The 202,946-nt window shown below is 41.0% G+C and overlaps 14 protein-coding genes and 3 long non-coding RNA genes across 39 annotated transcripts; 12 read left to right on the top strand and 5 right to left on the bottom strand.

Moving 5' to 3' along the window:
* Positions 1-6,626: 6,626 nt before the first annotated feature.
* On the top strand, positions 6,627-23,500 carry LOC124183066. The gene is made up of 3 exons (XM_046571064.1): positions 6,627-6,694; positions 19,508-20,433; positions 20,515-23,500. Exons 2-3 carry the CDS (start codon positions 19,579-19,581, stop codon positions 23,092-23,094), a joined length of 3,435 nt encoding a protein of 1,144 aa, XP_046427020.1. The 5' UTR covers positions 6,627-6,694; positions 19,508-19,578; the 3' UTR covers positions 23,095-23,500.
* A 26,334-nt stretch (positions 23,501-49,834) lies between these two features.
* On the top strand, positions 49,835-56,929 carry LOC124183070 (solute carrier family 41 member 1-like). Of its 3 annotated transcripts, none has more exons than XM_046571073.1 (9): positions 49,835-50,041; positions 51,937-52,056; positions 52,851-53,126; positions 53,210-53,493; positions 54,264-54,588; positions 55,010-55,304; positions 55,403-55,608; positions 55,706-55,854; positions 55,977-56,929. In XM_046571073.1, the coding sequence occupies exons 3-9, from the start codon at positions 52,853-52,855 to the stop codon at positions 56,154-56,156; spliced, it is 1,713 nt and encodes a 570-aa protein (XP_046427029.1). In that variant the 5' UTR covers positions 49,835-50,041; positions 51,937-52,056; positions 52,851-52,852; the 3' UTR covers positions 56,157-56,929. The 3 variants fall into 3 exon arrangements, with proteins under 3 accessions (XP_046427029.1, XP_046427030.1, XP_046427028.1); XM_046571074.1 differs by lacking the exon at positions 49,835-50,041 and adding an exon at positions 50,386-50,638; XM_046571072.1 differs by lacking the exon at positions 49,835-50,041 and adding an exon at positions 50,835-51,264.
* Positions 56,930-57,233: 304 nt separating this feature from the next.
* LOC124183072 (solute carrier family 41 member 1-like) lies at positions 57,234-69,261 on the bottom strand. 4 transcript variants are annotated; one of them, XM_046571080.1, is made up of 6 exons: positions 68,633-69,261; positions 62,860-63,193; positions 62,535-62,714; positions 61,414-61,853; positions 60,984-61,204; positions 57,234-60,903 (listed from the first exon to the last, which is right to left on the bottom strand). In XM_046571080.1, exons 2-6 carry the CDS (start codon positions 63,142-63,144, stop codon positions 60,563-60,565), a joined length of 1,467 nt encoding a protein of 488 aa, XP_046427036.1. In that variant the 5' UTR covers positions 63,145-63,193; positions 68,633-69,261; the 3' UTR covers positions 57,234-60,562. The 4 variants fall into 4 exon arrangements, with proteins under 4 accessions (XP_046427036.1, XP_046427038.1, XP_046427037.1 ...); XM_046571082.1 differs by lacking the exon at positions 68,633-69,261 and adding an exon at positions 65,175-65,448; XM_046571081.1 differs by lacking the exon at positions 68,633-69,261 and adding an exon at positions 65,222-65,448.
* On the top strand, positions 69,224-71,240 carry LOC124183080. Its single transcript, XR_006870921.1, has 2 exons — positions 69,224-69,507; positions 69,606-71,240. It is a non-coding gene; the product is annotated as an uncharacterized LOC124183080 (long non-coding RNA).
* On the bottom strand, positions 70,827-74,386 carry LOC124183074 (solute carrier family 41 member 1-like). Of its 2 annotated transcripts, XM_046571084.1 has the most exons (7): positions 74,000-74,386; positions 73,456-73,927; positions 72,859-73,006; positions 72,553-72,755; positions 72,331-72,479; positions 72,055-72,243; positions 70,827-71,049 (listed from the first exon to the last, which is right to left on the bottom strand). In XM_046571084.1, the coding sequence occupies exons 1-6, from the start codon at positions 74,384-74,386 to the stop codon at positions 72,058-72,060; spliced, it is 1,545 nt and encodes a 514-aa protein (XP_046427040.1). In that variant the 3' UTR covers positions 70,827-71,049; positions 72,055-72,057. The 2 variants fall into 2 exon arrangements, with proteins under 2 accessions (XP_046427040.1, XP_046427039.1); XM_046571083.1 differs by lacking the exon at positions 70,827-71,049 and having other exon boundaries at positions 71,349-72,243.
* On the top strand, positions 74,361-77,930 carry LOC124183079. The gene is made up of 4 exons (XR_006870920.1): positions 74,361-74,495; positions 75,080-75,253; positions 76,641-76,763; positions 77,279-77,930. It is a non-coding gene; the product is annotated as an uncharacterized LOC124183079 (long non-coding RNA).
* An 866-nt stretch (positions 77,931-78,796) lies between these two features.
* LOC124183075 lies at positions 78,797-80,623 on the top strand. 2 transcript variants are annotated; one of them, XM_046571087.1, is made up of 2 exons: positions 78,797-78,914; positions 79,088-80,623. In XM_046571087.1, the coding sequence occupies exon 2, from the start codon at positions 79,112-79,114 to the stop codon at positions 80,579-80,581; it is 1,470 nt and encodes a 489-aa protein (XP_046427043.1). In that variant the 5' UTR covers positions 78,797-78,914; positions 79,088-79,111; the 3' UTR covers positions 80,582-80,623. The 2 variants fall into 2 exon arrangements, with proteins under 2 accessions (XP_046427043.1, XP_046427042.1); XM_046571086.1 differs by having other exon boundaries at positions 78,799-78,945.
* Positions 80,609-85,738, bottom strand: LOC124183071 (alkaline phosphatase 4-like). Of its 4 annotated transcripts, XM_046571076.1 has the most exons (9): positions 85,370-85,721; positions 85,232-85,298; positions 85,072-85,163; positions 83,751-83,971; positions 83,366-83,558; positions 82,594-82,760; positions 81,906-82,226; positions 81,236-81,662; positions 80,609-81,057 (listed from the first exon to the last, which is right to left on the bottom strand). In XM_046571076.1, exons 3-9 carry the CDS (start codon positions 85,154-85,156, stop codon positions 80,834-80,836), a joined length of 1,638 nt encoding a protein of 545 aa, XP_046427032.1. In that variant the 5' UTR covers positions 85,157-85,163; positions 85,232-85,298; positions 85,370-85,721; the 3' UTR covers positions 80,609-80,833. The 4 variants fall into 4 exon arrangements, with proteins under 4 accessions (XP_046427032.1, XP_046427034.1, XP_046427031.1 ...); XM_046571078.1 differs by lacking the exon at positions 85,232-85,298 and having other exon boundaries at positions 80,609-81,019; positions 85,370-85,738; XM_046571075.1 differs by lacking the exon at positions 85,232-85,298 and having other exon boundaries at positions 85,370-85,720.
* A 3,424-nt stretch (positions 85,739-89,162) lies between these two features.
* On the top strand, positions 89,163-96,003 carry LOC124183067 (FYVE, RhoGEF and PH domain-containing protein 1-like). 3 transcript variants are annotated; one of them, XM_046571067.1, is made up of 8 exons: positions 89,163-89,974; positions 91,534-91,610; positions 91,746-92,004; positions 93,186-93,907; positions 94,119-94,324; positions 94,471-94,836; positions 94,976-95,421; positions 95,516-96,003. In XM_046571067.1, exons 2-8 carry the CDS (start codon positions 91,535-91,537, stop codon positions 95,595-95,597), a joined length of 2,157 nt encoding a protein of 718 aa, XP_046427023.1. In that variant the 5' UTR covers positions 89,163-89,974; position 91,534; the 3' UTR covers positions 95,598-96,003. The 3 variants fall into 3 exon arrangements, with proteins under 3 accessions (XP_046427023.1, XP_046427021.1, XP_046427024.1); XM_046571065.1 differs by having other exon boundaries at positions 91,534-92,004; XM_046571068.1 differs by lacking the exons at positions 89,163-89,974; positions 91,534-91,610 and having other exon boundaries at positions 91,862-92,911.
* A 928-nt stretch (positions 96,004-96,931) lies between these two features.
* LOC124183078 (putative tRNA (cytidine(32)/guanosine(34)-2'-O)-methyltransferase) lies at positions 96,932-98,582 on the top strand. The gene is made up of 6 exons (XM_046571095.1): positions 96,932-97,125; positions 97,208-97,356; positions 97,437-97,506; positions 97,571-97,746; positions 97,804-98,198; positions 98,290-98,582. The coding sequence occupies exons 2-6, from the start codon at positions 97,236-97,238 to the stop codon at positions 98,554-98,556; spliced, it is 1,029 nt and encodes a 342-aa protein (XP_046427051.1). The 5' UTR covers positions 96,932-97,125; positions 97,208-97,235; the 3' UTR covers positions 98,557-98,582.
* Positions 98,583-98,722: 140 nt separating this feature from the next.
* On the top strand, positions 98,723-101,630 carry LOC124183069. 2 transcript variants are annotated; one of them, XM_046571070.1, is made up of 4 exons: positions 98,723-98,834; positions 98,926-98,984; positions 99,236-100,775; positions 100,925-101,629. In XM_046571070.1, exons 3-4 carry the CDS (start codon positions 99,425-99,427, stop codon positions 101,338-101,340), a joined length of 1,767 nt encoding a protein of 588 aa, XP_046427026.1. In that variant the 5' UTR covers positions 98,723-98,834; positions 98,926-98,984; positions 99,236-99,424; the 3' UTR covers positions 101,341-101,629. The 2 variants fall into 2 exon arrangements, with proteins under 2 accessions (XP_046427026.1, XP_046427025.1); XM_046571069.1 differs by lacking the exon at positions 98,926-98,984 and having other exon boundaries at positions 100,925-101,630.
* Positions 101,631-102,540: 910 nt separating this feature from the next.
* On the top strand, positions 102,541-105,302 carry LOC124183077 (actin-like protein 6B). Of its 2 annotated transcripts, none has more exons than XM_046571093.1 (6): positions 102,541-102,693; positions 102,909-103,103; positions 103,251-103,688; positions 104,101-104,441; positions 104,522-104,628; positions 104,708-104,843. In XM_046571093.1, the coding sequence occupies exons 1-6, from the start codon at positions 102,669-102,671 to the stop codon at positions 104,712-104,714; spliced, it is 1,113 nt and encodes a 370-aa protein (XP_046427049.1). In that variant the 5' UTR covers positions 102,541-102,668; the 3' UTR covers positions 104,715-104,843. The 2 variants fall into 2 exon arrangements, with proteins under 2 accessions (XP_046427049.1, XP_046427048.1); XM_046571092.1 differs by having other exon boundaries at positions 102,542-102,693; positions 104,522-104,617; positions 104,708-105,302.
* Positions 105,033-111,416, bottom strand: LOC124183076 (battenin). 4 transcript variants are annotated; one of them, XM_046571088.1, is made up of 8 exons: positions 109,348-110,611; positions 107,762-107,922; positions 107,189-107,328; positions 106,946-107,104; positions 106,208-106,553; positions 105,886-106,035; positions 105,648-105,788; positions 105,033-105,566 (listed from the first exon to the last, which is right to left on the bottom strand). In XM_046571088.1, exons 1-8 carry the CDS (start codon positions 109,448-109,450, stop codon positions 105,429-105,431), a joined length of 1,338 nt encoding a protein of 445 aa, XP_046427044.1. In that variant the 5' UTR covers positions 109,451-110,611; the 3' UTR covers positions 105,033-105,428. The 4 variants fall into 4 exon arrangements, with proteins under 4 accessions (XP_046427044.1, XP_046427046.1, XP_046427045.1 ...); XM_046571090.1 differs by lacking the exon at positions 109,348-110,611 and adding an exon at positions 111,127-111,416 and having other exon boundaries at positions 105,034-105,566; XM_046571091.1 differs by lacking the exon at positions 109,348-110,611 and adding an exon at positions 108,330-108,484 and having other exon boundaries at positions 105,036-105,566.
* Positions 111,417-113,432: 2,016 nt separating this feature from the next.
* LOC124183065 (RNA exonuclease 1 homolog) lies at positions 113,433-119,039 on the top strand. Its single transcript, XM_046571063.1, has 9 exons — positions 113,433-113,767; positions 114,615-116,263; positions 116,349-116,715; positions 116,787-116,935; positions 117,105-117,569; positions 117,703-118,000; positions 118,149-118,314; positions 118,428-118,687; positions 118,811-119,039. Exons 1-9 carry the CDS (start codon positions 113,668-113,670, stop codon positions 118,894-118,896), a joined length of 3,540 nt encoding a protein of 1,179 aa, XP_046427019.1. The 5' UTR covers positions 113,433-113,667; the 3' UTR covers positions 118,897-119,039.
* Positions 119,040-131,997: 12,958 nt separating this feature from the next.
* On the top strand, positions 131,998-134,796 carry LOC124182035 (gustatory receptor 68a-like). Its single transcript, XM_046568813.1, has 5 exons — positions 131,998-132,073; positions 133,993-134,174; positions 134,242-134,310; positions 134,473-134,562; positions 134,683-134,796. The coding sequence occupies exons 1-5, from the start codon at positions 131,998-132,000 to the stop codon at positions 134,794-134,796; spliced, it is 531 nt and encodes a 176-aa protein (XP_046424769.1).
* A 2,156-nt stretch (positions 134,797-136,952) lies between these two features.
* On the top strand, positions 136,953-200,620 carry LOC124182557 (Down syndrome cell adhesion molecule-like protein Dscam2). Of its 5 annotated transcripts, none has more exons than XM_046569990.1 (26): positions 136,953-137,193; positions 147,809-147,928; positions 163,486-163,806; positions 164,215-164,376; positions 170,023-170,172; positions 180,555-180,880; positions 181,621-181,870; positions 186,537-186,681; positions 189,520-189,782; positions 189,867-190,028; positions 191,827-192,168; positions 193,263-193,568; positions 193,683-193,982; positions 194,053-194,184; positions 194,274-194,413; positions 194,574-194,737; positions 195,017-195,231; positions 195,321-195,914; positions 195,976-196,248; positions 196,339-196,793; positions 196,870-197,143; positions 197,220-197,378; positions 197,673-197,827; positions 198,343-198,562; positions 198,792-198,882; positions 198,971-200,620. In XM_046569990.1, exons 2-26 carry the CDS (start codon positions 147,856-147,858, stop codon positions 199,206-199,208), a joined length of 5,910 nt encoding a protein of 1,969 aa, XP_046425946.1. In that variant the 5' UTR covers positions 136,953-137,193; positions 147,809-147,855; the 3' UTR covers positions 199,209-200,620. The 5 variants fall into 5 exon arrangements, with proteins under 5 accessions (XP_046425946.1, XP_046425945.1, XP_046425947.1 ...); XM_046569989.1 differs by having other exon boundaries at positions 194,993-195,231; XM_046569991.1 differs by lacking the exon at positions 191,827-192,168 and adding an exon at positions 190,500-190,781 and having other exon boundaries at positions 194,993-195,231.
* On the bottom strand, positions 176,146-178,547 carry LOC124182558. 2 transcript variants are annotated; one of them, XR_006870807.1, is made up of 5 exons: positions 178,339-178,547; positions 177,985-178,117; positions 177,660-177,904; positions 176,939-177,369; positions 176,146-176,581 (listed from the first exon to the last, which is right to left on the bottom strand). It is a non-coding gene; the product is annotated as an uncharacterized LOC124182558 (long non-coding RNA). The 2 variants fall into 2 exon arrangements; XR_006870808.1 differs by having other exon boundaries at positions 177,660-177,901.
* Positions 200,621-202,946: the final 2,326 nt, after the last annotated feature.

The following is a 202,946-nucleotide window of genomic DNA, read 5'->3' as shown; positions in this document are numbered from 1 at the left end:
CAGCTCGTTACTGGGCGTCGGACGAAAACCATCTATCGATGTTCGTTCCAGGTACCGGAAAAGATGCGAATGAATATGTCTACTTCGGTTAATGTCACCACTAACAGAGTGTTCACTGAAGTGTTCTTCAGAGTCGGAGTCTTTCTCAAAGTGTGAAACAATAAGAAAAATATTTTTCCGATTGAAGAGCATTGATCGTTGAAATTATGTACACGTCGCTTAGTCGGATCGATCATGTGTAGTTCTGGTATTGTTTCAAGTTCTTTTTCTTGGAAGGTTGTTGCACTCTTCAGCTAACGCTGCGATAAGCTATGTTGAAAATTGTGTCTTTTCAATGATCAGTCCTGACATCGTCGAAGTACGACGCGTGATCGGAAAATCCCAAATAAAGCATAAAGATCTGCAGGTATTATGGCCAAGCAGCCGAAGATGGGAAAATTTGGAGTAATGTTACATAAAATTTCGTTTTATTGTAAAAGTTGCTGCACCGTCGTTTCACGTCCACCGTATCAGATTATTCGCGGCAGATTTCCATTGTAATGTCACGTGGTCATGAGTTCCATGCAAACGGAACACTGTTAATTCTGACTAACGCAGACGTTTTTTTACAGGAAGGCAACAGCTGACCTCTTATCTCGGTCTTATCAAGCCACTTATGTTCTTATATCCATAAACTACACATATGCACCCTCTTAATAGATTAATTATGCCATTCACAGGTAGCCTTCGTGATATTCACGTAGCCGCGATTCAACAGGAACACATTCTAGTATGTTGTACCGCTGCGCTGTATAGAGGTGAAAGACATTCTATCTGATTGTGAAACAATTTAATAGAACATCCAGTCATATTTGCGCTATTCTTCTAAAAAAAAGACGTTAAAAATAGAATATTTCCAGGACACAAGAAGAATACAAAGACAGTTTCCAGGATTTTTGAAGGACAAGCAAAATTCCAAGATATTTCCAGATCCATTGGACACCATGTAAAGTCATGTGCCGCTGTAAGAGCACTGAGCAAGAGAATGAGTCAAAGTAGGTATATATACTTGAATGCAGTCCGCCTCCGAGGAAGAGGTATAGATGTATGTATCCTATGTTCTATGTAACATATGTACCTGTGACCTGTGGATGCATAGAAGCGCTGCCTTGGCTAATAAACCGAACCTAGCCCAAACTAGCGTCGGCTTCAACAGGCGCGCCATACATCTTTGCATGCCTTCACGGATCAACAGGTACATTTGCTACGTAGCATAGATCGTGCATGCCAGATACACAGATATACTAAACTGGCGTGAGGATTCCTCTTCGTTCCGGTCTGAGTTTTTCGTGAAAAGAAATTATCTCCGCCGTTCGCTTGCGATCCGAAAACGAAAACGGCCGTATCGATATGCTTCGAGAATTGTCTGTTTGAATTGATACGCAGCGGTGTCCGAGAAGCTTTTAGGATGAACAAACGGCAGATGGGCGAAACTGACAGATGGACATTGAAACGGATATCATGGACTGTCCATCGATGGAACTCGGTGTTCAACATCACCGATACGACCGTGTATGACACATAGGTGGAAATTTCGAAAACGATAAAAATTCCGTTCTTCTTGTTTCTCGTCATCTCTTTCGGTTTGATCGGTACGATATTCGATATCCACTAATACCTACCGCACGGGTCAAGCAGATGCGACCGGCAAATCTCGACCCTGCAGCCAAAGGTAAAAACTGGTAGCTGTATTATCCAAGTTTAAAAAAAAAAATTTTTTTCATCCAGCTCCCGCGTATGAAATACGGTGCTGCAAACAAGCGGTGAGGTACGCAAACGCCAAAGCCAAATCTCACGATCAATGCGATATTGTTACGACCTTCACTGCGGCCTATACGGGGTCTACGCGAGGGTCTACAGGGACCACGGACTCGCAGAGCGGTCAGTCGGGTACGGAAGGACAGCTGGACAATGCCTCCCTTTCTCCCACCTCTCGCGCCCCTTTGTCAGCTTTTTCTGTACAATTTTTTTTCTCTCTTTCCTTCTTTTTCTTTCTCTCTTCGGTATCTTTTTTCAATCTTCCGCTCTCTCTCTCTCTCTCTTCTCTCACAAAAACGAAATGCTAAAATTAGTTGAACAGGGCGGAAAATGGAAAGGTTTTATGGAAAAAACCAAAACCGAATATAACTTTCATTGAACGTATACAATTATATGTATCGTCGAGATGTACTCACCGTACATATTCAATTTATCGTTAATCAGCTGTAAGGCTGTCACGGCACCATCTAAAGGGCAAATCATTCAGTGAATATACAAGTTACTCGAACCCATCATCCTGCTCTTATTGACGGAAAAGACTTCTTCACTATTAAAGGTGCAGCCAATTCGACGAGGGTTTCTTGCCCCTTGATGAATAGTAAAGATGGATTTCAAGTTTCGAAAGGCAGGTGGGGTCATGTAGGTATCTGGAGGAGGAGAGAAGTACCTACTTCTTTTGCTCTTTGGCAGTGTGCGCCATTGACTGCAGGCACGTGTCGCTCGTAACTGGATATTCTATGGGCTTTTACGTCTTATACAAACGCAGTACATGTGTATACCTTATCTTGCGTTACATTAGAATACCTATACAATCTCTGTGAGAAGTAACTGGATTTTTTAAACCGTTCCCGAGGATCTTCCAGACCTGGAAGTTAATTTTTCTAATCACGTAAGATTCTTTTACTGCGTCTTTTATTGTGGTGTTAGGAAAAAATTGTATCTCAGGCTTTGTTGCTATACACATTGGACTGATACTGGATATTTATTCTAAATTAAGAGATTATGCGACGTGCCTTAAGCTGCAATATAGCCGTAGTAAAGCGATTGAAATCAGAGATAACATGTCGAGTCGTCTTCTTTATTTGTAATTAAGTTACACTACCGCAAACAAAGTTAATTACTTTATTGAGTCCGTCAAGTGGGGACTAAGTTTTCATCGTGTAAAAATGCCCGTCAGTCTACGAAGAATTTTTATACCGTATATGAGTTTATCATTACGACTGTTTTCATCGCTATAAAAATACAGCAGCGATTAACATACGTATCGTGATTTTTATGAATGAACGCATCGTGATATTGATTGTAGAAATCATTTTATCAACAGCAACGGTGCTTAGCTTGAAAATTTGTACGAACTTGCATGTGATAATATTATTTATGAAACCTGCACGCTTCAAGCCAATTACTACAGCCAGCGCTATACGGCTAATCGCGTGCTCAGTGGCGTCGTTTCACTGTTATTTGTATAGACTGTGAATCGACACACGAAAGATTTCCCATTCTCATTTGGTTGCTACTGAAATAATTGAATGATGTTTGAAAAAAAAAAAACAATGTTCATTGATTGGAAAGAATTTCAAGGAGTTGAGATTGGATGCAGCTCTCATGAATATTCGTTTATTCGCACTGAACTTCACAGAATACAATGGCCGGTAGTTGTTATGGAACGCGATTCATTACTCATGAAAGCCTGGTGACTGCGAATTCGTTCGCGGAAAGATGTTCACGCGCAGGTTTGGCAAAGCGTATTTTTTTTCACGCCGTGACGGAACACGTCGTTGTGATTCCGTATGTGGTGAAGTCGAGTGACGTTGCTGTTGTCATTGATACTATGAATGATGGAATGTTGTTTTCACACCACATGTGGGTGTCCAATGTTATCGTCACCCTATACCCAGCATCCTAAGAGTCGTAGAAACATCACCGTTAAATGGAAAAAAAGTGCTTTAATACGGATAAAACTGGAATGAAAATTTTTTGTTACCTTGCGAAAATTCGGTTATTTAACAAGGAAGGTATCCCGGGTCGATTTCTCCGATTTGATTTCTTTCGTAATATGTTAAAGTGGACAAAAAACTAAGGGACAAGAATTTTTTTTTATCTGCCATCAAACATTTTAACGGGGTGAAACCAACCTCCAAAATAAGCCATGTCAAGGGCCGGTTTGGTAGTTTCACACACAGGAACATAATATTTTTTAACCGAGTCAACTGTAGAATTTTTCTCATAACAAGAAATTAAATATGTAATTTTCTCAATTAAATACAAAAAAAAAAAAAATACTGCCCGATCGCCTCTTGATATGCCTTACTTTGGAGGGTGGTTTCACCCCATTAAAGTGTTTGATGGCAAATAAAAAAAAATACGGGTCGCTTTGTTTTTAGTCTATTGTAACATATTACAAATGAAATTAAATCAGCGAGATCCACCTGGGATAGCTTCCTGGTAAGAAATGTCATACTGTGGTATAGAAGAAGACTAGTGTTGCGTAATGATCACTGAGTGATGAACGGCGTCGCTTTTATCACTTGCAAGTGCTACCAGCTAAAGGATCTCTGGGAGGTGACACACGCTGCTGCGCTCGCTATAGTGGTGGTCTACTCGTTAAAGGAATCTTCGCGATTCAACCTACAGTTCAGAACTTCGTGTAGAAATTGAAAAAACGGCGTTTTGCCAAAATGTAAGATTCGTTTTCTATTCAGGGCGTCATCATGTACTCTCTTCTGTTTTCTTATTTTTTTTTCGTCTCTTCGGGCGTTATCGATGGAAGGGAGTACTGTCACTACCGGTCAAATGGTGAGCCCCACGTCGGCGTAACGCATACCTGCATGTCTGAAACTGCACGCAGTCTGTCACGAATGAAAATATATAAATACACCTTTTTCATACCGATCAAAATTATTACCTTAAACCCATGTTCTTCAGGTTAATACCATTAATACTGGCAGACCGTCTGCCTCATTATTGTGGTTAATATTTCAGACTGCGTTGCGTGCGGGCCTCCGGGTTATTGCCAACAGTCCAGCCTGGTCATAGCTCACATGCCGGCTCCCTGTACGTTCTCTAAATCACCTAATTTCATATTCAATCATATAAATCATGCAATCGGCTACGGCGTTATACGACGATTTTTGATCCGGACCTTCCAGTCGAGTATTAGTCACCCACCCCACGCTCTATCTGGGGACTGGGGGATTCATACGTGCCTAGGTTCTCGAGTTCGCAGAAACACAACTGTGCTCGAGCAGGTTACCTCTTACAATTAATATTTCACAATCCACCACGTGCCATTTCCTAACCTGTTACGGAGTTGCAGACATACTGAATACAGTTTGCACAAGCGTGGATTGTAAAGTCGCGACGCAATCGAATTGCTTCTTTTTTTCTCCGATTACAACGTACGGGGTAGATTTTCAATTGTAGATACCGTATGAAGAGAAGATTCCCACGGACAATCAGAAGAGATATTATGATATTATAACGTCGAATACGACGTATAGGAATGATGTTTACTACCCGGCCGGAATCTATACTTTGGTAAATAGTGTATGTATAAGAAATTTCATACTTATAGAGATGGGTATAAATTTCTAGGCGCACCACATAGCCGGCGAAGGAAGTGTAGGTGAATACATACGTATAGAGCTTCTACCAGCAGAGACTTGTCCGGGAGGCTAAACTAATTTGTTGGTCGTGAGGGGCAGGCAGCCGGAGGGTTAGAGCTTGGCGCTGCGTCGCGAGGGGGGAAAAACGCGTTGGGAGAGGTGCTCGAGTTTCGGGGGTAGACGGTGGCCAAATTCCAAGTGACCACCTCCCCCTCCGCCTCAGCCGCCTTCGACCCCTACCTCGTTCTTTCTTTCCCTCCGTATTTCTGACAGGCTTGAATGCGGAGAGTAGCGGCCCGGGAAGAAGGGGCGGAAAGGGAAGGGAAGGGTAGGGAAGGGAAAGAATTGTGAACTGGGGTAAAAATCTACTCGTGAGTCGCGCGAGCGTCCGAATTGGAAGGAGGACGGCGATAGTTTAGAACGAACCTCGAAGTATGAGGAGGCGCGACGCTCTGTCCACCCTCCACCCGTCGCTCGGTGGCTCTCTCTCTCTCTTGCACCGCTTCCTACCCCCACCCTCCTCGCGCTCTCACTCTCTCTCTTTCTTTCGCTTTACGTCTGCGTATGCGCGGACCAGAGTGGGGGGCGGTTTGATGACGGGAGAAAGTAAACAGTGATGGGTGACTCTTCCGAAACTCCCCGCGTCTTTCGAAATATACCAGGGATGTGTACTTCGAGATTAGATTCCTGTGCCGTTGTAGACTGCGCCCCTTTAGGTCAGTCGCCGAACCGTCTGCCCCCTAAATCTAACCCCCCCATCGTTGACCGTTGTTCACTTTGCTCGTTTCCCTGTATAATTATTCAAGCTTCCGTTTATTTATGTTTTCTATCTTCTTGATTTCGCGATTCATCCCGGACATGTGCGAAGCTGTGCAGATTATCACTACGTGAGGGGTTGACTTAAAAAAAAGCGTGATCTGATTAGTTTGCGAATGAACAGTTGGTTGGAAAAGATCAGCAAGCAGATCGATGCTTTAAGACCAAATTTTGAGGGTACCTTTGTTTCAACAAATACCAGTAAGAAACACGATATAAAAAGCTGCCCAAGACAAATTTTGACGTAAATTTGTGGAACGGTGGCGCCCCTCGTTGAGGCCATTCCTGGACTCGGATGCCTGTGGGGGTAGTTCGTACGCCAGGCTCAGTCGCGTACGATCGGTGGGGGTTGCGGGGGCGTCGAGGGACAGGGAGGGGGAGGTGAGGTAGAATTAGTGGACGGCCTGGCGGACAATGTGGGGATACTTTCTCATATCAAGTATGGCCGCTATCGTGGCATGATGGCCAAAACAATTGTAAGTAGCCGACGCACAACTGTCACAAATTGTTATACAATTACGTATTGCAACAGAAAACGAAATGATATTGCGTTTTGTTTTTGTTTGTTAAACAGAAAAAAAAATAATAATAATAATTTGTTCTTATTTTTTTTTCTTCCCCGATTTCGAATCTCCCTTATCGTCTTGTCAATTCTGTCCTTCCCTTTTTTTCGTTAATAATTTCCAAGTATGAATTCTAACACTTTGAACACACTTTGATTCTTCACCACGGAACTGATTTTACACGTGCACCCCTTTAATCTCTCACTCTGGGTTATGTTACTCACTCCTCACACACACACACACACACACACACACATTGACATACTGAAACACAGCGTGATCAACTACCCTCTTGATGTCAGTTTTTTTTTTTTTTAAATATAACTATCTACTTGCTTGCCGAAGTGTTTTTTGTGTTTGTTGGTGCATGTGGTGTTTGTTCTTGTTCAATGATCATCATCGTGTGACTATCAATTGCAGTTATACGTATTTTCGACAGGTGATTTGTGTCCGTTACAATACGAATATACGTTGCGGCGACATGTTATGAGTTGAGAAATGAAAGAATAACGATAATAACCAAAAATAATAATAGTAAAATGATTAAACTGGGAAGACAATCCGTTAAACTGTAGTTCCATATAATTATACGTATTCAATATAAACAAAGTCAACCGCGCGAGAATAAGTAAGCAATTATAAAAATCAAGAAAAAGAAATAATGGAAGACAAATAAAAGTGCTGCTATTCATTGTTGTTGTTGAGGGTGGACGAAATTTTTACCGGACTGATAAAAAGTGACGGTGAGTCCGTGAAACTGATTGCGATACGAGTTGTTAAACGGGGTTGAACTCGATTGTGAGAGAAAATGAGAAATTATAAACAAATAATGTTCTGTGCTCCAAAATACGCGTTCCTGGCTATAGATGCAAGATACGCAAAGTGGAGAAACGTTTTATTAATCATAGGCACTGATTCTGCTTTAATTCTGTAGACGCTTGTTAGTAAATCATCGGTGTATTGTTTCGGTGACGCAAGTTTACATACTTATATTGCCCATTAGTTTGATCGTTCCACTTCCTGAATGTAATAGAAAGCCCTTCGGGCCGGAAGTGGTAGATGAATGTGGATTTTGTAAATTTCAAACTAAGTGGCGAGTAAAGAGTGGTTCCAAAAATTTGAACAAAAAAAATATGATTTACTGTGAACCGTCGAGTAGAGAACTAAAAAATCAGGGCATAGCTTTGTTGGAAATAATTTCTGTAATTCTGATCAGAGGAAAAAGTAATTGACACACCAGTCTGTATAAAACGGGTGTGTCCATCCATCGATGCGGTTTTTTTTTTTTGTTCTTCGATTTGCACGTTGGCGTCCAGCTATCAGCAACTGTCGAACGCAAAGGATTTCCAAATTAATCTACTCGTTTTACTTCATTGTTTTCGTACATTCCTCGTTTTGAGGCGGTAAAATTTGTCAAGACAGGTTGAATCAGCGGAAACGTTGTGCAGCTGGGTGGTTTCGATTTTTGAAAGAATTCAGACATTGCGATAGAACAAAGATCATCATTACGCGTAAACCGCACTTGATCTGCCCGAACCGTTGATAACGGTTGGATTGAATCGGTTTGGTCGTTAAAAATCGCGGTAACTGAAGTGCTGGCTTTTAATCGTTAGAAAATAGCGCCGCTAATTTTATTGATATTATTGTTAGTATTGATAGAAAAGCAGATCCAAGTCTGCAGCTACGCTGCTTCTTCTCCGATGAGTTTCCCAAGCCAGACTGTGTGTTCCCTGGTGATCGTCGAGGGCGTCCGTCCCGCCACTGGACGTCTTTTGCATGTGAACGCGACACGTGGGTTCATCTGACGCCGCGCCGTGCGCAGATCACGCCAAAACACCCCTTATTTGCCGGCCCGATCCTCAACCTCGTTCGCGCACCTGATGTAAACACTTCGTTGTCTGCACACCTATAACTGCACGACTCCACTATACCCGTCCGGCTGTTTCAACTTCCGGACGCTTAAGAATGCCTCTCTGCAGGTCCATCTTGTCCGCTTACAGTAAGCCCCGATTTTCTCGTACAGCGCTTACCATCAACGCATAAGTGCGAAATCGATTTTTAAACATGTTGCGAGATGGAGGGAAACAAAGAAAATAGGAACAAGTCGTAAGCGTTGTTTAGCTCGTTCCGAACGAAAACGTCGTCGTTACATGCGAAAGCGGTATGAGGATAGATTGCTCTGATTATTACGTCGGTAATAATTAATTCGATCCAAGTTCGAGGATGTAACTGTATACAATACACGGTTGATTTTTGGTGTATTAATAAGGCCAGTTTTTTCCATTCTCTCTCTTTCTCGCTCTCTCTCTCTCTCTATCTCTATCGCTTTCTCCCTCTTCCTCTCCAGTAACGAACGAAATTAATTTGGTAACGATTTTCCGAGAAAGAAGGAAAATAAAATTGGGGCGAGAGAATTGAGGGGGAGGGGGAGAGGGGATGACCAACTGGGAATGCTTTTATAGAAGGGCGTGGCGTGCGGTGCGTCTGGCTTTTATTTTTACTTTTCATTTTCACCCATTTTTTTCGCACTATCACTTTTTTCATTCTCCCTTCTGTCTTCCACTGTAGAATCTTCGGGAATTGCACCCCGTCTTTCTTACCCTTTGCCGAAACAAACTTTAATCACTTTTTGCTGTCGTCAATTCACTATCTGAAATCATATTCATGAATCAATGCAGGCGTTCTGTACGTTAGGATTCGTTTCACGGCTTTAAATTATCAATAAAAAAAAAAAAAAAAGGACGAGATAGGATCTGCAATTATATGTAAAACGTGAATATGCACATGACTACAGAAATCATGTATCATAATATGTACCCGGGAGGGGCGAAAGAAAAGATTCGATTAAACGTGATATCGCAATGGACAAAAAAACCCGAAGATCAAGATTTGAAATTTGCAGAGAAATTTGTCAAAGTAGTGTGAAATTAATCGACGAGTGACGTCACTTCCGGCTTTCCGCACCCACGGCCCCCTGTTTACGGATACGCCTCAACATTATATCGAGAAGAAATATACATCTGTATAAATATATGTATATATATATGTGTGTGTGTGTGTACATATATTGTATATATGTATACGTATATAATATACAATGTGTATCGATGTAGGTATAATATATCCTGGTCGCGAATGAGGGCACGGAGAGGCCCAGGACGGTCGCCGTGGTCGTCACCACCACATGCAATATCAGTCGGTCAATCTGATTGTCCGTTCGTTCCCGATCCGAATTTTACCCGCGGAGGGAAATGGAGGGGTATGGGGGTGAGGGTTTCATTCCGCGTTGCTATAGTTTCAAATATGGTGTGGGTGGTATGTAAGGTTTGGAGTGGCTCGCGAGGGTCGCGGTATATAGGATCTAGGCTTCCGGCGAAGGGCGCGGAAGGGGCCGGAGGTTCGGTTGCGGCGGCGGGAGGAAAGGAGGGAGGACTTGGAGGAGGGGTGGGAGTGGGTGAAAACCAAGGGGACTTTTTGGAGCGGAGCGGAGGGACTCGGCGGAGGTTTACAGGGCTGGCATGACGATATTTGTCTTGTTTACGGGAAGACGAATGCGCGTGTGCCAGGCGCCGAAGTGCGTCCAGCACCGATCAATAGGCCTCGCAGCCTAAACTCCACATGGCCCTATACTACACACCAGCACAATCGGACAGTTTCAGGCTTTACAATTTTTATTGCATTACCCACCACCCGTCTTCTCCCGGCTCCTTCCTTCACCCTTTTCACGTGTCATCCTCCTCTTCTTGGCTCGGGTTCTATGTATAACCGGCTCATCCGACGTCGGAAATCTATTTCCGTTTATTCCCTTGTCTGATTCTTTTGCGTGTTTTCTTACTACTGAAAAACCTGTGGTATTATCCAAAGAGGATTTACTGTAAGGAATTAAATTGTCGAACGGTTATAACCGCTTTTTCATTCCCGGCAACAAGATAGACAGGAGAGGTTTAAGGAGTAATTTGTAGTTGGGTTAGGATAAGATAGGTTAGGTTAGGTTAGGCAAAGGTTACCTTGGATTAGTTTGTGGTAGGTCGCAACGTGGCTCTATTGGTACACTTGCTTCTTGAAACATTTCTCGTCTCTTATTTAAATTACATACCTATGATATCGAGTTTGTCTTTTAACATGACGAATCGCGCATTGAAATTGATTTAAACAGACAGTGAACAGGGAGGCATTAAACCGAGGCTGAATCGATACATCGGACACGACTGTTGTCCAGGCGGTGATGTTCAGGTTTAATGAAAGAGAGCCATACGCCAGTCTATACATATACCTGTAACTTTGGCCGGTCAGAAATTTAATTCTATGAAATTAGAATTAAATATTGATTGAGCGGTATTATGGAGTTTCTGAAACCTCATCCACCCTATAAAATGCCGATGCTCTATCGCCAGAATTGTCTTTTAATGTTTATCGACTGTCTGAAGATGGTCTACGAAATTCAAGTTGCCAGCCAGGTTGTACAAATGAAGTAGGATGCGTAGACGGAACTCAATTTTGGTGTTTATTACGGTCTTTGTACAACGGGTTAATACATATGTTATTACTCACACATCGTGTTTACGAAAGTTTCGCGCGACTAACCTCTTCTGATAAGATATTCATCTCCAACGATTCCATTAACTTGACATCGTTCACTGTGTAAGAATACCTCTCCTCGATTTACAAATCAGTACGTAAGGTCTGCCTTATTTTCTTCAAGTGTGTCAGAAGTTAGTCGCTGAATTTTAATCCGATGTCTTGCATTCGCACATCTGCAATGTGTTGGAAACATTGGCCAATCATCGCGTTGAAATTCTCTTTTGAAAATATAATTATGCGATTCCGGCATTGACTACACCGGCTAGTGATGTAACGAATATAAATTTTCAAGTATACGTGAATGCGAATGCGAATAAACATTTTTAAATCTGGCGCCATTTCTCTTTGGCTATAAGACAACAGTTGATTGACCGACAGGTACACCGTGCAAGTCGCACGCACGCATTAGCGCCGTTTGCACCTTATTCCGGAAATTGCCGAGCTGATCCGAACCAAGCCGACTGTTTGTTTGATTATTTAACGACAAATTGACAGCAAAACAAATTAATTTTGAGGTTAGAGTGTGATTCAAACGTGAAGAAAAACTTTTATGATAAAATTTCATTATCAAACTAATGTTTTTCGTCTTATATAATATTATTTTCGCAAGTTTTATAAGCAAGAAATGAAGTACTTGTGACAATCACATTCGCAAAATATTCGCACGATTTTTGCGAATGCGGACGCGAATATTCGTTACATCACTATCACGTGCATGTGGTCCCTTCTTTTTGCGACCGTTTTTCCAAGGCTTCGTGGGCGTATCGTGCCTTGGAAAAATGTGAGGCATGAAATTTAGCTACGATGCGAAGAGTGGCCGTCTACAGCGTTTAAACAAGTCAAAGTTTCGTGTCGTCAAGTTTCGGCACGTGAGCTCGACTTCCTCCACTGTTTAATAATTTCGCATGCAAGCGAGACAGTCTGCGATACTTGAACAAGTAGGTACCCGTGGACGGCCATCGCGAATAAACGTAAAGCCCGCGGTTCCGGCGACGTAAGGACCGTCGGATTATAATCACTTCCCGTGGCTCGCTATCAGATCTGCAATATAATTCGGGATTTTCGTATCCGAGAGCCACACTGTCGATATCTTACACCCACTAGATGTCAGTGACATTATCTTCACACCTGTGCGACAATAATTTAACTTGTATACATTTTTAAGCGTCTAATCGGTCCAAAATAAATTGTGCGTAACCGCGTTGTATTCAGTTTTGAGTGGGCATGTTAAACTCCACGTGATTAGACAGTGACGTTATCGGTGATGATGGTTTACTGTATCTAAGATACTTGATTAGAAATATCACTTACGCTTCCCAATTAGGTTGTTGATTAATAACTTTTACTTTTCCTGGAGTGTAGAAACATACTGTACGACAATTATTGACATGCGTAAGGTTCTTGCAGATTTTATTTGTCACGTGCTCGTGAAACACTGTCTCGGTAGCCGCTTACCGTTTTACGTAAACATGCTCGCAACCACCCCGTGGTTTTCGTTATATTTCGATAACAACGAGGAAGTCTGACAATGAAACTCGTTACCGAAAATCAGCAAATGACGCCAATTTCACGTCTTACCTACATACGTAAGACGTATATAAGATTCACTTTGAAGGAAATAAAGGGACGACCAAAATCCAGCCTTGTTAAATATCTCTCTGTAAATCTCCGCCTCATTTTTCACTTTGTCTACCGAAGCGTATCAAGATCAGGATATGCAGACATTTGGAAGTAGGATACATAATTCACGAATACCTGATAAAAATTCAACAAATCTTACATACTTGTTGATAATTTTTTTTTATCACTCACCTTTGAACAGATGGCGATATAAACACACTTTATGTATCACCTGGCTGGTATTAAATTATTTATTACTATAATCCTGTGAAATGTCGACTATGCCGGTAGACCAAATATAGGTACGCGTACTATTCCAGTCAAAGTCGAACTTACAATCTTATTACACAAATCTCCAAGCATGATAGCCGTAAATTAAGTGGGTTTCAAAATGCAAGAGTCTGTTTTTTTTTTTGTTGTTTATTTCATTCAAGCAGAGAGTTAACGCCACTTGTAATGAGGCTACAAAAAACGATCTAAAAAGAAGGTATCCCAAGTCGATATGTCCGATTTGATTTATTTTGTAATATTTTATAGTAGACTAAAAATTAAGTGACACGTATTTTTTGTTTATCTGCCATTAATCACTTCGAGGGAGTGAAACCACCCTTCAAATGAAGGCATGTCAAGGGGCGATTTGGCAGTTTTTTATTTCTAAATTGAGAAAATCAAATTTTTTATTTCTCGTTTTGAGAAAACTTTTCCATTTGGATTGGTTAAAAAATATTGTTCTTGTGGGTGAATCCCCTTAAAGTGTTTAATGTCGGATAAAAAAAAAGACGTGGCGTTTAATTTTTATTCTACTATAACGCGTTACGAGGGAAATAAAATCCGAGATCTCGACCTGATCGATCGACAAAAAGCTGCATTGGTCGTCTGACAAATGAATTAATATTATTTTTCAATTGACATAATCTTTTCCGCAATCATAACGAAATCACTTCTCTTCGTTTGAAGAGACGATGATTCCTCGTATGTACGTTGTACTGACTATTGAATAGAATATTCCGTGTCTGCTTCGTTCGCGTGAACAAACGTGTATGGATAAAGAAAAATCTATAAAAAGCTTGCAAGGCACTCAACGTCGGTAACTTGTCATCTAGCTGTCAAATTGAGGTACGGCGTACTGTGTCTCTTGTCCCCCGTCCGTCCATCGCTCGGCGGGTGTAAAGAAGCGCGCGAGCAACGGTAGCGGGGTGGGGGAGGGGGGATGAGGGGGGTGGGCCTAGAGCGGGCGGGTGGATGTCGGTACATACGTATAATACACACGGGGTCGAGGGATGGAATATGGGGGGGTGGTACAAATAATAAGGTCGGGGAAAGGGGGTTGGGGGTGGGGTTGGGGGGATACGGACACGCATTATATCGTAAATCTACGGAATTACGAACTTTCAGGCGGAGCTCGTTCGACGTTTTCATTTCATTTGCCGGGTCTTTCTCCTCTTTTGTTTCCCTCGCATTTCGTGAGGGGGGAATGCGGCGAGTTCCCGTTTTTCCTTATACGTGTGTAAGGGCGCTACAGAGTAGACGCCTCACCCTCAGGACTCCCCCTTGGCCCTTCGACGCCACCACCTTCGGTAACCTCCTCCTCCTCCTCCTACATGGCTGGTGGAGTCGTCGTATATAATATCGAGGCAGCGGTATTTTGTTATGAAGGTCTACAACGACGAGAGCCCCGGGCTATCGCTGGATGGGCGAAAGAAACGGAAAAATGGGAAATAGCGGAGCGAAAGACGGGATATCGTGGTGAGAGTCGGGGGACGGGACGATGTTTGTTGAAATAATGGCCGACTCGGGCTCTGATAATTAGGACGAATCGATAACGGTTCAAGCCGAGTCATAACTCTTGCTGTAGATTTCGATGTTTGTATGTCCTCGTGTGGGACTGATTGTGACCGAGTGATTTCGCTTCTCAAGATCTCGTGGCATGACTTTCTTACATTCGCTTCGTCGACATTACTGTTCTCTGCATGAATACTGAAGAAAACTCGATTTTATATGCTACGGTGAAATTCACCCTTTACGCAGTTTTTTAGGTGCGGTTAACCCATCCGCTTTTTTGCATACTGTATAGTGTACAATCTTGATTTCCGTTGTTTACGATTTTCTGGAAATACGCTGTATATTAGATGGTCGTCAAGTATATGAAATCGAGGTAAAATTTTCTGCAAAATCGATTGCCTACATTTGTCTTGTAGAATTATTCTCAGAATCCGTGAAAGACGCAAATTTTGAAGAAAAAAATACTCAATTTCTCAAACATGTTCAAAACATGTCAAAATCATTCAAAAAAGTTTTTCCTTACTCAAATAAAGCCATTTCGGATAAATATTTTTGTTTTAAAGTGAACGGGTTAATTTATTCTCAAAAGCATGAGGAGCTTTAGGATATCGTCCTGATTGTTTTTTTGTCGTTCTACATAAGCGTTAGTGGACATTTTGAAATGAGTAAAGGCCGATGTGTCCACCGCAGAGCAGTGTGAAATTCTTGAGCTTGTTGCAGTGTTGTTTTTGCATTACCAAATGGGCTGGTAACATATTGTGTTCACCTAACAATAGAGGACCATCGAAAGGTGTGAAAGAGAGACGTAGGTACGAGGTAGGGAAAACGGCGTTCAAAGAGAGACGAAAACGGGGAGAATTGTACTTTCGAGGACGACTGCAACTTGTTTGTCAAATTTACCCTTTTATCGCGTAGCGACTCCCTCCCTTTGGTTCCACCCCGAAGAACCCTCTATTCGGCATTCTATCCGCTATTATTAAACGCATTGCATTCTCCGCATTTTGGGAAAACGTTGAGCATACGGGCTTGTTTACGAATATTTTTCGGAAAAATCTGTCGCCCGTTACGCAACCCAACATGCAACAGATACAGGCGCACCTGGCAGGGTGGAGATCAGTGCATATGCCCCTATAAAGCGAGTCGTGTCAGAATTAAATTTAATTTATGTGTACAAGCGACCGGGTGGATTGTGTTTTACGGAGACAAGGCCGCCACACACAAAAAAAAAAAATGTAAATTCTGATATAAATGATGATGGATGACTTATGCAAGTAGGTACAGAAGATCATTACAAAAGTAAAACTTGGCTCAGTTTGTTTAAAACGGAAAAAAAAGATGTAGGGACTTTCTCGGTCATAAAATAAAAACATATGAAAATGACGTTTCAGTCCTTGGGGGATGGGGGTTCTCAGGCTGAACATTCTTTGAAAAGAAAACAACAACCTTAACGCAAACTAATAGAAAAGTAATTAATCTTAGACCCGAGAAGTAGACAAAAAGAAAATATAAGATAAAGAAAGCAGAGAACAGAGAAAAGGAAAGACATGTGTACTTACATTAATGATGAAGAAAGTCAAAATGAGCGCCGGGTCATCATCTATAGAACAGTGAGAACGAATTGTGTTAGAATCCAATTAACAATAAATGAAGGCGAGATCAATAGACTGACCAAAATTTTTGGAAAGAGGGGTCTAAAAATAATTTGTCTAGTTCCTTACGAACGATTTTATGTTGAAATAGATAAAAGTTGAAAAAATAGAGCGGGGAACCGTTAACGACCAGATCACGGTAAAGATGTCGGCAAGAAGAAGAAGAAAGAATAAAACATGCCCGCAGTTGAGCATTCGAGGTTAATAGGAGAATAGAAAGAATCATTTCGCAACATCGCGCTCATACGCCATATACCTAGGGATGGAAATGAGTCCGGGAATCTATCGCAGAACTGCAGCATGCAGGGAAAACGCATAATGATGGCCGAGTGGTGGGGCCGTGGGGGCTAGGCGGAAAATTGGGGATCGGGGCCCTTATTTCGGTATTGGGAGGGGGAAGTTGATGAATTCTACAATACCGGAAACCTTGGCAAGGCGTTACTGGATTCATAACCAGCCAGCCAACCAGCCATCGAACTTGGCACACACATGGTTCGAGCATGGCTCGCACGTGACAGACTACCTGGCACGGTGACCTTTCACACGCGACTTCCACTGCACAGTTGGAAGCATATATTTGACACCGTGTTTCGAGGATGAGAGGATCATCGGGGAAGAAGCGTAAAAGTAACAACAACGGTCAAACGTGCGGGTGACGAAATAATGCCGGGATTCGCGAACAGCACGATGTTTCTTACAAGAAGATCGTAAGGTTTTGTCAAACGTTTGTGTTTCGTGTCATGGTTTTTGTGCGAAGTGGTGCCAGTTATTGTGATTCTCCGCTTGTTCAGCGGTGCGGTACGCTTTATGAAGCGTCAGTATTTTATTCTTGTCATGAGAGAACTCATTTATCCACGTGTCAACTATACCGCTCAAATGACATTGACGAATTCCACCAATGATTTGTACTCATGACGCATTCGGTTACTAGCACTTTGTACAAATTACGGTAACAGAGACATATATAGGAGGAAGGTTTTCTGTTATACCGTAAGTTTTATTCGTCCATTTTTCGCTACCCTATTTCACATGATTATTGAGATATCGAGTTTAGCAAAAAAGAAATTGCTTCAAAACTGAGTTCGTTTATTTTTAATTTTTTTCGCTATCTCATCCTCGATTGAAGAATCCGTTCGAATGTCATTCTTGCGAGCTTATCGTTCATCAAAAGCTGATTTAGTTTCCGAAATATATTTTTTCTGAGATGAATCAATGCTAACTGTTTTTACCCTAAATATTACGACCGCAGTAACGGTCAGTCTTTCTTGCCAACTTTCTTGGTTTCCTGTTTGACGCTAACGAGGTTGACAGTCGGACATTTTTCACGCACTAACGAGGGACCTTGGTTTTGACAATCGGAGTGCAGGTTTGCTTACACCTAAGTTGGTATCGTCGCTTCGAACATTTTTACGTGTATCTATGAAGCAAACAGGCGACGATAATTGTCAATCAATTCAGCTCACGAACAATTTTTTCAAACCAATTGATGTGGCGCATGAAAATTTCTATGATAGTACAATCTTATCACGGCACGATTACTCCTTTGAGGTATTAGCAGTGGGTATCACTATATTTGGGCCTTAACAGACACCAATTCGCAAAGTGCTTACCGCATTAAAATTACAGCATCGAAGTTTGATAACTTGTCACTGCTTCTTCTAAGTCATAAAAAAATCCTCGGAATAGCTTTTACACGCATTTGTTATTCACTTGCAGTATGACATCTGTAAATGCACACAATGCGCGTGTGCTTAGAACGAGTTCGTCCAGACTTTTGAGAAAACTTTTAACTCAACCGGATGATACTTATGCCCGATTACCGTTGTATGAATATTATTCAGAGGGATATGAGGTGGCGCATACATCGGGCATTTGTTACGGAAATTCCTTGTTTAATCCCGAGAAACGAATAAAATTCGTGCGTCAATGCAGCAACGTGCGGGTGTAGTGTTTATCTGTATGGTAAGGCGCATATGTATATACATATATATGAGTCATGTGCCGTTTCACCCCCCCAAGCTTCATTTTCACCGTCCTGTCCATCGCCTTTGCTTTTCTGCTTCGCCCTTTTGGGATGAAATACTTGTTAGGGTCCCTTTGTGGGCGGGTATGTGCCGAAAACCTTCGCAGACCGGCTCAAATCATCATAAGATTCTGAATGAAGGTTTGCCGCGAGCGACCAAGTTCTCTTTCCGATCTCGTTCCGGCCTCGGGCCTTTCAAGATCTTGATAGAAATTTCTATCAACAACAACGTGAGAAATATTTCCCCCGCGGTAAAGTGGTTATTGCAGACACAGGCATCAATTGACCGACGGACTGACCGACTTATCGTCCGCAGTTCGCGGATGCGATGCTGTGCAATAATTTAGCACCGGATACGCTTCGACAATGCTTCGTTAGACGCCGGTTTCCCCGAATCGCGTGACAAGTAAAAGTGCAGGGACTAAGGTATAATTCAGAGGACTATCGGCTGACTCATTCCCGACCGAATCACCCATCACCCTTGACAGAAGATCGCGATATTTGTGATGTCAGCTGCCAATTAGGAAGCGATCATGTGTGCAACCACATTAGAAACATGCAAAACCCCCAAAGTATCTGGTGAGCTATCTCACGGCTCGTGCCGAGGGGTTAATCAGTCGTGGAACCTGGTGTAGACTTTTCCGGAAATCTTGTGAAATCACTTGAAATCTTTGAAATCTTTGAAATCTTCTTGCATCTCTGGAATTAAAAAAAAAAAATTCTTTGAAATCCCATGAAGTGTCTTGTGATATTTTGAAATCTTTTGGAATCCCTGAATCTTGTGAAATCTTTCGAAATTTTTTGAAGCGCCTTGGAATCTTTAGAAAGCTTTTAAAATCTTTTGAAATCCATTGAAATCACATGAAGTCTCTTGTAATCTTTTGAAATCCTCTAAAATCATCCGAAATCTTTTGAAGTCTTTGTAATTTTGAAATCAGGTGTAGATCAAATCTATGAGTGATTAACCCCGCGGTTCCTGCAGACTTGCAGACAACACTGCTTTCAGACAATAGGAGTTTCAGGTGAATTAAACTGATCGTTGATGTTATGACATTTGTTTCTGATTTGCAGACTGAGGGTATTTGAAGGCCATCAGGGCCTCGCGTGAGAAGCAGGTGCGAGGGCGGCGCAGCTACACGGGAATGGCGTCGACGATGGCTCGAGGCCCTATACTTCCGGAATCCGGTGACGCGGACAGCGATGGATCAAGCGGCGAAGACAGGGATACGTTGAAGCGTCCTCACGGCGACGCCGACTCCGCTGGCGCGAAGAAGCGGCGCAAGCAGTCAACGCCGGTTCGATTTCCAGCTACGTTGATCAGCGATGATCGGGAAGAGGAGTCGGAGGAAGAGGGTGCTGCGGAAGACAGCGAAGGTAAGCCAACGGTCGACCGGATCCATCAGACGTCAAAAGACGAAAACTTGAATAACGAATTCCGCTGCCAATATTGTAGTCAATTGTTTGATAGTAAACAAATGCTTAATCATCACTTGAACAGTAAACATAACCTCTCCACTTTTTCGTGGCAGAATACGCAGCGTTCGCCGGTTCACTCGCATATTGAAATAAAGCAGGAATCTAATACACATCAGGAGCAGCCTGAAAGTCCTGTCAATCTGTCAGGAATCGGTATCAAAAATTTCGCGGCAACGTGGTTGTCGGGTCACGTTCAATCGCAGCCACACCAGATTCAGTTGCAATCCCAAACCGACGATTGGCCACCTCCGGGTTCGACTGGTTCCCTGTCCTCGATATCCAATCACCTCCAAGCGTTACCTTTCCCCGGTGCATTGGCTCAGTATCTTCCATTGCCAAACTTTTCCTTAACCGACGCGAGCCAGGTTCCTAACAGACCGCCAATAGGACCTGCGCCCGTCAGGATATTCAATCCGGACGCTTACTGCGACCTCTGCAACAAAGAATTTTGTAACAAGTATTTCTTGAAAACACACAAAGCCAACAAGCACGGGATCTACGTAGACACTCCGGGGCAAACGGTTAGCGAGACGGGCTTCACCGGAACCTCGTACGCGGGTTCCTTTCTGTCCACAGGGATGAAACTCGATCAGCAATCGCAGCCACAGCTCAAACTGGAATCACCAACCGTTTCGATGCCTCCGGCGCAGGCTGTTCTGCAAGCACCACCGAGCTTAAACGCGGTTTGTGAAATCTGTCAGAAGAAATTCAAGAACGAGGAGTCTGTGAGGAAACACAAGCAGAAGGTGCATAACAGCGACGGAACCGAAGGGAGTGACGTGCAAATGCTTCCTCCGCAAACTGTCGAAGATGAGAAGGACACTTCGCATCACAGTTTGAGCCCAGGTGCAATGGAAGGACTATTCAAGCAGGAATTTGGAGTTGAACAGGAGGACACGACCTTTATGCCAGCGCCGAGGCATCTCTCTCCGCAGTCGATTCAGCAAGCCAAGGATTCCGGTTTCAACGCCGATCGCCTCAAGAGATTGGGCGTTATAAATCCCGAGGCTTTTTGCGAGGTGTGCTGCAAGGAATACTGCAACAAGTACTTTCTACGTACACACAAAATGAAGAGACACGGCATCGTCGTTCAAGACAATGACAAATCGCCGAGTAATCCTGGAGCGGCTGCGACGTGGCATCACGTGCAGACCAGCCCGTTGAATCTGATCGTAGGAGAAACCAGCGGCAATAGTTCAGAATCCGGCGATCGTTCCGGCGAAGATTACGAGTGCAAGCCTTGCGGCATTCGTTTTCAGACAATAGGATTGCATCAGGCGCATCGTCAGAAGATGCACGATTCCGAGGAGCAGGGTTCGCCGAAGAACGAGAATGACGCCGACACGACGGACCAAAAGGCCGATTCCATAAGCGAAGATCTTCGAAAGCTTCAAACCATGATACTGCAATTGAATGGCTTGGAGTTTGGCCGAGGCGCACCGTGTCCGATTTGTGGAAAGGATTACGACAGCAGACAAGCTCTGAGGAACCATATGGCGATGGAACATGACGCTATAGTCGACGAGACTGTTTCGTCGCCTTTGCAAGGCACCGAGAAGTCACCGACACCGAACAGCAGTACTGCCCTGAACAGTGCATTGTGCGATAAAGAATTCCCTAGTCAAGAAGCGCTGCGAAAACACATTTCCGAAGATCACCAACCCTCGACGTCAGCCTCGGTGCCATTGCCGAGCGCGTTGCCGACCACCTCGGCAACGATGACGTCGACAACGCCAACAGCTCCAACTCCGGAACGCAGGGCTCCAGTTTTGATAATGCCCACGTCGAGCTACTGCGAGATATGCAACAAGGAACTATGCAACAAATACTTCATGAAGACACACATGCACCGGATGCACGGTATCGAGATAGAAAACGGAGCCCAGATCGGTGGCGTCATTTGCAACATATGCAACAAGGAACTTTGCAGCAAGTATTTCCTACGTGTTCACAAGCACAACACACACGGCATCATCGAGGAAGGCATGCCGTCGACTAGCAACTCCGCTAAACAGGCAGACACCGACACGAACAACAGCGAAGACCCCGCCCTGAAGCCGGAACAAGTCGGCGACTTGAGCCATCGTTACTTCACCCACTTCACGGAGGTCTGTCCAATTTGCAGCAGGAGATTCAGAAGCACCAAGTGGCTGAAGGCACATCTGCTCAGCGATCACGGGAAGGCGGGAATCGAAAAGTGGCGAGAATTGGAGCAACAGTATCAGTCAGGACCTCGAGGCGGAAGGACACCTGGACCGTCGAGAGTCTCGCATCCAAATCCAAGCCTGAAAATACCCAACGGTATAGACTTGGCGCCGCACATGAAGACGGGGGACTACAGCGGGTTGGGAAATCAGGTTTTATCGACTCTCTTCGGGTCGACCGAAGACCAGCCGCTGAAGAGTTATCGTTGCTCGTACTGCACTTTCACGACGCCGGTCCTCGCCTTTCTCTTCGTCCACGAAAGATCGCACACGAGTCCTCAGAGCGGGACCAGCATAGAAGGCGAGCAAACGCTGCAGTGTCCCGTATGTCTGCAAGGTTTCTCTCAGCCCGAATTGCTGCAGCATCACTTACTCACTCAGCACCAATTTTCCGGGCTAATTCCATCCTTTCAACCGCAGTTATTCAGCAATTCAAGGCCCGAATCGTCCTCTGAAAAAGACAGCGAGTCCAAAGACCGCACCGATCTGGATTCGAAGGACGACTTGAAGCAGGTGAGTCCTCACACCTCGGCCGGTCTTTCTTCGAACGGTCTTCCGAAGGGTCAAAGACCGGAGGACGCTACCGCGGTACAAGTTACGCCCCAGGGGGCTTACAAATGTGCCCAGTGTGGCTACGCGACAGCGAATTTGAACAGGATCAAAAAACACATAAGAAAAGACCACCGAACGGTAACCGCCGACCAATCGGAAAGCGTGATTGGTGAGTTGACGCGCACCTTGAGAGACGTCGCGAGCAAGCAAAAGATCCCGGCCAGCTACGCCATGCCCCAAGACATGAATTCCAGCCCCGAGAAGACCGTGATGCAACCGTTTCTCATAGAGGAGTCAGAGGCTGTCCATGGTACCTCGGATACCGCAAGCTCGGAGAAGAAATTCGGTCCCGCACTTGTCTACCTGCCAGTTAGGACGCGCATAAGCGCGCCCTTGACGCTGTCCTTTAACCTTAGCCCTGCCTGAAATCAAACCACAGTTCCTAATCATGATATTTTCATAACAAGTTTGCAACTCGATCTGCGTCTGATTGCGAGTAAAAAAAAAAGGAATAAAATACTAAAGGAAAAGATGAGTCTGCTCGAGGTTTCTTTGAATGCTGCATAGGTACATACATGTGTAATGTCATTGTGTATTGCGAGCGAACCGCAACCCACTGCGAAACGTATACATATATATTATTCGCGACAAACATATTTTTTTAATGAAAGACAAAAAAAACAAAGACAAAGACTTTTATATGCACCTGTGATTTTAAGTTCCTTTATAATTCGTATATACTTATTAATTCTTCGAAGCAAAAAAAACTTATTGCGTGACAGATATGATATACTATACTTAATATACCATGCCTAGGGCAGTGTAGGATGTAGAGAAACGGAGAACAGTTTGTTACATCGACTAGCGATTGTGGGGGAGGCTTTGCGATGGCAGTTGATCGTTATGGTTTGAATTTATATTAAAAACGTACGGAGCGCTTAGAAACCACGTTGTTATAGGTATATTATAATCGTGATGTTATATTGTAAATATTAATTATTAATAATTAATATGTAAATGGGTGATTAACAAAGTTCCTATTCTAAGCGCGACGGACTACCACGGCGTGTTTCAACTGTTTTGCAAATTTTGCAAATTCCCAGTTCAGGGAGAAGGGAGGGAATTAAATGAAAGACAGAAACTAAACTAATAAAAATAATAATAATAATGCTCGTGAATAAAGCCCCGGAAAAGGGTTCGCACGCTTTTATGTTCCTTGCGATGTTGTACCTCGTGTCGTATTTGGCTTAATTTTTTATCGCTCAACGTAAACAAGACGTGCGAGTCTACAGAATCGCGACCAATAAAATCTCAGGCTAAGTCGGAGAGAATTTCACAATTATCACGATTGCTGTCATTATTATTATTGTTCTTATTATTATCATCATTATTTACTTGTGGAATTTTTAGTCAATACTTTTGATAATATGTAGAGAGGTGAAACTGAGTCAGGAGGAAAAGATTCGCGAATACGCGGTTATTTATCTATATCGATACAAATATAGGTACTCCAAAACGCCAGAGGAATATGTACGTGTACGCATATTTGTATTATATGTAGATATAATATCAGTGTGAAATCAGTGCAGAGTATATTGCATGGAATAGCAAGGGGCATTTAGAGTTGACGAGTTTCTGCTATAAATGGCATGTGCAAGATTGAAAAGTGAAAATTGAAGAGCAGAACTTTGCTACTCGTTGAATCAACTTTCATAGTCTACAAGCAAGTCGCATATTTATCATCGACATAAAGCGGGCGATTATTTTTGTGAAACGAATTCTCAAAACTGAGTAGTGCTTATGATAACATTTGAGGAGCGAAGATAATTGATTTCAACGGCGTACCTTCGCGAAGAGCGTCACCAATAGGCGGGAATGTGCTTAGGCTTTGTCCTGCTTTTTTTCGATTACGGAAAATTTATGAATATCCTGTTCCCGAAATTCAGTAAGATGGACTGTCTTACGCGTTGACTGTTGATGGGTGGCGTCTCAATAACTTACAAGAAAGTGGCCTCAGCGAGTTCTCAAATTACATCTTCGTATTTCACTTGCCAGTAGAATGCATCTCTCTGAATGAATTTTATTAACTCGACATAATCCAGCGTCGCCCAAGAGAATATATAATAATATAATTGGTACTTGTGTGTATTCTGTAAATACTCAATACGGTACGTAGTATAATACAGAGTACGTCGGAAATTCCAGGATGATATTGATACCACGATTCCTAATACTGCTATTAATATTATTATTATTATTATTATAACTAATAGTACTACTATTCCTATCATTATTAACGTCTATCGAATCACGAGCTACTCGATTAATAATTAAATAACAAAATAACAAATAAATAAAACGCAACTCAGGGTGAACACAGTATAACTCGCAACCAAAAGTACAATCATATACACAGCCAACAAGATGATTACCAAGATAAAAAATTAAAGAAAAACGAAAGAAAAAATTTACAAAAAATAAATGAAACTAAAAATATAAAATGAAACTGAATATACATATAGGTAGCTTAAATATAGTACATAAATATATAATCCTCTTTTTTTCTATACGATAGTCTATTATGATATACCTACCTACCGTTATATGTATACCGTAATTTGAAAATCAACCGGGATATTATATATACGCTCGAAAAATTATTCGTATAAATATTTGTTTTCAGTAAAATCGATAAAGTGACGGCTGACCTCTAGTGGCTTTACGACGGCTACTTTTTGACTCATTTTCTTGTTTCCCTCGTATAAAAGTACAAGCAGCGACCTCCGCAAAATAATAATGATAAACAAACCGAAATCTAGTCGGATTATTATACCTATATATAGATCGTAATCTAGTCTTTATAACGTGAGGAAAAAACAATATATATATATATATATATATATATAGTACGTATATATTACATATGTATATAATATATATGTATACATATACATATACAATAGATACGATATAAATAAATTTAAGAAGATCATTGTGACCTCGGAGGGCATCAGAAACTTATAGTTCCTTAAAAAAGCTGTTCATACTCGTGCCTTGCAGCTTTTGAAACTGAAATCAAAATTTTAGTAAGGGAAAAGAGATTATAACTATATAATTAAATGGAAGTCGAAACAAAAGAAGAAAAACTTAATAACGCGATAATAATAATAATTAATTTAAAAATGCAAAAATATCTATTGAAAACAACATTAACCTGAAATATTAGACACGGAATGAAGATGAGAGATAATTTATTAAATACAGAATTATAAACAAAATAGTATGATTAAAAAAACAGTAAGCACGACGGCAAAAAGTAATACCAAAGCTAGATGAAAAAAGTCAAAACACAAGACAGATCGTTGTTCGCACAGTGCTGGACTTTGATTAAAAAAATTCGTCGCACCATCTGGCCATTGACAAAAATATGCGCGACTATGTTCAGAGGAAATGAGTGATATTTTGCGGCAGTGTGCGAACGAGAAGAAAAAAGATTTCCCCTCCCGCCTTGTCGCGAATCTGAATTGAGGGAAACAGTCGAGAAGCGGGGTGTAGAGTGAAAAGAAATCACGATTCGTCCCAGCCGTAGAAAATAGTACATTGTGTATCAAGAGTGGAAAGTGAGCAATCGCGCGAATTTTAGGAGACTAAGGGAAAAATCGCACGATCAACGTCAACCACCTTCCGCCTATGGTGCACACGGTACTTTTTGTCCGTAACCTGCATCGAAAGTTTACCTTTTAGCGCACGATCGTCCTTTAACCTTTTCAGTTACAGTGGGATGCGCAGCGTCTCACCTCATAAATTTTCACGTCCTAGACTTATCAGTTTATTCAGAACTTCAAGTGATCTTTGTTACTTTATATAATTCCAAAAACCCTCGAGTAACATGTTTCCGTCAGAATCTTCGTATTTTGACAGTTTTTCGATTTTTCATTCACCATATTGGATCCGCCATCTTGGATTTAGAAATTGTCAAATTCTGACTTCAGATTCGGGATCAGTAACCCAAAAATTCACGAGTAACAAAATTCACGCCAAAATATTGAGTTGAAAAATGTACGACTGAAAGGGTTAAAATTCGGGGAAGCGGGCGCAAAAACACACTTGACGCCGGCTTGCGATATTTTGCGCCCACCTATACGTTTCTGGGCGGGAAAATGGCAATTTTCGCCCACTTTACATGCACGAAGAAGTATATTTTCGATGCAGGCTGGACAAAAACAAAGTTGCCACTCTCGATTAATAAATCAATGACCGCTTATCTAGCCGATTGAATAATTCATGGTTTCAATTTCACCGAGAGATCCGTGGAAAAGGGAATAAACCCACAACTCGAGCGCAATTATACCCTGCAGGCGAAACTCCAATAACTACCCGCTTATTTCATCGCTGCATGTCGTTTGATGACGTGCGCGTTTGCACTGCAGAGCACGCGACCGTCGTCGCGTCGTATGGCCGGTTACGCGTGCACGCAACTTGTAGTTAGTTGAGTCGTGGACGAACGACATACGGGACGCGGCGTGAGGCGACCACTGAAATATAATAATACTGGAACGATCAGAGAGAGAGAGAGAAAGAAAGCACGGGAAATGAAGTGTTGTCTCTCTCTCCGGAAATCCACAACTATGTACCTAGCATAGACTTATAGAGATAGACTGCGGGCCCAACGTTGCCAACCCATCAGACAAATATTTCCTTGTATAATGCAAAAAAAATTCTTTGAATTTCTTATTTACATGGCACCACAATAATTCTTCAGATGTCTTTACGGCGCGCCAATAATTCTTCATATTTCTCATTTTCAAAGAGTGATGTTCGACGGTATTGAAACTCAATAAATACAGGAATACATCAAATACTTCATTATATCGCTTTATAACATGGACAATTTTCCTAGAAATATATAATGATAATCACCGATAAAGGTAACACAGAGATAACATGGTTTTACTTCTAATATTTAGGACCACCAACTTGTCAAATAAGTGTGTTTGAAAATTGCACAAGCTATCTAATCGGTGCATATTCTCTCCGGAACCTCACAAATTGGTTGATTCTAGTCTGTTGTTTCGATTTCACAGACCATATTTAGAGATCTCGTTAGAGATCTTCAGATTTTCTTCAGATTCCGGGCTAAGCGACAATATTTCTTAACAAGAAAACAACTTTTCTTCTTTCTTTGAACTGACTCTAATTTCTTTAGATCTAAAGAGATTTCTTTAGTGTTTGCAACGCGTCACTGCGCGGTCTATGTACCGAGCTGAAGCCGTAATTAGAAAGAGAGAGCAACAGCTGTAGCCGGACCTCTTTTTTGCACGATAAAAAGAGTGGGGAGCAGCGGCCAGCAATAAGGCAAGCCGGATGGTATACATACTTGTATAAGTCTATGTGCTTCCGCCGCCAAGTTACCGATTAGAGTGAGAGGTCCAGCTCCAGCTATTCATCTCTCTTTCCAATTACGGCTTCAGCTCGGTGCACAGACCGCGTAGTCTATCTCTATGAGTCTATGATACCTAGCAATACCTATAAGTGATCGTTTCAGTATTATTATATTTCAGTGAACGCGACAGGCGATTGTTCTTCACGCTTATGACGCTCATGGCCTTACCAACATTAGCTCGCGTTCAAGTGCAAATGCAATTGATATGCAAACCGACGAGCACGGAATGGGAACCGTAGAGCCATAGGCTGCGAACTTGAGCGCATGTTTATCTGGCGAACAAGTGTTTCCTCATCGGGTATTAACCCATGGACAATACAAGTTTAAACGCAGACGTAACAATCGCGCAACTTAAACGCGACAATATTTTCTCCTTTGGGTCGGAAGCTTCGTGTAACGCGTTTTCGAGGGAAGAAACGTGAGATTGCCGTTTCATGTTCAATGGTTTTTAGATTTCAGCCTGCAATGATTCCACGTGTCTCCAAGTTCTATGCCACCAAAAAGTACAAAAGTACAATCAGCATCGAAAGGCTTAGGTTTTTCTTTAAATTCATCATTTGACAGTGAGCGTTTACCTTTGCCCTGACTGCAAAGTCTTCATGATTGATTAGAATTCGTGCTGTGAGGCAGAACTGGTTTCCGTAGCGGTTGAAGTGATTCTGACTTTAAAAAGTAAAACGGCCACCTGGTTCTCATCTCGATACTTCCTGACGACCGAGTAGCACTATCAATGTAATTTTATGGGTTGTCTTTAGTCAGAATCCAGGATGGTGCGATTTTTTTTTTTTTAATGTATGGTTTGTTTTTAGAGTAACGTCGATTCGGTAATAACAGAAACTGGGAATTCGCTTGGCATTCGTGCAACGGCAATGAAAAAAGGTGCGAATAAAAGTCCTGTACTCATTGCCAGACAATGAATATATCCGATTTTATTGGGAAGACATACTAATATCAGCATCGCTATAATTACTGCTGTGATAAATTTATTTAATCAATTTCTTGAATAATTTTCAAAAATAGGTCAGGCTAGACATAAAAGTAACATCTTTTAGACATCCAGCGAGTGATGGAAGCTTCAAGAATTTTTATACGTTACAACAAATGCGAGCTAGACACAGTGAAAAACTTTGCAAAAATGTTTCTAAAGTTTAAAACTTATTTCTTCCTCAAAGGATGTAAACTTTAGCGAAAACGATCGTCACCAATCACATATAGATCATTGACAAGTTAAGCAATCCAGTTTTGCGAACGCGCATATATGATAGGATTTGTAAGGGGGAGAAAAAAGGAAGAAGAAAGGAAAAGGTCCGACACCCATCTGCTGCCGTAGGATAGAGAGGAGGGGCCCTAAGGTCAGTCCTGTGACCTTATAATGGGTCCGGCTGGAAAGTCCTTTGTAAAAACCATCTCAGAGGGAATTTTTGGGGAAAAACGTTGAAAAAGATTGCCGGGCTGCGGTATGGGGAGTGTGCGGCGCACGCGCTCATACGCGTGTGTCCGAATCGCCCATTATTCCTTCCCTACCCCATGCGCATACCCTGCACGGTGTACAATGCTCGAAAATGCGGCGACCTTCGTCCTGCATGCAAATATCCTGAACGTTTTTAATTGCCACGATTGAGCATTGTCAGCTCAATGGGCCGAGCATCGATCGGCCATAAATATTAATTGTTATACCCATTGAATATTGATAATAAAAGATGGCCGGGGGTGAAGGGGGCTGCATCTGAAACGGTGGTAGCACATTTTTCGTGCATAACCGAATTCGATTTCGCCGTTTCAAATGTCCAACCATTGCGAGAAGCTAGGGGAAGAGGGGGAGGGGAAAGTTACGCGTTTCCTTCGGCTTTTGCGCGAAGCATGAATCCGAAGGTGAAAGATTGAAATATAAATAGCAACAAATAATAATAATTAAAATAATGATAATAATAAGTACTAATAATAATACCAAGGATTAAAAATAATGAATTTCATTATAAGTGAAAGAAAATTTGCGGCGGTCGTCTAAACCGGTTATTATGTATAGAGAAATTGAAGAATGTTTGATAAAAGAAAAGAAAAACAGGAAAAAAAATATTAATTAATCAATTAATTAAAAAGAATAATAAAGTAAATCTTCAAAATCGTCTGTAAACTTGCCTTGAGTGACTAAAATGAGCGCAAAATCAAAATTATACCAGTGTGAATGAGAATGAACAAAATATTATATTGATCATTGACTTAGTATGTATACACTGTATACATATATTATTAATTATATTAATACGTCTGTAGATTAATATCGATACATGGAAAGCGAAATTATATTATTATAAATAGACACGATTCTATGTAATATATATATACACATATACATATGAATATATATTGTATAGATATTAACCAGTAACTGTACGTGTAAAATATATGTATGCGTAAATCGTATTGATTTAAGTGCAGTCGTGCGTGAATGAAACTTGGGAAAATAAGTACGGAGTACGCAAACAGAGTACACAAAAACAAAGCGAAAGAAACCAAGCGTTTATTTATTAGTACGTATTTCTAGTCATGTTTTGAAACGGTTTACAATTCCTAATTAAGCTAGTCAAAGAAGAAATATTATTATCGTAGTTGAGGAAATTACTCAAAAAAGTTCAGCATTAACAAAATATATATAAAGATATGTACATGCATATACATATATATATATATATATATGTATATATATATATATATTGCGTGTACATGTAGCAAACTATATTTGAGGCCCTTTTACGGTTCGATTTCATCAAAAATATTAGACCACTAAGTTCATTCGGTTGTGTTAAGCGTTCCCGAATTTTAACAAAGGTACACATACATATTTACGTGTATATGCAGTTTCGACCTCTGATGTATACATAGGTACATGCATGCAATGCATAAATAACACACGCGTGTGCGTCAATGGGTTCAAGTATATTATATCGAGATATTCTTTTTTCCGAGTACATTTCTCGTATTTTTATATGAGTAACACGATATGCTGAGATTGTCTTTATATTATTATTATTACATTACATTATATACTAATTTTATTATTTTGTGTTCTGAAATTGGTCCCAATAAAATTAATATCTTTAATTTTGCACCTTCGTTTACAGTTTATTTACTTTATCTCAGTTTACCGAACGACTTGTTTGATTTTTCTCTTTCTTTATTCTATCATCTTTTATTTCTATCTTTCGCTGTGTTCTTACAATCAGTTTTATTTGACTTTTTGGTATGTGTGTATAGGATATTAATACGTTTTACACCCATCGGGTCACGCTCACTTGCTCGATCAAGTTGCAATCGGGCGTTGAAAAATTTTCAAAAATTACTAACCATGTATGACGATGTATGTTGGCGGGGGAGTGAAACACGCTGTCGGCCCGAAGAGGCGAGAGGGGGGCATCGGGGACTCGTCAATTTTTCAAATTGGTCGAACCCCCGCCAATCGCTGGTTCCTCCCCAGCCCCCGATCGAATATATTACCAACAATATTTTATACATACGTGCCTACACTTTCAATACGTGCGTTAAATATAATATGCACAACAAACTGAGACGATCGGCAGTAGTCTCCACGTTGCCGGGTAATACCGTATACAAATAGAATGTATGTATATTGCAGATATAAGGTTATATATACAGTTTTGGGGATATCAGATATGTATATGCGACGAGTGTTTCTGTTTAGCGGGAGGGCGAGGAGGTTAGGAAAGCCCAGAGTAGAGACTGTAGTAGCGGGGGATTCCCCCGTCAAGCAAGCCGCGGCCAATGAGTAAATGACACAGCCCGACCCACCCCTGAAACTCTCTGAAACATAAACAGAGAGAGACACCGTGCACAGGCCACCCTCGCCTCCCAAGTCGGGCATGTATAAAAATCAATAATATCTTGCGGCTTCCGAGAGAGAGGGACAGAAAAAAAAGAGAGAGAAAGAGAGAGAAAGTGAGAGCCAAGGGGGGTGGAGAACCAGTCGGAGTGAGAGGGCCGAGAAAGTGAAAGGCGCGAACGCTGAGATAACCGTAGTTAACGGAGAAGACGGAGGGGCGTATGTCCATTTACTCGGATATGACGTACAGATAAAAAAAATGTATATAAATAAAGAGGGTGGAGGCACGTTAGAGAAAAATCATTGGCGGCCGCAATATTATTATATTGCAATTTATACAAATATTGACAAGGTTCTTAATTAAAAAATAAACCTGCAACACCCTTCCTGCATATAATATAATATTTAGGTTAGTTCACGCAGCTCGAGGACCCTTCGCGAAGGTCCAATATCTCGGGTTTTATGTTACCAAAAAGATTCGAGGGGTGGGGCATCCGCGGTGTCGAGCGAAATATTACGTCGGTTTTCGAGGGATCGCGATGTGTAGGTATATGTATATATATATATATATACATATATATACACACATATTCTTATACATACATGTATGTATACGCGCGTATAAGATGGCCAGACTGTACACGTATCTGTGTACCTATGTCATGCGCACAAGCGTGCAGCGCGGTTTTAGGGTGGACGGTGGGCGCCAGGGGGGGGGGACGAGTTTGCGGTACACGGTGAACCAACATCTCGTCATCGGTAGTAAAAACTCCCTTACATACGCGACGGCGTTAAACGCACGTCTGACCATCGTCGGATATGCGACAAATAATTATGAATCCTAACCTCAAAATCCGTATTCTCGATTAAAGATGTTCCTCTACGGAAATTCGAGACTGGGCGCCAAAAAGGGTACCGCTATTTCGTTAGTATCTCATACGTCAAAATGGACTTGCGGGAAAAAGGTGGATGAAATGACTTGGGCGAACCCAAAATACAATTTGTTGACTTCGATATCTCGTTAAATTATTCGGTGTATATTGATTATAACGTATTTACATTCCATTGAATCAGCACGAAGGTTGTTCTTCCCTTGTTTAACCGCCACATGTGTTCCCTTCTACACTCCACTTTTCTCACTTCTTTACACTAGTGCCGGTGACATGAAATGCACAATTTTCGCACCATCGTTGATGCTGTACCTTTCATGGCGTTCACTTTTTATTCACCGACAGCTTGTCCCCCTTCCCTCTTCCTCGCTGTTTACAGCTTGTGAGAAGTAACGGTATGAATAAATCTCAAACAACGATAGCGTCGTCTTGTCTTCTGTCGATTTAAATTATAACGCACAAACGGAACAAGGAATCAAACGAGGTGGATTCTCAACGTTTCAATGTCACCGGTGTCGTCTGCAAGCATCTAGTTAACCTACGTAACAGACGACACCGGTGACCTGGAATCGGTTAGAACCCACTTCCTTAGGTGTACCTATACTACGTATCTGAAACATATTGTAGAATAAGTAAGCTACGCTTAAAAAAGACCTTCGTCCGCGTTGTATTTCTTCATGTGTGTCAGGTGATTGCAAATGGTATTCGTTAGAGAGAACACGGGAACAGGAAAGGATATCGGGTGGGGGGGCTCAACGAGTTTCGACTGACGATTACGCCTCTGCGAAAGTCGGAAAATTTTGGACCTCCGCCGAAAAACCTGTCTTTCCTCTCCTTGAGTATACCCGGGCTTTTTCTTTCTCGTTATTAATCAGGGAACATATATAAAAGGCTACCCGTTGGTTTGCTGCGAACGCTAAGAGAGATATCGAACCGAAAACCACCCCTGCCCTCCTTTCTTTCTCTCCCTCTTTCGCTTTCACACGCACTTTCTTCCCTTCTCCCACCTCGATCGCTCCTTTTTTTTTCTCTTTACCAACGCCTACGCGACACCATAACTCCGCCTCATAGAAGTGGATTGCAATTATCAAAGTCCATCCCTCCTTCGCACCAAATGAAAAAAAAAAAAATGCCCCCACACTCGCGCAGAAAAACCTCCGAGCCGGCCGGGCGAGCGAGCCCCTCTTCCTTCTCCTTCTCGTCCGCCTCTATACCATCTTACACAAACTTGGAAATTTCATCCTCTCGTAATAATTTTACCGTCCTTCATCCGCGACCCCTGCAATGACCAGGGAGGATTGGACGGTGATGACGTACCGTCGTTCCGTAGTTGGTCCACTTTCATCCCCTCCCATCCGCCAAACTCGGGCGAAGTATGTTTAATTTTGGTGTACGAGAATATTCCTTTGCTTTGTATTGTGCTCTGTAATAAATCAGAAAGGGACACCATGTGGTATAGTATGGATTCGCCATACAATGTCTCACCTCAAATATTCACAAGTACAATACTTTGAAATACGTGAATTTACATTCTTGTCACAGTTACAACTTTCCACTTATTCTCAGAGAATTGTAGTTCTGTAATATCTGTTGTATTCGTTCCACGTTCAGCCACAATTTGTCCAATTAAATACCTTTTATATAACGCGGGCATGTTTTACGCATTTTTCCATGTGTGTTTTCCGTACACAAAGTACCTGTTTCTACGACGGTCGAGTAGATTTGCGAATGCGCATGCGTAGAGTACAGAAAAGAACACTTTCAAATCCAGGGAGTTAAAAGTGGTCTTTTCTGTACTTCGCGCATGCGCTGTCGCAAACAAATCTGGCATTACGCGACCCTAACCTCAATTTCGTGTCTGGTGAAAAAACGCGTAACACACTCTAGTTATATAAAGAATCGTGCGCAACAAGGACGCACCGGTCTTTTCACCTCGCGTATTTGCAATATGCGTCTTCGGCTCACCTACGACTCATATTGAAAACTTACGCTTGGCCCGAAAAGACCGAGTTTGCCTCCTTGTTACACAACAGACTATTCATCACATTCAGGATGCTCGTATGGATATGTGATTAATGCAGTGTAACAGTTTTTCCAAATCCGTTACGCAGTGCGATACATTCGGTTAGATAGAATATTTCACATATGAACACTATAGCTCTATACATCATATATATTCCTATTCTCGGCCTAACTTTATTGCCGTACAGATTTCAACACGGGGTTTTGACAAAAGGGTTCTCTCGCCCTCTGCCGACGCTGTGCAGTTCAGTACTTTCCCTGAATTTGGAAATCCGAGCTATCCCGACAAAGGGGGAAGATCGATGTGTGGAATAGGCATCAAACTTATAGGTATATAGCCGCAGGCAGCCGCGCTGCACTCATAGGTATGTGTGAAAGGTTTCGGCTGTCGGTGTGACAATAATAACAACGGTAACAACAGCAGCGGTAAGAACTTAGCAACCCTTTATTTATTTAGCATTTCGCTGTAGCTACAGACGCGATACGCGACGCGACTTTGGGGGGGGGGGGGGGTGGGGTGCGTCACCCCAATTTATCCTCGTTTCGCCGATATTTCACCCCGGATTTTGAATGTCGCTTTATTCAAACCCCCGATTTACACAATATTTTGGAAAGTCTTTTATAAATTTCCATCACCCTTCGGACTAGGCTTAGCGCGTGCCGTTCATTGTCACGCGGAGGAATCGGCCGACAGATGCATAGAAGCACGTGCGTAGCGATTGCGTCGGAAGGGGGGAGGAGGGGGGTGCGAAAAAAAAGAAAAGAATTTTTTGCCACTTTCAGAGTTTTTTTCTGCAAAATGTATCGAAATCGTAAAATTAGGGTTAAGGGTGGTTGAGAAAGGGAAAGAAGCCTGGAAAGGCCGGTAAATTAACATGAGTATTGTCTGCACCGCATGCTGACTGACGCTTGCGATCAACTGGAAGGGTAAAAGCGAATAGGCCCGTTTGTTGCACCCTTTCACGGTCACGAAGGGACAAACGTTGAGGTTTTATGGCGAAACTTTTTTTCTCGGACTTGTTCTTTCACGCATCGAAACGGTTCTTTTTTTTTTTTTTTTCCTAAAAAACATTTTTTACGTCATACGTAGGCGATTACTTGCTGCTGACAACATATGGTCTGCATTGTTTGACGTATTTCAAACAGTGTTAGTCGGATACTTTTTAAACGTTGTTTCATTTATGCATTTATTTCTTCATTCTGTAAGGTTTCACAGTCCTTAAGCAACTAGATTGAGCAGTGTCCTAAAAAATGCGTGTATGAATGGTCGTTATAATTTAGGTATTTCACGCGCAAGAATAAACTACGCGAATGTTCCTATGTAACCGCATACGTACCTATACCTACATTGTGTGTGATTGACAAGAAAAATGAAATAATCAACGCATGAATGACTAGAAACAAAACAAGAAGAAAAAAAAAAAGGAAAAAATATGTAAACATATATAAGTGAATAATGAACCAAACATTAAGTTCCTATGACATATACATATACACACATATATATATATGTATATATATATATATATATATGAAATCATATATATATATATATATATATGAAATGCATATACTCTGTGTTCCTACACATTTTTGGCTTCATTTTACGCGAATATTACACAACGCATATATTATATATAGCGTCCAGTCTGAAAGGTTTTTTGAGACATGTAACGAAGTTCAATGGGCAAACATGATTAGAGAATATTTAAATGAGAAATGGATGCTTCGAACCTTAAACTGGGCTGGACCAAATACTTGACTCTGTTGAGTTGATATTGTTAAAATCAAAATGAGAAACAAAAAAAGAGGAGTAAGAAAGAGAAACGAGAAAATTAATAAAACCTAGTTGTTTAAGGTCGCTACGTAATTAAAATGTATCTATATGTAAATTTTAAGCACAAAATCAAAACTAGTCTGTAAGTTGAGGATAAAAAACAATTTGATGAACTTACATAGTAAAGACGATTAACTGATTAAGGTGGCTTAGATGATATTGGATTTGACACGTTTTACGATTCAGGGTCCTTTCGTTACTTTTTAGAAATACAAATTATATATAATATATTATTATTATTATTATTATTATTATTATTACTATTATTTATATACCGTGTATGTATGATCGTGTAATGTAATTAGAATCATATATAAAAGTCGGAGAAAATAAGTACAATTACCGTATATTTTAAAATTAAAATACGAAATGCAGTGTTGGGAAAGTTACTTCTTAAAAGTATCTAGATACAGACACCTACAGAATCAAGAAATGGTTGTAGATCTACTTTACCTACTCATGCATCATATACAAAGGCACACGGAGAAAATTGTCCCTCCGACGTTATGATTAGGTGAAAATACAAAAATTCGCTACAATTATGAACAATAGGTGATCGGATTTTTTTTTCAAGATCAACGAATGGAGTGTGATTACACATAGGTATATACATGGGTATACATTGCGTAGGTTGGCAGCAGCTGCGATGATTCGGATTGAGAATGAAATTCACGAAAAAATAAATATACCAAGTGGAAAAATTTACAATTCAGCACTCAAAAATCGAATGTTCCTAATCGATGCTTTCCATTAACTATTTAATTGATATAGAAGCTATACGAAAATCGTAGTCATTAAAATGTATTTTAAAACGTATTAATTAGTTCGAAATTTAACTCGGAAGTGATTATTCGTACATGTTTAAAAAGAAGAGGGGGGATTGGATTGATCTATTCTTGCAAAGAAGTCCACTGAACTAATGAGAAAATAATTGATCACAAGTCATCTCTCAAGCTGCAAATATTGGTATTATGGTAGTATTGTACGAGGAGGAAAAGCCTGCAGAGAATTTGAAAAGAGACTAAATGAAAAAAAGGATTTATTATTTGTATTTTTTCATTCCTCCTTGGCACAGATACAAGTTTTGAAATTATCCTTATCTCACGTATTATCGGCGGTCGGTAATTTTTCTAACGAACGGAGGAATGAAGTTCATGCATTGCGTATAGTATATGATGTATTACGTGTTGAAGAGACGCGCGCGGGCGGACGAGCGCCAAAAACGAATTAATAATCTAAAATCAAATTTTGAGAATCAAAATTAGACTGTAAGCACCTATTATGATAAGTAAATTATTATTATTATATATATACACATATATATATATATGTAAACATATATATACAAATTATGTGTATATATATATATATATGCATACATATATATACACATACATTATAGATACATACATATATACTTATATGATTAATATTCATTAGTCAAATATGGATAAGACATAATTGTACTGTAATGATCATTATAATATACATATATAATTAAATACTCCCATCAATTTGTTGTATTTTTTCTAAATCATGTTTCGCATTATTTTCATATTATTAGCGTTATTACTATTATCATTATTATGATTACTATTATTATGTTATCGTAAAAAATTATACTTATCTATACGTATGGTATGCCAGAGCTACTAATGGACGAATCGATAGCTGAATTTTTGTCCTTTTTCTGTGTACTAGTGATGTAAACTAGGTTTGTATGGTGAAACATCTGTATATTGAAATAAAATGATAGAATTGATGAAAATTGTCAATTTGTCGATGATACGCCCTGCGATATGCATAATTATCACAAATTCAAGTTATATTACAAACTTCAGTAGGTCCATATATACGTACGTACAAGTCCAACAGCCGCGGTTCATTTTTCTTCTTTTCTTTTCCCCCGCATTTCACGGTGACTTTCGAATTTTTCTTTACAGGCTAAAAAACGCGACTGTATAACAAGGAGGGTAACGCACCGGAGCGTGAGCACGGAAAGTGAAACCAATCTATGTAATAGGAAATAAAAAGAGAATTGAATGTGGTGCTCAGTCACCGTGAATCAGTATTATAAATCAAAAATCGTTTACACGAAATCATTCGTAGCTTAATCGTACGTATGATAATAACACAGGTCTGCAACGAAATCCTCTTATAGAAAAAACAAACAAAGAAAAAAACACAACATATTATAGATATAAAGGTTTTAATGTGCCGAATCTATATCTACTTTCTATTTTTTGCTCTCACGTATATATTACATGATATGATTTTTTTTGTTTTTTATTCTTCAAAATTCAGAATTTGCTTGAATGAGGTGTAACAATCATCAATTAGATCACGCGATCGGTAAAATCAAACGTTAAATTTAACCACAGGTGAGAAAATTTCATTCCAATTCCTACGTCGCCTGGACGAAAAGCGAATAATACAATCTAATCACGAAGACTGTATGAGACATGAAATTGGATATGCAAGTTCGTCAAGAGTCCGACTAGCCGCCAGTCAGCGAGTCTTCTTTTCTTCGTTTCTCCAACAACTCCTCTTAAATTTCACACTACGAGGTTTCATGCAGGCCTAGGATCTCGTACAAGCTTCGACTTTTGCTATGCAAAAGCACTCTTATCACCTCGGGCAAAAACCGCAGTCTAGTATTTCACCGTTTGCCTTTGGAAGCAAATTTTTATCACTCAGCAAGGCCACCTCGTCATGCACGTGTGTCTAGTCTTGAACTAGATTTAGAAAGGAGGGGACCATCGCCTGGATGCTCGGCTTGCATCGCTGCAGGATTAAGTGCCGCCTCGTGTCGTTGCACAGGTATACAGAAGATAAGTACAGTCAATTCCAAACGAGCATTGGTAAAGGATCAAATGTCCGCATGACGTCAGAGCCTGTTCGTCGGCGCCATTTTATCACCTCATAACCTAAGTTTTTCATTTTAACGAAGGCAAATCGTAATTTTTGGGGTTTCAAGTTACTCCTGTGACATAAATCGATTGAACATAATCAATAATACACATGTTCTAACACCCAAACGCGAAAAAACACGGTCAACGGTCAGCTGTCAGCCTGGTTGCATTAGCTTCATTTGTTCCCACCAGATGACCCAATGCAGCGTCCCTGAAATTCATTTATTCACAGAGAAAACGCCACAATCGAGTCTATTTTGAAAATTGTTTGTGCCGATTCTGGGCCCAGTTTACAGAAACAATGGTCGACCAGCAGATAACAATAGCATCATGATGATGATCATCATCATCATCATCTCATCAACAACCATCGAATCGGGTGTTGGTGAGATCTTACCGCGATGCTCGAGGACAAGCGATATCAGGCCGATATCAGCGGATAAATAAATCGGATGATAAATGAGGCGGGAATTCATGCCATCGCAATAAGAGCAGACAATGTAGTAAACGTACACTTGTTGTCTTTTCGCGGATACTTCGTCGAGTGTTTGCTCACTAATCAAGCCTTTAGCCAACTCGAGAGGCGATGCTATGCTTGAATAAATTGCACCACCACGGTGGGTTTTCGGATTATTCTTGAACGCAGCACTGAAACGAGACCCGCTTTTACCATTCAACGGTTTGGTTACATATTGCGTAGAATCCATTAAACAGTTATCTTTTTTCACCATCGTACCGAAAGAGCGGGCGAATCTTGTCAAATTTTCATACATTCATCAGTTGTAAGTAATCGAACGCCGTTAAGCCGAGCGTAGCTTCGCCCTTTCAAGACTCGGCTACCAATCCGAGGATTCGCATGAATTACAGTCACTTCTCTTCCGTATCCAATCGAGTCAGTTAGACACGTGCCGAAAAACATGTCGAAGAGCCGCCTTCCGGCACTGCAAGCCAACGCCACGTCGAGGGAAAATCCGTGTTGACGCAGACGATGCAGTTTACATCCATCGTGCGGTTTAATCTCTGAGTAAATTCGAGAGTTACTATCACTTAAGCCCTGACCTGAAATTGACGGTTCTACACGCCAGCGGAAGGATTTCCAACACCGTCAGCTCAGCCTGTGAAGCTTGTATTTACCATCGACGTATAGACGTGCATCGTCCTCGCAGATAAAGAAGACACAGAATTAGTCGTAAGCTTTTCGATTTGAATGATTCTCTGCTATATCAAAGTCGCGAGATCGCGAGTTAATCGGCATATCGCATTGAAAATTTGAAGCGATGGCCAAACGGAGGAAAGGGGAACTGTTTTTATGTATTCGCTCGATCAAATGCAAGACCTTGAATTCTGACGAGACGTTACCTGGCCAATGCTCCACTTGACAAGGTTAAACGGCAATGAATATAGGTGATAGGTCTGTGATCATCGGCACGTAGAATTTTGGGCTACCGTATAAATCCGCAGCAGTGGTGCGTCGAGCACGAACGCTGGGCCCCGATTGCTCAATCGAGTCACGGTACTGCCGTGTGTCATTAAAGTATGGCTGACGGCGTTTTATACCATGAGAATAATGGTTATGTCAGAAGGCAGAGACATACTTACCGTGAGCATGCGTTCGGCATGTAGTTTCCTGTATTGGAAAATGTCCTCGTGATGTCAGAGCCTGGTTGTCGGCGCAATTTTATCACCACACAGCCTGTTTTTAATTATAACGAAGGCAGATCGTAATTCTTAGGGTTTCGAATTACTCATGTTACATAAATTGATTAAACATAATCGATAATATACCTGTTCTACCAGCCACAGGCGAAAAAACACAACCAACGGTCAGTTGTCAGCCTAATTGCGTTAGTTTGAGTGTTTTTCACCAGATGACGCATTGCAAAGTGACAATCCCAATAATTGGAAATTAATTGGCTAATGAGGGCTCGGTATGGAACGTGTTTTGAATAACAAAAGTAATAAAAACAATTTTGTTTATCGGCAAACAGTCACCGTTTCTTCTTGAAAAAGATGATCGACGTTAAGGAATACTGGCTGAGTAATCACTTCCGTTGTTCGATAAACACGTCCGTCAATTTGAAATTGGGGATTGGATCAGAGATAACCATGACAATATTGTCTCGTGGAAATAATTATTGCTCATCTTATTCGAAGTAAGAAGTGTAGTTATCGTTATAGTTTTTCGTGACATTTTAAAGCTCGTTCGTTATCTTGACTGCGAAGTGATAGATCTCTCGAATGAATACAAATGGTTGTTGCAGGCGGGCTAAGTGGGTGTATAGGAGTATCTAACAGTCGTTAAGCTTTGTGACACCGGCCGGTTATACGGTCTTGATCGATTGTAATGAAATGATTCCGTGAGTCGAGATTGCGTAACGGGGGTCGGATAAATTTTTTATCTAAAGTAGAAAAGTGATTGAAATCATTATCGTTACGCGAAATTTATAGTTAGAATACAGAGTAATTATCAACTCGGGTTAAATAATGACACACGAAAACTACTTTTTTGTTAGATGATCGATGATTGGCGGCAAAAATAACACTTGAGCCGGAGGTGTAATGGGAAATTTGTGCGCGTGCGTGAAGCTGCAGTATATATTTCAAAGTAATGTAACATGTTGTGAAACTTTATGCATGCGTGTGCTTTGTCTTTGAATGCGTGAACAAATTGGATATTGTAAGAAATTTAGATCGTTACGTGAATTCCACAGAATACTTATATTTTCTAGCGTGAAGTAATTTGCAATCGAGCGTTGCTCAACAATTGACTGCTGCACCTTACACCGAGTGCAGGAAATCAATGTCAACACATTCGTCAAGGTGTTGTTGTGCAAATGTCGAGAAGAACTTGGAGGTGCGAATGACTTCGGCGTGAATGCAGAAGGGGGATTTACCGATAAGAATGCAGCCCGCGGTAAATCACCTCTTTCACTGCACGTTGATATACCGAGAGGTTCTCTCGAAAGGACCAGCTCGACAATAAAGGTCCATATTCGTCAAACACGGCGTAGATGGTGCCAATTTTGTAGGATTTTGTGCGAGCGCAAAATTAAATTCTCTGTTCGTATCAGAAATGTTGCATTTTTTGACGACAGTAAATATAGCAGTTGGACAGTTTGTCGAGTAAATAATGAATTGCAACGGCCTGGTGCGAGCCTCGCAGGATAAAAAAGAGATCTACAAGAACGGTAAGTCGGTCTTGATTATTATTCTGATTGTAAGTGTAGTTAGATTGAGGTTATGTATCAAGTTCACGAATTTTATTGCATTTGTAATACAGATTGACGCATTACGATAAAAGTTTCGATTTTTTCTGACAAAATAATATTCCGTATGCAACAAACGACAATGGCAATTTGATTATCGCGACATTAATGCTCATTCCATAGGTACTTCTACCGATTACCAAAAATCATGACGCGTACTTATTGTTCTCTCCCACTGCTTTCGACGAAAGTTGCCATTTTTCTATACAATAACGTACGCAATACTTTGTCATTTTTGATACATTTGTTTTTCCAAATAATATTTATTGGACACGAGCACGGACACGAGGCACACGATAGGCTGCAATAAAATACGGTTATGTTGGCTGGCTATACATATGGTATCGATCGTGAATATATCTAAGGCAATATTTGTGCAATAATTAAGGTAGTTGGGTAGCGACAGTAACGCCATCCGACGGCTACTCGTGAGCGCTCAAATAATCCTCAAATAAGCAGAAAATAAATTTGGCAATGTCGCGTGATTTTCTTGTGTTGTAGTCTGCTTGAACCTTCGGTGTTTACTTCGCTGTAACTTTTATTTTTGTGAATCAAAATGTCGGATCAGTTACAATTTAAGAGGTAATTCCCAAAGAAAATAAATTAAAATAAAGTGTCTTAGCAATACCACATCTAAACAGCAGATAAACAAATAATTTGAATACCGCACGTAATGTGCATACTTGCGACGTTGCCAAATGTATAACCTAACTGAAATGACAATCGAATTTTTTTTTCTTAGATTATATTCTTAATTATTAAATGACAGACAAAATTCTAAAAAATTTTATGTGTTATTCCTAAGAGTGCTATAGGGTCCCATTTTCTTTGGCTTTTAATAAAGAATCACGTCGGCCAAAAAAATGTATAACTTCCAAAAAATTGAATTATGGTCGGTCACCTGGAATCGAAAACGTAAGCTGTTCTCTTGCGGCGGGAATTTTGAATCCGCGACGGGTGTTTTTTCACTCCCCTTGCCGTTCTCTGGAATGGCGGAACGCAACGCAGATGAATCTAGTGGATTTCCGAGTCCATTCCGAGTCTTGCAAAACCCCGCCGTTCCATTGGACCAACATTGCACGGAAGGACGAAACGGAGTAGATTCATATTTGTGCTATTCGGCTTCATTTGTCAGTTTAGATAAAGCATTTGTATCATTATATACGATTCATCTAATTAGTTCTTATGTAAGATTAAATTTTGTAATTATAATTAGTTATTTCATAAAATAAAAGTCGACCCTTCAACGCTCCGTTCTGACATTTGAGTATATGTGAGCTAGACAGATGCAAATAGACGGAACGGTACACGGAATTTGTTGAATACACCTACGTATACAACAAGTACAATCGTAAAAATCGTAACAATTGACAGATCCACCGTTCCGTAAAAATACGAAAGAATGAAATTAGCGGAACGTGGATTGTAGTGACTTTTCCATCCATTCCGTTCCGTCATTCCGGATTTCGGCGGTCTGGCTCTACATGGGAAGGCACGGTAATAAGCGAGAGCTTATGGTCGACTGTCACCTGTCAACTGGTCAATTCTAGGGAATTTGTTTTCGTCGGCGGAAGTTTGCTTCAGGTCGCGATAGTGGATGTCGGCCGATTAAAATTGAGCAAGTTGAATAGCGCTCGCTACGAGCTGGTCCTTTCAGGCGAAATTCTCGGTACATATGCGCATGCAGTCTGCGAAGCTTAAGTGATCGTCTCAGGAATGACAATTTGTGGATAACCGCGGTATTCCCAGAACTTTGTTTTACGGATCGTTGCATTCTTGGCACACGTCTAGACATTATTAGAGGTGAATCTGTTTCTTTCTATTCAATTACCACGCAGATAATTTCTTAATCAATCAAAGCACGTAATGGGGATTTTCTTTGCCGTTATCGGGATAGCATTAAATTTCCTCAAAACGATGATCGATTCAACCGAGATAAAATGACAAGCATCCACAATCACGGCGAGTGAATCATAATTTTACGTCGAAGTACCCGAATGAAAGCCGGAAGCGTTATATTTACCTTAATCCGCGTATTTGCGCAGATCACCGATACAGGCCGGCTTGACTCCTCGACTGCGATGCAATGCAACGGCTTAAGTATGCCAGTATTAATGGTCTATGAAACGTAACAGCAAGCGCCGTAAAGACTTTTCTCGTTTCATTTTTCAGGAAATTCCTGTAGCCGACGTGTTGAGGAAAATCGATTTGCAGCGTATACGCTCTCTATTAATGATAACACCTTATGATCAGTTTACTCGACCGAAAAAAGCTGTTCTTGTGAACATATGCCACGACGAAAACAAAAGTTCGAGTATAATTTTTTTTGTAAAATTACTTCAATCGCCAGACGATCTTTGATTGTGTTTTTACAATTGCAGATTGGATGATTCTTACCTGAGTCTTTATAGATCGAAATCTGATGCGATCAATTACCAACGGTGAAATAAATACGTGCGTAGGATATTACTCTGATAATTACAAGCACAAATTTGACAATCGAACATAGGATTTATTGGGAAAATCCCAGCGGAGTAGAATCGGGTTGGGACATGAGCAGTACGCACAGGTTATTCTCCATCACAGATTCGAATCACTTGGACAATCCATCACTTGCATTAAATCCGAACGACAATTAGCCGGGCGGAATCTCATTACGATGACAATGAAGACAATGCCGATGACGATAGCAAAAATCACAACACCGATAAAAACGATTATAAGAATATGAATACTTTGCAGAGTACAGAGATTTCAATCATACTACAAGACTAAGTTCTATTCCGGCAACGGTCAACAATAAGACGTCGATTACTACACGTGCCAAGATTTTGCACGACATGTAAGACCGCTTAGAAAATCATAATATTTTGCTCCAAAGTTCACCCGGCCCTTAACTGCAGGCAGTCTGAAATCCGTTTTGCTGTAAGTGCTTTCGAATACCTCAAGGTACCGAGTATACTGTGAAATATGAAGTTTTCTGTCAACTTTCCGCAGCAATAGTGATACGTTACTTCGTTTCTCTCGGTCTAACGTGTCCCATTATTTTCCTTTGGGTGTAAACAAACCGTCGCGTCGTTGTGACTGAACCTTTTGTCGGCATTCAATTCACAAGATGCGGTGAATTGGCTGTGGCGATAAATTCGTAGTTATTCGGTGTATTGAAATACATTGAAAATCGGAATAATTTGTGATCAGTGCAACGTCGTCGACTGTGGGATACGAAGCTTTGTGATAAAAAAAAAGGATTCCAAAAAATAGTGATCAGATTTGGATGCAGCAGACGGATGTATACGGTTAGAAAAAAAATATCCCAACAAGTCGACTAATATTTTTGGGTTGATTCAACCATTTTTTAATGTATTACTCACTGAAAGAAGAAGTACAAATTACAATTTAAATGTTAAAATTACAAAAATTTGTTTCATATTTACTAACAGAGATGTAACAAATAACATAAATATAAAGTGGATCTTTTAGGATATTATGTTTATTTAAATTTTTTTAACAGCGTTCGACCGGTGAACATGAGTCAGAAAATGAATCGCACGAACAATGCTGTTTGTTGGGTAAAAAAACGAAAGGTCGTGTAATATTTTTTTAAATTACTCGGAAGCGCATGAAATTGAATGTTTGATAAGATGAATAACAGAAGGTTGTAATTGCTGACGGTACATGACGATATTCGGCTGAAAATAAAGTATGCAAACTAATTACAAAATACAGTAGGCGACATTATACAAGTCTTTGACATTTTTATGGGAAAAAATTATGAAAAAATGGTGGAAAATTTATAATTGCTTGACTTTACGTTTATTTATTGTTTTTTCCGAAAGCGATAAAAGTCACAAAAATAACTGTGTATAGTGGATACGAGCCATACGAAATTAATGCATGGGAATTAAGGTTTCGTTTTCATTCAACTTAAAATAGAAACGTTGTATCCGTTCGCATAAAATCTTTAACCTCCAAATAGTTGATTCCAAAATTTGCACTAATTTCGTCGCTATTATTGAGAGAGAGAGAGAGAGAGAGAGAAAAAAAAAATCTACGACCTTCCGTTACTAAAACCGTATTTTTAGGCGTTTACGGTTTTAAATAGTTCCGAAACGTTTGGAGGATTTCAAAAACTTTGTCAAGCTGTAAAATTTGCAGGTGCAAGTATTTTTTTCGCTGCAGTTGTTTTCTTCGTTTTTTTTTTTTTCTATCGTCTGTTTCGATTCGCGCAACCGGTGATTAGATAATCGTCTAGAGGTATGCACACATGCTCGACAAAGAAACGCGGTGTACAATATCAAGCAATAATTGGCAATATATTGACAAAAGATTATGAGTGAGAAGAAAAAGGGTGGAGCAAAAAGCATCTGAGAAAATGTAGCGATATAATTTATCGCGAGTGTAGATGAAAATATAAAACTGCGAGCGATTGCCACACTGCTGAAGTACAGGATCGATCGAATCGACGTTCACCAGCGTCGAGTGGTTGCACTGAATTGTGAACTTTTCAATACCCAGGTAATCTAGGCTAGGAATTAATTTTTATCGACGCCTGGACAGAAAAATGTTGTCTCAAGTTTAAAAATCGCCATTGTCAAAGTGTGGAAACGCCGATGCACATAGTAATGTTTGACGAAGAAAATCAAGCAGAACGAGTCTGCGAAAAATAAGAATGAAAATAACGATTTATCGCACCGTGGAATCGAGCTGCAATTGTAAAATTACCGAAGCAAAACTGACCGAGCTGCGGCAAATACACGTTTTCGTATCTCAATTACACATCCATGCGTAATAATACGTACAAAATTGCACTGCAGGTGTAACGCGAGACATTGAGAGAAAACCTGTGGCCATATTTATGTTACACACCGCAGTGTCAAGGTGGAAATAACGGTCAGCACTTTGTTTATAATAATTATGTCATATGTTATCGACGCTGAAATTGGAAGAAGAAAATTGGTTACAAAATTCTGTTTTTACTACTATAACCATAGCCGAAAAACGAGATTGATAAGTGCGCTCCTACAGCTTGTAATGGCTTACAATAACGCGAGGTTTTTTATTGTTCTTTTACACTGGTAGAACAGGCGTGCAATTGAATCTCTGACAACGTACATTATGCTCGGGCCGTTGGTAATTTTACTCATTGCTGCATAATGTCACACACGGCGGTGCTCAATTCCACGATTAAATCAACCGTCGAGGTGTATGACAATGAATTAAGTAAGCCCAAGGCTGCTGCCAGCCGAAGGAATCGTTTCCTCAAAACTCCATTACGCATTCCGGACGAAGCGTTCGGAGCTTCTTCTCTCTTCGAGAGGAGAAAAAAATCTAATTTTATTTTTTTTCATCTACAACGCGGCTGATTGTACAAGTTTGCAAACAAAAAACTGCATAGGTTTTTTGATACTCTTTCTTATGAATTTTGACTAACCGAAACCGGGTAAAATACTCGAAATATTCCATCACGACAGGTCTATTTCTCTAACTCGTGTTTGTAGTTTCATTTAAAGTGAAACTCCCGTTTAATTCGAAATCTGGTATGTATTCTATTCTTGATTATGAAAATCCTGTGCAAAAGTGATTTCTTATTTTCATTTAATATGTATTAGAGTGAGAGTCAAGAATAAATACAAAAAGGGAAAGAGAAAATGGAAAGCGGAAGCGTGTTCGGAGGAGCATCAAAGAGAAGAAGAAGGTTTCATAGGCAAAAAGAATGAGCACGGAATGTTGAGCACATTTCACGAAGATGTTGTTTGTTTAATTTTATAAGAAATATTGCTTAATTCATTGTAACGAAATGGTGTTGTTTTCATTATTGTTATGCTTTTTATTATGCGAACACCTTGTATTTTGCAAAAATACTGTACGCGATGGAGGGAAATGAAAGTCATTTTTGGATTCAGCCTACTCGAAAACGGTATTTAGCGATAACATCCCATGCAGCTGGAATAAAATATCTTTTTGCAGACCTGTGTTATCAGAAGTATAGGTTAAAAACCTCGATTAGCAGAGAGACGCGGTTCATTTCGAATACTGATTGTCCGGACTTTCGGAATAATTTTTCTTGTTCTTGTTAAACCTGATGATCCATGTATTGTCAACAGACAGACTAAGTGCAAAAAATATTCCAGAAATTTCGTGATAATATCATAACGATGCAATGGTTACAAAAAATACTTTTTATTCATGCGATGTTGATGTTTATATTTGCGGGGTTTCTTAATAACTGTTGATTTAAAGAGAAAAAAAATATACAAGCATATATACGTCACATTTGCTTCCGCTTGATCGAGGTTCCACTGTAATAATTAGCTATCGTACTTCAGTTAATGCGATTAGAGGAGTAGAGCAATTGATAGAAGGCCGACGAATAATTATGTCGCTAGTTGTTTCGATTTGTCTTGATCAAAAAATAAGGTGGTCATACTTTGTGCGTCAGGTGATCGGCCAATTTGGGCGAGGAGGGGGAAATTCAATAACTGTTGAATAATTGTAATTTATTTATATATGTATAATAATTGTAATGTTGAAAAATGACGCGCTATTTCTCAGAAATTCATATCAATCAGTTGGCTACGCTGATTCAATCGTTCGATAATTACTGATATTTTCATTTACAATCGTTTTAAAAACGAAAATCTTCCATTTTCCAATTACGTGCACATGTACAGTGTATACAATGATTGTGTTAATGATAATTCGGATTTTCTGTTCCTTTTATTACTGTAGAATCAAACAAATTAAACACAAATATCGGTCAATCGATTTCGACGAAAGTTGCGACAAAATTATTGACGAAGCGGCAAACATTAGGACAGCCAAGAATTTGCCTCGAAGAAAAAAAGTGTTATCACGCGTTATAATAGCTCAATTTTGTAGCCTATTATGAAGCACCGGACAAGATACGGTGTTCGTTTTCCAACAAACACGTACGATCCGGAACAACATGTGAAACTTTGAAACTGAGCTGACGTTCTTGCCAGACGATGAAATGGCGTTATTTCATCCGATTAAGGGATCACCGTGCCAGTTTAACGGGTCGAAAAATAATCGAGTTTCGCGATTTTTTTTCGATAGTTAATTTTTTAATTTTTTTACTTTTTGTTTTAACGGTTCAACATGTCTTTGAAAAAAAGGAGTCCTCACGGTGTATACGGTTGTGGCCGTAAGTATAATCTGAAACAAAATTTGTAAAGAGATTATTAATCAGTACGAAAGCCGCTATCTTACTGTGCAGTTTTTTTCTTTTTTTTTTTTTAATCTCAATTGACAAAATGGCGGTGGTTTGAAAAAAAACTATCCGATTTATTTTTTTTATTTCTTCTACAGTTTTTCGTTAAAAAAGTGTGACAATTTAAAAAAAAAAAGTTTCCATAGCAAAATAAAGAATGGCGTGAAGAACGTTGTGTCCAAATTTGAGTCGGATAGTTTGAAAACTCTTCCTCTGAGAGTGTACACCGCTTTGAAAAGCCACGTTTCGAGAAAACCGTTAAAAAAAAAATATATAAAAAATAGAAGAAAAAATTAACGTATACAAATGTATTTCCTGTTCTTCACGAGTGCTTTGATTTGACGTAAAAAAAAAGTGAGACTGCGTAGCGTATTTTGCCGATTGAAAAAAAAAAATCGCGAAAATCAGCTATCCTTCGACCCTTTACACTAACACGATCCCTCGATCGACGATGCGAAAGGATCGGTAGTTTTGCCAATAATTACGTTTGTCTCTACAACCGGTTTGGAAATTCTTCATGCGGTATTCGATGTTTGTTAGCACTGGGATTTTTCATCCCATCTAGGAATTGAAAAAAAAAAAAAATATTTAAAACAAAGGCGACGGTATTGAAGAAAGGTGGGGTGAGATTCGGGAAACTCTTGGCGGGTATTACGTCCACGTGCACGGAGCGGATTGTACTTAAGGATTGATACAGAGACGGTGAAACATCTTTAATTGTGAGGTGTTGCAGTGAGACCGTCGACAGGCGGAACTTTGCAACGAGTTATCAGTGAAACGTTGTCGCTCGCGGTGGTCGGTCGGCGTTGGAGAAACGGTGCTGCTTAAAAATATCTCAGACCAGTTGAAAGTGTTGAACAGTCGTTTATTAAAGCAGTTTTTGTCGAACCGGTTTTCTCGATTTCCTCATTCGCCAACGTTTTCGGCATCAGTATTTTTTTTTTCCTTACGGTTTTCAACAGTTGACAAAAAAATCCATAATTGAAAATCTACGATTTTCTTTGTTAAATTGTCGCCCGATATTGTTCGAATTAATTTTTCATCATTGAGTGACTCGGAAGTCCGGTCGGTAGCCTGGGAAGAGTGAGGGGGAAAAAGATCTCGTCTTCGAATCAATAGAACACGCTGGCTCTAACTTTTTCCAACGGATTCTCACCGTAAGTAATTCAGAGCACGCAGATACTTGGGAAACGTTAGGAAAATTTTTGTTTATCCTCCGTACTTATCCTCTGATTATACGTGTATGCAGATTGTATGATGCTATAGTCGTGGCATATCTTTAATTTCGAAATCACGTGTACGGAAAGTCGAGTGTTGTATGAAAGTTGACATAACAAACGGTCCGAATTCTTTTCAAGGCGTTTGGTAAATGACAGCAGAGACTAAATATCAACTAGCGTGAAATATTCACTGTGAAAAAACTGCTTCTAAACATTTAACATTCGAAACTAGCGGGAACCTGATCGGGAAAAAAAAGTATCGTAAAATCGCGAGGCGAAGATCGAAAAGAACAATTTTATTAGCTGCCGTAAAATTCCTACCCGAGACGAAGAGAGAAAGGGAGACTCCTGGTAGGCCCGATTATGTTCTCAAGGAAAAAGTAATCTGTTAGACTTCCACGCGCGACGTTATTTATAATGAGCAGCGTGTTGGCCGCGGTAAATCGTGCTGCAATTTCTCCAGTTCGCAAGTTCGAAGAACATTCGTGAATGTTGCTTCAACGTTGGAATAAAAAGTATTTTCGGAAATCTCTCCCAGTCAATTCTTTACGGTGATCCTATCGCGGTAGTTTACAGTCGAAAATAACGAGTTCGTTCATTTCTAAACAGATTGTGGTGGCAGAACTCTTACGGCTTGGCGGCGTCCGGAATATCAAAAAAACCTCTGCAGTGGCTTTGGTCAACTGGTATAAGATACTCAACACACGACTCGCTGCAATACACATTCCGGTGAGTTCCCCGTCATTTTTTCAGTGATCATTATTCCACTGATCACCTTATTTTTTTTCTATGTCAACGGTGAACATTTTACAAAATATTCGCCTTTTCCGTGACAAATAGTCTGTTTCCTTGAAATTGTATTACAACTGTGTAAACACTATATATAAGTATATACATATATACATATTCATATATACTTGTCAGAAAATAAGCACATTGAGAGAATTTTGCAAAAAACGGATCATAGACGTCATTAAGGCGACAGCGATCAACGTTCTGAGAAAAATGGTCAAATGATAGGATAACAGTTGAATTATAATCCGAAAGAGACACCCCATCCTATTCCATTCGGTGCAATATACGTCAATCAATTCTTAGGCAACGAGCAAAACGGTTAAAAGTTGAGAAAAATATAGGCTACGTCATACGCTGGGTACACAATGTTTATTTGTAACGATTGATCGCGATGAAAGCATCGGCATGAATGAAATTGGAATTCAATCTGGAACTATGAAACTTCGACCATTCACTGAGACCCGCGGCGTATGACGTTATTTTCGTTTCGATGTTATATACTTTTTAAACGTAATTGCCCTCCGTTAATAAACGGAACGTTTCACTGACGAGAATAACAAGCGTGGCTTCACAAACACGTGCGTATGAATCTGTTCAATTCGAAGGTGATGGAATCGACTGTCAAATGTTATTCCACAGGAATGGACAATTCATTTCCACGACTACGAGCGCTGACATTCATTTCCGTTAACGTGTTCGTGATTCGGGAACGATTCCTTTTTTTTTAGATATGGTTGCTTTCCCGGATCCGGAGGACAGACCAAAACTGTTGAGCATTACAGATTTGGCCAGTCAAAACCAGAAATCGAACAAGAGCCCGGCTGACGCTCATCCCGACCCAGCACCCAAACAGGAAAATCACGCGAAGATAAACAACGATCACTCGTTTACCGTCGGTGACAATAAAGCTGATCTCACCCTCGACGTCGGTAAATTCTCCAAAAATGACTACATCGAAATCTCGAATCTTAACGCTGACGAAGTCACTGCCAAAAAAATAGCAGGTTAGTCTGGCCGGATTTTTGTCACGAAACTCTGAAGCGCGGCACACGTGGGTATTAATAGTTGAAAATCTTCACTCTTCCAGCATCACTGAAGCTCCCCTTTGGAGCTTATTCCGAAAAGAATGGTCTGCCACCTCCGAGTCCAGGAGGCGGATCGCTGTCCAGCAGCAGTTCCATCGTCACGATCACCTCGATCACAAACTCCGACCCAGATCCTGACTTTCCCGTTGGATCGCCAGGCTCTGGAGATAAGCGGAAAATTGTCAAGGCCGAAAAGTGGTACACGACAACGGTACAGATTTCCGTACCGTTTTTCATCGCTGGAATTGGCACCATCGGGGCTGGATTGGTTCTGTCGAATGTGCAGGTGGGAATTTTCTGAGTGTGATTTCTAATAATTCCTGTATTGTATTTGTCTCGCACGCCATGTTTTCCAAATCCTTCCGCATGTCACTTGACAATTGGAATGGAGTTTCTGGGTTCTGGCAGCTTAGCGAGTCTGGCGGAGCAGCGGGAGACCGATAGAGGTGAATAAAAGTTGTTTCATGACACAATAAAAGCGGAGGATAGAAATCCGCCATTTTGTATTGGATTAATGGACTACTTCGTGGCAAAGTCAAGTGGGCCCTGACTGTTTTAACGCCCCATTTCTTACGAGATGTCCCCACATCACATTTCCCGATATACAGGAACAAAAGTAATAACTATCGTGAATCAGTATTATAGTCGTATATAGATTCTGCTCCGACATTCACCTCGCTAAGCCTTCGTCCGTACCCCATATGTATATATACGTATAAAAGTAATATTATATCTGGAATCACTTTGATTTTATTGCCGTCGAGTTTAGTGGTCACCGCTGCCGATCATTAAATCGTTTTGTAGCATCGAGTGAGCCTAGCGTTTGAATGAATCGTAAAATCCTTTCACCAATATCGCCCTCTCACAGATCTTATCTTGTATCAAATTTTGCAAATACCACCAACTGTATCGGACAGATTTGTCTCAACTTGCGTTAAAAATTTTCAAATTCTGACGATGATGCGGTTGGTACACACGTCGCGTCATCCAATTCACTCAACACACAATCGGGCAGATGTGGGTATCTTAAGCCAATGATTGAATGTTATTTTCAAGAATTGGCCGGTGTTCGTGGCCGTCAGTGAGCTCTTCATCCTTGTACCAGCTCTACTGGGTCTCAAAGGAAATCTCGACATGTGTTTAGCCTCACGACTGAGCACACAGGCAAATATCGGCAACATGACAAGCTTCCGAGAGATCATGAAGATGATAATTGGCAACGTGGTTCTCGTTCAAATTCAGGCTTCAGTAGCGGCTATTCTTGTATCTATTTTCGCCCTCTCCGTGGGGGCGGTGATGCAGGGACAGTTCGTTTGGAACCACGCTCTTCTGTTGACCACTTCTAGCATTTGTACTGCGACCAGCTCATGCTTTGTCTTAGGTGAGTCCAACGTCTAGATTAAAATTAATTCATTGGATACCTGTTTGTCTGCCATTTGTTTTGACAACGTTGACGCACTGCCGGCAAATAAAAGCACCGTTTACTTATTTTCCGTTGCTTGTTCTTGACGGAGTTTCATTCGTACACCTTGTAGGATCAGTTGCTTGTTGACTAGTGAAACAAGCACTAGACAATGTTTGCGGCGATTTACAATTGGAACAACATTTTCTTAACTGACATCTCGCAGTTACGAACGTCAATACATGTACGAATATGCATACTTGACACTTTACTTGAACCGGTCAAATTCAACGTATCAAATCCGAGATGAGAATCACTCCGAGAGTAATATTACGATAATTGCGTTATTGATAATCCGGCCTTTCTCGGAACCACGTAACTATACTATGTGTGTTTCCAGATTTCGTAATGATCGCTGTAATTATGGTATCGCATCGGTGTAAAATGAACCCCGACAATCTTGCTACACCGCTCGCTGCATCCATTGGTGACGTAGTCTCCATCACCGTTTTAGCGACTGTTGCATCCGCACTCTTTAAAATACTGGATAATCAGATATGGATTCTCTACCTCATCCTGGGTGGTTATATTTGCCTTTTGCCTCTATGGATATGCATAGTTCTGAAAAACAAATATACCAGAAACGTTCTGAAAACGGGTTGGACGCCGGTTTTGTCAGCGTTGTTCATTAGCGGGTGAGTGTGCCGAATTTGAAGGGGCTATAGTTGCTCATATCTCACTTACCGACCACCTCAGTGCCAGGATCATTGAAATCGACATTTTGTGATTGCAGGCTTGGCGGATTAGTCCTTGACCAAGCGGTCGACGTCTTCGACGGCTTCGTCATATTTCAACCAATAATAAACGGAATTGGTGGCAATCTAGTCTCGGTGCAGGCATCCAGAATCTCAACACTATTGCACCAAACCTCAATCATGGGAATTTTGCCACCCCACGCAAAGATCTTCGTTTCTCCGTGGGCAGCGCTTTTCAAAGGAGGTTGGTAGCATACGAAAAATAAAAAAGGGGTATTTACAGATCAGTTCACTCAGCCCTTTAGAAAATACCCGAAACTCATCAAATCTGACTTTTTTAGTACCTTACGCCAAAACAGCACGAATTCTGATGGGTATGGCAATACCTGGTCAACTGGTCTTCATCTTCACTGCAGACTACATTCAATGGGGCTACTCGACGCTGCAGATCTATTTCATACTATCCTACTTGACTGCCGCGTTATTGCAGGTATGATCGGTGAAAAAATCCCAGCGTTTCTCTTTGGTAGTTAGATACGCATAATCATTTTTCATACAGCTGGTATTCGGCATTGAGAAGATGGTTGAACGAGTTTCTCTGTTTCATTTCAGATAATGCTCTTGCTCTATATCGCTCACATAATCATCCACGCGATGTGGCGGTACAAAATTGACCCGGACAATTCTGCAATCCCGTACTTGACATCGCTCGGTGATCTTACCGGATCGTTGTTGCTGGCTGGTGCTTTCAAGATGCTGCAGTCTATCGGGTACGAATACGGTGACTATTGAAGTGTATACATCTAATATTACCGGAGAGAAACCATTAAGGCGAACGATGTGAGATCGTCACAGGCCTGGAGCTTTGACTCATGGATGACAAAATTTTATCATCGATGGTGACGGTCGACCATTAGACTGCAAGAACAAAAACGTAAATTTGGTATAGACATCATCGGAAGTGATAAGTTTCAGAAGTATATTGATTGCAAACCATGAAAAAAACCAGCGACAGATCATGGCCTCATATTCGCGCGCAAGAATCGGCGAAATATATATCTCAAATCAAGCACAAGATTCAAATGAATTGAATTTCGTTTTATCCTAAAGCAGATTATTGGCGGTCTTTAGATATTACCCGGTCACAATATGATTTCAATGATTCATTGCCAGTGAATAGAATTGGTTTGAGAATGAATGAATATGTGAACTTTTAATGCCTGTCATATTCACCGCAGTCATTTGGGCGTGAACTAACGTGTAACTTCAGTCAAATTCATTATGTATATACCTACACACGAACTTATTGACCTACATCCAAACAAATCAATTGCCATAAAGCAATCATACGTAAATGTATCACACGAAGTACTTCGTACAGAATGGTATTTGTACCTCCGACTCTATTTACGTAATAAGAAGATGCGGTAAAATGCAAGAAAGAAAACCGTGAAGTGCAAAAAAAAAAAAGAAGCTCAGTGACTTAGGTTATATGGATCTACTGTAATTGAATGTATGAACAAATATTAATCCTCGCTATGGCTCGGGGATGTTTTAAAGCACACGAGAAAGAGTTCAGTATATTTTTCAGATATTTGATAGGTGAATAATGATAACAGTCATCTAATGTCGTGAATGTAATTTTAGTTTCACGAAATGAAGGTGACTGTGAATTTTTAAACGGAATCCGTACGACAAATGAGAATTTTATTAGAATCGTTAGCAGTTGTTTACCGATTTGATGTGACGGACGATTGAAAGCTGATACAATTTGGGTGAAATCTTAGAACTCTGTGCAAAAGAAATTCGAATAATTCAAACGTGTTACTGAATTAATTGTGAAATGAATATGATTTTTAAAACTTCGCGTAACCGAAATTAAGTAAAGTTAATCACGTGTTCCACGATAAATCTGGCGCCCACAAAACATACAAGATATATCATACGTAATAGTAAATTATTTATTTAAATATGAATTGAAAATTATTTACAATCGTTCACAGAATAATTACATAGACATGTATATACACCCTAAAGTAATTTGTAATATAAACTGCAACTTTGAAGTGTATTATTTTGTAAATTCATTTTGTTATCTCATCGATCCAACATTTATGTTTTAATGAAAATATATTCAGATCAATATTATGAGATGTTTCCGTCTTTTATGCGTTCTTAGTTTGTTCAACCTTTTATCCGAAAAAATATGCACGTAGCTAACAAGAAATAATATTTGTTTGTTCATGGTATTTTATCCGATAGCTTATCATGATAGTAAAGCACATGAACCTTCTTGTGTTGAAAAATGTATGCTATTTATAGTTATCTGCTAGCAGAAAAATAGCAGTTCCATTACGTATATAGTTATAACTAATGCCACCTAATACGAAGAATTCTGAATTATCGGGAAAGCTGCACTACGTCGAACCTAATGTTAATTCTCGAAAGGAAGCATTTAATACTTCACACTTTAATTATGCAACCGTGAAATGGGATTCCGAATATGATGAAGATATGTATCTTTCGTTATACGGTATAACTTATACCAACCTACCCAAGCAAACAACCCAAATGACAACCCAACAAAAAAGTGGCGGGACCGCAACGTGAGAAAGGTGATTCCACAGCCCTCTTCTTCTTCTTCCTCTTCTTCGCCTGTGATCGCTCGTTGACTGGAGAATCTAGCAACGGTTTGGTTAACGGTTTCCAGCAGAAATATCTGTACCATAACGCTGCGGAAGCACGTATACGATTGCTGAGAGGTCGAGAATAGTGCATTGTGTAACAAGGAGGCAAACGCGATATTTGCGGGCCGAGCGTAAGTTTGCAATACGATTTGTAGGTGAGCCGGAGACAAATATAGCAAATACGCGAGGCGAAAAGAGCGTTGCCTTCTTGCTGCACACGATTCTCTATATAGCAAGAGTGTGTTACGCGTTTATTCACGAAGCGTGAAATTGAAGTTAGGGTTGCGTAATGTCAGATTTTTTTGAGACGGTGCGAGCACGTAGTCCAGAAAAGATCACTTTTAACTACTTAAAAGTGGTCTTTTTTGTACTACGCGTATGCGCATTTGCAGACAAACTCGATCGTCGTAGATACGGGTACTTTATTGTACGGAAAACACGCATGGAAAAACGCGTAAAACATGCTCAGGTTATATAAAGGTATACTCGAATTTAGTTTTCAATTATAATTGCGAGTTTCGTATGTGCGTGAACAAGCTGGACGCGACTTACTTGCACTGTTGCACGCATTCATTTGATACCTGCGTGAAACACCCGCTTACGCTACGTCTAATTGTATCTCTATGAAAACTGGCGCTTTTCACGAAGCTCATAATCAGTGAACCTGGCAAATGAGCAGTGCTTCACATTTTTAGGCTCGGTGGCGTCACCTTCTTTCTCACATCTTATCTGTGATCAAAGAAATCAGAGGTAAGATGCGGATTCCTGCCGGAAATGGTCGTTTATATACACGTCGTGTAACTCTGATAGTGGGGTGCCATAGATGACTTTTCTAACGGAATCAGATTCCGTTGTTCAGTTTAATGTCGTTAGGATTGCTGCAATCGAGTGATGATCTGTTCAACAGTGTGTGCGACAACGATGGCAATAGTAACGCATGCGCAGTATACCTAATCACGGTCACTTGCAGTTTTGAAACACATCGACATAGGCGTTTTGGCTTTATTTACGGCCAAAAAAAAAGAGAAAAATCACAATGTGGCTCTCACAATGTCCACTAGGGTAGCGTTGGTGACGTTAATCCCAGGTTGATGGCGTTCGTCCGTTATTATTGCTATCGTATTCTCCTTCTTAAATTTTCAAAAACCTGACCAAGTTTTTTCACAGTAGTGCTCCACGCTAAATTTCCCTTGCATATACGATGGAGATTTACGTTCATAGGTAGGGTTACCCGGTTCCTGCGGAAACAATTAAATAATAGTAATAAAAGTAAGAAAATATGTCAAAAAATTACAACAATCGCTAGATTGTTGAGCTTGGATCAATTTCTTTGCTGGTGATTGTTCTTTCTCTGGACACGACGACCGAGGGATACAGAATCCTCAACAATTTTAATTTTGACTCAAGAGCTTGTGATTTTTTCATTATTCCTTCCTAATCGTGCGCACCACGTATTGTGTGTACGTTCAATACGTACTTACACAGGTGTACTTATAAAAGAATGAAAAACTATATTTTGACATAAAGTAACAACGCTTGAGTGATCAATTCGCCGCATTATCCGGATTAATAAACATAATAGAGCGTGAAATGGATTGAAAAAGAGTTGATATTTCATCCACAGCTTTTTATTAATTTAGTCTGTGTGATCCTTTGGTAATTTTCCACCGATTTTTGGTTATTCATTCATTTATTCATTTCCCCAAGTAAATAAAACTTCGCTGTATTTTCTGCATGCTATGCTGCAATCCGCTATATTCACTTTAGCCAAGTAATAGTTGTAACCACAATAATTATTATTAAATAACTTTTTCCTGCTATACTCGTACCTGCGAATACAGTCATTTTCGTTATGTTCAGTTATCTGCATTATTTATATATTTTGGTTTTAATGGCATTCGAGACTTTTTCCGCTAAGATAATTTTGGCCTTCAAGAATTACGGTCGTTGGTTGCTAACCTTTCAACAATACATACTTTACTATATACACGTAAAACTACTGAAAAATATATTCTTCTCTTATATCCATTTGACAATTACTTATACTGCTATGTATTGTAGGTTTTTAAATTTGCTTTCGAAGTTTTTCCACGAGTATATTGTATAATTCGATATAACATCATACGCAAACTGACGTACAAGTATCGTTTACGAATAGAAATTTCAGCTCATTCTTCGAATAAATAAAAAATCCTTGGGGGAACTGGAGGGTGCCTGTAACACCGAATAATAATATCATTGAATGGAAATTATTTTACCTCCAGCAATAAGTGATCAAGACCACGAGTGAAAACAAAGACTTTCCGTATAGATGACAATTGCAGTTGGTTTGTCAACAGTTCGCCGTTACCCGGTAAAAGAACCTTTAATTTGATCGTCTGGGGTTTGAGGTATTGAAGGATTTATTCAACGTCACGCTGAACCAACATCGACAAGTCACCATTTCTCGGATTGGCAATATGCGTGGAGATAAGTTAACCTGGGAGACTATTTGCCAGCATACTCTTACGGTTAAGGTGAAAGGGGTAGGTCAGAGTCCTGATCCCCGACGAGGTAGAGGAATTGAAATGCTATTGCCAATAAGCTGATTCCGAGAAGATCACCCATCGCGGTGAGGTACGGAATAGCAGAATTGTCGGGGTCGATTTTTCGTTTCCACATCCAGTGGATCATTATGTACGCAATGTAAAGGAGAGCCGCTACTTGAAGTAGAGCCGCGCAAAGGTACACGAATACGAAGAGCGGTGTCAGGGATGCGTTGCCATCCTTCATGTAATTTATAAGATATATGAAGATCACGTGACCCGGTATCACCATCGCCATCAGGACTCGAGTAGTCCTGGCATGCATACCTGAAAGCGAAAAGGTTGCCCGGTATTATTAAATGCGCGAATCGAGGAAGATGGAGATGGCACTAATCTAACGTTCCAACCTTTTCCAAAAAAGTTTGCTATCGGCGTGATGAAGATTACCGGATGAGCGAGACCCGGCGGTATCAGCAAAGTTCCGAGGTCAGCCTGCTTGTGAAGGGCTGTGGATATTCGGCTGGCTTGTACCGCGACCAGGTTACCACCAACTCCGTTTATTACTGGTTGGAAAACTGTCAGGTTTTCGAAACGGGACACCATGAACTCCAGAATTAGTCCTCCACAACTGAATTCACAGTAATTAATCGTTAATTGTTGGAGCAGCATGCGCTTTGCTATTGTGGGAGTTTTCAAACCTTATAAGTGACTTCAAGGTCAATTGTACGCGATAGAAAATGTATCGGAATGCACTGGATTACTATAGTGAGTTGTAGCATTGATAAAGGAAACTATTGACAGATAAATCCGGACTCGTGAAAGCGGATATTTCTTTACCTGCTTATGAGCATAGCAATCATGACTGGCGTCCAGCCGGTGTAGAGAACATCGTTGGTGTGTTCATTTTTTTTTGCAATCCAGACCCAAAGTGGTGTGACCAGAACGTAGCAGGCTATAATTAGAGGCGCGAGCCAGTCTTGTTTGTCAATGGATTCGTAGAGTATTGTTGAAATCCAGGATAGGAGGGCCAAAGAGGTGATGTCCCCTAAGCTGGCTGCGATTGGCGTTGCCACGTTGTCGGGATTGATGTGACAATGTCGTGAAAAAACAATCACTCCAGCGGTAATCAAACCAAGGACAAACGACGCAAGCGACGCTGTAACAAGACTGCTGGCGCAGAGGAGATACGCGTGGTCCAGTGATACGGTTCCGTTCCGTAATGCCCCCATCACTATGGCGACTACTGAACCCAAGAAACCAACGACTATTGCTTGGCACTGTAGGGGAGAAAAAGATTACGATGAAAGATTACATAGCGTGACGCTGGAGTTCATAATACGTCATTGCTGGCTGTGGGTCTGTGTTTTTCTTTCCCGAAGATACCTTATAAAATTTAATGGGATGAGCAATATTCTACGATGCTGTTTTATACCTGGTCCTTTGTATCTCATTCTTTTCGAATCAAGTAAAAACATTCAACCGAAAACAAAGTTAGCTCTTTGATCAGAGATCATATTATCGAGTAGTCAAACAAGCCAGAGACAGTTTTGAAACGAAGGCCAAAGAGCTATACGTCAGAACAGAAGAGCAAACATTAAAGCAAGATAATGTGCTTTGAGGATCTCGCAAGTTCGCATTATATTCCGAAATTTGATGTCGACTTTAGCAACACACGCCCGTTAAGAGTTCATATTTATTTCAAGTTGCGCGAAGAAAACGTGCACCTAGTGAGCAGCTGGCGATAATTTTCACAGCCGTAGCTTAAGCAAGAGAAAAATGTGTTTATGTACTTGCCTACCTCATTAAATGCGTCACATCTACAAGTGTTTTTATTATTTTACCATGTCTAAAATTAAGCGCTAGAGCATTGTAGATATGCATTATCGTTTGACAGTGTGGTAGGTCGGAAATGCATCGTTTGTTTGTCTTTGTCTGAAATATTTTTTTTCCATCATCACCTGAATCAAGACAAGGTTTCCCACTATCATGGATGATTGCTGTTTCGGTGTATCCATGTGTCCGAGGTTTGCCTGAGTAGAGAGTCTCGATGCCAAGGTCATTTCAAGGTTACCCTTAAGTCCCAAGAGTGCCGGTACCAAGATCATCAGTTCGTTTACTCTTTCAAACACCACCCAATGCTGCAAGAATTGAATCATCGTCTGTTAGCTGTCGCTCGATTGTGCTTCGGTCAACATCGCAGCGCGCACTTTGGAGCGCGTGTTGCTTATCAGTATTAAATTTCACATCAGGATACCAAGAATTTAGCTTTAGAAATTTTCATACTTGAACCAAATCCAAGACCAAGCCCGCACCGACCATTCCCAGCCCGGCAACCAGAAACGGTATAAAAACTTGGATGGTGATTGCCAAGTATGATTCCATAGGCTCATCATCAGCACCATTGCCATAAAGTTTACTCTCCACCACGATGTCGGGAAGACGATTTCCGTCCCCATCTTCAAGCATGCTGACCTCTGCCCCTTCCTCGGCAGATGACAGGGCCGACGAGGCACCGGCTCCAGGGTTTGATTCGGAAGCGGTGCGCGAGCGGCCACCCGTCGGTGTCATCCTGTACGAATGTCTTTTGTTGTATAGTAACGACTCTTTACATTGCCCACTGGAAAATTAAAAGATACCTCGTATTAATGTCAATTCAGAGCTGCTCGGCCTGTGCTGCGGTCCAGTATTCGCCAATTCGGCACTGAGAGAAATTTTTAGTTCCGGTTACCGCTCAGTCCTTAACTATTTTCATTTTTTACCCCAATCGAAAAATATAGTTCCAGGTACAAAATGAAAATTAGTGTTCTAGCTGTTACCAGAAAGTCTAGTATCTGTTAATATTCTTTCTTATTACGATCACTGTTACTATATTTTATTGTAACTGTTGCGAAAATTTAATCCTTGTGCGACAATAAATTGATGTTAAAGCCTTATTTAACTAAAAAAGTACAGTAAACCGAACAAAGTGATTTTGCGTTGCAATTATTGGAAAATAGGATCGACAATAGCGCAAAATGGTTACGTGTACCTCGTTTTTCGTAATTCCAACATCATTCAAACAGTTTTGTTAACGATACCTGTTTTGCTGAATTTTTCTAGTTACTGTAACAAATGAAATTTTTCTCAGTGGGATCAGTTTGGTGACAGCAGCGAGCACCGTGAGAGGTAGTGAAATTGTATCATCTTCATTCATATTCTAGCGTAAATACTTGTGCCGTGGGTACTTTATAACTGAATAGATTCACTTCGGCCATAGTGTGCGGATCGGTGAGCTCGATTTGTATAGCTTGCACCGTTCACCGAGGCTCATCTAACAATAAGTTTTCAAGTTCAATCTTAACAAAACGTTACTTTTCAATCTTGTAATAAGCTATCCGTATATTGAACGATACGTGAATTTAGGAACTGATATTGCATTTAGAATCGGGCGGATCACTCTTGAATATTTGAGAATTCTTAGGCAAATTTTACGAAAAAATTACTGAAAAATTCCACATGCCCATAAATACACTTATACCTTCACTACGTGTGATTATATTATAACAGTTTTGTAGCTTTTGTCACTTTCACTTCACTAAAAAATATCCCCATGGCATTCGTTAAATGGGTGGACTGACGAGACAATGGAAATGTCGTTATGAACGTCATACTTGTCGAACTTGATGTATATCGTTGGGGAATAGTTGGGATGTTTTTCTGGCGGCTGCTGTACCGGAAGTGAATGTACCTGACCCTCTATCATCTTACGACTGGGCCCAACTCCGGCACATACTACCAATATATAGCAATTGTTCTTCGACAATGATAAGACTTTCCATACCAGTAGTCATACTCTCCTACCTCGCTGCACGCTTCTCCGAGTTATTTAAGATACAAATAAAGGAATTGCGTAATTAACAATGCGGCGCCTGGCAAGAAGAAGAGTTGTAAATCTAACGAGAGCTCTGTGCTTGCCTATCTCTCGCGGGTCTTTCTCACTTGTCAACATTCGTCTTTCTTTAGTCTATCAATTCAATTACAGTGCAGATTCTATCCCTTGCTTAGTAAGGATGTACAAAATTGGCAGTGATCTCAAAAACTTTTTGCAACCTTAGCTCTCGTGACTTTCGATGAGTACCACCGGCTGTCTAGAATCAGACAGCGTACTCTGAGGTACCACGATGTTTATAGCTTTTCAAAATCATAAGTCAAAGTGTACCTAAGGAACTGTAAAGTCTACCATTGCATTTTTGCATTTCAAAGTAACTCAGTGAACAGTCGAATCAACAGGTTTTCTGATAGCACATCCGTTAATCCCTCGAAATTGTTACATTTGGACACATACTTACCGAAGAAAATAATAAACCCGATAAAGAGTTAACCATAAGTGTTGAAAATATAAAATATGCAATAGCAATAATTGACCGTGAGTCAAGAGATGAATAGATTAGTATGAGTGCTGGCGATCAAATTTATAAGCAGCTTCAATCATACAATTGACATTTGCGTTTCTTATTACAAAATGAGGTTATCAGAGCAGACTATGAATCTGGTTGTTCAACTAGCCATGTGCTTTCATTCTGGAGGGGTTAACGTCAAGCCCCTGGATGTTTCATTACCATTATATAGACGGCTGTTGCACAGTGGCACTGCACCCTCTCCATACCTTATTTTTCTGATCTGATCCCCGATCTACGAGAATTTATTCCTATTCTTCTCCTCGTCCAGAGACTCAGTTGTAAGTCTTTGGTTAAGGCACGGATTGGCTCGGTTCCCGAATAAGGTCGTGATAGTGGACGCCCTTAGTTTCCAGCATGGATGGAATTTTCTGGAGGCCAGGAACAGGCCAGCGCGTCATGAGGTTACATCGCGACTGAAGACGATGCTTCGTTCGAGTCGTCTGTAGCATGTCTAGGCCAGACTGAGAAAACACCCATGGAGCAGCCGCGACATTATTGATCCGCCAGAATACGAGTTATATGTGAAGATAGTGGAGGACGACCATCCGATTTTCATTATATTCCATATCATTCTGGAAAATCGGTTGCATGCTATGTCGCAATCAATATTTTCAAGATAAAAAAACATGGACGATCTTCCCTTTGTCATTACAATTTTTTTCCTGCATTGCATTGTTTACAACTCTTAACTGATAACCGGAAAAAGCTCAAATTTCAAATTCAACTGTTCATTCGCTCGCTATGTCTTCGGCGTAATCTAGAATCATAGTTGGAGCGTTGCTGATTTTCTACAATCTTTTGGTATTTGACCTCACCAATTTAGCGGTACGTAAACCAATGGATTCGAGGTGTTGTACTTATTTGCGTCCTGATTTTTTGACTGCGCGTATTTCTTTTGCGAGAAGATTTAATTGTTAGCTTCTGCATTAAATGCTGTCTACTGGGGCAGCATTGAGCAAAAAACAGATTACTCAATCAACAACTCCAAAATCTAAGTTGTGCAAAGTTTACACTATAGGCAAATTTGAATAACTTTGGGACTCTTTTCAAGAAAAGCACTTACACGAATAGTTTTTTGCGCCATATGAACGAAGTTTCCCGTATCCAGGCAATCTTACCACAATTGACGGAAGTACAAACGTTCAAGGCAATTGTTGAATCGCTGGATTTGTTTCTGGTACCGTAATAAAAAAATCGAAACGACACGTTATACGAACACTCCTAATTGTCGCGTAAATTCCACTCGGCAATTTATCTACGCGACTCTCAACTGCTAGAACAAAACGGTTTACTCAATTTAGTCTGATGCTCAAAGACCGGGTAGCTTATGGAAGATGAGTATCTCTACGGTATGCAAATTCAGGACTAACCAATTTATGTGGAATGCATCTGTTCTCCGATTTCTCTACGTATACGCGAACGAGATAACAAAAGCTCAACGATACCAAGTATGGTTCAGCCTAGGTCGCCTACTCCATTGAATCAGTGAAGTTTTTTTTGCAATTCGAGGTTAGTGTTTGAACAATATTCTCTTTTTCGGTCGGATGAGCAGTCAATTATGTCACGACTTCTCAGTGATCGACACTATTTTTCTGTCTTTAAATAAATGTAATTCGTGTTAAGTTGAAGTAAGTTCGGTCAAAATTCTGTCAGGAAGTCGTAGTTTGTTAAGTAGAGAATTGCTTTGACCAATGTACGTACGTACGTACCGTCAAGCTGAAACTCCAAAGACGCCGAGTTCGTATTGCTTAGGCCAGAAGTTGTTAAGCGGTTAATTTGTAACCGGAAGTGTTACTTTTGAACCTCTTATACCCATCGCTCTTAAGAATGAAATCGTTCTAAATGATGGTTTTGGTAAGTGAGTCTAAGGTCGTACGTGGGTGATCGATCCTCCGTCCAACAAACTTGAATATAGTTTTCGATTCGTAAATCGCGAGACCAGTATTGATAAACCAATGCATAGAAATTTCTGACCTTGTTAAGAAAATCAAGTTTACGGAGATGGGCTTACGAGCGAACATGTAACAGCGACGAATTCTACTTACAGGTATTCAAATCATTCGTAATCTCACGGTCGTGCCAACTGTTACGAACCGTATTTACGCGGTTTCACATTGCCTTATGTTGTTCTTTTAAATACACAAACAACTGCTTACAAGCCAGTGGAAAACATGGATTTCCTAAACGCAAGCAAGAGTCTTCAAAAGTTGGATATCACTTGTCATCATCATATTTAGTTGAATTGATTCTCATCTCTGGTCTTCCTGTCTTCATTCATAACTGACAACACACGTGTGCAGGTCAAGTCAATGTCTTAACTAGGTCTACCAGTCGTTGAGAAGGACGCAGAGGAACTGCTTCCAGCTGGCAGACCGACAGTTAAATGCCAGTGGAGATGATTTAAACCCAGAGTACAATCCGTAATAGACTTATCTGATTGACATTGCAACCAGATTCATGGTCAACAGTTAGCCATTAACCTCCCAGAGTGCACCTTACGACGACTTTGCATTGATGTGCCAAGAACTAATACCGCTGCAGATGATTACTCAAAGCTGTCTCTGAATCGCTTACGATGGGTAACTTTCCGGTTTAATTGTATTACGTATGCAAATAAGCAAGTGTAAAACTGAGTCTAATCACCAATGGTGCCTGTATCTCATGTAAAACTCATATATTATCTACTAAATACTTCTGACCAACCAATCAAATTGGACTGCAATACAACACACTACACGGAATACAAAATATTAACTGCCAAAAGAACTGTTACTGGTACTACGATCATTTGCAGACGTACGAATTGGTGACTCTACTGTTTTTCTACCTTTCTGTAATGTGCGACACACAAATTTTCTGCAAGTCATTAATAGTAGCAACGTAATTGTCAAACATTGGAACCACTGTTACAATATTAATGCTAGTGTCCCACCTTCTGAGGTTGTAATTTCAATTGTTAACCCAATCGAAGGTGAAGAATAAAAAAATAAGGTTGAAAATCATTGGGATGGACACTAATTTCTAGTCAACAAGCTGCACCAATATTTAAGATTCGCGGCAAAAACGTTAAGGCAGCGATGACATAGCTGCTTGCGTTCCTTTTTTTACGCAATTCTCGGATGCGATGCTGCTGATACCGATCAGCCACCTTATTGTTTCCAAGGAATTAAATTTGAAAAGGCTCATATCAGTTACAGCACTGTTGGTGGGATATTTTTGCAAAATGGTAACGCTAATATAACATAAAGTATATCTCTAAAGGCAAGTTCATCTTCTTAGGCTTACAATTAGTGAAAGGTATGTGTACTGTGACGTAAAACTGGCATAACTTAGAAACAATTATGAAAATATACGTTAATTTGATTTTGTTACTTTTATAAAACTTCGCCCAAGAAGCCGAAGTTTTTTACGAATATACATTCGATCTACACCTGTTCAAAAATACTTCACGAAACAAGAGTTCGTTTTACCCTCGAGCTACCTCAGCCACCCATCTCAAGTGGTGGTCCAAGAGAAAATGAGCAATACCGTTAAAGAATGCCATCGTCAAACGGATCACATGTAACATGTACGTTGTCACATTTTGTACTACGTTACAAACGAAATCTCCTACTTACGACGATCACTGGAGGTCAGCTGTGACATTTCTTCCTCACCTCAATGAACGTGGAGTTTTTCCTCTGATTTCGCATTTGATCAATATTTGTAAATCAAGTAATTCGGCAATGGAACTTGAAAATCGGCAACATTTTATAAATATTCACCACTCATTTTAAACAAATAAACGGATTTCTGTTCTTTTTCTCGTGTTTTGTTTACCCGCTTTTTATCTTCTTCGTATTTAAACTTTATATTTTCCAATTAAAGAGGATATTTTAATTTATTTATTAAAGTTTTGTCGCACTAATTCTAATCGACTGAATAAAGTTGTCACGTACTGCTTTTATACATATCAGCAGTTCACCCCATTCAGGTCGGAAAAAATGTCTCCTTTCTCTCTACAACTGTGTCAGTAAGAGTAACTTGGTTGCAAGAAGATAAAAGAAAAACAATGAAAAAAATGGAAAACTCCCTGGGATCGCGAGAAGGGAGAAAACGGAGTGAGACGAAGAGGCTGTAAAACGTTGCCCGCGACGACTGAGTTAATCCTTACTGACGGATCCAACTATTTCATTCCCAGTTGGTGTTACGCTCGTCGTTTGATCGTTGCTATATAGGTATAATGCGTAACAGTGATGTATGCTCCACACCGTTCGATGTTGGACATAGCACTGGTGAATAAAACTTAGCAAGTTGTTGATTTGAGGAGGAGGAGGAGGAAGAGGAGGAGAAGAAGGAGGAGGGTGAGAAGTTGGCACGGGGTTCTTGTTGCGTATGTATATACTTTGGATCGAGTACGGAGCAGCCGAAGTTTGCGAATGAGAATTAAGGTACTACAAGAGCTTGAGGTGTGGGTGGATGGTGGACATAACGCGTCGCGACGAACGACTTGGTAAGCAAATAATTATGAACGACTAACCGACTCTTATCCAACGATGAAAAGGCGGAAAGGGCTTCTTGAACACACGCTTGTTGTCCTCATTCTTCCAGACTCAATCATCGCTACCGTCTTCATCAGTGAGCTCGATATTGTCTATTATAAAATTCATTGTTTACCTTTGAGTATAACGTACGCTGGACAAGTTTACAGTGATTATGGGATCAATTAGCGGAGTGGTTACCCAAAATATTAAGAGATCTACCGACCGACTACACAAGATCAAACACTTCATGACACTTTGTTTGTGAAACGGAACGAGACGTTACAGCGATAAAACTTATTTTACTACTCCAGTACCTGGCTGAAAGAGTTCACGGCCACCTTCAAAACGTGACAGAGGGTCGGAAAAAAGAAATACCGGCAAGAATGATACTCATTTGTAGAATCACTGATTCATTAGAGACAACGGTGACAATTAATTTGGCAACGTGCTGCAATAACTGATCTAAAATGATCGTTGCAGGTCATGTGATTCGAGTGCCGTATGAATTTGACATAGTGCATAACGTAATACCTACAACTGTACAAATACGCATACACGAGTGTAGCGGCGTGTGTTTAAGACGATTTCTCTATTAAACAGTTGACTGGTGATTGTGTGTAATAATGGCTGTGGGGAAGATAGTGATCTGTCACGCATTCATCATGACATATCGTTGTCGCACATGCGTCACTTGCGCTCGCAAATCTCCTATATGTACATACCTATAGAGGGCGATTCATAACACAATGAGTCGTTACGTTACATACGAAAAGAGATATGAATTACAATTACAGGGATTTGGCCTTTAGTTTCTACGCGTCATATACATAAACTGAAAATTGGCAGTTCGCTCCATGTCGCGTTCTGCGTCTACTATTGACGGATTTATACAGCACAATTTGTTCATACGTGAGCATTGTGGTATACGCTTTGGTCGCTTTGGTGAATACGGGAAGACCATATTTTGTCTGTTCACAGCATATAAAATAACATAAGCAGTGACTGCTTCTAACGAAAATAGTGGGATCTGGATAGTAAGACCGTTCCCAGCTTTATCGGTAGCGGTTCACGAGATACACGTTCGAAAATCAAACATACGAAATCCAGACGTTTTCAGCTCAGTCGGAAAGATAGAAATTTAGTCGCAGTCAGTCATTTGGTTATATTTTTTTATAAGGTGTAGTACACGTTGCGCGGAATTCTCAAACTAATTTGATAAAATTCGAATTTCAGGTTAAAAATTGTTATCAATCTGTCAAAAATTGCCGAATGTACCTACAGAAAATTTTATTCAGAACTGCATGTACAGGTATATTTTATCGACAAATTTTGGTTTCTTGGATAGGTTAAACATTACTGATATAAAAAATTGTCCGTACGCGAACTCACTATACATTCCTGTACGCTGTTCACGTGACGTAAGTCACCGAGATGAGCATTTGAGAAACCGTTGAAAATCTATTTGAAATATGTCGGTGCATTGGCGGAACTTTGATTTACTTATGATCCGTCTATGGACAAATTAATAAGCGTTTTCAAAAAATAATTAATTCGACGGTGATAAAATGAAGCAGCAAATAAAAGGCACAAGTAGTCCAGGACTAGGTAAACGTGTCATAAAAAAAAAAAAATTATCTTAAGCTCGCGTTATTGTAATTTTTTTGTACATAAGTAAATAGTGATTGCCACGATAGGACTTAGATTAAGTAAAGAAAATTGAGAAACAAACAAAATCTTAGAATATAGTATATGTATATATACATATATATACATATATGTATATATACATATAATAGAATATAATATATGTATATATACATATACATATTGTATATGGCGACACAATTTAATAGGAAAGAAATATACCTAAATATTTTGATAAAGTTCTATGGCAATTGCAAACTCTTAATATTTAACCAAATTACCTAACTATAATCTTAGGTCAACCGATCACTAATTGTACAAATTGGTTCAATTACTTCTGATATCGTGCGATAAAAAATATTACACTAAATATGTCTTATTATACTTATGTATCTTACACTTAGCTGTAATAATTAAAAATTAATTCATCTGGCTAATATATTATACTGGCATAATCTTTTCAGATATTTGTAAGGCAAAGCATTAAAAACAAATTCTTATAATTGTTGAAGTGCTTTGATAACAACATTAAAAATATTAGGAGTAATAATAATGATAATATTCATATCACTTTTGGTCTAATCTATCTGAAGAATACGGAAAATATCAAGTTTTAAGTTCATTAAATTTGGAGCATATTTGTCGAGAGTTGAAAAAACATTTAACACTAATACAAAGTATGCAAATGATATTATCGATGCCAATCTTTTATCACTTCCAATACTTGCATTCATTAGCTGTTCTATGGCAGTGGATAAATCTGTTGATTATTTATCAAATGTCTGCAGATGAGAAAGTGTCTAATCATTTTCAAAAGCCTTCTAGGAATTATTCATATATCACTCTATTCTTCGTATAAAAAATAAACGCACCTTTCAATCTCCAACATCGGCATCTCCGTCGCCGATGGCATAGAGAATGTGAAAAGCTATACCCAGCAGCGCAGTTCCTATAAGATCACCGGCAGCTGTTAAGTATGGTATTGCAGAGCTGTCCGGATCCATACCAAGTGTCCACATCCAGACAACCATTAATTGTGCTATGTACAGCAGTAGTATTACCTGTTAACGATATTGCATGTGCGTTGCGATTAACTTGGCTTTTATACAAGTTTATCGTTATTCTTAAAAGTATGAATTTAAAGCTACCTGCAGCAGGGCGGCAAATAAATATATGATTATAAATATTGGGGTCAGCGTCGTATGTCCAGCTTGGAGATAACTTATAGTATAGCTGAATATCAAGTGACCAGGCACCACCATCATTATTAGAACTCTAGCAGTTCTGGCATGTCCACCTGAAAATAAGAAGTTCAGTACTCTTACGCTCTCTCGCACTAGCTTGTCAATTCATTCTTGCATTTCTCGTACCTGGATCAAGAAACGCGTGGACCGGACTTATGCAAATTGTTGGAATTTCATGGTGCTCAGTTATTTGCTTTCTGTGTAACGATGTTGAAATTCTACTCGCTTGGACAGCCACCAGATTCCCCCCTACCCCATTAATGACTAGCTGAAAAACTGCTATGCCCTTATAGGTCGATATCGTAAAGTCCAATATGAGACCTCCGATGCTGAAAGACGAAAATTGATTTTGTTTTCTAATGACGTGGAAAACCGAGCAAACATTTCTCAAGTTCTATGTATAAGAAAATATGTACATAATCTCTGTAGTACCTGCTGATTAACATCGCTGATATCACAGGTGTCCACCCATGATTCAATACTTCTCTTGTAAATGGATTACTCGCTGCAATATATCCCCAAAAAGGTGTTGCAACTATACAAATGACTGTGACAAGCGGTGCTATCCATGGAGCATATTCTGAAAATTGTGGATTAATATAATTCGCAAAATCTATGCAATAATGGAAAATTTTTAATATTTCAATTTAACACAAGTTGTAGAATATAGCTTATCCGAATGTTTCGAAATTTACGTTATAGTGGTTGCTACGAAAATTCTATCAAAAATTTGTATGCCATCTAGGAATGACAAAGTTGTGAACCGTTGTGTTACATCAAACATCCACGACAGTTTACTACTTGATATTCGTATTATTTCAAACGACTAGTGTATGGGTATAAAATAAATAAAGAGGTATTATTTACTTTTAGAGTACAAGCAGCTGTAGTCAAGGCCATTGAAGAGAAATAACGACTTGCTTGTGTGTCGGATATACGAATATAGAAAATTAGAAGCATGAGCTAACCAATCGCGTTTTCAGTTATTTAAACAGAAAAAAATGGTATCGAAATGAATAAACGAGTTACCAATTGCGTTGTACAACATCGATGCTATCCAAGACAAGAGTGCTAGCGTCGTCAGGTCTCCTAACGACGCAGCAATGGGTGTGGCTACATTATCTGGATTGATGTTCATCTTTCTGGACAATAATATAACTGCGACCATAACAAGACCCAGAATAAAACTAGCAATAGATGCTGTCAGTAGTGAACTGGCACACAGTAGAAGGCCATGATTTATGTCAAAGTGGGCCTCTGGTATCCATCCCAGTATGACGGCAGCGAGCGATGCTAGCAAACCAACAACCATTGCTTGGCATTGTATCAATGCAAGGTTACCAGCAATCAGCGTCCATTGCTGTTTCCTGGTATCCATATGGCCGAGATTAGCTTGGGTTGACAAACGAGAGGCTAGTGTCATCTCGAGGTTGCCTTTTAGACCTAGTAGAGCAGGCACTAGTATGTATACTTCGGAAACTACTTTGAAGACAGCCCAATGCTGAAAATATACACCGATGAGTTTGCAGTAGGCGATTCGAACCCAGCTGGGTAAGAGATGTTCTCAACGTACCTGAACGACGTCAAGCAACAGGCTAGCGGCAACCATGCCAAAACCAGCAAGTAAAAATGGGATAAACATTTGAACAGATATCGACCAGACATTCTCATCCTCCGGCTGATGCGCATTATTTATTTTGCGGTGGTTGTTGTTGTTTCTCAATCCTTTGATCATTGACGATGGTATTTGAGATATCAAATGCCTTGTGTCATCGTCACTATTTTCAAATTCTGAGTCTGGTTGGAGTTCCATTGCAATGTCAGTCATGTTGACATTTACAGACTCCTCGCCACCTGAACCAACCATCTTGAAGGTATATAATTTGTCTGGTTGTTTTCGATACCGTAATAGCTTCTTTTCCTTCACAGCAGTTGTTACAACGTTATCGGCTCCGTCCATTTTTCTTTGCCACGATTTTGTAGGTCACTACAAAACACTGAGAACAGTAAATACGTCATTTAGTTAACGATTATCATATCGATCAGGAGTAAAACATCAAAGACTTGACGTAACAATACGTGTCGAATTCGCGGTCAGTGAAGAGAAAATGTAATACCAGGCAAGCGAACCATCTGAATCTGAGCTGGATGCAAAAGCTAGGGCTCAGTAGACTAAATATAGAGCTTAAACTATTTTCATAAGCTTCAAATCCTTGGCAACTGCTTCATGAAAAGATGATAATTAATTTTTTGATTGTATAATAATCTTCACGAAAGCATGGAAATTTTCTACAAATGAGAATAAATAAAAGAAGTGTATTATCGATCGACAAACTCGTATTAATCAATTTTTTACAATTCAGCTGTGTCATCGCGGATCAATGGTTATCTACAGATTTCACATATATAAGGACAATTTTGCAAAGCTGTGGACAAAATTTCTCTGAACATTTTTACATACATTACAAAAATTATTATGACAAAATTTTCTGTTCTGAACGACGTGAAATAACTTTTACACCAAAGTAATAAGATCACCAACCAAAAATGTAATCTGTACATTTTAAAAATAAATATTTGAATTTTGTTAACTAAAAATGCATGCTTAAGGTATATTAGCTTCGTAAATATCATGGTTGAATTTTTGTTACAGCAAGATGCATACTCATCCATGCCAAATATTGCCACTTTGAGGGACTCACCGTTCTTTTATCAGAGGTCTTCATGATCATTTTCTGGATAAAAACAAAGATACAAATACTGGGTTAAAACGTGATATAGGCCTAGCTTTAGTGGATGATTTAAGGGGATACGAATACTCAAATTGGTAACATTTTCATTTAACCATATATAGTTACTTGAGAACATTTATCAAAAGTCATTTATATTTTAGCAGTTCACCAATAGTTGTCAGTAAAAATTCGTGATTCCCTCAGACACTGTTGCTTGTATTGATATATAAATCTAGTAAAAGCAAACGTAAGGAACCAGGTCAATTAATAATTGGATAACTGCTTGGATGAACAAGAAATTTTTTCATGCATGAAGTATCAATATAAAAAAGATATATCGGGTATTAATGAACCTCATCAACGAAGGCCCTGGTTTTTCAAATATACATTTCACAGTTTTCATACCCCCTTGAGCGCAACATGTAATCCAAACCTTATGATATACATTATAATAACTACATATCAGTTCAACTACAGTTCTACATAAACGAAGAGAGTGTCACTTTAATGGATTCATATCGATTACTGCCTGCACCGTATGCATTATTTTGATATTTTTCATAAAGTAAGGTCAAAGCAACAGAGATTGTGGTAAGTAAGCATAAAGAGTGTTATCGTTCATTGAGGTTATCCATAAATCAGAGGACTAGCAGGTTTCAGCCAATATTCAAGTTGTGTATTCAACAAAAAAAGATTTGACTTGCAACAATGCTTTATAATCAGTTAATGCTCTAGATTGAATTATCTGTGCTAACTTATCTGATAGGTATCAATGAGCCCGGATAGCACGAAAGTTAAAGTCGTCAAAAAGACGTGTAAATGATGGCTTATACGCCATTTCCCAACGCCTAAAAGATATCTTTGTGCCTGAAATACGTTCTTGGGAGGTTAGAGACATGAAAAAGTGCCGCATGAGACATCTTTTTGACGCCGTTAAGTTTCGTGCTGTCTGGGACCTCTTATCTCAACTGAAAAAATTGTTCATTCACAGTTACAAAAATACCTCTAATTTGAAAATTTAAAACCGTCGAAACTTTACCGCGTTCAGAGCTCGTTCCATTGTTGACATATTTGAAAAAAAAACAGTTTACATAGGCATAATGAGTAGCAGAAGGACCTTCGACCCTACATACATAACCTGAAAATATATTCCACGAACCTAAATTTCACACCGGTTTTTCTTCTCCATGATCCACGTTTCAAACCTTACACGCAAACTATCTTGCATTTGTCACCGTTCTTACCATGCAACGTCAATTTTCGGCCTGTATTGTGAATTTTCGTTGTAGCTACCTGGATCGCCTGCACCGGGGCTTGTTTCTATCCTTGTTTACGCGTCTACCTACCTGAAACGTCTTGCGCGCTCACCATTTAAACGCGTGGCAACGGCCAACGTGTGTTCGAATCGTTCGTTCAACCGCACTGTCCGTTATTATCAGAACTCACTGCAACGTCTGCAACGTTGTGTTCTTTTCTTTCCAGGATTCACTCTCCAGTTTGCAGGGATATTATTTTACTACCGCGGGGTTAGTCGAGCGTGTGTATTCGGCATATGTACAAATAGAGTCGTGGCACTGCTCAGCGAAGCAAACTTGTGACGCGTATGTAAGTATACTAGTACGTATCGGTGATTTTGCGCCGGTGCACGGTGGTAAGCTTACAATTAGTCAATTTTTATCCGTATACGAGTAGCGCGACGTGTTATCAACTCGAGATGACGCAGTATCAGAACAAACTGAAATGTTGAACACAAAGTCATATTAACATATGCTCGGAACTCAATTGCGTTATATTATAGGTATGTTCATAAATGTGTAAAATTATCATTTTGTTTTACCAGTCAGAATAAGTTGATTAGTTGGCACTAGAATGTTTCCATCACATTTGCCTATGAAATCGCATATTCTGATCGTTGCAGTATAGCAGCTGCAAGCACCTCAAGCATAATTTGAAAATTTTTCCATTAGAATGAAATTGTAAACTGTATTTTGTTCGTAATAATAAGAAACTATAGTATACTCAGAAATAATTGGGGAAATTTCAAATATAACGAATGCTCTTCAGGTTAAATTACATCAGAATTTTTAAATTCAGGACTCTGCTAATCCTTACTGTTACAGCTGTATTACCGACTGCCAGTATTGAAAATACATTGAAAGTGAGACAGAGCTCATTCTGGAGCCGAAATAGAAGCACGTAAGCATGCACATGAGACTGTTGACAGTATACTGGCAGTCAATAATTGAGTACATGTTATGTCACGGTCATTACATAGAACCAGCTGTTCGAAAATTCAAAAATTTGCGAATCACAAAAGGTCCAAACTTCAAACAATAACTGTACAGCAATTATTATTACCTTGAAAATTGATACTCTCGTAAAATCAAACACCAAGAATTCATATTTTAGTCACTAACAAAGCTGAGAACAGGATGGGTTTTCAATTTTGTAGAAATAACTTAAAGTTGTTAAAGTTGAACTATATAAATAAGCAAATAAGAATAAGCGTCAATCGTTGAGTTTCATTTATGTTGAGCATAATTTCAAATCGTTTTGACGTAACTCAATTGTTATTTCAAGACAATTGGATACAAACTAGTAGGGCGAAAATTTATACATGTTTACTCAACAGTAATTGAGTAAAATTGAATAATCGAGGCTGAAGCATCTACGGGGAAATACGATTACTACGTATTATATAATTCACATTAAATAAATTTGGAATTCGGAAAAAAAGTTAATACATATGTAGTGATTTTGATTAATTATTAATAAAGCCTTTTTTCTTCTTTTGCCGTTTCATTTATTATTTTACAGGTGGCAGAAAACACTGATCTCTCTTGCAACTGAAACGCTCCATTAGACTGCTGCATGCCGAAAGAGAAGGTATCATATGAGGTTACCACGAGTAGCACCGACAAAGATCTCGATACCAATAAATTTGATTTATAACTGTTGGTATACCAGGAGTAGTGGAGGACAAAGATCCGAGATACCACTCTGCAGCCGTTGTAACTCTCTCTCTCTCTCTCGCTCTCGGCACGGTCAGCGTAGTAGATATAAGTACATTCCAGTATAAGCAGAGTTCAGCGAGCTGAAGATACGCTGAGACGTGATTCCCCGTTCTCAGTGCTACCAATCTAATGAGACCTCGGCTCGGCAGCCGACCTGCACAACGGTACCGCGTTCAAACGAATGGCAAATGCCCGCAGAAATTTGAAAGGGCGCTTCCTATGAACGTAGACACCGGGTGTCAATAATTTGAAAGTACCTAATTAACCCAAATATAAGAAAATATTAGTATAAATTTTCATAAATTAAAAACTTATGGACTTTTCAATCATCCGTGGTTCTTATTTATTCATCACTCTGACCTGGCCAGGCTCATCAGGGTTTTACCCATGACTTAATATTGGAAATTGGGACAAAAAAAAGTCGAAAACTTTGTTCACAGCTGTAACTGTTCGACATTAATAACTTACACGTGTCTATAGGCATCAATAGACACCGTGGACAATGCGTGGCTTAGATTCCCGGATCAGATCGTTTGCTAGAAATAATACCAGACTGGGCATTGTGCCCGTTGAAGATCTGCGCATGTCACCATCACTTCATTTATTTGGCATTCCCCCCCGTCTAATTCGGTTACGTGTGTTTCCATTTAACCAAAAGACAATTACAAGGTACAGATCACATTGCTCAGACCCGCGCGCGATTTCGGTCGGCTATCTAAAGCCCACTAGAAAGCAGACCGTTGTAAGTGTTGCACGAATCGTTAAGGCAGATGGTGAGATTGTATTGTCATAAATGAAAATTTCGATAAATTAACATGCTGAAATAATTGCCAGTATTCTAAAGTTATATTAAATTTTCAATAATTCAACATCTCGCCAAAACCTATTTATGATAAGTTGAATTATTGCTTTCAGAGTGGCATTTAAGCAGAATGAAAAATGGGTCGCAGTAAAAGAAAGCCGAAGAAATTGAAAGTATCTACAGATAAGAATAACGGAAGCGATTTGAAGAAAAATATTGACATTTTATCCAGGCTATCCTTTCCTGTTTCAACTAACACTGGGCAATTTGAATCGGAGGATGATACAGACGATGAAGAAACGATCGAATTTGACTTCCGACCACGAAAAACGTACCTCTCAAACACATGCTTGGTTTGTTCCCACATCTCCAATCCAAAGTTAGTGTGTAAAAACTGTTTCATGGTTTCATACTGCACGGAGGATCATCGAAGTCAAGACGCAGCTTTACATCAGGACTTTTGCAGAGCTTTGGCCGAAAATTGCCAGGAAAAATGCGACGGGATCGATGACAGGAAAAACACGCCGAGTCCAGAGGAGTACAGAATATTAAGGGTCAACCTCATCAAAGTGACCGAAATTTTTTTAAACCGTTACCTCGAGCTCTGGGAAAAGGAAGTAATCCTCTACCCCCGGGTCTGTTTCAAGTGTCATAGTTTTGGTAAAAATAAGGGTGCATCGTTGCAGTGTTGCCCGGATTGCAAAGTTGTGTTCTGGTGTCAAGAACATCGTGACGATCACTCTGAATGGTGTTTGCAGTACCGATTATTTCACAAGTTAATTTTGGCTCAAGCTACGCACGGAAATGTGGATCCCGGGATTCCGAATGTGTACTTTGTGGCTCCAAAACTTTCCCAGTTTAATTTTGACACCGTTGCGTCTATGATTAGTGGTAATGATTCCGATCGATTTGTAAACATGGACTTCTATAATTACACCACTTTGTCCCACATGGCAAGTGTTCCTCTGACAGCATTGTATGCGTTACAGGAATCCTACAGTAGTTGGAAATCTACCGATAACATAGTCCTGCATTTGATCGGTGCAGAGTTTCAGTACGAAGGCATAAATTTGCGTGTTTGGGAGAAGCTTTTCCTTCACTTTTTACCAAACTTGAAAACGCTCAGAGTCATTATAACTGGCCCTGAATTGATCCTGCCCCAGTTAGTACCGCGTGATATTTTAAGCCACGTCAAACTTTGCCGCTTATGTAAACTGAGGGACAGAAAAATCGACGTCTCCTTCGTTCCCGAGACGTTATATCACGACTTTTGCTATTCTCCGAATTATAAAAAACCAGACCTGACTTGTTTGTTTAACGCTGGGTTGTACCGGGCGACTGGTTTCCGGGGTCAAGACACGTGGCCACAGACTATTTTTGAATTGTGCAAAAGCAAGGTCCCAATTTTAGTAACTGCTTATACGGAACGTGAAATACCGATGGATATCGAAAGAATAAAAGGCGTCTGTTCGGACTTGGAAATCGTTTTGGCACCGCAAAAGAATCCGTATGCCAGTTTGAAGCCAGATAGAAACTTCGTTAGCGACGAATCAGTGCCTTTGATATACAAAAATTATTATTTAAGCATTGTAAGAGTTGCTGGATAACTAATTTGTAAAGAATAAATGCTCATGTTTATCGTTCAACAATTCTCATCTCGAATTATTTATTATGTATTCAGATATTCGTTTGGTATATCGATATGTTAAGAAGATCCAAGGTTTCCGATGTATTGGATAATCAAGAATTTCGACCACGTCATCCTACAGGTAACAACATTTACAATAACAATCATACATAGTAGTACTCGCTACAATAAAATAAATAAATACACGTTCGACGGTGTGCGCCTCGTTATGTCATAGGGCGACTCTATTACCGAGCGCAATGCCCACGCACACAAAGGCAAAAGTGGCTAAATGCAGAGATGAGGAAGCTAGCGTGGTCCCTTTGCTGTAAGCCCGCCCGTGATGATAGGAGTTATCGCAATGGGAAGGCCAGTTTTGGAGGCAGCCTGCGTAGGCAACGGCGTGAGCAATGTAATTCTGTTCAAAAGTCCCACGGAAAAGATGGGAGTAAGGCCCTGTAACGTGGCAAAAATGTTTCAAATGTTTAGTGGAATACTGGGGTGGACCTTAAGAAGGTCATTTTTTTGATTTTGACTGTTCAACCCCGATTTGGACGGTAGGATAGACGAAATTTAAAAATGAATTTTTCCAGGACCGCCCTAATGGAAAACAAGCCGAGTATCAAATACATACCGACGGCATAAACGGGCACGTCTTCTCCGCCGTGAGTCTCATCCTCTATGTAAAATCCAGCAAAGTTCCTGTACCAAGGATCGCCTCTGTTCGGATCATCGGCGACCGATCTCCATGTGTTATTGGGCCCTTGTAAGCTAGTGTCGTTTATGCGGTGGTAGATGAATCCTGGGCCGTTTGTGTAGGCGAGAGTTTCATAGGCCACATCTCCCGGCTTGTTAGCTAGACCCAAGATGTCGTTACCTCTTTCTGGGTAGCCGTTCATCGTGAAGGCATGAGAGTGATCCGCCGTTACTATGATCAGAGTTTCCTCCACGTTCACTTGGTCCAAGGCAACTTGAACCGCTTCTTCTAAGGCCCCGACTTCGTGGAGCGCGTGTTTTGCATAATTGCTATGATGCGCCATGTCTATACGGCCACTTTCAACCTGTTGGCCATGCGTCAACTTCAGCTGCTAGTTACTCGTGGCCAAGTTGGAAATACCAACTTGGGAAACCTCGGTGAGAGGGTCGATTATTGTGATATTGCGAATAGAAGACAATGATCAGTGTGGAATTTTTGGCCAGGGCGTTTTTAGAAAAGAAAAGCTGGGACACAAGGTATTCCTGAAGGGTTGTAAAGGTAACTTTAAAATACGCGTTAAGAATGATCTATGAAACAAGAAACTAACCATTAGGAAGAACCCATTTTTGTTTCTTCGTAGCATTCTGATGGCCTGCAAGGTCATATTTGCCAAAGATGGAGATCCTTTTTCACTCACATCACGAACCGCGTGATAGGGCAAATGGTTGGGGGCAAATATTCCCAAAATATTCGAAGCACTTCCAATATCAAGGTTCATCAACTCTCCTGTATTTGCGACAAACTTGCCTTGGGGATTTTTCTTCTGCCATAGATCCGTTATATTTAAACTGTCATTCCTGATGCATACGTCTGTATCAATTTGCCGATTAATAGTTCCCATCGGTTGTGCACCACCGCCCATTATAACCTAGGATTAAAAATTTCCAGACAATTATCTTAGTCAGAGTCCGTAAGGATACAGTATGCACTTGTAAGCATGATTATAAATCTCTTTCTTGGAGTTGTCCGTGCATTTTGCTAATTACTGGCCGTGACTTTCAACAGCCAGAAATACGCAGGTCGAAAATTTCAGAGTGATAAACACGTAGCATGTAAAGCACTCCGAGCTGACGAATAACTCATTTTTATTATTAGTTTACGAAATGAAGAGAAGATTACAGTGAACGTTTACGGCCTTCACTCAATGTTAGTTAAATTGTTATTTACGTGCTTGAAGTTACAGAACGTGATGCACGGTAACGCCGCGTGACTGATAGTTCGGAAGTGACGTTTACCTTGAAATTACTTCCAGGAGCGTCTTCGACCAGCTGCCTGGCTATGTCTTTGGTACAGTCTTTTTGATCATTAGGAATTTCCGTGTCACACTCCCAATTTCTGCTGTTCACGTGCGCGTAAAGCGCTGCCGGTGTGGCATGTGTCACTCGGGCGGTGGTTACGAACCCTGTGGTATAACAATAACGCAAGGTAAAATTATATGGATGTAAAAGGTCGAAGGGTTACCGACCTGTACCTCCGCAATCCGGGAGGATGTGAATAAAAACCTAATCTCGAAATTATTCTTAGCATTTCTTATCTTTAGGATGTTGCTCATCTGGCATACTAATACAATTTGCGCGACACACGACACCGACGGGTTGTTAGAAATAATATCATATCTTATGGGGACGAGTATACGATGTATGCGGTATATCTACACGTGCAGATTAGACTGTGAGGACACAAAAACGACTAACAAGTGGCCTTGCCAATCTTGCCTATTCGTGGGCCTACGTAAGACTTGAAAATCGCGTCGGGACCGACGGTTCAGTTACAACCGTCGTAAACCTGTTCAAGTTGCATTCAATTCCAGGCATTATATATATTGACAAAAAATTTACTGAGACAAAAATAAAAGAAAAAGCCACATTTGTGAAAACGGATGTTCGAAATGGACGCAAGTAAAATTGCATGAATCGATACCGATCTCAATCATTTTATGTGTGTCGGCGCAACATCTTTGTCAGACGTCGCATAGAATATGTTTGAATAAATACATTGAGCACACACCGGTATCTTTACCAGCCACTTGGGCCCACTCCGCGATTGTTGACAATCTGCTTCGTTTGTTCACAGTTTTATCGCAATGTTCGAAAATGGCTTTTGAGTCCAGTCCGATCACTTTATAGCGACATTTTACACCAGAGAACATTGCAGTTGCTGTGGCAGCTGAGTCCGGTACTTGTTTGTCCACGTTGTAAGTCTTGAAGAAAACGCAACGAGACATAAGTGGCATGGCAGATTTCCGGTGCGAAACAAAACTGAATTACATTTTTTTTTTTTTTTTGTCAACTTCTTTCTACGGACTGCTTCAAAATCATAGCTTGAGCAACGTTAAATTTGTTAACACTGGTTTTAATCAAGAGTAGGTGGTTCTAAATGACTGATGATTTACCTTGGAAAGACCAGTATTTGGGAATTGCTCAAAGTTCAGCTTATATTCTTCTCCCGAGCCGCCTTTCTTTTGGCCCTGAAAAATTCTACCAGCTGTTACAGATGTCATTCCCATTCCATCCCCGATGAAAATGATAATGTTCCTCGCTTGATTCTCATTATCGTGTAATGAGAGAATTTTTCGTAGATTTTCTTGCCCAGATTTCATCCAGTAGGAAGTATCTACGAAAGTGAATATTAAAAGACCATTTAAACTGTATGAGAAATGACCCTCGACTATAGAGCAGTACGGTCTGCATAGTAGGTGAATTGTAGCCTCGTTCAAGCATTTGCCTTGGCACGAATTTCTCCCGGTTCACGAAGTAGGGGGGTACTTTTTACATTTCAATCAACCGCGTATCGTTCTACATTGTTGATACCACGTGCTTCACTGCGCAAGTAAACGTAAGTAATTCGGTTTATATTATAGGCTTTCGAATGCCCTGAACAACTTATTTCATCAACTATTCAAGAATTTTTCAGTCACTCATCGGTATGGTTAACATATGCTCCATTGCCCTCGGAATTGTATTTATAATTTAGTCCAATCAACCATTTCGTTTTACCTTCGTAATAACTTTATGTTCAGTAAAGACATATCCAGTTTTTGTCTCGCTGAAAATTTTGCAATTTATTTTCTTTAAGCAGCAATATAAAAACGTCAAGGAAAATGAAATTTGAGAAATACTGCCCAGCGTTTGTTTCAGGTATTTCAACAAATGTACTCCTAGTGTTGGGTCAACTTTAATTTGAGAAGACTTTCTGAATACATTTCTTATGAACCCTCTATGTTCAAATACTCTCACTCATGATTTTATAAAATTTGAAAGTGCTGTTATCAGAATCTGAATAAAGAAATGACAATTCCTTTTCATGATAGACGATAAATATATCGACATGGCGAGACAATAATACGTTAAGCTCGTAGGATCGTCAATAATTATTGCCTGAAGATGATTGGCAATTGGCGTAGCCGATCGAAACGTCGCAACCTTTTGAATAATCAATAAGGCGATTTTTTATTAATACCAACTTCGGCGAATTATTTTTAATATATAAATATATCGGTAAGCCTCGTCTCGATGTGATCTAATTAAAAGCGTCCCAAGGTCTGGTTGAGGTGTTACCTCGCTGTTGGTGAGTGAAAAATTTATGCAGAAGGCAAATGCTAACTGAGTGGAAATAATTGGTGATAATTTCACGTGTAACACTCTACGTAATTGTTACTAGTAGTCCAAGTTCAAAGCACCCAAAAGATGTGTTATATTTTGGAATAAACCTACCTTCAAAATGCGTGGGAACATCTGGCAGAATGTGTGACGAACTTAAGCCAATTAGGGTGCACAGAAGGAGGGTTGAAACCATCATAACCGTTCTGATATAGAGAAAAATTATTAATCGTTTTGAATCTTTTAGAATTTCATATCCAGCTACTCTGAATACCTGGCTAACAGAATGATGCAGTCATAAAGATAATTTCACATGCAGCACTAATGTGACTTGTGGAATGCTGTAAACGGAGTTTTAATATTACTTGCAAAAGCTTGGACTATACGCATATAACTGGCAAACTGTACTTACGGTTAATGTTTCTTTGTTTGAAAATCTTCAGAATAGAACCGTCACTCTTAATTAATAGCGTCAAATTGTGAAACCGGAACGGTTACTTCGATTTTTAGTTTCTCGTATTCCCAACTTTCTCCTTTCATCAATCAATATTAATTAACTGGTGGGTAAAACAAGGAGTAAAAGTGATACTCATAATTTCGAGCGGTAAAATACTTTCGATACAGGACTAACGATTCGGTCGATCGCGCCGTTTGATAATCGAATAGAAAGGTCGGATGTGATCTGATGATCTACTGCAAATTCTGACGCTTGTGTCCGGCGAAGTCGTGACTTGGTATGTGAGTGAACCGAGTTTATCACTTTATATATAAGAGAAGGTTGCAGTGGTTGATTGAATGGATCTGTGTGTACACACATAACAGTTCCCACACCAGCAGCGGCTGCCTGGCATTAACTCTTTGGAGTAGGGATCGACCCTAACATGTTGTTAATCCTTGTGCAGTAAATATTATACGTTCAATAGCAGAGACTTTACAATACGGCTGCACACACACCTTCGTTGTACACATTCGCAACCAGAAGCAAATAAAGTTTGCCGTTTAGGGGACACTATTCAAGGTGGGAGTGTTGCAGCAAAACACGTGCTCGCAGGCGTGGAGGCTTTGGTGGGATTCCGGCGTTTTACAACCTGGAGAAGATTTGCTATTACCGACTAATCCAGACATAGCGACAAATGGAACAATCCTCATATGACAATTCAGATAAAAGCACTCCTTTTAAATACAGACGCGTATTGCCAGAGCTCGTTTCATGATTCTTCCACGTCGCATGATAATGAGAAGAATACGGGTGACACCATCGGAAACAAGTAATGAGTTTGCTGCATTGTTTGAAAATATCACTCTCCATATTTACCATATCGTCTTGCGTCAGTGCGATAACTCGCGTGGAACCAAAAGGATGCCGCAAACTGCAATTCGTGGCCAATTTGTCACTTTCTTACATCACGTGAGCCAAATCCATTGCAGTTTTTTGAATTCTTGCGGTTCAAAGCGTATACGATTTTCTGTATAGCTCTGCGATACGCAAGAATTTCTCGTGGAAATGGTCAATTCGAATTTCGAGAAGAAAAATTAGCACGTGGTTGGCCATCGAACGATATTTTATTCGTTTATTTTATGAACATACCGCTGTATTTGTGTCAGGGATATTTTGACTCTTTCTGGTAGGTCTGCAGACGAATACAACGGTTCTCGAACGCTTAACAGTTATTTTTGCAGCTATGGAAACATCAAATACCAGAAATATTGATAAGTAAACACCTGAAACATGGCATTCTCACTTCTCAAGCTCGATGAACATTGCATTCATCATTTCAAAATTTTTCTTTTTAATACCAAATCAGAATTATCAGAAACTCAAACTATTCTAAAGCTGTTGATTCAATAAAATGATCAATAATTCGCTATTAAAAAATATACATAACATTCTGTCAGAAATATCTGCACCTCAATTTTTCTCGTGATTTCTCGATAAGCAACCGGCTCATAGGACTTGTACGTTGCACAAGAGTTTAGAGAAGACGAAAGATAACTGATGTGTTGTCACATTGTGATTGTCACATGGACAGAGATCAGAAGCCTCATGTGCACCAAAATTTCACAGTATGATAAGATATTATACAATGTGTTTTTCAATTGATCCTGTCGCATGGGTAAATAGAATGCCTCACGTGTAATCAGCCGTTTTCATTTCCTCTAGTGAGCGATATGCTAAAAATATGCGTCAGGTAAATATCTTTTAAGACTGAAGTCTCCTACGGTTTACAGCTCAATGAACACCTGCTCGTCACGTTTCACGCTACATGCAATACACGATATCAGAATTCAGTATTTGAATAATTCTGAGCGGTTAAGCCGTGTAAATAGTACCCTTCATAATCGGAATAATTTCGTGTGCTATCGCAACATTCACTGTCACCAAGAACTGCTGAATCGGATTTCGTTAGTTGGGGGATATGGATCGTTTGGATTCTTCGCGCTGTTCCTACTCTGTCCACCGAGCATTGGATATTACCGACGGGGTCAACAGTATCAACAAAGGACAAACAAGTCGAGAACTGGCGCCATCAATCGGTGAATTGTTTCATAATAACTTACGGCTTCATGTCTCGCAATATTGCTATGCTGAACTCATGTCCGGTCTTCTCCTAGCTCGAGAGTTTGGCTGACGGATTTTCGGAAAGAAAATCATACAACGAATAATCTAAAGTAAATTTTCAATTAAAGGACGTTAAAGTTTTCCGTGGGGATTCGTTATACGCGACGGCAACGATGATCGTATAAAATATCCCTGACATCCATTTCAGAATTGACTGATGAATTTTACACCCATCCAAACCGATTGCCTGACCGGAATGAAAAATAAGCCTCAAGTACGATTTACGTGAGCAAATAGTAAAGAAGCTGAGCGAGCCTCCAAGAAACAGACGGATCATCACCCAAATCTTGTAACCATCTTGTTACCAAAGAGATGCATTTCATTTCTCTTTTTTATTAGTACTGTTCTTGAAGATGTATGTCGATGTGCTGCTTTTTGCAAGGAATTACACGAGCGCACAGTAGTGACATCGTAGTCTATTACCGCGATCAGTATGCAACTAATACAAGTGTTGCTCATATAATGCGCTAAATAACATTGGTGACGGGTGGTTAGCTGTGTTTTGCCCTTGTCGAAGTCGCGAAGTATTGTTCCTGTAGCTAACGACAAGCTAATTGCAACTACCAGATCGTTTCAGTGTTCGTAATTGAGCGCCAATCCGGTGACAAGATTAGAGTACCTATTATTGAAACGCACACGTAGCGACGTCTAGCGGGTGAGTTTCGTACAGTGAAGGCCACATAAACTTTTATGCCCTGTGCTGCTGAATTGAAATTGTATAGCATTACGAGAATTATGCCTACATCGAATGTTGTAACTGTACACACGTATTCAAAATAGATTTCACCCAAATATTTGTGTCCCAAACTTTATTGTGGTAGTAAAAATTGAAAGAATTGCTCAACCTTCGTCAGTACATAGTTTTTTTTTTTTAAATAATATTATTGCAATGGTGTTTATTACACTTAGAATCGACGTTAAAGTATAAGAATAAATTTTGTATACCTACCAATAGCCGAGTTTCACAACCAGTAGTCCAATTGTTTCACATATAAGTGAGAATCGAATGAATTTCAGTAGAGCACGAACGACCAAAAACGAAGTCACTCAACCGTAGCGATCAATTCTTGCGAACTGAACGTTTAGTGAACGTAAGGTGCATGAACTTATGGTTTACGTACCTTGTGTATGAAATCCATATTGTTGCAAGAGTTCCAGCGTTGATCAGGCTGAAAAATCGTAAAATAATTAGTAATGGGCAAAGTGTGGTCAAAGGAAAATTACTGTTTACTAGGTCACTAGAAGAAATGTTACCTTGGTATTTCATCTTCGGGATCGATTGATTCAATTGATATGACCATAAGACTTTTATTGTAATCCAATTAGGCTTGTGGTTGTGAAACGTGTGGGAAATAGATGAAGTAAAAATTGAAGTATTGCCTACTGATTTTTGGATGTGATTATAATTATGACGTGACTAGTTGCCATTCCAAAGATCCTTGCAACAAAGCGAATTGATCCTGGCGCTAGATTTCTGCAGCAATCCCAAAACATCTAAAAGCATGTTGACGAATGACTATCGACCCTGAAGAGAAGGAAAATGGCAAAATAATTTAGGCGGTATAGTTACGCCCCTGGCATGCGCAGAGAACGGAGATCGAGCCGGAGTTGGACGGAACGTAGGGGAAAAGGTTCCTTGGACGAGGTTATGTAGTGTGGAGTGTGGCGAGTGCCTGACCAAAGTGCGGGTGCACGCCTCGTCGTAATTAACTGACAGGCATGATTTTTTGGAGAGGGGAACGGGGGAAATTCAACGATACGCCATCTTTTGGTAGGGATACCCCCCATACACCGTCGTTGATTATTTATCTGATCAAGAGAGTGACAGAGAGACGTGAGAGGCAGGAGAGAGGAAGCGAGAAAGAGAGCAAGAGAGAATGAAGATCGAACATACCACGGATGACGATGAATCAAACTTTAGCCCACTGACGAGGAGAGGAGATGAGAACGTTTTGGTCGAGACCGCAAGCCTCGGTTGATCACAAGTGGAAAATAATCCTTACGGACGCTGTTCGGAAAATGTTGTGACTCTGTTAGTGATTGGCTTAACAAGTGCAGTAGACACGATTCACCCTAAACGACATTCGGTTGGTGTGGACTGAAGCGAACCGCTTCAATCATGTGCCTCGTGGTGCATTATTCCGAACACACAGTTGAGGGTTCAAGTTTTGTGAATTGGTGCACTGATTCTTTGTTCAAACCTTCGATACTAATATCAAGTGTGTCAATTATTGGCTTTATAAATTAATTATCAGTGCAATTGGAGCATTGGTGCAGGTGTATCAACTCTTTTCCAGTATTTTAACTAACAATAAGTTGAAACTATGCTAGACGTAAGACGATCCACCTTGTTACTACATTACATCCATCCGCAAGGCGTGAAAAAACGGGGAAACGGTAAATATTATGTTGCAAATCGTATTTTCTACCTGATAGTAATTTTGTACAGCTGGGTACTTTATCATAAGCTCCCGAAACGAATGAATATGGTATTATCCATTCCCGGAACGCTATACGGTTATACAAACAATCACGGTGTAAACTTAGATTCACGTCGCCCTTGCCTGGTTTTGGCCGGATTTAAGAATGATCAAATTTATAAACCACTCCGCGTCAATGAAGGTATTATTAGCGATGCATACCTATCCGTAAATCATTAACAGATATCGCAAGTCGATTGATTAAGATTAAATAAACTGTTACAGATATCGTGATGGAATATAATTTTTCAAGGTAAACCACATCGAGGATAGTACATTTTCGACAATTAGGTTCATTAATCGTAAAGCGTAGGATCATTTCCTACTATACCATAATAGATCAGGTTCTATATATACAACTGCGGTCATGCTTTTTCTCTCGTAAATAGATAAATACGACTTGATGTTATACGCTGCATCTACTGGATGTTGATGCGCGGGAATCGACTTACTTTTTCTGACGTGAACTATTTTTTTGATCTTTTGTGTAGAATTAATTATACAGGTGTGACAGACTGCAATATAAATATAAATTGTTTTTAGCTGTATGAGTTACTGTAAAATGCATGAATAATTGCTTTTTAATATTTCAAACACGCGTGCAATGCGCATCCCATTAGAAACCCTAGGAACGTGTTTACATTTCATGAACGCCCGCAACTATTCCTACCGCTTGAAATGCCCTAGTGTAAATATTTATCAGAAGATTCCAAACTGATTAAAATAAAGAAAATATAGTGAACTGTTTATACTTCTGAAGTTTCTTCTAATGCCGGAAAAGATTTATTCGTGTACACTTGCAATTGTTTTTTCAATTCTAATTCTTGCGTGGTCATATTACAACCCGTAATCAAGAAACGAACTGTATCCTGATCAAATACTGCGTCACCCGTAACATTATTTTCAACGGACACTAACGTATCAGAATTTGTTTTCCGACTCCGTCATTGAAGCGTTTATCATATGCACGACAGTATACAGCAACTTTCTGTAGCTTCCTATTTCGGAAAAGTTGAAGCAAAACGCTACGCGGAAACTGTTGTAAATCCGTTCTATGTGTACTTAGTAGAACTTTCCTAAACTATGGACCGAGTAGTCAGTTACTTCCGCAGTTCAACAAGCCTTCTGTAAAATCGTTGTCAAACACACGGGTGCTTTGGCATCTGTTGCTGTCATCTCACGCTCTTGAATGAAAAAATTATGCAGCCTACGTGGATTAAATTCTCTATTAGATTCGCTCGGCGAGATATTGCGTCACAGCAATTTACCCACGATCACCGCGCACGCCCAACAATCGCATTAATATAACAAATGTTGAACTTGGACGTCAACGTGAACGAATAGTCTGTAAAACGTGGCCCACAGAAGCTGTTTGAGTCTAGCGATCACTCGTCAAAAAATCGCACTCAAACTTTCGTAGTAGTTTTAATGGAGAAAATTTCATTCTTCTAATTCTGTTTCTTCCTCTGACTGCAGGATGCAGCGAGGGCAGCTGAGAGACATCACGTCCTGGATGGCCCGTCTACTTCCGGAGCCATCCGAAGGAACGACTGGTACAATAAAAATGTTCAGTTCAAAGATAACGTCGTCCACAAGTACCTTTTACACGGACTTGTTGGTGACGGACGAAGAGGAGAGAACCGTACAGCATTCAAATTCCCGGGATAATAGAAACTCACGATTATTAGAGTGTCAAAGCACGACGAGCGAGGATGCCAACTCGCAGGATTCAGACTCGATGGGCGGTTCGGAGGATCATCAGGACAATCCAACCCGCTCGTCATTTCACAGGATTCCAAGCTACGGTGGATTCCCGAGGTTTCAGCACTTCGTTATGTCAGCTTCAAGTCCAGCCGTATGCGCGGAAGTCGGCAGTGTGGTTGAACAATCTTCGGAGTCGTCCTTCGTCAAAATGTCTCACAGTGTCCTGGAGTACCGTAGTAGCAGGTGACGTCATAAAGCATTCTACGATCGACACATCTCGTCTTTGGTTGAAAAACGACTCCTAACAAACCGAACTTGTTTAAAATGTTTCACGTCATATGTTCCACTTTTTTCACGACTGTCTCTCGGATTGATGTTATCAAACTTCAGCTTCTTGTAAACCTTGTTTGTACACTTATGAACAAATTTTCAAACATTTCTTCTTCGAAAAGTTTACGCTTGTGAAACTACATATTTATTGTTAGCTTGAAAGTAGTTAATGAATCTGATTGATCCGATGAATGATGTTATTATCAAAGAAATTTGTATATACTTAAGGGGTACACGGGTAGTAAGAAATTTAGAACAATTTGAAATACGATTAAGTACATACACAAGCAGCACAATTTGTTTTTCCGATACATTCCCAGTAACAGTCAATGACCACGATACAAAAACCTGACCAGATCGGTAAGTCAAAATGAGGTTCCGCTGTATACAACAGGCGTGCATAGAGGTATAAAAAATAAATGAGCGTGTGAATCGTGAGTAAAACCGCGATAAGGTATCTTATTGTAGCCGATAAGAAGGTGGCGCTCGTAACCAAGCCATGTTTGTTAGTAAGTGATGACAATTGAGTCATAGTTAGTATCCTCGTAGATGCAAATTGTTGTGCGTTTATTTGACCATTCGTTGGATCGCTTCCTCATAAAATAAGTATGGAGACCTGAGTTCTAGCTATCAAAAATCATTTTCTATGCGACGAAACAATGACAGACACATATTTACAGTTATATTAGGTCAGTTATCGATACTGTGAAATGCTATCAACTGACTGGTGGCGGTGGACTCTCGGTGCTCCACCGCACTACCATAAACAGACAAGAACCAGTGTCTTTTACTATGGCTTGGAGACAGCCAGTACGAACAGGTACGACTTCCCGTTAATATATCCGTTATCCAGGGCCCAGTAGGTTTCTTCGGTTCAAATTAATAATAATGAGAAACTTGATACGTTATAATTATTTACAGGCCATTATGATTACAGTAGCCTTTGAACAAGGTGAAAAAATAACCTAACCTTAAACAATTCTTACAAGGAAGTCAGTCACTCCAGAAGGCTTTCTACAAAATAGAAACTGAAAAACTGCGTGCATCTGAAAGTTTCAATCTTCTAATGATGTTTTATTTCCAACATTGAGCAGATACGTCGTGGCGGAAAGGACTTCGCATCAGTACGAGCTCGATACTTACGCGATCAGCGAATCTGATAGTGAAGAGGAGGCGGAGGAGCTGAGTGCTGAATCTTCAAAAGTCGAGTCGTCGACGAGGGTGGACGTTGAAACGGAACTGAGCTCGGAGCTAAAGATAAAAGCGGAAAGGGATGGGTTGGATGAAAAGCAAAAAAAATGTCATCACATAGCAAACGAATTGCTGACCACTGAACGAAATTACGTGAACATATTGCACCTGATAGATCAAGTCTTTCAGTTCAAAGTAGACCAGGAAAATCGCGCTCATCCAATGTTTCCGTCAGAAACTGTGCAGCACATGTTTTCCAACATAAAATCGATATACAAGTTTCATAACGAGTTTCTTTTGCCACAGCTTGAAGCCCGTATGCAATTGTGGGACGATGATCCCAGAATAGGGGATATCATGAAGAATTTTGCACCATTTCTAAAAATGTACACCGAGTACGTGAAAAACTTTGATTACGCGATGAACCTGATAAATACACTACAACAAAAGATTCCAAGATTTGCGGCGATTGTCAATGACATACAAAAACGGGACGAATGCGCCAAGCTTTCGTTGGCCCATCATATGCTGAGTCCGATTCAACGACTGCCTCGCTATGAATTACTTCTCAAGGATTACTTGAAAAACCTTACCGAAGATAGTCCCGACTACGAGGATACAAAAAGTAAGTTTTTGAACGCCACCTTTACGGCATGCTAAATTCTTCTCAAGAGAACAATGCCCTAACTATACCTAAAGATTTAAGGAGGCACAAATACGGAGTAGGTGAATTGGTAATTAAACTAAATTGCTCAATAAAAGACGATTCAATAAGTTTTCTTATCCGTTACACGCAGACAGTGAATTCTTGACTCAACTCTGACGTTCAATTTCAGGAGCCTTGGAGCTAGTTTCGACAGCCGCCAATCATACAAACGAAGCAATGAAAAAAATCGACAAGTTTAAAAAACTACTCGAGATACAGGAGAGCATTTACGACGCTATCGATCTTGTCAGTGCAACGCGAGAGCTTGTGAAGGAGGGAAGAATCGTGAAAATATCGGCTAGAAGTGGCGATCATCAGGAGAGATACTTGTTTCTGGTTAGTCACATGGGCCGAATCCGAAAATTTACAATGTTACTGAATAATCGAAAATTTTGCAGTCACTAAACAATTTTATTCGCTTGAATTTGCGTCTCATGCAATTCCTCGCTGCAATTTTTTACTAGTGAACCCTGTTTTTGCAGCTCAGCGACGTCTTGTTACTGTGTTCTATGAGACTGATACCTGGCCCACTGTATCGATTGCGAGCTAAATTCATGGTCGAGAACCTCGAAGTTATCGAAGGAGATAACTTAGAAACGGCAAATACGTTTTACGTAAGGGATGAGAAGAAAAGTGTCGAATTATACACTCACACAGCGGAGGATAAGGCAGCTTGGCTGGAGGCCCTGTTTAAAACAATGCAAGAGATCCTGAGGCGAAAGGCTAGTCTCAAAACCGGCGAGACTAAATCAACTCTAGTCACCGCCGACGATGTGACGAGGTGCATGGTCTGCGAGGCAATTTTTTCCGTCATGAAAAGGAAGCACAACTGCAGAGCTTGTGGAATAGTAGGCGCATTTTATTCTCCTAATATTATCTTATTATCTTAATCATCAGTTTTGAAAATAAATCGCGCGGCGATGCCAAATTGTTTGGAAATTAATTAGAAGTGAATACATGTTTCGATAAACCTGGATGAATTTTCAGGTGGTTTGTAGCAAGTGTTCAAATCAGAAGCTGTTGTTTGAGGACAACAAAAATATGAGAGTATGTCGTTTGTGTCACGCGGCTTTGACGCAGCCGCTGAAAAAATCGCCCTCGTCACCGGCAGGACCAGCACAAAGTTTGCTCCAAGTATCAGCGAGTGCTACGTCAGTATTATCCGGTTATTTGTTGCTCAAAACGCAGGCCAGCAAGCCGTGGACCAAACGGTGGTTCGCACTGCATGCCGACTTCGTCCTGTACTCTTTTAAGTCTGACACGGACAGTTTGGCCATGACGGCTACGCCGATGCCCGGTTTTGCTGTCACCGAAGGCTCAAAACTTCCGGAAGAAGATCTTCTCAGTTTCAGGGACCGGGAGAAGGCTTTTAAAATTCATCACTCGAAGAAAAGTTACTACTTCCAGGCATTTACCCACCAGGACCACGAGAAGTTAGTGTATTGTATTGTATTGTGAGAAATTTAGTAGAAATGTATTATTCACTAGGAATCTTGCCATATGAATGAATTATCGTCATTGTTCTAGGTGGATAAACGCATTGCAATTGGCCACAAGAGCGGAGCTCCCTTCTCCAGAGGAGGAAGTACAAGAAGACGAAGAAACATGATCAGATGTTTCCTCTAGCAATTATTATAGCTTAATGAAATATAGTAATTTAGGTAAACATAACGATAATAGACAATTGTTTAACTGTAATTATAATAAATTATACAAAACGAAAGAAAATGTAAGATAGAGCTTAGGTATATTATTTATAAATGACGTTAACTCATATCGTACATACTTTGTAATGAATGAATGATTATTATACCTATGTAACGAAATTCACCAATTGATTATTGCTACATGTATTGCAAATACGGCTATTAATATTTGTTGTTCGTTTTGTTTTCAATGTTACGTTATCATATATTTAAATATATATGCATATGTATGTAAAACATTTATAATTATTACTCGAATGCCAATCGCTATACGCTGCCTAAAATTAAACAATGAAATTGATGTTTTAATTATATGAGGTTAGCATTTTTTGAACACATTCTGATTTTTATTTGATCCATTGTTTTTCGTTTGGTATTGGGAGAATTATAATATCATATAGATATACCATCATACTCACAAAGTGCGAAATACTGTTATTTCACGAAGCACTATGTCAGCGTAAGAATTATTCTAATGTAGTAAACGTACGTAAATAGTCAGTCGAAGTATCAGCTACCCTTGTGAAGACCGTTGAAAATAATTTTTCGTTGTCCATTTCATAATTCCTCTTAATATACGCTTCGTTCACGTTATATTTTGCAAATTACCTGGATCACATACCTGCAATCTATACTTCACCCTAAGGACTGCGTAAAGACGTGTATCGTAAAATCCCAACATAACTAGGGCCAAAAAAAATGCAACACCTGTACCCGTCGCGACCCAGATCACGTTGAAGTTTAGAGTCAAATATTATAGAAGCGTCGTATTTCCATTTCTTTGAATTCGTGTCGTACTATAACGTTCGTATGAAACTCTCAAAAACGAATAATCAATCTCACAATGACGCGATAAAAATTCTAGCCGCGTCGTTTCGTCGATGTATACTGCCCAGTAAAACTAACCACAATACGTTCCGTCAATTAACAATATTGAGATATACCTATTTAGGCTAAGTCCTTCAACTCACCGACAAATCGCCAAAACAGACTGCTAGCGTTCTTCATCTCAGGGCATGTGATCTGACTTAATCTTGGAAATTACTACCAAGGGATCCACATTCACGACCTGTTGCGCGCCAAATCGCACTGACAAGTAACAACACGAACGCGTGCACCTTTTGTTGTTCCCTTCCCCTCGCCACGGGCAACGTACTATCCACAATCATTTACAACAGTTACTACCCATTGGTTACTACTTGCTCCTCATAGCCCAGAGGTGGCGCTGTAACCACAATGTTGTTGTAAACAGCAAGTAAACAGACAGACGCATATCGTATAGTAAATGATTAAGTAGGAGTAGTGACATCACATCGAAATTTGTTGTCACTGTTGGCTACAACGATTCAATTCTATTGTTAAAATGTCAAAATAGTGCGAAACGCCTGAATCGATAAACCGTGAATGATTTCAATTGCTCGTGAGAGTCAGGTAGCCAATTTTCAGAAAATAGTGTACATAACCTGTAATATACCGTCACAGCTCTCACGTGGCTGGAAATTTTTCGTTGCAGCGTATTTTTTCAGCATAAACGATGAAACATGGGGAAGACCTCAAAGGATAAACGTGATATTTACTACAGACGGGCTAAGGAGGAAGGATGGAGAGCGAGAAGCGCTTTTAAACTTCTCCAAATTGATTCAGAGTTTCACATATTTGAAGGTCAATACCAGCAGCATGAATTTCCAATTATTATTATAGCCCTGCACAAATTACATTGGCATAATCTTACATATTCGTAGGTGTAACCAAGGCTGTAGACTTATGCGCTGCGCCTGGGAGCTGGAGTCAGGTCTTGTCACGAAAATTAAAGTGAGTATCGATATAACAGACGAATATTTTTTATTCAAATGGATGATTGTCGTTTTGATTTCAGTAAAGATGAGAATCAAACAGCCAGAATTGTTGCAGTCGATTTGCAAGCTATGGCTCCACTTGACGGAGTTGTACAAATTCAAGGCGACATCACCAAAGTTAGTACTGCTGAAGAAATCATAAAACACTTTCGAAACGAGCATGCCGACCTGGTTGTTTGCGACGGAGCACCGGATGGTAAGTTTAGCGTATTATGCACATGTACAATAATTATCCTAACAAAAATTTTTTTAGTAACCGGCCTCCATGACATGGATATATATATTCAGTCTCAGCTACTCTTGGCTGCACTGAATATTACCACTCATATTTTGAAGCCACACGGTATATTTGTGGCAAAAATTTTCCGCGGTAAAGATATATCGCTCCTGTATTCGCAGTTGAAAATATTTTTCAAAGATGTCTACTGCACTAAGCCAAGAAGTTCGAGAAATTCTAGCATCGAAGCTTTTGTTGTATGCAAAAACTACTCTCCACCAGAAGGCTACCAGCCACATATGCTAAACCCTTTGCTTACTCACGAGCATTGTGATTTCAATCAGTTAACCGGAATCAACAGATATGTTGTACCATTCGTAGTATGCGGTGATTTAAGTCAACCTGATTCAGATGCTTGCTACTCACTTGAGGTAAAATGACTAATACTAATTTGCTGTTGAATTCATTCTACCATGCTGTTAGATTTCCCTAAACGCGAACAATTTGCTGTCAATATTTTAGTATGAAGGAAAGGAGTACAAGTATCATGAGCCCAATCAATCCCCCATATCTCCACCATACGAAGAGGCGATAACACTGTTGGAAAAAGGAAAACTTCAACTGAAAAAACCTGGGACAAGTCTGACAGTATTTAATGAACCTGAATGCTCAATTTCTGCCTTCAAAGAAAAATGCACCATATCCAGTTCTCCAGAAGAAGAGCCATCGGTTACAGTATCCATCTCTGATAACAAAGCATTGAAGGAAATTGATGATGAATCGAAGTAATAAATTAATGAGATATTGTCAACCGACTCTTGATTTATTCATTACAGTTCCACCTGCCCAAACCTTTGCCCAAACCTTCGTTCTTCTTTTCTTCTGTCGTTTTCATCTCCGACCACCAATAGCGCTGCAATCGGTAGTAGTAAGCAGGTAGTAAGGAGTCGCCCAAACTACGGTAATATGTATCCGGCAACAAGCCGCCAGTTCAGGCAGTGACAGGTGTAAACAGATTTGTAGTTGGTCAAGTTGATCGAAGCGCAGACATGAATTCATTGATTGAGGTATTTATATATCGCAATAATGCTCCACATTAAACGGAAACCTCTCGGGTCGATTGTCACATGAAGTTATATTTTCTGTTATACGATGAAGAGTGGAATTTGCAACGCGTAGTGTCTGTGGAATTCTTTACAATTTGACTAATCCTAACGGTACGTGATTTTTGAAAACTTACTCGTGCCATTGAAGGTCGAAAATGTTATGAAAAAACTGCACTAACGCTAGTACTGTTTTCATAGTGAAAGAATGTTAGTTATGTTGAATAAAAGTTGATAAATCAATTACGTTATGCGATTAATAGTTGTAAGTTCAAGAAGATCGTAAACTTCTCGAATATTTAATCCGATTCCATAAATCACTTGAGCTGACACCAATTAAAGTTTGTGCGCATTATTGTCAACAGGATAACCGTTGTCACAGCTGCAAGAAACTCTTCTGCTGCAGCAGTTGCCGTGAGTTACATGAACAGAAGAAGCACCCAAGGCCCAAAACGGACGCGAATTGCTGTCTGTGTTTGTCGAAAAAATTACGACTCGAAAAATTCGAGGATGCAAAGTTTCTTTGCCACTTGGTTATCCGCCATTTGCCGTTGATGTGCGTCTTATGCGGTCAGGTATACCGCAGCAGTTCGGATTTACAAAGTTTTAAAAGATGTGAGTTTTGGCAGCAGCAAAAAAATGGCAACTCCTTACCTCCGGAACAGGTGAAAAAACTTTCTGCACAAGTTACGCCATCGCCCATCACCAAAACTCTGTCGTGTCCAGCATATTGTCGAAAAGAATCGCCCTCTGTCGATTCAGAATTTCACAGCTTGCAGAGTTTCGCCTTTCCCCAGGAATTAATGCGAAACACCAGTACTCCTATGCACGGCAGTGTCGCTGATCAGAGATCGGTGTTTCATTTCAACAATAAGACGTCCAAGTTTCCATCGTTTTTTCTTAAAACCCCAAAAACCCCAATGGTCGAGGAAAACCCATCGCCGACGCTCTATTACTCAGCAACCAGCCAACTGCTCACTTCAAAGGATATCAACACTGACAGTTGCGCTTCAGCGATTGCAGCCGGCAGTATTTCTTCCAGCTCAAAATCATTTGATAGTGTTCGCACACCCTCGAGATCTACCGCGATTGCAAACCGCATGTCAGAGGGTTGTTCTGGGTATTCGAGAGAATTTTTCAAAACGAATTCCAGCCGGGCTTTGGAAGTAATGGAGGAACAGGAAGAGCAAACTTCCATCTGCATGGATTTAACCGAAGCGCAAGATAATCTCCAAAAATTGTTTGATGCCCCAAAGGATACGGATTCACCAACCGCGCCGAAAGATTTTGCCAAGAAAGTTGTGCGGTTCTCTGATCAGCACCAGATCATGGCCGACAGTACGGCTGACCCAGTCTCAGATAATGAAGAATTTTATGAAGCTCCCGAGATTCTCGGGGAGAAATCGGCCTGCAGTGTTCAAAACGACTCGGAAGCTCGGATCGTGCAACAGAACGAGGACAACTCGGACAAGGAGAATGTTGAGAATCGAGAGGATTCGGAGTCTTTCAAAACTCCCTTATCAACCCCATCGGCAACCTCATCAAGAGTCGTAATGATGGTTGTTGTTGAAAATGGGTTTGAAATATCAACGTCTAAACTCATGCCGCTTATCAATTCCAGCCTGGAAAAACTTGATCAGAGCAAGTCTTTGACTAAGAATATGACTTCTTCGTTGCCCAACGTTTCTAGTCACATTCAACACCCCTCCAGTAGCTTAGTTCGATCGATTTCATCAATTGATAGCTACACAGCTTCATCCACTGATTATTATTACGAAACGCCAAACACATCTTCAATGACACCCGTCGAACCTCAGAAAAATACTTCGGAGTCGTTGACTCATGTTGGTGGGATTTTTTCAGCAGTGGCTCAAGTCATGAGAAACGCCTTTAGAGGACTTCCGGGTAAGGCTAAATGAACAATCGCAAAAAATTTGAACACTTTTCAAACTAGTCATTCCCGGCCAAGAACAAAACCGGAAATCATGTGGTGGATGAAAAGTATACAGGTCATAGATCCAACAATGTATGCACTAAACTGAAATCAATTTCAGGTACGGGTCCATCGAAAGGTTCTCCAACCAGGGTGTCAGAGACGCTAAGCGAGAGTAGAGGGCTGAATTCTACAGGATTACGAACAAGTCCTTCGAGGTTTTCGACAATGGCAACATCGTTGTTGCGCCGTCCCGGTAAGCGTTCAAGAGATTCAATAAACGACGCAGTATCACCTTACCGTCGAGAGCTGCGCAGCCCTCGAAACGAGACGGGATACAGTCCGGTTGCAAAGCGACCCAGAAGTTGGCACAGAATTAGGGGTCGTGACCCAATAGCCAGAATGCGCAGAGATGCCTCCACAACTACCCGAGGTGTTTCCTCGGAAACCCAACACTTTCAGCAGGGTTCTCTATCGGCAGGAGACACCATACTTCCAATTCCATCCAGAGCTCATCAGTCGACCCAAACAGATTAGCGTTTTTACGGCTGAATAGTTTGGGTGAGCGTAAAAAATTAGAATGGCGGGTTGATAGAAAGACCAAAATATCGAATTTACAAAAATTTGAAAATTTTATTCGAACAATTATCAAATTTTAGAAAGTCCAAGTAAAGAATGCAAAACGTAAAAAATTGAAGTACAGAAAGATCAAAATACAAAACGGCAAAATGTAGAATCCGTAAAGGATTGTCTGTTAACAAGACGAATTCTGACGATTCTATATTTTGGCATTCTATATTCTGACCTTTTTAATTTTTTGCTTCTCCATACTTCGGCTTACCACATTTTTAAATTCTATAAATTAAGTTTTCGCTTCTTAAAAAATTTAATATTGTGGCTCTTCTATTTTTTGACTTTTCTATATTTTTACGCTCAATAGTTGTGCTGTACAGAAGTAGGAAATGGTGTGCCATCATTTGTTGTGTTGTTTTTTTTTTTTTTTTTTTTACGCTGTTCATGAATCTTTTAACACTTCTATATTTTAATTATATTGTTTCGTGTAACTTTTAAATATCGTGTATATAAATGATCGATCGTCAGGGTTGTAAGTGCCAATCTCAATTCTTAACTTTACGATGCCTGTTAACTATGTATACGTATTTGGATTCGTTTGTCCATAAGTGTCGTACCCTTACACATTGTGTTTTGTAATTACCAATTTTTTATTGAATTTAGACAGAATTTTCTCCGTGGATTTAATTAGAAGTATGAACTTAATTGCCACTAAGACATTGTATAAGATATTTTGTGAATAAAACGGAATCACGATTAATACCTTCGATACATATCCACGACTTTAGCGAATAGTCTACTCGATAAAGTTTCATCCTCTTGTTGGAAATGAAGCGTAGAAATTTCTTTTGCGTACAATGTTTTTGATACAGGTATTATAAAAAAAATGTTTTCTACCAGTAATAGAATACGATTCACAAACAGATTATGCAATGGTCCATCCCTCTCAACACAATCATCAATATAAACGTGAAATTTCAAAGCAGTCCGAGTTCAAGAAAAATCTGCAGTCACTACAAGCGAGACGGAGGGAATGTGGATGGTTATGGTATGTGAAGAAGAGCCGGAACGACAGCCACACCTCGCCCAGACATAATGTATACCTTACCAGGCCGGGAATCGAACTGCACGACGGCGAGGTCGTCGACCTGGGTCTGGGGTTGGCAGTAACCTGGTTACGGAGGCGCAGACCAGTATCAGCGAATCTCGCGTCCCTGATTATGGACCCGTCTCCCTCTCGTGCGGCGCATGCGCCCATTCGTTAAGACAGCACCGTATGATTTTTGCTTACTATGAGCGGTGGTGTCTACGGCGGTGGTAAGTTGCTCTCAGTCATTAATATGAGTACTTAAATTAAGGATACGGTTGAATTAAGAGAGGAGGTTGAAACTAATGATCCTTATTGATTTATCGTTTTCATGTCAATGTGCGTGAAGCAGCAATTAATACATGCAGGGAATGTTTGGGTGGAAACGGTAGAAACGCGAGTGATTTCGTTAAATCTTAACGCATTTTTACTCTCTTCCATGCAGACGAAGTTGGTGCTATTATATTTGACATTGGTCACCAAAGCTTGCGGGTGGGATATGGGGGTGAGGATTCTCCGAAAGCTGAGGTACCGACGAGCCTTGGTGTTTGGGAAGATGCCGCGGATCAGCAGCAGGATAACCAAACGAACAAGAAACGATTCAACATTGATACTACGGCTATACAAGTCCGCAAGAAAGGTATGGCGTGCATGGTATACCGACGTACGACCGTCTGCGTATAACATATATTATAGAATGACATCCACTGTTCTATTTCGACCCAACTCTTAACAAGTTGATTCGTAAAATACGATCGACCATAATAGGCACATATTTTTTCCGCAGACATGGAAATAGTTAGCTTGATGAAGGATGGCATGATCGAAGATTGGGACATGTTTGAAAAGTTGGCTGAATACACCTACAAAAATCGGCTCCACGCTGTCGCTGAGCATCACCCAATCCTGATGACGGAATGCCCATGGAACACCAGATTCAAGCGTGAAAAGCTGTTGGAATTAATGTTCGAAAAGTTCAACGTGCCTGCAATGTACATTTGCAAAAACGCCGTCCTGGCAGCGTACGCAAACGGCAGATCGACCGCAATGGTCGTTGACAGTGGTGCGACTCATACCAGCGCCGTCCCGGTTCACGACGGATATGTCATCACCCAGGGGATAGTGAAGAGTCCACTCGGCGGTGACTTCATTACGATGCAGTGCAAGCAGTTTCTCGAGGAAAAGGATATCGACTTGACACCAGCCTATTTGGTCGCATCTAAAGGTACAGATATACCGTGAGGTTCTCCTAAAAGGAGAACCCGCTCGACAATTGCAACTCGTCTAGTTTATACGCGCAGCCAACTTTGTAAAAGTCTTTGTAGCGTGGTAGACAAAGTGAATGTTGCGCAATGGGCCACGGCGGCGTCGTAACCATTGACTTATAGAGAGATCTATTCGAAAGCTTATTGTTGACTGTCATTTGTCAACTGACTGAGATACCAGGGATTTTTTTTTTTGGCAAAGAATTGTGAGAATGATTGTCAGCCAATAAAAATTAAGCAGCTTGAATATCGCGCATAACGAGCGGGTCTTCTCGAGACAACCTCTCGGTGTAATATGATGCACATTAATTAATCCGTCGTTATTCGGGGCGCGAAGGAAATTGAAACGTTTCTTAATACGGATTTTTTCAGACGTCGTTCGAGAGCAGGATCCACCGCGCTGGACTCGTCGTCCAGGTCCAGAGCCGACGACCAGCTGGCTGAATCACATGGTCCGGGAGCTTCTGCAGGACTTTCAAACCAACACGTTACAGATATCGGACGGCCCCTACGACGAGGACATCGCGAATTCGTTGCCGATGAAGCGATACGAGTTCCCAACTGGTTATAACGACGACTTCGGCTCGGCTCGTCTCATGATACCGGAGGCGTTATTCGACCCGAGTAACGTGAAGGGAGTTGGCGCCAGTATTCTAGGAGTTGGTCCGTTGGTCACGACGAGCGTCGGGATGTGCGACATGGACATTCGACCCGTAGGTGTTGAATTCTAGAACCACCCAAGACTTGGACAGAGTAGGTACGAGTAGTATTTTCACTTTGCTATTTGCTTCAGAGTTTGTACGGCAGTGTCGTTGTAACGGGTGGCAACTCCTGCTTAGCGGGATTTAGCGATCGACTCAACAGAGATCTGGTCAGCAAAACGCCACCGGTAATTATGCTGTGACTATCATCATTTTCCGTCCCTACTTATACACCAAATTTGGATGATGTTTGATTTTTTATCGACTTGTTTTCGCAGAGTATGAGACTGAAGATAATATGTGCCAATAGCTCCAGCGAACGCCGATACGGGGCTTGGATCGGAGGTTCGATTTTAAGTTCGCTCGGGTCGTTTCAACAGATGTGGTTGTCACGTCAGGAATACGAAGAGTCTGGTAAATTAATTTTAGACAGATGTTCGTGAGATTCAATGTTGAATTTCAACAATTTTCATACTGCAGATAATGGGTATGACATGTCGGAGAATATTATAGTATGATCATTTGAAAGTAATTAAAAAACCTTAGAGTATATACAGGTATACGAAGTATAGGTCATTTTACTCGAATCATCCAGTAGGTTTATTGTATTTAAGTACCCACGCTCTTCCTGAAATATTATCATAACTGTAATCTATACAACAATTTTTAATAATAAATTTAACAATATTGTACAACAATAACAGATGGAAAATAAAATTTACTATCTCGCATAAAAATACCGTTCGTACAAACATATTGACGATAATATTTTTCAGAGCTCTATTTCTATTCGCCTATGTATATGCAATCTGATTGGTTTTTGAGTACGAAAATCTCGTTTACATAACAAGTACACCAAGTATACAGGACAGAACTTCGGAAGTTAAAAAATAAATATTAAGTACCTGAATTGTTCGAGCCATTTCTCGTGACTTGAACTGCAGATCACTGCAGTACGCAATCTTAATTATAATACATATAATTTGACTTCGATTTAGTTCACCCTAGTCGCGTTGGTTGAGGTAGTTTACAAATGGCATTGTGCACTGGCATCGCTATCCAACCAGCTAAAGCGATACCGATTGAATCCGCCATGGTTGTTATTCCAAGTGAGAATTCTCGATCTTCTGCCGGCACCTATGTTGACCATTTAACAATGAATTCATCGTGTTCTCCGAAGTGTAAAAAAAAAAATTACTTTCTTTCGTTATTCCTCACCTCTTTGGACATTTTGTAAAAAGTATTGACGTACGCTCCTCCGCCGAGAAGACCTTCCCACAATACGATCGCAAATACGATCCAGATATTCGGAATGTAGAAGTACAACGTCTCGAAGGTCATTATTATTACATTGACAAACTGGAAAACGATTAGAGGATACAACGTTTGTAATATATGTATGATTATTCGAATTATCTCAGTTCTTCCTGGATAAAATATTTGACTAATTATTTACCTGAAGAGCTGCCATTATCCAGATCCTGTTGATCGTAACCAAATTAACCGATGATCTAGATATGAAAACACCGATTTGGTAATCAACTTGAAGCCATCTATATTGTGCAGCGTGGTCCAACCATATTCCCTCAAAATCGATGAGCTCAAACTATAGAAGTAGCAGATAATTGAAGACAAATGTTACAGTAACGTTTGGGTTCAATTTAATTTACCGTTTAAGCAAACAAAGAAGATAAAAAAAAAATAAAAATTCATCGTGAACAGATCAAGCCATAGAACGCTTTAACATTTCCTTATCGTGATCAATAAATTATTCTCACCAATCCTTGATTGATGAAGTATTCGAACAAGTAAACGAGCCCAATCGGTATCATATATTTTAGCAGTCCTGGCACTATGGCCAATTTTTCCTTCAATGTCTTTTCTGGAATCGCAATGACCTCTTTTTTATTTTCTTTACTGCCATTTCCGAGGCTCGAAACTGGCAGAGCAGTTTCATTAGGATGAACCAATATAATCCAGAAAGCGATCGCCTCAATTACCGGCACGATCAGCATCACAAGAATAGTGTTTTCTGTGCTCAGCCACAGCGTCAGACCGGCATAAGAAACCGCTCCAATTACACCTGCGCCACCTGTCCCCGATGACCACGTTGAAATAACGTTTCTATAAAAAATATAACAGTATAAAATATAAAAATATAACAAACAATGAACAAAACACGTGTTTGTACCGTCTCAATTCAGACTTGGAATGATTAAACGACACATATTTTACGGTCATTTATATGCTTATAATACATTGCTGTAATATTTTATACGAGGTTTCAAGTATCAAAGAATTAAAGAGCGCATATCTTAATAAAGACGCGAGAGCAATAAAGATAACGGATTACTTGTGAGTCATTGAAATTTATTTGAGAAACTAACATGAGAAGAATTCACATGCACGATGATGAAAAAAAAATTGAATAGAAGCAAAAAAAAAAAAAGAACATAATAAATAATGCACAAAGTGATGCGAGAGTGTGTAAGTTTTTGGAATTTTCAATGTCTTACTTGTCAAAGAAGTGACTGTATCCCAACAGTGTGACTTCACCTAGGCCGGAAGATAAGGAAGTAACGATCACACCTAAAATCGCTAACCATTCCGAAGTAGCCAGAGCTACCATGACGAATCCGGAAGCAGCCAGAATAACGCATGACAATAATCTCAAGCTGCAAGTGTAACTTTCGATGTAGCCTGATTTCCAGACGAAGAAGGTCGAATTATACAAATTTAGGAAACAGTCATTTACTCACTGTACAAAAAATGGCAAGAATGGCGCGACGATCTTAGTCATAAGCGACGGTATTATATCCGCCAAGAGTATGGCACCTGTCGACAAAGTATTACAATCTCTCGACGTCGTTGTGTTATTGGTAGTTTCTGAAGACGAGGACTATAGAGAAAAGAGAATGATATTCAAAACAGTGTGTGCAAACCTGTGGTTCATGGCTCGGCCTATATGCGTCAACGTTGTCCGAGTATAATTCAGACAAATAGAATCGAACATTGCCGGTGAAGATGGAATTTTTTTGCTTTTTCGTCCTTCGCCATTTTTTAATCTGCACAAATTGCCCCGAAATGAAGCAGTTTGATGAGGTAAAAAACTCTAGTACAAATTATACGCATTTCAATAGCACTGCATCGTCAATTAAGTACAGAAGATTTCGAGACGCTTGTGAAACAGTAAAACTGACAGTGATTAGATACCCCTTTTGAATGCTGCTAACATGATACGAGTCAATTGTTGCATTCAGAGGGAGGAAGGGCAGTAAAACGATAACGATTGTATTTCCGTCGAGCGGTATTATTAGCGAGTCGTCACTCACCGTGGAACCAAACTTGCTTTCAATAATGTCGTGGGCCGCACTCAGCATCACAACGTAGCCATAATTGTTGCACAATCCAAGAATCCAAAAAGCAATCAAGTTCCTCCATTTCTTTCGTTTCTCAGCCTGAGCTTCAGGGTCGATTGGATCATTCCGCGTCCCTGTGATAGGCAACGACTTTTTCACCATTTCAATAACAAGAAAATATGTTCAGGCAACTCGACCGAGAGATGTGAAAATTTTCCGATTCACGTTAAACGATAATAATATTATATCGGCACTGCCACACCAATAAGCGATCACTTTTTCTGCAGCTTTACTTTCCGTATATTTCCACTATTATTCCCTCCAGCCTCCGTTCGCAAATTCGCACACGAGCACAACCGCAGCTCATAAAGCCAGCGACCAGCTTGCCACGTTTCTTGATAACTATAACGACTACACAGCTAAATGTTAATGCACGCCCGTGGGTAAATCCCGGCCCGATATACATATATTTTCAACACGAACGGGAGGTGATATTGTAAAGGAATTAGACAATAACTAAATCGAATATATAAATACATACGAATACGTGTATCGTATCAGTGATGATAAACCGTCAGCAATCAAGTCACAATAACTCGGCAGTCCGATTTTTCGCCGAACAAAGCAACCAAGCAGTAAGAACCCATGCAACCCGACTGGTTTTCTCAACTGATTATGAACGCACCTACACAACTATGCTGTCCTCATGCAATACATTGGCTCACACTTTGAATAACTAGCGAAGATCGACCGCGACCATTACCAGCGAATTGAAAATTCGCTTAGGGTATCCTCCAGTTCATGAATTATGCATCAGCTGGTCATCCTTTGCAACTGATCTTTACAGCATGTAAATTACATAGTTAGAGATCATTGCGAATTGAGTTATTTTTATAACGTATGATAACGATAAACCACATGACAACACGCTGGAGGAACTACGTTGAGCGAAAAAAGTCATTCTCATTATTCGAAATTTCTTCAAATTCCTGTACGCATCTGCATTGTATGTAAACATTGATCTAAAAGTTGTATAATCATTTCACGGTTGCAGATTCAGTTGGATAATTATGGTTATTGTGTCACGTACGTTGGCCTGTCGTTACTGCAAAATATTTATCTTCCATTTATTGCAGCGTGAAAGAAACTTGAGAGTCAGGATTTTCAGACCAGAGATATCTTGCTCACCGCAAGACGACTTTTTTTATAGGTACTCCCGGAGATCTACTATAGCAGCTTTGAAAATCATTATTTTTAGAAATAAGAAATATACTATGTAGAATGATGTTCAAAGCTATTCCAATATGTATATAAATTTTGATAATAATGAATTGAAATGTTTCTTCATTAAATATCCTTGAAAAATTGCTTTTTTCAGACTTCTCACTAAGTATAACCACTCAATGTACCTGCCGAGTCAGTTCGATTGCGAAATTAAAGTGAAAACGATTACGATTCACTACATGAGACAGGTAAAGCGTAAGAAAGGATGAAAATGAGACGGGAAATTTCATTAATTATTACATACATGATTTGGACGAACGTTTTCTCTTTAGTACCTAAGGAATCCCAGCTGTAAATTAATGAAACACTGGAACTTGATGCGTTATCAAAATCCGTTAAAGAATAACTGAGCTGTGTCATTTTCGTGCAGCCGAACATATCGCTGTCGTCCAAATAGCTGTTAGCCAGGCTCCTTCATTTTCCACCGATATCATCGCACAGCTGATGTTTATTTTTGATGGGTAGTGACGGCCGAGCTCCGAGTGAGTTTCGAGTACGTTTAAAGAGTAAACTTTATTCAGATCGTGTACGCGAATGGAAAGCGTTCGGTGCAGTCAAGGCCAATTATTCCACGGACAAAGTCGGTGTGTCAAGGACAAAACGGTGACAAATGTTTTATTTAACTGTAATCGGCAGCTGCAGACTTGATACAATGTGATAAAATAAACTGATCAATTAATCTATGCTAAGTTTTGCCACTGTTTAAGGTATTCGACAGTTTCCTCAAAAATTATAGTACGAATTGATAGATTTGTAACTTAATTTCTGTGAAAATTTGTGGAAAAACTTGTGAGGTTTGCCAACTGAACTTGCGTTCAATTGAACGTTCGGAACTTATGGAAGGTATTGATTTCTCATCGATATCCGTTAAGTGTTCTTCTTATAAGAGAAGTGCGAAACCCGGATCAACTTATACATTCTATTTCTGTACATCTGATAATGACAATTCAATTATTCGACGATTAAAAGAGTGAAACCGAGAGTTGAAATCACTGTGAGCGTCTCTTATAGAGTTACTCGTGTATAGCATCATTCTGAACATTAGTTACGAGTATAATTGTTTTTTTGTTCAAAATTTTCCATATAAAATGTGCTGACGACTGGATTGCATGTACGTGCACTCTACTTTTTTTGACTACTGATCCCGCTAATGACAAGATACACATTTTAGCGGCTGCGAAAGATTTCATTCCGCCTTAAACATCGCAGATTACATGACTCCTCAATTCGCTGCTGTTATAATACGTATAGGTATACACGCGGACTATAAGTGGAATGTTTTGCATGGAAGATATGCAAAGCGAAACATCTGTATTTTTGACCTTATTGACATATGTTCTAGAATTTTTTTACCAACTGATAAACACGTGGCTTCATGTAGTAGCAGATATCAAAATAGAGAAATCGGCAGTGAAACGGAATAAAAGAGACAAACACGATACGATCTCATGGTCAGATTTTCAGTAACCGCGTATTGAACTGATAAATAATGCAAAATTCTTATAGCGATGCACGTAGTAACGAGTAACCTTCATGCACGATAGATAATTTTTTAAATATTAAATCATCCAGCATAATTACGTAGATACCACAAAGAAGTATCGTATTTAATGATGTTGACATTGTATATTGAAATTTGTATTGAGTTGAAGACTGTTGTTGGCTTTAATTTTTAAACGCTAACAAGAGCAGCAGTATACTCAAAATATGAAAATATACGTATTCAACGTCTGATTTACTCAATTTATATATTCGCAGTTGGTATATTGACATCGGCAGGATGTGTTTTAAGTACTTATAAATATCATTGACAGATTGAATCCTCGTGAATGAAATTGAATAATCATTATCGACAAAACTTGTTTTGAATGTTAGTATATAGAAATTCATATGACGCATGAACGTACAAAACATCAGTCTTCAAATAAAAACATGTTTCCTATGGCACAGTAAGGCATGAATTTCTTTCTCTTTATATTGGTCCGAAGCTAAACACGCTCACGCACGTATTCTGCATAAAGTTTTATGAATTTTTTTTTTTTTGCAATAAATACCTGACAATTCCTTATCGGTACTCATATTTTCTTATTGACTAAAACCACCGGACCGGATAAACCAGAAGCTGCAGAAGCTGCGTCAGGAAGCACGCTGATGACTTTGGAGACCAACGAGGTTTCAGTCCCAAGTACAAGATGTCCGTTGAAGTGTTAGTCGAAGATCCTGACCGGATAAGAATTACACGCAGATAACGAAAGCCGCGATTGCCTCGCCGTCATCAACTCTTTGACAAGCTGCCGTGTGTTAGTTCGATTCTTTCTATAAATTACATAAAACTATCCTATTTGAGACATTGATCAGAGTCCGTACCCAATCCAACTCCGGCAAAGCACTCGCAGTGTTCGTGTACATGTTAAGCTCACCTACTGCACAGGGTAGGTACGTAAGAACTCCATCGCGATGCGAAACGAAACGCGACAGTTGTAAGATGTTATCTACGGCAATCGGGGAACAAGTTCTAAGCGGCAGCTTAGTACTTTCAATAACACAGCACGAGTACAAATGATAATTCGATAACCTCTTGATAACGGTTCAATGAGCAGCCGAGCAATTAGATCAATGTTTAAACTGTAACGTACAGGCCTATAAGTGTCAGACTTGAATGGGTACTTGGTAAAAATGTAAGACACATACCATTTGATGACTTGGATATCAATCGATTCTATAATATTGGATGAAATTGCAACTATACTTTCATTGTACATACATACAATATATACGTATACACTGCATAATATGATTATTGTTTAGGAATAATCATACAGTTATGAAAGTTTACTTACCATGACATCATAATTGCCGATAGATATTCCACATTGCTGAAATATAAATTCAGTGGAAACTGGTGCCGTCTCTTTGAAGGTGGTATGCCGCAAATATATTCACGTTTGAATGGTGGTTCTCGTTACTTGTCCGCTCCTGACTTGAATTGAAAATTTCTTATGGATAAACATGGACATGTGTAGTATATAACTGTATTTAGATATTAAACAACCCCAATTATGTGTTTGTTACGATATTTCAATATTTGCATACCGTTGATGTTGGTATCGGTAATACAGAGTTATGAAAACCGTCTCCCGATAAGAAAAATTGGTTGCAGCCGACGGATGGTAACGTCTGTTTGTTGCCCGCCGATAACGATCGAGAAAGCTGAGAACGTGGCTGAGAATGAGCAATCAGACTAGATTCCAAACAACTCGATGGAAAGATTAGGGATCAATTAATTAATCTTGACGCTATTGTTTATACATTTATTAATCAATTTAATATTCGTGTAGGAACATGTATTACATAAGAGAATAAAGAACATTTGAACATTTTTGAAACAAATGTATCGCTTAATGTTGCCTGATGTAGAAAACTTTTAAGAAAATAATCGATTAAACACAAATTCTTACTCAGATAGAATTATTAATATTGAACAAATTACGTAAGTATATGTTATGCTCGCTTCCACACCATCGTTTTTTTTAACGTGGTATCCTTAATAAGCATCCTCAACTCACTTGTTAATACAAATTTTCAGTCTGGGTTCTAGATGTCAAATTTTTGTTTATTCCACGTAACTAATAAAACAAAAAATAGTTTCATTAGATGAAGTTCGTTTTCTTAGAAAACGGAACGATATTTCGAATTTTAAGAAAAATTACCTATTTCCCCAAACATCTATTGTAAGTAACAACTAAACAAACTTCAGTTTCAGATTTAAATCACTTGTGTTAAAAAAATAATAATTAATCACAGGTCGACGGAAAGAAATTTGGTTTTGAATTTATATCCAATCATAAATAAACAACTTTTGGTTCTGTAGATTAAATAATGATCAGAATCTTCATTTATTACTCATAAAGTTTGCTTCTTTCCTTTCTACGTTATAAATAGCTCTTCAAGTTTTTGGTCATAGCTATCAACCAAACACTTCTAGACTTATTTATCCATTTAAAAAAGACGAAAGACAAACGTTAAAAATAATGAATGAAGATTTTGCTTAATATTCTATAATATGTAGAGTCAAAATTAATTTATCTAAATATAAACTCAAAAGAAAATTATTTTCTTTGTTGATGTCTATTCACTGCTGGTAGGGTGGTAAAGGAGGTCGATTACCGACAGGCGTAAGTCAGCGGAATTGAGTTGCAAGAAATTGTTTGGTGCCGGTAGGCGCTGGCACTCCTCTCAGAGTTCTCACTGATTGGTAGAAATACAGTGGAGGAAGACACAAAGCGAAATGTACGTAACCTCAAATCTGCACGCCAACATTTCACTTGGTTTTTTTTTTTTTTGCCGTGGGTAGAGCGCGTGACGATTGTTGATAATATCTCGGCAGATAGATAGATCTGTCAACAATTGTTTTAAAAAAAAAATATATACACCTGTACGTAAAAAGTAAAGAAATAGATGAATGCAAATAATTAAGATGCGTTGACATCATATCGTTAATGTTAACTCATGGTTGTTTCTGTTACAATTAAACTGACCACTCTTTCGTCACCATGATAATATGTGCTCGTTGAAGTAATGAGATACATCCAGTTATGTTGCCGTCGACGGGATATTTCAAGACAATAAACTGCCCATTTTATGACAACGGACTCTGCGAGAGGCCCTATTGCCACTTCAAACATCCACGGAGAGGTAATGAGGAAAAATAAACAATTTAAATGTCTTTCTGAACCCTTATAAAAACATGACCAAATAACCCCGTCCTCCCCTCCCCCCATCCACATCTAATTTTTTCAACTGTCGATGCGTCGCATCCAATTTTGGGTGTTTAAGGTCATAATTTTGCGACGCGAATGTTCTCATTGACAAGTGAAACAACATAGGATCCGCCTCTCAATCTCCCCACTTCCCCTCCCGCCCCCGACGAAATATCATGTCTTCCATAGCATTCCCCCCATGAGTTACAAATGTTATCAGATAGCATTTTCAATTCATTCGCTGGTTACACAAATCTAACTTTGCACATGCACATCATAGTGAGCATGTGTAGGTATAAGCAATCATCACTTGAAATTTGATGACTTGATGATTTTCAGAATCAACAAAAATGGACACTATTTGGTCGAATGATAACTACATAGATGTGTATAATCTGTACAATAATGAGAAAATTTAGGAACAATTTTTTTCTTAACAACACAACACTAGGGATAGTACTTTTAAATAAAAGTGCGCAAGAACATTTTACACTGAGTTTCTATCAGGGCAAGGCTAGTGAATCTAATTGAAAAATTCTGTTATTCAGGCGATTGTTCTTTATCAACATATTTCATTCAATAACTGCGAAATTACAACAAGTTTCACTTATGTTATTACAAATTTCACAAAATGGAGCCCATTTCAAATATTATTCCATGATGCTTTTCAATCACATCGAGGTGTAAAAAATTTTTGTTCAAGGAATACCTCGTTTGGTTTTGATTAAATGAACAGTTTAGAGTGATCCAAACACAATTTTGTAATGAGTTGTTTGTCGCAGATGATGGAACATCCAACATTGGAGTCCCCACTCAGAGTGTGGCAACGAACGAAGAAGAAAGGGTCGATGGAGGTCCGTCGGATTCGAATACATTTCAACAATTGGTTTCTCAGGCGGTCAAAAAGGTACTGGCTGATCACAAGGTAGCAGAGACTGGTAAAATATCACAGAAAATTGTGTCAAGAGTAGTAGAAGAGCTGAATCCAACTCTGAACTCGGCGGCAGGTTCAGTTTCTCATCAAGAGATATTGATTACTAAACCTACAGTGCAGGCCACGCCATGTGTTTATAATCCAACGCCTATAGCTGAGCTAAAGAAGCGTCATATACCTGTTGTACCCTATATGCCAACAAGGGAGAGCAAAGTCGCGATCAAGAGAAAGTCTTCACCGGATAGATTCAAGCCCTGGCTGAGCATCCCACAAGAGATCGCAAACTCCTTGGACAATACAGCAAGTGTTGCTCCAAGTTACTCAAGTGTTAAAGTTACCGAAATAACTTACAAACCTACGGCCATATCAAGCAGCGGTGATGCTTCGTTTGTGCGCAGCTATGTACCGACAGTCAAGTCTGATTCTTCGTCTTCAAACTCGTATGAAGATGGAAATTCGAATGATTATATTTTCAAAAATAAGGACGAGTATCGGCCTAGGTCAAAGAAACGGCGCGAAGAGTATGTGCCTAAGAAACTAAAAGCACCGCTCAAAACTGTGCAGCAATTAGAAGAGCCTGGTATTGGTGAACTTTTGATGAGTATAGACGAAAGCTTAAATGCCGGAAAAGAAGCCAGTGCACGTCTAGAAATTCAGGATTCTCAGGACTACGATCCAGAGATCGAAGCCCAATTTTCTGAAGAAGAAGAGCCAGATCAGATGATAAATAGCGTAGTCAAAGGAGACAATAAGGCAGAGGGTGAAGTTAGAAGTGAAGATAAACCTAAGACAAGCCATAAATCGAGCAACAGATCAGAGGATAAGCGTAATGGCAGTAAATCTAAGGAGGCTAGTAACAGCAGCAAGGCGCAAGAGAGGAGAGACAGCAGCCTCAGCAAGGAGAGAGGAAAGTCAAAGGATAAGTCGGAGAAGGATAAGGAGGGCAGAAAAGTGCAAAAAAAGGATTCTGAGGAAGCTAGCACTGAGGACACGAGTAGAGACAGGGAAAAGCGTAAACATAGTTCAAGTTCTAGTTCAAAGGAAAGACATCATTCCTCATCTTCCAGTAGGGATAAAAACAAAAGGCAGAGTTCAAGGGAAAGAAAGGAGAGCAGACACAGTACGCGGGAGAGTTCAAAAAAAAGAGAAAATTCTTCTAGGTCTAGTAAGGATAAAGACAAAAATGAAGAGCATACAAAATCAAGTAGCCATCAAAAGCACAAAAGTAAATCAAATTCGTCGTCAAGCAGAGATAGATATTCTTCAAAGAAAACAGACAAGAGTCGGTCTAGGTCAAGTACAAAGTCAAGCAGTTCGAGCAAGAAAACGGAGGCCAGAAAGAAGAGCGACGACGAAGTAAGCAGCGCAGAAGATCATGACGAAAAGGAAAACAGCCCTTCGATCAGGTTTCGAGGCTCGCCTTCATATTTGGAAGAAATTTTAGAGATCTCAGACTCCGATCATGACATTGAGGAAGAATGTCTGAAAATTTTTCAGGTATGAAGTAAACAGATTCGAATTATTTGTAGTAGCTTAATCGCTGTGTCCCATTTCATTATCTATTTTTTCAACTCAAAAATAGGAATACGAGGTAACGGAACATCCCAAAGAAGTAAGAGTGAAGGAGCATCCCAGACGAGAGCCCGAAGAGGCTGAGGAACCTGGCCGGAAGAGAGTAGCTCATGCCTCAGCCGGTCAATACACCGAGTATAAAAGGACTCCAATCCAGCCGGTAAAGGCGCCGCCGAATCCTCACCTAAAATTGACTGATAGGTGGCGATTGATGAGAGAAGCGATTGCTGAAAAAGTTGCAGCAGCGGCTGCCTTGCAGAGTTCTGCGTCCTTAACCTCGAGTCAGACCTCAGACGCAACACCTTCGGCATTTCAGTCCTCGCATAAACCAACCACAAACATGGCGACAAAAGGAGATCAGATTGTTAACGGAAATGGTAATACAATTAGTTTCCATGAAACGGCGCGCGTATGCTGATTTATAGTTTACCAATTTGTTTTTCTTCAGGCCGGTTGAGGATAGCTCATGTGCCTTATGCCACATCTCTAGCCTTGGCTAAGAAAAAGGTCTCTGAAGCTATGAACAAGAATTCCGAAAGTAAAACGGTCGCCCAAACTGCCAAAGGTGGATCTCGCGTTGCCCACGTTCCTCAAATAGTAAGTTTTCGATGTTCCTGATAAAAAAATATCCTTTTTATCCCACTGAGATTTACCAAAAACTTATTATACGTAAACCTTGGATTGTCTGTCAGGGTGCGTTTGACGTAAATAGTTAGGAACATTACGGCTTCCTATACTTCAAATTTTCACCTGGAACTTTTCCCAGATTCCTCAACTTATAAGGCCAGAACCACTGCATGTAGCGACACAGAAGTTCCCTTTGAATGTACGTCAGTACTATGTGAACATGATGCAAGACATTTGCATACAAATATATACGAACGGCGAAGATGCGGCGCAGCGAGCCTTGAGGGAAGAATTTGCGTGTCACGAGCGTTGCAAGGCTGTAGCGGTTTACAAAAATTCTTGTATGCTAGCCACGCACCGTCTGAGAAAGGAATTGGACCAACAATCTAGCGCAGAGAGCGGTTCTTCCCCAGCAAGCGGAACTGTTTCACACGAAGCTGTTCTCGCGGGTAAATCTAAAGGCTCATGGAGCGTTGTAAAAACCAAGAGATCTGTTATGGAGTTCAAGGGAGCCACTCTCTACGCTCTTCTTTCCAAATGGATCATGACCGAGGAGCAACTCAAAGACAACGGTTTTCCGAGGCCTCATCCAGACGGACCGACGGTAAAAAATTAGCTATCACTCATTATGAGAGTGAGATAAGGAGAATGCACGTTTCAGGTTTTATGGCAAGATCATAGAGAATTCGGATGATAACCGGAAGCAGCGACATGGCGTAAAAATATTTTGTTTCCAGGGTCGCGTTAAAATCTACGTCACCAACACCCGGAATCAGTCAATTTTGTCCAAAGTGCCTAACGAAAGATTCTGCAGTCGTTGCAACCAGCCGTACATGGTTGACAAGCACGGAAATGCGGTGCTTCAACAAAATTGTATATATCACTGGGGTCGGAAGTTTACGATAAGAGGGGAGGGGAGGTACAGCTGCTGCCAGCAGTACGGATCTGCGACTGGATGCTGTGACGCCAAAACTCACGTTTGGGAATACGTTGATTACAAAAATTTACGCGGTTACGTGAAAACTTTACCGAAAGGTAAGCCAAAATCCGACCGCAAGAAGCCGTTTTCTTCGTTCCTGCTATTGTTGTTCCCTCATCTTTGAATAAGATGATAACAAATTCCGGCTGAAAAGTCATGTTTCTCAAAGGAAAATCACTAGCCTTTAGTTTATTCTTACCGTAGATTACATACCGGTTGAAGAGCAAGGCGTTTACGCCCTGGACTGCGAAATGTCATACACAACACAGGGGCTCGAATTGACAAGGGTGACGGTGATTAACGAGGAATGCAATGTCGTCTACGAAACATTAGTTAAACCAGTTCATCCAGTCATAGACTATAACACAAGGTAATAAATATAGCTTGGCCTATCGGAATACGATGGAAGATAATATATGAATTGATGAATTCTGTTTCAAAATAATTGGAAAGACGAAAAATATATGTGTGATGTCAATTCAGATTCTCAGGGATTACAGAGCAACATATGGAAGGAGTCACTACGTCTCTCCTAGATGTACAAGCCACTCTATTGACAATGTTCTCTGACAAAACGATACTCATTGGGCATAGCTTAGAGAGTGATTTTAAGGCACTCAAATTGGTTCACGATACCGTTGTAGATACGAGCGTTATGTTTCCTCATCGTAACGGATATCCGCAAAAGAGGGCACTGAGAAATTTGTGCTCGGAATATCTTCAAAAAATCATACAAAACGACGGTACGTTGTAAATGCGTCCTTAATAGTTTGAATTGGGCAAGAATATGAATGTACCTACCTCGTTAACAAGTTTCCAGGTACACAATGCTATACGCGTGTATAGGTGTATTATTTTGTTCTTAGTTGGAGGTCATGACAGTAACGAAGATGCTGTGTCATGTATGGAGTTGGTCCTTTGGAAGCTGAAGGAGGAAGCCAAATCGCAATAAAATGTTTGAAGGGATATTCGAGTATCAGGAAGAGTCGTTTTATTTGCCTGTAGCTAATTGCGTTTATATTAGCTGATTAATAAATTATACCATATTGTTTTATACAATACGTTGCAATAACTGATGTACAATTTACCTATTAAGCTGAAAATCTCTTCACTCTATTCCTCACGTTTCACTACTGCATTTTTTGTTTCAATTTTTGCCAAACTGCTTCGAAAAAACTCGGATACGCGTACGGTTAATATATGTTTTTTATTTTTGCCACTGTTTCTGAGCAACTTTTCGTCGATATATCACAGCAAAGTACAACGACAGATGCTCGAAAAGAATTTTGAAAAAGCGGAATTTTTCACTGGAATTATTCGAAAAATGTAAGGTCTTGTCTTACCGTATTTAGAAATAAAGCTTAAATTTAATGAAAATCCCAAAGAACAATTTTTGTGCCTGCATCCACGATTTAATCGTCATGTAAATTCTTTTCACTCGCCCGCAGAGCTCGTGATGCGTTATTATTAACGCGTGGATAATTTCTAGTAATTTTTTTTCTCTTTTCTTCTCTTGTTTTTTTTTAAATTTTTTTTTATTCATTTCCCGAGTGTTGCCAACACACTATTACCTGCTTTGCCACCCTAAACAAACACCCATTTCAAGACAATGAATATTTTAGCGGACCTATGAAAGCCCTGGTTATTTTTTCTTCTTATTTCTTCTCTCTCTCTCTCTCTGTTTTGTTTTGTCTCTTCATCGTTGTACCCGATGAGAAAGGGCTGCAGCTGGTGGGTACTCGGTGAGGAAGATGGAAATAAATCAGGGAGGAGAGAGAGACCGCCGAGCGTGAAAGGCGGCGCTTTCGAAGGACCATCGAGATGTTATAAGCGGGAACTTTAGGACCAACCGAAATTGTTCGAAAGTCCACACGGAACGCCCGCTCTATTCGTACGCCTCATGAATATGTGACTCGAAGAACGTGCCCGCGGTCAAAACTTCGCTAATGAATGGGTTTGTGGGAATGAAGTTTTTAGACTGGCATTATCTTGGATATCCGCGTCGAAATAGCAAAGACTTGAACCTTTTTTTTCCCGAAGTTGGCCAATTTATTTTTAACCTTATTCGTTCACACCTTGGTAGAATCGCATAACGGTCACACTGGGTGAAATTCACCCCAAAAGTGACTTGTTGTTGATTGTTTAAATATTGTAATACATGGGAAAACTTGACGAAGGTCCCAAAAATATCAAAAAAAAAAAGAGTCCCTATTTCGCATGAACCATGGTGTCCAGTAGAAGGTCCGTAACAAATTCAAGAACATTTCCGAGGAGTTTGAAAAATTTTCGGGGTGAAATTCACCCCGATTGACCGATTAGGGTTACGACCTCGACCACAACTCGGAACGGGTACAAGTCCTACCTGGATTCAGTTCAAGGTGTAAAATGAATTTTCGGTCAACGACTTTGGATTGGAAATAATTGATCGGTTGAAATCGCAACGCATATAGGCGAAACACGCGCGTACTCAAGATGATGTTGGCAGGCAGAGCTGTAATCACGTGTCGTTATACGTGGGAAGGATTCGACACGCGTGACGATAAATATTATTTTGCCGTTTAATGTTGACGCAGAGTTGAAGGCAAACCTGCATCCGATCTGAAACACGCACCGGTACCTACAGCGAGTTTCAATGTTTGTTGTGTGGTGTTGACCTCTGCTTTACAAACCGAGTGTGAATTCATTTTATTTATTTATCAATCACCGTGTGTTGACCGTTTTTCGTCAAAACTTTGCTTCGGTTCACAGTCGTGCCGGTGCTACAGGTTACAGGTATACCTATGCACACGAAACGGGCTGTAACGGAAATTCAATACAGGCTGTTTATTCTGTGAAATAAATTATTAGCTCTGCAAATTGTTACAATTTTTTTTTTATTTCCCCGTACGATTGAAATACAAACAGAATATACTTTTTTACTTTTGATTTTCAGTACTCTGCAGCTGTGGTCGTTGTAGATCTCGTTTGTTTTATACCGAAGGAAAATGCGGTGATTATATACTTTATACTTTTTGGTGGAATATTAAACCGGTCAACACGAATTTGGAGTCCGGGTTTTAGATGTCAAATTTTCATTTCTGTCACCTAACTAATACGACAAAAAATAATTTTATTAGATAAACTTTGCTTTTGTAAAGACAAGAACGATATGCGGGATTTTAAAAAAAGTTACCTGTTTTCATTAAATTTAAGTGACTTAAATACGAAACTGAAGTTTGTTTGATTGTTATTTATAATAAATGTTTGAGAAAATATACAATTTTTTTTAAAATCCGACATATCGTTCTTGTTTCTACAAAGGCAAACTTGAGCTTAGTAAAATTATTTTTTCGTTCATTAGTTACCTGGAATAAATCTAAATTTGACGTACCGAAATCGGATTCAAAAATCGTGTTGACCGGTGTTATTTATCAACGTAAAAAAGATGAAAACAAACTTTACAAGTAACAAATACAAATTTTGGTTATTATTCGATGTATAGAATGAAAATTTATTCATTTAAATATAAACTCGAAAACAAAAACCACTTTCTTTGTGGCCTTTGTTAGTATACGTATAGTACATCTGTGTAATACCAGTGTTGACTCGCCGTGATCAACCACAGCAGTGGCAACAACATGTTAATTAAAATCATAATTAGAAATACCCACTGTGGTTGATTAACGCTGAATTTGTTATGCCGTGGAGTACGTGTGGGTAAATGACCCTATTGAAATGCATAACTTGCAGTGTTAGTCAGACTCGCCTCACATGCACCGAAATACGCGGCTTATATTAATTTCAAACATGATTAACCAAGCCTCCGTGGCGAAGAATGAGCGGACCGTTTGAGCTCGCGGTGAAACGGTCATGAGTCGTGTTACACGATAAAAGCCCCCATGATCGCATTAGGGTTTTTCCCGTAAGCCGCGGCAACAAGCTGTTGCCCTAAAATTTTGAAATCCAAGCTCAGCTACCCTCGTTTCCTGTATAAGCAGACCATAACACAACATGGAGGCAGCACCGCGACGCCGGGACTCACGATTTGCAATTCAAATTCCCGGTGACGCCTTGACTTGATAAATATACAGGAAGGCACCGCGAAGTACCCTCTTCTCCGATTCTCTTGCAGCCGCACGTATACATCTAAAGATGCGTGACCGCGACGAACGGAGGGTGAAAAGATTGGCGGAACATCGCGATTTTTGTCTTTTTCTTTTTCTTTTTTTACTTCTTTACGGGGATCCAAGTTCCGCTTCAGTCGCGATTCGAAGAGATTCGAGAACCGAATTGCAGGATTCGTATCTTTCGCGATTCCGATGTGGAATATTGGGCGCAGTTCTAAGCCCATAAACTGCAGCACATGCACCCAGACTGCAGGGGGATGCAGAAGTCGGACAGGAAGCTGTAGCCAGCCAGTGACCCTAATCCTCTCCCCGTTTTATTCATAGCTGACGATAAATGAGAGCAGCTGCGGCATCTGCGGGGGATGAAAATTCCCCGATCAATCCGACGACGTCGCGTTTCACGGCTGTAATCGGGACGTTTTTTGTCTCTTCGTCGATGGAGCGCGGGCGATGGAAGAGGAGAAGAGAAATTATTCGCTCACTCTGTTGAAATGAAAGGTATTTTAAAGCGCACTGCAGGAGCACGCAGGTCGCTAGAATACACCCCCTGATTCCAAAGACTCGTTTAAGAGGATTAAATTCTACACGCTAGGCGAGTCACCGAGTCGTCCGTTTGTAACGAATTAATGACGAGTGAAAATAATCTTATTCAAATCTGCAGCTCCGCGGAGTGTTTCAGTTTCTTATTCTTCCGCGTGTTTTTCCTCGAGTGCGTTGCAGCCTTGTTACAAAAAGCTGCTGGTTACAAAGAATGGAAATAAAACAGGTCTGCAAAAAAATATTTCATTTCAGTTAAATGCCATGTTTTTGGTAAATACTATGTTTTCGAGTGTGCTGAATTAAAAAATGACAGCCGTTTCCCTCCATCGTGTACAGTATTTTTGCAGAGTAGGAGGTGTTTGCATAAAAAGAAAAGCCCAACAATAATGAAAAAACCACCATTTCATTAGCAATGAGCCACACAATATTTCTTATAAAATTAAACAAACAATTTCTTCATGAAACGTACTTAACATTCCGTGATCAATCTTTTTGCCTGTGATACCTTTTCTTTTTCTCTTTAATACCTCTCCGAACACGCTTTTCATTTTCTCTTTCTCTTTTTGTATGTATTTTTGAGTCTCACTCTAATACATATTAAATGAATATAAGAAGTTACTTTTCCACAGGATTTTTAGAGTCAAGAATAGGATACCAGATTTTGAGTTGAGCCGGAGTTTCACTGTAAATGACTATTGCAGACACGAGTTCAAGAAAAAACCTCACGTGGCGGAATTTTTTGAATATTTCGCCCGGTTCCAGTGATTAAAAATCTATAAGTAACAGTATGAAAAACCTGTGCCGTTTTTTGGTTACAGAGCTGTGTAATTCGTATGGACAAAATAACGATAAATTATCGTGAAAACTTCACCAGTTGTACGACTTGCGTAATTTCACAATATATTGTTTACCTGAACACTAAGGACAGGTAAATGTTGATTAAAATCTTCGTCGGCACTACCTCTATAAGCTACCGGTTAAAAGAAGTAGAAAAATAAAAAAAAAAAAAATTAAAACGTGATCAACTTGCCCCATATTATTGCTCGTGGCTGTGCGCTAGTACAGGCTGTGCAGGTGAATACGGTGACAAGAGAGGTTGTTTCCTCGAAAGAATATAGATTTTATGCATGAATAAAGAGGCGTTGAGACCGGCTTTCACAACCCTGGCTGAGGGCGCTGCGCTGCCCAAGAATACATGCCACGATATTGTACATACCTACAGCTTTTAGAAAATTTATTCTACGGCCCGACTCTCTCCCTCTCTCTTCCTCTCTCGGCTCACGCCCTAAAACAACCGCAGGCTATTCTATCACCCGCCGCGTCGAGGTAGACAGACGGAGCGCGTCTGCATTTTACGTTTTTGCTATTTTATGAATACCTTCCGTACAGACAGCGGCAAAATTTATAACGCCGTATCGTCTATATTTTCAGATCTTATGCAAAAAACTCGCGCAGAAAGAGAAAAAAATGAAGTTATTCTAATCACTCCGGGAATAAGCAGTCGAGTTTTCACTGGATCTCGACGTTTCAAGGTCTAGATAATCACCCCCGATTATTTTCGGACGGACGTCTGCGCGTATTTATGCACGCGTGTATGTATGTGATCAATTTTTTTTCCCCGACGATATCTTGGGAACGAGTTACCGGGTTTCAATGATTTTTTTATCAATCGACGCGGCTTTTCCAACCTTGGTACTGATTACGTTACCTTTTAAATTATATAAATATCAAATTTTCAAAAAATCAAAAATCATGATATCTTGAGAATGGTTGAACGGATTTGAATAAAAATTGGTGCTATGGAGTTCTTCGGGTCCCTAATCACGAATCTAACGTCAGATTTGCGAAGTTTAAATTCGGCGTATTCAATAAGCTGAAATAAAAAAACATTTGGATTTTCATGAAAATTGGTACTCGTCGGTTTTTTGGGTGTCTGATCACGAATCTGAAGTCAGATTGCGAAATCCGAAATGGCGGTGCAATGTGGTGAAAAAAATCTTAAAATATTTCAATTTTGATAGAAATTGATAGACAGAGGCTTTTCGGTCACCGATAACGAGCCCAAGGTCAGACTTGCAAAGTTTGTAATGTTGCATCCATTACAATGGTTTAAAATAAAAAATATCGTTATATTTTCATGTAATGTGGTACCCCAGGGCTCTAAAAGCATTAACCACGAATCTGAATTTACAGTTCGAAATTCGAATTCGATATTATTGTTTTTGTTCTCTATAAACTTGGAATCTGCAGTGTGAGAACGGGAAGTTTGAGGGCTGGCTCGTGGCCAGTCTAAAGCCGCTAGTTTTTTAAACCAATTCACGAAATGAGAAAAATAATGAAATACTTATAACGCAACAGCTAAGCACGTATAAGCCGAGACGATTTTATTGGTGAATAGCATCCACGCCGAGCGTTGCGATTCCGGATGCACGACTCTTGAGGATAACGATCAAGACGAAGAAAGGAGTACCGTGAAATGTCGTAGAACTACACGTGTGCACGGAGGCGCGTTGCGGGATTTGAGGTTTTGAATAGGACCGATAGAAACGATGAACCCTGTAGATTGCAAACCCGTGTGGTGATGGAATCGATTAATTCGAACGAGCGCTGCACCTAACGCAATAAACGAGGAGTTCCTTTTCATTCGGGTAGTCCTCTGTGTGCGAAATCGCGTCGTTGAACCGAACCCAGCAAAATCAAGCGAAATGAGGTTGAAAAATTCGCAGGAACCTTAGGGCGACGCCCTCTCGTCTGAAAAAGTCAAGGAGTCAAGTTGTTTCGTACAGCAGTTTAGGAATATTCGAACGGAATTTTATTCATAATGTCACCCTGCAGAGTCCTTCGATCCTTCACACTTCTGCTTCGCAGTAAGAAAAATGTCCGTTCAAATTCATTTTTTGAAAACATTTTCTCACGATGTGGACATTTTCGTTGTACGAATCGACATTGGCTACCGTTGGAAATCAGGAATAGATTCTAAAATTAGGTGTCTGCTTTCACGTGATGCCACTCAACCTCTTCGCATAGGTACGTAAATCATGCAGCTGAATATTTCGACCATAAACGACAGCCCCATGATATATGTATATATATATATATATTTTTTTTTTTCAAATATCCACGACCGCTTCCATTGAATTTCATTATCCTCATTAATTAACGATATTTTTTTTAAACCTCTCAGTATGCAAACGTCGAAAAGAGCCCCATGCTCTGCTCAATGGTTCTATTGAGCATTCGCAAATAGCCGCATGTAAATGTAGAGAAGCCGGTATATTGTTAGCACAACGTTGTCATCGATTGATTTCACGGAGCAAGTCCAGAGGCGGTAAACGAGGCGCGCTGTATGCTGGGGGTTGAAAAGAAGCAGCCCTTATTCATTGAAATTTCCATGTCCTCCTAGTATTTTTTTGTTCCGTTACATCCTTCGGCCGAATGATATTACTCGTCTGTGAAATCCTCCCGTGGTGATGCGGGGTGTATTTTGAAAATGGCGAACAGCCCATGAAATTCCAGTGTTTAGGGGGAGCTTTTTTTGTTTGACCAACGCCTGGTGCACGCTTCGCTATGACAACGGCTGCACGTGTCCTGACATTAGCTCGGCATACGTCACGTCACGTGTGAGGCGTGTCATGTGTGTGTACGTCATCTAATGACATTGTTCACGCTGGATGCATGACACCCTTACTGCCCACACCGTTGTTCAAACACACCGGATGTACCAGGCCCACTCAAAGGTCGTTTGGAACCGAACAATTATGCCTGGGCGGTGCCACGGATAGAAATTGCACGAAGAGTCATGACTTTATTTTTATGCCTTGCAGTGATTGATATCTTGGACTCAAAGGCCCGAAGCCTTTTGAACTTGGAAAAGGTCCAAATAATAGTACATTATGTAACAAGGAAATAAAGTCGACTTTTAGATCTGTGTTACATACATATAGGACTTTATTTCCGACTCAATTCTGGCCACATTAATGACTTGAAAATAGTGACTCGATATATCGTTATCAATATTGGGTGTAAAATTGAGAACTTGGATTAATAATTGAAAAACTCGTTCTAAAAAATGCATATAATTAGAAGATAAGAGTAGCAGTAGTAGTATTAGTATATAAAAATCTTCATAGTTTTTTTATTCACGCGTAATAAGTTTATAACAATACATACGGCCGGTTTTGCCAACTTTTTCAATTTTCACCACAAACCCCCCGCTCCCCAACTAGCAAACTGTCGGCGCCCAATACTAGATGAAAAAAGGAGAGAACTGAAAAAATAATTTGCAACGATCTCATATTTCCCGCAAATGCGGGAGAAAATTGCTACCCTTTTCACGCAGATTAGGGAAAAAAGTTTAGAGGGAACAATATGCTGCTTTTGCCCCGCTTTTCAGTTCAAGAAAGTTAAAATTATGATCGAGTCGGCAATAAATGAATAATAATCTTCACCGTGGTATAGTTTGTGTGGTTATATCGCATGAATTGATATTCAACTTCGGTGAGTATAAGTATTCATCCGACAATCTCCAACGGCAGCTTTAGTTCGTGTCACCGAACGCTTTGTCTGTATCTCAGCACCCCAGTCTCGAGTTACATTCTGGATTCTTTAATCAGAACCTTGTTAAAGGAGCCGATGCGCCTCGGTGAACGGAGCGAAATCCATCGATCCGCGCCACTCTGAATAGCCAAAGAAAGACAATTCAGTAAAAACTCGGGCAGTACAGGAGTTAATGTTCTTGGATTTCTTTACGAGTATAAGAAACCGTATGTATGTAACTAAGGTGACCGTTGAAAAGGTAATTTCTGAATTTCGACCGGCTCAGGTCGCCAATCCATTCCAAACAATTCAAAAATAATTCCATTATTTTTTCACGTCTTTATCTCAACTCTAACCCGTGTCAGCAAGAGGTTGGATTTTCTCATTTAACCCTTTCAGGGCATATTACACATACCGGACGGATAGCGATAAAATTTGGTATTGGGGGATTTGTTGGATCGGTGATTACGAATCCGAACTCGAAATTACAAGATTCAAAATTATGAATCCAATATGGCAACACCAAGTGACTTTTGGTATTTTGCTCCGCCATGTTGCATCCGCCATGTTGAATTTTGAAATTTCGAGTCAAGATTCGTAATCAGAGACCCAGAGAAGACCCACTTTATCAAATTTCATCGAAATCCGTTCGGTAGATTCAATGTGCCCCTGAGAGCGTTGAATGGGGAAATCGGTCGAAATTAAAACATGACCGTTTTAAGAACCACCCTGATGTATACTCATCAACGGTTCCACACGGAATCGCGGTAACTATCGTGTATGGAATATGGACACTATTCGATTCTGAAGGCCGGATCAGTAATCTCTGAGATTTCCTGATGTATGCGGCTGATGCATTGAGAAATGTTAAACTTGTAACCATCGATGGGGAATTGGTTAGGGTTCCATTGAAGCGGATGGGAGCAAATGGCGCTAACGGATACAAAACGTGAATGTTCCGGTGAATCGGATAATCGGATAACCAGCCAGACTGCTCTGCATCCGGCTGCTGGAATTTCCAATAGTTTGTCTTTCATTTGCTGTCGTGCAGTCCGCAGGTGCCAATAGTTAGTTTCGCTGCAATAAATGCACTAATTTTGTTCAGCAATCTGATCCAAGCGATCATCCCGCAGCTCTGGATCCGCGAAAATATACCGCGGAAAGTGGATGAGAATTTTTTTTGTGGAAAAAGTGAATCAAGACCATAAAAATCATTTCAAACGCCGCATATTTAAACTTTGAATAATGAGAAACGTGCGTTATGCGGTTCTTGCCTGTAGTTGAGAGCTTTCTGCAGATCGTAATTCTATAGGTCTGCACCTTGTCGGCAGGCGTCACATTATAATCAACTCTATCCCGACGAGGAGAAGTTAGTATCGAACAGCGGTAGCGATAGACTGAAACCCCCTTCTCCACCCGGCATTTATAGCTGATAACAACTTCCAGTTTCGTCCAGTGAAACTGTCTGCAAGCCCCGACCATGCGGTGCGGATCTCTGTATACACGGCTGCCTGGAGAGTCCATCCTAATTGTGCCATGTGAATGGTTCCACTATTCGAACATGCTTTTGTTTTGTAGAAACAGCCTTTGTGCGGAATTGGCGACAAAAAGAAATAGAAAATTTCACATAATTGCTCGAATACTTCATGTACGTATTTTTTCGGTCCAGATTCGCGATGCTTGATGGAAATTAATTTTCATGAGCGATGAAAAAAGTTGTTAAGTTGGCGTCTAGACGATTGACATTCCATTTAGTCTGACAAATGTCTACCGACACTTTCAACTTGTCAAAAAGTCATTAACCAGAAATGTAAATGGTCACACGAACACCAAGACAATCAATTACACACGTAGACAGTACTCTGACACCATGTAGGCTCAAATACGGAGTACAAATATATTGCACTGGTATTTAGGCAATGTTCAAATCATGGTCGAATTGGTGACGGTATTTACGGTTTGACCCGTATTCAATCACTCGTAATACCATGGATAGTTTAATTGTCGACTCACTTACAAGGAAACCTAATTCTGTTGACCCCTTCGATTTTTATCTAGTTCATATATGTGTAATGCATCGAAAACGAAGTGACCCGGATTTTTTTCATCTGCTAATTAACGGGTTAAAGGGGCAAAAACGACCCCTGACGATGGACACCAAGCAGGGTGGTTTCATTCAAATACATCAAGCGCTTCTATCCGAAGCTGAGAAGGCACCTTGCTGGTGTCCATTTTTGGGGGTCGTTTTCACGCCTTTGAATCATTTATTAGCACATAACTAGAAAAAAAACGTGTTTCTCAGTTTTCAATGCGCTACAACATATATTAGTTAGATCAAAATCGCAGCAAATGATCTACCTAGGCTCACTAGCCAGTATTTTCAAACGCAAACTCACCGAAAAATGGAGTGAGACCATTCGAAGCTAATTAAGTCCCTGCATAACAAACGAGAGGTGTTTTCAAACGGTGGCTACCCAATTAGAAGTCTCTGCAAATTCGAATCTCTGGTAGCGAAAATGTGCTAGGAATAGACACGATCTTTTTATCGTAATTCTAGACAATACAGTTTCGCTGACGACGAGTTCAAAGGGAACACAGTGCCAGATAGTCCGTATTCCTCATTGACGGGACTTCGTTACTACAATTTTCATGTAACGTATTTTTCTCTTCGTATTATAGTACGAAATATCATAGGGGTTGACATGCTCAGGAGTAACAAAATATCTAATTATCGATCAATATAGTTTCTTGCCATGTTCAGCATCGTCGAAGCATAATTCGACCGAAAGACATTCGTGCTCACGTTCACGTAGAGAATAGTTTCTATTCCCATACGAATATAATAACCTTTATTGGTTTCCGTTAATTCAGGGATATTCATCGGATCAATATCTCCAATAAATTATCATACAAGTTAACAATCGTGTCGAGCAGTTAACTGCATTGCAGTTATACTTTACACTTCCTTCGAAACGCTGTGAAATCGTTATTTTACATTTCTATTGCATCTTTGCTAGGGCATTGGTCTTTATTTTCAAAAGTTCCAGAATTCCTCATCGAAATGAGATTTTTCATTCAACTAACGTATCTGGTCGAAAAAATGTTGGGCTTAGCTCCGTTATCCTTGATAGACGATAAGGCTCTCAAGGCTTCTGTCTATGAACGTTGTTATCCTTTGATCTTTGTAATAGTGTACGTAACGTTTTTTTGTAAAAGCGTTAAAGCACCGGCCGAACATTACGTTTGTGATTGATTCAAATTTGTCAACGATATCCTACATCCTTTGGAAGTGCGGAGTACTTCTCACTTGTGTCACGTCGTGGCTTCTTTTCATCCACAAGCACGATCAGTCCGTCGAAATCATCGACACCTTTTACGCGATAGATACATCGTTACAAGACGGATTCGGCGTTCGTCAAAACTATAAACAGTTGTTCAGATGTACCGCCATTCAGGTGCTGATAGTCGTCGGTGGAAATATTGGCCTCGAAACAATAACCCACGTGCTGATTTCACCAACGTCAACCTACGATGTGACGTTTTGGTACTTCTACAACATGACTTACTTGGTTCGCCACTGCATCGTTTTGATCTTCGTCAATGTTCTGCTCTCTGCGAAACGCCAACATTTTGAGCAGAAAGCTGCTCGAGGTCTGCAGCACAGACACGGACGAGCTTCCGATATTTCAAGGGCGAGCCAATACCTTCCTTTCTAAACGAGAACCTTGTTCGGAAAGAACTGCGGATCAAGGAGCCAGACTCGTTTACGAGGCGCAGGAACAAATAAGGAGCATCAAAGAGCTGCACGGGCTCTTGTGCGACCTCACGGAAGATATTAACGACGTTTTTTCGGGGCCGCTCCTGCTCACCATATCTCTATACTTACTGGGCTTACTGGCGAATACCTGGTACATGTACGTGGCGATGCATGCACATTGGATATTTGACAGACCATTCGATCCGGGCCAAGTCTACGCGAGTATCACTGATATTGCTGTGATGACGAACGTACTACTCGCAATAGCCATATTTTGCTGATCAACGTGTACAGCCGTAAAGTTCCTATTGTTTCTCTATGTCTTGTTCAATTTACAGCTTGGGCGGTCGAAAATCAAACCTTTATTTGTTTTTTTTTTCTTCAATGAAAACACTTTGAGCAATTTGAGTCGGATGGTTTTATTGTTTATAGTGTCAAGCTTAATTTAGAATTTTGTCATTGAAATTGCTAACAAAATGGTGGCATGGCGCATATAAGTAGCGAACGACTCTGATCTCGAGAGCTTTTGCGATGGAGCATCTCCTGACGTCACTGTCCAACTTGTGACAGATAGAAATATTTTTTTCAGATCACAACACTTTTTCAGATTTGAGCTCGTAGCGCAAATGTAAAAAAAAACATTTCAAATATATACGATTATGAACAATGAATTTTATTTTTTGACCAAAAATTGTTGTAAGAATATTTATAAAACAATTTCGAAACGTAAATTCAAAAATCTAGCTACAAGCTCGAATCGATAAACAAGTTTTAAAAGTTATGTGAAAATTTCAAGTGAATCGGATTAAAATTGACCGAGGAATCTGCGCCATCGGATTGAAAACGTGGTCGTTCACTACTAATATATGCGCCATGCCGTCATTTTTTTATTAATTTCAATAAAAAAAATTCTAAAATGTTCTTGATACTACAAACAATAAAGCCCTCAAACTCAAATTGCCCTTAAATGCTTCTTTGTTGCAGGCAAATGATATGGCCAGTATTCTCCACAATGTTTAGATAAAATTCAGACCATTGGACTCAAGGAATGAGGTAGGTCATCTGAATCAACATCTTGTGATCAAACAACCATTAGCATTTTTCATGCCTCACGATGACCTACATTGAGGTAAGCAAACTGTTAGTACAATATTTTTCGCAAAAGAGCAATGTGGCTAGAGTGCGTGCTGGTAAGTAGTTTTAGTCAACGAGCGCTGCAACATTGCTGCAGGTGACATCGATTTCCATCGTCAGGTGTATAATTATGAGATTCATTTTAAACTGCGGTTACAGCTGGAGTGGTAATACCTCAGTTTTTCTAGTTTTTCACAAAGTGCTACCTCAAATTATCACCGACACCACTCGCCATCTGCTTGTTGCGTTACGACTCCCTGGTGGTGGAGTAACCGATAATTTCCCAGACGTAAAAACGAACTGAAATTAGGTGCGCAAGTCCGTCAGTCTCGACGTTGCATTATTTATTATACCCAGCTTTTTCTACTCTAGGTCAGCGTTCGTCGAAACGAAATGGAAAATTTCAAACGATTTTTCTAATGACGATATACCTTTCTAAGAACCCTCACAATACATTCTGGAGTTGTTAAGTCCGCACTTGAAGTTGATGTCTCGTACAACGAACATTTGGGGCTTAGCACCATTTTGATTTGCAAACGACAGAATTTACTCTCATTTGTCGCTTGAAGTACTCTCTATCCAGTAGTCTTGATAGTGTCTTATATCAATCATACCCGCGCGGTTGATCACAACGGTATTGTTCTTCTCGCAAAGATTATGGATATTTTTGGTATAGAAGTACAAGATTAATTCTGGAATCACTTTTTCATTGATCGATCAATTTCGTAAGTGCTTTCCGCAGTGCTTCCATGTCCTATGAATATTCAACACCTTACGCCTCGAATAGAAGTTCGGATTTAATGATAAGCCACTTCAATCTTTGAATCGATGATAAGATGGTTTATTTACGCGGGGCACAAATATGATTTACAAATACATTGTTATCAATTATGCATGCTGTTGGGGTGAAAATTTTTTTGCTTCACTAGGCGCCAACTCAGTGACACGTGGGCTATAAGGTGAACATATACGTTCAAGCTGCACACTTATGTTATCAGCGATTCGTTGCATATTATGTGCACCTCAGTAATATCGACCGAATATTTGCGTTTACCTTGGTGGCTTGTGAAGATCATTCGGGAGTTAGACACACGAAAGGTTACATCACCAACCGCCAAAGTGTGTCAAAATATGCCTGAATCATCGGCTCCGCAGGCAACCTTTTTATATTATTTCGCGAGGATTTGGGGTTTGGCGCCATTGTCCCTCGAAAAAAGTAGAGTGTCTTATGGATCGTTTACTGATAAACTTTGGTGTATTGCTTTGTCCGTCACACACATCGTTGCCCAAGTGATTATCATTTTTGCCAACATGCATACTGAGGGTCAGAATAAGATAATAAAGTCGGGTAGCATAACATCGTTCGAAATTGGAGTTTTTGCAAATTTAATTATAACGTTTACGTTCTGGCGTAAGAGCAATACAACCGTGGATATTATGAGATTATTTGCCATAATTGATGAACGCCTAAATCATCTGGGAATTGAGCAAAATTATACAGAACAGCTCAAGGCAAGTGCAATATTTGTTGGGATATCATCGTGTGTGATAATTTGTGTACAAATTTATATGTTAGTGGTATCTCTGTTCATCGTGGATAAGGATTGGACTCAGGTAGTTAGAGTTATTTTATCAATGTACGCCGTAATGGTCTGGACTCCGCAACATTTGGCAGTGTTGTATTTTTCCAACGTTATGACCTTCGCTAAGAAACGTTACCTACAATTAAACGAATTATTAAGCAACGTATGTGCGACAACTGTCGATTCGCCGGATTTTCAAAATTCGCGCAAACATTTCATGAACCGAAATGCGCTCGGCATTACAAGCGAATTGAGGGAAATTTACTCTGACATTTTTCCCCCGAGTGATAAATTGAAATCATTCGATAAACTTATCAAGATTCAAGATGTGCACGACAAGCTTGACGATGCAACAAATAAAATCATTCAATTGTTTTCTCTCCCTTTGATAGCTACGATTATTTTTTACACCTTCGAAACACTGGTGAATTATTTTCATTTATACAATCTTGTTACAAACGACGAATGGAGTCATTCTCAGATACACGTGGCTTTTTCCTGTTCTCTGTGGTTGATTTTGCTGAAGGTGGAGCTATTTACTATCGCCACAGTTTGTTCTTCGATTCAAGCAACGGTAAGAAGGTATATTTTCAACTTTCGACATTATGGAAAACAACTTGAGAATAATGCCATTTGTTCAGGGAAATTCGATAGGAACCATTCTTCATAGAATTTGGATTCGATACCATCCAACCCAGTTAAAAAATGAGGTATGTTTAAACCGATGACAAATTGATCTGAAAGATGACGTTTAAATTTTATTTATTTATTTCGAACAGTTGGTATCTGCCATAAAAACGTGCTGGTCTTGTTGCGGGAACTTCCAACAATAGTAAAATCTTTTCAATGATTCGTGTAATTCACTGTTACAGATTCAGATGTTCTCTCTACAGTTACTCCAAAGACCACTCCGCATATCTGCTTTCGGATTTTTTTCACTGGATTATTCTTACCTGTACAAGGTAAGATTGATTTTTCCGAAGAGTCTGTTCACAGCGCGTCACTCGTGTCATAGAATTTCACCTCGATTGTAGAATATGATGCAGTATTTACATGAGGTACGATATTATATGGTTTTGCAGATATTCAGCGCTGTGGTGGCCTACTTTGTAATCATGGTGCAACTAGATACTTCTAAAGCGCGCTCTATTTCCACCCCCAATAGCACCGAGTGGAATGGAACGGACATGAATTAGACTACCGATTTGATTGAGCGTGCATAGAAGAAGAGAGTGGTGTTCCGTTTGCGTTATTAATAGTGGGTAACAAGTTATACTTAAATCTTGTTATCGGTTGACCGATGAGCAACTTTTCCTAGCCAAGACGGCCAGGGAAGCTGTTGTGGTCCAACCAAGAGTTGCTGGTTTTGGTTTTGGCTCAGTACCTCGTACAGACTTAAGGCAGACTACAATGCAGACGCGACGAGCTATGTTAGGGTAGAATCGGGTGGAGGCCGAGGATGCAGACCTCGCCAACTATTTCCCAACAATTCTAGCGCACTGCTGCAATTATAATTAATTGCAACCCCTGCCTCCTATTAGAGAATATGCCAGCGTTTGCTTCGAGTGGGAAGCCAGTATAGCTATACCAATACTATGAATACAATAATCCATTTTACGTCGCACCGCGGTCTTGTTCTGGGACTATGCCGGCGCTTCATATCACTTAGACCAGACTCTCGGACCAGTCTACGTAGTGCACTCACCTCTAACATCGCCGTGTTTTCCTCTAAGAGGTCCATTAGAGAATGTCACTTAATCCTGGAGGCCATCGCAAAGGACGGCCCTCTCAGAGTCAAATTCTTGTTCTACTGATTCGCACGATGACCCGGGGACACAGACATTTGAGGGTCTGATGTCATTGCCTCATCATTTCTAACAAACAGGCCTTCAATTTCGAACAATATGCACCAACGAAATGTGTTGTCACTGAAAATTTGATTTTTGTCTTTCTGTCTTCCAGAATGATCACCTGGAAATCAGCACCCCTTCCAAATCGCTTTTACCGAGTGAATCAAGTCACTTTTGAAGAACCCATACCTTCGCTACTTTGGAAAACACATTGGCGTGTGGTGATTAACGTGACTCGGTTTTTATAAAGATATTTGCGTACTTTCAATATCCAGATATTGGACGCAGTTTGGTTTTTCTCTGGACGCCTGCGTTTTCCGTTACTGCATACTATGTAAGCACGTGTCGAGGTGTAGATTTAAACATAAAAATTGCGGATTTGGTTTTGGCCAAAGTCAACGGGAGAAATTTAGCGTAACCTAAGCCTGCTCGAATCACTAGTCGTAGTTATGTTTGTGTAATTGCATTGATTTAAGAGTTAGCGTTTCACACTGCAAACACTAGGGATGCATTAACCCTTCGAGTCACGGTGGTAAGTATCCTTACCACCTACTTTGCATCCATGTTTTATACATGTAAAGGACTTTTGAAACATATTCCTCTACGATTTTCTGCTATTTATGATAGTGTACTGATAGGTTCTCAATACGCGAGAGTAATCATTGCGATATAATGTAAATTATTATTGTTGGAAACAAATTGATTGAAAAAAAGCTTGAAAATTGAAGGAATAATTCATTGCGAAGAAAGTTACCCTTCAACACATATTCATGTTTTACATAAATTATAAGTTTTTGGGGTCACCGATTACGGATCAGAAATCATTTTTTTAAAAATTCACTAAGGCGAATCCAATCAGTCATCCCAAAATCCCTGCATAGAGTGTTTTGGCCGTATTCAATGAAATTTGAAATCTTCATCACCATATTGCATCCGCCATCTTGAATTTACGAAATCTGATATCAGATTCGTGATCAGCGATCTCAAAAACTACAGAATGCAATCTTGTTATAAAAATTGACTCAGCGCAATAACGTGTGACTCAAAGGGTTAAAGCCTGTTGTGCGGTTTTCTTGTCGTTCTTGAATAACACCTCTGTATTCGCAGTGTAATTGTACTTCGGTAATAAAATACCGCAGCTTACCGTCATCATATCAAAATTCATACACTTCCTATTCCACGCCAGAAGCAGAGGTTCAAGAATTGGAATTTTCGTACTGGCAGCAGTCGTGATACCCTGAGCCGAAGAATCGACTCCGAATCTTAATATATTAAAAAATCGATATTCAGTCAGCGAGGCTCTGACGCGTCGCAGCAGCCCCCGACACCTTTTACCGCAAGTCGTTGTTTCCGCGCGCTTCCAGCTTCCATCTGCCTGCGACGTCCGTGGTGGTAGGCAGGCATTGTGAGTGTGGGGGCGGAAAGTGGTCCACGGGGGGCGGGTTTCGCGAGCGTTCGGCTCGGCTCGGCGAAGCTAAGGGATGCTGGATCCGCGCGTTTCTGCGTCAGTTCTGCGCGCGATCTCTTCACGATCAGTGGTGTGCACCCTTCGACACATTTGAGGCTAGCCCAGGTGTTTAGAGGCATCCACCGCGCGGCGTGAATTATCAGTGAAACTCCGCCGGCCGGCCCTTGGATTCGGTTCTCGCACTTTTGACTACTGGAATCATCCCTCGGAACTTCTCACACGTGGCAGCCTCGGATCTGCTTCCGTCAACTTTCGGAATGTCCGGCGACTGCAATGTACGTCACTCTCATTATCATTCTCATCGTCGTTTTATATCTGAGAATAATCTCAGCCGGTTATCAGTTGTTTATTTTGTCCTTCGATCGTCATGATATAGACACGAATTGTCTGAGTCTTTCCGGAACTGGCAAATTAGGCTACTTGCCATTAAAGGACCGATAGAGCAATATTATTGATATTATTGATAGTATAGAACCATATGGAGATGCGAACGGGGCGTATAATTGGACAATGCGGAGTCAACTATTGTTTGCTTCTCCACCTCGATGCGTCTAATTGAGGAACAGGAATCGTTGTTCTGGCTGGTTTCAGTAAGCGAATTGAGTGTGTTGTTTAATAAAAATACTATTAGATTACTAAGAGAACTTACAAATATTGAAGTTCTAGTACCGGTCGAGATGTAGAATATTTCGAACGGGACGTACAGAACACCGCATCGAATTATCTATGGGATTTTACGATGTTTACGAGCATCGGAATCTCTTTTTGTCCAAACATAATTTTGGGCAGAATTATTCAGTAGGATCATTACACCGGTTTAGAAAGTCTGTAAAAATTCGATCGATCGTTAACGAAACCGAAGTACATGAAGGAATACTTTAACTTATTTTACTGAAACCGTGCATCGAGTATTTAAATCACCATTCTGTAGTTATAACTAAGGCAAAAGTAAAGTAATTAAACATTCCTCGTACACAGCATCGTGACAGTTTAATTTTCTTTTCTTCTTCCCAAGAAAGTGTCACGTTGACGAAATTACTTACGTACAGGTATATGAGAGAGAAAATATCCACGGAATGCAAGAGCAAAGTGAAATTACCTTTCGTTTCCAGAAGAGAAGACAGGCATCTCCTGTACAATAAAAAGTAAACAACAAAAAAGAGATAAAAAGATAAAAAATAAATAGATGGAATAACGAGCCACATGGTGCAAAAATTCTGACGGGCAAATGAGAAGTTGGCGAGTTGATGAACAAGTAACTACGTACGTAAATAAATAATCCGGTAGCAATTACTCCCCGGATTAGGACCGGAAGAATACTCTTGCGTCATTAAATTCTAGCCCGACGAGATCTTTAATGTTTAACCCCGGCGTGCTATGCTTGAAAAAAACCCGAGGGAGTAAGAATATCAAACACTTTGTACACTGTCGGCGAACCTTGGAAGATTCGCAGAAATGTGGAATTTCGCATTCGTTTAGCCCAACTAATTTCGGTTCTTTCAATGGGCTTGTACCCAGTGCGTACCAGTGTATAAAGCCATTCACTTGCGCACACTCTAGCTTCATACCAATTATCGGAGCAATCTCCTTCGGAATTACACAGTTCGAAGCATCTGTTCCCCCCATTGCAGAACACGTCGCTGCTCACGGAAACAGAATACGGAATGACGAGACGAGGTGCGCCACCCCGCATACATGTGTAAAAATTTATTGCATCGAGATCGAGACGTAACAATTACGAGTGTCTTCGGTCCTTGGAGGTTCTTTGGAGTTGAAACTAGTACGAGTGATTTGATAAGCCTGAAATCTCTTCTGTAAGGCCAGGTGGTAAAGAGTACGAAACGGATGAATAAATGGTGGTCCTACAGGAGAGTGACATTGTACGGAATAGAGATAGAAGTTTGGGAAAAACTGGGTCACCTTTTTTTGCCCTGGTTCTTTTTCACCATCATCGGATTTGCCTAAATCGCCCTGAAAATTAGTGACGTGTTTTTGATGTGTGGATATTATCGTTCCGAGTAATGGAGGGAAGGCTAACGGGAATTTTGAGAACTTTCGGATGGAGAATGTGCGGGACTAAGAACAGACGGACAATGTGCTTTTGTATTCAGTTCGTTTCACTTACGCGCTATACGGCGGAAGCCTTGCGGATGAGAATAAATCTTTCACCGGAAATATATTCGCGGAGGGTCCTTGACGATCCGCAGGCAGCCCACCCTACACCCGCCACCGCGCGAGAAGCCAAGATTGTGTTCTGGCCATTCACGCCAGTTTCGTTTGGTTTCTTCGCAGAGCATTCTATTCACAATATCTAACAAGGTTCTGGTACAGTATAATAACGATTCTTGTATTCCGAGAATTCTGTGACGCGATACGGCGATGTTCTCGAAACAATGACAACGATGCATGCGTTGCAGGCTGATGTTTTCGTGGATTTTAGCGCCAACAGGTAAAATTCAAACCGCAGACATGTAATCCATCATCATCATCATCGGACGCGAAATAACATTTTATATGAGGTTGAACTTATAACAACGTTAACGTAACGAAAGATCAGGGAAAATATCGTTATTGCGCTGTTTTAGAATGACTTCCGAGTAGTTCGTTTTGCAATATATGAGTATATTTTGTTTATCATGTTTTAGTCGATGTTTTAGTCAGACATTCCCAAAAGTGGAAAGTAACGATTTTTCCTAAACACCCATTGTTACAGTAACGTTACTCACTTCGTCCTCAGCATTTTATCGTCTCCATTCACAGCTATGGAAAGGAATGTGTGTATCTATATGTATATTTTGCTTTTCGTGCCCGAAGAATCAAAAGACTCGAGGAACACCCTTACAAGAAACACGGGTCGTTGAGTTTCACGTCAGATTTCACGGTCTTGTTCCCGTCTGGTTTCTAAGGGACGTGACTTTGATCGCGCCGTACGAATTCGCGGACTATTGGTTAGAATAAAACGCGAGAAGAGGGCAAGAAAACTGTCGAGATATGGGAGGAGGCAGTGAAGAGGAGAATCGAGAGGAGAGAAGAGGAGAGAAGAGAAGAGGACGGCAGTGAACGACGGGGCGACGGGGTGTGGGTCGATGGGTCCGGGACGGCGCGATATTGACTAAATAATGCAGGGCTATCCCGCGGCGTGTGTGTGCCAGGCTGTGTGTTGTTATCCTCCATGTCTGCGTGGAACGTCCTGTTGAAATGCCAGTACTGGAGGGTTCGGAGAGAACCCGGCTCGCACCGCGAGGATCACCCTTCTGTCTCAACTCTCAAGTATCCGAGGTACAATGAGGGACTACACACTTATCCAGGGTTCGTGGTTCGTGGTTCGCGGCGGGTTGTAAGTTGGGAAGTATGCTGCAGGCACATGCTGAAAGGCGGAACATCCTCCAGGCACGTTTAGTTTCGAGGCGGGACGCGAGTTCTCGAAATTTGAGTAAGTGGAATGAAAAGCCGTAGGTACCGATTGTCCGTTTCCAATTCTACAAGTTCTTCATTCTTATCTTGTCCGCTTTGTAATCATGGGCCATGGAAACCGGCTAGACCACTCGAGCAACAATTACTGCCGATGAGTTTGCAGCTTATATACCTTCTTTTAATGCTGCAGGTTATTGTGGAAAAAGGCGAAACTATTCAGGACTGTCCAAAAGTATGCGGCAGACGTGTGCCCTTCAGTCACGGCAGTAATTGGACTGGAACGGATCCTCTGTGCATCGCAACTCCACGTGAAGGCATCGCGAGTTCGATATTTCGGCTCCTGGGTTCAGCATATTGCATTTCTTATTTTCTCTGGACGCTGCGGCTGCAAAGTGAGCAGGATATGCATCGGATGCCAAGTACGGAACAGACAGGCTGATAGTTATCTGCACTCGGCTTTAATTGACCAACTCCTGAAGCGTAATTGTGGCGACACGAGCAAGAATTGCGACTCCTTCTTCACTTGCCGTGATAATGTCAGGGCGCAGAATGGAAAGGAATGGTGAGGAGGGATATCAGTAACATGTGGAATCCACCTCGCAGATGCTGACTCGACCGGTAATATCGGTAGCGTCCCGGGCATCGAGTGCGCGGCATTGCGAGGCCATAACCTCACTGGAAGTAATAAAGTGGTAGGCAAGTAGGGAAGCATGGAAAGCTGGCGCGGCGGTGCATCGGTTCATTGGATAAGCTGCAAATTGGAAACTGGGAGTTCGAAGGTGGGAAGGCTGAACTGCACGGCTTTCCCGAATGGTGTGCGCGCGCTCATTACCCGAGCACAATGACCGGCGTCCTCGTCCCGGCGTAGTATTGGCGTTTGCGCGAATTCCGATAGAATTTAATTGGAGAAGATTGAACTAGCGCGGTGCACACCATGGGCAGGAAAATGCCGTCGCTGCCTCGCGCGGCGATACGAAAATTCGAAAACAATAATACTCGATCTCACTCTGTTCCGCGCTAATTGGACAATGCGGGATCGAGTCCTTCTCTCATGCAAACTACACAAGGGTTGAGATTCTGTAATTTCACGTTTCACATTTCCCACCATCCAAGCATTCTGATCGCTTGACCAAACTTTGCAAACCAATCAGAATGCTTGGATGGTGGGAAATGTGAAAAATGAAATTACAGTATCGCAACGAAGGAGACTGAACTGAAATGGGTGAATTGACAAAACTTGTCACAGTAATCGAACGCATTAAGTTTAGTTTTTATACCACTAGCGTCGCTAATGTTCGTTTTGCACCGGAGTGTCATTGATTGCAGGAATGCTCAAGATCGATCAATCGATGATCTCGCAATATGATTGTTAGATAGTTCTCAATTCAAGCCGTCACCTTATACTTGTTACACTGTCTTCGGTGCATACGAAACACCAATTCCATCTATGCACTTCATACAGCTGCAGGACTCCACTACTGTTCTTCGGATTACCTCTTTGCTGCAAGTACCCGAACAACGGGCTTCGGTCCTCTCCTGAAGCGAATTCAACGATTAAATTCGGATGCGTTGTTTTATTCTCAGCAACGAGATCAACCCTGCATTGCAACTAGAGCTGCGCAGAAGACTTAACGGTTTCCAAAATTGGCACTTGATAATTAACCTCGCCTATTACGAATCTAAATTATAAATGAAATTGCCTTTTAGGCATCCTGCAAGTGTTAGCCTAGTGCCTAGGGGATTCTCCGAGATCGCGTTGACGGCGTAACTTAGCTCAGGGTATCGGGTTGGTGAATGTTTAATTACCAATTAGACGGGAGGACCGAAAATGAGTTTTGCCTATCCGTACTGCTGGTGCGCGTTTATTAAGCCCAGTATATCTCTGACAATTAAGAACCAGCGTTAAAGGGGCCTTCGTGTCTGTTTGATAATCGCGCGAGTATTGATTCAGCGAGGTTCGTATAACTTCACCTCACATTCCGGCACCTGGGTTCCACCAGCCAGTCCATCCTCCCTCCGTGTTCATCACCCAGCACCCAGCCTGTATGGCGCTTCTTTGAGGAAAGTTTAAGAATTTTTTCAATAGCCTGACAAAGTATCATACTTTCTTATACATGGCCTGTCGCGATATGCACTCAACTCCGCAAACCCATTACGAAACTCTCAACTTGTTTTAGCTTCACAAGAAATACTCTGTATAACGTGACGGAGCCGTTCGTTCGTTGGTCCGTTGCACTTCATCACGCGCCGAGGAGTGCGAGTGATTCAAAGTTACGAATTGAACCGTAGTTACAGTCGATCGGTGCTGTATAAATTGAAATTGACGAGATAACTTTTCTCAAGCATCTCAATGGCTCGATATTTCAACTCTCGCCGCAGCCTGAACAAAAGTGACGCTGACTTTGAGCATCATTACGCAGGGCCGATTACAGCAATCCTCTTTCTGACTCTTGAGGAGTTCTTTGTTCCTTTGCTCGGACAATCAGATGGAGAAATGCCGCGACGTAGTTTCCGCAAGGATGGTTCGTCCTGATTACATCTTTCAATGACCTGTGAAATGTTGCAGGAGGGGAACGAAACTTTGTTTTTCAAGAAAGGTGAATTTGACAAAATGTCGAGGATATACTGTAAATCGAGAATTGCGTTCATGCGATCTTTGCCTAAAATTATTCGATCCCCATCGTAAATGCAAAGGAAACATTTATCGACGACAGCTGCAAAGAATGGTGGGCAAAGTGGCTCTTCTCTTCTCCCAGCCCGAAGTATCTCTTTGGTAAATTTGAGCCATAAAAACTTTTTTCTATAGACAAGCCTGAAACTTGACACCGTAATATCATGTTTCGGCCCTTACTTTTCGCCATCCTGGTATGTTCAGTTCGGTCAATAAAACCACAATAGGCGGCACGCTTTTTCGAAAATAAATCTTCCCAGACCGCCGTAAATCGGCGAGAACTTGTGTCAATATGAAAATTGCGGGTAGTCGGACACTTTAGCGAGCGGCGATGAAATAATCCTCGCTTTGTATTCAGCCCGGCGTCACAGGGTTGCAGTTCTACCAGTATGCTGTGCTTTCGGAAGATCAGTGTTACATTTCCATACATGTATTCTCAGACATGTTCCACATCGCAGCTATATGACTGATGTGGTGTTTGATGTTTGAATTATTTGAATTTCACGAGAGGAAGGAACATCGAAAGGTTGCTAGAATTTTAGGCAGATTAACGCATCCTCCTCTGTTCCGTGTTACATTCAAAGGTCGATATTAAAACACGGAGTAAAACGTTAATCGCCGAGTTTACAGTGACCCGAAAATCCCCGAACTACGCCAGCAAATATCTCCAGAAGTCGTAGGGATATGCAAAATTACACATGTTCACTAGGGATAAACTTTGGGTGCGTACGCTTCATTTTCCGGTTTTGTTTCCTTCTTCCACAAATCCGGGACAAAGGAATTCACAGAAACAGGTGTAGCGATTCACCCCGTCGCATGCAAGTATTGCCGCAAGGGAAACAGCGGAGAGACCCCGCAATAAAATGTCACCGAATGGACCGTTAGCTTGCTCTGAAGCTTGAGCCGTACGTTCCATTCTTTGTACGCGTTCATATTGCGAAATTAATCAATAGCGACTGCAGTTTAATCGCTATGGCAATACGGAACACGCATACTTCGTCCATGCAGTTGAGACGTGGAAAAATTGCGCGCGTTACGTATTACGATCAATTCACTAGCTGCACGCCGCCGATCGATAAATACCGTCTAATTCATCACGGCTGGAAGCTGGAACGTCACGACGCCAAAAAATGCGAGCTCTCTCTCCCTATCCCAATCGCCAACTCGCTCTATTCGTTTTCAGCCCACAGAATTCGCTGCGTCGTAGCCGCATACCTCGCGCGATCCTCGGCGTACATTCGCTTCCCAATATCCGAGTCATAATTTTAATGAAATTCTCCAGGTATTTGCGGTTCCCGTGTCTATACCAATACCTATAGATGGAGGCATCATCTTTGACAAATAACGAGGATCGTGATGGTACATTGAAAATTGCACTGTTGAGTTCTCATCAGAAACCGGGGTGTACAATTGATATTTGGAAAGTCAAGATGGTCTGCCTTTCAAGAAGCAGAGAAAAACTCCACTGCAACCTGACAAACTATGGCCGTTCATCACGATCCCCCTGCAGGACTTTGAGACAGACAGGTACTAATTTTGAAAGTGGTCTCCGCACTTGTGAACGGCGATAGAATATAGAGAGCCTGGATTCTTTCGGGTTGAATGCGCAGGAGTTGCTCGTGTGTCAGTAGTGCCGGGAGTGTTAGTGAGGCCTGAGTACGACGGCGAGGATGAGAGGGATATGGATGAGTGGAGAAACTGAGGGAAGAAGAGGCGGACCCACGGAGTGCTTTTCGTGACGCTGCTGGTGGTACTGGTGGCAGGGTGGAAACGACGTGGAGAGACGTCGTTCTGACAGCCCTGCAGGAACGTTTTTCGAGTTCCCAGCGATGGAAAGTAGAGAACCGAAAATTGATCCCCTGTCAAGCCGTAAGATCTTTTCCCTGAAGCCAAACATGCCGCGGAATCAGTGTCGTTTCTATATTTCATCCAGAGATTGTAATCAGAGACACGTCTTTTAGAACATCTTCGCGGCTCGTTCTTACCATGCAAATTCGTTGTATGACGACTTTGGATCACCCCGGGTTAATACAAGGGCGTATGGAGAATAGTCGGCACAGGAATTGGAAGGTGAAAAGGGAAGGGAAGATTGTTTCCTCACTTTGCCGTTCCAATGTGCAAGCTGGCTGGTTGCCTAAAGTTAAACGAGACATCCATACGAGCTGAGTGAGAGAGTTCCATCCTCGGTCCGGCGGTAGGATGAATTGTGTCCTGACCATTATGAAATGTGGCATTCTGACAAAAACGCTCTGCGGCAATTATGTCCAAACCAGAGGAGAATTGTTTCTTCACGTCAGTCGGATGCTGCTGCGTTGTCGAGGGGAGTCGTTCCACTCCTGCAGGACGAACGCGAGATCGGATGATTTCGGCAGGGAGAGTTCGAAAAGGGTGAATGAGAACTGGATGAGTGGAAGACGTGACTGTGCAGCCGTGAGGCGAATCAAACGATTTCACGCTCCAGATTCTACTTCTTTGAATCAACGAGGTAGCCAAGCTGATGGAAATTCATGGAAGTGTCGCTGGTGAATCCCTTACTGAAGGTTCGGGGGCTGGTTTTTCTTCCGCCACCGCTTCGTTTGCTCAAATCATTGTGAGAGACGAATTTTTTAAATTCGCTGTCAAAGGAAGTTGCACAGCTTTTCCCTGAGAAAAACAGCCGACTTGGACATGGAATCGCAGTTTAGATCGTGTTAGCAATCACATTTACGAGCAGCGACGGGTAAGAAGTTGAACCTTGGAATGAAAGGGAAATCTACATTGGAGAGATGTTGCAAAGAGCTTCGAAACTTGTTGACAGCTCTTTGTGCTCCTTGTTCCATCCGCACATTTCGACAAGGCAGCATTTCTCCGAGGAAAGACCCGTGAACGCCGGAATACGTATTTTATGCAAAGTAATTCAACGAAAAATTATTCAAATTGTCACGCGGGCAAGGCGAAGAAACAGAGAGGAAAAATTGAGGGAATCGTTTCTTCAAGGTCCGTTTCTCCTAGGGAAATCGTATTCAAGCAGCAGCTTTAAAAGGTCGAGTTTGGTGAAACAACACACGTCAAAGATGCTTTTCTTAACCCAATTGTGATTCTCCACTCTGAAAGTACACCAATTATGTATCAAAAACACAGGTTTTACCTACGGAATAATGAATATGAAAGGAAGACACCATATGCGATCTGGCAGTAAAGAATATATCGACCCAGCAGAGGGAATCTCAAGCAGGCGGTCCCTTGGGGCGTGAAATATTTTTCCTTCTTGAAAAAGCATCTCAGGTCAAAATAACGCAGCTTTTAAAATATGTAATGCCTCGCATTTTCGGAGTTTTAGCAAGAAATGTGCAACTCTTCCTTCGGGATTTCAGCTAGAAGAAAACAAACAAAAAGGGAGTAAAATTTCAGCTTCGAAAATTTTGGAGAGTGTGAGGGAGAGAGAGGGAAAAGGTATTTCTTGTTGCGTAATACCTAGCAGAAGATTATAAGCTCAAACTGCTTAATTAATTATTCAGTGCTGACAAATATTTAATAATTTGAGGTCAAACCGAAACACCTTGATCGCTATCCATCTTAGCTTGACGATGAGATTCCGTAGGTGGAATTGAAATGTCGGTTTTCATTTCACGGACAAATTTCATTCTCAGGCTCAACGCATTTTTAGCGAAAATCTAAAAGCAGCGTCTCGAAGATGGCTGAGTTTGGTATGAAAGGTACATAAATTTTAGATTTCAAAATTGAAGAAACACCCCAACACTTTCCAGAGACTTCAACATTTCCTATCCTGTAAGAAAGTCAATTTTTCTCTCTGTCTTTTACAGGCTCGATATTTTCATCGGTAGACTACAGCCTGTCAAATCTTGAAGGCAAAAAACAGCCAACTGCACTTGACAATGTTCTTGCGGAGGAAAAAAACTCTTTACTCCAAGAGAAACTTTTGTCCAACTTCGTCTTGACCATAATCCTTTGATCAATAGCCGAATCCTTTGCCTAAATTTTTTGTCAGATCAAGTTTAACGTAACAATATTGTTCAGCAGGAATTTAAGACTAAAACAATCACGTACATTCGTAAATTCTTATCAAAGTTTTGAGGCATGGAAAACTGGTATGACGGAATTTAACGAAAAATTGAAAGACTTTGTTTCACGCGAATAACGTCACGCTGCAGAATAGCGAGAATAAACGGACAACATCCCGCGGAACCGGAATGATTGTTTCTACGTTCTACGGTAGACGTGATCCCATCAGGATTCGACTCGACAAGCGAAACCTTATTCAACTATTCATGGAGACGTTATACCCTCGAGGCTATATAATCGGGATAAACAAGAAGGGTAACCGTAACAATAAATCGTGCATTAAAATCGGGCATATTAATGCCGTCGACTCAGAATCGTATTCCATTTCACCCGTCTCATCGTCAGAAACAAGTTAAACAAATCATACTTCTGTGGTATCTTTAAGAGGTTACTCGCCGGTCTGATTTAAATAAAATCCCACATGGGTTCATATTACAGCGAATAATATTTATTAACGATTAATTGGTTTTCACATTGTTTTACATTACGCTTTTAATTACGAATTGACGCTGCTTGGCGTCGGACACAGAAGGTTAGTTATTTAGATTGGACGTCTCATACACATACGTGTCTAGCTTGTCTATCGGACCTTGGACGAACTATTTTGCGTTCAGGTTACAACACTTCCGTCGTAGATTTTGACGAGGAATATACATACACTCTAACCTTGAGCTGTGAACAGGACGTAGGGTGATGTATGGATCGATAGGTTGATTGATTGTACCTGCTTTGTATTGTTTCAGGAGGAACCTGAATCGACGTAGCGCAGGAAGCGCTTCAGGCCAGCTCCATGGCCTGCTATCTCCAGCGAAACACGGCCTTGTATGCCGTGTTCCTATTCGTCATAGTCGTGTTGGTCAGTGGTGAGTACCTTGAGCTATGACTAGCGAAGCGATTTTGACGGGGGACTTCGGTGAAGTCTTGATAATATGGATGCTGCAAAGATTATTATGGGACAGGATTTATTTCATGGCACACTTTAACCTTTAGAATGTATTTCTTACGGTATGACAAAAAATGGAACATCAAACAATTAGCATAGCGTCTATTGTAGCCTTATTAATGGCGTCAGTTACAACAAGGTAGCGGTATAGAGCTTTCGATGAGAAGCCCATAGAATAACATCTGTCTAGCGGATCAACTCAGTCTATGTCTTAAATCTATCTTTATAGTAAGCCTCTCTCTCATTGGCTTATTATATTTCCAGCAACGGATGATTTGAATTTTTTCATCAAGACGCATACTATTATAATCTGAATCTTGCTGCAACCAATTTTCCATCAAATCTTTTTCAGTCATTTCAAAAACGAAAAACTCATATTTATCAAAATTTCTCCGAAGTCTCCTTTTAACCTTGAACTTGAAGGAATGATTGAAATTAATTCAAATATGACGTATGTATGTGCATACCTGTCGGATGCAAACTACGTATTGTAAGTGAATCAACGGCGCATCGAGGAAACGGCCAAAGAAAATTTTAGAGGCTTAAATGAGCGCGAGTTTTTTAATGCTGAATGATGAATATTCTCCGTAAAAATACCTCGACGTAATTAAGTATTAAGGCAGAGTACTTTACGGCTGACTGAAATTTGACATTTCTTAAAAGTTCCGACAACCAGCCACGCTAAAGGAGAAGCTACTTTGTCACTGTGGGCATAAAATACCAGGAATGCTTCGCGTGCAGGCTTCTAATAAAAATTGAGGGACGAAGAAACTTTGGCTGAAGAATTTGACTGTCATTGCTCTGGTTTAATGGCAAACTCGGAAAGTAAGGAACCGCGGCATCATCGTTGCGTAAAAAGCTGCAGTGTAATCTGAAATAAAATGAAAATGATCCTAAAAAGGCAAGAAAAGATTTTGCACCCGAATTCACGGAGGTCCCATTAATCTTCATCCCCTGTGTTCGAGATCCTGATTTTAGGGCTGGAATAAAATTCATTGGTAGTGGAAGTATAATGAATTTGGATAAAGAATAATTTCCGAAAGCGCGAAAAGGATCACCAAGTCATTTAATAAACTCGAAAAAGAGCCGAACGTAGAACCGGCTGAGGGCCAATGAACGTTTCATCATGCAGATAGCCAAAGTGATTCTCAAAGTTTTTTCACCCTCACACGCCGCTTCTCGGGGAAATTCTCTCTGATGGAAATAAGTGAGCGTATTGGCCTTGGGAGCAACCCGTGGCGTGCAGGGCGCTCCAAGAGCTGGCTGTTAAATTTTTTATTGCTGCTTATTTACGTTCGCACTTTCCTTGGCGTGAATTTATTGCAGTTAGGGGTTGCCGGGCGTTTACCACTCTCGACCGTCTTTTCACTCGCCACTTCACCCGCCGGCCGGTTGGCTATACCGATAGTTTCCTAGAACTGGCTCATTCTCGGTCTGTGCCACCATGTCTGCCAGGAAAAAGCCAATGCCCTCGCCTTTTACCCGGCCAAAACACTCTCAGCCAGTCCGGAAATCTTCGGTATAGTTCAAGGCTGCATTTGTCATGTCATTCGCTCTCGATATTATTGCAATTTAATGCCACATTTGCGATTGAAAGGATCAGTTCGTAATGGATGGGATTTCGAGTACCGGCTGAATAAGAGGATCGTATAATTTTACCCTCTTTCATCTCCTGAGTAATAAAGTCGTCTCAAACTTTGAGAAATTATAGTTTTTGCTACAGTTGTGCTCGCATAGTCGTTGATAAAAGTTCGACAACACCGAATGCATATTCACAGCAAATTTTTACTTACTTAGCGGTTATGCAAACACTGATAGCTCTATCTGAATACTGTATTTTTCTTATTCATGCATTGATTTTCCGGAATTGTCTTCTCGATCGCACAAGTTTCCGTAAGCCCTATCATTCGAGAAATGTGCGATTAGCTAAATTTGTCCATAGAATTCGAAGGCCCGAGGTCCTCGATTGACATCTGAACAAAGTGCGACGGGACTTATCGAGGAAGATTGAACAAGGCCAGTTAACCCCGAGCTGATTGTATAAAGTTTCTCTTCGCATCTATGGAGATTGTGGCCAGAGTCAGGTTGTGTTTAATGCTGCGCGTGATTATAAGCGGTGAAAAAAAAGAAAAGCCAAGTTGGTCAGCGACGAACGGGGAAAGTAGCTGCGGGGCGTCGTGAAGGTTGAGCTAGTGATCGTGGGGAGGTTTCTTAAAGACGGCGAGGGAGGTGAACACTTGTTGCATTGGCTAGGTGGCAAGGCGAAGCTTCCACCTTGAACATTTTCACCTTCGGCAGTTCTCACCGACGCCGAATCGCGTCTGTAGTGTCGCGCCTGAACCGTGAGAATGGCAGTCGGGACGAAACGGTGGAATCGAATTGATTCTCCTTTACGGCTCGAGTTACCGTCCTGCACCCTGCACCCGCCTCCTTTGACTGAGTAGGGTTTTCCTCGATTTATTTACCGGTTTCGTGCCGCGCACGTGTCTCACTAAGGAACGGGATCAGTTTATAGAGGACCCTAAAACAATAGAGCACATGCATGGCTGGGGTCCGGATGTTAGAACTGTTATTACCTGGATCTCAATCAGATAATCCGGGGCAAACACATCGGCGTAGAGTCACGGGCACTCGACATTAAATCGGCGGCAAAACGGCCCTGCAATTATCCCTTGGGACCCGTTTCCTTAGAATTATTCGCATGATGTCGATTCTGCGGGAATATTGGTTAGGAAGAGAAATCAGGTCTAGGTTATACCGACGGTCTTCATTCTATACGCGGTTCTTTTGTCAGCCGTCTTCAATGCCCGCCTCGATCTTTCCCTAAGAAAACTTTGACAATGCCGTTTTCCCCCCAATTGCTTGGCTATTTCAGAATCACGAATTCATCTTCAAGTCTTGATACGGTAATATTGACGAGAAAAATTTCGAAAATCGGTACAGCGAATGAACTGCTGCAATTCGATTCTCCCGTGAAAAACTTACCGCCAAACACCTTTATCAAGAGATCTTTCTAGCACTTCGGAGCTGATATACTTCGACCATGAGGTTATATCTGAGTGACTTCTGGGATTGATTTTCTCGCTGGCAGCTACCAAGTCAAGCGGGTTCTTATCTTTATCTTTATCTTCACGAGCGCCGAATGAAAAGTTCAGCAAGCGTTCGTTTCTCGTTCGATTTAAAAGCCTTTCACGATGAAATATCACCGTCCATACCAAACCTTTTTTGGCCTCGTGCAGATTCAATGCAATGTAAATATTACAACGTTTGAATTTGACCTCAAATCGTCTATTGTGGATGGTGTTCGCGACAATCGAGTACTTTTTCGGCCTTGAACCAGCCTTGCAAATGAGTTATCAGGTATTTATTGGAGTGTTTCTGCATACAGATGCCGATACCGATGTTTTACCGACATTTCTAGCCGCTTCACAGCTCAGACACAAACGCTTTTTTCGGAATGGGCATAACCCTGAAAATGCCTAATGCCTGAAAAAAGTGGGGCGTCAACCAGAGTAGAAATCGTCCCCGCCACGAAAAAAAGGGTTTGTGTCTGAGCTGCGAAGCGGCTAAAAATTTCGATAAAATATCAGTATCGGAATCTGTACGCAGAAACGGCCTTATATGCCTGACTAACTCATTTGCAAGGCTGGTTCGAGGCCAGAAAAACACTCGATTGCCACGAAGTGAGTTCAATATCTTGCGAGCGCAATTTTGCTGTGAAAGAAAATTGATTAAGACCATGCAGGACAATCGAAACGACGGCAAGCAATTTGATGGTAAAGTTGGTGGAAGAGGCGGCGAGCATTCGTTTGGGCCTGAAATGTTCATCGCTGTTCAGAATCCAAGATGAGAGAAGGACCCGACATAAGTCCGCGAAGGAGCTCAAAAGGGAGAGGCGATTTAACGCTTGGTCGCTTCTGTTTGACGCTCCATGAGAGGGATTCGCACTCTACCGCCTCAAACTCTCAAGTCACATTCGCCGCTCCCTCGTCGACGATTTTGAAAGACAGTGCCGCACCCTTGAAGTCGTCGTTGAGACAGGTATTCTTGTCGCAAGCTTCCAAAGTGCACGGAGATTTTTATTCCGTTTGTTTTACATTTTTCTTTTCGCCGATTTCAAATGCAAAGTCAATGGGACGTCTTCAGCTTCCGCAGCTGAAGAGATTAACGCAGGTATTGCGAAGCCGTCGTTTCACGCTGCAAAGTGAAGAGAAAACAAGGGAGAGCGTTACAACCATTTTGAAGACACCCTAGCTGTCGTACTATTTGATTACCGTCTGTCCGCCTCTTTGGGAGATGGCTTATTTCACCCACGAGTACTTTTTGCAGCTCTCATCCCCGCGACTCGCTCAAAGGACTACGAAGTCGCAGCCGTTTCCCGCTTAACTTTTCACCAGCGTTCTTAAAGAGGACGTTCGCTAATGCGCCTAAACGAATGTAGACGTTAAGAAGGTCTTCGGATTCGAAAATTAATGCATTCTATCTTCAAAGTCTTGAATATTTTCGGAGACGTGACTAATTTTTTGCTGCTTTTATTGCGTGTTCGTTGATGATTGCCCGTCTGAAGCCAACCGGAGGACTTAATACCCACAATTAACTTGGAATACATTTCGCTTACTTGCAGTCCTTGCGTTTACTTAGCTCGCTTATTTTACCCCGGGAGTTTGGGGAGCTGCATGAATTGTTTTTAAATCGGTCAGTAGATTCCGTTCCTCGTTGCGATGCTATATTATTCATAAACGGATCAACGAGGACACGTAATGTTACAAAATTATAATGTAATATTTGCGGTAATTAAAAACGTGCAGGATGTGTTATTAATTCGGGACGAATTTGAGTTTCCAAATTACACTCCCTGTGACGACGAATTTTCTGTTCGCTCGAAATTATCGCATGTAATACCGATTATACCGTATGCACACAATCGACAACCAGAAAACTGATGGCTGCTGGGTGATCAGGAAATTGCTATTCCGTTTGAACGAAAGCGATGTGAATTTTCACCCTTTGTAATTAAAACGATTGATAGCGTGCGATGGAAATTTCAGTCCGTTGTCCGTTGAAAAGGGTGTGCTAAAAAATCGCTGGGCTCGGTTGTATTTGATCTTCATTTTCGTATTCGATTTTCACATTTTCAATCGAATTCGAAATTCGAACTTGGGGTTTTTTCTAATTTTCCGCAGCCTACGTAGCTTTTAATGATATCTTTTGGCGGTATAATTTTCCTTAAACATGACGTCTGACTTAGCCTTCGCAATTCACGGCTTCGCTACGAAACGTAGAATTACGAAGGTTGCGTATAAAAAACTACCCAGCTGGCTATCAGAGCTTAGTTTAAGAGCGAAACTGAGGTCTCGAACACGATTGTTCAGAAAAGATCCAACAAACTGGTATGAAAATAGCATCTAGTGGTGAGAATGCACGGAGACGGAAACATCGAAGCCCCGCGGAGGCAACGCCGCCTGTTTCCAGCCTCGGTTATGCCTTACAGGCACGCCGGTATACGTATAAACATACGTGTGTATGCGTGTATGAATGTACACGTGTGCCTAGCTCGTATAACGAGTAAACATCCTCTCCAGCAGTTCCCAATTAAGGGTTTTTAATCCGCGGAGTCGAGCCTCGTACCGCGGTTGCAATGCGCATGCGAAACGCGTGTAAAAGGATTAAAAGTTCACCCCGTGCAGAATTTGCAGCCGTATACATATACGTAATATATATATATATATATATTGTTGGCTCAATTGAGAGAAAAGAAGTTTTTTATTTTTGTGAAAAAATTTAAAATTCAACCGAAGCACTGCAGCACATTTTATGTTTTTTTTTTTTTTATCTGAGATTTCATCACCGAATATCCTATATTCGCGTTAGAGATGATTTAAGTACGGTCGTTATTGTCAAAGAATGATATAATTTTTAATTACTCGTCGCGAATTTAAATAACGAGAATACACCTACGAGTATGAGCTGTTGTTCTGTATTATAATTTAAATTTGAAACGCGCTCTTACGTACCAGCAGTAAAATTGATAAATTACGAGCATACAGTTTTCATTTGCAATTCTGGAGGAGTTTTAAAGATTCCGGTTCTGTACTTTTTGCGATCTCTCGTCATTTTCATTCTCTTTGATAATGCGGATAAAAGAATATGAGTTTAAAAATTGTCGAGGAGTTTGCGCGGTTTCGCTGAAATCTAATTTCGATGTATAAAAGTGTTTTCAGCCCTCCGTTGAAAAGGTGTTTGAGAATTTTCGCGTCTCTGGAACGTCTTTCGCAATTTGTTGCGACTAGCTGATAGAGCTTAATTGAGCGCTTTAACGTTCAAGTCCGCTCGCGACTATTCGATTACCTTCAGGGAAAGTAAAAGCCCAAGAGGGAGAGAGAGAGAGAGAGAGAGTAGAAGGGAGGGAGAAAGGAAGAGCGAAGGGGGGGGGGGGGGGGAGGGGGATGGAAACGACCAAGAAATGGAGGGAAGAAGGTCCCTCAAGAGAAATGAAACGGAGGTGCGAGATCGTCCGCGGAGAGAAGAGATGCGGAATAAAGTGACGGGGAGAGGAGAGGAGTGGAGAGAAGGGTAGCTGCTCAGTTCGCTTGAGCTGGCTAAACTTTCTTAAACCCTTTCCGAGCCAAAACAGGAATTATCTGTGCTCGGAGGGATTACATTTGCATAAGTTATTACGGACTGTGTCTCATATTCTTCTTCCGCATAAAAGTCTCCTGGCTATATATATGTATGTACATACATCTATACACATAAATGTACTTCATATGTACACGTGCAGATTCACAGACACATACCTCGTTGAAAAATTTGGACGGACGCTGGGAAGTACGCGGGTTTTCAGAAAACATATGGGCTCCTCTTCCCGCAGCTATTCAGCCATTACATTAATCCTCGTGCCGGTTTTCTTTATTTCCTTTTTTATTTCCAACATGGCTATTTTGAACTCTCGTCAGAGATAGCCTTAAAAATCACAGCCGAATTACGCGGCCAGCAAAAACTCAACGTTGTTAGATGAAAAAAATTCTATAACATTTAATTTTCTTCGCACTCTTGATATTTTCTTGATAGTCCGCATAGTCGACAACGATACCTACGGCTTATATGTGCACTTGGTATTGTCAGTTTATCTCTTCCGCAGCTATTTTCTTATTGTACCTACTTTGAAAGTATTTTCAATGCGATTGAAATAACTTACGAAACTTTGATATTTCCTAAGATTAGTTAGTTTTCAAGTTGAGAATATGTTTGTTCTATAAATACGGGCGCCGTTGTTTCGCGGTTATAATATTTGTTGTGAATACCCCGAGGCGTGCCTGCTTTCTTTTCAATTATTGCAAGAATAGACGCTGGAAAACTCGCCCCGACGCGCATTATATACATATATATATATATATACATATGCATATAATATATGGGTATATTTTTCTCAACTTTTTCATCAGCAATTTCTTCACCTGATTGTGAATAACGTCATGGGATACTGAAATGCTCTATGCCAGCTAAAACCATGGATCTATTGTTCCCCACGCGACGCCGTCTCGAGAGAGGGTTTGCGCATATAGAAAAGGCTTCTCGCTGATGAAATCGATAATTAAGAAGCTGAAAGTCGATTGCGAAATTGCGGCGCACGGTGCGAACGACTATCACAATTTTTTCCACAGCCGAGTCTGTTTTAGCGTTCCATTCGTTTTGGATTGACGCGTACACTTTTACTTGTTGTTGTTCAAATTTGTTGTACAATTTTTCACGTTCACAAGGGCTGGAAAATTTTGTAGAGCTTCATTTTTACGGAAATTGAAGCCATCAAACTAGCAATGCATAATTGTATATTGTTACTATTTTTTGTTGTTTATTATAATTGTATATTACTGTATAATTATAGATTACAAATATGAGTATACCCGTGTAAGACACAATTCTAGCAGTTTCCAACATCGATCAAAATTTTGGCGGAAATTGATACGGTAAAAGAGTCCGCTGAAGCATTTTAAGAATGTTCGAAGCGCAAAAACCTTTCGTCGCGGTATCGATTTTCAAGAGTTTCTCCTCACTAAATGCAGAACCCTTAGGAGCTTAAAATACATAACTAGAATGTCGTACAATCAATTACTGAGAAAATAAAATGGGTTTTTATTTTCCGATACTTTTTGCGGCAGTAACCAGTTGAGACTAACGTAATTGTTGATTTCAGAAAAAATGCATCAATATTACATGCAAATTGGGTGTTTGGAAACTAAAATAGCTTGGAACGGCTATAAATTCGTAAACTTCTGGATGTTGCTGCCTTGCCCGAGGATAGAATTATTTCTCAGAGAGGGAAATGGCGCCGAAGGAATGAGATAGAGGCAGAGAGAGCGAGAGAGAGAGATGGAAGCCCTAATTTCTGCTGGTTTAATTGAGCGTGAAAACATCGTCAATGAAATAAGGCGAAGTTACGAAAATTGGAGGATTGTGCGGTACATAACATGAGGCTATAGTGATTACTATATAGTGAAAATTCATCCGAGAATGACGCTGCTTCTCTCATCCAAGAGCCGTTTCTTTCGAGTGACTAGAATCAACATGCGAAATCACCAACGAACATTGCGCGAAGTAATTAGGCACAGTGGTTTGTCCTTGGTTCGTTGTATACGGTGTCAGAAGTGGGATTTGCCAGAATGCGTGTTTCGTGATTGGAGAACTCGCAGGAAGTGGGCTCTCGTAACTTGCCCACTTCGAATTTGTTTTCGGTCGAGAATAGCTGGAGCGAGGGAATCCTCGACACTCCATACCGTCAAGGGATTTCGGCAACACCTTTCGGGGTATTCAGCTGGCGAAGAGACGTGACTTGCTTCAATCAATATTAATTCTGTTAGTGAATCGCGGACCCGTAGCCCGAGGGAAGGAACCGGAGGGATGCGAAGCCTGGAGAGTGAAGTGGATGCCACCCGGAGAAGGTCCTATTGTCTCTAATAGGGTTATATTTGGTTGTAAGAGCAGGGCACCGGGCTCAGCCTTGTCTCCCGTAGTCATTCGAAACGATAAAATGTTTGTACAACCGTTGGCAATTTCTGTTGAGAGAAAATTTATACACGTTCCGCAATGGAGAAAGGTTGTTCCGAAGAATTACATGTACAGGTGTCCAAAATTATCGAGGAACCGAAATTTTACAGGGAAAATCTCTTCAATATCCATGCGGACCAAACCGCTTGAATAAAAATATTATCACCTGTCTACCGGCAATCCTTCAGTAACGATCAGTGGATACGGCAGAATCAATGGACACGGCAAGAAGTTTTGATTGAACGATGATGAGCTGAGCCGATAGACAGATTGGAGAATGACTGAGGTTCACGTCGTTTGCAGCATATGAGGTGAAAGGGTCGATTGACTTGCTCTATTGAGTGTGCCGGAGTCCTGCAACGTTTTCCAACCCGGGTTGCAGTTCAAAGCTCGTATATCAAGAAATTAGTCGCGTCATTTAATGCCGGGTTTAATCCCCATCGGTGGGACGGAAGAGGGAACAAGTTTTGACGTTTGATGAATTACGCTGGCATTACCTGCTCGACCAAGAGAGTGAAGATATCAAAGCGAAGCTGAAGGGCCCTGTGGAAGAACGCTTCGTGTCACGCGTCAGTTTGCAATGCTCAGTTGGGTCGGAACTCTCTGTCCCCTTGGTCGTGCCTACCGGGGCTTCAATCGTGGATGGGGCGTGTATGCGAGAGTGCGTATTACGCTTGCGTGCACACAATCGCTGTCCACCGGACTAACGCGATTCCAGCTCCAACTCCGTCATGCAGAGCCGGGCTGCGAGTAACCTCCATTCGGAATCCCCGATAGAGCTGGAATATTCAACGTTCACCTTCCTCCCAGCTTGACGCCGGGATATCATCCGTTTCTCTATTTTCCTCACCTCCGGAATACACCAGAATCATGTACAGCTCGTACCTTCATACCTTACCTTCCGTCGAGGGGAAAACTTCCCCCAGCATCCAATAAGGCGACGAAGTTATCTTTACGGACTATTTAATTATGCATCAAAGCTGAATGAGCACCTTTGTGGTCAAATGTCTGGTGGAGAGAGATTGAGGCGGGCTTACATGGACATTTCGACTACACAGGGTAGGCTGTAGTAATCTACATCAGGTGGAATAGCCACCCCTGGGGACTCCGTTAATTTCGACAAACTAATTAATCGGAAACAGGACTATCACCCAAAGCCGTACAATAACCAGATATCGCGTTGAACCATCGCCTGTCTCATGCCCTGCTACACTGAACACCAGAATCCACAAGTCTATCCCGTCATCAACGAGAATCTCACGTATCGAATACAGCCCATTTAATTATCCCAGCACCGCAAGGCATGGCCTCAATGCCGAAACCTTATGCCGGCTGGATATTGGCCTCTAATAGTAACGGTGTTATGTAATCTATGATCACTTCACCGATAAGAAGGTAAAAGTAATTGAAAAGGCGCCGAAATGCTAGACAGTTAACTATTTCTTTACTTTTGCGTGAAAAGAAGTTCTTATACAGTGAGAATCCGCTTCGCTACACTCAATACTTTGAAAACAGCGCGTATCTTTATTGGTCCAACAGTATGCTCAAAAAATCTAATTTATAGGCACCATTAACCCTCGAGTTCGAAAGTCAAGCGGATGCATAAAACAGCTGAATGAAATTCAGTGACGGAAGTAGATTTGACGATCTTTACAGCCGGGGGAAGCTGTACTGCGCAGTTTACGAAGATACCGTAGACGCCGGAAGAGAGAGAATCGCTTTCTGACCTACTGCAGAGCAAAGCGGGAATGGAAGGTTTGGTTGATGGATATTGCCGGATAGGTGAGAATAGAGATCTGAGGTTATACCAGCCAATCAAGGATGATAACAGCGAGTGCTGATGAGTAGTTAATCTAAGGTGTCCCTGGAGGCGTCATTGAACCTCTTTCTCTGCCTGAACTCGCCTGCTTATGGTCGCGCCACCTCGTACACGTATCTCGACGGTCGTCACCCCTTCGCATCCGTGACTATCTCCCTGTGCTGATCGATATTCTATTGTGTTGTACCGCTCGAGCATCCCGTTCTTCGTACCTTGCGACGCGCCTCGAGCCATATTATATTAATTCACCCTGTAACAAGAGCCAAGCGTACCTTCGCGGCATGTGTTTTTCACACCTTGTATTCAGTCATGAAAAGCGACGAAAATGATATTCTGATCCCTGTTCGTCGCGTTTAGACTATCTGGATCAATTTTTATAAATAATGAAGTCAGTAACGATATGCGGAAGATAACGGATAACCGGATCCAACCTAATCTTCGGAATCTTGAAGTGAAACCATAACCAAAATAGCACATAGCAACATTCATAGTGTTGCACCTGATACTGAAAGTTGGTATACAGCAATAGTCTTACACTGTTAGAGCTATATCACAAGGAAAAAAGACTGACGCTGTACAACCGTATTGCAAACACTGTAACCGGCTGTTGAAAATTGGATCACCCCAAACTATCATCTGGGTATTTCCGTATTCTTTGATACTGGGGTTGACATAACGATTCGTTATTTTAACCTGACCTGATATAACTTCACTTTAGACAAGTTCAGTTCTCAAGACAACCATCGAATAACATCGAAAGCACTGCAGTTATAAAATTTCCCATGATGGCTGACTTTTCGGAAGTATAGCTACTTTGGCTTTCATGGGATGAAATAATTTGTCTCTTTACTTGGAGCAGATATTAGGCCATTTCGGAAAGTGGCAGTTGTATGTTACGGAAGAGTTGTTAACGTTATCTCTGTCTATCCTTGCTCCCCCGGGCAGATAGGGGGATCTTACTGCCTTTTACGCTAGAGTAAGCAATTACGTGCTTATGGTAGATAGCAGGTGTAGCGGCGGCTCCTCCAACCTGACGTCTCAGGGGTCTCTTTCGCGTGTTTACGCGAGTCGTCGCGACTTTCCATCGCTGAGCTGATAGCGGCGATGGTGTAAGAGCGATAGAGATAGAGGTGACAGGGTCGAAAGCCGGATGTAAGTAGCTCGTAAAGTACCCGTAAATTTCGATTAGTGCAAAACGAGATGTTGGCTGCCTCGACGGTTCCTATAGGCTATGAATTGAGACGTATTAGGGAGGTCGGAGATGAAAACCATCGAATTACCGGAGGATTTCAAGTGCGCCGTGCCTCTTGAACGTGATCAGGGCCGATCTCTGTATATAAAAGGATAATTGAAAACTCTTCAGAGGTCGGAAGGTTCGGAGACGTCATTCCAAGCAATTAACAATCAGAGCCTTGAGACGAGAGTAATGAAACCAGAATTTTCTTTAGCCACAAATCAAGAAACAGAAATATTCACAAGCAGTGCAGGGTTTCATTTATAACAAATTCATGAAGACCAAGTAGAAGACTCCTCGGGCTGATCGGGCCAACGGCGAATATCCGTAACCAAATCGGGAAACTTAACCGAACTGCAGAAGTTCAGACGTTTAGACTTCAGTCTAGCATGAAGTTGAGGTTGATTGCCAGTCGGTGAGCATCTACGATACCGCCGAGCAGGGAAGAGGCTGAATTCCACGAACATTACAATCCATTTACGGTGAGTTTCGTGTTATTACGAATCGGCGAATCGATCAACGAGCGGGAGAATATTACGGAGATGGAAATTGAGGCGGGGAAAATTGCGTGAATCGCCACGTGCAGTCTGGCTTCGGAGATTAACCCTTGAAGATATAACCCAACCCTCTTTTTCTGTCTCTCTCTAACCATCTTCATACACCCGGTATTTTCTACTGCATCGTGAAATTTACCAAAATATTTCCCAAAAGTACCGACCAGCTACCGACAATCAGTGAAGGACTATGTAAGGTACCTTTAAGAAATAATCTGGCAATTCCATCTAGAATTTCTCTTCACGGTAGAGCAAACTGCCGTCATCAAATGTATCACTCCAATCCGATCAATCCCGCAGCAAATTAACTGGGTACTGATCGCCATACACGGTCTTTGTATGTGCTCCGGATGAAACAGCGCCGGGTTTTCATTCCAAGCGGAACAAATGAATGCGACCCATCACCACTAGCATGGGTTTTGTCAGCCAACAGACCGTACGAACAAATGCAGTAGTTTTTATTCGTCTATTTTTTTATACGACGTGGGGATAATCCGCGAACAGTACATTGTAAAACCACGTGACAACTTTTCTATAGATTGAATAATACGTATACATATTCATCGGGCGTCGCGGGATCTTGATACTGACCCTTGATTTAATTGATTCGCATAGCTAAGGAGTTTTTACATATATTTATTCGAAAGACGTTACGGTTAATTGCATATTACCATAAGTGTAATTTTGACTAATAACGCGTAATTTGTGATTCCAATTACGATTGGAAATGCGGTTCGATGTAACGACGAGGAACGTCCGAGATGTCAGTGTATTCTATGGAATATAAGCATATGAACAAGAGATGTGAATTTTTTATCAGCTACTCACGCCATTTGACACTCTCCCAGATCAAACGAGTATTGACACTCGCTTGCGAGCTGTTCTTCACATTTTTCGAGTAAGGCAAGCGTACCAGTTATTAACCTCGTACCAATTACTGACCTGTTTTTGCTTGTGCCTGTTTGATCCTTTGTTCTAAATTTACCAAAAAATAAATTTGTAGTGTCCAGCCGTCTAGCAATTGGTTCCAGTCAGCAAGAAATTCACAATTTGTTTCGTCACTTTATAATTTTGGAAAATAAAAGCGTCAATAATTGGATCTAGACGTGTCGACAACTGGTGCACTTACCTTAGGGTTGTCAGCAGAATTCTTCCGGTTTTCTGAATACAGTGAGAAGGACATTTACATGAAAGGGTAGCGCGAGCGTAACCCGGATGAAACGTGTCGCAAGTTACACGGAGCGTATAGAATCCAGGCTTTACCATATAAGCTCGCTAATCCAATATATCTGAGTGTTGGCCTGATGTTGATGCTGTCCGTGCCACGGGGCGACGCAGTAGAACGCGGTTCTGTAATTAATCACTGCTCAGTGCTTGAATACAGATCACCCTGGACCTCGACGATATATGGTCTTCGGACGGAGGCTCGGGAGAACACGAAGGGCACACGTGAGCAAATGCTTTCCGCGACGACTTCCGCAAGCTTGATGGATATGGCCGTTACTGCCGTTTAAAATGTTCCCCGAAATGATCGCGACATTGCAGGAAGAGGGATCAATTGAGAGTGTTTCGGAATGTGCCACGCGATATTTCCGGTTGCTAATTAGGACCGATCTTAATTAGAGAGAGTCAAGAGTCTTCCTTTAAGAGCTGTGAGCGAGGCGGATTGCATTATGTGGTCTGGTGGCGTTTGTCGTGGGGGATGAGGTATGTTTTGACAGAGAAGAAACACGTAGTAATGAACGTAGGATTTCGTTTGTCTTATGTCGTAATTTTGGCTAGCCTTGGTGTTAACAAATTACAGGAACGCACACCGGTATTTTCGCATTATTCTCGACCATGTAACGGGTAACATATGAAGGTCTTCTGCACGTGACGAGACGAATGATATTTATATCGCCTCCGATCGATTTGACCTTTAAAAATAGATAGCGGGCCAGGAACAACCATCCGTCTTGTGTCCGTATCAAGGACCCGGACAGCACGGGGAAAAAGCGAGAGAAATATAAGAGCGGGCTTGTTTTTTGATATTTCGGCAAACGCCCAGGATGGCGATGAATCAGTCAAAGGAGCTTCTCTCTGGATTGTGGAAAATCACCCGAAAGCGGAGAAGCGTGCCAGAGACACTCGGAAGAGATCTTAACAAAGAAGAAGATAAAGCCCTTTCACGAATATATTTCTTCGTTATATTTTATTTTTAGTGAAGCGTTGTTGATTGTCAGATATAAAGCCGCAAACAAGGAACCTCTGATAGAGAGTATAAAACAACGACGAATCACCCAAGAATCAAAGACTCTCACATCCTTGTCCACTTCTATAGGTACGGTAATGTTTATTAATGGGTTCCTAGTGGCTCACTATTATTTTGAAATCAAAACATAGGGACACGAAAGGCAGGAGAAAAAAACGATGCGTTGATCATATACACATACAATTTTTTTAGAAAGAAAACTCGTTTCAGTTTTCAATCCAAAAAAATAGCGAGCCATTGGGCAACCATTAACGAACATTACTGTACAATTTTGAATTGTGCGCAAGAGAAGCCAGACACGACCATATTATATTTCTGATAATTATCTAGTACCACTGATGAATTCACGTCAATCCATCCGTTAAATTTATGGTAGCGCATTAATCTCGAGTCATGCAAGCCATCGCGAGGTAAGCTCATAAATCTGAAACATCGAACTGACCGCTTACTTCGAAATGGGGGATAATTACTGCTGGGGATTATATCGCAACCCAACGTAACGGGGTAATTGCTTCAAGCTTGAGAAAAAAATCAGCTAAACTCTACCCTTCTATACCAAATGTGTCTGTTCCAGGACGAGGAGTGATACTGGACAGTCAAGGACCGGTCTTGGTCACAGAGCCACGATCGACGGTGGAGTTTGCCAACGACAGTGGTACAATGATGCATTGTTCTGCACACGGAAGCCCAGCGCCGAGGATCGACTGGTTAATGGGCGACGGTGCCCCTGTGCTGCCGATTCCAAACATACGTGAAATGCTCAGGAACGGTTCAATCTACTTTCTACCGTTCGGGGCGGAGAGCTATCGCCATGACGTCCACTCGGCTATGTACAGGTGCCAAGCTTCGAATAGTGTTGGACGAGTTTTGGGCCGGGAGATTAGCGTCCGAGCCGGTAAGTCCTCCGCTTTTTCTCATGAAGACTACATAAGGAGACCGAACTTCGTGTAAACTAGTAGCTGCTTGAAATAAGATGACACTGCTGTTCCATTTGCACCAACGACGGTACGGGTAGTATGAGGTGGCGGTGAAACCCTTCTACGAATCACATTACAGGATCATCGATTATTCGATCTTGGGCATCCTTGCAACCAATGACACTTGGGTGCAAAAGGAATACTAGCGACGTTAGTGGTATTAAAAATAAACCTAACGTGTACGATTACTTTCACAAGTTTTGACAATTCACCCATTTGAGTTCGGTCTCCTTAGGTAGTCTCCATGGTTTTTCCTGCTGCATCTATGACAAGTTCAACACTCTCGTCAATCGAATAAACAAATCTTCCGCTTCCTGGATTTACAGTTGTCCGGCAAAAGTACGAGGTTCAAGTACGCGACACTTACGTTCTGGCTGGAAACACGGGAGTCCTGAGATGCGAGATACCGACCTTCGTCAAAGAATACGTTGCTGTTACATCCTGGGTGCAAGATTCCGCCTTTAACATTTACCCGGAACCAAAAAACGGTTAGTGCAACATATAAATTTTCACTGTGTGAAGCAATTATTTAATGCCTACCCTGAGTTTGACAGTGATTTACAAAGCAAACATTTACTCTGTGTGAAAATTCGGAAGCTTCTGACTTTGCATCATGGTAGCAGATGAAGAGGATGAATATCCACTTCAGTGCAGATAGTAATACAGACTTATTGAATATTATTTTGATTACTAATATGCGCGTTCGAGTCACGGGGAAAGGGGCGAAAGGGAGAGATGAGGAGGGAGGGAGTCAGGATAACGTCATCATTCCAATATGTCGAGGTGAGGCGGAATCGATTAACGACGCCATCTTGATTTGATGCGTTATATGACGTGCGCGACTATAAATTCCAGAAAATTCCACGCTGGTACTGGAAAGTGGTTGTTAAAAATATAAAATTAAAAAAAGGAAATAAATAAACAATGGGTTTAGGAAAAAAATATCGATATAATGCGAAGTCAATATTTTCACTGGTTCGCTCGCAACGGAAAATTGCAATGCGGATTTGTAGCATCGATTTGTTGGCACTGCATTGTACACTTGACACCAAATTGTTTGCTCTGCTACAACAGCAACTCGAATACCTCTAACGATGCACAGATTGTTGAAATGACACTCTTCTACGAGGGCATACCTTCCATCCGTCTCTCGAGCCAATTAAGACCTTGTTTAGTACGTCCGAACCACCTGCAAGAGTCAGCAACATATACATAAGTTGACCTACTGAAGAGGATAAGTTTGCCCTCGGTATGCCCCATGTGCTGTCATCACTGTAAAAAGACGGTTCTGGATACCTTGGAAACGGTGGGGTCGCTTAGAGATTTATTTTGAACGCGGATTTGCGCAAACCGAAAGGATATGCGAAACTTTTGACCTCGGCTCGGATGGAATTAGAGTCGGAATGATACGTTTCGAGTAAATATCGTGGTTAATTAGTGGTTGAGAGGGGCCAATTTTTAAGTGCGTGTACTGCAAACTTGTTATATCCATACCGGGATAGGCGGAGCTTACCGTTCAAGAGTGTGGAAAGCCGCATCTGCGCTGCTGCTCAGCGAATTCAACGGCGTGCATTAATGCTGGGAAGTGTAATAAGGGCCTGGTAAGTCTGGAATACAGCTCCTCCACTTCCCTGGGGTGTTTTGTTCGCGTGCCTTGAGCGCCGCTCCTCGTTCCACGAATTTCGAGATACATCTATCCGTTTCTAGCGCGATTCACGCTTTAATTAAAGAAAGTCTCGGATAGAGCTTTTGGGGGTTTATGTGCTGACTTGAAAAAGTAGCCATCAGTCTCTTGTCGGTTGCACAAAGGTGGAGATTGGTGTCGACTAACTTTTCAATCGACCGCGAAGAGCTGAAGTATAAAACATCCGCAAAGAACATTCGAGTCGAGTTGATAAGCGTTCCGAAAGTTTCCAATGGTGTCTATAGAGGTGAAGAGTGAACGAGCGAAAAGTGTGACAAAAGTTCGACTCTTCATTATCGCGTCTTGTGATCCGATAGCACGGTTAAAAAGATATATTGAGCTGCTGACGGAGGGGGAGCTTTCATTCTCGGGGGATTTGACAAGCGCTGAATTTGAAAAAAAAATCCAGTCCTAGCGATCCGCGACAAGAAACCTTTTAAGACTGCCTCCTACCTCCATCTGTGATATCTGAACGCTATTGAAATAAACCAACGTTTGAAGAAATATTCAGAACAAAAGCCTTTAATCTCAACTGTAACAAAGGAGCTGAAAAGTCCTGAACGTTTCTGCGTTTTACCGTGAAAACTGTCGGGAGAAAAGTTTCGCCCGCAGAAATCTGTTCTTCCTTTGTAACTGACGCAGTCTCTCCTCCTACTGCCGCCCATCAAATGTTGGTAAAGTTTCAATCGACCCATTCTGCATCACACACCAAAATCCACGCACACAAACGCAACGCAGACATTCTCGCCTCGCCCGAAACTGCAGTTCAAACATCAGGCACTAAACTCCCAATGCAAATTCAGCTCTGCTGTGTTCAAATGTCCACCATTATCATTGCCTCACTACTAGCCAGCTATGCTCGTCTCTTGTTCATCCTCCGCACTGCAAGTTTCACAGCTCCGCGGTTGACACAACTATTTTCCCATTATCTGCACGGAGCAATTGCACTTCTGCCAATAAGCACGGTAAATATTCGTTACTAGTCTTCAGCCTCCTTTTGACGGCTGCATTGAAGCCATAGTTTGAATCGCTTAACCCTTCGCAGCACAGCGTTACATATATTAGACACCTTTTTGAATCGGTTATTAAAGATTTACATTCAATTTCAAGATATCGATGTCATTTTTGTAGCATAATTGGACTTCTAAGATGTCAATGTTGATGTTTCAAGAGGGATAATGATGATTCCGGGAATATAGTGAACGATATAAATAAACAAAGTGTTGAAAATTCTTGTTTTTACAGAATAAATGTAATTGTGGGGAGGTTATGGGAACTAGAAGATGAAACTCAGTGTTCTTTGATTTGGGGTCGCTAAAAACGAATCCGACGTCAAAATTTCAGGATTCAAAATAACGGATTCAACGTGCCGCAATAAAAATATAAAAATTGATCCGATTCGTCAAATTTTGAAAATATCTCAGATCTGACCCCATTTTTGAAATCAGCGACCTCGAGAATCCTTAAATACCCAGTTTCGAGAAATTCGACTGCAAGGAAAAATGTATGCTTCAAAGGGTTAAAGCTGAACGCGTTTCTCCGGTCGAAGAAATGACTTTGAACACTCTTCCGCGTCATCGTCGACTCGTTCGCTGATTTTGAGAGCTGACAAAATTGAAGGGGCATTCTTCCGACAGTCCGAATCAGGGTACAGAACTGCGCGGATCGATTCCAACGATCCTTCGTCGAGCGGGTGATGAGGCGTCAAGCGGATGCTTTATGGGGCGCGTGTTCAACGGGATACCAATCGAGGCTTGGGCCAATGTACCTTACGTGAGTCGATAACACGAATCAATGCGAAACGGGAAGCTCGAGGGTCTGCAACGCGGTGATGAGGCGTACAGTAACACCGGCATTCGGGCAAACGTGAATGAATGGCGCTGCGATCACGTCGCGGCTGCATTTAACAAATATTCGAACCGTGAGTGTTTTTGAATTGACGGCAGGAGGCGACGGATGAGACGGACGAGGAGCGAGATATTGACGTTGTTGTTGCGATGGGATCGCAGCGATTTTCTGCACGCGATGAGGCTATCCGCAGAGTGTAGGTATGCGAGGTTGTGAAAAAACGCAGACGTTTTATCGTGCATAACCTGCAGTTGAAGATGGAAGCTACTGTGAGAAATGGGCCTAAAAACATACGGTGATTTTAGTTCGTGAAATTTCGTTCGCTTTGTCTACTCTGCCAGCTCACTTATACGAGTGTATAATATTTATGCTCGCCAATAAAAAATCCAATCAAAAAATTCAAATACGTAAAACGGAGAGCAATTTGAACGAGCATTCCTCTTACCGCCTCCGCTCATCATGAAGCAACCCTTTTTATATCGTACCAACTCGTGGGCAATGGGGTTCGAGATACAGGTATGCATACATTGTGGAATTTTTATAACACGCCACGTTGAATATTGCTAACACGAGGATACTTTTATTCACACATGTTTGTACGCTACGAGTCAGCCGGTCGGAGGATATTTTTTAACAGAAAATTACACGCATACAATTTTTCTCTAGTCTGACAAATTGGTTCTGGACTTTTGCTGCCTGCTGCATGGATAGAAAAGCACAAAATTATTGGTATGTCGTGGTTCATAAGCTACACGAGAAGACATGGTTTTGAATATCCGCCAAAATTGAGAACTTAGGATGAGACAGACAGCCTCCGCCTTATAGCAACACGGGGATTATCAACCGGGTGCGAAGGGCGCGAATTTCGGCTCTCTGCCATGAGCTCAGGGGACAGACTTCGAATTTCAGCTATCTCGTTGAAGTTCAATCTCAGATGCTGACAGCTATGATGGAAGAGAGTGCAGGCTGTGTAAATGGATCACGCCTAGTTGGACATGGAAGTAAAATACAACGTGACCGTAATAGTTAACGACTGGCTGGAGAAGTGTGGAATCCATCGGTACACGGTAATATTAAAGTCCGGTGTGCAAATCAATTCTATTAAGGGAGTTACAAAGAGATTTGAAGTTTCTTTGATGCGGCGATTATGAGATAAGAAATAAGAAAAGTTGTGACGCTTCTTTGTTTTCATTCTATCTATTTGTTCCGGGGGATGCTTTTTTTTGGAGTTTACTCCTTAAGAAACGATTTGACTTATAGGGCCCGGTACGGAAATTATATGAGGAGTAAAATCAAGTGTAACACGAAAACTTGAGGCGTCATAGAAAGAGACAAACATATATATCGAACGTGCAAAAGAATGAGATGGAATACATTACACAGCGTTTCCTGTACTCGGGGTCTCCTCTTTGTGCGGTGCTTCGTAGTTTCACTGTATAGTTCATTACCTCCCGTCTGAGAGTTGAATGTGTGCGTATAATTGTACGTGTGTGTTGTGTGCCTGCGTATGAATTTATAAGACGTGACGTTATTACGTCAAGATATTTGAAAATATGGAAGAAATTGATTTATGATAATGAAGAAGAATCCGAAAAACACATGGATGCGGTTAATTGGTAAGCTTATCGTTTACATTTATGAATAATATACATTTCAAATACGAACAACTAGATCTTCTATTTAGTGTTTTTATTATTTTTGATTGATTGATTTAATATATTTTATATTTATATATTATTTTCAATACTTATATTAACCCTTAGCGGCAAACATTTTTCCTTACTTACTATCGACTTGAGTTTTGTACTCGAGGGTTTTTGGGGTCACTGATTACGAATCTGCACTAAAAATTTTAAGATTCAAGATGGCGGATTCAAGATGGCGGATTCAATATGGCGGACCAAAACGCAAAAAGTCGTTTGACAAGAGAGAAAGTTGGTACTCGGAGGTTTTTGCGGTCACTTATTACAAATATGCACTCAAAATTTGGAAATTTTTGAAGTAATATAAATAATCCGAATAATTACAGATATATGTTTGTTTCTCTTATCATTTTGGAAGATGCGTTCATTTACCCTCTTTTTCTATTCAATATATCATAATTATCGTTCGTAAGGAGTAAACTCCAGTAGTGCGTCGGAGCTGACACACACACTTTTTTTTATCTCGTATTTTGCTTTCTCTTTTTTTGCCGTCTTCTTCTGGACTCATCAGACTTTCACCAACTCGGTTAAACGATGGCGAAGCGTAGAAGAAGCTAGAGAGCAGATTTCCCGAAGAAGTTGAGCAATCCCGTGGGACTTGGATCCTTTTATCTTTATCCGTAATATCTCGTCTTTCGCAACATGACAAAGCCCGAAACCCGTCGAATGTTCACCTTAGTACAAACTCTCATTCATCCAACTAGATCAGCCGCTCCCTCTCCCTTTGTGAAACATTCACGCGCAATGAATTAAATGGAAGTTCTACTTGATTAGGTCAGATCGCAATAAATATGACAGAGATTAACCCAGAAATTCTTACTCAAGTTTATTCATATCCAAAAAAATCAGTTCAAGGATACCAACGCGGTAAATAATGAAAAATTAACTATTGTTCACAGATGGAAAATACCACATGCTGCCGACGGGAGAGCTCCTCATATTCGCGGTGAGCACTGCCGATGCACATTCGAGCTACCGATGCCGAACCGTCCATCACGTGACCGGAGACACGGTCGAAAGTTCATCGTACGCACGCCTGGTGGTGACCGGTGAGTACCGACGGTCGGTAAAGACTTTTAATTAAAGGAACAGGCGTCCAAGAATTTACGACGTCGAGAACCCGGGGCAATAAGCTATGGCGACACCCCTCGAGGGGTCAAAGGACGCAGTCTGCAACTAGCTGCAAGGCGTGAGAAGGGTGCATCTGAATAGTGGACGAGGGGAGTGATTTAGAAGAGCTGATCGCAGTCGAGGAGGATTATCAGTTTACACAACGATATTGGAGTGAAATTAATCTTCATATAACCCACGAATTCGTTCCTTCGTCTCAAACTGATCCCCTTTCGGTGAAATTTCGTTCCAATCGTTCGTTCGATCGAAGTGATGTGGTTGAGGTCAGGTTAGGTTAGGTTAGGTTACGGTACACTATAATGAGGAATAATCAGATGTCTTAACAAGGAGGAAGGAGAAAGGTGGATGAAACTGAAACTGAAGATCCCTTCAGCTCGGGCATTACATATCCAAGGTGTATTTGTGTTTATGTGTGTGTGTCAGGTGGCGAAGTCTGTAGTTTGAAGGAGGGCTCCATTTGCGGAGCACGGCGCTCGTGCTGATGGGAGCAGATAGTCCTACTGCGCGGCGAATGGAGCCGAGAAAGGCACTGCCAGATAATGGGGGAAGTGTAGCGAGAGAAAAATGACACCGCCGGGAAAACAACAAGGCACCGATGGTGGGAAACGGAGTTTCTCCTGGCGGTGAATCTCGCCATTTTCCGAGCCCTCGACGGGCTTTGTGTATCAGTTAACGGATGTGCCTCGTAAACGGAACCTTCCCTCTCGCCATCCAGGCGGGGAAATTTTTATTTTCTCACTTGAAAAAATAACAATAATATTAACACAAAATCCACTCGTGTGGTCGAGCAAACAACTCCGAAACCGAAATAAAGACGTTATTGATGTTCGTCAGGGGAACGTCATTCTGTAGGGCACCTTATTCGAGAACATAAAAAACAACCCTATTCTCCAAAAATGATATTTGTCTTTCCGACTAACTCGATAGGCATCCTTCTGGGCAAAGTTCAGATGCAGAAATAGGACTACACTGCACCGATAATTAGGTAGTGGTCGATTTACAGAAACCAAATTGACCAAAAATCTGTTTACTCACACTCACACAATCTAACAAATTCTGTGTTCACGTCGGCCAAACTTATGTATTATAAAATTGTGTCGAAATGACAAAAGAATCAATTTTCTCGATCGAAATGAAAACAATTTGATTGAATAATGGTAAAGCCGAGTTAAGTTTAGTTTGATATCATTGGAGTGAACAAAAGATTGGGTCGAATGAGGTGATATTTCGCTGGATTTAATAAATCATGGTCGGCGGGACCGAATGTTTGTTGTTAGCAGAAATCGCAACAATTATTTGACGTGGTTTGTATTAAAAACAATATTCTGTACGATGACGATGGAATATTTAATTAAAGCGGTGGCATCCATTCAACCGCAGGTGCAACCTGGTTCGACCATGTATACTGACCGTGAGTTGGTGCTACTAAACAATGGTACGAACTGTCGAATTTCTAATTAAATCAATCTTGACGTTGAAAACATTCGTCTATTCGATTCTACCTGTAAGAATTTATTATGGTAACCACGGTATATTCATTTTTACAAAATCATAGCTGGAGCAACGATTTTTCCTCTAACTGAATTTGCTTGGTTGATTCGATGACTTTTTTCTCTTCGCATAGAAGCCCGAATTTCACCTGAAGGGTCGAGTTCAAATACTGAATTCATGTTTGTAGTCCAACTGAAGTCAATTTGCATATTATATGATCCAGGACCGCGGCGAATATGGGATCGACTGGAAAAGTGTGAGAGAGGCAAGAGGGGGATGAGCACCTCGGCATACTCGAAATAATAATCGCTTATCACATGGTCCGCGGCCTCCATTGGCTTGCCCGTGGGTTCCCACGCGTATTGTTTCGTTTTCCTTGACTTTTGTTATTTTTCGAGACATCAAGCAGCGTTATTGCGGTCCAGGGCTGGCTAGGTGGAGATTACACATTCCCTCCGGTATTCTCGTGGCTCGGTCGAAATGGGTTAATGTTTCGTGTCGAGTGCTTGCTGGGAGCAGTCGGCACAACATTCACCCAATTTTTTTCCAATTAAAATTTTTTACACGTCAAAACGGGCTTGAGGGCTAGACCTGAAGCTTCCAGCTAATTCATTCCACAGGTTCGGTATTTTTTGCCTTTGTTCAGCCTTTAAGGGGGGAGCCTGCTTTAGAGGCTTCAAAAAATCGGTTTTTTCGAGGATTTTTTTGGGTAGGAAAGAAATATCCGATTAAAGCGAAACTTTCAGGGTTTATTGTTATGTATTTCAACAGTCTTCTCGAATTTTTTCATTAGGATACATGTCGTGTTATGCCTGGTACAAGCATTTCACCGAGGCGTCTCGAGTATGCATTTGTCGTGCGGCGGGAAAGGTGCAGGTCGTAATTTCCGTCTGAAACAAAGAAACCAAAAAAATTTTTACTTCTTAATAGTAAAGCTTCTAGTTAAACCAAGAAAATTCCACAAAAATTGAAAAATTCAACAATTTTTCGCAAATTAAAAAAAAAATTCATTTTTCTTGAGAAAAGATTTCACTTTAGATTGTTTAAAAAGTGGGTTAATCTTAACCTTCTTAAGGTTTTTTAGGTTCAACTAGAAGAGAATTTCATCCCGAGTCCAATGCGATTTGTCTCGTTTCGATAGGACGTTTAGTTTTTTCCCTATCTTTCCCGCCAATTAGGAAAAAGCGTAAAAATGAAAAACGGAGAAATCGTGCGTCAAAGTTTTCGTACATAAAAAATCGTAATTTTCTTGAACTTACCGCATTAATATGCTAATCAGCGATTCCTGGTCCATAGAGTTGCCCTTCAGACTCTTCAAAAAACTGGTTCAAAACTTCAAAAAACTGGTTCAGACTCTTCAAAAAACTGGTTGAAAACTTCAAAAAACCGCTCGTATACCTGCTGGACGCTTGCTCACTATTTCTTCTGTAACTCCGAAAATATTTCCAATTTGCGTCTGACATTTTAGGGACACATTCTTGGATAGTTCGGGAAGACATTTATGCAAAAAAAAAAAAAAAAAATAGATTTTTTGAAGCCTCTAAAGCAGGCTCCCCCCTTAATCCAACTGTTTTTCTCTTGTGGTTCTGCCGGCTCTAATGCCAAAGAACTGCGATAGAGTGGAAACATTGAACCAATCTAAAGTTCTGATGGGTTTACGAATCCCAGATTGAACTCCACCGGGGTATTATCAACGCCGAATAGCTCTAAGAATGCTCAATTCAATTCAACAAACGAGTAGACAGACTTTCCACCCACCAAATAGACCGGAATTCCGGCCATTGCAACTCGGAGCATTTCGCTAATCGGTGGTTGAGAGGGAACCAAAATTTTTTAAGAGATATTGGATCAGACGGTCGTCCACTACCGCCATTCTCCTGTCTGCGGGGCTTGCCACCCTCTACTTTTGGCTTCGACGAGGCAACATTGGCGTCTTGTTTCGTCTATATGAGAACGAAGAATCGGCAAGAAACAATGCGATACTGCTTTCATCGTCTGGGATCTTAGCCAACCAAACTGGCCGTGACGAGGAAAAAGGCTAGAAGCATCTTGCGAACAAGGTCTGAAAGTTATACCCGGCTTTACCCAACGCTCAGGTCGATACGGAGATGGTATTGGTCCGTCAGCCTTAGTTCAAAGACAAGGTTTCACTGTCAGCTGCAGGTGCTAAAGAGCAGAGCCTTAATTGGAGACGAGTTTCCGCTCCGAGATGAGGTCGGTATTTTCTCTCGAATTCCCATCAAAAGCTCCTCCACGGCTATAGAGTTCTGAAATCCGACCAGCTGAATGATTCGCCGAGAAACATACATGTATTCTCCAAGCCTTACTCTACAATACAAAACTCAGCACTGCCGATTGTTTGTTACCGCGTATACATACATGTATACCGTATACTTGTTGTTGACTGCAGTCTTTATTTAACGTGAAAGCGGAAGCCACGCGAAGACGCAGGGAAGACATATTTTCCTTTGTAAAAGAAGACTGGATCACGAGCATGATGGCATCCTGGTGTTAGCACGTAAGGTCATGAATGCTGTAGAAGGTTTATTTTCTCAAAACACGTCACCGTCTCTTCGCCCGTCATTTTAAAGCTCCTCGTGCATTTTCTATTGGGTATCATGTTTCCGAGTCCAATCACGTTATATACAGCAGAATCATTCCTGTATATCACTCGCACTTTATCAATAATGGATTAGTGGCACAAATGATAATCTCTTATGCGAGTTGAACCCCGATAATAAACTCTCGCCTGACGGTCTCTTTCAGTACTCTAGTCATCTGTCTTCTCTATTACAAAAGCAGAGCTGCTGCTCTTACGGTTAGAGATAGAAACAAATCAACAGGTTTGATCGATGGCCATTGAATTACGGACGTGGGAAAAAGTTGGATCTGATTGTGAGATAAGGCATAAGCTGATTGATCATTTTTGATTTGTATGTAACAAATCTTCACATCTTCGTCAACTGCATGGTATTGAGAAATATCCTGAAAATTCCCTCTTAATGGACGATGGAAAATGCTGTCACAAAAACCACTCGGGAACTTCAGCAGTGAAGGACTCCGGTCTAACACGAGAGCCTGAAAGCGTTACTGAGAAAAACCCCATCTCCAGAAAACCACTCCGCGAAGTAAAGACTGCAGGAAGAGTGTAAAGTGTGTACGTTATGCTGATGACGGTTATTTCATGGTGCTCTACCGTTCCTGAAGCGTAAAGCTAGTGATACCTACTCCTCTTCTCGCTCAAGGACGACGAAAAGTCTTCAGTCATGCACTACCTCCTTGCTGCAATGCGTACGATATGATCCACATGCGGTCTTGCGGAACCACCGCAAGTGCAACTCAGCATTCTCATGGGAATCGTTGTCTTCCTTTTTCTCCAACTACCTAAGAGCCGCCCACTTGTCGAGGCACTGAGCATTGTCCGCTAACGGGTCCAGAAAAGGTTTGGGTCAGCCGGTATTTCCATCGATTGCGCGTATCCGGTGGTGTCATCCACGCCGGCATAAGGCAGGGTGTGGACACTTTACCATTTCAAGAACGAATTATTCACTGGGCTTGGATCAAACTGTAGCCAACATAATAATGATTTCCACTACAGACATTATAGAACATTTTATATTATCACTAAAGTAGTTGGTAATTCAGTATTTGTGGCGACCTCTGACGATGAATTACTTTTATACTCACATTCTCGAATGCTGATATAGCAGTAATGCTATGGGTTACACGTACGAATGATCTCATCCGTGTTATTCGATCCATGGATGATTTTATCTTGAACATGTACACTAGAAAGCGCCACTTGAAATCAAGAATGCTACGAAATAAAATTTCATGTTCTATAATTTTGTCCCATTGTTGTTGTATCGCTTTGGTCCAAACCTTTCGAATAACGTGTGGAGGGGAGTAGTAAGTGTTCACACTCTGGCATAAGGTGCTCTGCAACCAGAGGATGGTGATTTCTTTCGTCTCTTTGCTTGATCGCGTCGTGGGGAAAACATCACTTCCACCTGTCGGAAAGCATCTCGCGTTATGCCTCGCCGCGAGAAATTTCCCATCCCCGTGATGTTAATAATTTTCTAATAGACAGCCAGCACCGAAGGAAGAAAATCGCGATTCGGGATCCATTATTTCGGCTGAAACGGCAGGAGGTAAAAAAGTAGGTATAATCTAGCTTAAGCTAGCTCTTCTCTAGCAAAAACTCGCTTAGAGTGAAACTTTTTGGGGAGTATACGTGGAAGGAAGTGACGTGGCGTGCGGAGTAGTCCATTTGTTATGAGCTGAACGACGGGCAGGCAGGAGTATACAAGTAGAGGTTTTCCGTTCGTAATTTATCAGCCAATCCATTACCCATACATACAATATCAATTCCTTTTTCACCGATACAAGAAGAAGGCTCGTATATTTATGATCCATTCGATTATTTGCAATTGCTAACAAGTTTAGGGTGGAGCAGTTTTTAACGAAACGTTTAGTCTTATGCCTACGTGATAATAGTGATACCGATTTGGCAAAGCCTAATGGTCATTTGCAACGAGAATGAAAATCCATAACTCGATATTTCTAGATGAGTAATCTGCAGCTCGCTTAATGAGGGGGGGGGAGTACCTTTAAGCAAGGAAAAAATCACTGATTTTCATGGTTTTTTTACAAGGAAAGACTTGTTCAAAATTTTCAACCTTTTCGTACTTTTTTTTTTGCTACTTTTCGCAACTATATCGTATTTTTTTTTTTTTTTTGATATATTTCAAAAAGGCGGAGATACGGCACGGTCTTCTGTTCGGGTTGCGGCGAACCTCATCAGACGGGGTGTCGTGTGGCGTTGAATGGATTAATCTAAAACGAAAGAAACAAAGATTGTTCTGTCAATAATACTCAAACGCGTAATATGAACCTATAAAAAGTGAGAAAAGTTGAAAATTGATGAAATGGTACGCTTGGAAACAAAACAGTTGAATTTTCTGAAAATAAAATGTCGATATTTCGCAATAAAATAATACTTCTTTGTTCTCATCTAATCTCACAAACATTTAGGTTTATATTTTAGATAATAAAGTTAGGAAGATGTACACTAAGTTTCGTCGAAATCGGTGGATTACTTTTTTAGCTATGTATCACGCCTGTTTTGAAAATGTAGTTTTGAGAAAAACGCGTTTAAAGTTTTGTTAAGTAAAAACTGTATGACGTCAATACCTTCAATCACGCCCTCGGATTCTTCGCAAAGTTCATTTTCCTGGATTTGCTTCTCTGTTCGGGCTTTCGAGCTTCTTCAGAAGATATTGAGCTTCTGCGCTGCTGACGAACTAATCGCCCCTCATCAAGAAGGACTGCGAATTTAGTTCTAAGCCACGGGATTTAGACTCTTGAAATGTTATACGAACATTTTTTGGAATGAAAAAATTATCGTTTTTTTTAGGCGGCTAAAGGTATCTCCGCACTTAATCCAGACCACTGACGCGAAAGACGCACTCTTTGCTCATCTCTCGTTTGATCACACGTTACAATTCGCAAATGGCGGATGATGAAACTGGACCGTGCGAAACCGGACGCGATATATGCAAAGCCTGGGAATATATACGCGTGGGTGGTACGTGTGGCCAGGACTGCGATCAATATATCATCAGCTGAAATTACAATAATACGTGAAAACGGAGGCGAGTCAGGTCGAGTCGTATTAAAGAGCGACAGAGGTGCGGATAAAAAATACAAAGAAAACAAAACCATCGCGACGCTCTGCTAGAGAAATCATGCCCAGCTTCGTTAAACGTGGAATCATTTCCATTTGCTGAAAAAAACCTTGTAATTCATTTTGTACATTCTGTGGTAAAACTTGTGCATCGTGATCTAGAATTTATTACCGTGATTATAGAATTGAAATAAAAAAAAGGTGATATTGTTGAAATAATGCAAATACCCGTGAATGAAACGAAATATTCAGATTGCCGAGTCCCATTTCACGGTGTTTTATTCGGCGTACCCACATTTGGCTTTACCCTGGCTGCTTAGTGAGGCAGAGGAATTCCATCTGCAAGTCACTCCAAAGGTTAATCTCGTGTAAAGCCTCTTGCGGATCCTTTCCTGGGGAAAAATGCTCTTTGTGAGCGTTGAAAACTTCTTGAATTGCGGCAGAGACTTGAACCGAAAGTTTTACTTCGACTGCTAAAGAATATGCTTCGTTAGTATGCATTTCAAATTCATAATCGTCTCGTGTGTATAATACTCGCTTATTTCATGCGTACCCTTCTCATCCGTTCAGTTACGCATTCTTCCCAACGGATATTACAAACTGGACTCACAAAAATTTTCTCAAGTTCTCAAGAGGATCAATATTTTCCACAGCAGTCTTTCCTGGCCGGATTTCCTCCGATAAACCTTTTAGAGTTATACACGTTTTAGAATCTGCACTCAGAATCACTTGTACTTTTTTGTCGGGTCCTTATTACCGTATAAAGTACGAATCTGGCACGGGTGCATTTTCAAGATTACAGTTATAGAAAAGACGTGATGTTTAAAGGGATGCTAAATTTCAATTCTCATTAGGTTAATGCTGGGCTTACATGCTTCTAGTTTTAGCTTAATTAAGACATACTGACGTAGACTTTAAGGTAGCGTGAAGACCTTAGAAACCACTGTGCAACAGAGTTTTGGCTCATTTCCCCGCATCTTTGCCAGTGGTGGTAGGTACAAGATTTCTCTCACTACGATGCTGTTCCTTTCCTTCTCAAATATTCGTAAGCAAGCCTAAATCAAACTGGAAGAGCAAACTGCTCGTAAACACGCTCGGTAACAGCTCAATCAACGCTGGCTACGTAACATGGACGAAGCTTGATTGGCACTGATCAAAGAGCAACGACGCGTCACGAAACAGTCTGCTGATTACTAATGGCCTATGCTTGACGATTTGCCCAGTTGAATGCTTAGTGCTCGAGTTTTATCAGCAAGGACATTATACCGTTAAGGTTTGCGAAAATATAATGCAAGCTGATTAGGATTTTTTTTTTGTCATTTTAAAATTAACGAGCCTCCTCTTCTGTAATTCGCAACGAAGTAGGTAAAACACGACTACCATCTATATGGTTAACGAGTGAAATGATCACTATTCGCGGAGTTGAGTAGCTATTCGTGTACTTTAAACACTGAAACGGGAGACCAGGACGAGATATTGTGCAAAGACTGAGAGGTGGGTGCAACTTTGACCCGTCCGTTTGCTAGTGTAAATATTGTCCATTCACAACTGTTCCGGAAATTTTCAGGGGTTCAAAGCTACTTACGAACAAAGTACAGGTTTAGTTACGAACACACGAGTTTCCGACTTAAGAAGCTTTCGGTGGTATCGCGAACTGGCAGCTGCAGCGTCGTCAGTCAAGCCAGTTAATGTATGAAGAAGTACGTTAAAATATTTCTTTGTAACAGGCGGCTCTTAACTCAAAAGACGAGGGAAATGAATCAGAAACTGTTTGCCGGATGTTATCTTCGGAGTCCGACAACGTATTGGGATTTATGAATGGGTACCACCTACTTACCTTGCACCAACTACGGAGTACTGTTCGTGGAACAACGAGCTTGTTCGCGAAGACGGAAATTTGGTTACGAGGAAGTAACGTCGGACAATACTTAGCCGAATCTAATTTCGCACAATCATTGTTCTGCTGCCTGTCTCACAGGAAACAAGAGAATCTTTCAACCTTCCGGCATATAAGGAGAATTTCAATTCCAGCAATACTCATTTCATTGGAGTCGTATAAGTGTGAGGCGAAGGACTTCATGAATGAGGCAAGGACACCGCGGAGATGAAGGTCCTTCGATCGCCAGCGTTAAGATTGTGTGACACCCTGAGATATCAGAGAGTTTCCTCTGCAATGACTCAACAACGCCTGGCGCGCATTCCCAAACCCATTATGTAAACCACTCCATGTCCATTAGGATTTTCAAAGAGCAATTAGTGAAAGGACGCTTTGTGTCTACAAGCAGACGCCACGCAACTCTCGCATCCCCGACATTCTGAACCGATATACCTAATCGACCCTCGTCTTTAGGGATATTCGATTCTGAATCGATCTTCCGTAGAATCAATCTTTTTGGTGAGAAAAATCTATCTTTTGAGTCAATTCTCCAACGTTTCATGATCCATAAAATCTTTGTACTACTGAGAGAGAGTCAAGGAAGAAAAGAAAGTGCATTCGGCTCCCGCGCTGCATATTTCATTCGAGGCGGGTCTCCAGGTTTGGATTTTGGTTATTCGCTTGACTGTAACTTCCGATCATGCGCTTAATTTGGAGTTTGGATTTTTTGAGACACGTGTCATGAAAAGATCAGTTTTCACACGTCTGATTCCGAATTGATCCAGAGATCGATTTTTCACGAAAGATCGAACATCCCTACAGTCGTTCCTCATCTTCTCCGTTTCCGCAAATGCTGTTAAATGTTGTACGAGTGGCTGCAGAAGTCGTTGATGAAGAAGAACGGGTGCACCTGTTCTCTTTCGCTTCTTTATCTCTACTGGAATAACGCAGGAAAATGGAGGTGGACACCATCAGCGCTACCGCCGGAACCTGGTAAATTACATGCCAGAGGATGCCTGGATCCGCCTAGCTGGATAACACAGTGTCAGAGGGGGAGTAATTGCTTAATACATACCGGGTGGCCAGCAGGAGGACGCAGTCTGCAATCTGAGCTAGGGTATCATTTGAACGTTGTGGTAACGGGTCAAAGACGTGCGGGAAAATCATTGGCTCGACTGGTCCCTTCAGGGAAAACGATCATCTCTGGTCGAAGGGACAGATATAAACGTGTGAATTCTTGTTTTCAGAACACCGTAACCCGGTACCACCTCGATTTAACGAACGAGTGAGCCCGGCGCCTGTTCGAACGGGGGAAACAGCCGTGTTGTCCTGCATCTCCCAGGGAATTCCACCCCCTAACTATCTCTGGTTTCGTGAAAAGGGAAACGGGGCTGAGGTGGTGGGGAATTCGGAACGAGTCCACGCTAGAGCCGGCGTTTTGGTGCTTCAATCGGCGAGGACCGAAGACGCGGGTCGCTACGTCTGCCACGCCAATAATACAGCTGGCTCGGAAAGGGTGGAACTCGAGGTGTTCGTCATCAGCAGCTTGTCGGTTCATCTAACACCTCAACAGGTGAGCGATATTCGTCGATTCGCTTATGATTGCGGTCTCACTTCACTCCCTATCAGCTCGAACAAGATACTTCAATTTGATGGTCCTTGTCCGGTAGGGGAAGCAGTGTTTGGCACCGGATTGTGATCAAATCTGAGATGTGTTCGTCACGTTAACCGCTTGCCAGATATGAATCAGGTTCGGGACCCCAGGGCCAAAACAATTTTGTTTCGGGTTGGTCAGTGATAATTAATAAAAGGAACTAAGAACGTAATGCAATCGTACAGAAACAGTATACAAATGTTGCCAAAATCGGTGTTCAGATATAGCTTGTATTGCTTGACCGGGTTTCAGCTTAGGTAGAATGTCCAATAAATGTCGTTATTGAGGAAAACATGATATTCATGTGTACAGCGTTCAGACAACTTCCGGAGTGATAATACATGGGAAATTTTGCAATACATAAAGCTTCAATACTTAACATTCATACTTTTTCCAGGTACTTCGGCCTATCGTTGAATGATCCCTGACTCTGATTCGTATTAAACGTGAAAAGCTTTAGAATTCTGAGTCCGATGTACTGATTTGTCTGGGACAGAAATTTGCATGCCGTTGTTTAAACGCTGGAAACTTTAGGGATGGGTGATGAGGGGCTTTTCGAGGGCTTCACTTCTGCGGTGCTTGATCAATCCTGAACTCCTGCAGACTACCCAAACTTCGTCAAACTAATATCGCCCTTACACGACACTTTTCTTGAATAGATCACGGTAGACCTTGGTAAGGACACGGAATTCCAATGCGTCGTTAGCGGGCAACCGACTCCCGTCATTTCCTGGACCAAAGACGGTCTCCCGCTGAGGGACACGTCTTCCAGCAGGATCAGAGTCGTTGGTCACAGTGGCTCGACCCTCCACATCACTGGCGTTAGCCGGGATGATCGCGGAATGTATCAGTGTTTTGCCAAAAACGACTACGAGATGGTGCAAGCGACTGCGGAGCTGCGTTTGGGAGGTAAGTGTAGTGAATCCGGATGGTGAACATCTTTCGTTTTCAAATGAATTAGTGTCAAAGATTCATGGAATCCTGTGTAACAGCGGGATGAACAAAAATCAGCTGAAGGATTTATCGTGCCTTCGATTTCCGCGAAATTAAGTGGCATGTCATTTTACCACATAATCTTGGCCATTGCTAATGAAGCGAGAACGAACTACATGGTTCGGATGCAGGGCACAGATGAGGATGGCAAATGATGTTCGATTATACAACCTGGTTAGTACAAAAACTGTTTCTCTTTCATAGAGGGCGAGCAATGAAAAGAGTGATTGGATAATTGAGCTTTTGAAGCAAAATGAGAGATATAAGTATTGTCCTGGGACTAGTTGAGAAAATCACGTTCTAAAGCTCCTCTCAAGACACGAGAGCGAATACTAAAATCAGGTTCAGCTTCACGGCTTCAGAAATGAAATTATTACTTAGTGGAATGTCAAACATTCGAGGTAGGAGGTTGGGGTAAACAGAGATAGAAGTAAGAAAGCGAAGGAAGAATTTATTTCTCTTCATATTATTCACTGAATTATAAACACTTGCCACATAAAGGATACCTGTTATTAAATTTTTGATTTGTAGTACTGCTTCAAAGTTGAGTATAATTGTTGTATAAAGTAAAATTTCATTTCTTGTACGGTCAACTGCCCCAAAAATGCGCTACACTATTGACGCCCCAAGCGATATTGAATATGAGTACGAAGCATATAACGCAGAACGTTAAGTAGACGTGGACGATCATTTCTGTCGAGAATATTAGAAGAATCGTCGCTAGAATAACGAAACATGATAACATCCGCAGTCAGATCCATGCCTAAGAATCATTCGATACAGGAAATTCCGGGCCTTGCCAAAATAACGCATTTTGAGAAACAACGACCAGGATATTCTTGTTCTCTCTCAAGTGAGAAATTCTAACTTTTCATTGGAATCAGTAAAAAGGTGCGATGCTGACTTCTCTTGAAAATATGACAGCTGGACCTTGTATAACGTCCCTCTTTTCCTCTGCGTACGTACTCGGGTTGCCGCTTCATAACCATGTGAAAAAAAGAATTCTCAGTTCGCATTGTGAGGGTGTACGTCAGTGTCCGTATATACATACCCATAACGTCCCAGTATTTATTTAGCAAATTTCATTTCAAACTTAGTACGATGTTTGAAATTATTATAACTTTACCGTTAGGAATATTTGCAAAATCACAACACGATTGGAACACCGGAGGGCGATAATTAACTTTCATAGTCCGCAGCAATATAAACGAAAATTTTAATATGAATATAATTTTCATGAATATGATTTTAATAACAAAGACATGATTAATATTTTAATATAATTGTATGAAGTAGCAAAAGGAGAAATAAGATTAAAATTTAGTGCATAAATCGATGATCAGAATGGAGTCAGCAGAATACATGCGGTTTCAGTGACGCACAATAGTAAGGTGACTTAAAAATGGTAACAAAAGGCATGCATATTCATACTTGAGTAATAAAGTTTAATCATGTATATCCGGCTACAAAGATTTCTCAAAGAAACCGGATAAAGTCAACTCAACGCTTAGAAATCATGCAAGTTTTTTTAATTGAAAAATAAAACGAATCAGCTTGAATTTCAGTGGGAGCTTCAGTGTTCGTAGCCTGGCAATGACTTTACGGCAACTGTCCTTGATGATTTAGAATTCGAATTAGACGACACAATAATATTAGTGTTATGATTACGTACTGCACTGTTTTTTTGTCTAGTAGATTTTACACTACTCGCTAATCGAAATGTATGTCTTTCGCTTCTTTGCCATTTTTCACTTTATAAACTGAACTTTTGCGTTGTCTTTCCTTTCGACATTTAATTATTCCACCACCTCCTCGGTTATCATTGAGATTTTAATGTAAATTGAGTTGGTAACCCTTCTCACTTAAGGTCGCTTAAAAATTTCGTAACCATGTCCTCGGAGATGAGGAAGTCTCATGAAAACTATGCATAACGAGGAGGTGGGACATCGACTCCGTAAGCACTTTGTTTCATCTTTTTTCATCGCACGAGGTGTTCACCGCAGGCAAAGTTCAAAAATTGCGACTCATTCCTTGAGCCTATCGAAGTCGTGACGGAGGAAGTTGGAATAGCTGATTCAAAAGCGTTTCAGATAACCAGCATTTTTGGTTGATAATCAAGAAAACCAGAGTTCCCTAAGTTGGTGAAACGTAATTCTCCTGCCGGATTATACTTTGTGATATCCGGCCGGAATCTGGGAAAGGATGCCACTGGGCTTCATTGCCGTCCGCAACAGGCCATTCCAAGGGTATAACGACCTCACCCGATATGAAAACGCACAAATCCCCTATTCGCTTCTATCTCACTGATCCAATTTCCTTCAGGACTCATCCAGGGTCCGCGCTTCCGTTTCTACCGAACGTTCATTACCCTTGTGACAAAAATACAACGGTTCAACAGTCATAGCGGCAGTATATGCAGAGGGGCAACAGTTCGATCCATCCGAAACCTTCCTCCATGTGATTCCACCCATTTTTGACTGTGACCCTGAAGTCATCCTTGCTCGGCGAGGGAGGCAAGAAAGGAGGAAGAATGAACAGTTTTTTCGTCGAGCATCGTTTGACTTTTCGGGTGTTTCGGTCGGTTGAGCAAAAAGTGGATGATCTGGAGGGCAGAGTGACTTTAGTGTGGCTGCTTGAACACCGAAAGCACGAAAAAGAAAGGGAAAAAAGAGAATTAGAAGTAACAGTTCGAGTGGCGTACGCCACACTGACGTTTCGTTAAATAAATATATCCAATTTGTCTTTGTCACGGTCCGCATAAAAGAAAGAACTGCACAGCAAAAACGTCAGGGTGAAATAGCGCAGACAAATAGCGCCAACGTTCCTGCAGTCCTCTCGGTGCTGCCATCTTTGAACCCGAAATTCATGCGTTCGATCGGCTACCGAGGAAAAGGCAACGCAGACCAATGCCAACATTGCATCGATTCTAATTCTATGAATCCTAAACCTTATCGTTCGCTGCTATCATCTTAAAGAAAAACTGGGGGAAGGAAAGTAATCTTATTTTTTCCGAGTACATTCCACGGAGCACAACGTAAACTGAAAATTTGGTACGCCGAAGTAGTTGAGAGCATCAGACCCTAATGGTTTGTAGTTTGAAAGTTCTCACTCTGGCACCATTTTACGTGATGCTGGAAGTGGGAAGTTAATGGGTGCTGTTTCCCAACGACTTTGCGAATTCCCGTCACGTCTAAGCATCTTACGGTTCCCGAACCAAGGCGGACTTTCCTTTATCCCGGAACGATGAATACTCTTGTATAGTTGGCAAATTAATTACAACAGTACGCGCTAAGTCTATACAATCAATAAGACAACGATGGTCAAGTCGTCGGTCAACAAGTTATGCTTACGTCGTTACAGCGAGACGCGTGTAACTCGAAATTAACGAGGATTAAGAACGCGGAAGACTCTATAGCATCGATAGTATCGGTCACCCCATAATTTGACGTACCTTATCAGCGTCAAAGCGGTGTCACCGCGTCGACAGAAAGGATATCCTCCTCCATCAGGATATGTAAAATAAATGATTGTTCGGTGGATCGGAACGTGCAAACGGAAGGCATAATGAATCAAAAGCAATGGTGCATGGTATATCCGGAAATATGAAGCATCAGTTTTTGTTCAAACAGACGTCTTCACGGATAGTTGGAATGAATATAATATGAATCCAAGAGGCGTATCTTCAGGGATCGATACCTAAGTTCTGCATTAATGGATTGAAAAGGAGGCCGGGCGCTGGGGATAATCCCTTTCCTCGTGCCTCTTCGTGATCGGTAGCCACCAAGACTTTCGAAAGCTCTTCCTCATACACCTTTTGTGTACTAAACACAATCAAAGTTTCGACGATCACGGTAAATTATTATCCGCGATACAATCGGCTCCCCCTTTCACAAACTCAGTCCGGTCTCAATCTAGAATCTTTGCAAACTTAGAATACGCCACAGTCTTTTGTACGCCGTAAAGAGTTTCCAAGTTTGGATAACAACGACAATGAAAATAGCAATGATAATTAATAGGAAAAACCGGCGTCACCGGGAACGATAATGATAAAATGGACCAAGAATTGTGGGCCCGGATGACATCTTCGGAGCTCATTTTCTCTAACTCACTAATCCTGCGTTTATAATTGCGATTATTATTGCTGTGATGCAGTCTAGTGAATGATGAGCACTTGACGAGACAAAGTGACCGAGAGTGTGTTTTACATTACACGAACATCCAGCCGTGCGTCGTTGCGTAATTTTGGGGCTTAATTCGCGAGGCAGTACCAGAGTTTAGGCGTCAAACCGCAGATCGATAACTCGCTCCATACACCCAACCCCTTGTGGATGTTGCCTAAACGTCGTCTGTGCTGCATAATATTCTCGTGTTACGTCAAGTGGTCCCGGAGGGCTGACAGACCGACCGACGAATATGAGGCGAGGGTGTAACCTGAAGGGACGTCCCGTATATGTATAAGGGTTGATATGACGCGGCCACACCTCCAGACGACTTTCTCTTCGTCCAAGGACAGGAGAAGTCGTTTGTTTGAAAATATTCAGCCCGTTGGATCGCTTCATTTGTTATACTGGTTTCTGTTTAGATGCCTCGCCCCAGCTGGTTTACAAGTTTATCGAACAGACAATACAGCCGGGACCATCCGTTTCTCTGAAATGCATAGCAGCAGGAAATCCGACTCCCCACTTCACCTGGACTTTGGATGGGTTTGCTCTTCCTCAGAACGACAGGTAAGAAAATACTTCACAACTCGTGCGTCCAATTCTCGAGGTTTAATAGAACACTGATATGAAAACTCAACTCTGACTCTAATCGGTGTGATTTACAAATAATTTCCTTAGCTGTACTTTTTTTTCTTTCTTCATTAGTTGTCTATGTAACAGTTTTCAAAGTGAGGTAACAGAAACAAAACGAAAAAGCATTCATGTAATGGAAAAGAAGAGTTTAGTGCACTAACGAATAACTTTTGAATAAATAGAGAAAAAATACGCCTTCACAAAAAGAACTCTTCATAAACTATGAAATCAATTATTGCGTTGTGAAAGGATCGGCAATCTTGATTACATCCTTAGGGTGTTCGTTGACGGTATTCAGTGAGATGCATGAAAAACAGATTTTGTGAAGGGTACTGCGGACCCTCGGTAGGAAGGTTTCGTATTTTTTTTTTGCTGCTGGATAAAAGAAGTAATTTTAGTTTAGTGACTGGCTTTTCTTCCGAAGCCTTTAAAGTTTTAGCCTGGAAATTAGCTGGATCTGCATAGCTTAATTTATATCTTGAGCCGTTCATGACTTCCGTAAATCAGGGGAAATAATTATTCAACTTCACGTTAGGAAGAAGAATATCGTACTAGTTTCAACCGCTGAGCTTTTGATACTACCATTCTTCTTCAACCGCCGTAGGGTGAAGAGTGTAGAAGAGGGAGTGAAACATGGAAAGCATTTGAAGCGGGAATGCGAATGATGGTTCAGTGTGGTGTCGAGTTTGCAGTTTGAAACGTGCTTTTGAACGCTGCTTGTTTATTCAAAAAAGAAATGTTCCTTCGATACGAAAGCAATAAATGTGGAAATGGAGAGCCGCGTTGGCGTAGCTGAGATGTAATTAGTGAAACAGGAATGTAAGGAATTGTTTCAGCGCATTGTTTCGGCAAAGCGTTCCGACGTCGGACTTCTGTCGTCATCTATATGTTAATTCCAATTTGAATACCTCTTGCTTCACTTTGAGACCTTTTTCAAATAGGTCGTGATAAGAGACAGTCATTTAATTCGACATGTAATGAAGGAGTTCTTTAATTAACGCCACGGATTAATTAAACGATTGCCACGCAGAACTTCTCAACCCCTTTGCTGCCAGTACGTCTACGTGAACATAATCGATTTCGTCTCAAGTCTAATGAGACGCGATTTTTTATTAGAAATAATCGAAAAATGATAATTTCATCATTTTCAGTTGATCTCATTTCGAGACTGGAGAGTAATTCTCCTGAAAGCTCGCTTGTTATTTTCTACTTTGCGTAAAATTCGTGTGCTCGAATTCAAATGCCACTAGTCCTGTAATATTACACAATTTTTGTTAATCCAAATATGAATGAAGGGTGTCAATCTCGATGAAGTTGATCCTAACTTGACGATGATGATTAACTTTAGATAGAAAGTGTTTCTTAATACCCCCGGGATTCGCTAAAGCTCCAGACAATGGATAGAAACTAAAGAATAAAGGTGCAGAGTCTGTGTCTAGGTTCGATCGTGGGGCGAAGCATTGTTTGCGGCCCCGGATAATCTTCAGAAATAGCCGATAAATAGTTAATTTCAAACCTTTCAAGAGACACATCGATCCTCGCATTCCCATCTCTAAATATAGACTTGAAGTAGGATTACTGATGCATTCTTCATCGTCTAGCCTGGAGACAATTATAATCCTAGTGGAACGGCGAGTAAATTCAATCAATGAGATGTTAGAGAAACGTTGAATTGCTCAAATGAACCACGGACTGATTACGTTCAGAGAAGTTTTCTCTCGGTACTAGAAAAAATGCAATCAGTAAAATCGTGTTTGAACACGTGTGCGCAAAAATGAGTCTATTAATTTAAAATCAAGACGGTATTCAAAGACAGCTGATATCGTATACGATTGCAAAGTTAGGATTGAAATATAAAAACAGCGGAGAAAGTTTCCGGAGCCAGAGGGATAAGGTCGATGTTGTTCGCCGTTGTATGAAAATTGAAATCCAATTTTCCTCTAGCTTACTTCGTTATTGCTTCCAGCGGCATCTGTCTATCCCGTACCTACGTGAAATTATCACTGTGCTATTTCACTTTGCCGTCGCCATTTTATTTCTTTCGTATACTAAGTTTCTTTTGCTCTATCGTTCAAGTGAAATTTAGGTCGACGGATTCGTTTACTCACCGCTTGTGGTGCTCATTTATTCATACCCAATAATTCCGAGTCACTGACCTTAGAAGCCATGGAAACTACATAAGGAGATCGAACTCAAGTGGAAGAATTGAAAAAACTTCGCAAAATATTCATACACATTGAGTTTATTTCTTGTACCATTAAAGTCACTAGCGTTCCTTTTGTCCTGCAGTTTTATTGGGTACAGATATGCCCAAGATCGATTAATTGATAATCTGTTAATAAGACTGGAAGAAAGTCTTCAATTGAAACTGTCGCCCTATACTCCCTCCACTGCCTTCGGTGCATATGGAACGCTAGTGCCATCTTATTTTAGGCAGATATCTGTTTACATGGAGTGCGGTCTCCTTGTGTAGTCTCCATGTTAGAAGCCCCAAAAATTGACACTAGCGCTGCAATATCCGAAGTTAAACTAACGGATCATGTGGTTGATAGCCTATCAGAAACAGGTTTAGTCACATGGTTCTGTCACTTTAACCAACGACTATACAGCGAACCACGTGAATTGTTCATTCCATTGAGGTTATTGAAAAGCTGTTGTCGATTTCGTCTGCTGCTAATCGACTCAGGCTGAGGACGCTAGTCAGCCATTCTGTTAGTATAGAGATTAGTGTTTCAAGCCCAGATTATGATTTGTTATCGTAAATATGTACAGGTTCGTAATTGGCCAGTACGTTACCGTTCACGGTGACGTCATATCTCACGTGAATGTCAGTGCAGTTCGCGTGGAAGACGGCGGTGAATACAGATGCACGGCATCGAACCGTGTCTCCAAGGTTCACCACTCGGCACGTCTGAATATCTACGGATTGCCGCACGTCCGTCCGATGGGCAACTATGCAGCTGTTGCCGGCGAAACAACGATTATAAAATGTCCAGTGGCTGGTTTTCCGATCGCCAGTATCACGTGGGAAAAAAGTATGACCTAAATTACCCCTAAATGAACAAATTTTTCGTCATCGGAGTTTAATTGTGTTCGATTTTCTCCTACTCACTTTTCAGACGGTCAGCTGCTCCCAACAAGTCGACGCCAAGAGGTTTCTAGCAATGGGACTTTGGTCTTACACCACGTCGACAGCAGTACTGATCGTGGCGCCTACACATGCACAGCTAAAAACAAACAGGGTCACGCTTCCTCGGAAACCGTGATCATCGAGGTCAAAGGTGAGCTCACTCTTCGTCAGTTCTTCAACGAATTCTTCAAATTTGTGTGCTGTCACCCTGCAGGCTGCAGAGGCCTGCGATCTACAGTAAAGTCAGACACCCCGGTTAAACGAATTAGCTTCTACTTACAGATTTCTCTAATCATCTTCGAAATAGCCCAATTGTTGGACACTGGATCCTGTGACCATGAGCCCAAGAACCCACCTATGCCGCAATGATCCGTATCAGGAGGATGCCGAGTCCTGAGAAATTTCACTTAGCCATACTTGATGATTCAATGATCGTGTGATGATGCAGCAGTCTGTGCCTGTTTCTGGTTACGATTTTGTATTTCCGCCGATGCGCTACGAATACGAATGTTCGATAATGTACATACATCGAAATCGTAATCACGGAGCAGTCACGATTGATTTCAGTAACACCTATCCGATCCAAAGTGAAGAAGTATGTTTTTTGTTGGTGTAATTGCAGTCCCTCCTAAAATCGAACCGTTTAGCTTTCCCGCTAATATCCAAGCTGGGGCCAGAGTTCACGTAACGTGCGTCGTCAGCGAGGGTGACGCGCCGATGAAGATCACCTGGCTGAAGGATGGGCATGCGTTGAAGGCGAGGGGAGCCATGACGCATCAAATCGGAGAGTATGACCTTGCTTTACGGATTCAAAGTGCCTCGCCATCGCATAATGGCAACTACACGTGTATGGCGAGCAACGATGCCGCGAAAACGGCGTACACGGCGTTGTTGCTGGTTCATGGTACGGCTCGCAGAACTCAAGGATCATTTTATCAAAGTGGAAAAGGTCCGCCTGCAGGATCGCAATAAAGACAACCTTGCAATCGGACCACCGCTGGTAAATTTTTGGCTCAAACAAATCGATCCCATCCGGAGAAATACCTCGGAATTGATTTTCCGTAGCGTGTTGTGCCGACAACCAGAACCAGACTCCAAACTTCAGACTCCAGACTCGCCACTACACGCTCTTTGGGCGTTACTCGTCTGACACCCTCTGGCTCTACGTTTTCTCAATTACTCTCAAACAGCCACCCCTTTGTTCCACACCCCCCTCTCCATCTGGCCTCTTGGCCAGAGTTTCTCAACTCGTTTCAGAGTAAGTGGAAAGTAAATATTTTAGGTAATATCAAACTTTTTTCAAAATAATCATCGAATGTACCCCCGGCAAAGATGAATTTACCAAAAATAGTACGTCATGAATTTTTACCGTGTAATATGAAACTTTGCTGCATGCTGTGGCCAGAAATACTTCCTTGCTTGAGATACTCTGACCAGCGAGGCATCATCCATACACAGTGCAATACAGTCTCCCACAATCTACACAACAAGACGGTCATACAGTCTTTCACACGAAGTTTCCCACCTGCTGCCATACAAGAACCGAAGCAATCGCCAAAGGCTATTCTACGACCGGACAGGCAATGTAAGGCGACTGTCATATCATGATGAACCCCCTTCCGACAGTGCTGTTTAGCGAATCTTTGTAGTATCAAGTTTTTCCTTTATCTCAAAGCTGTGAAGAGCTTTACTAGTAAAACTTGTTGTAATTCTGCCACCAGCGTTTGAGTAAAAAGAAATTGGAACGGTGATGAAATTGTGTTGAAAATTTTCAGGGGTATGCACGGTTTATTTCAGCGCTATTTTTAATTTTTGGGGGCACATCGTAGGCAATGTTTCTCCATGTCGGTCATTCCGGAAGAAGTTCGAGGTGAATCTTTGGCGAATTCGAGTAAAACCAAGCGATACAAAAGTCATTAGAACCTAGTGTTTCTTCTTGTGCGTTACAGTTCCGCCTAGGATAGCTCCTTTTAGTTTTAACAAGGACTTATCCGAGGGCGTGCGGACCCAGGTGACCTGCATGATCGAAAAAGGTGATCCGCCATTCACAATCACGTGGTTGAAAAACGGCGAACAGATCGATGCCTCCGGCGGCGCGAACTTTGGCTCACTAGGAGCCTCTGGATCATCCAGAGTGATTCAATCTCCCGGACTGAGAGTGACCAGTATCGACGCACATTCCAGTACCATAGTTATCGAACGGGTCAGTGCTACCCACACCGGAAATTATACATGCGTCGCCCGCAACTCCGTCGCTGAGGTCTCTTGGATGGCCGAGTTAGTCGTTAGTGGTAAAGTAGATTGCGAAACGCGACACGTTTCAATGTCATTCGTAAATTTAAGCAATTCTTTAGACTGATCGCGCATTATTAATCGTCTGTTCAAGCATGACTCTATTACAATATAGACGCCACCACGCATAGAACGCAGCAACGCCCGCAGCCAGCCACCGCTCGACGCACAAAGCACAAAGCACATCGCACACAATACTTCACAGTAAATTGCACATGCACCAGACCTCATTTCTTACATCAGCCCCTTGTCAGGATTTATTTTTCCTCGGGATCCTTTTTCAATATTTTTCATGTCTTCACGTTATACAATACCTTCTTCTTACGAGTATGAAAGAGTGGATACGGAACGGAACCAATTTAAAACGCAGCTCACCCCAAGCACCAGCACCACACAGTCAGCACCGAAACACATTATTCTGGTCTCTCTTTGTTTTCTGTTTTGTATCTCATTTTGCACATCTCACCAATGATGTTTGATCTATTTTTTTCTTCTATCTCTTCCAGTTTACGAACCTCTACCTCACTTCTCATTAATTTGGTGCACAGTTTCTGGGTGTCGAAATGTCTGCACAGCACTGTTATCGTCACAGTAAATAAATGGAAATTCGAGTTTGATACTTTACGTCACTATTGCTGTACTTACTACATTATTCGTTCATTCTGTTGAGAATCAGAAATTTGATAAATAACGTAAAGATTGAACGGAACGTAATTCACTTGCAGTAGTTCTTAATTCGTTTCATTAAAAGCTTAAGAAAGCGCTGAGCTATGAAAAGCTGCAGTAGTAAAGATCTATTTGTGCGTATTTTCTGCCATTGCCTCTGGTGTAATGCGCTGCAGCAATTAAACAAAATTAAGGAGACGTCTGACAATGAGTATACAGTTTGCGCCGTCTTATTCTCTCGTAAAATTCTCATCAGCCAGGAGAGCACAATGTGAACAGTATTACAATTTTACACAGTCGAGATCTCCAGACGTCTCTGTAATAATGTCGAAAGCCTCTTTAGCACTTTTCAAAGTAACCAAGAATTCAAACTCGGCTTACGAATGCGGACCAACTTTTAACTTATTTTTCCTGTACGTGATAATAGTACCACCACGTTGGGTGATGGAACCTCAAGATGTTCACGCACCGGAAGGCATGTCGCGTTTAGAGCTGCATTGTCATGCTGATGGATTTCCAAAACCTGCGGTTACATGGCGAAGAGCGACTGGTAGACGCCCCTGGAATTATACAGATATAGTCAGCCACCAGCATGCTCAGGATCTGAGGATCCATTCAAACGGATCACTGGTGTTCGGCAGGGTTCAAGAGAATCATGAAGGATTCTATGTCTGCGAAGCTGTTAATGGAATTGGTGCAGGTCTCAGTAAAGTCGTTTACTTGACAGTCAATGGTTCGTACCACGTGATCATCCATGTAAAATTCGTTTCTCAAATCCACAAATCGCAACTTAATTGATGAAAAAATTTACGTTCAATCACTGACCAGCTCGTTTGATCGATTCCAGCGCCAGCGCACTTTTTAGAAAAGCATCGTAATCAAACTGCGAGATTAGGATCGAGTGCCAATCTGCGATGCGAAGCGAAGGGCGATCACCCGTTGAAAATTGCATGGCGAAAGGCGGGTTCTTCCTTAGAGCCGACCGTTCCGGACTATCGCTACGTAGTCAAGGAACTGAACACTACAGACGGTGCCGTTAGTGTTCTAGGATTAGTAAGCACAACGAGAGAAGACAGCGGCTTGTACTTCTGCATTGCCTCAAATTCTTACGGCCGTGATGAACTGACTGTACAGTTATATATACAAGGTGCGTGTTTCACACGGGGATTAAAAATTGAAGAGAACGTTGGCAATTCTCTGCTTGTGTCTAATTCCAGAGCCTCCCGATTTTCCGAGGGATCTTCACGTTATTGAGAAGGGCAGCAGGTACGTGAAGCTCGGCTGGACCACCAGCCAGGATGGAAACAGTCCGATAACTCGGTACATCATCGAATACAAGACCGATGCTGGTGAGTATCGATGCTATTTGAAGATGCTGATAAGCGTACTTCGATGATGTAACTAACGTTAGTCGATTTTTGTTTTTTTCATTCAACAGAAGTATGGCATGATCACACATTTCATACGAACATCCCGGGCAGTCAAGCTTTTGGCCACGTCAATTCCCTGAGGCCGGCTGTTAGCTACCAGTTTCGTCTATTTGCGGAGAATGAACTGGGTCGAAGTCAATCTAGTGATGTAGGTATAACGCACGCTCAAGTGCTCACGAATACATTCCCATTGAATGCGACTAAAAGGTTCTCCAACTACTTTGGAATATGAAATCTGCAGATGCTCAAACATGTTCTATTTGACCTTTAGGCAGCTAGCCTCTTACATAACGTTAATCATTTTTCAGGTTCTGGAAGTTACAACAGAAGGAGAAATACCTGGGGGACCACCGAGAAATTTGAAAGTAGACGCTGTCAGTTCAACGGAATTGAGAGTTATTTGGGATCCCCCTGATCATGATCTCTGGAACGGTGAAATCCTTGGGTATCACGTCGGTTACAAAGAACACAGGTAATACAAGAATAAAGGCACATAATCCATCGCGTATTGTCATACTGATTTTGATTCTGCATCATCAACAAGTTAAATTTGATGTCAAAATCAATTCAGTGTGGCTTGCCGAGTGCCGGTAAGTCAATTAAAAATTTCAAGGCCTCGGTTAGGAAAGCTCATAGCTTCTCGAACGAAATATGGAGATACCCTGTAGTATGTTAGCCCACAGTCGGTAAGTTCCCTTTCCGTGCGGTATTACAGCCCGGCGGAAAGGAGTAACCCTTTGACCTTGCGCAGATTCGCCGCTGAGCAGTACACTTATCGAACGGTCGAGGGAAGAGTATCGACTGCCAACGTTGCACTGGGGCTTGCGCGGACATCGATACCCGGTCGACAATGTCAACTGACAGACCTAAAGAAGTTCACACGATACAGCGTTGTGGTACAGGCCTACAACGCCCTCGGACCGGGACCTTTAACATCAGAAATCGTGATATCAACTCTCGAGGATGGTGAGTATCGGTTGAATAGAAATACCATTGCAGAGTACTATAAGCTACAATGTCGTCGATTGGGGTAAAACCTTTAAATATGATTCCAGTGCCGAGCAGTCCCCCTCAGGATGTTAGATGCACAGCACTGTCGTCTCAGTCACTTCAGGTATCCTGGGATCCACCACCGGACTCCAGTCTTAACGGTATCCTGAAAGGTTACAAAGTAATCTGGGAGAGCATGGAAAACTTTGTCGCGAATGCTAAGCCTGAAACCAAAATCACGACAGCCCTGACAGTGGTGATGCATGGGTTGGAGAGATATACAAATTACTCAGTTCAAGCGGTGGCTTACACCAGAGCCGGAGACGGCGTTCCATCGACGCCGCTTTATTGCTTGACGGAAGAAGATCTTCCGGAGAAACCAGCTAATGTCAAGGCAGTGGCTAGTTCTGCAACGTCGATAATTGTTTCCTGGCAACCGCCTCTCAGGGCCAATGGGATTATCACTTCGTACAACGTGCATTACAGGGCTGTTGGTACTGAAGGGAAATGGTATCGCAGGACCCTAGCGCCTCAGCACACGAGCTACCATGCTGAGAATTTGCACAAGCCCAATCAGTATGAATTCGTTGTTGCGGCCGTGACTTCGGTTGGTGAAGGAGCACACACTGCCTCCATAATACTCAGACCGTCCGCTGAAGGTAACAGGATCGAATGGTGAGGAAATAGGACTTGCGAGATTTATTTTTTACCGTTTTTCAGTGCGTGCGGCGATTTACTCATTTGGTATGGTCTTCGTAGTACCTTGGAAGCAGGATATCACTCTCCCTTGTCAAAGTGTCGGTAAGCCAGAACCCTCGACAACCTGGAAACAGCGGGGCGGTCAGTTAATAAAAACATCTGCGAAAATAGCCGTACAGATCGACGGTTCGCTGAGAATGTCAGAGCTGCAACGTGACGATAGCGGAAACTATACGTGTATCGTAGAAAACAGGCATGGGTCTGACCAGATAACGCATCGGCTGACTGTTCAAGGTGAACCGAAATAGAAGCACACTGTTAAAAAGATTGATAGGCGCAAAACTTTCAGTGCTCAACTAAATGACCTCGTTCATTTTTCAACAGTACCTCCAGCGCCTCCACTTCTACACGCAACTATTTCAACGAGTAACTCGATCACTGTTCAGTGGAAACAAGGAGATGACGGTGGTGCACCTATAAGAGGCTACGTTCTGCAGTATAAGAGAGAATACGGAGAATGGGAGGAAATCAAGGTGTCTCACAAAATGAGCAGCTACCTTCTCTCCCAGTTATGGTGTGGCACCAAGTACCGAGTATACATGACAGCATTCAATCGCATCGGCATGGGTCTCAGGAGTGACATCATTGACGCCGTGACCGAGGGTTCAAAGCCAGATCCATCCCCGGCATCTGGGGACAAGTTCATCACAGTCAATGTCTCTTGGATCACTCTTCATCTTCACACATGGCACAATGGCGGATGTCCACTCCTGTATTTCGAATTGGAATACAGAAGAAGCGGCGAGGACTTGTGGACGCTTGTGTCAAACAACATAGAGGTAGTTCTTGTTCCCGGGTAATGTTAGCATTGATGTCCCCTGAAACTTGTGACCGAATCACATCATTTATCGACAGGTACAAAGAACTTACACGCTGAACGAACTGCAACCTGGTACCAGTTACGAGATCAGAATTCGCGCGCACAACAACGCGGGTTCAGCTGTTGCTGAGTATCGTTTTACGACCCTGCAGCCAGCCGGCAGTTCTACAATGTCCGCCATAGACTTAGACCAGTTCATTCCTCAACATACGCCGCTGTACTCGGACCTCAAGCTTATTCTTCCACTCGTGTTCAGCTCTTTTGCAATAATTGCTGCTGCTGGCGCGGTCTTCTACTGTTTCAGAAAACGTAAGGCTTTATGGAACTTTTTGATATGTAGAGTCGCTCCTAAGTATTTCAATACGAATACTTGAATTGTCAATAGGACCGTTTTTGGGCGATGTAGGAAGCTTGCGCGACGCCCAAACAGCTGCAGCGTTGGACAACAAACAAAATATGGAACAACGTGAACAGTACTATGCGACAGTTCGCAAAACCCTTCGCTCGCCAATCAACGAAATGGCAACGCTTGAGAGAATACCAGGTAAAAGCTCTTCGAAAAAATTACCTATTCTTATCGCATCTGTTACATTCCTGTATCGTATATCGGAAAAGTCGTGTTCTAACGTAACTACAGTGAACTGCTGTACCAACTCAGTTTCCGAACTTGGCGAGGGGACTGTTTTCTGGATCCTTCTGATAGTGCCAATTAATTTGAAACCTGATTCATGTTTGTAATTACCGCAAATAAGCGATAGTTAGTTGCACCTGTAAGGGTAGAATGCCTTAACGTTGGTGATTAGCTTTTACTACGGTTGCGATGGCTGGCTGATTATAGAATACTCCGAAGACATCTACCCTTACGCGACGTTCCAGCTGAAGGAAAGCGTCCCTGCGTCGGGGGAGAGCCGGTGCGGCTCCGCTGCGCCTCTCCAGACATTCGTCTATCACGACCCTCGACTTTCCACTGCAGATACCCTTCAGCTGCGGGAGGTAAGTACCGAACTCCGCCTGTAATCGATTCTTCACGCTCTCTTCCACACAGCTCGGTCATGAAAATTCGAATCCTCGATATCTCTACACTGCTCAGTTCACCCTTTGCTACTGTTTTATTGAAATTTGCACTTTATAGCCTGTTCCTGTTACACAACACTCTGTGTTGACGTAGTTTGAATGCACGGTTGCTCGATTGTATACGGTGTAATTGTTACCTATCCTGGCGTTTGTTGATCGCGTCGTGAAGCTCAAGAACTTGGAAGGAAAGTTTCTCGTGGGAATTGAAATGCGACATTTTCAGTGATCGTTAAAATTTTCCAAAGAATGCCGAGAGCCAAGTAGAGGCTGGGGTTAACGAATCAAACGTTACGTCTGCTGGTCCCCCTTTGACTCGCTTCATGTTTATTCAACCGGTGAACTGCTAATCGACCGACAAACCAACAGACCAACCATCAACCAAGCAATGAACCAATGCACCAATCAACAAACAAATATCCCCCGTATGATTGCAGTCGGATTGCAACCGGTACGCAAAGGTTCGCGGTGGCCGCTCGTCATCCGTGCCATTGCACAAAATGAACAAGGTCGGTCAGGGGAAATCCGAGTCCGAAGAGTACGACACCCTGGGCTCGGACAGTGACACGGAAGTGGGGACCAGCAGCCGAACCGAATCTTCGAACCACCTAGTGGACGCCCGGCATCCGGTCACCATGGCGGATTCGCGTGTTCACAGTACGACTGTAGTCCGAACTAGTCAAGCATTGATCGGCGCTCGAGTCATCACCTCAGCGACTATTTGCTAACTTTTTGTTCTTCAATTCCAAATCTTGACTGCCTTTTAACTTCCTGCCACCTGCTAAATGTCAGCTGCACTGTTGGTATAATTCACCTGCACGAATGCACCGACTAATTTTCGACTTTGGTTACGACGCTGTGTGACACATTTGTTTTTGGTTTACAGACTTCCTGTACCATGGACCAGAATCTAGCACGTCTACAGAACCCTCACCGATTTTTGAGAGAAAATCGTTTCCTCGAAGAGGAAGACCCAAGTGAGTATCTTCGATAAGCCAAGTTCTGGAACCCAACCTTGTTCTCTACATTTACTAGTGTCCCACACTCATCACAAATTTTTTTAAGGATGTTACAGCTGGCGCGTTATACCAGCGAGGAGGCCCGTGCAAGCCTCGGGTCAGTCGCCATGTCTGCCGGTTCCAAGCACCAGTCGAGCAACGACGGATCAGGAAGCTTGTTCGCCACCAAGCTGGATCCACCCTCGGGTTTCACCGACACGCTTGAGTTAAGCGAGGCAGAGTGTGACATTGACAGAGGTCGTGGACGACATCGTATTGCACGTGACTTCACAATCGCTGTGTAAATTAACGTTATCGTTCGTTTGGTTGATTAGGAAACTCGAATTCCACGCTACCACTCGTTTGATTTTATACTTTATCGCTTATCACAGTCGAATTGTCCGTTCAAAGTTCACTATTTGAATATCGAACTCTTTTTATTGATCGATGAATCCAGCAAGGAATTCTTTATACACTAGATTGTAGAATCAGCATGAGATTTTTTAATTTACCACAACTCGAACTGGTAACGAATCCTAAGTAAAACAAGAGGCTGAATTCATGTTGCACGCGTATAATATTATTATTCTTCATGGTGGTATAGAGTGACTGAGACCTGAAGCTTGTTTCGGAACAACGCTAAAACGATGTAATAAGAGTCATTAAATTAATTCATCTGTATATGTATAGAAAGTGAAATACGTCGTAAGTCGTTATATGATTATAGTAAATCGAATTTTGGGAGTACTTAACCGGCGGTATTGATTAGGTACCATTAATTATATATGTACATCAATTATCAAATTGATAGCAGTGTGTTGTGAAGGGAACGTTGCTGAGGTCGCGTTTATACGAATTATTTACGAATGAGAAAAACAAATTGTATTGCTTTAAGCAGTTTGCTCCCCTTGTACAAAACGATCGAACTTGTTTGACGAGTATGACATTTATAAGGTTATGATGTTTGGACCAAGATGTATTGATTAGGTTATAATGAAAATAAAAAATAAAAATACTAAATTCTAAATCAGGGTCACGCCCAAAATAGAATATATAATATATATATACATATAAATATTGAGAGAAAAAAAGGAGAAAGAAGAAAAAAAGTTAGAAAATTTTTCTATATTTCAGATAAGGTATTTCTACGAATGAAAGATAATTTTTATACAAATTAATTAAATTGGGCCATTAAACAGCCGTTATGGTTCTGAACATTAGAATAAAGAGATAGTTCTGTTTATTGTTTCGAAATGCGAAAACCATAATGCCAATTTTCAAATATCATATACACGCCTCTCAGCACCGTGACCGTGAAGAAGCAAATGAGTAAACAAACGAATGATAGAATATTGGACGGGAGAAATTCCGATTGGATGCTAGGGAAAAGAAAAAGAAAGTTGTATGCTATAAGGATAAACAAATAGAATTGTAAAATATACGAAATAATGCAAGGATATCGTGATCTGTATAGATGAATCGTAATTATTATTACAGAGCGTCTCACACTACCTAATTACTATCGATAAGCTAATTATCACATTAATATACACTTTATTAGATTAAAATTCTATGAAATAATGATCGTACAAAAATACACATTGTAACCGACTGACTCGAACGTCGTAATTTCGCATAAGCCGTGCTCATATACTGTTCAAATTATTTCAAAAAAAAAAAGAAACGAGGAGAAAAAAGTAAATCACAAACAATAAAAGATCAATGGCATACCACACGTCGTGTTACGATCTTTAAAAATGATGATTTACGTACATACGTATAAATATATAATTCACAGTTCGTAAGCACATATTCTTTAAACGAGTACTGCCATTCATGTAAATTATACTTAAATGAAAATATCAACATCACTGACAATTGATTATAAATATTATATGGATGAAATAATATTATACACAAGTTGTAAATCGAAAATAATATTATTATGTTAAGGTGTAAATCGCTGTTTCATAATTTCGTACACGCTCATAGCATGAAATTTATTTTATTCAGATTTTTTTTTCCGCAGCTCCTGCCAGCAAAGGTTGTCGATAGTTTTGCTCTAATTTTTCTTCATACGCTTCCTAAAAACAGTTTTTGAAAAAAAGCGAAAAAAAATATGTTTTCCGGTTGAACACAGCGACCATATATCGGAAATAGATTTCATGTTTCGAGTATTGGTCGAACGATCTTGGGAAAGAAGGTTGATCGAGCTGCGGGTGATACTCAACAATTTTCCGTGTAATGAAGTTAAGCCCAACTCTGGGCTCGGTCGATCTGAGCAGTGGAGCGAAAATCGCGAATACTCCAACCACTAATACCGTTGCGGCATCGTAATCTGTGTGCACCTCCACTCTGGATGTAAAAAATGTTGATTCGGAGCCCTGCCTCGAACCGCCCCGTGCGGTCGGCTCAATCTGGAAGCTTGATTTTCGTAAATATATTGTGGACGATGCGAAAAAGTGGAAAGATCCTGGACGCCTGAAAAGGAAAAGGGAAAGAAAAAGCTGGAGAAAAATAAGAATAAAAGAAAAAGGGTCGGGAGCTAAGACCGGGGGCGGTGATGGAGGAAGAGAAGACGGCGCGAGGAATTGATCGCGAGATGCAGTAGCGTCACTGTCCCCCCAATTCGAGGAGGCTTTTTCCAAATAAATTTTCACGAATCAGCCGAACAAAATCCCTCCCACCACAAACGGTGTCAGGTGTTTTGAATTTTTTTACTACTCTTAATTGTCCCACAGAGTTGAAAAATCGACTGACAATAATTTTCCAGGAACCTTATCCACAAGTTTCGTTACTTACTACATGAACTAAGTCTTGAAAAAAATCGGTGCGGTTTGAAGAAAATTTTGACCGCGAATTAGACGAAAATAGCCATAGACGGGGTCGACGTCGGGGAACAATAATCTTTCGAACGGGTCACCCGAGGGAAAAAGCGTGAAATTGTACAGCCCTGAACTGAAACCGTAGTAGGTATAGAATTTGCGGCGTTGTGCGCCGGTCCATGTTACGCATCCCAGAACCACCACCACCACCTTTGCCGCAAGATCAGCTATACCAAGCCGCAAATTTTTCTCGCTCTTTGCCCCGCAACACGGTGAACGAGGCTTTATTCTTGTACTCGAAATTAGAGGGTGAAAAATAATTTAATTCCTCTATCTTGTACGACTGTTGTTGGCAGGTTTTTAATTAATTGTCAAGCGGAGAATTATGTCGGATTCCTTGATGGGGATATCGATGTCGTTGATTATGATGAATATGTTACGATTATCTCGCACTACAGGTGACTGGCGAATAATGGACGGTCTTTTTCAAATTCTACGTGCAAAGTTCTCGTTGGGAAATCTGAATGCTTTAACCACGAAATCCAGACAAGCTTGTCGTCAATTTAGCATCGGGTGTCGTATGGTTCCAAGGTGACAGGAGCGTCTGCTATTCTCTTTCATCTCGACGACTAGTTAATCCGCATCCATATAATTGATTACCTTAGGTACTGTAATAATCATCATGCATGCGTCGCCTAAACACAAGGAATTTCGAAATACTCGTTTATCTCTAGGCGAGGTAATGTTTTTTTATGGGATAAATCCCGTCATCGAAGAACCGCAGTTTCGTTTATCAACCCCCGAAGTCGGAGCTTCCGAAACATTCTCCGTGACTGCGACAAAAGTAAGTCTTATACTGCGGTATATAAATCGGATTTTTATCATGCTTGAGAAGAGCCAAGAATAAGAGAGATAGAATGAAGAACTGGAAACCATGCCAGGTAACAATTCCTTTGTTCTTTATCCATTCATATCCACTTCAGCCTATCCACAGAAGGAAGTGAATGCAAGAATGCATGTTGTGTAACATCGTTGAAAAACAATCGCACAGAATATTAATGGATTTTATCGACTCAATCAGACTCAGATGTATGTAGGTTCTTAGTGTCGTAGTTCGTTAGAAAACGCTGACAATACTTGAGGTTTCTGCTCTTAGAGCAAAGTAAAAAACCGTTACGATCATCATGTCAAGGAGAAAAGCTGTAGGACGTCAATAAA

The sequence above is a fragment of the Neodiprion fabricii genome, chromosome 5, assembly GCF_021155785.1.
Source record: "Neodiprion fabricii isolate iyNeoFabr1 chromosome 5, iyNeoFabr1.1, whole genome shotgun sequence".
NCBI lineage: Eukaryota > Metazoa > Arthropoda > Insecta > Hymenoptera > Diprionidae > Neodiprion > Neodiprion fabricii.
This window is presented reverse-complemented; position numbering and strand designations above follow the sequence as displayed.

Bases quoted from the DNA above. Each gene is read 5' to 3' on its own strand.
- LOC124183066 (XM_046571064.1), top strand. From the start codon at position 19,579: ATGGCGTCGACGATGGCTCGAGGCCCTATACTTCCGGAATCCGGTGAC. The intron at 20,434-20,514 runs GTTAGCGAGACG...CAGCAATCGCAG, and splicing joins TAGACACTCCGGGGCAAACG to CCACAGCTCAAACTGGAATC.
- LOC124183070 (XM_046571073.1), top strand. From the start codon at position 52,853: ATGGTTGCTTTCCCGGATCCGGAGGACAGACCAAAACTGTTGAGCATT. The intron at 54,589-55,009 runs GTGAGTCCAACG...GTGTGTTTCCAG, and splicing joins CAGCTCATGCTTTGTCTTAG to ATTTCGTAATGATCGCTGTA. The intron at 55,855-55,976 runs GTATGATCGGTG...GTTTCATTTCAG, and splicing joins TGACTGCCGCGTTATTGCAG to ATAATGCTCTTGCTCTATAT.
- LOC124183072 (XM_046571079.1), bottom strand. From the start codon at position 64,318: ATGATAGAGGGTCAGGTACATTCACTTCCGGTACAGCAGCCGCCAGAA. The intron at 62,715-62,859 runs GTATGAAAATTT...CAATTCTTGCAG, and splicing joins TGGTCTTGGATTTGGTTCAA to CATTGGGTGGTGTTTGAAAG. The intron at 61,854-62,534 runs GTGATGATGGAA...TCTCCCCTACAG, and splicing joins GAAACCTTGTCTTGATTCAG to TGCCAAGCAATAGTCGTTGG.
- LOC124183074 (XM_046571084.1), bottom strand. From the start codon at position 74,386: ATGGACGGAGCCGATAACGTTGTAACAACTGCTGTGAAGGAAAAGAAG. The intron at 73,928-73,999 runs GTACGTTGAGAA...GTATATTTTCAG, and splicing joins TGTTGCTTGACGTCGTTCAG to CATTGGGCTGTCTTCAAAGT. The intron at 72,244-72,330 runs GTAGCTTTAAAT...TATCGTTAACAG, and splicing joins TATTTGCCGCCCTGCTGCAG to GTAATACTACTGCTGTACAT.
- LOC124183075 (XM_046571087.1), top strand. From the start codon at position 79,112: ATGGGTCGCAGTAAAAGAAAGCCGAAGAAATTGAAAGTATCTACAGAT.
- LOC124183071 (XM_046571076.1), bottom strand. From the start codon at position 85,156: ATGATGGTTTCAACCCTCCTTCTGTGCACCCTAATTGGCTTAAGTTCG. The intron at 83,559-83,750 runs GTAAATCATCAG...GTTTTCTTCAAG, and splicing joins CAAATACTGGTCTTTCCAAG to ACTTACAACGTGGACAAACA. The intron at 81,663-81,905 runs GTTAGTTTCTTG...CATGGCCAACAG, and splicing joins AAAATGGGTTCTTCCTAATG to GTTGAAAGTGGCCGTATAGA.
- LOC124183067 (XM_046571065.1), top strand. From the start codon at position 91,535: ATGCAGCGAGGGCAGCTGAGAGACATCACGTCCTGGATGGCCCGTCTA. The intron at 93,908-94,118 runs GTAAGTTTTTGA...GTTCAATTTCAG, and splicing joins CGACTACGAGGATACAAAAA to GAGCCTTGGAGCTAGTTTCG. The intron at 94,837-94,975 runs GTAGGCGCATTT...ATGAATTTTCAG, and splicing joins ACTGCAGAGCTTGTGGAATA to GTGGTTTGTAGCAAGTGTTC.
- LOC124183078 (XM_046571095.1), top strand. From the start codon at position 97,236: ATGGGGAAGACCTCAAAGGATAAACGTGATATTTACTACAGACGGGCT. The intron at 97,747-97,803 runs GTAAGTTTAGCG...AAATTTTTTTAG, and splicing joins TTGCGACGGAGCACCGGATG to TAACCGGCCTCCATGACATG. The intron at 98,199-98,289 runs GTAAAATGACTA...TCAATATTTTAG, and splicing joins ATGCTTGCTACTCACTTGAG to TATGAAGGAAAGGAGTACAA.
- LOC124183069 (XM_046571069.1), top strand. The intron at 100,776-100,924 runs GTAAGGCTAAAT...AATCAATTTCAG, and splicing joins CGCCTTTAGAGGACTTCCGG to GTACGGGTCCATCGAAAGGT.
- LOC124183077 (XM_046571092.1), top strand. From the start codon at position 102,669: ATGAGCGGTGGTGTCTACGGCGGTG. The intron at 103,104-103,250 runs GTATGGCGTGCA...TTTTTTCCGCAG, and splicing joins TATACAAGTCCGCAAGAAAG to ACATGGAAATAGTTAGCTTG. The intron at 104,442-104,521 runs GTAGGTGTTGAA...TATTTGCTTCAG, and splicing joins GCGACATGGACATTCGACCC to AGTTTGTACGGCAGTGTCGT.
- LOC124183076 (XM_046571088.1), bottom strand. From the start codon at position 109,450: ATGTTCGGCTGCACGAAAATGACACAGCTCAGTTATTCTTTAACGGAT. The intron at 107,923-109,347 runs GTACTAAAGAGA...TGCCTATCACAG, and splicing joins TTACAGCTGGGATTCCTTAG to GGACGCGGAATGATCCAATC. The intron at 105,567-105,647 runs GTGAGGAATAAC...TGGTCAACATAG, and splicing joins TTTACAAAATGTCCAAAGAG to GTGCCGGCAGAAGATCGAGA.
- LOC124183065 (XM_046571063.1), top strand. From the start codon at position 113,668: ATGTTGCCGTCGACGGGATATTTCAAGACAATAAACTGCCCATTTTAT. The intron at 116,716-116,786 runs GTAATACAATTA...GTTTTTCTTCAG, and splicing joins TCAGATTGTTAACGGAAATG to GCCGGTTGAGGATAGCTCAT. The intron at 116,936-117,104 runs GTAAGTTTTCGA...AACTTTTCCCAG, and splicing joins TTGCCCACGTTCCTCAAATA to ATTCCTCAACTTATAAGGCC.
- LOC124182035 (XM_046568813.1), top strand. From the start codon at position 131,998: ATGACCTACATTGAGGTAAGCAAACTGTTAGTACAATATTTTTCGCAA. The intron at 132,074-133,992 runs GTAAGTAGTTTT...TCCCTTTGATAG, and splicing joins TGTGGCTAGAGTGCGTGCTG to CTACGATTATTTTTTACACC. The intron at 134,311-134,472 runs GTATGTTTAAAC...TCACTGTTACAG, and splicing joins CAACCCAGTTAAAAAATGAG to ATTCAGATGTTCTCTCTACA.
- LOC124182557 (XM_046569989.1), top strand. From the start codon at position 147,856: ATGGCCTGCTATCTCCAGCGAAACACGGCCTTGTATGCCGTGTTCCTA. The intron at 181,871-186,536 runs GTAAGTGTAGTG...GTTTCTGTTTAG, and splicing joins TGCGGAGCTGCGTTTGGGAG to ATGCCTCGCCCCAGCTGGTT. The intron at 194,738-194,992 runs GTAATACAAGAA...CCCGGCGGAAAG, and splicing joins GTCGGTTACAAAGAACACAG to GAGTAACCCTTTGACCTTGC.